Source organism: Pempheris klunzingeri, chromosome 19, assembly GCF_042242105.1.
Source record: "Pempheris klunzingeri isolate RE-2024b chromosome 19, fPemKlu1.hap1, whole genome shotgun sequence".
NCBI lineage: Eukaryota > Metazoa > Chordata > Actinopteri > Acropomatiformes > Pempheridae > Pempheris > Pempheris klunzingeri.
Genome location: NC_092030.1, coordinates 10,199,377 through 10,487,734, shown reverse-complemented (window position 1 = coordinate 10,487,734; position 288,358 = coordinate 10,199,377). Strand labels below are relative to the sequence as shown.

The 288,358-nt window shown below is 40.0% G+C and overlaps 12 protein-coding genes across 17 annotated transcripts in view; 4 read left to right on the top strand and 8 right to left on the bottom strand.

Annotated features, from left to right (window-relative positions):
- The window catches only part of sptan1 (spectrin alpha, non-erythrocytic 1), a 39,253-nt gene extending 15,357 nt beyond the window's left edge, over positions 1 to 23,896 (bottom strand). For 3 of the 5 annotated variants that reach the window (XM_070850473.1, XM_070850476.1, XM_070850475.1), the window contains exons 1-27: positions 23,816 to 23,896; positions 15,864 to 16,103; positions 15,577 to 15,702; positions 14,881 to 15,021; positions 14,000 to 14,280; positions 13,483 to 13,627; positions 13,213 to 13,367; positions 12,895 to 13,030; positions 12,628 to 12,729; positions 12,355 to 12,492; positions 12,132 to 12,242; positions 11,880 to 11,957; positions 11,585 to 11,740; positions 11,254 to 11,458; positions 10,805 to 10,986; positions 10,233 to 10,476; positions 9,905 to 10,027; positions 9,579 to 9,796; positions 9,169 to 9,261; positions 8,139 to 8,273; positions 7,369 to 7,517; positions 5,126 to 5,324; positions 4,213 to 4,317; positions 4,090 to 4,122; positions 3,941 to 3,976; positions 3,287 to 3,334; positions 1,670 to 1,761 (exon numbers count right to left, since the gene is read on the bottom strand). In XM_070850473.1, the coding sequence (XP_070706574.1) occupies positions 1,670 to 1,761; positions 3,287 to 3,334; positions 3,941 to 3,976; positions 4,090 to 4,122; positions 4,213 to 4,317; positions 5,126 to 5,324; positions 7,369 to 7,517; positions 8,139 to 8,273; positions 9,169 to 9,261; positions 9,579 to 9,796; positions 9,905 to 10,027; positions 10,233 to 10,476; positions 10,805 to 10,986; positions 11,254 to 11,458; positions 11,585 to 11,740; positions 11,880 to 11,957; positions 12,132 to 12,242; positions 12,355 to 12,492; positions 12,628 to 12,729; positions 12,895 to 13,030; positions 13,213 to 13,367; positions 13,483 to 13,627; positions 14,000 to 14,280; positions 14,881 to 15,021; positions 15,577 to 15,702; positions 15,864 to 16,100 (3,668 nt within the window). In that variant the 5' untranslated portion in view covers positions 16,101 to 16,103; positions 23,816 to 23,896. Of the gene's footprint in view, positions 1 to 1,669; positions 1,762 to 3,286; positions 3,335 to 3,940; positions 3,977 to 4,089; positions 4,123 to 4,212; positions 4,318 to 5,125; positions 5,325 to 7,368; positions 7,518 to 8,138; positions 8,274 to 9,168; positions 9,262 to 9,578; positions 9,797 to 9,904; positions 10,028 to 10,232; positions 10,477 to 10,804; positions 10,987 to 11,253; positions 11,459 to 11,584; positions 11,741 to 11,879; positions 11,958 to 12,131; positions 12,243 to 12,354; positions 12,493 to 12,627; positions 12,730 to 12,894; positions 13,031 to 13,212; positions 13,368 to 13,482; positions 13,628 to 13,999; positions 14,281 to 14,880; positions 15,022 to 15,576; positions 15,703 to 15,863; positions 16,104 to 20,606; positions 20,707 to 23,815 lie in introns of those variants that run through there. The other 2 variants (XM_070850474.1, XM_070850477.1) reach the window with 2 other exon arrangements.
- Positions 23,897 to 26,300: 2,404 nt separating this feature from the next.
- odf2a (outer dense fiber of sperm tails 2a) lies at positions 26,301 to 37,831 on the bottom strand. Its single transcript, XM_070850237.1, has 19 exons — positions 37,723 to 37,831; positions 36,929 to 37,045; positions 36,587 to 36,700; positions 36,317 to 36,493; positions 34,916 to 35,103; positions 32,878 to 33,019; positions 32,492 to 32,620; positions 31,791 to 31,865; positions 31,568 to 31,639; positions 31,288 to 31,404; positions 30,916 to 31,101; positions 30,398 to 30,507; positions 29,407 to 29,542; positions 29,090 to 29,200; positions 28,685 to 28,948; positions 28,022 to 28,122; positions 27,305 to 27,467; positions 26,819 to 26,944; positions 26,301 to 26,730 (listed from the first exon to the last, which is right to left on the bottom strand). The coding sequence occupies exons 1-19, from the start codon at positions 37,723 to 37,725 to the stop codon at positions 26,560 to 26,562; spliced, it is 2,502 nt and encodes an 833-aa protein (XP_070706338.1). The 5' UTR covers positions 37,726 to 37,831; the 3' UTR covers positions 26,301 to 26,559.
- A 10,136-nt stretch (positions 37,832 to 47,967) lies between these two features.
- Positions 47,968 to 68,129, bottom strand: scai (suppressor of cancer cell invasion). Its single transcript, XM_070850864.1, has 17 exons — positions 67,901 to 68,129; positions 66,476 to 66,600; positions 59,749 to 59,844; positions 59,568 to 59,654; positions 58,822 to 58,920; positions 57,829 to 57,925; positions 56,172 to 56,270; positions 55,723 to 55,875; positions 53,787 to 53,888; positions 53,363 to 53,464; positions 52,891 to 52,969; positions 51,912 to 52,011; positions 51,388 to 51,469; positions 51,199 to 51,271; positions 50,575 to 50,748; positions 49,930 to 50,030; positions 47,968 to 48,160 (listed from the first exon to the last, which is right to left on the bottom strand). Exons 2-17 carry the CDS (start codon positions 66,580 to 66,582, stop codon positions 48,014 to 48,016), a joined length of 1,698 nt encoding a protein of 565 aa, XP_070706965.1. The 5' UTR covers positions 66,583 to 66,600; positions 67,901 to 68,129; the 3' UTR covers positions 47,968 to 48,013.
- A 2,596-nt stretch (positions 68,130 to 70,725) lies between these two features.
- LOC139218690 (serine/threonine-protein phosphatase 6 catalytic subunit-like) lies at positions 70,726 to 77,028 on the bottom strand. The gene is made up of 7 exons (XM_070850355.1): positions 76,880 to 77,028; positions 75,852 to 75,947; positions 75,367 to 75,432; positions 74,746 to 74,887; positions 74,570 to 74,649; positions 71,977 to 72,186; positions 70,726 to 71,876 (listed from the first exon to the last, which is right to left on the bottom strand). Exons 1-7 carry the CDS (start codon positions 76,952 to 76,954, stop codon positions 71,628 to 71,630), a joined length of 918 nt encoding a protein of 305 aa, XP_070706456.1. The 5' UTR covers positions 76,955 to 77,028; the 3' UTR covers positions 70,726 to 71,627.
- Positions 77,029 to 80,997: 3,969 nt separating this feature from the next.
- Positions 80,998 to 102,828, top strand: LOC139219138 (stromelysin-3-like). Its single transcript, XM_070850939.1, has 8 exons — positions 80,998 to 81,108; positions 91,235 to 91,518; positions 95,586 to 95,729; positions 98,791 to 98,924; positions 100,274 to 100,488; positions 100,618 to 100,822; positions 102,274 to 102,534; positions 102,701 to 102,828. Exons 1-8 carry the CDS (start codon positions 80,998 to 81,000, stop codon positions 102,826 to 102,828), a joined length of 1,482 nt encoding a protein of 493 aa, XP_070707040.1.
- A 9,805-nt stretch (positions 102,829 to 112,633) lies between these two features.
- Positions 112,634 to 119,707, bottom strand: smarcb1b (SWI/SNF related BAF chromatin remodeling complex subunit B1b). The gene is made up of 9 exons (XM_070850305.1): positions 119,249 to 119,707; positions 117,940 to 118,051; positions 117,119 to 117,227; positions 116,005 to 116,142; positions 114,881 to 115,008; positions 114,584 to 114,750; positions 113,499 to 113,689; positions 113,106 to 113,237; positions 112,634 to 112,770 (listed from the first exon to the last, which is right to left on the bottom strand). Exons 1-9 carry the CDS (start codon positions 119,336 to 119,338, stop codon positions 112,731 to 112,733), a joined length of 1,107 nt encoding a protein of 368 aa, XP_070706406.1. The 5' UTR covers positions 119,339 to 119,707; the 3' UTR covers positions 112,634 to 112,730.
- An 857-nt stretch (positions 119,708 to 120,564) lies between these two features.
- Positions 120,565 to 129,426, bottom strand: derl2 (derlin 2). Its single transcript, XM_070850369.1, has 7 exons — positions 129,309 to 129,426; positions 126,190 to 126,255; positions 125,471 to 125,544; positions 124,159 to 124,252; positions 121,803 to 121,998; positions 121,603 to 121,693; positions 120,565 to 121,090 (listed from the first exon to the last, which is right to left on the bottom strand). The coding sequence occupies exons 1-7, from the start codon at positions 129,399 to 129,401 to the stop codon at positions 120,985 to 120,987; spliced, it is 720 nt and encodes a 239-aa protein (XP_070706470.1). The 5' UTR covers positions 129,402 to 129,426; the 3' UTR covers positions 120,565 to 120,984.
- A 4,197-nt stretch (positions 129,427 to 133,623) lies between these two features.
- LOC139218567 (ras-specific guanine nucleotide-releasing factor RalGPS1-like) lies at positions 133,624 to 222,868 on the top strand. Its single transcript, XM_070850189.1, has 20 exons — positions 133,624 to 133,851; positions 149,930 to 150,069; positions 157,675 to 157,779; positions 158,969 to 159,019; positions 161,657 to 161,740; positions 164,646 to 164,735; positions 165,783 to 165,875; positions 166,241 to 166,367; positions 200,270 to 200,407; positions 201,512 to 201,605; positions 202,614 to 202,681; positions 213,668 to 213,794; positions 216,918 to 217,069; positions 217,205 to 217,253; positions 217,867 to 217,947; positions 219,224 to 219,329; positions 219,460 to 219,552; positions 220,787 to 220,892; positions 220,988 to 221,079; positions 222,781 to 222,868. Exons 2-20 carry the CDS (start codon positions 150,013 to 150,015, stop codon positions 222,808 to 222,810), a joined length of 1,743 nt encoding a protein of 580 aa, XP_070706290.1. The 5' UTR covers positions 133,624 to 133,851; positions 149,930 to 150,012; the 3' UTR covers positions 222,811 to 222,868.
- LOC139219231 (general transcription factor II-I repeat domain-containing protein 2B-like) lies at positions 142,131 to 143,216 on the bottom strand. The gene has a single exon (XM_070851040.1). It carries the CDS (start codon positions 143,214 to 143,216, stop codon positions 142,131 to 142,133), a length of 1,086 nt encoding a protein of 361 aa, XP_070707141.1.
- On the bottom strand, positions 171,767 to 189,886 carry LOC139218568 (angiopoietin-related protein 2-like). 2 transcript variants are annotated; one of them, XM_070850190.1, is made up of 5 exons: positions 189,533 to 189,886; positions 178,335 to 179,264; positions 177,227 to 177,432; positions 173,308 to 173,578; positions 171,767 to 172,207 (listed from the first exon to the last, which is right to left on the bottom strand). In XM_070850190.1, exons 2-5 carry the CDS (start codon positions 179,227 to 179,229, stop codon positions 172,008 to 172,010), a joined length of 1,572 nt encoding a protein of 523 aa, XP_070706291.1. In that variant the 5' UTR covers positions 179,230 to 179,264; positions 189,533 to 189,886; the 3' UTR covers positions 171,767 to 172,007. The 2 variants fall into 2 exon arrangements, with proteins under 2 accessions (XP_070706291.1, XP_070706292.1); XM_070850191.1 differs by having other exon boundaries at positions 177,227 to 177,420.
- Positions 222,869 to 237,805: 14,937 nt separating the features above from the next.
- On the top strand, positions 237,806 to 243,436 carry naif1 (nuclear apoptosis inducing factor 1). The gene is made up of 3 exons (XM_070851083.1): positions 237,806 to 238,250; positions 241,608 to 241,658; positions 242,755 to 243,436. Exons 1-3 carry the CDS (start codon positions 237,806 to 237,808, stop codon positions 243,303 to 243,305), a joined length of 1,047 nt encoding a protein of 348 aa, XP_070707184.1. The 3' UTR covers positions 243,306 to 243,436.
- Positions 243,437 to 254,557: 11,121 nt separating this feature from the next.
- LOC139219029 (early estrogen-induced gene 1 protein-like) lies at positions 254,558 to 287,784 on the top strand. The gene is made up of 11 exons (XM_070850803.1): positions 254,558 to 254,721; positions 265,356 to 265,476; positions 265,669 to 265,698; positions 275,073 to 275,189; positions 275,270 to 275,316; positions 278,393 to 278,553; positions 279,408 to 279,509; positions 280,704 to 280,899; positions 287,188 to 287,309; positions 287,396 to 287,465; positions 287,547 to 287,784. The coding sequence occupies exons 1-11, from the start codon at positions 254,576 to 254,578 to the stop codon at positions 287,590 to 287,592; spliced, it is 1,158 nt and encodes a 385-aa protein (XP_070706904.1). The 5' UTR covers positions 254,558 to 254,575; the 3' UTR covers positions 287,593 to 287,784.
- Positions 287,785 to 288,358: the final 574 nt, after the last annotated feature.

The following is a 288,358-nucleotide window of genomic DNA, read 5'->3' as shown; positions in this document are numbered from 1 at the left end:
ACACAAACACAACTTTGTTCAAATGGGAAAGGGAATTTGTGTATGTTCAAACATCTGGGAGGGATTTTGTGTGCAACTAAACAGTGAAAAGAATTGAGATTTTTACCCTCTCTCAATGTTTCCATGTAATTAGAGAAACTGTTTTATATGAAATTCAGTTGTTCTGCTTAAGGTTTCTATGCCAGTTTCAATAATTACTAATCAGTATAAAAGGTTTCCACTTCGAATGTTTAAGAGTAAAAGTGCCTTTAAAAACCATTAATACTTGAATTACTTTTATTTGATCATGTTAATGATATAGGAATCTTCTAGGCATCTTGCAAAACTGTAGATAACTAAAAGGTAACTAGATGTAAAGTAAATCTCTTTATTCCTCTAAGCAGCAACTACCACAAAGCAGGCCACCATTTGCTGATTTGATAAGAACTGGGTTTATTAGTTTATACACCATCTATTTTATACATACATAGGGGTATGGTGCTCTTCTCTACTCTCCTACTGTTGACATTTTGTCTTTGCTTTAACCATTACCCCCATAATCGGTATGAACTGTCTTCACATTCATTTCATGCTGATATTGTGCTCACGTTAGTCATGTTGTTTCTTGTTGGGAGGTGAAATTTTGTTTTCCTTTACTCTAGCCAATTAGCAGCGAGAGAAGTAACTGTCCTGCACACACAAGTTTCAGTTAACTTAATGTCTGTCATAATGATTGAAAAAGAGTCATACATGCCACTCTGTCGTTTTGATGAGCTCTAACAAATGTGTTCAATGCATTTCCTTCCTAATAAAACATCTACAAAGCCCACTGTTCATCTCCATATTTGCGAGCTAGCAGTTTTCTTCTTCACTGCATTTGTTGGTGCATTGCTGCATATTTAAGGATATTGCACATGCACATGTTTCTCGTGCAAACATAGTGGGGACCCTCTTTTGGAAAAGCAATAGTTTCGGATGAAAGGGAAAAGTGCCCACAAATACGTGACACGACTATGATTGTGATGAGGAAATTACTTCTGTGCAGATGTACTTTATACAGAATTTTTCAAGACAACAGGTAAACAATGAGGGAGTCTTCAGTTGGTATGAAGTGGAGAACAAGGAAAATTACCAAAAAAAGTTGTTTTTCTCTGCCACTGAGGTAAATAAAGACACTATTTGAGAATGTATGGTGTGACAATGCCCATTCTTAATCTTGCCTAAAAACTCTGATTCATCATTGTTTGTCAAGAGGCCAGAAATAGCTGCCAAAGAGAACAGCACACATATTCGACCACAAAAAATTGGGGTTATGGTGATAATTCAGAGTTCTGGAACCACGCTGTTCTCTAACAACCACGGTTAACCAGAGACTTAGAGACTAACATAGACTTGCTAAAAATACTTGGAATCCAAACTCTCTCCCACTACAAGTCAGGTTATCCATAGCCAACTTTGTTATATGACATGACATATGACATCATACAAAGGTATGTTTGAACTGGATGTTCTTGATTGTCATTGCTGTTGCAGTTCTCATTTCACCCCAGCTTCATCCTGACTCCACCATTCTTACCCAAGTTTGAATTGGTTCTGGTAACTGTCCAATATGATAGTGAGGTGTGAGCATAATGGTGTGTCTGAAAACCTGAAGGTGATGTCACAGACACCACATCTCTGTGGTTCGTACCTGTGGAATCGCTGCACCTCGTGGGCACTTCCCAGCATGTTGCTCCTTTCTTCAGCAAGCTGCTGCAGGGATCTCCAGTGATTATTCAGCTCCTGCACATGAAAGAATCAACATTGAATACCCTTCTACAGTCTTCATAGTTTCCTCAAGTTTGTGTGTTTAAATTTGCCATGATTGGCAGTACAGTATGTGAACTAAATGTGGGACATGTGAAGTAACTGAAATCATCAGCATTAAACAGCATCATAACATAATCTTAAAGTCTGTGTAAAGCAAATTGAGAGATTAGTTTTTAAACATAGTATACATGTTAGAAAATGGCTGCTAAGAACATGTGAAGAGACTGAACAATTTAGTAATGAACTGTGCTACACCATTAAACAGTTTTCCCCCACTTCTGAGTTACATTTTTGGGGGGCAGGGCTGAAATGATGGCTCAGTGACATACTGGACCGCCCTTAGCATGATTCCTCCCACAGCATTATATAAAGGAGCTTTGCTAAGGTAGGCCTGCTAGCACTAGCATTGTCTTGTTGGCAGCTGATGCACTCACACCTTCTGACTGTGAGCCCGTTTTCAACTCTCGTCAGCACCGTTGGCCCATGAGCTCCACAACACGTGGTAGTGACAGGAGAATCACAGCTGCTGACAAAACGACATTTGCGCTGGTGCTAGCAGGCCTTCGGCTAAAACTGGTCCATGTCATGGAGCCCTAGCATGCGCTGTTTAATCCTATTGGCGGTTGGGGGAGTGGGGGAGTCTTGCCGGCCGACAGGTTGATTGTACTTATTAAAACAGACAAATGAGGAGGGAGACAGAGTGAACAGCAGCCATCCATCTCACAGAGATTGTAGTGGGCAGGGTTTCAAGGCTTCCAAGCCTTCCTGGTTTTAGTGCCTTTAGTGGACACACCCCTCGCATTTAACGCATTTATTTTTCAGGATTTCGAAACCTAATTTTATATACTTGGCAATCTTAATAGTGAATCATTCAAATTTGGCTGGGTAGTTTGTTTTCTGTGGTATGATGAATTCAAAACATTTATTATTGGTTTACACAGACTTAAAGAGATCATGATCTCAGGTAAGGAGTGCCAAATTAAATATATTTAACTTGAAAATAATCATGCAATTACAATGTGTGCCAGACATGTGATAAATTGCAATGTGTTTGACGGACACAGACGATGCACAAACAAAGCTAGGTGGCTGATGGGGGTGAGATACAGGACTGGGTGCATGGTAAGAATATTACACAGTAGGAGGACAAAGAAAATAATGGCAAAATTCAGGATCTCAGATAAAATGCAGAGCACATAAACATATGGTATGGAAACAACCATTCATACTACAGTCAACAAAAGTAGATGATACCAAGACAAACAAATGAACAAAATGGATGACCACAAGACAAACAAATGCCATGGCTAACAAGATGAAACCAAAACAAAACTGAACACTCCCAGTTAGAGTCAGGTTTCACAGAAAAGGACATGGATCAAGCGACACCAAAAAGGAAACTATGACAATGGGGTTAGTTGTCTGATCACAATGCCGGACAGGGGAACGAGGGGAGCAGCAATTCATAATGAGGTTTGGCTAGACTAGTTAATCTTACCTTGATGGTATTAAAGTTAGCCGTTGTTTGAACAGCCAAGCGTACATTCTATAGTCAAAGGTAAACAAAACGTGGCAGAAAAAAGGGGGAGAGGGAGGAGGACAACAACAGTGAAACACCACACCAGTCAAGAGTGTTATGGAGACTTCCAGGGTTCAGCTTGGTCTTCTCCCAAGACCAAACAAGACATTACACCACTCAGGCATAGTAAGCACTGCAATCATGGCTTCAGTAAAGCCAGCCAACAAGCCCCAAACACTGAATTTTGATGAATCAAAAAAAAGCTTGTTAAATGATTGAGACATCTTCAGGCGTAATTTCAAATTCAAGGAATTTCAAAAAAGGCTTGAGGATGTTCCCAGGCTCCCCCATTGTCTCATCAATGTCTAATCATGATATAGGATAGGATATGTAACAATAACCCCATGCCAGTAAAATCTCATATTGGGCATGATTGCAGTAATTCAGAAATAACACACCAGAATCAAACATCAACCCAATGCTGAACAGTCATGCACAGTTACAGTATCAGATCAAGATTGACAGGCAGTCAAATCTTTGCAGTTGATGCATTTTGTATAAAAAGACATAAAACAACTGAATGTTTGAATGCATTTTCTGGAGATGGATTAGACAGTGTTAGATGAAGCTTACCTTCCATGGAGATGCAGTCTTTGAATCGGCTTCATCCTGTTCAAGAAATATGGCATGACGCTGTTAAGCATACATTTCATTGCTGTGACAGCTGAACTGTTACGTTTTGCTTGATATTTATGAGCGTTTATTAAAGAAATGATTACAACCTTGCCAGGAGCAGAACCAAGCAGCTCTTGTTGCTGCAAATGTAAAAAACACAATCTCCATCAAATTAAAGTTAAAGCATGGGGTGATGGCTCATACAGTTATACCAGGAGGATAGAACTCACCTGAGACTGTACCATGGGGGCCTCCTCAGCCATGAGACCTTCAGACTCCAGCTCAGATGCCACTTTGTTGATGTCCCTCAGCCGAGACTCATTGGCCTTAAGGTCCTGGACCAAACAAAAGAACAACATCACTTTCTGCGAGACAAGTTGTGAAAAACATCTCAACAAATAAACACAATAGCCAACATGAGATAGTCTCAAGTTCAGGCTATCCTAACTATACTATTATTACTAATCATACAGACCTGTCTTGATTACATCCTAAAAATCATAATTATGTTTTACATTTGCATTACATGGAGGTAATGAACTGGAACTAATTCAGATATTTTTCATGAGAGTCGATGGAGAGCCGATGTGAAATCAGAATACCCAGGTTCTGTTCCAAGACAGAACAAAAAACTTCACTCAAAGTTCCACTGACATTTCTAACTACGCAAATAACTAAATATGCAGCCATAGAACGTATCTCGTATTTAGATACCGTCTTTATTAAAACATGGAGGGAACCACACAACAAAGAAAAAAATTATCTAATTTTTATATATATATATATATTTTTTTTTTTATTTATTTTTTTTTTCTGTTGAACAGAATTTTCCATAAACTCTTGGACCATCATGAGCAAAGTGTCACAGCTCCACAAATGTGGCGAGTCCATGGGTGAGTTGAGGGGTCCTAGTTCAGACATCAGTCAAACAGACTGCGTCAGAAAACGCATTTAAACAAGAAAGGTCTCAACTTAGAATTGCACTTGGTGTAGTAGATACAAGTTTGTTGAAGAATTTCACTTAATTTTTTCAGGAAGAAATGAGAGATTGCACAGAGTTTCAGAGGCTAGTGGAACAGGGCCTAACCCGGATGACATAACTTTGGCTCTCTGTAGAAGTTTTTAAACGTGAGTGGACATTACCTTCTGGAAGTCATCAAACTTCTTCTGCAGGACCTCGACTTGCTCGAGGTCAGAACCGACTTCTTCATTAGTGAGGGCGCTCTCCTTCTCATTGATCCACTGCTGGAGTTCATTGGCCTCGCGGAACAGCATGAACTTCTTGCAGCTCTTCTCTAGCATGACCTTGCGTTTCTCTCCCAGCTCCAGTAGAGTACCATACCTTGAAAAATATGCAACCACAGAATCTAATCAAATCATCAGTCTTCAAAAGCTCATCATCCTTCTTACAATATGGCTAAATTTTTAACATTAAAAATTACTTTGATGGTGATGGAGTGTCTGCTCTTGAAAAAATAGTGATCATTACATTTCTGTGCAAAAAAAATGATGGTCCTCAAATTCCAGTTAATCGATTGATCGTGCAATTGACAACATTTTTTTGATAGACGATAGTTATTTAAGTAATTTATTAAACAAAGGTGAAGAATAGTTGCTGGTTCCAGATTCCTCAATGTGATGATATGTAACTCATGCTTTATATCATTGCATACTGGATATATGAATGAACACAGTTTAAAGATATCTTGGGTTCAGAGAAGCTGTGTGTCTGAAACGTTATACACAAAATGAGTAATCAAATTAATTAAAAATCAATTAATTATGAAAACAATTATTGGTAGGTTGGAGCCTTCAAACTGTCATTAAATTGACTTTTAATGCAGCACAAACTTTACTTCACTACCTCGTCAAACAGACAAACCTTTGGAAAACGCCCTGATAAACAGTATTCTACTGCAGGCTATGTATCTGTTACACAAGCTTCTCATTTCATGTTCTCAGAAAAAAGAGAATTATTTTCTTCCAGACAGATCATGAGCCAGCCTAAACACTGACATGAATGTTTGTTCATAAGATGGTTGTCCACACATGCCTCATTAGCAGGATAAGAGTATCCCTGTTTGATAGCGGACCTCCACCAACATGTTTATAGAATATCATACAACGCTTAATAAGCTTCAGGGATTAGTGCAACAGTCCACAGCAATGGCCACAAAAGTATGAGTGTGGTGAGTGCTTCAATCATTCTAACAATCAGTTACTGATTCAGCTTAGCAGGTAACTGATCAATCACATTTTTGATTATTTATTATTAAATAATCACAGCAGCACTTTGCAATGTTGGGGCAAAAGAAGACCGAGAGTTTGGGAGAAAAAAAAAAAAAAATCAGACAACTGGCTGGACATTTTACACACATTGGACACATCAGTCTGCATCTAGTTGAACTGAGACCTAAGAACTTTTCTTTTATTGTGGACTGGATCTCTCGCTTTTGTACACGTGTGGGCTCCTTACTTTTTAATTGATTAGCAATCTCATTTCTTTTGTATACTATATTTTGTAATCTACTCATGTGACCCTGAAATGCTTTCAAGATAATGCCAATAAAAGTCTGTGTTGCTGGTTTTCTCTTATCAATAGTTACAATTAGACACGGTTTGGCTTTGGCTAACCGATGTCCTACAGGAAACCCTGAGAATTCATCATGCATCAACACGTATAGGATTTGTCTATATGTCTATCTATATGTTAAACAAAATGTCCTTGGTCAATGTATAACCCTGCAGATTTCAATCATGAAACCTTGAGCAATAAGATAGCAAATGTAAAAATGATCAAAGCCCGATGTGTGCAGAACAAAATGGCTTATGACATGACAGAAAATCAGAACTTAACATCCCTACGCAAGCCTGGGATGATAAGGATGTGGAAGGTGTGCAACAAACATACTTCTATCCCAGTACTGAATAGAAGACAACGGCAGCAGACACAGTGTCACACAACATGAGGGTTTTTGGGGCTTGGAGGAATGTAAAACTGCTGATGATATTTAGTGATATCACGATCACAAGAACACGCAGAGGGACACGGATTCCTACTCACAGCTCTTCCACCTGCTTCATGCGCACAGACACACTGCAGGTCTCCTTGGTGACAAGCCTGCTCAGTGGCAAGGCAAGGCGAACACACAGCAAGACAAGATTAAGTTGTTAAGTATAGTAACAGCAGAAGAGACAGAAAGACGCCAGGGGCAAGGTCAGTAGTGTTAAAAAACTGAGCAGAAAAATGTAATTCCAGAGAGGGGGTAAAGAGCAGAGAAAACACTCAAGAGGAGCAGTTAAACAAATATAGTAGGAAAGGAGAAATGAGTAAGTTAACTACATTCTGCTGCAAAACTGAAGAAGTTATGGTGTGGGTTTCTTACTGATTCTCAACTTGGTCTTGGCGCAATGCAATGCTGCCATGTTCATCCAGCAGGTTTTCCCTGGAGGAGGACTGGGTGGGGTCAAGCTTCTTCACATAAGCAGCAGGAACAAAGCCCTGGCGATCATTCACTTCCACCTTCCACCAATCCTGTAGCAGGGGAGGGCAAGGAATATAAGTGATGTTGATATTTTGCATTATATTTTATGTTGATATATTTTCTGATGCATTTTCCAACAAATCCCATGAGGTCTAGACGAGTACCCAAAGCGCACCATGAATACACACACTGTAGTTTACTCTGCAACAGTATAATCGTAACAATATTAAACTTTATCTATATAGCGCCTTTAAAAAAACAAAAACTTAGTTACAACGAAACAAAAGCGACAAAACACAACAGAGTTTAAAAGAAAAACACTTTCATATGTAATGAAGGCAGTTAATCAGAAATTCTAAATTCTGGCTTAATTTGTTACATGGAAAAATTTTTTAAATAATTCAAAATATCTAGAAAGAGTCAAAAAAGAATCTATTGGCATCAAATATACCAAATGACTAGCAGTCATAGATGAGAGTGAACATGGAGGCCACTTAAAACTGACTGCCATACAGTATAACACACAGAACTGCACAGAATCATTATCTTTAATCTATTAAAACAGCTACTTGTTCAAGGTTGACAATTAATAGATTACTGATCACTACTGTTTGAAGTCCTGTTCATGCAGTCAGACTGTGTGTTGTAAACTGAGCTGCTTGTGTCTGTACCTTGTTAGTGCTGTTGAGCAGGGTGAGGATGTCCCCCTTCTTCATGGTAACTTCACGGGGACTCTTCTCCTGGTAGTCATACAAGGCCAGGACCAACTCCTTTCCAGTCTCATCATCAGTTGGTGCCACTTGTTGCTGTTCAGTTAAACAAACATTTGAGTCATTGATTTGAGCTCTTTGCTTAAACTTGAGAAAGTCTGAATTCAATTATTGTTATGCAAGTCACTTTTTCATCCATTCTCACCACAATGGGTACAATAGGTTTACAATAAGTAATGTATTATATACTGTATGTCACTATCACTGTATGTATATAATTAGTACATAATTAGGTTGATGTACCATTATCATTATGTGTGTAATTCAACTAAATGTCTCATACAGGTTTTTAAACCATTTTCAACAAAAAATGTCCTCGTCATTAGAGAGATTTGAAAACATGACAACATAATGTGCAGTTATTAGTGCTGGGATATGGCAAAAAATATCATCACAATGAAAATTTCACATCAGTCGATACTGATGATTAACATGATAAATATCAGTCATCATTTCTTTCGAGTTTAGGGTGATTTTTGCTCCTATGAATCCGGACAGTTTACTGTGGGTTTAAAACTATTCTTTATTGTCAGAGCACAAAGCTCTAGACTAACTTTTTTCACTATACCTTCTGCTGGTGTATTGATGGTTTAACACTATGTCGCACATTTGCTCTATTTCTAACAAGAAAGATTATATTGCACACACTGCAGCTAAAACAAGAGTAGTGTCTCCAATTGGCAAGAGCGCTTTTCAACAAAACTGCTGACAAAACTTTCCCCACTGTAACTGTTCTGATCTCCATTCAGTTTTATTCAAGTATTTTTCAAAGGATTAAGTAAAAAACATCTTTTATTTTTAAGATATTCCAGTAATTAAATTTCTGAGTGCCAAACTCAAGTACTTCAATCTCCTTGTGCAAATGCTGCTTACATATGTCAATTGTAATGTAAATTGAGCATCTTTCAAAAAACGGAGGATTGGACTTTACCCTGCAGGACTGGGCTTGTTCCTTCAGGGCCTGGATGCTGCTGCCGTAAGCAGTCAAGTCAGACATTAGAGCCTCGTGCTTCTTCAGCAGAGCCTGCGGAAGACAAACTATTCAGCACACTGCATTTGTCACAAAGGCACATAAACAAGAATCTTGTGCAGGTATGTAAACAATCAAAGCAGATGGAAGCTCGATCAAAAACGCTATAAACTTTATGTTAAAATAGCAAGCAGATGACAAACTGATGTCCATGTCCATGTCCATGTCCATGTCACAACAAATGTTATCTCAAGACGCTTTCCATAAAGAGCAGGTCTAGACCAAACTCTGATTCTTGAATCTTAATGCCTCTTAATTTAAGAAACCCCACACGAGCAAGCATGGATGTTAAAAGCCTTCCTTTCATGTACCTCAGCAGAGTCCTCATCTTTGCCATAGTCTGGGCTTCCCACGATGGGCTCCTTCTCCCTCATCCAAGACTCTGCCTCATTAGCATCAGCAAAGTACTGCTGGGCCTGCAGAGAGTCCTCCAGATCCTGTCTCCTCTGGGAGGCCTTACCCTTCAGCGTATCCCAGCGTCCATGTAGCTCAGCCAGCTTAGTTTTCACATCCTCCCCAGCAAAGTGCCCTGGGAACACACATGAAAATGATGAGAAAACATTTCACTTATTTAAGGTCACAATCATCTCATATCATAGAAGATGCAAACAAATAGGTTTTGAATTGAAATGAATACCTTCCTCCACCATGGCCTCTCCTTTTTGGGTGACAGCCTTAATGCGAGGCTCATGACCAGTGATCTCAGCCTGCAGGGCCTGGTGCTTCTTCAGCAAGTTCTGGACACCAATCAGGTCTTTGCCTGGGGGAAGAACCAAGACAGACTTTTCAATAAATCATCTGAAATTTGAGTGTGTCGGGCTTCAGCTGAAACTGAAGCATCCTCCAAAGTTCACTGTCTATTTACAGTAACTGACCATTTGAAGGAGACCATCACCAACCATGCCCTTTCATTTCACAGTACTATATAATACAGGCCAGTAGTTGCTGACCGAGTTAAGTTTTACCTCTGTTAGTAGAGGCAGCGATGGGCTCTTTCTCTCGGATCCAAGTCTCCTCGTCCTCCACATCTCTGAACAACTGCTGGAGCCTGAGAGAGTCCGACAGTTTCTGTTTGCGTGCAGCCATGGGGTCGCGCAGAGCTTCGTAACGCACCACTAGGGCCTCCTGTTTTTTGCGGATGTTGTCAGCATCAAAATGCCCAGCCTCTTGGAACTGGCGAGCTTGGATTGTTATGCCATCAATGCGATCCTGAGAGAGAGAAATTCGTTCATTTGCCATTTGAGAAATTGGGGGGGGGGGTGTCTTATTACTCTGGGCGTTTTGGATGGTTAACCACACCTGCCATCATAGAGCTTGTCACCCTACTGATGTGCATGATGTAGAAATATCAGTGTGGTCTCCATTTTTCAAACATGCTGACCAGACAAAGTTCCAAGTAGGGTAAAAATGTTGCCACTATTAAACTTTAGTGGCATGGAGCAAATATCCAGTTGTTTCCCCTTCTTTAATTGTAAAAAAACCCCCACATCAATTGGTGTCAGGTATGCCTTCATGAATTATTCTTAGTGTTGGGTACCTGGTGAGCAGCCACGTCAGCCTCCAGCAGTGCATGTTTCTTCTGCAGGTTCTGGACACTAGTCAGGTCTTTTCCGTAGTCGTCTGAAGCCAGGTGGCCCTCAACCTCATACAGCCATAGCTCAATGTCCTCTACGTTCCTGTTGAACTGCTGCTGCTGGTTGGCCTCACGGAGCTTGATGCCTGAAATAAAAAAAATTGTCAGACACGAGAAATTGAATGTTTTATCCCATGAAGTGCATCACGACATTCTGACAAAAAAAACTAGTGTGTCTGAATGTTTTATCGCCTTCTCTTGCTTACTGTTACGCTCTACTCTCTAAAAAGTGATCTCAGTGACAATAATTGATTAAATACAGTTAATTGCTCTATCCATATACCCATATAGCACCTACTTTATCTTCACTTCAGTGAAAAACTGGTCAACCTTAGCAATCCTGCAGTCAGTACCTTTGAGCTCGGTGGCCTCCAGCAGTTTCTTCCACTGGGAGCCGACTTCCTCCATGCGGCCAGCCACCTCAGTGGAGGCATAATGCTTTCCATCCAGCAGCTCTTGGCCAGACTTCTGCAGGGCATCAATGCGGCTCTGATTCGCTGACAGCTCAGCTTCAAAAGCCTGGTGTTTCTGCACCTTACCCTGCAGGTTGGAGGGGTCCTGTTGTAGTGCAGAAAGTAGGGGCACAGAGGGTTGGAAAATGTGAAGACCGAAGACACTGCTCTGTACAAACACATTTCAAAATGGAGCACACATCAACCAGTCCTCAACTCTTTGATGAACTACCTTATAAGCCTCATCTGTGGCGGTCTTCATCTTCTCATTGATCCAGCTCTTGAGCTCATCAGAGTCCCTGAAAAACTGCTGCAGGTGGAAAGAGTCCTCCAGGGCAGCACGACGAGACTGAGCACGCTCGTGCAGGGCATTACGGCGGCTGAGCAGCTATAAATGTGCAAAAGAGAAGACACTGTATTGAGAGAAATCCTAAGAGACAATCCTGCCTGCTACTTAAGCTTTCACTGCTAAATTGGAGAACTTATTCAATTTAAAGGTAGTGGTGCAAGCAAACAGTGTTACTTACAGCATCTCTGCGGGTAGCCACGTCCTCTTTAGCATAGTGCTTGTTCTGAATTAGTTTGGTAGCAAACTCATCCAGGGCCTGGGGGTGTACAAGACAAAGAGATTCAAAGCGTACACTCTTTCAAAACTGCTCCAGAAACAATGTGTAAAATCTATCTGCAATTGTATAACTTCAATGCAGGAATGGTATTCTTGCTCAAAGACAGGAAGGCAGAATGTGACTTGTAAAAGTGGACAAACTGGAGTTACTTACAGTGATCTTCTCTTCCTGGGCACTAAGCGACTTCTCAAAGTCCTCATGTTTCTTCAGCAGTGCCTCTACACTGTCCAGGGAGTCACCAAGGTCTTCATTCAGGAGGAATGCCTATACAATGAACAACATTGAAAACTGGACACCTACCAATAAGCATCAAAGTAATTCCTGTATTTTTATTCTGCGTTTGTCGGTATTGGTGTCAGATGGTTTGTCAGGTCACCTCTTGTTTACTCATCCAGTTGTCAACTTGCTCAGTATCCCTATAGAAGAGCTGCAGGTCCATGCACTGCTCATACTGCTGCCTACGAACTTCCCACAATTCCAGCAGAGACTCCTTCTCTTCAGCAAGGATGCCCAGCTACACACACACACAACAGATGAATAACATGTTAAATGTTAAAATGTGGTACATGATGGTGTGCTGGTATAGATACAGTAAGGTAATAGCACACAAGAGAAATAAAGTACAATCTGGATGCTGTCATAGCCTTACCTTTTCCTTGACTTCCTCAGAGGCATAGTGTCCTGTATTAAGCAATGCTTGGCCAGCTTCATCAGTGGCTCTAAAACTGTCCTCATGGGCATCAATCTCTCCCTGGGAAACACGAAATAAAAACTTACCAACCTTCCATTGCTTCTTTTTATGTGGTTAATAAATGTTGAAATGTGTGAACTTTTATTTTTTATTTAGCTTTTAATAATGGACAAAGCATCATCAGTTCCAAGATGCTATGACCTGGAATATAATCTGAGCTTTTACCTTGTGCTCCTGGTGTCGGTCTAGCAGAGCTTCAGCTCCAGCCACATCATTGGCCAGTTCGTCAGCATTGATCAGGGCTTTCATCTCTGTCACCCAGCTGGTCAAATCCCTGAAGTCAGCAGTGAAACGCTGCAGCCTAAAACAGAGATCATAAGAGGGAAGGTGTGAGCAGACTTCTATGGAGAAATATTCTACAGAGTGGAAATCTGGTGCAGCCATATATGTGCTGTGTACTGTCACTGAGCCAATATCTGCGTGTGGAGAAGCACTTATTCTAAAAATAATAAGCAGCATATTTTCTGTATTGTACAATTTTACCGGTAGGAGTCGTTCAGGCGGGTGTGGCGCTCAGCTGCCAGAGTGCGAATCTGTTCCCAGTTGGTGATGAGTTCATCCTTCTTCAGATGGATCTGGGACGCATTTAGGGGATATGTCTGCTGCAGGCGCTCCGCATCACCACCCAGTGTGTTGACCTGATTGAAAGACGAGATAAAGTGGAGACAATAAAAAGTTAGAATATTGAGCTTTTTAGCTTCATAGCTGTTCTGTGTATACAGTATGTGGATATTCTGTAAAGCATCTTCTTGCCTTATCTTCCAGGGCAGCCAGGTCTCTCTCCAGACCCTCGTGTTTGCGAAGCAGAGCCTGCACACTGGCCAGGTCACGACCAAAGTCATCAGAGGCCATCAGCTGCTCCTTCTCCTTGATCCAACTGATTGTCTCATCCACATCCCTATTGTTGGAAATCAAACATGCAAGTTTATATTCACAGTTTTTTCACCTACAAGCCACTAGTGAAGGAACAGACACCACCGTCACTTCAACAGCACTAGCGTCAATTTACCTTCTAATTTTGTCTCCAAATGCTCTTGTACAGTTTCTATTTTGTATTCTACTTTAATATAACTCTTAGTATTTATCTTTTACTTCCTATACCTATTTTTGTCATGGTTCTGCTGCAACAACCAATTTCCCTGCTGGGGATCAAAATTATCTCACCTTCTCACACGATAGTATCAGTAAAATCCACATTTTAACAGAAATATATCAAATACAATCAACATACACAATGAGCAAAGGCACATGTTGCTCCGATGTCATTTACCTGTTGAAGCGCTGCACCTCAGCAGCCCCAAACAGCTTGCCCTGCCTCTGCTGGGCCAGGCCCTTTAGGCGTTGCCAGGCTGTGTTGACCTCATCTTGCTTGCGAACTATGAGCTCAGCCTCAGGATGAGCCTCCTGTATCAGCTTGGCTGCCAGCTGGTTCACTTCATTCACACGTTCCTCATGGGCAGCCAGGTCTGTCTGGAACTCCTCAAACTTCTTCTGCAGGACCTCCACATGCTCCAGGTCCTGGCCCAGCTCCTCAGAGGTGGCCATGGCCTCCTACAGAGGGAAGTGGATGAACAACACTGAAGCTAATGACGTGCTTTTATTGGAACACTTCACTCAAACCTATAGAAACCTATACTCACTACTACTAATTATTCACAAGGTTAAAATAAGGTAATATCTAATCACAAAGTCAAGTTGTTTGAGGAGGCACAATGCCATCAGCTGGTATTTGTAACAACAGGCTCCATTTTATTTTTCCCCTTCTACTACCAACTGGACAGGACAGCCTCAAAATTTGGTCAGCTTAGTGACTGGTGAAGGAAAAGTTTCCATCTTGGCATTTTGTTAACAGACAAAATTAGCCTCATTTGATTCTCATTTCAAATTAATCAGTACAATTAGCCTCAGGCAAGCCTTCCTTTAATTAAATGAGGACAGCGCTTTTTTTGTTTCAGGTTTTTGTTAGGACAGCTGAAGAGCAAATACAGAAATAGTGTTTTCTTTATTCTGCCAAATATCTAGAACAAACTGAAAGACTTGACTGGAAACTCCCTCAACACATAAATATATGAGACACTTGTTCATTTCAATAGCAGGAATTTTCACATAAGCCCATTTACTTTTGTATAATTTTGTCGATGAAAATCTGACCTTGTCACTGATCCAGTCCAGGGCATCTTCACACTCACGCAGGTACTGGACCAGTTTCTGAGCCTGCAGAAGACGCATGCCCTTCTCCTTGGTCTTCTGCAGCAGGAGGTCCCATAGGCGATGCAGCTCCTCAAGACGGGTCTAAAAAGGAAAGAGGTGGTTGGAGGAAATATGAAAATATGGCTATGAAAAGACAAGAGGGAAAATGTCCCCACTCCAGCATAAGACATGATATCATTGTAGGTCTTTCCTCTATATCTAAAAAGAAAGTCATTGAATCTGTATCGAAAAACAGACAAGTGAGTCCTGGAGTTTTAAAAGATAAAAATACCATCAAAATAAACACCATTCCTTTGTGAAATGGCCCATATGAATTCAATAACTGTCGGCCTATTTCCTAACAACAGATATAAAAGAAATAGCTTGTTGTGAGGAGATGGATCTGGAAATTTCACAGCACTCAAGAGTCACATCATGCACAGCAGCTTAACACCTACTTGTATATACTCAGCCATATTGACACTTGTAACTATGGGTCTCTGTTGTGTCCGGTAAGGCGTGTAGGACTGAATCATATGGGGCCGGTTAATGATGGACAGGATATTCAGCACTCTAGGCACTCTAATATGCCCATATCCTCATAATAAGATAAGAGACTTTATTGATCCCCCATCGGTGGAAATTTGCAATCCTTACTCGAATGGTCTCAGAGGCAAAGTGGCCCTCGCTGACCATAAGGTTGCCAGTCTCGTCCAGTTTGATAATAGCTCCAGCGTTGGCCTGGACCTCAGCTTCAAAGGCCTGATGTTTCTGCAGCTTACCCTGTGCAGTAGACATATGATATACAAAATACTTAACAGCTGCTTCAAAAATATAAATGAGCAAAGGCTTATCTAAACTGTGAGGTAAGAATTCTGGGGTTAACAGGTGAATAGCATTCAAATACAGTAGAAAAAAATAAACATACAACCAGATTGACAAACCTGCAGGTTGGAGGGGTCCTTGTAGTTTTCATCAGAGGCTATTTGCAACTTCTCCTGGATCCACTTCTCCAACTCATCTGCGTCACGGCGGAAGAACTGAAAGCGGTAAGAGTCCTCCAGCTTCTGCCGGCGCATAATAGACAGGTCCTTGAAACGCCGGTAGCGGTCCAGCACCTGCTGCCGGCGCTCCTGGATGTCTTCGGCTGTCTCCAGCACTTTGACCCCTGTGGTGTCCATTTTCTGGAAACACAACACAAATAAGGTGCATAAGTAAGTTTTAAGCATGCAGCACAATGCTTAATTGTTTTCAGCTAAAGTGGTTCAAACACTGGTTTAAACTCTGTGCAGTAAATCTGTAATAAGTATGAATTTATTTGGGTGACATTTTAACATTGTACTTGTTCAGACCACCCAAATATTGACATTGTACGGAGAAAAACTTCAGACAAGCCATCTAGCCTATACAGTAAGATAGCTCCTCTTCCTGTGTCCATTTGTAAAGGTTTGTGCATAATTCATGACACCCAAAAAGGACTACTACAGCTTTGTGGGCTCCTCAAAGTTACACTCAATCCTCACTTTTTATAGTATTAAGATTATAGATACCATACAATGCATAGATGCTACCAAGCTGCAGATAATCTCACACAATAATGCTCATTCTGCCATTTTTATCTTCCCTGATAGTCACTCTAAACTCAAGAACAAAGAAGAGAAAAGGGGATTACATGTGTCTCCAGGACCCTTAACTTTTACAACTTCTCTTTTAACAGAAACTTGGCTTGAAACTGTGACACAGGATATAAAGACAACAACCCCCCCTCTCAAGCTGAGCAACCAAGAGGCCAGCAGCTGAAATAGTAAAATGCCAAAGAGGGAGGGGGCGGAAATTCCACACGCATGCGAACAGTAACCAGGCTTCACTACACAATGAGATCACTGCAGTCAGCTTCTCTGTCCACTGGGCCTCTGGCCCCATGGCCAGTGTAAACTGGCAATCTTGTTTCTCTTGAACAAGCATCCACACAGGTTTCATTTCTAGGAAATCAGGCATCAATAGAGCATGGGTCGAACAGTCAAAAGAGCTGAGATGAAACTATTCAGAAATTCAAAATAAAAGCAATAATCTGTGTGAAACTTATTATGCTGTCATTTACAGCCGTTTTACCCTGTGCTGCCCATCAACAAACAGACACAAGGGGGAGAGAGATATTGATCTGTCTAGCTAAACCAAGGTCAACCAGACCCTAAGCACAACAGCTGATGTCCAAGCTGAATGCCAGGAGAGGATATGGGTGTGTGTGTGTGTGTGTGTGGGTGGGTCAAGCCTAAATGTAGATAAACGTCACAGGTTTTTGTTGATGTTGCAGACAGCGAGACAAAAAGCAATGGATAGATGTGAGACAGTCTCCTGGTCCATGTGTACACTCAATGGGAGGATTAGTGGAGTCAGCAGTGCAGGGCTTTTTAACCAGAGCCAGCGGGCAGAGATACTTTGGTCCCCAGAGGCACCATTAGCTTTACAGACAAGCAGGCATAGAGTGAACCCACACATACACAAACACACTACAGTGTAGTGCACTGAATTTACTGTAAGCTGATTAGTGGAATCACCATAGTGATTGCAAAAGTGACCGTCCATAATGTTAGACAGCGACCTTCCCCCATCTCATAATTCGCCCCAGTTCACAGAAAGCTCACATCATCTTAGGGACTGAACTGACCTCAGCCTCATTCCGCCATGATACATACACATGTATATACCGCATTGCAGCAGGTAGTAACATTATATTTCTTATAATATTTTATCATTTATCCTACACAGTTAGTTACTAAGCATATTATTTTTTTCTTACTGCATATAAAATGGCTGGCAGGATGCAACTGTTTATAGTGTTGGAAATAAATGAAGATTTATAATTCACAAAAACGACAATTATGTCTATGTCTTATTTTTTTAGTGAAATACAAGTCACGCATCATGTTAAAGGAGACAGTGTCCATTGTGTCAGCATGGATGAGCAGGCTTGTACTAGTAGTTTGGTAAGTTACTTTTTACAATTCAGGCAAGTTATTGTGCGTCATGTTAGTGCTATAAAAGAGCTGTAAAGAAACACTTTCAAGCAGAAAAAGCTGATGGCACAGGGATCTTTACATTCTGGCACCCCATATTAACAGCCTTCAGCCTTGCAGTGTTTTTCCTTTTTATATGTTTATAAAGGAGAGAGAACATTATTTGGCAAAGCACTGTGCAATTACTGCCAGGACAGTCCAGTTTCTACCTTTTCTTATCATATTAGATGTTATTTACATCAATTATTTTCATTTTCAATTTCCTTAAATGCTGCTTAAATATCATTTTTTGTTATATTCATAATAGGATGTTGTTATCTGTTATCTCTTGCCGTCTATGTACAGCTATTTAGTCTACATTTATGATGTCATATGCGTCTGGCGGATACTGCCTATGTGGTCACAAAGTGACACATATGTAAATTAATGTGAAATTCACATCACAAAACACAAGACATTCAATGCTATCTTGTGTGACTGGTGTAAAAATTGCAATGACACAGCAAATTTTACAACCACGTGACATGTTATGTTGAACTCAATACACACCCTTTAAGAGTTCTAGTTAGCTTATGAGATGAGAAATAAAAGGGTAAAAAAAACATTTCAATATAAAGCGTTGTATTAATCAGAGTTTAGAATTTACTGACATGAATTAAATAATTCTGAAAAATAAAATTGGAGCAAAGTTGCTTGAAGTTCCCCGACGCCCCCAAATACAGCCGTGCAATTGCTGATAGCACTACCCCCCATATTGTATCTGCAGATAACAGCTTTTCCCCTTTTCATCTCATTCCTGCTCTGTCAAGCAAACACCCAGACTCACTGATCAGCCAGCAGTACTGTTAGTTTCAATTCCACTGAGTGCACAGAACCCTTACTTTCTTTCATTTATTTGTATATATGTAACTGATATATATATATTTACATACATATTCAAAATGTAATGCTAGATGGAAACTTCAGACTATGCAAGCTGCATGTAACTTCGAAAGTCATCACCGTTCCAAAGTCCAATCATTCACTTTTACAGGGACGGAAACAGCAAATTCGAAGCTATGTTGATTATGATTATGAAAATACTGAATAGGTTGAGAGTCCACCTTTTATCACTTCTCTGCTACAAATCAGGCATTTCTCCAATGCACAGATATATAAATTTAGAGTCACTGCCCTGTGCTGCCTTTAAGTGTTGACAAAAAACTTGCTCTACCAGGAGACAAAGCACAGTAGCAGGTGGGTAGATAAATGGAGGGCATTGGTTATTGATTCACCCATTTAAAATGACTGCCCACATACTATTGGACTTATCTGAATTATTCATCAATAAGCCTTTACCAAGGCCTATGCATGCTTCAGGATAGTAACAAAAATCTAAACCATTTCAAGTGTAAGCAGCAAATAGCTACACTGATTAGAAATGACACGTTTGTTAAAGATATTCTGAATTAAACTACAGCTCAGTGCTAGTTTAATGGGGTTAAAGGAGGTCACTTTGATAGACCTAGCTGTTGATGAAGACAAAAGTAGGTGGAATTCACGAGGTTACTCTGACATTAGACTATGTATAAGAGAATACAGCATATTTCCAGTAGATTAATAGATTGCATTGACCTTCCCTGAATCTGCTGTTATCATCAGGTCCGCAGATGTATGGATGAAGTCCTTCACTCACCAACTCCCAGTTACTCCCAGCCATCTGTTATAAATAGAGGTCGCACTGACGCCATACTGGGAGGATGGAAACTAATGGAATTTGCAGGAAATGGGAGAGTCTCACGAGATTGGGGCGAACCTATTTCCCTACTGAGGAACACAGAGAAAAGGATGTCTATCTTTACTTCTTCCTTAAACTGAACTTTGTACAACCTGCAGTGGGTTGTCATTCTCTTTGCTTTACTACATGGCCAGCAAGAAAAACACTTTACTGAGGAATGACTTATAGAAACACCAGAAGAAGTCATGTAGGTCAATATGAGCTGTACAAGTTCACAATAAGTGCAAACAGCTACACTGGGAATTTGAAGCGATCATTTAGCAAGTCTGTAGCCTTTAGCAACCTACCAAGTGTTAAAGATAATCTATATGTGATACTAAATTTATATAAATGAAATCTACGATAAAATAAAAATGTACAACAACAATAATTACAGCAGTAGCCCGAGCAAACCCAATCAATCAATATTTGCCCTCACTGACAAAAGCCAGCAGAAGCTCCAAGCTCCGTTTAGGCTAATTACTGCCCGGCATCAAGAAATGTTCAAACCAACTCAGTGTTTTCGGTAGGACTGAACTTGTGATATAGGTTCACCGATACCTTGGTCAATCTTATTCTAAAAAAGGTAAGATCACTCCTCATTTTCATGCAAAAAGAAATATCACACCAACAAAAAGCATGCAGTAAAAATCAACTAATGTCTATTTTCGCCACACCAAGTGTATGAGAATGGACTTATCCACCAATAAGTCAGGATAGTCCTGGTTCCGTATAAATCAAGGCCAAGACAAACACAGACAAGCACATGCACAAATTCAGAACACTGGCTGCTTACCAAATCCTCATGACATTCAAATTAAATGAAATATTACATTTTCATACCGACAGATCAGAGTTGATAGATTGTCGGGATGAAAATAAGACAACCATTGCAGAAACAAAGTGATACACACATCAGACTTTTTTAGTCAGGATCCTCAGGTTTTCTTGTATGTTGGCTGATCAGACGGCTACATCTGTGGCAAAGTCATAATCTGCAGCTTGTGACCATCTGTAGTACACTCCTTAACGGTCTGATAGTGAGTGAAGAAGCAGTCTCTTCTACTACGCAGCACAGACGCATTGCACCTGCAGTGACAACGCTTTACCAAAGAGCAAGCCAAGATGTAGCCCAGCCTATGCGTCTCTCTCTCTCTCTCTCTCTCTCTGCTCTGTAACTCCTACCCCTCCCTGCAGCTCTCTCCCAACCCTTTACGCAGCAAAACAACATTACCACTTCTCTACGCTTCTCTCGAATCTTCTTTCCTAGACAAACCAAGAGACACAAAAGAACACACAAATAGACAGAGGCGCACATGGACAAAAACATGGATGTTACCTTGAGTTTGGGTTTAGTAAAGGTCGACATAGTGAATCTGTGTAGGGCATAACATTAATCGCACAAACAATGAGAAGCAATCAACAGTGATTATGCAGGAAGCATGATGTGCTCACAGGAAGCATGTTTCAGCAGTCAATGCAATCAAGACTCATTGTACATTTTAGATGGAAACATCCTGAGTCTTCCCTACGAAACAGTCTCAAAATGACTGGAAAGTAGTTCATGCCAGGAGCAGAATGACAATGAGTGAGCAGGCTGTACTGGATGTGCAGGCCAAACACCAAAGCTGACAGCTCTGGAGAGAGCGAGGTCTATTTTCTATTTGGGTCGCGCTTATCCTACAGATATAATAAAATTAGACAATTCATTTGATGTACAGGTTCAGAGGGAGTTTAGAAAAGAGAAATCTGAAGGTTTTAATTGATTGTAGAACAGGCCTTGGCATAGAGTGTTTAAATGCTATAAGATATCAATATTACTCAACCGCAGATGACTGCAGAGCTGATCATGCAGAAACGACTGACCCCACCCTATCTGAATGACTTTCTAACATCACTATAACATATGTAGTGCACTGTACTAGATGTTGTGCTTGGTCTATTTTGAAACCAGCCAGTGTCTGTAATGCGTTTCACAGTAACGATAGGCATTACAGACACTGGCTGGAACCACAGCTAATCATTGTGCATTTCCTGTTGCCCGCGTCCAGGAATTCAGCCAAATAATAGATGAGCAATATCTATTGAAAAAATAAACAATGTGAAAGGGAAAAAAATGCATGGTCAACAGCATTGTTACAATGAGCCCAGGTTTAACTGTGTAGACATGTAGACATACATTCAAGTGATGACTGTAATACAACCCAATTGAAGGCAGCATGGAGGTACATAATTTACCCTGGGAATATCTGGTAAGTATTTTAGGCAGCACAACTCAAAGAGCTGTCCCATTTTGCTTCCATGTTTCTGAATCACAGCAACATTAGGTCAGGCTGCAGAACTTATACTGTGCAGATGTCTAGCAGAGGGTGGCAGTGCAGCTAAAACACTATACCTGTAATTCTTCTCTTTTGAGGGTCTGACAGATGGACAGACATCCTTTATCATGTAGGAGTTAATCAATGACACATGAATCATGTGTGATTTTGTCCTATCAAATGTCAGATTGTGCCCATGCAATTTCATGCTAATGGTTTATAATTAATTAATGTCCTTGTCAATAAAACTCTACAATTCCCTGCTTTCACATTCGGCTTCTTCGTCATTGTTGTGTGAGTGTGTGTGTGAATGAGTGAATGAGAGGCCAATCGTAAAGCGCTTTGTCCATTAAAGTAGAAAAGTGCTATACAAGTGCAGTCCAATTACCAGGGCCCAGGCCTACAAGACACGTAGACTATATTCATAAAAGAGGCTTACATACAAGTTTCCAAATGCTCTTTCTAAAATAAATTGTATAACCACCATATGAGTAGCACTTAGCGTAGCTAATTAGAATTATAAGAATTATGCCTCCTTTCTGACCATTAACATTTAACAGATTCAAACCATTGGAACCCTGGCTTAGAATGTCACTGTTTGCTGTCACGAGGGTCTCAGAAGTTACTAAAGTACTCCTTTAATTTCCCTGGTGCTTAATCACTATCTCTCATAGGCTGTACACTGCAGACTTCTATTTGAATTCCTCTTACGTAGCTGGTATGTGAAGAACTTGGCACCATCCTGACGAAGCCAGTTGCAGAGGTGTGAGATAGCTGCTTAGTCCAGCTGTTTTAACAGTCATCAACAGTATTTATCCAAACTAGACACTTACTTTTAGTTAAACTACATTCCGTAATTCTCATGGGTTCTTCCTCATAACATATTTCATGCAATGCTTTTGACAATTGAATTAATCAAAACTATGTCACAAATTGTTGTCGTATTTGAGAATACCCGTCCACCAGAGAGCACCTCTCGCTAACTTACTGACTGGGACGCTGTGCACATTTAAATAAATGCAAGGTAATAGGAGGACTGACAGATGGGGCCATATGTCCAAAGGTATTCAGCTGCACTGGGCGGCTCCCTTAAAGCTGTGGCCGACATGCTAACGTAGCTAGCCACATAACCTTGTCATTCTTAATCCAGTGGCATTTGATTCATCGAGTCAAAACACACACTTGTACAAACTGAATGGACACCTAACGTTAATCAGCATCACTTCAGTGAATATTGCAGAAGGGCCTGGATCTTACTTAGTGCAAATGTACGTTGTAAATGAGTTAGCGTTAGCGTTAGCTAGCGGATGGACTCACTAGCAGATAGCAGCTCATGAGTAACCCCTGTCCAGGTTCGCTAACGTGAAAATTTCAGCTTAATAGGGAATATCATAAGGTGACACATTCAAGATGGAAAACATAGCAGGTCGCTATGTTATATTCGTAGACTTCTGAATATCTAAATCAACCATTTTGTTGGGATGCAACGCAGGTTGGTGGGTATCAATGCAAGACTATTTCATTTGATGCGATAGGGTGGCTAATGTTAGCATTTATATGTTGTCTAACCCCCAGACCGCTTTAGAGACAAACTACATGCGTACCGATATTTAACGTACCGGACTGTAAATATCATTCAACAAAAGGAATGCTTGCTACTAGCTAACGTTAGCCACCGGCTAGCGATCTGTAGCAGCCGGGGAACACGAACTGAATAAACTAAATAAAAATAAAGCAACTACAAAAGCACGGCCCACATTGTGGAGTGAATTTTGTTTAAAAGGGCTCAATATAAACATTCAAACCTCGGTCTGTTTTCGAAAGAGCTTGCGAGGTGGTGGCTGTCCAAGCTGATCGACGGCGAAGGATGAGGGGCTGCTCTCGGATGGCTGTTTTTTTTTTTTTTTCACCAAACGTGACGTAATTTTCTGCAGCTGTACGGAAAAAGTCGATAAATGTCGGAGGTGTCCGAAGCACAGAGCATAAGTATGTCAACACAAAATGTGTTGGTCCACTAATTTCTAGCCTTATCATTACAATCTTATGATGTTTGTAAGTAATAGTGCACTCGCTTAATGATCAGAACTGAAGGCTGGCCGACTGGCTTGACATCTTTAGATTGAATTGAGGCATTTTTTTTTTTTCTTACACTGTCTTCTTAAACTTTGTAGGAGGCATAGTAGGTAAAGCAGGATAGAAAGACTTGCTGCTCATGCACATTTTTATTTGAGCATAATGAAATCACTGCAGGGCAGTGCAGGTCTGGGTGTTCATCATCATCCTCCCATCCCTGCAGGCTCAGACTTAATTGTTGATAAATCAAAAGACCTTAGACCTTAAATGATTATCAGTAATAAACACTGAGCTGCAAAGTCTGTGTTCAGCTGTGAATAAAAAGCATTTCAGCCATCACATAAACACCATCATTGTTGTCTGTGAGAATTCCTTCAGCAGCTTCTCAGCTGACTACCACAAGGACTTATTAGACAAGAAACCATCTGTTTATGAGCTTACATATTGGCTGATACACAACTTTTTCCTATGATATTTTCATTTTAACTGCCCTCTAATAATGCAAACTAAAATATACATTACAAATATAATCACACCTCCATATTGTGCACATAATCCCCTAAAATAACTGTGAAGTTGAAGGGACATAAATAAAGGAATAGCTGCTTTGGGACAATCCATCAAGTGCCATGATGACTGAAGTGTGATTTTCTGATTGACAGCTAACTTGGATGGCAAACAAATGATTACAAACAGTCCACAGGCCCACAGACTCTAATTGCATGTAAATGAGCCAACACCACAAAGTGTTTATGTCAATTTGTATCCTCCTTATAACACTGTGTGACATATATATAAATAAGAACTGAGAAAAGAGCACAGACACTGTCAATCTTCAGTCAGCCTGGCTCAGGTAAAAAAACAAAAACATTTTTTTTATCCATAGTGGATATAAATTATTCAGTTATAAAATATACTCTCTGAAACAGTTGTGAAAAAAAACACAAGCTTGATTCTGCTAGTGCAACTTTGTTTGTCAAACTGTAAACCCAAAAGAACTGATTTGACACACACAGTCTTGTACCAGCCAAAGGACAACGATAGCACCAATGTTTTTAGTTCCATACAATCACAGAGCATCGATTCATTTAAGCACATAACGTGTCAAGGATGGCTTGGCTACAGAGTAATGTAAAAAAAACATATCAATAGGTTCAGTATATAGCAGTACAAATATATATATATATATATATATATATATATATATATATATATATAGTCTAATAAGTAATTCTGCTGATGCAGACAGATATAACCTGTTGTCATGACTAGCTCAGACACTGTCTAGGCTTGATTAAGAAAATTTCTGTTGTTTTTGGCATGTAAAACAAACTTTGACTTCACTTACCAATCACATATTTATGAGGACAAATTCAATTTGAAAAATCACAAGGTGCGGATAAAACTAACAGGTGAAAAAGAGTAGCTTTTCTAAAGACTGGAAATACAAATTTCATCAACATGTTTGCACTGTATTCTCTGATTTCATCTGAATTTGTTGTTGGATCTTTCAGACCAAAGAACAAAAATATCTACAAGACCAAACAACATTTTCTCTTTAAACTTCAGCAGCCCTTATTTAGTATTGCCCAGCAGTTGAATGAACACTGTAAGACGGCATTTGTTGTCTTCAGCAAAATTAACACAGTCAACACAGTTTGCAGCATTGCAGTAAAATCAGCAGCAAGAGCAAGATGGGTAGATGTAGGGCTGCAGGTTACAGATGCTTAGGGCAGTTTGTGTGTACTATCAAGCCTCTAGCATGTCATCAGGCACAGCCACTTGTGTTCAAAGCATTGCTTGAATATCCCAAATATATGGAAAGCACCATAAGGTGTAATGTTGGTTTTGGTTATCTCCTTTTACATAATAAAGACAGTCTAGTTGTGTTATGCCAACAGGTATCCAGTCAGACCAAATGAGGCAACACATTTAGTTTGTACAGGAATGCAAACATGAATGTTTTCTGATGTAAATTTGTTGCATTTGAAGAGAGATGCTTTCCGAACAGACTTCACTAAGCTTGCACATTTTGCATTGCATGTCCTTCATGCAGCCAATATAATGTGTCAGTGTCATAATTTGCTTTACGCTTGAGAAGTTGTGAAGCCCTTGTCTCCTCTCTCTAGTTTTCTCAACTCATAACTGATTGTTTAAAGTATTACAAGGTGTTTAATTACTGTAGGTATATTGATGTCTGTCACTGTTTTTTGATTTTTAAATCCTAAATTTAATGGATTTAATACTACAAAGGATCTCCTTTAGAATTTTTTTATCCAATTACATATTTTATTGTCTATCAAATCATTTCTAAATAAATCTTACAATCTAAAAGCCCCACTTACAGCCAATAGATTGCTGCTCTTCACCTACTGGTTTAAAATGGTGTGAGACAAGCAACCAGACAACTGACCAAGTCTTCTTTTCAAATCTGTCTTGGAATGTGTGCATATAATACACCTCTGACAGGTGGCTGTCAGATGGGTGAGGGAGAACGAAGTGTGCTGCTGTGGGCCAGGTCTCCAAACACATTGTTGTAGGAGGCTTTAAGGAACTGGACGTAGTTTTGCAGGCTTCGGTTGGTGCTGTCTGACTGCTCTAGGCGATCCTTCAAGTCCTGCAGTCGGCTCTGGTACCGCCGCTCCACCTGAGCATCATAAATACACATCTTTTAGCCCTAATGACACAGATGATACATAAAATTTTTGAGTAAACTATTAATGGAGTCCTTTTACCTCCTCTTTGCTGCGTTGCAGTTGGTTGATTTCTGAGGTAGTCCTGCTAAGTTGGGTCTCTAAGTCCAATATCTTGGACTGGCTGGAGCGTTCTTTGGTAGCAGCACGTTCTCTGGTCTCTGAAACCTGGAGATAAATAAGACACATGAAAATATAATACACAACTGATAAACGCCGGTATGTCCCAAACAGCATACACTTCAAGACATATAAGCACTCTTATAATTACACCTAGCCCTACTCACTCAAGTTGCAGGAGCCCCAGGGTGTAACAATGAAGTGGAAACAGGTGTTCAGACTCAATTAAAAATAAAAAAACAAGGGGTTCAAGTTCATGCCAAAGAACCTCTGTGTCTGCACCTCTTTTTTGTCACTGAAATGAGTGAGGAGGACACAGGTTCTGATGCAGCAGTAATGCCTATCTACTTTTGTATTCTTTAATCACAGACTTGTATGACCAATGTTTAACAGCTGTGAATTTCGAACCTGATGGCGAGCATCATCAAGAGCATCCTCCAGCTTTCGGCTCAGCAAAGAACATTCCCTTGTTTTTTCTTCCAGGCGGAGCTGATTGCTGTGGATGGTGTCTTCCCGTTTTGCAATGACCACAAGCAGGTCACTGTTCTGACTGCCAGCCTCCTCCAACTTTCTGGAAGATTACACAAAAAAGGAAGATGGTTATGCTATCAAAACTCATTTGTGAATGGCGTTACAAGGTACATGAAATGTGTAGCATCTATATTTAAGGCTTGGTATTTCCAGCATAACACAGCTGTAACACAGTCTGCACAGTTTGGACTTGGAGCAGATACGTTTTTGGTCATAACTCAGAACACTGAACACAGAAATAATACATATTTTTAGATACGGTGTGATGTACACTTTCCACATTGTTAAATCTGATCAACACTCTAACAAGAATTAACACCTATAAATCCACTTATCCACTAATCACAGAGAAAAAAAGACAACTCAAGAACATGCCTGAGAATAATGAGGTTTTTAAGTTTTCTTCAACATCAAAGTAATCCAGGGATGTTTGTGTGTACATGAATGCACACACACTGCAAACAGGAATGGGTAATGTCTAATTCAGCTAATTCAAATGGTGTCAATATGCCAAATATAAATGAAACAACAAAAATACAAAAGCTGGTCTAGGTAAAGCCTCTAAGCCAGTGGAGAAAAGCAGTGGATACCGACCTTTCCAAGCTCTCCACTCGCTGCTGAAGCTGTCTATTCTCCTCCAGCAGCACCTTGTTTTTCTGTCTTAGAAGCTCCATTTGGCTGCCCTGGCTCTCCACCTAGCACCACATAAGACAAGTCCTATATCAGACATTTTGGACTGGAAGTGTTTGGTTTCCAGCTTAAAGCTTTTGCTAAAACTAATTGCATGTGTGTGGTCTTACTATATATTCTAGCAAGATAGATGTGGTTCTTTAAAAATCCCTTAAATCTAGCTGGAATTGAATTGAATTGAGTGGCCTCCGCTGGGCACCAGTGTTGTTTTTATTGCTACTTCAATTCAAAATAAAAGCCATATTCCACATAAATCCTATAACTTTCTGTAACTTATTTTCCTCTCTGATGTTATGAATAAAATGTTTGAAGTTGGTTTTTCTGTATGCCAATGGCATTAACTCTATTTGGGCTGAAAGCATTGAGTGAAGTTTCAGTCAAATCTGATTTGGTGCCATTGCAATGAATGCAAAATACAGTTTTGAGGCCAGTGTTTGATTTGTCTTACTATTTCTCCAAATCAGTGTGATAATATCTGATTCATTTTCAAATTAACATTTAAATTTGGAGTTTAAAATCAATATTTCATGCAGTAACTTGAGCTTGCACACATAGGACAGTTGTGACCTTCAAGCGGAGATCAGTCAGGGTCGTGCTAAGCTCCATGTTGCATCTCTCCTGGCTGCGCTCTCTGTCATGAGCCTCCTGTAGCTGGAGTTCAGAGCGCCGTAAGGCTTCGGGAAGAGGCTCTAGCTCCGCCAGCCGACCCAGCAACTCCCTGCGCACCTCCTCTATCTCTTGCTCCAGCTCCCCCCGCACCACCTGGGCATCCCGCTCTGCCTGAGCCAATCGAGCAGAGTACTCATCTGCCTCGGCCCGGGTTTTTCCAACCTGTGCAGCATTGATTAATAACAGACAGAAAAACTGGGTTTGGACTTTTCATGAACATTAACATTGTCCATGACTTTAATCTGCTGTGATATCACAATCCCCTTCAGTTGCATTCCTAATAGTACACTATGCTTCACATACCTGGATCTTATAGCTGTCCAATAGGATTTCATATTGCTTGATGGAAGCTTTGACCTGCTGGAGCTCTTTCTGAGACAATGCTAGCTTATCCTCCACTGCAGACACTGTAGCCTGACAGGAACACACAGTTATTACACAGTCCATCCTCCTAATGTAATAGAAGTCAATGCAAGTCTGTTATGATGAAAAAGTGGGATTGAAAGGCTAAGACACAAAAGCACAACAGAAGTGTAGAAAATCTAATCAGGGCAAGATCAGGTGAATATTCAATGCATGTGTTGTCACTGAGAATTCCACCTTTCTGCGGACTGTTTCACCTTGAGGGACTGGTTCTCCAGTTTGGCAGCTGTGCTCTCTGTGCTCAGTCCATGCAGGTGATCCAGCAGGGTTTCCCTCTCCCCTCGGCCTTTATCCTCTGAATTCTGCAGCTGCTCTGTCAGCTCTGCTATACGGCTGCATCACATTACACGACTGCTGTCATATTTTCATTTATATGATCAAAATGGTAGGGTTTTGCACAAGAACCAGCAGTACATTTTCACTAGTTGATTAATTCTTGAAATGAAGACAACGCTCAATAGGATTTGATTGCATATCAAAAAGTTGAATTCTTTCTCCAGTTGCAGTTGGTGTACTGATTTCATGACAGTGGGAGCTTTATGCATTATTAGGAACACTTTCCGTATTAGTCGGATAAAACCTGCTGCTAGACAGGTCTACAAAATTGAATGGCTTGGTGCGACACTCATTGTGCCACATGTAGGAGCCATGTGTATAAACAGATGCCTTCCAAAGGAACTTGTGAGTGAAGAATTTTCTGTTAAATTCACATGTGGGCCTGTTTTACAAGCCATGTCCAGGTAGTCTGACTTTGTCCCAAAGGAGAAAAACACCAGTTTAGCCCATGTCCTAATATGAATGAATTTAAATGTGTTATAAACATAAATTAAAATATAAACTAAATGACTAAAATGAAACTAAATTCAAAATGAATATTCTGCTCACCATGTGTGAGCAGAATGTTGACTGCTAATGAAGCATACCTGCTTATCAACAGGTGGAATTTTTTCACAAATTTCACAGTTGAAAAAACTAGTTAAAATGTTTCTATGAAGATTTGTTGGATTACTTCCAAACTGTCACCAGTCATTCCACTCCGAGCTAATTCTTTAGCTGTCTTTCAGCTGTGCATAGCTCCTCCATGCAAAGTAAAACTTATACCTCTCCCCAGTTGCATAGTGTCTGATTACTGTAGCGGCAGACATTTATACTTGTTTGTATCTGAAGCTGTAACAGAGCTGCAGTTACCTGTTCAACAGTGATAGTTCAATCTCCAGTTTACTCTTGTCTTTAACTTCTTGGGCATGGCGACTTTGCCAGGTCTCAGCTGCTGACAGTGCGTCGGCCACCTGCTTGTCCTGTAAAAAGAAATAATTTTAATAATGTTTTTGTCACAGTGAAATGTTTTTGCTAGATTCTGTTACAGACACCAGTGCAAAAGAAATGTGGGTGTGTGTGTGTTAAAACTTTCTTTAAGGGTGAACTGAAAAAAGCCAAGAGGAACAAAAGAGCAGTTCACTACTGAGCAAGTGTTTCTTTAACAAAAGTAACTAGTGAGGATGTTAACAGTGATTCTATGAGAGTTAATGTACAGTGAGCCGGTCATTATTGCAAAACAAACCCTGACAGGGTGATTTAGGTCTTGAATCAAATAATAAATGAATAAGTAATAAATGAACCTAACATGTCTGTGTCTTGTGTGTCTCTGACTAGTCAGTCTAGAGCTGTAGTAGAACAGCCTGTCTGCTCTGTGACACAGTCCATACCATGTCCAACAGCTGGACGCTCAGCTGGCCAGCAGTGGCCTCGCTGCACTCAGCTCGCTGTTTCTGGGCTCTTGTGGCTCGTTTCAGAGCCTCTCGGTCTGCACTGGCCTGCTGCTTCAGCCTCGCCAGTTGCTCCATCAGATGCTCCTTCTCGGCCTTCTGCTGGTTGGCTGCTCGCTCAAGGTTCTGAACCAAAGGAAAGGACAAGACTAAGGATTGTAGCTGGGTTCATGGAAATGCTGACTGCAGTATCCTTGGTGACAAAAGCACTCAAACTTAATGCACCATTCACATCATCATAATACATACCCCAAGCAACAATAGATAATTACAGATGATGACATGTGCTAGGACAGACAGACCATGACAAACCTTTATCTGCACATTAAGCCGGTTGTTCTCAGCCTCTTTGCTGCGGAGCTGTCCTTGTAAATGAGCTCTTGTTGACTCCAGACTCTTTGTCAAATCAGCTGTGCTCCTGGAATTGTCCTGCATTCCCAAAATCCAGCAGAAGTTACATAACGGACGAATACGTATATAACTAACGGAGTGAATGCCTCAGTAAGATATTGCTATGTTTTGGATCCCAGTTTGTCCGAGCCACATTTACTATAAAAAGAATCACAAATACTGACAGCTCTGCTCACAGTACCTTCTCAGTTTCTAAAAGTTTGGAAAGTTGATTAACATCTCTGTCTTTTTCTTGAAGGTTCACCACAAGATGCTGAAAAAGGAAGAGAGCATGTGGGGGGGGGAATACATGGGGAAAATATATGGTACTTATCAGCCAGTCAGATGAACAGACAAAACAGACAAAACTTTTGGACAAATTAAACTAAAATACAGAAGATTTGTTAAGCTTCTATTAAACTCACAGCATTTTCTGCCTCTGTGTCTGCCAGTCTCTTGAGTAACGTATCCTTCTGCTCTGACAGTCGCATTGACTCCATCTGCTCAAAAACAGTCCATATACACACGAAAGTTAGTTGTTCTGCATGAGGAAAAAGTCTACATATATATTATGCTATGTAAAGTTTTTTTCCTCATGTAGAGTTGACAGTGGTTTAAGTAAAAGTTGTGGAGTCCAGATCACTCTAATTATTTATAGGAGATCTCATAGGAATCCAACCTGAACTGAACTGCATCTATGAGTTCTATTACTGGCAGAATAAGTGCAGGAGCTGACTGCATAATGAGCTGCTGCCTTGCTAAATCAGGAGCTAAACCCACAGATTGTGACTACAAATTCACTGAGAACTGTGGCACACTTTTGTGATATTTTTGTACATTTTTGTCTTGTGAGCCCCTTATTTCTATTCTTTTTGTACTGAAGTTTCCTTGTCTGGTTCTTATCTCACAGACAACCATCCCAAAAAATGTCTTTCTTTAAAGACAGCTGACATTCAAATATAAGGCAGAAATGTGTCTGATTACAGAGAATATAGACAGATATATATCAGTTAGCATCACACATCCAGAAGATCCAAAGTGTTTCTTGTGTATCCACTTCAACATCTGACTTGCTGGTGTATTAGCAGACGTAGACAGTGTTTTAAACATGATTCACACACAGTACCTGAGATCCGTGCTGCTCTCTGAGAAGATGCCGCAGAGTTCGGTTTGTGGCCTCAAATGTCTCCAGTTTCTGTAGCAACAGCTCCTTTTGACGGGCCAAGACTGAAGACTCAGAGCCTGACAGCCTCTTCTCCAGCAAACAAAAAGACAGCGTTATCAAAGATTGCGATAGGAATGACAAATCATTGAATTGAATTATGCATTTATTTATTCTGGCCCTTTATGATAGCTAAACGTGTTGTTGTCAGCTCCATAGAGAGGCTTTTATTTTCTCAGGCCTGTCTGATTGCTAGTGATGTAAAAGCAGCCTGTTGCTTTCTAAAGTTATCAGGTTTTTAGAGCATGCAGGACCTGACAGGGCACATAATGAGGCCAGTAACTACTCACACTGCCACTTGCACTGCACAGTTTGGAAACAGATTCTCGCAGAGCTGAGACTTGCTTGGCAGCTGCTGTCCCATCTAGCTCAGCCTCCTTCAGTTTCCTGAGCAAAGCAGCTTTGTCTTGCTGCGAGCTGTCCCTGTCTGATCTGCAAGAACAAAACAGGAACAATAGTGCATATGAACACCAACTTTGTCTTACCAGTATTCCTATAGGTACACATGAATCTACAGAAGAGAATCATAAACAGAGGACATGCAGTCTTCAAACCTTCTTGGCACCAGATAGAGAAGCTGCTCATTATCCTGAATAAATAAATATCCCTCAACCGTGGACTACCACAGGATTTTTTCTATTCTTCATCTCTGCCATTAAAACACTGCTAAAATAAAAATGTCACCTGCTGAATGATGATATTTGTAAAAATATGGCTGACTAGACCTTTTCCCCAGGTCAAATGCTTGTGCTCAACTTAATTACAACAGGTGAAATCTCATTTTAGGTTCTATTTCAAATGACAGCAGGGCTGTAATGTTTGAAAGATGCGTTCATTTTGCTATGGTGTAATTTCGAAAAGACAGAGCAACATTACAAAAATGATTTTTCCCAGCTTTATATGACATATACAGATGGATGACATTAAAGGAAAAACCTGAATAAACGAGTGCGGAAACATGCTTCCACACTTGTGCACTGCATGGTACAATTAAAATCAGGTTATACTCTGTGGCAAATGCTGAGCCAGCCCAGTTAATTTAATTAATTTTGTATCAAGTTGGCAAGAATAAAAGATGTAAGTGACTTTGAAAGAGGGTTCATTGTTGGGACACAGATGGCAGGAGCTTCAGTCACAAAGACTGCTCAGCTGGCCTGTGCTTCAATAGGAACAGTGATAAAGTGACACTGCAGTTAGATCTATGGTAAAGACATCAGTAAACATTTGATGAACGTGATGCTTGTGCTGTCGTGCAATATTTAAGTAAACCAGGAGCGACTCTTCCTCAGGTGACGGAGAATGTCACTGTGTGACTGTGTCAGCAAGAACTGTATGTCCACAGTTACATAGAGAAGGACACTATAATAGGGTTGTACTGCATAAACCCTCAGTACAAAGATAAATGCACATCTGAGAATGCAGGGGTGCAGAAACCATCGGCAGTGAGTCCATAAGTTGTGTACACATGACTGGTGCAGGCCTGAGTGCTTGACCCTACACTGAGAGGATCCGATGGCTCTGCAATGCTGTGAGGGCTGTTTTGGTGGCATGGTTTGGGTCCACTTGTTCCCTTAGAGGAAAGGGTCACTGTAAATCAATACAAAGTTGTTGCGAGTGATCGCCTTTATGCTATGAGGAAATATTTATATCCTGATCGGAGCGGTCTCTTCCAGGATGACAACGCCCTTATCCATAGGGCACAAGGGGTCACCTAATGGTTTGATGAATATGGAAATGATGTCAACGATAATCTATGGCCTTCGCAATCACCAAACTGCAAACAAATCGAACACCTATAAGAACAGGTTAGACAGCACTCTCCACCACCTACATCAAAACACCATGAGGGAATCTTTTGGTAGAATGGTGTTCAATCCCTGAAGCAGAATTCCAGAGACTTGCAGTATCAATGCCACAGCACACTGAAGCTGTTCATGGTAGCTCAACACTTTGTAGTTTTTCCTTTAATTTGTCACCCATCTGTAAATGAACAGGTGGTGTAGCTGAATGGGGATTTGGGCAGTGGAAAAGATGCTCCACCACAGCCCAGAGGGTCAACATCATTACTGCACAAGTTTGTTTTTGTCTCATAACAAGGTCCTTTCAGGCTTCGCTCTGTGCAGAATTGCCTTTTTACATCATCCAGACTGATACAGTAATTGCTCATAATGTCTTTGATGGTTCCTGGCATCAGGACATCCTGTATGTTTTCCTATTTAAACTATCCACTGAGAAAAAAAAAAGAACAAGAGGGCGCCTCTCACGGACTGTACTTCCTGTCCACCCTTTCCCATGTGAAGCTCTATAAAAGTTTACTATAATATTTGCCTGTTGTAGTCGGTCTCCTCTAGCATCTTCTCCATGGATTGGCGTAATCGTGTGTTCTCCCGTTCAGTCTCTTCTAGCTCTTTGGTCACCTCAGCCAGCTCCTCTTCCTGCTTGATGATCACTCGCTGGGAGACACACAGCTGCTCTGACTGATGCTCCAGCAGCTGCTCCTTCTTTCGGAGTTCCACCTGCACACATAAAGACGTGCAAACAACGTAGACAGAGAAACAGAAACACAATGTTACTGGGGTCTTTGTGGACACCAGAAGCACAACAGGGATCGCAGTAGACGGATGATGAGCAATACCTAGTTTTCACGTGGAGTGCCGTTTTTTCTCATCAGACCAGACATACATACATATGTACATACAAAAAGCATGCAGTTTCCCATACATAAACTGGTATGAAAGAACAATATGCGGTGAGAATGTGCGCATTTCACACACAGTTGGTTCTCCAATCTGTGCGGAGTACATGTGACGCTCTGTTACAGCTACAATCGGATTCTTGGTCACCTTCTTGACTAAAAACCTTCTTGTCTGGTTTCTGAGTTTAGCTGGACAGTTAGCTCTAGGAAAGGTTCAGCGATGGAACCTTATATAGACAATACATTCTCTTGACTCCTCACCTTGTCTCTCTCCAACACCTTGTATCAAAGATGTGATTAAACAAAAACTAAACTCCTCGGGAATCCCTGTCTTAAGACATAAAGAGGCACACTAGCAAATGTATTATTATATTCTCATTGAGTTGGGGGACATGAAAGACACATCATTTTTAAAATAGAATTGAATTGATGCTGCAGAGGTTGAGATGCACTGACTTTTAAATCCTAGTATGGGTCAAGCTCCAAAAAATCCTACTACCCATTCCTTGTTCCTATTTCCCATAATGCAACTGGATATCATCTTTCATTAGACCCTCCCTGCATTGTAAATACCCACACTCCATGCTCCAGGTTTGTAATGCAGCTTTCTATTGTAAGTTTATTGTGCTAATGACATCATCTGGGTTATTTCCTCAGACTGCTCTGACTTAGCTCCCTTCAGAGCCACAGAAGACATCATACAGCTGTTTTCACAAGTTTAGTATTACGGTACGAGACAAATAAAGTGATCCTCATGTGTAAAATCAGTGGAGTGCCCTAAAAAGACATTGTGCAATTGATATCAGGACCCCAAAGTGAAAAATGTTCTACCTTTACAATAATAATAATCCCAATGATAACCTGAACAAAATGCCTGAGTCTGCCTGCACACAAACAATGAATCATCCATGAGGTCTTCAATAAAAATGTATTTTTTAGAAAGACAAGTATGAAGCAAATATAATGTTAAATCTGGAGTTATGCCTCACAGCAACTTGGTAAGGGACAGACTTGCTTGATGAGGAGAAACTGACCTCATTCTTCAGGGAGCTAACTTCAGTCAGTAAGCTGTCAATCTTTCTCTCATACTGGCTGATTCGTCCATGCAGGCCTTCCTCTTCTTCAGATGTGAGGTCAGCCAATTGCAGTGCAGACTGGGAATGATCAGGCTCAGGCAGCGGTGGTATGATCTCAAGGCAGTGCGTTGGCCCCTTGGTGGAAATTACACTTTCAGTGACAACATCTCTTAGCCTGGATGAATCTTTCACAATGCTGAAAATGAAGTCATTTTAAAGATGTGTTACCTCCCACTTGTACGAAGCATCCCGTATGGAGGCCTTTCCTGGTGGTAACCATGGCACTTGAGTTTTCACTTTGGCTGTAGGACGGAGGTTTCCTCTTTCAACCTTGGCCTTCCCCTTTAAAACACAGTGTGTGTACAGTGTGTGCATGTCTGTCAGGCGTTTCTATGCTTCAGAAGAACTACATAGTATGAGAACAGGTGTGTACAGTACAATGAACAGTAATGACTTTCACAAGATCTCCAACCTTTGATCAGGAAATAAGAAAAAAAGGAGAAAGATATCTTCAAGAAGTTTACAATAAAAAAAAAAAAGAAAGCAGTCCAAATCAGTACAATCTCTAACCTGAGGCCTCCTGGCAGGACTTGTCCTCTGACTCTTCACATGCACATGGACTGGTGTGGCATCGTTGACGTGCACATGAATTGGAGGTGAACTTGACCGAGTTCTCATTGCTTTCCTCTGTGAAACTGTGGGTGATTAGTATCTCCAACCAATTTAACTGCTTAGATTAGAATTTAACAGAGAACTTCTAATTAACATCAAACTAATGACATGAACTTGGGGAAAAGAGTTAGGGGGAAGGGGGAGTGTATATGGGAGCATAAGAAAAATAATTCCATACAAAATCACAATATGTCATAAGAAATTTCAGATTCTCTTGACTGTACCACATTCCATCTTTTCCCTCTAGGCAAGGCTGTTAACATTTCTGTAGCACAGCACATTTACAATCATTACTGGGGGTACATTTGTGAGACAATTCTGTAATGGCTACATGTCAAACAGGGATAAAGCAAATGTTCTGAATCTTCTAGGGTAAACCCAGGAATGATAAAGGTGTGTTGGCCATTTATAAAAATGTAATTTGTATATTTTTCAGCCACTTCTGTACTTTAAATCTCTCCTTGGAAGCAGTATGTAATCAACTGAATTTCAAGGTAGTTTCACAATAATACAAAGTTAAATTAAGTTGCACAATTAATCAAAGCTATGACTTCCTAAGACTACTCTTAGATGAATCAAAAGGCAACCTAACGTTAGTCTAACAAAAAGTCTCCTTTGGCCTAGCATTAGACTTAGCCTATTAGCTAACAATGGCAGCCTCAAGCCTCTGGACAGTCGCTAGCACATCTTACCATGTGAGAAACCAGTATATAGTCGTCAAGGCTCAAAAATACATTTCAGTAGCAGAAGAGCATTTTTTGGTTAGCAGACAAAAATAAGTGGGCTTTCGTAAAAAGTCTTTTGGAGTGGACAGGTTGGATAAACAGTTACTGACGCTAACTTCCGTCTGGTTGGTCAGTCTAAAGCATGTGACATCTTTCTCCAACAGTGATTGGACCAGTCAACATTCTAACGTTTCTTAGCAACACCCTCAACTCAACAACCTGTGGTAGTATCAAAGATACATAGTGTGCAAGAGCAACCACCCCCTCTCTTTGATAGAGAAATGCACTGAACAGGAACTTGATAACCAAATCTCCTGCACATTATATCCCCTACTAAAACACGTTATCAACTAGCAACCTTAACTTGAGACGTATCTTGTGAGTGTTTAATTCAATGAGGCGCTGTAGTACCTCAACGTGGCCACCGACGGGCGATGAAAAACCATAAAGTCACATTTTACTCGTAGCAACGTCAACCCCTTCAGCATAAAATAAAAACACCGTACTAATAATTATTGCAGTCAAGACTTTTAAGATAAAACAATAAAAATAATAACACAGAAAATACATCATGTAGTGAGGGTGCACTAAGAATGAATGGAGGTAGTGTTGTATAAATGCTACACGTGGTGAACGTTATGTATAGTTTATTCAATTTTAACATTAGCACTAACATGGAATACAAACATAATTATCTCTTACAATAAAAACCTGAGATTCATTAATATCACAGTGGAAAATGGAGAGTTGTTGAGCTGTGAGAACTGTGCACTCTGTTACCACACCATCCATGTTCCTTACTAAGTGGGGAGGCGCAGACACATCAGGGCAGACACAGTAACATGTCGACATTTCAGGTACCACAACGGTGTCTCCTGTATACAGTCCTGCATCGCAGGCTGGTGTTTCTAAACGCTGTTGCAAACGGCAGTGGGCATTTGTGAAGGCCACTCTGCAGACCTGTGCCTGCACTCTGGTCTGTAGGGTCACTACAGTGCATTCCTACATGCCTAAGGGCCCTGGTCTAACTAAGGGCCCTGATCTAACAACAGCTATTCTGTCTCCATACTTCTTGGAAGTAGGTGAAGTCATGCCAGAAATACTTAGTTTGGCTTAAACTTGAATGTAACAATACCCCCTGTGAATAATATCAAATCTACTTCTTTTCTGAAAACTGAATTAGTCTTAACTAGAGGAGCTGCTGCAGACAGGCACAGATCAAGCTTAAGAACTAGAATTGCTTACAAAAGCTGAATTAATGTTTTAGATGTCAAAATAAAGCTTGGAAGGAATTGTTATCTATGCTAAATCAGCAGTCTAAACTATTAAAAACTGTTATGTAGTACTTTGAAAGTATCATTTATGTTTCATGTGCAATAATTATTTATTTTTCATTTCACTGTACTCATCAACAACCATATCAATATGCTGCACACCGTGTGTGTACATAGTGTAGATATTTATTATTACAATATTACTACTGTATTTTTCTTATTCTGTCTTTTTGTGGTAATGTCCTCTTGTTTTAAAGTGTAAATAATAATTATTGTTATTAATGTTGTTATTGCATTTTACCAGTCTTTTTGTCCTGCATAACTTTTCTATTATTAGTTATTTGTTCTATTATTGCTTACTGGCCCCTGCCTTTGTTACTGCTGTAACATGTACATTTCCCCCGATGGGGGATCAATAACGTCCATCTTATCTTATCTTAACATTTTCTTAAATGAGAAATGCACCAGTTGACTCATGCTCTATACTTCTATCGTACAAAAGTGAATACTACAATCTCCGTCTGATAAACCCACTCCTGGCTGCAGACAGACATACATAGAAAAGTCATATTTTACATATATACTTAAGTTTTAAACTTGCCTTGACAAAATAATGGCAAAATAAGCAGCAGTGCTTCCCAAACCCCAAAATAAAGACACTTATCAGTCCATTTATGAAGCCAACTTGTTTTTTTTTTAATTGGCTCCATCTGGCAACACAGAAAAAAAGACATCTGATCCAATAACCGGTCTCAGTCATTGTCGAGATGAGAAAGTGAGAGTACAGCAGTCTTTGGCACTTTCTATTCTAAACAAACATGCTGCTTACAGAGATAGTCATCTTTGCATTTTTTTTTTTTTAAACTAAAATTTTAAAAACACATTCGACAGTTTGAAATTGAAAATCACAAGCAAGTCACACATGTTGCAATAGAGGAAGTTTGCACCATCTTTTGATTTTAAACATTTAAAAGAAATGTAGAAATGACCCCTGCATTTGGTGGAGAAAACTGGATTGATCAGTCGGCAGTTATTTGTGTTCCCAAAGAAATGTTGATGTGATTCTCCATGCATGTGGAGCAGTGGCCTTTGCGCCTGTGTGTCCATGTCAAAAACATGTTTATTCATTGTGCTCTGGTGGATTTTAATACTGGTTATGCAGGGGGAGCACTGATTTGGTCTCACCAGATTAAACCCCAACAGCCGGCCCTCTGATTCTCCCTGTTGCTACTATTCTCTGTCAAGTATCTCTGTGTTGGTTATACATTTTCTCGATGTGAATGTTGGACAAAAGTGCATAATGGCAGATTTAGAAAATAAACCACGACTGTGTGTTATGTAGCCGAGACTGTTGCTGCTGCAAACTTCTATATACTAACTAACATAATCTATGATTATACGCGTTCAAAGGTTATGAATGGGAGTAAGAAAGACAAACACACCCCAATATGGCTCCAGGAATGCAAAGGTAGGTGTATTTTGATATGCACAATTATCCCAAAAAATAAATAAATGACTTGATTAACTAGTTAAAAAAGTAAGGGTGAATCAGGTTTAAATTCAACATTTCGTGAACTGTTTCATCAGAGGTAAAGGCAATTGCAGCAGTGGAGAGGAAAGCCTCGCTTAAATGGGGTTTTATCTTGGGTTTGTCACAGTGTCCTCCTTGCATAGGGCTTTACAGTATCATCCCATATGACAGTGGCATCAACTCTGCATGCTGTTGAAGATCAGCCACAAATTCTAACATCTGATAGGTACTACAAACACTATCAAAAAGAAAGGATGTGCACAAGTGATTATTTTGGGCACACAAGTTATCACCTTGTTCGCACAAATTGATATCTAGCAGGAACAAGTTAATATTGTGTTAATATCTTGTTTGCATAAATTCAAATTATTATTTATTATTAAAACAAGTTAATATCTCATCCCCACAATTAATATATTGTTTGCATAAGTTATTACCTTGTTAATACCTTGTTCCCACAAATTGGTACCGTGTTTTTAGAAGCTATTAGCTAATAGCTAATATTAGCTTAGCTTAGCAAAAGTTAGAATCTTGTTTACACAAATTGATATTTGTACAAGTCACATTGTTTACACCAGTTATCTTGTTCACACAAGTTTATGCACATACAACTTATCACTGAGACCTGTTGATTAAAAGGGTTTTATCAGCTTTCAGGGGCTCCATGACAATCTAATCTGATATATCAATCAAATCATTTTCATTATGCAGACTCAATTTACACTATCGCACCATGCTGCTGGGTAGCTTCTACGACACAGAAAACCGGAAATACTGAACAAATATTCACACACATCTTTCATACAATGCATAATCAGGGAGAGTTAAGTCTGTGAAAAAATTCAAATTCATACTTTTCTCCACTGGTGCTACATAATAAATGATCAGATCAGGTTGTGTTCATGGTCCTGTTCTAATAACGCACAGAAGACAGCATTACAGCAAACAGGCTCAACAAAAGCTAAACTTTTACTCATTTATTTGTTTCTTTTTATATTTATGATTATAAACAGTGTACAGTGTCACTTCACTGTTTGGGGTTCTTTTCCATTAAGTAATGCTTATTTTGTGCCATTAGGCCACAATATTTGCTTTTATCATTGGCTCTGAGTTTGGGAAACACACCATAGAATAACATGTTAAAAACATATAAACATGAGTTTGTGAGACGTGACGTACAAACTTGTCAACATGCAATATTTGACAATTTAAATAAAAGCATTTCTTCATTTCTTCTTCTGTACTACTGGTTTTTCTTGTTGTTGATATTCCTTTGCAAAATAAAAATCATGATTGGCATTGCAATCCCCACCGACAGCATCGTTTTAGAGCACCACAAGCTATGAAACACAAAGAATTCTAATTCTTTGACGTAAATGAACATCTTATTGCTGCCTAATCAACACTTTTTCAGAAATCAGCCAACATGTTTGATACATTTCCTATAAGAAAATGACACAGTTTTTACTTTGTAAAAAGGGTCACCAGTATGAAGGGCTGGCATGAAGAATAATCACATGGAAAGATTTTTCTCTTTTTTCCTTAAAGTACAACAAACAAGATTATAACAATATCAAACTTCATAAAGTGCAAGCCAACAATATCTTAATCGCCATAACTATCAACACAAAGGAATGTGGAGGCTGATATTACAATGAAAATAGAAGAAAATGTAGAAACAGCTCACTTTCCCAGACAAATGTAAAATGGAGAAAACAGTGGGAGTTTTCCTCTGCCTCTCTTTAAGTCCTTGGAAAGTTGGAATGTAACATCTTTAGAAAAATGGCCAAAGAACAAACTGGCCTCATGGACACTTTGCTCATCCTTAATTTCAACTTCATATTTCATTACACATTTTATACACTTACTGAATACTGAACAAACACACCTGTGCCAAAACATCGCTTTACATTATCTGTACACATACTACATTTGAACAATGTCAATAAATATAACAAACACTAAAAATAGCGTTCTTATCATTACGGTCCATTTAAGAATCAGCCATCTTGGCTACTCTTACCCACATCCATGCATTATGGTTGGTCAACATTTTTGTCAAGGGCAGTTAATTGTCAGCTGGTTTCAGTATCAGTGTCACCACAATGGTCTGTGGAATCTAACCCCCTGCTGGTGCCAGAGATAAATGCCCAACGACAACACCTGATAAAAATGTGGACTTTTCTTTTCTGCCTGTAGCTTGTTTCTCCTTTGGAGTATGTTAGGATGTGGAGCATAACTCAAAACATATAGAACTGCCCAAACAAAAATGAAAAGCCTGAAGACTTGCTGGCAGCCTGAGAAGTGCTGGACGAAAGCATATTACATACTGACAATTTAGCTTTTAGCTATTCTAAGACCCATAGCAGAATAAGGCTCAAAATGACTATTTCAAAGGCTGAGGCTGGTGATGCTACTTATCTCATTGTTCATAAACACCCCCAACCAATGAAAAGTCCCCAACCAAGAACGAATGTATGTACTAATAAGTATTGTGTGAGTATCAACCCCAAAATACTTATTGCTCTGTGCCACACACAGAGCTCCACTGTTGTTCACAAACTATTACACTATTAAAAACACATCAAAGTGCCACACTGTTAACACTGGGTGACATGTTCCTTCATTACTATGAACACACACACACACACACTCAGTCCCACATACACTGTCCTGCTGCCCCAAATACACCATCCTGTTTGAGTAATGTTTGCTAAAATTAACAGTAACTAGCAGTTTTGGGAAATGACTGAACCTTTATGAAAATTAATTCATTGGCTTGATGGCCAAGGAGGGTATGGAGGAGTACTGAGAGGTGGACGTACACCTTACCCTTTACTCTAGAGGAAACTTAATGGCAGTCTGTCTGTTTGATTAGAAGAAATCTTTGGTGCACCCTAACATTTTTGACTAAGACTTGCACTGAAGGTCAAGGGGAAAGATGAAGGCGAGCCAGAAAATTAGTATTCATCGTCATAATGGACATCCACTGCAAAAGTTTGGAGCTCTGGTCATCATTTTGGTGATATCGTGTCTTGAACCAAATGTTAAGCCAAGTTTCAAAATCTGTGGAAATGTACTTTTCAGCAAATCAGCAGTTTCCTGGCAGTCGAAATATTCCTCCTAGGGTCAAAGTATTGGATGCAGACTTGCTAAAGGAAACCGCCATCTTTGAGCCTCTCTGATAGCAACACAAATATGAAGGGTATAATAGTACCTACTAGTCAGAAACCTGCATACTATATGGAACAATGCAGCAAGCGTGTAACTGCTTAAAACCTCGTCTCTCGTCCTAAACAGCCTGAGTGCTTTAAAATATTTAATATAATAACTGTAACTGTTTAAATGTTACTTAACTTAGTAATTTAGCCTAATATCTCGCCTGTTGATGATGAGCCATGACCTCTGACGTGACTGGGCTATCCACCAGCCTTTCTTCTCTTTCTTTGGGCTCTCTTCACTCTGGTATCAGCTGTGATGAGTGGGGAATGTCTGTACTGTGGATTTATTTCTGGCACCAGCCTGACAACAGGCTACTGATGTCTACCAAAATGCTACTTTCTACTCCTGAACAATACATAAAGTGAAGGAAAACGTTATCAGACCACGTCTCCAGCAGTGCTAGGTACCATAATGTTCATGCTATTTTAAAAGTTAAGCTCTGTAATGTGATACTGCTTTGATTGTTTGGGTGTGCTGAGAAATTGGAGAGAAATGACTGGGAGAGAGAGGGATGAATGAGGACAATGGTCCTGTGCAACAGAAGAACGCAGGGCATCATGGGAAGTGCCTTTGACCCCTGACTGAATGCCTCAGCATATGCTTTAGATTTAAGGCCATTAACAGGATCAATTTAGACAAAAAACATGCTTCCTGTGATCTAACTCGTTCATACCAAGTGATGGACAGACTACCATAATTTTTCATAATCTCAAGACCTCTAGCTTGCGAACAATAACCACCATGACCTGAAGCATTGTGTTGCATTCCAGCTGCGATGTGGCCGCCAGACCTGATCATGATTCCACGCTCTGCTCCACTAAAAATACACATCTAGTCTATTTTTGATGGAAGCTGCTGTATGGTCGCTTCAAGCAGCAACAAGCAGGTGTGCCTGGAAGAAACTCAGACACAGGAACAGCATAGAGAAAAAAATGAACACCATCTAAACTCCCGATCATATATCGCATCATTACATCAATAATACTTCATAACCGGTGGCACTAGGCCAGAAGCCAACTGGTCAGAGGATTTTTGACACTATAGCCGATGAGATGCTATGGAAGTGGAAAACCACTTTGTCTACAACAACTATAACGACAACAAACACAATTAAAACATGTCTGCTTACACACAGTAGCATCACAAAAATCAAGGAACATTTACCAAATCAACTAAATCTGAGCAAGTTAATTATCACGAAAATGCTTCTGAAATGTTCCGGGGGGGGGCAGAACACAACCGGACCGCAATTAAAACACAATGCAGCTGTGTCCTGTGGTCAAACTGTTTCAGAGAGCAGGCTTTTCACTTGTCCTACAACTGAGGCTGTGCAGAACAACTAGAAACACTTTTGTCTTCTGATACAGTTGGATGACACATCGTACGAACTACGATTCAAGCATAACCTGGCCTTGGGATGGGATTCATTAAGCTTAACATTTTATGGCATATTTCAATCAGTCTTAGTCTCTTTTGTCTCTTTCAGATGCTACAGGCATCTGCAAAGAATAATGTGATGGCCTATAGACACAGACTGCAATGTTTACGAGACGGTACAACAAAGGGGGGAATGTGTTTTGTACTTAAATATATCTAGCATCCATCATTTTAAGAAGGAACTTACTTTATTTCTGATAACTTGAGAAAGACAAGTGCTGTCTTAACCTTCTCTGATGTTACACCGTATTCTGTGGCCATTATCTACATCTTACATGCAGAAAAGTCTTATTCATTAATGTGATATTTGCCAAATGACTAAGCAGAAATAATAATATTCCCACTGTGTTGTTTTTGCTTGCTGGACCAAACACTGCCAAAGGAAAAAGGAATCAGGACAGTGTTAACAAATGTCACAGAGCAAAGTACGGTACTGAGTGAAATGAAAACAGTTCATAATTCTAACTAAGATGTCTTCATTCCCTACCGAAAAAAAACAACCTTAAAATATTTGACATGGGATTTGAAAGGATTCGGATGTCATAAACAAATTCAGAAGTAGATTACTAAGATAACTTTACTGTCGGCACAACAAAGCACTTCAAACCCAGTAGTTCCTCAAAGTTCTATCATTGAGATCATCTCAATATCATTTTTTAAAATAACTTTTTTTTATTAATCATCTTTTCCTCCATTTGGTTTTAAGTTACGTACCTACGTATACGTAGGTTAGTGTCAAAGTGTTTCTGTTTCCCAAGGGAATCAAAGCAAGCATGACTGGTTTTCTTAATTAAACTTTTCTCAGCAAATACTGAAACATTGTGGGCACAACGGAGTGTTATTCTGACTTATTCACATTGGCTGCATTCCATTTGGCCCTGCCAGCATACTGCTTGTTACATAGCAGCAAGGGTTTGAAAAACCCACTTCAACTGAGTGCAGAATGCAACTGAGGAGGCAGGTGTGGTGTGAAATTAATCTCAATGAGCTGATAACTGAACAGCGGCAGATGGCAGAGAAGGTGTGGTAACCTTTAGTAACATTTTTACAGCTTTTTAGTGTTGATAGAGACACTATGGGATATTTTCCAAATGCATTTGGACACTACAAGCTTTATGCTCTCTAAGTACATTTGCTATTTTGTTTACTTGCGGCAAGTTGGCATGAAGATCAGTTGTCCTGATCGGGTAATACAATTAATAACGTGTGTGTGAGGAGGGGGGTTTGTTTCAGATGTTACACATGATGATCGGATGGCGTTTACACAGACGTGGTCACACAGGTTCGGACATGACATGGGCTGATGGTTAAAGAGTTAGGTCAGCCATGGTGGTTGCTACTTGTTCATCCCTCCTCAGTTCCACCCAGGCTTCCTCTCCTTTCACTCCACATTAACTACACACAAGATAGCAGCATCTGTAAGCTTATATCAGTGGGTCAATGGCAGAAAAGTAAAGTCCATGTAACAGACATGTCAGGAAAGTATCATGACTGCAGTTCATGAAGAGGGAAGATGACCGGTGGTGCCTCTTGTTTATAAAGAAGCAAGCCAAAGATTCAACCTAAACCACAGGCAGGTCACATGATAATGCTATCATCATTTAGGTTGGGTGTACTGGCTAGTCTTTTAAGTAATAATGGAATGGTGCATGTTGTTGTGTTGGTTGGTGTGAGTACCGTGTTACCTTTTCTCTCCTCTGTTCTCAAACTACATTGTCTTCATTTGTTGACTCAACTACAAATGTACAGTCCCATGCACCCCATGCATTGGCTCAATTTACTTCTCAACCCCATGCCATTTTAAAATCTACAAGCCTTTTTATATTCTTAAAAAAAGGTGGAGGCCAATCTTTGTGGGAAAAAAAAGAACAAAACGGATACATTTCTCTGCCTTTTTGCATGCAAACACAGCACACTGACATGGAAAGGGAATAACTATCACTTCAAAAATGCAAAAAGCTGAAACAATGGACCATTAAAGGTATAAGAGGAATTGCTGGTTAATGACATGAAGGAGTGTGATATTTTTACAACAAATGTGGGCCTAAAACACGCAACAGAAAATGACCTCATGCACCTGAGCCTGCAACAAGTTAAGCTGTTATACAGCAAGCACTGTTTGGCAAATACAAAAAACAGTAATAACATTTTTGCTGAAATCAAGTTCCAACCTAGTGTGCAAATAATGTGCTAACATTATACTTGTTCTTAATATTTACTGATGCAGCGTTTTGTTAAGCACTGTGTTCTCTATCAGCACCACCCTACTTTGCCTTCATACAGATAGATACAGTCCTACCTGGAAGGTGCCCAGGATTCTTCCATTCTCTATCCTTTAGGCTTACAACCTACTTCACTCTAATAAACAATGGTGAATATTATTTAAATAAACACAAAATCAAGACTGCCAACTCCTTTACAATTATCTGACGCAAGGGATTAAGTTAGAGACTGCATTTTTTTAACCTTACACTTCATGGGGAATGATGAGTTGAAGAGTTATTGGCAGCTCTCACCTGTTTGTTTACTCTTATGTCTTACATGATACTTATAATTACGAGGCAAGCCACTGAGGATCGAAATTTGGAATTTACACTACATGAAACTCTGTGGCTTTTCTATGTGAACATTTTAATGTTGCACTACATTTGCTTCCACAAGTAACATTTAAATGCAGGACACCAACTTGCTGAATTAGTTATTTCATTACCTGTAAAAAAAGAAAGACAACTGTGAGGGCTGTGGCAGTTGAGTCTGTATGTACACGTGTGCCATTTTGCCCTGTGCGAAGATCTTAGTAGGCTTCCAGTGAATCATCCCAAAATAGGCTCTGTACGTCCAGCATGGTCGCCAGCTCCAAAATATGCTTCTGTAGAAGGCTGCTCTCCACTGTGTCCTGTTTGGGGAGCTCAGGGTACGACTCCGGGAAGCTACGGGACTCCTGCAAGCACAAGATCAAAACCTCTGACTCCCACAAATATCATTATTATTGGAAACACATCAACACTAAGCATGTTACATTTTTTTCCAGGAACCCTTTTCTTTTTGTTTCATCCAGCTGCTATTATACCTGTTGTTCTTTACAGAGCCAGTAGCCTACATTGTGCTGTGAAGTCCTATTTAGAGCACTGATGCTCTGGATTGGTAATCTGGAGAAAAGTTTGTATGTGGATCGGGGTGATTCAATCCAACACTGCTTTGGAAAACTGGTCCAAACGTAAGATGGATTTGCTGATGCTGGATAGCAAAACATTGAATTTCCAAATGCGGATCATTCAGATCCAGATTTAACTCCTTGAAAAACAGAGCTCAGGGAATTAAAAGGTAACTCTGAATCAAAAGTAACACCTAGACTGAGTGATTCTTTTTTAACATTATTAGACAAGACACCCACACTAGAAAGCTTTTTTGATGCTGCTAATGCTGGGGCTGGAGGGGGTCATTATAATTATATCTGATTTGGAGTCAAAAGACTGCAGGACATTTTTGGACATCTAATTATTCATTTGAGTGAGGCAGGATATAATATAGGGCACATTAGTGGTACCAGACTTTAACAGGCCATACAGTTGCAAATCATCCGCAAATCAATGACAATGGGTATTATGTTTTACGTGTGATTTGCCCCGGGAGTAGCATGTAAATAAGAGGGGAACCAGATTAGAGCCCTGGGAGATCCCACAGAAGATAAACGGACGAGAGAAGGAGGCATCTCCAAGCATTACAAAGAAGGACCTGCTGGAGTGATAAGAGATAAACCAGAGCCATATCATTGAGGGCAACAGAGATTTTAAGACAGTTGATCAAAACGTGGTTTGTGGCCCACTGTGTCAAAGGAATTTGCTTGCAGTATGACATTGCATTCCTGGGCTAACAGAGAGATTTCACTTCAGTGGATTAATGTTGAAAGTGGGCTGAAGTCAAGACCCTGTTTAGTGTTTCAGTGGAGCTCCTTGATTGCACACTGCTAAGTGGACACCAGATCTTTGAGAGAAGCAAGCAGAATGGAAGAAAGATAAACACAGTGGAGACACTGTGTTTATCTTTCTTCCATTCTGCTTTTTTTTTTTTTTTTTTTACATTTCCCCTGTTTCTTCATTCAAACATTACAGAGAAAAAGATTTTTTATACCTGACTGCATATTCGTGCAAGAGCTATTAAATCACTGTTAAGTTGCCAGGTGCGGCCCTGGTATTCATTGGTGCTTATAAAAAAACAGTAATGGAACCTCACAGGACAGGAAGCTGCTGGTCTATCTCTGCATAAACACAGTAACTGATCAAGGCAGTGGAAGAGCAACTCCCGTGTTTGCAACGTAAAATTACTGTTTTTGAGTGATAAAACGACTATTTCTGGTGAACAAAGAGAATCTTACAGGTCTGTAGGGATCCTAATGTTAACAGACACTTTGAATAATCAAGCCTGTCAGTGGCAAAAAACAGCACTTTGGTACATGGACGTACTTTGATCAGGTGTGTTGCCCCAAAAGATTACAATGCAGCCATTGCAGCACGTAGGTCATCTACTACACCAATTCCAAAATGCTTTGTACCTACTGGTCATTTTAAACCCAACGTATAAAAAAAAAAAAAAATACGTCCCAGGTTTTAAATCACAGAGGTGAGGTTAACCTTTAACTGTGTGATGCATTTTTGGCATTCAAATAAATAATTCAACTTCCTTAAGAAAAGCACAGCAGCAATGACTTACCCGGAATAGTTTATGCAGTCTCAATGCAGCTGAGCAGAACACAAAGCGGATCAGCAGCAGCCGAAGGAATTCGTCACCAAAGAATTGTAAAAAGGCTTGGTCTGTGAAGACAGTGAAAACAAGTAGCTGATTAACCTATTAGTTGATCAGCAGATATTGACAACTGACTAATTGTTTAAGGCATTAAATAAAACAAAAATGTTATGTATTCACTGTTTTCAGCTCTCAAACGTGAGATTCACCTCTCTCTTTCTGTTTTATGCCATTGTCAACTGAAAATCTTTGGTTAGAATTTTGTGCTTCTATTGCAAAGTTGACAGAGGGATGACAAGAAATCAGGGTTGGACGGAGATGAGAAAAAAAAAAACAGGCAAAACAGGGACACTGTGGTTGGTGGTTGGTGGTGTTAAACCTTAGGCTATCAGGGCACCCCATAGTGAACACCTCTGCTATTTTAGTGAATCATATAATAATTTGATGAAATAAAAGGCATTACTTTTACCATGATTAATACAGTGTTTGACCTGAAAAATAATTCAAATGATTTTGAATTTAGATTTCTGCATGATTATACACATTTCATGCTCCACCCTAATCTTCATGACATAGTAGCAGACATGAAAGAATGTATGGAAGATATGCTACCTATGGTTCGTGATCGAGTGATCATCTGCCCAATGTCACGGTAGACTTTGCGAAGAAATTCTTGAGCCCTCTCCCACAGTCCTCTTCGCACACTGTTTAAGCCGCACACAGAGGAGAAAGCCAAGAGTGGGCTGTAGAGGAACAGAGTGAAGAGACTCCCACGCTGAGACTGATCTGAACAGGTGAGCAGAGACAGGGGTCAGGTGAGAACATGAATTTGTATCTTAAGCCTGATAGATCTTCTCCCTCTTTGCCATAGAGCTCCACTGTGGTACAATATGAATCCAAACACATCAGTGAGCCACTGTTGCACTGGGTGACATGTTCTTTCATTGCTTTGAACACAAAAAGTGACAAGAAGTCAATCCCACGTATACCATCCCATATCCAAGAGCACCAAAAGGGGATTAAACTGGTGCTGAAAATAACCCCCAACATATGCACTATTTAATCCTGTTTGTGTGATGTTTGTTAAAACTACAGTAACCAGGTGTTTTAGGAAATGACTGAACCTTAATGAAACTACATGTTGGGGAATCAATGGGCTTGGGTCTGACAACAACAGGCAGTTAAGGTAAGTCAGATTTATCCTTTAATGTACTGTTGTTCTACCGGGACACACACCTTGTACACTCTTGGGATATACAGTAGGTGATAGTAGGCACACCAGAGGCTGGCCAAAGAGATTTGTGAAATTCTATTAGGAGAAACAAAAGACAAAAGAGGTATTAAACACAAGAACAATTACTCACAGTGTGACCATATTAAACCATTGGTTTATTTTCTCTCAGTAACTTAACCTTGTTTACGCACCTTGTAGGCTGTGCTGTTCGAAGAATCCACAATGACAAAAAGTGGCTTTCGAGTGAAAGGGAACAAGTCCCCTGGATGAAGGCTGCAACACCACAAACAAGTATAAGTGGGGAACATACATGTGCATCCCTGCAAGTCTACGGTGAGCTTCTGCACTGCTGAAACTGGACAGTAGTATGGTTGTGTAAACATGGTTGTTTCTCAGCTTGTTATTAGCACAGAGAGTGGGCAGCAGTCAGAGTCAGACAGAAGTTACTTGTCATAAGTGACAAAAAGCAAAAGTAAAAGAACGGTCCCATTGAATTTCCCCTGGGGTTAGGTCTAGCACCTCCAGCTAACTGTGAACACAGGAAGCATGAGGCATTGTTGGGTACATTTTCACATTTAAAGGCATCAACCACCTTCTTCTGTTCCACAGATACACACGCATATGTAAAATATTGTAAAATTCTAGCTTTTGTTCACACATTATATGACATTTTTTGAAAAATGACAGAGAAAGAGACAGGGAAATAATCTCTCACCAGTGCATTTCTTTCTGGGCCTGATTCCTCTTTTGCACCGTTTCGCCATTCACCACATCTCGATTTGTATTTGTGAGAACTCCTCCGAAATCATATGGTCCTACAGGAAATGTTCAAAGAATAAAGCTTCACTGCTTTACCTTGAAAACAGATTGTGACATATAGATCTTAAATTCCACTAGATTCCACTTGGTTAGCATCATTGCACTGCATAATAGGTGCACCAGACTGGACTGTATCTATCTATTGTATATTGAAAAGGTTTTCAGACACATATTTTATACACCAAAAAAGGTTCTTATTGCAATAACCTTTGAGTAAACAAGACAACACACAATAGAGACCCTTTTCAAATATGGAATATGTACCCAATGTCGACAAGAAAGGGAGTGAATTCCCCAAAAAGTGAATGCCCACTGCTTTGTTAATTAGAAAGTAAGTTAATTAGAACATAGTAAATTAGGAGGTCCTACTTTGTGTTACATTGGTGTCAGATTCAAGTAACGCCTTCTCCCATGTTTATAAAACACATAACAGTGTTGACTTCATCTGTCTGTTCATGTCTTCTTGTCATTCAGATATGAGTGTGCATTACCTAAATGTTCATTATGACTTTATTCAAAGCCATAATACTACTGGAGGACAGCAGAGTTAAGAAGTTCTGATATTATTATGCGTATCACTATGCATCACTGATTTTGCAGTTGAAGTCTTAAATAATGATCATCATGAATAGGAGGGACGCTCGCTCTCCTCTCACAGTCAATCTTCAAATCTTAAATTCAAAACATCCTCTTCGTGCTTGGACTCTTCGAGTTTCCAGATTTAGCCAGCTTGGTGTGGATGTAGTCTAAGAGGTAGTATAATAGTATAAGAGATAGTATAATATGAATGAACTAATATCAATTAACTCATTAATTTAAGAAATATTCCATTTCATATTAGGAAAGAGCGTGGGGTCAAATATTTAGCATTTTACCTTCATAATCTGAATGCCCTATAGGGAAGACTCCAGTGGCTGACAGGTAGACAAGCAGAACGCTGTTGGCAGGCAATTCCTGGAAATTAGAGCAATGGAAGAAAAAAAGTTGATGTTATTATGTTAGATGTTGACATGAAATTATAAAAGTAAACTAGAAAATAGACTGATGGATACAGGGTGAAACCTATCCAAATATGCAACAATGAAAACCTCCCCAAGTCAGTAAATGACCTCATTCTTTGTCACAATTAATGTTCTCCTGGTAAGACAAGATGAAATGTTTGGATATTACATAAGCACCAGTGGAAAGATGAGAGTCTATACAGGAACAATGTCCCAAACCAGCACTTATAATCCTCGAGGATGACAGGTACTTCGTATAAGAGATAACTTTGTTAACTTTGCATGCCTAATAATAAACCTAAGTGATATTTAACCTAGAACCGTTATAATGAAAGTGAGTACTGACCTTAAAAGAGGCAGACAAGAAAGTAAAAAGCTGGCTGAATGTTGGCTTGTACAACAAATATTTGTGAGGGTTTTCTCTTTTAGCTGGCTTCTCATTGGGTTCCTGTGGACAAATATTTATAGCATTACTGTTCATATATCAGTTCAAGTTTACTTTATGTGTGACAGGGTAAAAAGTCCTCTAGGAGACATTATTGTGTGTTTATCACCCAAAATTAGTCAGCCACCAGTGGGGAATGATGTCATTCTTGAGGGAAAGATGGATTTCACTCACACTCAATTATACCATAATTACACAGCTGCTCTTACAGGCCAAAACACGGTGACATACAGGAAATTGCTACTACTATCCTGATATTATAAAAGCCTTATTTCACTCGAAACACTCCACCATAACTATGCTATTTTTATGACATGACACTCACCAGCGTTCCTTGTTTTGAGGTCTGTGTGGCCAAGTTTACGGGTTCCCTCTCCAAAGCTTGAAGCATACGAAACATATCGATGGTTAACTCACTGAACTTCACCTACAAAAAGGAAGAAAACAACAGTGACATAACCTTTGATTGAGAGATTTGTAGAGAACGACTGCTGTAGGCATTGTGGTTTTACTCATGATGCGAAGGTCAGGTTTTTAGTTTGAAGACCTTCAAAGACAAATCAGGGCTGCCGTATAAGAACTGAGAAAAATTACGTTTAAATCCTCTCTAAATGAGTCTTATGGAAATTTGAGTTTTTTGGTCAATTAGATATTATAGCCAACAGAGCAACAGCAACTACTAGTAACACCTCCCAAAGCAGAAGATAAAGAATATGTGTTACACAGTCACTTTTTGCCAAGAGGATAAATAAGTCTGATCAGAGACAGAGAGGTTTGCCCTACATGTTGGAACAGTAAAATCACACCTGACTGTGTTCAAGGGACTTGGTAAGGCCACAGATTTTGCCTCTTGTACAAGTTTATGGGGAGGAGAAATGATAGCGCTCTGGTGGTGGAGTTCCTATCGTGGACAGAAATGACTTGAATTCTACACATACACTTAAAAATATTTTGTGTGAGATTCAAATTAAGCTTTTCGGGATTTGTCATTATTTTTCTTCAAAATTAGTCAATAACAATATGAATAAGGGCTCGGATAGGAGGCCAGTGACTAGACATTGTAGCTCAACATTTTCCTCCTCCATATGTTAGTGTTGCTGTTATGCAGATCTGTGTATCAGACAGGGGAGAGAGAAACGCATGAAAAGCTAAAACACTGGGCCCACTACAAGAACACTTTGATATTTTTATCCCGAGCTTCTCTTCCTTTTTCTGTGAGGTTTTGAGTGCTCGAGTCAGATTGACTAAACTCCCTAAATGCCAAAACTCCAATTCCAATTCTTCTACCTGTTCTGCTCAATTTGTAGGCAAGTGGACATAATAATATCACCAATGAGTAAAATGGACAACTTCAGTGTAGAGCCTGTTGTTGAAAATCAGCAGCCAAATAAAAAACACAAATGTATTAACGTCAATAATCATATTGGAGGACCCGAAAAAAACAGATTTCATTAATAATACTACAGCTGTCAATGCAGTGTCAACATGGAGCTGCACCGTGAAATGAAGAGGGAATGGTTTGACATGAAGCAGATGCTAAAAAAGCTGTCCATGTCTCAAAGATATCACATAGAATTTGTAACCACAAGTAGCGCTATGGAACAATGTTTTTATTAGTGGGTACTCGTTTTGCTTGTACACATGCATGTGGGTAATGCAATATACAGTCCTGTCAATGTTTTCACACTATTCTACTAATATACAGTTGGCATTAAGAAATGCAGCAATGCGCCCACAAGGGCCATGAAGAAGACCACCGCAAGATAGAAAACTTTGATGTAAACAATACTGGTTTCAAAAATCACTTCAGCACATTTCTTAAAACTCAAGCATTCACACATGTTTTGGTGAGACACAGAGACAGAATGCATTTTAGTACAGGTGATGTTAAACTGTCAGGTACTCTGAGGCAGCAGTTGGAGTGTGAGAAACTTTCTAGCAACTACTGAACTGCTGAATTTGTGAAGTTAACATACAAGTGAAATAAGGGAAAAAATCCTGTTGTCGAACTTCTCAGTAAATTCGTTTTTTTCCCCCAATTTAATTTTTTATTGTAAATCCAAATTCCTAAAGTCCTTTGTGAATTTTAAGTCCAATTTCATACACATATCACATCATATTTGTTTATATTGAAAAGGTGTTCAATGTTTTATACTGTTTGTTTGAGAGCCAACAACAAGTTTTCTTCAGTAAGACTGGTTAACTACTGTATTGATGTGCATGAAGTGTTAGGAACTGAATTAGAATTAGTGTGTTAAAACCTGGTTGTTACAGTTGCCGATGATTAGTGCATCCGCAAGGACGAGCTGCCCAACCACCATGCCTTGTTCCAATGGAGGCACACTTCCCTCCTGCAGCCGATTGCTGGTGACGACGACAGAATTGTTGTCATTCAGAACTACCACTGGATCTGCCTGTTTTACAAAAGGAGAGAAACACCAGTGAGTAACAGCTGATCCAATGGACCAGGCAGCAAACAACTCACAAAAGGGACTTCTTGGCTGCCGGGCTGCCAGTCCAGAGGAATGAAATGTTGCATCAGGGTTTTAATTTCATTAACTAACTCCAAACTATACAGTCATGGGTTTTTATTATCTTTTTTTATATATAAATAAGATACATCAAGATTTGTTACATCCATTATGATTAGTGAAACTAATTAGTGAAAATGCTGAGTATGTTGAGATGTTACATTTGGAGGATTGATTACCTCTACAAAAGCTGCCACTTCCTGTAGAACCAGGTTCCATTCCAATTGGTCCTCTGTGTTAAATCGCTGTGTGTAATCTTCAATTTCCTCAGATAACTCCTGCAGGTAGCAGACAGACACAAAATTAATGTTCATGCAAATGTACAAACACTTTTTTCACACTGCTGCAAAAACTTGTGCCAAATTTATAAAAGAAGGTCCATACAAATTTAATGAGTGAGGCTGACCTGCCCCAAGTATTCTGAATGCTGAAAAAGGAAGCTGTGATCAAACTTTTGGTTTTGTTTGTAAAGTTAGTCCATTAGTTTTGATGTCTCACTAAGGGACACACTCCCCATGTATTCTCAGAATAACTTGAACAGTCATTTTGTTGAATCCACTTACAAAGAGCCGCTAATGCTGGGTTAGAATGAGGAGGTGGGCAGGCTTTCTTGAGTCAAATGAGTAACAGGACAATCCTTCTTTCATTCTCTAGATTCAGGCGGCCAATTCTCCAGCTTAGCTGCCTAGCCTGAGCTCTTAGCTGTGCTTTGTCATGGACATGCATGCATGGCATGTTCAAATGTGGCACAAGGAAAGTGAAAATGTTCATGGGCCAACAATCCCACTGACAGGGACAGAAAATACCCCAATCTAAGTAGAACGCTACATGGTTCTCAGTGTTTCTTTAGTTTCAGAAGACGTGGTCCCCATCCAAAAACCATCTTCCCTAGGTTTTGAAGGGATGGAAAGCATGCTATATAGCCATTGGTGGCATCCCATTTCTATGACTTGACATAATTGTGACCTTCCAAGCACAGGCCTTTGACAACATGGGCTACATGTCTAATAGTGCACCTACCATTGCCATGCTATGACCAGGAGATCGCGGGAATTGTGTCAGCCACCTATCCCCTACAGGTCTACATGGTAAACATGGACAAAATGTGACATAGCCTTTTCTGGGCCACAGGGCCACAGCACAATCGCAGTCTGTCTCTGAAATGAGCATATTTCCTGACATAAGGTGTGTTATTGGTCAGAGTTCTGACCAAAGAGGTGATAACCACAGATTTTGGTTTGCTTGGCTTGTTTGACGGCAGGACTGTGAAGAATGCTAACAGGGTTTAAAGCTGCTTTGTCTAATACTGCATTTTCTCAAATAAAAGGCTCTAAAAATGTCCTGGGGTTTGGTCACCACAAACAAATAGTATATAATGGATACATAGTGCCTGTTATTTTAATGTGCATGCCATTTAAGCATAATGTACATTTCCACTACTTAAGCATAAGTGGTTTTATAGTACCAACCGAATTGCTTCCATACAATAGTGTACTGAATAATACTTTGTCACTCAGTACCATATTTTGATATCTAAGGAGTAAATCTCATCAGCATCAGTGAGCCAATAACCATGCTGCATACTTGTACTGAGATGTAATACTGCTGGTGATTGGCTGGCTGCTGGTGATGGCGTGTCAGATATGCTTGATTGGTGTAGCGGCATCTACATATCCCATAGTGAGACACTGAAATGAGTGCTATGAATGCTACATGAGTTTCACAGGTGCAAATGGTGTTTCTATGTTTTTCAGAAAACCAGGGCAAGTAACAAGGTTTTGCTCACTAAGCATACTCTTGTTAAAAAAGAAAAAAGAAAAAAACCTCCTTCCATACCTTCACCAGAACTTTGACTAGGTCCATCTTGTTCAGCAGTAAACAGACGACTATGTAGCGAGCATAATATCGAAGCTTCTTCACAACTAATTCTGGCCTGATAAAAGACAAAAGACAATAAGAGCTTGCATTAAAGGACTGCATTAAGGCTACTGATGACACCTCATGGTTCACATTTTAGTCTGAGGATTAAAATGACAGACAGACAGACATTATTTTGACTCAATCCCACAGACACTGTCCAGCTGCCCCAACTGTGGATTAATTCACTGATGAAAATAGTTCCAAGCTAATACACTATTTCCTTTTTTTCCTAAAACTACGATGACCAGCTGTTTTAAGAAATTACTTGCTGACAAAAATTAACTTCTGTGTCTTTCTATGTTTTTAAAGATCTCTTCAGCCAATGAGCTTGCGGCTGAGAGCGACCAACAGAACAGGGAAGTGAGAAAGGAGTGAGAGATGTGTTGACATTACAATATTGCTAACGCTAATTTTTTAGTCACACTCTTATTGTTAGTGCTATAGTCACTGTTAGTATGTTGGTTGCTGTTTGTGTTGTCCCTCTCTCTCTGTGTGTGTCTCTCTCTCTCTGTGTCTCTCCCTCTCTGTGTCCAAACCTCCACCCAACACGGACCCTGACAGAAGCCGCCCACATTGAGCCTGGGTCTGTTTGAGGTTTCTTCCCGTTAAAGGGGAGTTCTTCTTGCCACTGTTGCTCAATATAATATCTGATGCTTGCTCATGTGGGGATTCTTGAATCCTTAATTTTGAATTCCTGAATTGTTGGGTCTCTCTCTAATAAAAGAGTTTGGTCTAGACCTGCTCTTTATGTAAAGCGTCTTGAGATAACGCTGTTATGATTTGGCGCTCAATAAATAAAGATTGATTGATTGATTGATTGAATAGTTAAAAAACTTAATGTCCAGCCAATTTCTTATATACACCAAGCAAAGGCATTTACTTCCTGAAATTGTAATTGCTGAAAATTACCTGTCCTCTTTGTTGACCTGAAAGTAGTAGGAGCGCTGACGGATGGCTGAGTAGAATGAAAAGGCCTCATTCAGGTAACTTGTTTCTGAGGTACGAAGACTGTCAATCAAGATTAGAAAACGAGAAAGGTGTGTTACTATGTCTAACAGTGGAGCACATTTCTATACATTCATTACATTTCAATGCACCTCATACATTTTGATTGTGTTACACCAACACACTTTTAGGGACAATTTGATAAAAACAGTATTAATTTACAAATAAACAGGAGGTTGACTGTTCCTTTTCCAAAAGAGTCAAGCAGCAATCTAACATTTTCCTGACCTTGAAATTCACTTAACTTACAGACAGCACAGAGTGCAGGTTGCACAGATGGGAGAAGAGGATCAAACCAGTGAGATGAGGCAGAGCAAAGCAGAATATTGGTATTTTGCTGGAAAATGGGTCTTATAACACAGTCAGACTAGAATCTGCAGGGCAAAATGTATTTGCATGGTGAGGCCAAAAGCAGAGGGTGACAGGAAGCAAGGATAGGGTTGTAACCATTAACTCCAGGAGCTAGCGGGGCTAGCAGGCCCCAGTCCACAATAGTTAATAACTATTAACCTTAGGGTAAAGTCTCCACATCTGATTGGAGAGTCAAATTTGAATCTGGTTAAACTGTGTGCGAAGCAAAGGAGGAAAAAAGAAAGTGAGGCAGTGAAAGCCCTTGGCAATGCGTGCGATTGAGACAAAGTATGACTTACTAGTAGTGGTAGTAAAGCTGACCAATTTTGGATGCAACTTCTCCAATCTGCCATCTCTTCAAGCCATACCGACTGTCCAGAACCTGCCTGTCAATAAAAGAAAACATATAATACTGAGCACGAGAAAATTAAATAATGGTGACACTGTGACATTAATCACCTAATACATGAGATAAATAACCTGTGTTGTTGCTGAAATTTCCACAGCTTAGTGTAGACATCAAAAGTCCGTCCAAAGTAGGACTGCCATTGCTTGTGTCCATACTGAGGAAGGTCTCTGCAGCAAAAAGCACAATATCGGTCAGAGGAGGAGAGCAAAGAGTACAAAATCCACAAACAATCAGATGGCAATTACAAGAACAGCTAAACATTTTGTCAAATACAGTTGTTTGCAGTCACAGTGCTTTGGCTCCTCATGGTCTGGAGGATTTTCAGACTTTCTTCTGACATTTTGCATGTGATCAGAGTGAATGAGCATTTTTGAATGTCTGAGAAAAAGCCCTGACCTTGTAGTTCTTTCAAGGGAAGCAACCCTAAACACAAATTACATTTACAAAGAATCAAGTCCAGTCAAATTTTATTCATATAGCCCAAAAATACAAATCACAATTTGCCTAAGGGGACTTTACAGTCTGTACAACATACAACAAGCTCTGGCCTTACACTTTCAATTTCAATGTCACTTGTACAGAACATATCAACACAATCACAGTATATACAAACTACAATGAAACCCATACAGTTACGAATATGTTTATGTATATGTATTAAATATGAAGTAATCGGACCTGCAGTAACTGTGGGCTGCAAAAACTAGCTACAAACACAACAATGACATCTTTTAGGTTGATTTGGAACAGGTTGATAAATTGTGTATTTACACATCCAACAGTTACTGAGCACCATTTGGAGTCATGTGTGTGTCCACCTGATGAATGGAAGTCCAATATTCTCTCTGTATTAGCTCTGTTTTTGGTCTCCACCAACTCCTAAGGGAAAAATCTGACACTTTAGCTGCAAAATACTATGTTCACCAGTTGGTTGGTATACAGCAGGTTTTAGAGCAAGAGCGGTGAGAGTGAACCAAAACAGTTGTGTGCTGGACAGATCAACAATGAGCTGAAACTTATTATAGACTTCTATAAAGCCAAAGGGAGCTGCAGATTCCTGTCATCATTTTTTTGTAGGTTCATCGTTAAAAAAAGACACCTTTTATTTTGTCACATTGTCTTCACACTTTTAATTGACACATTGTTCTGAACATTACAATATTTGGCACTTTTGCTTTGTAAATGACTTAAATTATGAACAGAACAATTTATTATGTTGTTTTCTCAAATTCAAAGCACAATGAACAAAATTACAATAAATAATTATACTATTAATTAGGAATCTTCCCAATTACAGAAACGATTATGGCAACTACTACTTTTTTTTCATTGTAAGTGATTTTGGTATATAAACTATAAAAAATATGTAATAAACAAATCATAAAGAAAGAAAAGAAAAAAGTACTGTCCCCAATCTTCTGTACAGATTCTCATTTCATTAAACTTCAATACAATCTATACAATTTCCTACTTGCCCTAGGTTCTGTTCCCTTTACATCTATTCATAACAACAACGTCCTTCAAAAGATGACCTAATTTGGTCATATGGCAAGCATGTCTAACTGAATAATCTACTGATGAAAGGATGGTTTTCATGTTACATTTTACATTAACTACAAGAGAAGCTGCAACAGCCTGCTTGATTTTATATCAAAGGCTGATGCACTTTTGATTTGCTGTAAAGTGTAAGCGTAAGCCCAGTGATGAGCTTAGTAATGCTCAGTAATGCTCTGATTACTGTAGCTACTGTGGAAGAATCTATTTTAATGTAAGATTGAAGAAAGTGAAAGAAAATAGTCTTCACTTTTCTCTTTCAAGTAAAGCTATGGGGGATAAGGAACACATTTCTTTCTTCTTACTTTTGAGATACTACCCCTACTGTCCAAGATCTGAAATGTTAAATCTGTTACAGCATTGTTTTCTGAAGCTATTTCATATCAACGTTTTCATAAAATATGGTCAGGACAGGTTAATTGTAATCTAGGACAGTATTAGAATTGATAAAGTGCTTGAAACTTACCTTTTAATAACGTAACCAAGCTGTTTAAAACCTCTGACACAACCAGCTAATTTTACACCAGGAGGTTTAGTAGCTGTCACTTAGGGACTTCTTCAGTTAAATTAGGGTTAGCATAAAGCTGTACAGGGAAATTTCCAGAGTATTTAAAAGGTCTGTGACACGTGTGTCACCGTGGGTTTTTATGGGTTAAGCTTAAGAACACAGGTGGTTAAATGCATTTCACTGTGCAGCAAAGAGAGAGTTCATAGCAGTCATGAAATCTCTCCTAAATATCGACATTCAGAGAAACAAAGGTTAGACTAAAACAGTAAAGCTGTGGGCTGCTCTGATCAAGAGGTCTGAGTGATAGACCCAGACAGACTATTTAACAATAAAATCTGCCTTCAATCTGGCAGTGGCCCATTTGAGAAAACTGAATTTACTTGTAGGTTCGAGAAAGCTTCTTAACAGCTATCTCCTGGGATAAGCAGTTCAAAGAGTTAACACCAGGGTTTCTATTTGGTGCTGATTCACGTATCCGGACAAATGGGAAAAATTGCAGTCAAATGTTTGTAATTGTATTGTATATTACTTCATAACAATTGATAGGCAGGATGATTATAAAGAATGATATCATCAAGACACGTAGATTTAGAATATTTCAAAAGGAGGCTACTTTAGTCCAAATAAAATATCATGTCATGGAGGCGATGTGCCTATAGCCGCGTTGCACGTACGCCGTAGGGTACAACAAGATGGTGAGCTGTCGTTTACTATGTGAGTGATCAAACTACTATGGAGCTGCCAGCTGGTACAGGCAAAACAAATACAAATAGCCGCCGACACTTTTGACCAATATTAGTCGCGCTATTATTATTCATATATTAACTATTGTCATGTTTTTCAATGCTACCATATTGCTAATGCATATTCCTATAGCTGCTGTTAGTATTTTGGTTGCTGTTTATTTTGTCTCTCTCACCTCTCTCCAACCTCCACCCAACACGGACCCTGACAGAAAGCCCCCCCCCCGAGCCTGGTTCTGTTCGAGGTTTCTTCCCGTTAAAGGGGAGTTTTTCCTGCCACTGTTGCCTAATATAATATCTGATGCTGCTAATTTTGAATTCCTGAATCGTTGGGTCTCTCTTAATTAAAGAGTTTGGTCTAGACCTGCTCTTTATGGAAAGCGTCTTGAGATAACACTGTTATGAATTGGCGCTATATAAAGATTGATTGATTGATTGATTGAAATACTGACGCTTGTTGCATATATGAAGATGCTGATATCTTATGACTCTTTTCCATTTAAAACAGCTACGCAAAAAATTAATAAAAGACTGGCCTATTTTTACATGCTGATCTCTGTTGCGCATATGCACCACTAACCTGCAGCTCTCAAGCCGGGGGTAACAACTGTCACTGGAACAGTGGAAGCATAGTGTTGCAGCAAAATAGCATCAGAATGGGACAATAATAATGCATTTCTGGCTCATTTTTACTTTTTCATTCAATAGATAACTATTAATTATTTCTACTGGACATTATGACTTTTACCGATAACGAAACGCCAAAAACCTCTGCTTTACACACAGTGCAGTGATCTGCATAGAAATGCAACAAGCTATCTGTCTCAAAACCCCAATGGTTACCTCCAAAGAAGTTATACACAATCAAAATTAAACAAAGACAACAGAAATGGTGTTTCACTATTTCAGTCATTTCAAATGGCTCTGAATTTGGGTGCCCATAAAAATGGGTGTTTTGAGCTCAATATGAAGTCATTCTGACGGTGATTCAAATATGACGACAATGCAGCATCAGTTCTGACTAATACCCCACATACCCTGAGTGGGTCATGCACAGCTCAGATTCTAACAAACAGAATGTACCAACATCAAGGTGATGGGGAGCAGTTAATCTATAGAATCTATATAATCAATGACTCATTCCATGCATTCATCTAGCAGTCAGTCTGAGAGCCTGGCCCTTTTCTTTCTCTCAGTCAGTACTGTCCTGCTTGGCTCACCACCAAATGACAGGTTCAGCGGCTCCTGCTACTCCAGATGGCCAATCTGTTTGCACTCTACAGTCTTTCTGAGCTTATTGTGATGTCCACTGTGACAATATCACAACAAAAATATCCATGCAGAATATAGTATCAGTTATTTAACAGTCAATCTGGGGACATGATTGTGGCTTGAATTCAAAATAAACTTTTGATTAAGATTTTGAGATTTTGGTCAGATCATCCCGGTGGTGTTCTTAAATGTCCGTGTCCTGTACTTGAATCAGTGTAAAAACTTTGTACAATGTGTGTCCATTAATTGAAGAAAATAACTTAAAATTTGAGCTTTCTAGGTACAAAAAAAAACCAAAGGTACGTTCTGATTTAACAGAGAAAGGGTGTCTCTCATACACTCTCTGATCACACCCTCACCAACTGCGGTTCTCTCAGCAGGTAAGCTGGCTCCTTATAACACTGATGAATTTAAATTCTGGTAGAACACAGTGTGCCAGTGTATTGTAGATTAGCTTGATAATATAATTTATCAAACTGAATATTCAAGACATCCTTGACAAGCAAACATAGACACAGACATTATAAGGAAAATACGAAGACATTTTGATTTTAGAGGTGGAAAAAGACAAGAGTGAGCATATCTATGCTTGTACTGTAAAAAAAATAATATTTCTAAATGAAGCTCAAAGCCATTCATAACCTCACTGAACTTTAATGAAACAGAAATGACAAACAGAAGTTAAATAATTCTTAAAATTATTCTAAATTAATGCTGGTAGTTAAGGAAACCTGTGATAGTGGAACACCAATCAACCTACAACTGATCACAATTAGCCTATAAATGGTATAAATAGGTCAGTGATGCTCAGCTGATAATTGCTTCAATTACATAGTAATAAGAAAAAGAAAGAACAGGAAAGTAGTCAAAATCAGCATAAATAGTATGAGTGGATTCACGTCTGCGAGGCAGATTGTTGCCCTTCTTGCATAGATGCTATTGTGTTTGTTAACGTGTGAGGGTGATTCTGCGGTGCCACTAAAGCCACTAAAAAAGGGCGAATAAATCCTATTTAGTGATGTTTATCATCAATGAATTTTTTTATCGAATTTGGAAGAAAAGTCACTCGTGCCACTGGCCTGTGCTTGTCAGATGAGGGATTGTTGACATTCTGGCCTTTTTGTCTTTTCCAGAGAACTGCCTCTCCAAACGACATATTGTTATGAAATTGGTTACCAGGCTTCTCAAATTAATGATACTCTAATAAAAGATCTCCACTGCCTCACTCCAACACTGGTATTCTAGTCCTATTTAGTGGTGACCTATTTGTAAGCTCTCATAGTTCTACAAAACTTCCCTTCCTTTAGTTTTGCAAACTGACTCAATAGAGTATATCTCATTTTCTCAAGTTTGAGAAAATGCATCCCATCTCTCAAGTTAGGAGGTGCTTGCTCTTTCCAGGAGAGAAGAATGACATGTCTGGCAAGGAAGGTAAATAATATGACTACATAAGATTTGCCTTTAATGATAAATGTCTGTATTTGTATAGCACTTTTCATAGTCATTTTGACTACTAACGGCAGATTTACATTACATCCTCATTCATTCAGGAGGAATCTAAGTTGGAGGAGACACACATTCACACACTGAAGCTGCTTCAGGAGCAAGAGTTCTGTATCTTGCACAAGGTCACTTTGACATGCTGACTTAGAGGAGCTGGAGATCAAACCACTGACCTGCCAATTAATAGACGACCCACTCTACCTCTGAGCCACAGTCACACCGACCACCACTCCTCCTCCTTCAACGGAGTGTAACATTGTCTTTATATTACATACCCAATAACAATAAATGAAATTAAGTCGGGCCAGGCCAGCAGGCTTTTAAGGTCTTTGAGGAGCACTTCTTTTATTTCTATGTGGTTTATCATTCCAAATAAACAATGATGCTCCCCTCCAATGAATTAAAAAAATGTCTTTTTGATCAAGATGAGGATTTTTTGAAACCATGAAAGAAATGTTGGTAATAGAATAATTTTAAGATTCATAGCAGCTATGGAATGATTCTATTTACAAATTTACAAATGTGCTCAATAGTTTGCAGATGTTTTCTAGCCCTAAGTAGTGCTTCAGTTTACCTTTCATGCTGCAGGCACACCCTCCAGAGAGTCAGGCAATAGCCTCTGTGTAGCCAGAGAGGCAAAACCCAGAGCAAAGAAAGTGCAGAAGTTACTTGCTGCTGCTCAGAAAGCTTTTTCCCCATCCCCAGTGGACCCCAGTGGAAATGACAGCAGACATTCCAACAGCTCAACTCGGGGGACCACAGAAAGCAAATATCAATCACATACCAATTCTTGTTGTTGCAAAACTTTACATTTCTATACCTGGCAGAGTAGAAAATCATATTTTAATGAGCAGCAACAAGAGGCAAGGGTTTGCCAGGCATTTGTACCTAATGAGGAGCTGCCAGGCTGTGACAGGTACCCAACCTGTCAGTTTGGTAGATTCCTAATGGTTACTTAATGTAATTTACTTAATATCTTATTTATTTATTTTCTTAAAAGTGAATCTTGATTGTTAAAATTCAGACAGAACGGAAATTCTGGTCGCCCACATGATTGTCCGATACTCCTCACACCACCACTGGATGCACATCATGTGCTGTACATATCATTCCCGTGTAATGCATGCATTTCCCACAACTGGTTTCTGGAAGTGAATAATGCCTGGTTACAAAATGCAGTGAACCTGACAGGAGACAGCAGAGTAAGCGAAAACTGACCTTAGTCCATTGAAGAGTTGTTTGGACTTGTCCAGGAGATAGCAGAAATCTGTGACAGTCTTCCTTTCACCTAATGGAATATCATCCTCAGTCTCAGCTCCAGTCATGACACTGACTTTTCACACCTGATTACAAACATAAAGAATTACCTTATATAGACAGTGAAGAGGTACTGCATTAAAAATACTGTTACTAAACTAAATATTAAAATGGTAGCAAATATTTCAACTGGTGGTAAGCAAAATACCAAAAAAAAATACAACTGAAATAAATGTGTACCAAAGTGAACTTCTAATTTATTATTATATCACTCTAATAAGAGATATGAGTGTTTTAGTGTCTAGTGTTTTACAGGTGCCCTACTTTAGTATGAATAGAAATAAGAAACTATGGGGGAAATGTGTCACATGGTCACCTTTTTTAGGTTGACCTGGGCTGTCCCAGATTTCATTCTCACAGTGGCTGCAACCTCCAGTTTGCTAAGATGGATGTGCAATCAGGTCAAGGCAGCACACAGTCTGGTCACAATGTTCAGCTACTGCTGTGCCTTGTTAAAATTATTCACAGCCAATGTACAAAGTTTATTTAGCCATGGACATGACTTACTATAGCTACCGGACTGTGTGTGTGTGTGTGTGTGTGTGCAATGCATGATGGAGGGAAGCAGTCAGTGTCACAGAGAAAGTCTGCAGGATGAATTGAGATGCTGTACATCATGTGTACCATCTATAACGAAAGCACTGCTGAAAACCTTCAGCTCCATCACAGTGCTGTGTTCAGAGGGGGTCCTGGACACTTGTGTGGTGCCTCGGTAACATACTGTTCTTTTGCTCTACACTGGCACATAACAGAGACGTGCAGGATTGAACATCTGTCTTTCCACACCCGACAGACCTCATTAAGTTTCTGAGAAAGGTCTCTTTAACGTGAAAATGACAGGATGCTCGCGGACACAGAAATACAGATAAATACAGGAAAGACCCCAGAAATACAATAAAGACAGGAAAGACTTCTGAGTGAAAGAGGCTGGAAGAAAAGCATGGAGCTGCACAGACACATGAGAATCACCAGGAATCCGTGAGGGGAAGCTGCTGTGTTGTTTCTCACTTGATACCGCTCATTAGCTAACTCAGCTGTAGCGTGAACTAACGCTTCATAGTAACTCGGTTAACATTAATCAACCCAACTAGCTTGTAATGAGACAAAGCTTAGTTGGGCCATAAGCTATGACATAACGTTAGCTATTGCTGTGTATCAACCTTATCAGCTTTCCATCACCGCCAGCATCAGCACACTCATTCCAGGACACAACCAAATAAGCATCATGCAGTCATGTCTGGATAACAGACAGAGGAGTCAGTTATTAAAGACAAGTCACACAGCCCGGCTGCAGCGGCCACTCGGTCAGACCTCGTTTGTTCTTACCTCGCCAGCCGGCTAACGTTACTGAACAGTGATGCCTCTCAAAAATCAGAGCAGAAGCCACGACGAGCTCTGTCGGACGACTTTGTTGGCATCTCACTGTGTAAAAGTCACCCGTGTACCACAGCGGCGTGTCCGTGGAAGCTTCTGAGGGACTCGGGATGAAAGGTGGTCGTCCTGTGACAGCCGAGGAGGCAGGACGAGGCAGGACGAGACAGGGTGAGGAGGGTGAGGGTGGTGAGGACAGCGCTGCGCTAGCTCCGCTCCACTACAACTGGCTAGCTTCTTCCGGGTCAACATTTTCAAAATAAAACCCTACTAACACAACGCCGTAAAAATAAAAAAAAATAAAAAGGCGAGAGACGTTACAATGTGTGACCTAAAACAAGATTGACTTTCAATTCCAAAAGTCGGGGTTTATTGTCAGAGTAATAATTAAGCGCTGATATTTACATGACTTAAAACAAAATGGGATTCCTTTACATGAGCAATTCATAGATCTTCATTCATACATTTTAAGCAAAAAGGTGCATCCGGCTCTTTAAATTCCATTGGGTGATGCGGAGATGATGCAGCCTTTGAGTTTCAAATTGTTAAAAGCTTATTCCCAATGAATTTTATTTTTGTAAACAGTGAGAATCCTAGGGCCCAAGGTGACCTCACCTCTTCACAAATAGTCAAAAAAAAAAAAGAAAAGCTGTACAATTCTCACATCTGTGAAACTGGAACAAGTTAGATTTAGTATGTTTAGTTTGAAAAGGGACTTAAACGGTTGAATATCAAACTACTTGCCAATCAGCTTTCAAGTAATTGAATTATTGACAAAGCGATTTTACTAATGTCTAGAATTAAGCCAGCTACATGTTCATATAAGATAAGTAAGGTCATCATTAACGCTAACATTACTGTTCATCAGATTTGAATTAAATGTCTACCCTGCATATTAAGTGCTTAGTAGGACTCTGAGCCATGCATAAAATAAAATAACTCTCAATTTTTTTCTCATTTGAAAACAAGTTACTCTTCCCTCTAAAGTTCACGTTTATAATTGTTTTAATTTAATGACAATAATCGTATTATTGTTTTCACTTATTTCTTTGCATGTTACATGTGCCACCCAATAGTTGTTAACATGAAAAAATGTCAACCATAATGACACGATGCAATGTAAACAATACATCGATTCAATTAGTGAAATTGGGATACTTGTACTCAAAATGTTGAAATAACTATCACTTTACTTTAGAAGTGGTTAAATCTGTGATGCTGGTAATGAAACACCTTCACTTGCCTCTAACTCATCGCCACCACTGTAACCCCTGACAGGTCCTCAAGGCCAACAGATCAGACTGTGGTTGGACTGGTTCCAACAGTGAACATACAGTATGTAACTGTATGAGTGCAAAGCAGGGTGTCTTCCTTTTTTTTTTTTTTTAGAAAATCAAGAACAAAAACCCTGATCCACTAGCTCATTTAGCTTTAAAACTATGGACTCACTAAATGTTGAGTTGCAATGGTGGGTTAAAGATGTAAAATGTTTTTGATGGTAAAGTTGTAAAATGATTAGAAATTGACAGTCAAATTAACTACAAACACTACATTTGTAGATATGAGCACAGACCATTTTGGATCATGGTATTGGCAATTCTGTTACACAGCTGTTTATTAGCTCATTATAAAACAAATTATATCAAAATGTGCACACTAAAAAGTAGCTATTGCTCCAGATTGCTGAAGGTTGTGTAATGCAATGGTAGAGATAGTTTCTAATGAGTTAATACTTCTGAAAATGTGGTTTGGAACGTGGGATCTCTCCAAAGCATTCAATAAACATAGAAAAATCCCAGTTGTTCGTTTAGATTACATTCATGAATCTCCAGTGTATGGAAGTGTATTCCTTCTTATTTCATGTCACTTAAAACTGGGTCTCAGCGACACTTTTTCTTGTGTAAAAAGACAACACAAAAATACTCAAACACATGAAAAAGTACTTAATTCAAATCCTACTTATGTAAAAGCTGTAAGACATGTATTGCCAGCACCCTGTAATTAAAGTAACATAAGTAAAGGTACTTGTTCTGCAGAAAAATACCCCATCACACATCTATTGCCATTATTACAAGCCAAAAAGGTTAAGTTCTGGTTTAATCTTTAACAATGTATTGTATTTCATAAGCAAATCATGATTTAGCTTCGTATGACAAATAACTTAAGTTGTTGGATATATTGTGGAGTAAAATGTACAATACTCAGCATGAGTGCCTAAAAATTGTAATGAAGTACATTAGATCTTCTTGACAAATTTCATAGGACACATGAGTTTTAAATCATTCCCATGCTGGCTCATCAGTAGTAATGCGTTTTCCATCAATTACCAATGATTGTTTGCCAGAGCTGAAGGCGAGAGCAACAATAGTGACTGAGCAGAAAACAGCAACTTGGAATTTGGCGGAAAAACTTAGAAGAAATGTTTCTGATGCTCCAGATAAAGAAACTTGGCATTCAGAGGAAGGACTGCAGTCAAAAAAAGGATGCAAAGATGGCACCAACGTAGGTATATGTCATTAACGCCCATCAACAGTATTTGTGTAATTATGCCCAGTGCCAAAACCAGAAGGCAAAAGTTGCACACTGTATGTTTAAAGATTTCCCCACATCAGCTTGTTTTCTTATGGTCCAGTTAATAAAACATGAATCATGCAGGCTGGACAAACAGGACCCCCATGGCCATTCTTATAATGCATCAGGTTGTTGTAGCCACGGCAGAATGATACTGTTTGTTCACACTGAAAATCTGTTTTGATTCAAGTAACTGCTATTCACAAGACTTCATGAATAATGTTTTATTGAAATTAGAAAACAAGGAAACATCAAATAGAATCATTCTCTGCTAGAAATACAACTACTGAGCTTGGCTATTCAAAATAAATGCTAATCAATTTCCAAATTTAAATGATTTTGTTTATAAAAGCCACTGTTGCTGCAACAATTCATCAGAGTATTAAATCAGACACAATGACGAAATAATGCAGAGGTAAATACCAATTTAAGACGGAGAGTTGTGGATGTCTGTCATAAAAATAGTGTTTACAGTGATACAGGACACCTTTTTAGAAAAAATAAGTTAAAAAGAAAAGTCTAAAAACGGTGCTTAAATAAAAACTGCAATTAAGGCAGCATGCTCTAGGATGGCCTCAGCAACTGTTCTTACAGTGGGTCTGAGGTCTTTATACAGGAGCAGTTATCACAACAGCTGATTTTATCTACAGAAATAATCATCCTAGGAGAAAACTAGTCTTTTAAAAGGGCAACCATGAGATCAAACTTCTACAATGATATTTCAAGGAAAAATATATATCACTTTATTTGAATGTGTATTATTTGCCGGTACCGCTCAGTTTAAATGTTTTATTTGCTTGAATGGGATACATAACATCAACATTTAGCCATTTAACATTTTCTTATTGATAAAATTTGAGGGCATTTTAAAGTATCATTTTGTCATTAGGGAAAGAGGACAGGGATGTTTTTTCTTTTTTTTTTTTTTTATGACAGAACCAAGTGTAATGCGAACAGACTGCAGCCTTGGAGGTAACCCTTGGCTACTCAAGAGGTTGTAGACCTGAAAGGGATGTTACTCCCATGAATTTCTTAAAATATGTTGCATATAAATATGTTTGAGAGTTGAGCTCTCCAGAGGATGGAGAGGAAGGAGAACTGGCTCTTGTCATTAGAGGAAGTAGGGGGTGGTTGTACGGGGAGGTATCACACGCTCAGAGTCAGGGACGGCACGGAAAAGCTTGGGCTCTCGTCTGTTGACGTCCTTGAAGACCATGATGGATGCAATGTTTCCGCAGCGGTAGCAGTAGTTGGGCGCCGACCACACGGTCACCAGCTTCTCGTCAAACATGAACTTGTAGCCTTCATGAACCAGTTGATGTGCACGGCAGATGAGCTTCAGGTTGTTGATGTGAACAAACTAGAACAAAACATGAGAATTACTTTCATACATCTGAGGCTATGGGTCAAATGGACGTCTTTTTGCCCAATTAGATTCAAATGTTGACGACTCAGCGTACCTCATTGGTAACCTTGGAGCCAAAAAGCCAGCCTGCACCTCGTGGGCTAATAGCCCAGGTGTCCACATCCTCTGGATCTGACCACACAAGATCGCAGAAGGCCCCCTTGTGGGGTATCTCCTGGTTGCGTTCAATGGTGCGGATCTGGTCCAAAGTCTTTATGTCAGGTGAAAGACCACCATGGACACACAGGACCTGCTCATCTATCAACTGGGATTGGAGATTAAAAGATCATGGAGTCAAAATCATGGATTTCACGAAATATCACAGTAAATGATCAGGTCTGCAAAAAGTCAGTCAATAAATGAAGAAGCCTACATCAGTAATATTCCAAAGTGGAGGTTTGCAAACCTCCCTCCTATTCTTTATACCAGACAGCTTGGAAAACTATGGAGGGGCAGCATATGGTCAAAGTCAAAGTTCCTTGGTCAAAGCTCCTTTTTGCAAAAATAAATGCTGACAAGAACTCCATGCAGCAGATTCATCTCCTAGAAATTTCCACAACACGCTTTTTGTGTCCATATGTTAAAGGCTGTCTTGACTCATTCTTATAACGTGAAGTCTGACTACTTTAGAAGCCAATGGTTGTTCTGAACACACATACTTTAAAAAGGCAGGGCGAAAACCTGGTCATCATATGTGTTCAAATGGGGATAATGGCGCACACACTTTATTTTTATATATATATATAAAAAATGACCTGTTTGCATTCAAAATGTACAGCGTATGTGCAAAAAACCATTCAAAGTAGTCTGTCTTGTGGTTTGGTAGAGGGCATTCTTAATATTCTTTAAATCAGCATCTGATCTATTGATCATGGTCTATCACTAAACTAGACTAATGAATAAAATGGAGAAGGACAATATTGAGTAAAGCTGCACAGATCATCACAAAACCAAACCATCTGAAAAAGGACACTGCCATTACGATAGCAAGATTTCCATGCAAGGATATTGGAAAGAGAGAATTGGAGCCACAATCTAAATACACATAATGCTTTTGTATGACCCTCTGCAAAATATATAGTGTTAACTACTGCACCGCTGAGCCACCAAGGAGTTCATTTTAATGGATCACGTGTTTGATTAAATTAAACTGGGGAAAGAAATAATTCTGTTCCAATATCAACTCAAGTAAAGGTGCATAGTGCATACAGTACATTATTCAAGGAGATCAGTAACTGCAGCATGGCTGTATGAGACTGCCCCTGTAAATAACAACTCCTCAAGTTACCTCCCACTGAATGACTATGGGAGTACAGCCATGTTATTAGCCGTTTAACTATCAGCCATGGTTTAATCACTTTAAATCTAATACAAATACATTTGTTCTGCTATCATTATAAACTGTGTTGTGTCTATGGCGCTCTTTTTTCATGCTGAATACACAGGAAACCTACTGTCCGAAAAGACAGACAGACAACATAAGGGGTATGTAGGAAAATACAACCTTGACTCTAATCTGAGTCTATAGCAGATCCATTTCTTCAAGAGAATATATCTATCCCAGATTAGCATGGCTGCTGCGACAACTTTGAATGAATTTGTTCCCAACTGAAAAGTTACAGGACTGATCTTCAGGACAGAGTTTAAGGGCCATTCCAATACTTTTAAATGTTTAAGCCAAATCCTCTTGCTTTGCTTACACCTTCAATTAGTGCAAGGGAAATTAGTCATTTCCCAAATACTGCAGCCATATGTTAAAGTGTTAAAAGTAAGTGGTTTTACTGCAAAAACACGTCAGTAATTAGGACTTTGCTCACAATATAAAAATTCTTATCCTCGCACCATTTTCCACAGCGGACATGTACTTTCCAAGCAGTTCTGTGTTAGTGGGACAGGGGTCCTACCTACCAGTGTCTCCTCTTCGCCCTGTATTGCTCTGCTCACCTCTGCACCATTTTCTCCTCTCTGGCTCAAACTGATACAATCATCATTCTGTAGAAAGTGTACTCGTATTTTCGCTCTGAACCCCCCCATCATAATACTGTGTTTGCTGTCTGAAATGTTCTTATGATTATTTCTTTGCCAACTACTTTTTGTTTACCAACTAGTATGTAGATCTTACATCTCTGAAGTGTCAACGTGACTGTCAAATTTTTGACACATTTTTACAACATTTATGTCTGATAGTTATTTCGGTCTTCTGTTGATCATCATCATATCTTACAAATGAAATGAAAACTTTGTGCCAGCTGAATGACCCTCACTTCAGCACGTGACCTGCACCATCAGGCAGGATTCACAGATCCCTCCGCTATTTCAACACTACTAAAATTAAGACACTTAAATAAAAACTAGGTTAAACATACAGTTCATTATGATATGACAGCGTACTACGGTGAGCTGAAACCAATTGGACCCTGGGAGAACACTTTGAAAAAAATGTCAGCACCACTTACATAAATTAGACACATAGGACTGGACTGGACTGGACTGGCATGGTCCTTTATGATCCCTAAAGCATTGCTTTGGGAAAACTGATCCATGTTTACATATTGTACCAATGATCAAAGATTCACAAGTTATGTTACACTGCACAGCAGGCAAATGTTATCATTTAAGTGATGTGAAAAAAGCATGACTAAACTTACAGCTGCCACAGTCAGCATGTCAAACACTTTTGTGCAATACCGCCAGGCATTTGCATTTCCATACTTTGTTTGGCACTCGTCTAAAAATAAGCAGAACATACATGGCATTTTTTGGTGAGCTTGTGAAACTTAACATTTGCATACATAAACAGTAACGGTGAATAACGTGTACCTACCATAAAAGCCATACACTTGTGTTATTTGTCTGCTTTCGTGGTTTCCACGTAGAAGTGTGATACGATCCGGCCACTTTGCTTTTAAAGCTAGCAGGTGTGTAAATGTCTCCAAGCTATAATATCCCCTGTCTACAAAGTCTCCCTAGAGGAGGGAAAATGAGACAATCAGAAATACATACATTAAAAAGCTGCAGAACTAAGTTGTCTCCAGGATACAGTGCATCTTCATATCTGAACAATTGTAGTTTCATTCTACTTGGCGATGAGCACATACTCATTAAAGCAACATGTATCATATTCAAAGCTTTTTCAAGCCTGTGTGCCCTTTACTTAATTCACTGGCCAGAGTTTGGAGCATTTTAAATCTTATGGAAATCAACTATTTGAAACAAACTACTGAATTAAAAACTATTTCACTGATTAAAAAGTGATCTTCATGCTTCTATTATCAGGGCAGGGTCCATAGTGATGATCTGTTAAACAGAAATAACAGACCGTAGGATGCCATAAACAAAGCTGTGTCATAATAAGAAAAGCATGACCGACAGCCTCTGTGCTATTGTGGTACATTTAATTCAGTTACAACTGACGATAAACAAAAAAACAAACAAATGTACTTACCATGAAAATGTAATTTGTGTCTGGAACTTGGCCTCCAGTTCTGAAGAGCTCGCAAAGATCATAAAACTAAATATAAACATTAAAGAGAGCTCATTTATTCTTGACTTTTTTTAAACATGATTAAACATTAACAAAATCTACATTCTACATGGACTATTATCCACGTGGCTACGTGTTTTATAGCATTCCGAGTTCATGACAACTGAAGCCAATTGCTTGGAGATATTTGTTAAGACTTATCAATAATCATTCTATGAAATTCATAAATATATTGACAAATCTTTTTCCCTACTAAAACACTCAAAATGCGCATTCCATTTATGCAAGCCACTAACTTAATATTTACACAGTTTTCTAATTAAGAAACAATACAATGATTCTCAGTTTCCGGGCTGGATTTTCATTCATTCAACTCAAATTTGGTTACAAGTGATGATAATTTTTCATCCTCTGAGAAGACAAAACAAGAAATTAGCTAAGCCTACCTGACCATGAATATCTCCGCAAACAGTAACTGGAGTTGCGACCGGCTGAACATTGGATTCTTCCAGCAGTAAGTCACAAACATAATCACATAATCTCTGAAAAAGTTAAACATGACAACAGTCAGTGGTCACAGAGGTCATCCAGTTTCAATATGACATCATAACACTTGAAAGCCTATTGATCAATTCACTCTATAAGGAGGCACGAGGAGTGGAATTTAGCTTTTCAAGCCCATCTTTCAATAGTTAAAAACAGACTTGTACAATCAAGATGACAGAGAGAGTTATTTGGCATCAGAACTACTGTGACTCTACTCAGTAAGAGGACAGGGCTCAGGAGAACTTAGACACAAGTATTTGCTCAGGAAAACCTGCCCAGATGAAGTCAAAGAGCCACACTGATATTTTTATTCCTTCGACCTAAAAAACCTGCGCTTACACAGTGACTGTGCGAGTCTCACCCGTTGGTTAGAGGCTAAGTGAATAAAAACAAGGAAGCAATATACAATGTGCAGATAGCAGACTAGTTTAGACTAAACTCAGTGATTTCCTAAAAATGAAGCCCATAAACTGGCGCTGCGGTTAATAACGTTGCCGGTTTGGACTAATGTTACAATGTGGCACATGAGCTAATATTAAAGGCTGTACATTTAAAGTAAGTAGCAACAATTGCTGGAAATAACTACAGGGTGAACATGTATACTGACGAATTGCCAACGATAGGCTTACGTTACTGTTTGCTTTACTGTGCCGTGGCTCCCATGTTTAGCTGTTAGCTAATAGCATTAAGCGTTGCAGCCTCTTCTTTGACTTTCCTATCCACGCTGAGTTTTTCGTCTAAATTGGCCGATATTATCGATGAGGTCGCTAAAATGTGCATGTAAATAAGAACAACCCTCGCCACCTCAGTGATAACTAGCAGTTAACCTAAGTTCCTAGCCACGCATGTTGTACAAACTTCGTATAGTCACTCCGTTGTTTACACTGATATTAACAAACCTAAGATAGCTTCACATCCTTGAACTCACCTTTAAATCATTTTCCGGCAGGTATTTGCAGTGTCTTGCTATTTCAACGTACTTATCAAGGTCTAAAGGCGCCATTATCACAACGCTAAAAGCCAGAAGATTGCTAATATCGTTAGCCAGCTAGCAAGTACCTTTTCTTCTTCCGTTCACCGCTCCTTCAGCTTCAAGTTCCATCACCGGCGTCAAGTCAACTGCTCACATCCTGTAATAGCCTTCAAAATAAAAATCTTTACCGATCAAACAGCCTTCTAGTAATGAAGAACGCCAACATAAAATGAAATAAGCTACACAAAAGAATAATTTGGTGTATTTTACCATACTTGCTCGTTTTGGAAAATGTTCTGAAAATGCCAGTGGCTGTTTTTAAACCTTTATTGCGAAGGTAAACACTAAAGTGTCATTATCTCCATAACTTGACGCTCCCTTCAATGCCGATTGGTGTGCAGAGCAAATGCAACAGCGCCCCCCTGCGCTGATACAATGACAGGTGTCTCTTCCACAACATGACCCGTGGGGAGTGTTCTCCGAAGCGTGGTCAACGCAGCCAGGCTTTCTGTGTGTGAGCCAGTGCTTAAACCCTCCGGCCACACATGACGGGTATCATGAACGTTAACCCAGGCTAACTCATTCACTCAGTTGCAATGCAGTACAATATATTCATTTGACCATTTATCTCTGTGCCTCCCGTTTGTTCCTAACGCGGCACCTGGACCATGTAGGGCTCTTACAGTTTAAACGTGACGCAGCACATTTAAACATTATGCCTAGGAAGTGCACTTATTTATGACACTGTCACATAATGAGCAGAAATCACTTTACTTTTTGGCCAAATCACAGTGAAATTTTACTGATTGCATATTATCTGTGACGAACACCAATAAACTAATCATTAACATTTCTGATATGTTCTATTAGCTGCAATATCAGTAGTGTAACAGACAAGCATTTAGGCATGTTCCACTGTGGTCTGTAGTAGCTGTGCCTTTATAATTCTTTTAGTATGGGGTTGATATGCTGTGTGTGTGTGTGTGTGTGTGTGTGTGTGTGTGTGTGTGTGTGTGTGTGTGTGTGTGTGTGCACACCACTGTAACAGCACTGCTTTGTCCGGTGGCATTACTACCAAATGGCTCAATGAGTTTGTCTGTATGAGTTTGCAGCAGAAGCCACCGTGGAGATCCAGCCAGTTAAAAGAGAGTCACCTTGGTGGCATTGTAAACTCTGACTTAAGGTTCAGCATACCTTTGTAACCCACTGATCTTGCTTTATCCTACACCCCTCTGTGTGTGTCCTTCTTTGTTCGTATATTTAATTTGTTGTTCTGGTCACCAAGTGGCACTAAGCTTAACCAACAGCTGACAGCAGAAGATACACCTGATTATCTTCAATGTCTATGTATGTGTCTATAAACACTTTCAAGGTTGTATTACACATTCATTAGCAGATTTGTGGAGTTCATTGACCTATGGGCACATCTGGGATCTAGTTTTATTATCTGTTCCAAGTATCCAGCTTCTATCATGTACTGCACGTTATAGTAATGGGCAAAATCTTAGAAACATCTTCCAATATAACACAATCCAATGCAAAACTAAAGCTAATGTTACAGCTTATGTATTATTACTGAATTGACTCAATCAGGGCAAATTGGGTACAATTGGCTGATTGGCTACTACTTTCTCCAGGATCTTTGAGAGAAAGGGAAGGTTGGATGTAGGTCTATAATTGGCTAATACACCTGAATCAAGAGTAGGCTTTTTCAGAAGAGGTTTAATACTTTACCACTACTCTACTGTGGTACGTAGCCTGTTAGTAAAGACTGATTGATCATATCCAGTAAGGACGTGTTAATTAAGGGCAGGACTTCCTTAAGTAGCCCAGTAGGAATGGGGTCTAGGAGACATGTTGACGGTTTGGATGAGGAGATTATTGAAGCCAATTCAGGAAGATCAATTGGAGAAAAGCAGTCCAAATGCACATTAAGCCCAACAGCTGTTTCCATGATTCCTGAGTTTGAGGTTGAATCAGACCCTGTTGAGGGCAGGAGGTGATGAATTTAGTCTCTAATAGTTAGAATTTTATCATTAAAGCAGCTCATGAAGTCGTTGCTACTGAGCTCTAAAGGAACACAAGAATCGATAGAGTTCTGGCTCTTTGTCAGCCTGGCTATTGCGCTGAACAGAAATCTAGGGCTGTTTTTATTTTCTTCTATCAATGAGGAGTAGTAGGCTGCTCTGGCATTACAGAGGGCCTTTCTATAGGTTTTCACATTGTCTTGCCAGATTAAGTGAGATTCTCCTAAATTGGTGGCACGCCATATCCTTTCAAGTTTGCGGGTCTGGGAATTATACCAGGGAGCATGTCTCTTTTCTTTGATTATCTCCTTTTTTAGAGGGGCAATGGAGTCGAGTGTCATTCGCAGTGAGTCTGAAGCACTATCGAGCAGATAATCAATTTGGGAGGGGCTAAGATTCGCATAGGGCGCATAGTCCAGTAACAAGTAACCAAGTTATGCAAGGCTCATCTCTATTTGGAAGCTTTCATTCTGAATGTTACATCACTGATACTCAAAATGTTTGAGTTTGCTACAATACATTCAAATATATGACATTTTTGTAATATAAGCCCTGTCCACAGCATTTGAGCAAATGTTGAGTACCATCTATAGCAGAAACTGGATGGAATATTACATATCTGAAAAAATAACTTTTTCTGTCTTGCTCTATACAATTTGTACCTATCTGGGCGCACAGAATTCAGGAAAAATATTTTTTGGAAGTCTCATGGTTCAAGAATTACAGGTCAAATTGTAAAGTTCACTTTCATAGTGTCACCACCTGGCCAAATCACACCAAATTCACTCCCTTGGGTCCTTGGCTATATACCTGCCAAATGTGAAGTTGATTGGACAAACAGTTCTAGAGAAAATTGAAGGACATATATACATACTTACTTACACTTATACATACATACATGCATACATACAGATATTCTTTCCCTTAAGGTTAGATTTTAGTCAATACATAGTTGCCCTAGTTCAAAAATAGGTGTTAGACATGAATCCTGTGTATGTAAATTTGCAATGCTCAGACATAGCTGGTGCCAACTGAACATGTCATCAAGCTCCGACAACACCCAGTTATTAGATGGTGTTCTCACTTCGTCTGACGCGCTCTCAGGCTCAGACATCCAACTGTCAGCACATGAGGCAACACATGATGAATTGTTTCTGTTAGCGAATATGAATCTGCATCTGCCGGCCAGGCATACCCACTCCTGTCAATCTGACGTTGTCTCACACAAAGAACCAGTGCTGTGTTGCCTCCCAGACAGTGCAGAGCAACTTCTTTCACGTATCAGAGGAGGAAACCCTGAAAGGAAGCAGATAACCAAATGCTCCCCACACTTGCTGTGGTTAACCTGTAGAGCAGATTCACAGAACTGATATTTGTTGCAGGAAGAATTCAGTATGATCAGCAGATGCCTCTCTGATTGAGGAGCAGTGGGCACACATGGTTTGACTCAAGTACTGTGGAAGTCATTTGCGGAAGTCTTGTTCTGATTTGAAAAAAATGAAGTGGAGACCTTCACCTGTGTTTTCAACTCTTTCCCAATGACCTCATCTTTTGTTTCAGTTCTAGTCAATGAACGCTTATTGAGCAGCCGTGAAGTATTCTGTTTCTTTTATATCCATTCAAAACTAGCACTAAGTACCGACAGTTCTAAGTACTGACTAAGTATTATGACAACTATTATGTTGTCAGAATTTAATAACACAGCTCATAATGTTGAAAGTAATTAAGGTACACTTTTCATTTTTTCAATGGTTGCTTTAATGCAAATAAAGAGCCCAAGTGTATAAACAGCATCAAAATTAGGCTTGCCCCCCCCACCCGTGGCATTCCTTGTACATTTGGAGTGGGGGAGGCTGGAAACTCTACAAACTGCCATTAAAATACCATTTAAAGAGGACAAAGAAATCTCGCGGTAGGCTACATGATCCCCTGCCGCCGTTCCCTCCTCTACATAGCGTCCTCCTCCTCAGTGGCAGCGCACATTCAGCCTCTTCCTCACACCTCCTCCTCTGTCTGATCTCAAAGCTGTGTCTGCGGCGCAGCATGATGCGGGCTGCCGTGTTTTGCGGCAGCATCTTGCCTTTGCACCTTTTCCTTTGCGTGCGTTCTCTGCCGGTACGCGACCGGGGCGCCCTCAGCGGGTACAAACAGCTGCAGGTGAGTCAAAGCACCGTGGCTGGAGTGGAGAGAAAACTTGATGCATGGGAAAAGCGAGAGATTACACAGTGCTGAGCAGCTTGGGACAAAACAAGAGGATGCTGTGCGTGTGTCTGTGCGTGTGTGTGTGTGACCAAGGTCATGTGTACCATAAAAGCTCAAAATAAAGTGAGGTGAAATTGTGTTGTGTGTTATGTGTACTGTCACTGTAAATTCTTTTGTTCTCAAACATATGCTTGATTTATCCAGCTGATAAATAAGTATATGATGAAAGATATGAAGTTTGTCACTGAAAACCTTTGATGGTTGACTTAGTAACAAGCAAGTGAGATGTCGGACAGCTGAAGTCATAGTTGAATCTTTAATTTTGAATTCTTGAATCGTTGGGTCTCTTCATTAAAGAGTTTGGTCTGACCTGCTCTTTGTGTAAATAGTCTTGAGATAACACTGTTATGAATTGGCACTATGTAAATAAAGATTGATTGATTGATTGATTAACCCCGGTAGAGTTGGTGGTCATGTATTTTTAATACATTTTCACTTAATTTGTGATGGCGTTTGGATGACATGCTGCGATTTTGTTAATTGAAAGTTTTTGTTTATTTTAGAATCAATCATGCAGTAAAAAAAAATGTTTCGCAAAAGCATTATGCATGTTATGTCACTACACTGTACGCCGAAACAGGACAACATTAGTTTCAAACTTTCTGCAGCTTGATGATACCCAGGCCTGTTTTCCGGCATAGCTGTCAACAGCGTGAGTGAGAGAGTCAGATTAGGCAGGCAGAGGCAAGCCATCTGGCAACTGATGGAGGTTAAAAACTCTGCTTGTCTGCTGACTCAGGGGAAAAGGAGAAAACAGTGGATAGCTACTTAGAGAGAGACACACATCAGGCAAACAGACACGCAGTCCATCGAGACTTTTCTTTGTGCATCGTGCTGAGAGAGAAAACAACCAGCTCTGCCAAACAGGACGAAAGTGCAGCACTATCAACCTATGCTGTCCATTGTATGATCCTCAGTATTTAAGTGCTTTAATGTTTAGTCATCAAATGAGACTTAATGTTGACAAATGAATCTTTCTAACATGCAGTCAAGTCCTGACAGCATGCTGTGTGCGGGCATTGCTAGTTTGCTGTACGTAACTTTGTTTATCAGCATATTCATCAGTCTGTAGTGGAAAGTAACTCAGTACATTTACTCAATTACATTGCTTATACGCAATTTGGAACTTCTGCACTTGTGCTTCACAAGATATTTTTCATTTGAATTTTAATTTTCTGCTATTTCATACTTCTCCTCCACTACATTTCACAGAGAAATATTGTACCTACCAACATAGCACAGCAAACACAGCAAAGTGAAGTGGTATTTGGACTTGCACTGAGGGTGAATGATGTGAATACTTCTTTCACCACTGTCAAGCAGTAGCTCTCCAAAGTATATTTTATGTCGAAATCTATAATGAACCTTGTTAACCTTGAGGTTTAGCGAAAGATGTTTCCAGAGGAGGATCAGTCTCTCATCTCCATTCATACTAATCCACTTTTATCCTGCAAACATTCCCTCCACTTGGCATATTCAGCCAAAACACTGAGCACCTGCTGATATCGGAGCTTTCTTTCAGCATGTGCATCATTTATCTAAAATGTTTGCTACTTATTATCTGCTAAAGGATAAAGTCTGTGGAAATAGATCTTATCACATTTGTGTGGTGGCTTAGGGAGTAAAATCAGACTCTGCTCGTTTTTTGTTATTGAAAGCTGTAAAGTTAGTCAGTCCCAGTAATGTCAGATCAGCATCCCTGAAAACCTTTCATAACACACTCCTTCTGTTACACTGCAGACGACCTGATGTCATGACTGAAGAGGGAATTTCCAGACATCTGCTCATTGTGTGTTATGCAGCTTTGTGGAGGTTTGAAGAATAGATTTATGTGTGTGTACATGTTCATACCTGCATGCACACATTGTATTTGACATGTGACATAAACAAAAACTGCTACAGATGCCATCTATTAGATTAAACAACAATGGTCCACTGTGTAGACTGGCTCAGCACTTAATTTGGGTTGAAGCTCAGGCACGTCAGTTTGGGCGAGACACAGCTTGTTAGCTCTAACTCAAGGATTCCCCCAGGATACACAAAGCTTTGTTTCAAAGGCATGTGACTTTGTGTGTATACTTTTTAAATGAAAATGTGCTTCTTTATCCCACACTTGTCTTAATTCTGTCACTCACCTTAAGCTGAGCTGCCTCTCAGTTTGACTACACTCTTAGAAATAAGAGTTCCAACAAAAAGGGTTCTTCCTGATGGGTTGAGGTTGTACCCAGAGTCTACAAGTTTTTTTTTTTGTAAGACTGAGGGTTCTGTTGAGAACCCTTTTCATCCAAAGACCCATTTTTGGAAGAAATAGTTCTTCTAGAATTGTTGAAAAAATTGGTTAAACTGGGTGAAATTAAATCAGACCAAATTTATTGTCACATACAATTGTACACAGCACAATGCAGTGAAATCCCTCTGCATTTAATCCATGCTAAGCATTAGGAGCAGTTGGCAGCCACTGTGCAGTGAACAGGGCCTTGAGAGAATTTACATAACATAAATGTTTTGGTGGTTGGTGGAACCTAGAGCACCTGCAGAAAACACACATGAACACAGTGAGAACTTGCCAACTCCACACTGAAAGGCCCTTACCAGGCCAGGAACAGTAAAAACACGAGAAAGTGTTCCCTTTAACAACCTTATGGAACAATTAATAGTCTGGAATCTGCACTTAGGGGGCAGATGGCAACAGATACAACAGATTTCACATCTCAATATTTTCTAATTTTCTGTCAAGCACGTCTTAGGTCTGATAAATTGTTTGTAAAGCCTTGTGGTGGTGCAATAGGAAGGGTCTAACGAGGGTCTACACTAACCAGCAGGTTACTGTAACCTCCAGACCTACTACTCCAGGACTACTAACCACTCCTTTACCCCCTTTACCACACCATTGACCCTAAGCCTCGACCTAATGTTAACTCTCAACTGTAGAAAAAAGGGAAAAGGCAAGGTGACTTGCCTCCTTTTTCCACATTTAAGGGATTTTGACCAATTTCTCTCATCATAATCGCCCATTTTGAATATTAAAATGGTCACCAGGCTCTGTGCTTTCAGGATGTGTGTTGCTTATAGAGTTTGAATTCTGTGGCATGTTACCGTTGAACACCATGAGTCAAACAGCAAGGGCTCCATCTGTCTTGTATGGATTGTTTACTTATTATGGTTGTGACGTCACGGTCCTGAGGAGTGTACTATGACACAAGTTCAACATAGCTGGGATTTCTTTGTGCAAGTTAACTTGACAAACCCTAAACTTGCAATCAGACTCTCAAACTGTGCTAGCTTCAGACTTTTGTGCACAGCGTGTGCACAAAATAGGGACACTTGACTCTTCCACTGCTCAAAATTGCTAAGTGGTTTCTCAAAAAAGACTGAAAATACTTAACACAATAAATTCAAACGTGCTAAACTGCATTTAGGTCTGACACTGTCCCATAGTAAGGAGATGTGGAAATCACTTACGTTTTTGACAAAATCAAAGTGAAATTAATTGTAATGATTGAATGCTATCTGTGATAATACCAGTAGACTAATCAGTTTTTTAATTGGTGTAGCAACGATACCAGCAGTGTAAAACGGACTTTGTAGCTAATAAGGACAAAACATAAAAGCATGATCCACAGAGGTCTGTAGCTGCAGAGTCTTCATTATTCTGTTAGTACAGTATATAGGTGATCTTCTGTGTAAAATCAGTTAGTGTGTGTGCTAATATTAGATAGATTTTCTGTATCACCAACTTAAGGCTGTACAAACCAGAAAACTCACTTGGCGTGTCTGCGTCACGTTCGAGATGCAATCTGCTTTTGCTCTGTCCTTGTGGCTTTAAATTCCACGGGGAGTGTGTCAGACGGAGCATTTTGCCTGGCTGGTTAATTGTCTTGCTGAGATTTAGTTGATTCCTGTGCTTCTAACATGACCAAACTATGTTATGTTTCTTATTTTGTCTGGTTTAAATGTGTTTCTTGTATGTATTTACAATTTTGTTGTGCTGTAGCCTACGGACTGTGGGTTAAAGTGACAGTGTTATTCCACACCCAAGATGAATCTCTTATAGTCTCGGACCAGTTGATGTCTGGTCAGGTGCCACCGGTTATAAAATGATATTGATGTGGTGCGAGAATATGTGATTGAAAGTCTGCACGTAGTGTTTTATTTCAAAAACGGGCTTGATTCTTTTTGCTGTTTGTTTGCCTGATCTTCTTCCTGAAGTGGCTCGTATCTTTAGTGGAGTGAAGCGCGTGATGCTTCTGGTGGAATGTAAAACATTGACTAAACTTTTCCAGCTGCATCGCTGCAATGTGTGTTATTGGTGTTACTAACATACGGCTCAACAAGTTTGCATCATGATTTGCATACACAGTATAATGCATTTCTCAGCTAAGAATTACTCACAGAGAATATCTTCAGGAAAAAGAGCCAATTTAAGCTTAAACTCTGAACATGACGCCCTCAGGACAATGTTACGTTTGCAGCAGAAGTCACCACAGTGTTCTAGCCAGGTTAAAAGAGACACCGAAAACTCCAGCTTTGGGCTCAACAAACCTCACTAACCCACTGATCGTCTTTCATAGTACACCCCTCTGGGCCCCCCTGCCCTGCATGTTTTAGATGTTTCCCTGCTCCAACACATCCGATTCAAATGAATGGCTTGTTATCAGGCCTCTGCAGAGCTTGATGAAAAAAACAACATTCAGGTCATCACATGTACTCCTCTACAAAACAAGTGTGTCATATCAATAGCAATTACTTTGGTGTTTCTACAGTTCAAGTACCTACCCTTGATTATGAGTTTACTCACACTCACACTTTGTTCACACATTGTGTGATCACTTGTCTATGTGTGTATGAATTGATACTAAAAGCTGGATTGAAGTGACAGAAGATCAGAAACTACAGAGACTCAAGGTAAGATAAATCTAATATCTTAATTCTTTGTAGAAATGAAATATATCGCCCCTGGCAAACAATGATGTGTGCCAGTGGCTTGAACAAGAGTGTAATTACACGAACGTCTTTTCTGGTGAGATGCCGTATCACATAGTTATCAAGCATCCTCAGGAGTTCATCATGAGCTAATCATTTGAATCAGCTGTGTTGGAGCAGAGAGACATCTTTAAAAAAAAACAGGTCAAGGGGTACTTCAGAAGAGGTTTGGGAAACACTGGAATCAAAGTCCATGTTTGAATCTTGAATTGCATCATGAAAGTGCAACCAATTTTGTTGTAGAATGTGGCCAAAACGAATGCCCCAGTAAATATTTGTACTATATACATGCATTACATTGTTCGTAGATGGCTTAGGCTTCATCTGGTGCATCTTTTTTCTCTTTGCCCTCCTGCTTTGTCACAATTGCTGGAGACAGCATGAATTTGTCTACTGAGGACAGCCTGATGTGCCTGGCTTGTGTCCTATCTTTCAAGTTGCTGTTTCCACTGGCTATATAGATCCCAAAGAATCTCCTCTCCTTATCGATCATTGTTCTAATATTTTGTATTAGAACAATTGTTTGTTTAGTGTTTTATTCAATAAAAAAATGTTTGAATGTTTCCTTGATATAAACTGGTAATTGTATCATAGATTGTCAAAATCAGCTCCTTCTCCTCCTTCACAGGAGGTTCTGGATGAAACCTTTCACAGATGGGTCTAGATATAAGCCTTTTATGGTGGGTTTTAGGTAGAACCTATTGGAAGGGTTTGAGGTTGCACCTTTTATATATGGGTCTACCTGGAACCATAAAGGGCTCTCCCATATATGGTTCCAGTAGCACCTTTAGTTCTGAGAGCATAAGCCTGTAGCTTGAATTTAATAGAAGTGAACCTCTGCCAGACCCACCACTGGGTTCATTATCATGTGTTGTGCATCATTGTTCACGAGTTTTAGATTGGTAGTGAAGTTGATGAAAAAAATTTGCTGTTGAGAAATTGAGAAAATAAATAACAATCAAAATCAAGCATACAAGAATTGCAATAATAAAAATAACGTTTTATATGTCTTATATGAATACAAATATATGACAGATGTGTATCAAATGATGCAGAAGAGTACTCGACATTTTTCATTTGGTAAATTGCTGCTGGCATTGAAATGTGGCATCTAACATTTAAGTTAGCATGATATAGCTTCAATAAGGTGTTGGAACATGCAGACAGAGTGCATACTGTGCTGCGTTTTATTTAAAAACTTTTCAAAGAATACTACCATATATTGAATTTAAAAGATTTGTGATAATTAATAAAAGTACTTAAGTGACTCAGTACTCCATTGGTTGGAGGGAGATGGGGGAGATGGGAGATGACAAAGGTCTCACCTGAGTGGAGTGGCTCCAGCCTATTAATCTAAAATATTAATATATGGGTGTAGAGAATGTACTGATAGATGAACATATATCTATGTTTTGGAGATTTATAGGACATGCATATTCGCTGCTGTGGTGATTGAACTTGTGATTTTAAGCAGTATCTTAAAGCAGAAAATCACTCCTCTATTTTTGACAGCATAAACAGTGGGGTTTGGCCCAGATGGCACATCTGAGTTCATTCCAGAGACTTTTGTTTGCTCTTCAGGTTGACTCAGGGCCAGGCTTTTGATTGGTATTTGAACAAGCCATAATCCTTTTACAGTGGAGCACTTTAGAAGCTTTGCTTAGGCATGAAATTCCTCTCATTAATTGGCTTATTTGCTTTGCAGCCATGAAGGACAATTAATCAATAAATGAGCCTTATTATGGTTACATGACTTGAACCTTAAACTTTTGTCTGTAAAGTCAAATTAATCCTGTTTGTTCCACCATTAGCTTCACAAAACAAGTCACACAGGTGTTTGTCTTATTTGTGAGATTAGTGGCTGTTGAGACTTTTCTAGTGAAGATTCATAAATCATTGGTTCATTCTGACAAGCACATTATTACAGTAGCTCAAAGCACCGAAACTGTAGATGGTCTGATCTCAGATGAATACAGTAGAAAGTTTGTCAGAATGACTTGCAATATAATTGCTGTGTTTTGTTAGAGAAAATCCGCAATTTTCTTACAACTGATGAATCTGATAATCGAATATGTTGTCAGACATGTGCACTATGTGGAAAAGTGCACCTTTTTTAAAATGATTTTTATGAGAACCATGTGGGAAGTGATATTAGATTAAGAACGTATAAGCCCCACAATAGTTCTCACCCAGTAATTTGGATCTTCTTGCTAGAGCTCAGCCACAGTAATGTGTATATTGGGCCAGCTTGTTGTCTTCTCAGCCTCAGATGGCCCACTCAGTGACTCTGAACCCAAACTGTTCCAACAATCATAGGCTAATGAGATAGCTGACCTTGCTGCCTTCAGACAGTCAAGTCAGCAAAACAGAAAGCAGCTCGTATCGCGGAGCACCTGCTTGACTGTGTGAAGAAGGAGTGTGATGGCCCTGATGACACTCACGGTCCTGCTATAGGTTGGATTGGTGCACTACAGCTCTGACCTGTTGGTTAGACAAAACAAGCAATGCCAAACAAGCCTTTTCTTCTCTATATTGCATACCCTCATATTCATATTCATATTCATATGTAGACAGGTGTGTAGGAAGTGAAAGTTTCCGCACACTGTCCTTTACTTGCAATAAACTTTGTCAGATACAAAGTGCAAGAGCTTTCTCCTTTCTTTGTTTTGAATTTTAAAATTCTAATCTGTGCACCTCATTGCATGGAACTCAGTGGGATCATTTTCTTCCAGGTTAACATGAGACCAGGTGTTGCTGTGGTGCTAAAGCTGAGTTTAACTGATGTAAGGAATAGTGGAGCAAATACATTTTTATAAAGAGTGCAATGGCTTTGTTTCGGCCCTGATACTGGGCAGCAGAACTATAGGTTAGGCTTTGGCAAATCATTTTTCATGATTTTATAATATTTCATAGACCAAAAACAATTTATACATTTATTGGCTGTTAGTCAACTACTGCAGTGTCCAGTCAATGCTGAAGGCAAGTCTCTGATGGGACTTGCTTCTTAATGTCTGTACACATTTGCCAGTTGAGTTTCCAGTCTCTTGAAGTTGTTTGGTATGGAAGATGATAAGTGTGCAGCTTAACCACTCCCTGCTGTCAGCATGACTCACAGATTTCAAATCAGATTCTTTCGATCATTTGCTTGAATGTAGCTGTTGCAAGTGCAGCTAAAGCTATAATAACAGTAAATGGGGATCAAACCTGAAACTGCTTTCACTGCTACAGAGAAAATTGCTAATTATTCATGTTACGACTCTTGACAACTTAGCTATGACTTAGTATAGTTAGTTTGTTTACCACAACCATTAGTAGTTGACCAAACTAGTCATTATAAGTTATATAAACCTAACATGGAATTTTGATTAAAGGTGAATTCCAATTTTTAGACATCAAAGTTGGTCTTGTGGAGTAATACTGCATAGGTGAAAAAAACTTTATAAAACTTTTTGTGTCCAGACTCAGCTGTGTGATAAATGTCATCATTGGGACTGAACATTACAAGTTTGAAAGCAATCTAGGGAGTTTGGGGGGGTGGGAGTGAGAAACAGGTGGGTTTACCAGCCCCCCATAGTCTTCATCTCTGCTTGAGGCCAGAGGCTGCATTAGCTGTCACTAGCCCAACATATTTCAATCTCTTGAGTGGTCAAGTTGCATTATAGGTAATGCAGGCGCCAGGTTTTGACATGGAAGAAGAATGCTTGGAATAAAGAAGACTAATGCTGGTTCAGCTGCTTCTATTTTTAGAAATCTTAACTGTCCATCATTAGTCTGGACAGTTTTCTGTCTGGCCATTATTATCCTGTAATGCTTGTTATAGGAGTGCAATGCCAAGTCAGGGGAGTGCTCTTTTAAGCATAGTATAGTATCCTAGAACTTTGTAAACTGAGTTCACACAACTAAAGTTGAATAAACTTCCAAAAGACTTTCTTAAAGTCTTCTCAAGTTTTGCTTTTATTATAAGATTTATTCATTAAACATGAAAAATATCAGCAGGTAGAACTTTAAAGTCCCTTAGATGAATGAGTGTCTTTAATTTATAGCTTGAGACCAGTCGTCCCCTGGAACTTTTAAGGCCAATCTGTTGTCATGGTGTCATGGTTGCTAGCCCTGAATTTAAGCCTGTGAAATATCTCAGAATTTGGATAGCAAGACTTTATAAATGAAAACAGATATGGTGATGCCTTGTAAGTGTCAGTTATAACTAATCTTTTCATAAAACTAACAGTGGTCAGTGCAAAAGCTGGCAGCAACAGTGAATCAAAAAGTACTGTGACGTTCTGTAGGACAATCTGTTGTCTAACCAGATTCTTAAGTATTTATGATACTGTTCTACTGTTCTATCTTAGTTATATATCAGCTGAAAGCATAGATCGATGTTAGCACATCAATGCTTTGTGCATTAATAAGCTTTAGATTAATAAGAGAGAAGTGTAGGCCATCAAAAGCAGGCTGTAACCTGAAGATGGACTGGTCCGAGGTAGAGGTACAAGATGGTATCATCAGCATAAAAATGGCAATGCTCAGTTTAACCTCTTAAGACCCGAGCTCTTGTTTGATATGCATTTTTTATTTCTCCTTGCTATTTGGGCTTATTGGACCCTGATAAGTATAAAACCTAAGCATCATCTTTTTACATGGTGTAGTTTTAGAGAAAAATTATGTCCACATATGTGGACAATCGGTCTTAATTTCCAGAAAACACAATAAAGTCACCTTTGTGCAAAACTCTTTATTTCCACCCTGAACATAGCAGTTTTTTTTCCTGACTGCTTTTGCATGTATTTATAACACATACAAAACATATTTTGAACATGTTTTGAAAATCACTGTGCAAACAATTTTGCCCACATACATGTCCATACAGCCCCAGCTAAGCAGAATTAACTACTATGGTAATATAACCCAAAATGTGATGTCCACGTATGTGTACGCCAGGTCTTTAGAGGTTATAAGCACTATCTATTATTTATCATGGCTAATAGAAATAATGTCTCTGAATGATGACCTACGTATATGACTGTGCCTTTGTTTGCAGGGATGGCCTCACAGCAACAGTGAAGTAAGTCTGAAGAAGAGGGGAAGACATGAACAGGAGACGCTAAATAAAGATTACCATTTGAAGTCCATCTTAGCATCCAAAAATGACTCAGAAATCTGGAGGCGTCCTCGCTGTGGAGTCCCAGACTATCCCGCCTTAGTGCAAGTCGACATTTCATACTACAACCTGAAAAAGAAGAGGGGAGGCCGGAGTAGACAACTGCGTATGAAGCGATTTGTGCTGTTTGGGAGGCGCTGGGAGAAGATTGACCTCACTTACAAGTAAGAACCACAAATATTGTGTTTGGAAGTATTGCAAGTACACCTTCAGTCCACTTCAGCCCTAACCCATGAAGAGCCAAAACACATGCATCACACTACAACAGTAACAGTGACTAAAATACCTAATGACTTAACATAACACATAAAAGCTTTTCAGGCCTGGCTTGTACTGTTGTGGCTACTCAAAGCAATTCTTTTGTGCGTAAGTCCTTAAGAACAGAGTGATCCTTTGAAGTGTCTGACAACATTACTGAAAGGATCTCTACAGAGATAGACTTATAAGCTCCTGTCATTAAATTTGATACATATAAAATCTGTTGATAAATAATTATGAGTCTAGAACCATGAGCAATATATTTCTTAAACAGTCCATAATTTATTCAAACTATGTTTTTCAGTGTTTGTGTGCAAAGACAATTTGATGGGACTGAAATATTTCCCCAGTGGCTCGATAGGTGTGTTTGCTTATTTTCATCAGTGTCACGTTCATAGGCCTACACTAAACACTAACACACTAAATCACATACAGTATAGGCCATAACTTTTTACACTATACACCCAATAGCTTGAGGAGAGAGTTTAAGGGACCCCTTTAAAAAGGCTATGCTAGTTTTTCCCTCGCCAAAATTTTGCCTAACTTTAGAAATCTGGTTATTTTTTCCGTGGCCAGGGGTGGCAGGCCATCTGATTTCCTATGGATAAAATTAGGTTTATTTAGTCAGTGGAACTTTTTGTAATTCAAGCTTAAATTGATTTACTTCAAACTACAAGACAAATCAACAGATCTGTTCACCTTAGCCTACCTGTCAGCTCAGACAGGTAGACTATTGAGATTGAGATTAGAAATCTCTTTTACAAGGGAGACCTGGCCAAGGTAGCAGCCATACAAAATCAAAAGCTATATAAACCAGATACATGATACACAAATAGACATTAAACAGTAAAACAATAAAACAGATTGACACCTATTTAAGGATAGTGGCCTCTCAAGAAAACAGTGACATTCCTCCTTCACTGCATTCTTTATGATGCTCTTAAACTCATTAATGGATATGAATGTTTCTAGTTTAAGAGTTGTTTGAAGATTATTCCATGACCATGGCGCATGATAGGAGAACGGTGTTTTGCCAAAGTTTGTTTGAATCCGGGGGACTTTCAAAATCAACCACTTGGAGGCACGCAGATGGTAACTACTAGAACTGATAGTGAGAAGGGTGCTGAGGTTTTCTGGGAGTTTGCCCAGCAGAGCTTTATAGGTGAACATATACCAGTGTTGTTTTCTACGAATGCCTTCTCCACAGTTAACAGACCGCGTCATCACCCCCCTGAAAAATAAACCCATTTTATGCGCGAGAACTTGATGGGACAAAACAATGCTGATGGCTTTTGTCTGATATGGACCATGTGCGTGAAACGAGGGTGGGAGGGAGTTGGAGATGGTGAGCCAGTGGTTACTGACAGAACAATGTGTTTATGTTTTAGCTTCACACGAAGGCTTGTGGTGTTTGCAGATTGAGTTTGTCATTGAGTTTCCAGCCACCTCATAAATTGTGGAATAATCCTGTAATTAAAACTTACATTGCTTAGTAATAATTATTGTAGAGACATTGTTATTTATGTGTTTACCATAGTAACTGAGCATGTACAGTATCGGTTTGCGAGAGCATTCCAAAGAAGCCAGTGAAAATTCAGGGATAACTGGAGACGCTGCTGTTTTCCTTTGCCAGTCCCACAGAGAGGTATCTCTTGACTTGGCTGTTTCCTTCAGCTCTATGGGACATTTAGCAACTTTCAGCCCATTGTTTTGGTTTTACATACGGAAACTTCTCTGTTTGGTTCATCAGTGTTCTCATCACCTCTTTCAGTAGCAGGCAGCTGTTTTCAGTGAAAATTTCGAATGAATTTAAATGCGTCTAAGTATTGTTCTTACATTTGCTAGGCGGGCGGAAAGATGACTCCAGATTCCCCATGTCAACTGGATGCGAAAAATCTAATTTTGCAAGTTTAAACCCCTTTCTCTGATAAAATAAACAGACACAAATATCATGCCCATATATTTTCTTTTTAGATTATTATTTGGGGCATTTTCACCCTTACTGGACAGTTTGACAGTGAACCGGCAGACAGGTAACAGGTGTAGAGAGAGGGGTGATACAAGAAAGGTGGCCAGCTTGAATTATATCAGTGACATTGCTGTCATGTGGCATGTGCTGTAACCATTTAGCTTCTATACAAAGGTGCGCTGATGTCCAGATATTTTCAATTTAAGGTCCCATATTATGCAAAATTCAACATAAATGTGTCCCTGGTGTGTCTACAGACAGCCAAACAATGAGAAAAGGCCTCTTTGTTTTTCCTGCTCCATCTTACACTCTATTTAGTTTTAGATTTGGCTCCCCTTATGTCATAAGGGAATCTGTTGAACATGTGACCTCCTCCAGCCCTTCAGCAAGCAGACTGTCTCCCTCTCACTGAAAATCTCCTGAATCCGCCATTGTTTTTTCCACCATTCTCACTTACACCAGCTCCTGGTAACACAAAGATGTCAAAGGCAAGAGCGAGAAGCACACAGACTGTTCTGCTCTTCCAAAAAGGAGAGCTCAGACACAGGCTGAAAACAGCTGCAGTGTCTGCTATGAGAAAAATAATGTGTTTTTTGAACAATAAGCCATATAAACCAGTTCTGGTGGGACCTCCATATACAAGTATGAACTTCAAAATGAGCAGAAAATGGGACCTTTAAAGAAAAATATATATGTACATACTGAGTCATAGTTCTGACACCTGAACTATGTTGTGATTGAGAGTGCATGAAGACGACCTAACAAGTTTAAACAGTTAACAAAAGTAATGGACAAGCGGTGGAAATAGTTAGTAACAGTAATGGATAAATGGCTGAAATGGCATCCATTTTAAAATCAATTCAAAGGAGCACATTTGGAACATGATGTATGGTGTTGATTAATGGGTACTTAAATTCATCTAACAAGGCTCTGGGGGTGCATCAAACAAAAAAAAGGTTTGGAATCACTGATGTACAGGAAGAGAAAGTATCCTCATATCAGATGATCTGGTACATACACAAAGTGAAAAGCCAAATAACTCATCATCTCACGTGTCCTCCAAGGCAGGACTCTTGCGAAAGACTTCTATGTCTTGTAAGTCTGAGTCTTTATGTGACGCAACAGCTTCAAACAAGGACAGATTTAACAGAACGGCTGTTTTCTCACTTTGCCACACAAGTGCTAACCACACCCCATGTTGATTAGCAATACAATGAACCTGAAGGTGATGGCCTGGCAATAGAAACTCATTTCCACTGACAGCTCAATAAACAAGTGTTTCACAGCTCGAGGCGGGAGAGATTTCTCTGCACTGATTTCAGATTTGTTCACCATAACCCGAGGTGCAGGTAACCTATAAAGCTATAAGCGATAAAGTCCCACTTGCCTGGAAGAACATATATAAAAAATCTTTTATTCCCACTGCCATCACCACCCTGAACAGTTTAAAATAACAAAGTAAAGTCCCACCCAGATACACTGCACTGTTGTATATATTGCACAATGTTTGTATTGTGTCTTTTTATCTATTTATTTCAGAGCTTGTCAAAGATGAATTTCTGTTACTTGTGACAGACAATAAATGTTATCTTATCTTATCATATCTTATCTTATCTTAAGTGTATGCCATGAATAGTTACCATGATAGTTTACTAATACCAATGGTTAATGTTCAGTAAAAAAAATAGGAAGAGAGTAAAACTATATTAAAGTCAAGTCAAGGCAGAGAAATGTCTATTTGAGAAGGAAACATACACAGTCTTATTCTGGCAGCCTTAAAGTAAGTTACCCATGGAAGTATTTTTGTTTTTGATTCTTTAATTACAAATTGTTGATAATGTGTACTGGATTTGGAATGGACTTTTACTTGGGTATATTTACACTGTTGTACTGGTACTTCTATTTCATTAAAGAATCCGTGTACTGCTTCTATCAGCATGTGGTAACTTTCTGCTTTCATCAACCACACACATAATACAGCACATTCCCGTGTGTGTCCAATAGGATTGTGCGTTTCCCCTGGCAGATGAGTGAAGACAAAGTGAAGCGTGTCCTCCAGGAGGCATTAGGTGTGTGGAGTGCAGTGACTCCTCTGAGGTTCAGAGAGGTCACCACTGAGAAAGCAGACATCATCATTGACTTTAACAGGTAAGAAAGAGTCACCGGCTAGTAACACAACACACGGTTTGACACTTTTATCAAACAACTTACTCCTAGTTACGACAAAGAGGAATCTTTAAAAGCAGCTCTCCAGTGATCACGTGATTAATCGCATGAGCAGGAACAGGCAATCAGAGACAAAGATTTACCCTACAGTAGTACAGTATTGTCTATTCTTAAATAGTATCCCCACATTGTCATATATTAATCTGCAAAAGCCTATTTAAGTATGCATTTATTTTCAACAGGGAAAATATACATTAAAAAGGAAGCAGCTTAACTACTCAATTCTTAACTAACTTAAGAGACCCTTTCAGCTGTCTGAAATATTACAGTAAAACAATAGGAGTGTTTTTTAGTCAATAACTTAATAACTTTTAATCTCAAGTCTGTGAGCAAGAGTAAGAGTGAATGATCGTCTTTTACCTCAGTTCAAAATGTCAGCAGTTTTATTAAAAAAACAATTCAGGTGGTTGCACTCCTCATACTGTCAAAGAGTGTTTTTGCATTATCCATCCCAGGCAATCTTCTGGAGATATGTGCAGACATCCACCGTTCATTATTGGAGGGACATCAGGTTATATAGATGATGGTCAGATGGTGGTCAGCTTTACCCCTCCACAAAGAAGGCAGTTCCTCTCTGTGTCTAGTTAGGTCCGTTTTTACCAGGGAAAACTCAAAAAGATTTTCCCTTGTATATAAATGGCACCAAATCAACAAGCATAATCACTTGCATAAGTGATCAGCTAGAATGGGCATCAGCTGTGGTTTGTCTAAAAAGCTGGCAGACAGCAGAAAGTTGTAAATTGCAGTGTAATTTACAGTAAATTAATGTTATGTTTTAAATGCAATTGTTTTTAAAGTAGTTTGTAAAAGTGCACAATGGATTTTAAAGACAGATTTCAGATGTTTTCTATTGTTTTCAGTGTGAGCAAGAACTCAATTCATTAAATGTACATGATGTGGTCATTACTGGTATTTTGTGTCAAAGCAATAAAAAGCGATCAACAGTTTAGTTGACGTTTACTGCTGATGGCTGACTGTATAAAAGGTTTTGAAACTCAGCATTGAAAATATGTGCTTATAGTAGTGATAAAAAAAAACAGATCCAAAGTTGGCAGCAGTCAGACTTTTCCAAGTGGTATCTGTAATCTTGTATCGTTTTGTCAGAGTGACCCAGAAAAAACTAAACCAGATGTTTCTGAGCCAAGCTAAAGAGCAAACGAATACAACCTTGGACATGTCTGTCAGGGTTTTTAAAAGCACGCCTCCAGCTGCATTATTAGTCATTTTGGCATTTGGTTTATGATACTTCAGTGTCATGTTTCATTACTTTGTTCCACTGTGTTACATTACATCATAGTTTTATAACTACACTGCCTAGTTTGAGTCTTGATCTGCACACTACAGCTACTTCCATAACTGCCATTAGGGACTGCGTCTAGTATAAACCCTTGTAAGACCCTACCCGCTCAAGTCAAGAAGGGGTGTTCCTTTAACCCTTTCATGCATAGAGGTCACTACAGTGTACAGCTATTCAAAAACAGTTTTCTTGTATATGCATGAGTTTTGAAGGCACATCAGCCACTACAGTGGATGCTACTGCATCATCTCATACAATGCTACCCAGTGGGAAGCCAAGATGGCCGACAGACAGCCAGAAACACCAAGTTTCTCATTTTTTTCTGTTCAAACCTTCTATAAAAAGACCTCCTTGCAGGTGAGAAAAATATGGTGACATCACCAAGGAGTCATGCAATTGCTAAATTTTCCAAGTATTGATTTTATATTGGGAGGAATTTATGATTAATCACATGTCCACTGAATTGTACATCATGCATCACCAGCTATATTTCAACTACTGGACATGTAAATATACCTTTAAAAAAAATAAAGTTCAAACCTTGTTTTTCATGCCTAAAGATGAATAAAAACATCCTGACTGAGGTTATCATAATTCACGCATGAATTTCTTAATTTCTCAAAAAAATACAATACATTCTAACCTAACCAGACTCATGTACATAAAGGTGTGTGTGGTTTTTAACGTCTTGATGTCGTTTGCATGTAATTTAATCGGCACTTCTCAAATCAGAGGCTGCTAATTTATCAACATATGTGTATTGCTGCCTTCAGGTGGCTGCAGGGATTTAATGAAAAGGAGGAGAAGATTTTCATACAGTATAAAACAGCCGTGGACAACAGATACTGTAAGAATCACTCCTTTTCATTTAGAGAAAAATGCAGACTGATTTAACAATGTTTCTGTTTTAACCACATTGTTTAAAACACATGTACTGTCTGGAGAGTGTTGATGAAAGTATTTTATTTACATTTGAAGCATTATCCCTTTATGGCTTTACATTTGCTGCAGAAACAGATGTGGATATCTATTCACAGTGTAAGACCCAAGTAGAAAATGATTTTTGCATATGTGGTTTTAGATCAGTCAAATTCCTGAACTGGCAGTCAATTATAGCGGTTTGTTTACCATGGGGGGTACATATTTAGAAAATGCTAGCAGTCCAAAGTGAGAATGTCTACAAAGAAATAAAAGCACATCGTAAAAAACTGTTAAAATGTATTTAAAGCTATTAAAAACTAACAAGTCATAAAAGCAGACAGACCTATAACAGAAGACTTAAAGACTTAAAATGAAACAATGAAAGCATGCCTCCTGCCTCCTGTAAATTTCCTGGAAAAAAATAAATGTGATGCTTCATTTCATGTATTTCCTACTCATGCAACCACCAGCAGGTCTGATCTTGTTCATGTAAATTTAAGCAGCCATTAAAAGGAAAACGTTTCTCTCCTTACAGGAGTAATGTTCAGCATTCACAAAGCACATGTTCATTCAGGAGTTTTATGAAAAAAAAAGGTACTGCTGTATTGTAGCACAGAATGGCAGCCTGAATGATGCAATTCAAAGTTCATTTTTTAAAAATCTTTTCCCCAAGATTTTCAATACACTAAGCATATAGAAATTGCTCCAAATGTGTGATATTGTGTATTAGATTGCTTTTGTACAATAAAACAAGTGCGTGTGTAGGTACTGGCATGGAGACAACTTACCTTTTGATGGTCCGGGAGGAATCCTTGCGCACGCCTTTTTTCCCAGGACACACAGAGAGGGAGAAGTCCACTTTGACTATGATGAGCATTGGACAGTGGGCAACAATGTGGGTGAGTGCATTTGAAATACTGAGAGGTAAACTCTGTCTTGTTTTATGTTTTACAAACTTGGTTTTAAAGGGTTTCTCTTCCTCATTCCAATTCATGTCATAAAAATCATTAAGCTTTTAAGCTTTATCAAAAAGGAACTTTTTGTTTAACCATACTCTTAAATGTAGAGAGGGTGTCTGCCTTGAAAACTCTGCCTCACATACTACTTTTGGAGACCACAACTAAGCCCGCATTCTGGGAGCACAGTGCTGCTGTGGGGTAATGGGGTACGATATAAGATATATTGGTGCCTGACCATTAAGGGCTTCGTAGGTGAGGAGAAGGATTTTAAATTCTAGTCTAGATTTTACAGGGGGCCAATGCAGAGAGGCTAATATTGGCAAAATATAGTCTCTCTTTCTAGTTCTTGTCAGTGCATGTGCTGCAGCCCTCTGGACCAGCTCGAGAGACCTTACAGACTTGTTGAGGCAGCCTGATATTAAGGAATTGCAATAATCCAGCCTGGAAGTAACAAATGCGTGGACTCATTTTTCCTACGTCCTTTCATGCCGGAGAGATGTCTCTATAATAAGATGTGATAGTGAATTGCAGCAAATGCAGCTCTAAGATCTAACAAGTACAGAACAGAGCGAAGTCCTCTGTCTGATGCAATAAGGATCTCTAGGAGTTTCAGTTCCCCCAATGTTTCCCACTATATTTATTAGAAATAGGCTTGTTTCACTGCTGTTTGTGAATGTGTTTTTTAAATTTCATGAGCTAATTGATGAAGATCAGCTCTACTTATGATTATGAAGGAGCAGAGGAACAGAATTGCTTGGTGACTGGTGTTAATGCTGCTGTGAACAGCCAGGCTGCTGCTCGTCGGGAGCCAACCAGACTTTTTATTAGATGTTTTTAGTATAACTCCTCTTCTGTTTCCTTTTGAGTCAGTTGATTTCAGTGATTTAAATGGCGGGGTGTCTGTGGAACTGTTCTAATGGAAGCACAGAGAAGTGTGTAAGGACTGCAGCTCTGCCTCCTGGTGTCAACTCTGGCTTGTCACGCTTTAGGCCTAATAAACTCAGCCATGTTCCTGGATGGGAGAGCTGCTCTATCCAAAGTAGAATGAATCTCTTCTAATCAGACCAGGTCTTCCTCCAAAAGTTTGCCATTTATCTATGAAGCCCTCATCATTTGCTGGGCACACCCTCGACAGCCAGTGGTTGAATGATGACATGTGGCTATACATGTCATCACTGGTCAGGTTTGCCAGGGGACCAGGAAACTACTTCTTCATTCCACTAAAGGGTAAAACATTCAACAATTAATTTTAGTGGTACTTAACATTTGTCCTTTGCTGTCCTCTGCAGGCACTGACCTCCTACAAGTTGCAGCTCATGAGTTTGGTCATGTCCTGGGTCTGCAGCACTCCCTAGAGCCTGATGCTGTGATGTGTCCTTTCTATAGCGACTCCTACCCTCTGCAGCTAAGTGAAGATGACAAGAGAGGCATCCAGTATCTGTATGGCCCCCCTCGACACACACCGCCTGAGATAACAGAGACCAATGAAATTGACATGGGAATGGTGAGATTGAAATAGTTGGAAATTACCTCAAAGCTACATGTACCGTATTTCAAAATTTCAGCAGTTTAGTATTTTACAACTTTGCATACTAGTCTTCATACAAAAACGCTGCATGTTATTGTCCCCTAGCCGGACGCCTGCAGAACAAACTTTGATGCCGTCTCCATGATCAGGGGAGAGCTGTTCTTCTTTAAGTCCCAGTATGTTTGGCGTATCCGTGATGGGCAGCTACAAGCTGGATATCCAGCCTTGGCATCACGCCACTGGAGAGGCATTCCTGACCACATTGATGCAGCATATGAAGACAAGTCTGGCAACATCTGGTTCTTCCAAGGTTGGTCATAATACAGAGCACTGACAGCAGTTAAAACTCACTCCCAGAGGCAAAGGAGGCATATCATGTATGTAAGATGGATATATATATATAGAGAGACCTGGATTCAGGAACAGCACAGGGCTTTAAAGCAAATTTGTGATGGTGGTGAAACTGTGGAATTACAACTTCCATCACGTGATGCAATTGGACCCCAAAAGAATTTTAGTCATCTGTAAATCAGTGGATTTTTTTTTTTGGGACATCAACTTCCCAGTATGAACTCACAAGTACTCCCTTTTTAAATCATAATGTCCTAAAAGTTCCTAATAGCCGAATCCAGAGTTATTTTCCAAGACTATATTTCCAAGACCATACTAAACTGTTGTTCATGTCAGTGAGCCTGAGACTGAGTGCTTGCTCTATGCACCTCACTGATGCAGAAAATCCAGGTCATTTTATACAAAGCTGGCTAAACTTTTTTGCTTCATGTGGCACTAAGCAACTTTCATTAGAATGAAGGGGGTCCCGTCTCCAATATTGTATCCAGTTCTCTTTATACATCCACGGTATGAGGCCATCAAGTACAGATCTAAGACACATTTAGCTTTCAGTCAAAGGCTTTTGTGAACTTCTATGTGAAATGAGGACCTTTTTAATTACAATGAATTTTAATGGTAAATATGACACCATTCTTCTTATAAACTACATGTGTACAGTGCGAGTAGAGAAAGGTTTAAATGAAATAAAGTAAAAAGGTAAATTTAAAGGGCAACTTAAAAGCAGCTGAACATCTTGTATTTGTTGACCTCCAGGGATTTCACTTCTCAACTTGCTGCAGTGATGAAAAGCCCTCTAGGGTGTGTCAGTACACTGTGACTGTCTGGTATTAGATTATTAGGTTAATACATCAAGTTTATTTGAAGAAGATCAGGCTGAGGTGACAAAAAGTTGTTTTACAACACAGGGTTGCACCATGAAATGAAAGTTGTAGTCCCTGCATGCTAAACAAGAACATATGTACAGACAATTCAATTTAGAACAGAACAGGATGAACTATAAAATAAAACAATATATACAGCTATTTATATACATTTATTAGTTTATTAGTCGATTCTGATTGATCAATTACGGCATTCTGTTATTTCTGTATAGCAGACCATTGGTATGTATAGCAGACAGTTGCTATGCCGTACAGTATTCTTTACATACAAGTGTACATGCAGGAAATAATTTTGTCACATTGACAGAGAGGACGAGAGAAGATGAAATAACAAGAATCAGTCAAAGTAGAATATAATATAATATAATAATTATAAGGAATAAATCCTATCATTACTTAGGTATTGCTATATAGGACGACACAGGTCAGCTGTAAATGTTTTCACCTAAATTAGGAAAGAGAATGACAGTAGCCTATGAAGTACAAGGTCCAGATTTGAGGTTTTATTCATATCTTTTTACCATGACAGGTGACAGCTACTGGGTGTTTGATGCTGAGAGGAAGATTACAGGGCCAGATTCAGTGCGGCAGCTGGGTCTTCCTGTAACAGATATCCAGGCAGCTTTGAAGTGGGAAGAGGAGCGCGTTGAGAAAGTCTACCTCTTCAAGTCCGCTTCGTACTGGCCCTTCGATCCTCAGGAGAATCGAGTCAGTGACGTCCACCCTCGCAGCGTACACGAGTGGGGAGGAGTGCCCAGCCATACTGATGCAGCCTTTCGGGACAGATACGGTAAGGACCAGAATCAGGAAAAGTGTTTATGTGTGTAAATGAACAAAATAACAACAAAGTGACAAGAATGAATGAAAATAAAGAATGAAGTCATTTTTGTTATTATATGGCCTAGTGACTGAGAAAAGCACATAGTTGACTGTTGCCCTCTGTCACTCTGTGACAGGCTACGCCAACTTCCTGAGTGGGCTGCACTATTGGAAGTTTGACCCTGTGGCTCTGAAGCTGCTAGAAGGCTACCCCCGCAGCATCGGCGTGGATTTCTTCGGCTGCCCTGCTTTTCTGTCTAAATAAGTTCATGCACACACATTTGGTAAAGTTGTGAAGAGCGTTGGGTCGATTTCTCATTAAATCCCCATATACGACATTTTGAAAAAATACTTAAGGCTGATGTATTTCATTACAATGACTCATAACCCATTTAAACAACAAACTCATTGCCAAAGTCATGGCTTGCTGTAACCATTTTTTTTTAAAACAACAGATTTGCTTTCAAAAATACATGTAAATGTTTTTAAATTCTACTGAGTTAAAATCTGCATTAACGTTTAGTTATCTGCCTACTTTTACTGTCCTAGGAAAGATTTTGTCAGTTTGAGATGAGAATACACATGTGGAGACACATGTTCTAAATTGTGGATGTGGTGAAATTCAATCCTGATAAAGCTTCACCCCCAGGCTTTGGTCCCAAGATTCACAGCAAAGCTAGATTTTTTCCCCCCACATTTAAAGAGCGACTCCACTCTAGAATTCCCTGTGAATTGAGATCCCTATGTATTCCAGAAACTATGGTGAAACTTTTGGGTTAGTTCAGATCCAAATGAACCCTTTAAAACACAATAACCCAAACAATAGCAGCAGTAGATCACAGCAGATCAGTGCTATGCAAGGTACTATTACTGTTTTTGTAAATGGAGTCTGGTGGTTTTGAAGAGAGCAATACAACGGCTGTTTCTGGTTAAACAAAAAGGGTTTTACTCCTTAACAAAAACGTCTATCTCTCAGTCAGTCAGACACTTAGAATAAGAATCTGAGCTTGTCAATGGCAAAAACAAGCACTTTTTTATTGGATGCACTTTGACCGGGTGCAGTTGCCGCACAATATTACGTTGCAGCCTAAACTTCATGTACCTATTCATCATTGTGATCCCAAAATATGTAAAAATAAGGCCAAGAGTTAAAAAAGACCAGTTATCCTTTAACCTTAAGAGGTCTTTCTCTAAAGCTTGTATGTGAGTGCGCTTATAGAAATGATGGCAGATGAATGAGTGCCTCCTACTTGTGGTATGAGGTTTAGAGCATCTTAAGAGGCTCTGAAACATATTGGTGTTGTTCATTTGTTCCACTTTAATCAAGAACACACAATTTTGTTTAGTGTTTATTTATTATTGATGCAAAAAAAATCAAAAATAAGAAAATAGAATCAAACTAACCATAACTGCTTCATTTTAGCTTTAATATGACTTTAAGAGTAACATCTGCCACAAGCAGCAACTAAATCAATTAAAGTTTACTTTTTTAAACCAACTTCTACTCAGGATCATGAATTACTGTTTACTGCACATTAAGCTTAGATTTCATGGTGAACAATGCCAAATATAAAACATGATTCATGCCATTTACGACACATATTTTGTCATGTATTTATTCTTAATATATAGCCTGGCCTACAGAGAGATAAACATGCAAAGTTACTTTAAAGTTGAGTCATGATGACCAAAGGCGAACCCAGTCAGAGGCAATGAAATCTGGAATTGAACTGAGGTCCCTGAGGTCGATTGTCTACTTACAGTGACTCATAACACTCCTCTCTGCATAGACATTTCCATGTATCTTTTCAGAAGCATAATCGCAGCTTCAGCCCTGTTCCTTTCCTCAGTGCCACCTGGACACAGCGTTACCATTTCAAACAAGTGACATCACACACAATACACAATTGTCAAGGTATACACATTACCTCTGTTCTTGCCTTTCAACATATATATGTGACTTCGCCTTTATTTTTCATTTCCAAAACATGTAAATCAGATATATGCTTTGACTCCTTCCTAAGTTTCCTGTGATTTTAGTCCTACGGTTTCTGTGCATGCAGGCTCCCGTAGCGACTTCAACCACAGAACACTTATCTCTGTAGAAATTATGCAAGCAAGACTAGAGAGGCAACAAGAAATAAGGACCAGTCAGGGAATTTTAGCTGATGCAACTGTTACTATTGACAAAAGCCCTCCACTCTCGTATTTAGTATGAAGATAGTTAAATAGTTATCCTGGAACTTACTGTGGTAAAAGGTTCTCATGCTTTTTTGTGCTGTAGGTGACCAGTTTATGCCACAAGTGTGACAAGAGAATGACATTCATTAACAGTCAGTATTCAAAATCAACCTCTGTGCTAATTTGATCCTGCTGATTTCTCTAAATTCTCTACAGCACATTGTGAATGAAGCCTATGAATACTGAAGGTGTTATTTAAGGAGGCAAGTTAAACCAGTACCTCATATATTACACAAATTGAAAAAAAAAAACTGTTCTTCTCTCAATTCACTGAACTCAGTTGGTGCATTTTTCTAGAACCATACAGTAGTCCTCATTATCTGATGAAGAGCTTTGTTTCAGCACTCTGACTGTTATTGTGCCTTCATTAGAAAAGCTGAGACTGTATCATTCTCAGATAACTGAAAACCATATTATATTTGGCTGACAATACATCATATGGTCTGTTTCAGTCCTAATCAGAGAAATGAGTCAGAGCTTCACAATGGTTTGACTAACTGTGTATTTTTATGGATATTTTATTTGTTGTTAATTTGTATTCAAGGTGTTACTGTTTCATATCAGTGCAGGACACTGATTATTACTTTGACTTGTAAAATACACTGTGGTGCTTCTGCAAAAATTGCAGTCTAGTGTAGCTTGGATACTGTCGGTTGTAATTTTACACAGTGTCAACATGTCCTCACAACAATGTGTTTCACTTTAATGTTCTTCCACCATATACTTCTCGTCAATAAATCTGTATTTTTTTTTGTTCACAATAACAAAAAGTCTACATTTCTTTCCTATTTCTGCAAGTATCACAGTTCATCCTTACAATTTTCATTTAGAGCAGGGGTTTTCAAAATAGTGCGGTGTGCATGGGAGAGTTTAAGCAGAGGTAAGGCATGCTGGTGTTCTGAGAACAAGATGTAGTTAGTTGTTGTAGTTTGGCTCCTGATTTGGCCACTTATCAGCATGGTCTGCAGTTGGAGCAGCAGTGGCTGTGCCAACACAGCTCATGGAGGCAATTAAGGCACTTCAAAACCCCTAGCACCCAATCTCTGCAAGTTGTGTCAAACAGTGTACCCTTTGTCATCACTCAGTCCCATCTGAACACACAGATGTGATACGTTTCATTTTAGATTTTACTTACTGTGATGTCATTATCGCCAATGGCCATTGTGAACAAAAGTCCACAAATCTGCTTACAATGCCTTCAAATTCCTACATACTCCTAATAGCTCCAGAACTTGCCTGAAAATCGTCAGGTTTTGAAGTTGTCTTCAGTATCAAAGTAATCCAGTGATAGTTGTCCATACGTCTATGGATACACTACAAACTGCTAATAGCTAATTCAGCAGACTTTTGTGGTGTCAGTTGGCCAAAATGTGAACAAATATAGGCTAGAAATAACAGGACTGAAGGTGCAACCCATAACTAACTCACTTTGTCCATGGCAACATCGTACATCCTAAGTCTGAACCCCTGATTTACATACTGAACATACTCACCCAACTGCTTCTGTGTGTAGTATTTTTTGTATTCCTTATTATTATCATCCTGTCTTGGGCATGGTAATGTGCCATACTGCATATTGAATGACCATAATAACACTTTTCATTTCCACAAATCCCTTGAAAGTGGATTCCATTATTTGCTCCACGTTTGTGGTGAGAACACTTAATAATGTATAAATGTGCTGTCTGCATGTTGTCTGAGCAGAAGGAACTCCTCCTGAGGGTCAGCAGGCCTGCACATGTTCACATAGAATGGCATTGACTTTATTCTTTGTAAACTGTTTGGCATTTGGCACCCTAGCTGCAGTGGTAGATTAAGATGATAATGGGTCACTTGACTACTCTTTGTGTTATGCCTCCTCTTACTCTACATACTTTACCTGGAAAAAAAAATAGTGCCACGTGTAAAAGCATGGTAGGTATATAACACAAGCCACAGGCACACACTCGAAAACACCCAGCAGTCTGCAAGTTGGAAACAGAATCTGCAAGCTGGTAATAGTGTTAACTCTCTAAACCAACAGGTACAACATCAGCAGTACAGAACAGAACAGAGTGTTTTACTGAGGCAAAATCACAACGTCCTCATGAAGACACAAATCGAACCACTGTGAAAGTCTTGATTAACTCAAAGCAGTTCATTTATTCCTGTAACTATCTGAAGTCTCTGATCAAGAATTTTGAACTTCTGTTGACGTTTTTCTCTCTTTTAAGGGGTCTGGGCCATCCTGAGCATTAATCTGTGCCGGTCTCACAGTACCAGTCCAGCCCCCCAGATAATCACTTTAGATGTTAGCAGGCCATCATGTGGCCAGGTTAATAAGGTCAATATGGTCTTCAAATAATAAAAAGAGAAAAAATATATATATATGAGCACACAAGCCAAAGCACAATGGCAAACAAAACAGTGTGACCAAGATCTACTGATGAATATCTCTAAATTAACTAGTTAAAGTTTGCCAAATCTTCATCTAGTCGACAATCACAGGAGGCCTGACACTTCAACTTCTAAAACTTTTTGTACTTACCATTCATTTCAAACTAAAATATGTAAAAATGTGGCCCAGGTTTAAATTAAAATGTTTGAAGACCTGGTTCTGCTCTTCAATGACACAAACCCAATTTCAGCGCTGATTTCTTTTATGAACAGCAACAATAACTTTGAGAAATTTTAGTCTGGTCTCCACTCCACTATATAATCATAACCATCCTGTATGGCCCCAGCATTAATACCAATACCTTCCTTTCTGCTAGTATGGGTGCCTTCTCAAATAATGTTTGGAAAGAGGTCTGTATCATGGGTGTTATTTTTGACCCAGAATTGCTAACTTTGTCCAACTTAGACGACTAACCAGTATACTATGCAGACTAAGAAAAAGTCATCAATGCTTTTATTTCTTCCACACTTGATTATTGCAACACAATTTATTCTGGAATCAGCAGACGAAGGGTCCATAGACTGCAGTTGATACAAAATGCTGCAGCAAGGCCACTCCACACCAATCCTTGCTGCCCTTCACTTGTTACCTGCAGGTTTCAGAATTGATTGTGTTTAAAGCCTTGGGTGGTTATGTTCATGCCTATATCAGTGATCTGTGATCTGATTCAGCTGACCCTTCAGCTGGGCCCTGTTAATAGTTCCAAGAACATCGACTCGCCACTTATGGTGACTGGGCCTTCCCTGCTCAGGCCCCTCAACTGTGGCAAAGTCAGTATCCTGTTCTGAATGTCTTCTTAAGACACACTTTTACCTTTTGGCTTTTTCTTAACTGTTGGTGTTGTGCTTTAAGGTGTATATGTACACTGCTCCAAAAATATAAAGGTAACACTTAAATCACACATCGGATCTCAATGAACTAAATATTCAAATTCAAAATCTTTCCTGTGTAGTGTGTAACAGTCAATAGAAACCAAAATCTCCAACCAACTGAGGGCTGGATTCAAAATCACATTGAAAAGCAAAGTAAAACGTTTGAATCACAGGCTGATCCAACTTGCGTGAATTTCATTACAGCAACTCATAATGTGACTCAGTAGTGTGTATGGCTCCCATGTGTGTATGCCCAGGGTTGTGCGACCCTCCAAGCATATGCCTCCTCAGACCATCACTGACCCACCGCCAACCCGGTCATGCTGGATGGCGTTGCAGGCAGCATAACGTTCACCATGGCGTCTAATATTTGACGGAGATCAGCCACCTGGAGGACTGGTGCAGAGACAACAGCCTCCTCCTGAACGTCAGCAAGACCAAGGAGCTGATTGTGGGCTACAGCAGGAAGCAGCAGAAGAGCTACCAACCACTCGGGATCAGCAGGACCGAGGTGGAGAGAGTGGACAGCTTCAGGTACGTGGGTGTCAACATCATGCAGGATCTAACGTGGTCCTGTCACATTGACACCCTGGTGAAGAAGGCTCGACAGCGTCTCTACCACCTCAGACGCCTGAGGGACTTTAAGCTCCCTCTCAATGTGCTCAGGAACTTTTACACCTGCACCATTGAGAGTGCTCTGGCTGGCTGCCGTCAGGTCGGCGTTACCGCTGCCTGAAGGCAAACACAGAGAGGATGAGGAGGAGCTTCTATCCTCAGGCCGTCCTCCTGCTGAACCTGGAACAATAGACTTTATGGACAATCTATTCACAACCTGCAATACTCTGTCATACTTGTATATACTCATATTCTACACAGGTTTCAGACTTTGATTTATTTATCTCTATCTTTATGAAATGAAAATAAATATAAAATAGCACACAAAGTGAACAATAGGAGTAGAAACAAAAGGAGATATATATAAATATATATATATATATATATATATATATATATATATTTTCATTTCATTATTGTTTCAGTCTGGAACAGACACACGCATTATACTGTGTATAACTGTGTATGTGACAAATAAAGGTCGTGAATCTTGAAAAGATACCGGTCCTGCTGCTGGGTTGATGCCTTTCTTACAGCCCGTCTAGCTCTCCTTGCGTAATGTCTCCTGGTTTCTCCTCCATGCTCTTGAGACTGTGCTGGGAGACACAGCAATCCTTCTTGCGACGGCATGTATGGATGTGCAATCTGATTGGGCTGCAGGTACCGCCTCATGTGAAACTAGAGGGTAGTCTTGCTGTTGTCTCTCCAGAGCACCTGTTGTCACCTGCCCGAAGTTTAATTGACTTGGTGTTATACTGTGATGATTACGTGTTCCATTCATTTTTTTGAGCAGTGTACATATATGTCTATGTGTATGTAAATTTTAGCTGTTATATGTACAGTTTTTCAATTTTATTTTTTGTTAGCTGCTTTTATTGTAAAGTACTTTATAACTTGTTTTTGAAAGGTGCTATATAAAGTTATAATTATTAGAACTGACAATCCATATTTTTCTTCTATACGTATATAGCTTTTTTCTTTGTAGGTTTTCTTATTGTGCAAATAAACCTCTCTCAATGGGTTCTCATTTGTTAGTTAACATTTACTGGTGCAAGCTATTTTTCTTAACATCTTTAACAAATCATGCTTTGAAAGTGATGAGGATGAAAAGAAAGGTTTCAAAAAGTGGTGGGGACATGTCCCCAGCATCCCCAGTGTGAGTGACACCTATGTTTGAGTCTCTCAGTCTGCCTCTAAAAGTTACTACTGTCCAAGATGCTTGCCTTGCAGTTGGAGGCAGTATTGCAAACAATATCTTCCGGTCAAACAGGCATAATTAAAAAGACACTTCTTAAGTATACTTTATCAGATTCCTTCCCCACTACATTGAAGCCCTAGGTTCCCCAGATGCAGAGAAGGCATTCAGTCTTTTTCTACTGTCTACTGTGCAGAAACCCATCTGCTTTGTCTCCAGTCTTCCAGCGTCCACTCCTCTTATCCTTATAATTCTGGAGCTTTTTGGTGGCATCTCTGCCGATACAGTAGCTTAAACTTGGATAACAATGAACTATTCCCCTTAAATGTGGCAGCATAAATGGTAAATGGTCTGTATTTGTATAGCGCCTTTCTAGTTATTTCAACTACTCAAAGCACTTTACATGACATCCTCATTCACCCATTCACACATCATTCATACAGGAGGGATCTAATTTGGAGGAGACTATTCTTTCATACTCATTCACACACTGAAGCCATGCTTCAGGAGCAAGTTGGGGTTCAGTGTCTTGCCCAAGGACACTTCGACATGTTGACCCATAGGAGCTGGGGATCAAACCCCCAACCTTCTGATTGAGGGACAACCCACTCTACCACTGAGCCACAGCCGCCCGCATACAACTACACAAAATGCTATTTATCATTTAAAGTCTCTGAATGTAGTTTCACTTATTTGGGGGTTAATGCCACAGATAAAAGCTACTTTTGCGCCTTGCACTTTCTGAATATACAGTATTTGTCCTGTGATTACTCAGTGAAAATTATCTGTCTCATGGTTGAGGAAACAAAAAAAATCTACAATTTATCTAAATCAAAAACACAGGGGTTAACAAAACGACATATTTCCAAAAAGGGTCTTTATTATTATTTTTCATATAAAAAACAAGTCCACTATAAAGGTAAAGCAATTTTACAAAAGAAGAGAAGAAGAGGCAACAGTACATATGTTAACATCATTCTCCAGAGTATGTTTAAGTTTAAAATCATCACTTTAAGGGACACCATTGGTTGTCAGCTTGTTTTTTTCCTTCTCTACTACCCAACAACACTCCAGGTAAAATAGAGGGTCCAGTCTGCTGACTCTGATGCAATGTGAGGCACAGTGCAAACAGTAGTAACAGTGGGAACAATCAGTCCCTCAAGCACAGGGTACAGTATGAACTAACTATCCTTTAGCATGCAGATAAACACTGATGCACATACCTGATCAGAATCAGTACCCAAGATCAGAACACAATCTACACAGTAAAATCAAATCAGCTTTGTGATTGGCGGCACACACGGACAGATTCCAGCCACTGCCACTGTCTGAGGGTCGGTCTGGAGAGCAGGAATATTATCAGGGATTATTTAGTATGATTTTACACATGAATACTGGTTGTTTTAACTCAGGTAAAAACACTAACATCACCCACAGGATAAAAGAGGAGCCGAAACATCACTGGCTCATTAACATTTAAATTCATTAACATTAAAGCCATTATATGTAGCATTACTTACAGAATGACTGCATCTTTCAAAGGACTCTGATAGCATAAGAGTTCATGTTTGCAGACAAGTTTGTTTACCAATTTACCAACACAGCATTGAGACTTTTTCTTCAGATTTTTTGGTCCTCCTACTACCAGTTACCAGAGTCAGAAATGTTCAAAGCCTTCATGCGCATGGGGCATTATGTGCTATTTCTGGAATACCGTCCAGCAACAATGGTTTCATGTCCAAGGCCAGTTTAAAATTGTGTAGTCTGTAAATGATCATAAAATGGTGAAACAATGGCCTGCACAAGATCACAGAACCCTAAGATATTTAGTGTGCAGTGATACGTGACAAAGATGAGCACCAAATCCACTCATTTGAGAAACTGGAAACAAAAACAAAAAGTTTACACCTTTTCACTATTTTTGCTTGTAAAATTTCTCAAATAATCATTTTTCTGCTGGTCTACTAATCACTAATTGGTTTTAGCTCTACACGACACCCTGCCTCAGTAATTATAACTGGGGGGGTCATGGAGAACAGCAACACCAACAGGCCTTCTTCCACCAACATGCACTTTGACCGGCTACCTATTTCTATTTAGTCAGTACTAAGACACAGAGCCACCGCTGACATTATCAGCTGCACACGTGCTCCTCCTTTCCAATATGTTCAAAATGCCTGCTGTGAAAAACACCTACACCGCAGTACTAGGTGCTGAGGACAGGATCTAATTCACCATAATTTGGACCACAGTAGACAGATAAAACAGCAGACAGCCTCACTCACATGTGATGAAGTTTAAAATGACTAGTATAATGGTTGCCCTGATCATGTTGTACAAATGCTACCATTCATTCAGATACTTTAAAGCCACTTATTCTACTCTAATGCCAAGTGTTTTGACTTTACATGTGTGATGTGAATGATACATTAGCTGTTGATGTAACAGTTTGTATGACAGACATCAGATAAACCTACTGCAATGACAAACGCTAGCTAACAGTGATGATGTTAGATTTTGTGTGCAAAAGGCAGACAGAAATATGATGACGTGTGTGCAGAGGATTGCTTGGATGTGTGTGTTCTGTTCGGTCAGTGAGGAGTCCATGGAGACTGACCACATTTCTGCGAGTGCATTCATGTTCACAGGAATGTCCAGATGCTTCATCAATGCTTTAAGGATGACGTGTGTGTGTGTGCGCGCGTGTGTGTGTGTGTGTGTGTGTGTGTGCGTGCGTGTAACTATGTGTTTATTTACTCAATCATTTCAGAGTAACAGGAGGATCTGATGCAGGTCCATGTCTCCTTCTACCACGAAGGAGCGGTGTTGGCCAGTCGTCTCATGCGCCTAGAAAAACAGGTTTCAGAAAAAAATCAGAAACCAAATTGTAGAAATGGATCCATTTGACAAGATAGATAGTTTTATCAATCCCCAGAGGGAGACTGCAGTGTTACAGAAGCTACTTAACACAAAACATAAATCCAAAATGATATTTAGACACTCTGTTGCAGCACCAACAATAAGGTTTGGTTCAGAAATTTAAGGTGGCCAATTTTATTCTTGTCATTGTCTTGCAGTTCTTGTAACTGTCAGCCCAGCAAAACTAAGACAGCAGCTGCAGGTACAGAGGAATAGACAAATATTTAATGAATGACTGTCCTATCTGTGTCTGACTGTCTCACCTTGTGTTCCTGTCTTGATCTCGGATCTTCTTCTCCATTTCGGCATCTGTAAGGGTTTCCAGAAGGGGACACCACTGGTCTGCATCGCCTGTGTTACGGATGGCAATCTCTACTGTGGGGAGTGGATTCTCACTGTGGGAACATTACAAATATGATGTAATGAATCAGTGCAACATACTACACCAAAGGCTGTCAGCTCATTAAAGTGTAATATAAAAATATACAGTTGGGATGGAGATAACAGTCATTGTCAGATGGAGTAGGGTAGTTGGCTGTATTCATTTTAAGTCCACCCTCTTTAATATAGTCTCTGTCCAATGTCTGCCTTGGTCAAGTGTGTCCAGAATATTGTATTGATTCTAACAGCTCTCTTAAAGTGAGTGGGTGAAACACCTGAAAGCGTAGGTCCTCTGGTGCCAGCTGAGCTGACCGCGAATGCTGTAGGCAATAGTGGTGACAAACTCTCCTCCCAGACCCAGCTCAGAGCACAGCTTCAGTGCAAACGACTCCGGGGAGTTCTCCCTCTCTGACATGTCCCACTCAAACTGGTCCACCAGGGAGATGTTACCCACATGGATGTTGAGCTGTGGAATACAGAAACACATCGTGTACACTCCCGTCTTCAACACTGCAACAGCTTCTAAATCCATCAGTCTAAATCACATATGTCAAACTCAAGGCCCACGGGCCACATCCGGCACGCGATACAATTATATACGGCCCGCGAGATAATTTTATGTGACTATTAAGAATGGCCCGTTGGTAAACACAGTCCCACCTGTAATACTACAAATCCCACAATGCACTGAACAGCTGCCGTGCTAGTCAGGACCCGTGCAGCAGCCCCTCCTCCCGCAGGTATAATGACACACCGATCAGCGAATCAATGCCTCGCTCAGTGCTGTTATAGCAACACTCATGGCGTGTTTCCACTAGTACCTACTGTATACCTCATGCATAGAATTAATTATGGTGAATCTGCTAAATATCAAAAATATGGTAGATTTCAGGAATAAATGTATGTGGTTTTCTACTTCAGTCCCTCACATGGCTACCTGCCTTCACCTCGGCTAAAAGTTTAAAGCAGCTGCACAATATAATTTGCAAAAGAAAAACAATGGCACAGAAAATAACATAAAATTGCATATTTCTACACTTCAATTATTGCAAATAATATGCTTTGTGGGAAAAATGGTACATCCACAAGCACATTTATGCTAAATGCTAAATTCGTTTTCACTCCTGGCAGGTTTTCTCCTTTGAAGCCAATGATTTCTTATTTTATTCTTCTTTGGTGTTGGGTACATTGCACTGAGGTTATGCTGCTTGTGCCAATCTGGTATCTTCGAGATTCCCCATGCACCAACATGATGCAACATTTTGAAAAGACCAAAAGTGCATTTGGCATGCTACAGACATTCCTGTAAAGGTAGCTGATATTTCCAGAGGAATTGTTGTTCCTTTAGTTCAGCACCTACCTTAATGATGACCCTCTGGTCAGCCTGCTCTTCTAGTATGCTGTCAGTAGGGTAGGACTCAATCTGCTGACGAATGGCTGAGGCAATGGCGGGCACAAAGGCAAGGGGATTCAGGTCCAGATCATCACATAAAATCTCTGCAAACATCTCTGGTGTCATCAGTTTCTCTGAGAGGGGGCGGATTGGTGTGGTTAGACGAGGGGATTGAATCTGACAACTTGACACATCAGAAAAATGAGACAGATGACAATTCTGAATGTTTTGGATTTGGGCAAGCTATCTAATACATATATTTACCATTCATGTTCCATGTGAAGGCATCCCGCAGTTTCTGTCCATCTATCTCCATGTCTAGACGAATGGGAACCAGCGCCTCTACCTGGGCTGCGTTCTCATGGATCACTGCAGGGTCGTGGTCATCAAAGCTGTGACAGCACACAATAAAAGTCAGTGTTGGATAAGTTTTGTTTATCTAAGTAATAGCTCATATTCTTTTAACATAATCTGACAATTCACACATCAGCATCATTACTGCTTAATGGATTCACAGGTTCACATTTTTAAGTCAAACTTGATCAGTCTTAACACCCAAAAGCCCATATACAAGAGTGGCTGTATTTGTTCTTCCTGTTCATACTAGTCACTAATGAATTACATTGGAATCAACTTAGAAAGGATATTCCAGCCGGTTAGCAGCTACTTTTAGGTTTACAACGTTTTGGTAATACAGACCACCAATTTTATCACCTCCACTACCTGAATGTCAGAGAAAATTCTCTGCTTAAGTCAAACAGAAACTAGGTATTTAGAATGGTGAATGGACAAGATATGACCAAAAGCAACTGATGAGGTTGAAACCCATTGAATTGGTGCCTATAGTTATAGGGTCAAACTCTCAAACTCATGAGAAATGGGACATGACACTTGGAAGTACATAGTTTTGATGTCTTCAATACTAATCTACAATGTGGAAAATATATTGAATATTTGTGACGGCTATATAGCTTGTGCTTACAGTATATGCCTGTAGTATTTAACAGAGTTGGTCTTTGTTAGACTGAAAAAGCTGAAAGAGGCCATCAGTCAGCAGGTGTGTACAGAATGAACAAGAGACCGCCCGAGGGGCTGTGGAGGCCGAGCTGTTCTTCTCATCACTACAGTAGAGTTGCCCTCAAGCAGTAGCCTCACGCAGTGCATATTCATGCGTTGTGGGGAAGTGGCTTTGGGGGGGAAAAGTGTGAAGGTAGGACTGTAGCGATCCTGTGCAGCTGATACAGTGTTCAAGATTTGGAGCTGCTACTTTTCACCAGGACAGCCGTATTCAATTGCATTCCATCTAATTAATATCAATTAAACACAGACAGGATATAGAGCTTGCGCCATGTTGTGGCACTTTTTGCAACAGTATGCAGCTTTCTCACCACAGGGGGAAGGTCCTCTTTTTGTCACGGCCCATTCGGTTGCGGTTGATGGTGGTGGAGCATGGCACAGCATCTAGATGGTGAGAGCTGTTGGGCAGCGTGGGGACCCACTGACTGCTCCTCTTTGCTTTCTGCTCCCTTCACAGACGGGACAAAAAAACAGTGTTGAGAAGGGTATGCAAACTGTTTAGTATTGCATTTCCATCAAGATAGGAAAACCAAAGAGACAGATGACGGTCTCCTCGCTTTTAGCTGCTAGTATGGGTCGAGCTCCAAAAAACACCTCCACAGTTCCAGTTATTACAGTAGATCCTGTTATGATTTTGTCTCTAAACCCAAGCTAATAGAACTCTGATGATGTTACTATGACATAATCAGGGTTACTCGGGGTCCATGCAGCCTTGTTTTTCTTTTTCTTCTTTTTCAAAAGTATTTATGCAACAAAAACATGGCAGGTGGGTTGCAAATTCCACCCATTACCCAGTACTTGTATATAAAATGACACTTATTGACCTCAAAGTGGCGCTGTAACAATTCAGTTCGCATTTTCTCACTTATCCTGAAAGCTGCTTGGCTTAGAGTCAAAATTCCTTCATCATTTTAATTTCTCAATTCATCTGCATCTTTGCTACAATGGTTTTATGCTCAAAAAAGTTTTTACAGATTTTTTCTCAATTTTCTAAATCTCAAATTTCTCATCCAAAAGTCCAATCAGCCTCAAATTTGGCAGAATCATCTACAGATGATCTAAGGTTACCAAGGACATTTTGATAGCATTTACTCAATTATTTATTTTCAGACCTTTGTCTAAAGGTTTGATCTAACATAAATCAAAAACATCATGTGCTTGGAAGCTGGAGCCAAGCTTCACTATAAGGTCTTAGATACTCTTCTGCTAGGGGGCGCCACAAATGCGAACAAAGAACTTTCTCTTAATCAGCGACATGGATTCATTTGAAATTAAGTTCGGTTGATCTTTGGGCCATTTGATTATGGAGTTAAGTGTGTGTAGCTTTTTACAGGAAAAAAGCACCAAGTTTGGAATTATTAAAATTCTAAAAAAAAAAAAAAAAACAATCACAGAAAAAAATAGCCATTATCTAGCAGAAATTACCTGAGGTATGCGGGGGGCTCAGTGCTGATGGACACTGCCTTGTATTTCTCATCATTTCCCTCGAAGATCTCTTCACATTCTGATGCCTTCAGCAGAGTAACACTAGTAGCTACAGATGGACAACAAGAAAACAGATGCGGATCAACTTCTGCTCAGATCTGAGGTGGTAAATGTAAAGTGCATTATGGCTGCAATTGCTAGCAGTTCTAACTGTTGCACTTGTTAATCATTGTCACTATTACTGTGACATAATATTTTGGGATATTCTGCTACTGACAGCTAGGTGCTCTTTATTTCGACCTGGCCATGTTAGCCACCAACTTAATCATGTCCACTGTCTACTCTATGCCAGAGAATTTTACCTGATTAAGTCAGAACAGACACTGGCTTTATGTAAACGATAAAGTTAATCAGTTTAAGAAAATCAAAGATAAGGTTATTTTAAAGCATTTTGTGCCTTTGTTTGATAGGAACAGTGGAGAGAGAGATGAAACATGGGGAGAGAGAGTAGGAGAATGGTCTGGTTTGCCGGGAATAAAACCAGGTACTTGCTGCTCAGGGCATTTGCGTCCATGTGGTATGCACCCTAACCTCCTAGCTGTCAGGTCACCCCAGAGATAATGTCTAGCTTTTTACACTAGACACTAGTCTGATTGTTCATTCTAGACAAACATCATGTTTTTTTTGTCTACAATACTATATTTATATAATCATTTATAGCAGTAATCATTATATATAACCCATGGACCTTGCAAATAACAGCAGTCAAAATGACTTTGTCAATGTCCAGTGTAAACAACCAAAACAGACACACCACTCACCATGTGACGATGCTACGATTTTCTTCCTCTCTTCCACCGAGGCCAGCCTCCTCCATAAAGATGGATATCTTTTATACAGAGAACCTCTGAACATACGTAGATAGTTTCCAACCTGGAAGGAAGAAGGAAGATCTTTTAGAAAACAAAACTTAAATGAATGAAAAAACAAATAAATAAGGAAAAAAATAGTTCTGCAGAGGTGTACTGAGATTTAAAGTATATTCTTTGAGATCTGCATACAAGTCATCAAAATGAATCATTCAGGTGTTGAAAGTGCTAATGCAAGCTGCCTACACAAGCATTAAAATGGATATATTGACTACCTCCTGATTTTCATGTTTTATGTTCTGCAAGGGTTTTTTGACATTGATCAATACTTCCAAAGAAAAAATAAATGTTTTCAACTTTGTAAAATTTAAGTACAGTAGTTGTAAAATACTAAATAACTGATTGCACAAGTCTTTCTACCCTTTCATGCAACTGTGGACACTAAATCTACTGCCTGCTTCACTGCAATTGTTGTCTTCCTGGAACAGAAATCTGAAGATCTTCGAGAGATTTCACACTGAGCACATGTGACAGACGTGAAAGAACCCTACTCCTCCAGAACTTCTCTGTGTTTTGCTGCAGTGATCCTCAATGCCCAACAAGCCTTCCCAGGCCGGCTGCAGAAGATCACCACAGGGTGATGCTGTGGCTGTGTGCTTTATGGTGGGCTGATGTGTGCTTAACTATGTGTACATTTTACATTCTACACAAATGGACGACCACTTCACCTGGTGCTTTGCTTTTCTCGTCTTTCAGACATCCCCATAGTACAACAAAGTAAACTGTACTGTGAGCGTAGACTTTTCTTCGAACCCAATATGATAAGTTACAAAATGGTTTATTGAAATACCAGACGTCCATAATGCCAGAGGCGTGGTGACACATAATCAAACACAGTCCTCTTTATTGCACGTTACATAATGTTCATCTAACGTTCCCTGCATTATTTCCAGCTGGAGTGAAAAGTTACTGCTAAACCGCAGAAGCTGTAAGGTTAGGTGCTATTTGTTTTGTTTGGAACTGCAAAAAATGTGTCTGCTTAGCCAACTACCGACTTAGTCGGTAGCTGGCCGTTCCAGGCAAACTACAGACAAAGTTGGTAGTTGTTTTTTATTCCTCGTTCTTCGCAGGTATTTCTTTGTTTATGGAGCAACCAATGCTAGCATGCTAACGAACCCCATTCACTAGCCAGAAGAATGGATAACTGATGCCAATATTAAGGAGCTAAACAGTGAAAGTCAATGAAGAAATAGTCACATACCTCGGACCCAACCATGTAAAAGTCCCCATCTTGTTCTAACTGAAATTTAACTGGCTTCTGGCCAAACGTTTTACTTAAAGCCAATTGCATCTTTACGCAGTTGCTACCCAGCTAACTCATAAGCAGCCTTCTCCTGCTCAGACGTGTTCGGGGCCTACGATAACGATGGGAAATCAGACAGTACTACTTGAAAATAGCGTTCACTTCAGTTTTCTGTTCTTTATAGCATTAACTAGGAGCATGTCTATAGTCAATGAGAATAAAATGGCATTAAAAGAACCCAAATTAACTTAAACTACAACAAATACTGTGCACGTCCTAGTGTAGAAAGTATGTTAAACGAACACATTCGCGATGAGACTTTCACGCCTTTTGTGAAGGTTTTTCCGAAAAGCTCTAACGCTGCATTGACCTTACTCTTCATTCCTTTCAGGGTAGGGGAACAATTTCCAAAGTCCATTACCGCCCCCTACTGATCAAACCGTTCATTCATCCTGATTCAAGGTTTGTAAAGTGTATCCAGTATTTCCATCCCATCAGGGATAATTCAAGCCGTCATATCAATTCAATGTGCTGTATTGCAATAAAAACACAATACTTGATTAGATCAAACAACATGCGTGAAGCACAAGCACATAGAATTTAGATTAAATACATGTTAACATGATACAGACACTTCTTAAGGATGTGTGAAAGCTAATTAAGATCTGTAATACAAAAAAAGTCCATTACTCATCTCAGGCCACTGAGCATTACTCAGAGATTATTAGAAACTCGGTTTCAGTTTTTTTTTTGATCCAGTCCAGATATAAACCTACAAAGCTTTTCAATCCTACTCTTAATTTCACATATCCATCACCACAAGTCATAACTTGTCTCAACCATTCTCAAAAGAAACAAACACAGGTCAAACATTCTTGATCAGAATTTCTAATTCTGTCAGCACATGCAACTGGATACATATGGATAAAGGGTTGTCACATAGAAATAATAGACAGGACACCCTTTTTGAAAGCAGATTGTGTATTGTGATTGCATATTACCTACCTACATATCCGACTTAAAGGCCGTTTGTATCAAGTAAAATAAAAAAGCTGTGAAAACATTCCAAACTGAGGGTGGAACAAAACTGGAGCATGAAGTTAAGGATGTAGTACAAATCTTGACATATGTATGTTACCGGCTGTGTAAAAAAATTACAATATCCTTTCTAATTACCATCATGCCTGTGTGTTATTTGTCTGATTAACTTCTATTTTGTTGAAAAGTCTTTGGTTTCGTGCATTACTACAATTCAAAGAGATGAAACCAAAGCGTCATTTGCCACACACATTTATTTTTTTAAAAAGTGAAATGAAGAAAATGCACTTGCCATCTGAATAATTTCATTTTACTTCTGTCATTTTCCTCTTTCATATGACAGTTATTGTGTATCAATATTTTTTTTTCTGAGATGAAGACAAACATCATCCGAGCCCCAAGGCTCACTGTCCGAAGTTCCATCCGAAGCTTGTGTTCTCTCAAATAGTCTTAGAGCAACGATCTGGCATCAAGAAGAGTTTCTGAGAATGATTTAAGCCCATATACAAAGATAACAGACGGTTAGCTCCAAACCAGTTCTGGTTGTTGGCATTCTTCATCCAGAACTAAACAAACATGTCAAAAAGAAGACTATGTTTGTCTCCCTCATCTCTCTGAGGGAATGTCCTTGGAATTGACCTGATCTTGAGGCATATTTAACCTCCAAGGCGCTGTCCCTCTCCCCAGGCAAACCCTCCTGGGCGCTCCTCAGGCAGGGGGTTGTAGTTGGCATCCTCCTCTGGAGTGTCAAACAGCATCTTTCTGTGGAGACATACAGTGGAGAAGGATGAGGGATTTCTAAAGAAACACATGGGAAGTGGCAGATCTCAGACGAACTGTTCATATGATGATTCTCAAGGCCAACACCTCATTTGTAAAAACAGACAATACATCACTGTATGACTAATAGTGTTTTTGCCTTGCTTTTGATGCAGACTAGTAGTGTTTCTAATCCTGCTTTTGGTGCAACCTATGAATGCCCATGTTGGCCAGTCTGTCTGTCCAACAGATCCTGTCAACTGCTATCCAGCATGCATCAATGGTTCCAAAAGGATCCCCATTTCTATGTCCAAGTGTCGGGCAAGACACTGAACCTCAACACCTTGTAAAGCACTTTGGATAAAAGTGCTATATAAGTATGGCCATTTACATGATGCATACATTTTTAGATTTGTCTCAGACTGTATGTCATTTATGGGCTAATGTCCATAACCCCCCCACCCTCCAGTCTATTTCTTAATCACCAAAAATGTTAGAAGAAACAAGAGACTCACATGATTGATGGGGTCACCAGCCACCTACCACCACCTGGCTGGTTGGGAAAAACATCTTCCAGAAAGAAGTACACATGACCAACAGCAATACCTCAAGAAAGGTAAAAAATATTTTAACAAGTGCACTATTCATACTATACACCAACAACCACACCACTTCTTAGTACTAAATAATGACTGTGGATGACAGTAACAGGTACCTAAAAGATCCACGATGATGGAATTACCCAGCAGAAGTGAGAAACCCATCAACACCCACGGCAGGAAAGGTGCCTGGAAATTTAGCAGGCCAAAGAAATTCATGCGAACGTTTGGGTTTCGCCGACTCCACACATACACCAGCATGATAGTGAAGGCTTGGCCCAGAAACACCAGACTCACAAAAGTGCCAAATATCTGAAACTTTGTTAAAGAACATGGTAAATAAATGAACTCCACTGATATGCAACTCAAAGGACAAACTGCTGGTGCCATAACTAGTGCTGGTTCATAAGTTCTAACATGTAAGTGATGTAATGACAGTGGCACATTCAGATGCTATGGCCAGAAGCTCCTTAAAGTTTAGCAATACTTTTGTTTTTTTTAATAAGTATTATTTTTCACCTTAATTGCTGAATTACGTATTACCTATGTCAGAATTACACTGGATTGGTCTTGGTACTATTATTATCATTATCATAGGGTGGCTGTGGCTCAGGGGTAGAGTGTCCGTGGGCAAGGCACTGAACCCCAACTCGCTCCTGAAGCATAGCTTCAGTGTGCAAAAGAATAGTCTCCCCAACTTAGATTCCTCCTGAATGAATGACGTGTGAATGGGTGAATGAGGATATAATGTAAAAGCCTTTTGGTGCTGTACAAATACAGACCATTTACCATTTCATCGAGATCTGATGTGTGATTTAAGTGATCCCTTAATTTTTTGGAGCAATGTATATTAACTTCTGTACAAGAAAATGCACTTTATTTGTGCAGTTCAGAAAACTACTGGCGCAACAAAGGAAAAGGCTGTGAAATGCTAAGGCAAGATGTTGAGAGCTAAACATAGTCATTATGCCGTCTCATCAGGAGAATACCAAGATGATATCGGGAGTGCATACAAGAACGTGGGGGCCATACACACTACTGAGTCTCATTATGACCTGCCTTGATGAAATTCATGCAAGTTGGATCAGCCTGTGATTTCAGTTTTTTACTTTGATTTTCAGTGTGATTTAGAATCCAGCCCTCAGTTGGTTGGTGGTTTTGGTTTCCATTGACTGCTGTTACGTCATTTTGTTCTCAACGAATTACACACTGAGCTGAGTGTAGTATGGCTTATAGCACTTATAAATGATATCTATCCAGTTCTTATTGGCTTATAGTATGCCACAGCTGAAATGCCACTGCTGCATGTCACTAAAAAACCATGTCACAGATACCACTTTTTGGCACATACTGTTGTTATAAAGTCATATACTGTTTCTTTGTGGTATGCCACCTTTGCTATAGTGCTATGCTATGACTGTGATATAATATAGCCTGTCATTGATGTTCCATTGGCATACGCGTCTCTCCAGTGGCATGACAATTCTGATAGATGTCTCCACCAAAAGTATTGGAACAGCGAGACAGGTGCAGAAAAGGGTGTAGTGTAGCAAAAGCTTCAGTTTTACATAGTACATGATGGTGAAAAGTGACACGTCATAATCAGCAGTGACATACCACTGAGAATCTGCATATGGCTCAAGAGGGGCATATCATCAGCCGTCAGTCAGTCTTCCTGACTTTAATTTCAGTGGCATCATTGCCATACGGCATAGAATGGTGGTGAAGAAAATGTATTTCTACAATAGAATGAATAAAAATTTTTGATCCTTTTTGGAAATTAAACTTCTACATTTAGCTGCCCCTGGTCATCAAGCTATCGCCATAAGATGTTAGGGTTAGCTAACATTTTGCTGTCTTGGAACCTAAGGTAATTTATTAAATATTTATTTAATCCAAGACAGGGTAATCCGTGAGTTTCTCCATGGTGGCACTGCTAAATCCTCCTGAGCTCCGATATCATTATTCATTGGTGAACATGTGTTCACCAATGAATTGAATTCACAATGTGGATCGAAGGTTTTTTTCCTCCACCCCTTGTGAAATGTGTCATCCAGCAGACTTTTGCCAGCTGTAGGGCTGTTGTTCGATTAAATAGCTGATTCAAAAATAAAATTATTACTGTTAACTGTTAAGTCATCTGTTCAGTCAAACAACAAGTGGGAAGCTCTAGGTACAGGTGCCACAGAGGAAACGTAAACATTGTTCATTAGCATATTCCATTATGGAAAGCCAAAGAGCTCAAATACACATGATTTCAACACGTTAACAACTAATTGACCACGCACAAACAACATGTTGACAACAGGTTAACAACAGGTTCCTTTCGTGTTGTTCACATGTTGGAAATTGTGTGTATTTGAGCTGGTGGACTTTCCATATCCCACACATACTGTAATGAAACAATTTTGGTTGAATCGGCAAATCCCTTTCAAGTTGAAATAATTTTTAACACATTCATAGGAAGGATACGGTCATCAAAAGCCCACCAAAGAGGAACATGAAGACAAAGTCAGCCGTACGTCCCCTGAAAGAGCCCTCCTCTAACATACGACAGTACCTGTACCTGAAAGCAAACGGTTAAGAAAATCTACACAGAAATCCTGAATCATTTTACAGATTTTGTCATTCCTGAAATACACAAGAACTGCCATGTCATTTATTTGTATCAATGGTTTGAATGATCTTTCACTATGTATCTCTATATGTGTATATAGACATTATACACTGCCCATAGACATTATACACTGCCCATCCAAAAAAAAAAGCACACTAATATTTCGTTGGACCGTCTGTAGCTTTGAGTACGGCACACATTCACCGTGGCATTGTTTCAATAAGCTTCTGCAATGTCACAACATTTATTTCCATCCAGAGTTACATTAATTTTCCAGCAAGATCTTGTATTGATGATGGGAGAGTGGCTTGTACGGAAGGCACTAGGCATGATGGGTGCATCACTTCATCCGCCTCTCTTCTTACCCTGATGTGCCCGTCACTCTGGAACAGGGTAAATCTGAACTCATCAGACCACATGACCTTCCTCCATTGCTCCAGAGTCCAATCTTTATGCTCCCTAGCAAATTGAAGCCTTTTTTTCCAATTAGCCTCACTGATCAGTGGTTTTCTTAGGGCTACACAGCAGTTTAGTCCCAATCCCCTGAGTTCCTTTTACATTGTGCGTGTGGAAATGCTCTTACTTTCACTATTAAACATAGCCATGAGTTCTACTGTTGATTTCCTACGATATGATTTCACCAAACGTTTAAGTGATCTCCCATCACGATTATCCAAGAGTTTGTTCCGACCACATTTCTTCCTTGAAAATGATGGTTCACCACTATCCCTCCAGGTTTTAATAATGTGTTGGACGGTTCTTAACCCGATTTTAGTAGTTTCAGCAATCTCCTCAGTTGTTTTCTTTGCTTGATGCAGGCCCATAATTTGACCCTTCTGAAACAGATTAACACCCTTTCCATGACCACAGGATATGTCTTCCGACATGGTTGTTTAAGAAATGAGAAGCTACTCACAGCATCAGCTAGGGTTAAATAAGTTGTTGCCAGCTGAAACATATTCATCACTGCAGTAATTATCCAATGGACGGCTCTTACCTATTTGGTTAGTTAAATCCAGGTGGTGACTTTTTTTATGGACAGGCAAGTGTATAAGTGTAAACTTTCATCATCTCAAAACACATACACATACTTCCTCTGTGAAACCAAAAGTATGCAAAATCACTTAACTTGCTAAACAAAGTGAGACTTGGAACTGAGAAGGATACAGAAAAATCATATTGAACAGGAAATTGAAGCCAACTGGACCAAAAAACAGGAAGTTGGTTATTAGTCGCCATACCTAGAAAAGGAGAATGAGAGAACATTCAGCTAGCATACACACATAGAGTAGGACAAACAAATCTACATGTCATTGCTTTGATTAAAAAATGTTTAACAAGGCGCATTATATTTGTGATCAGAGGTTTTGTTTAGCTGTTCAATGTTAGTCAACATAGTGATATGAGGCTGGCCACATGACATGTGGATGGTAAGCATTAGGCTCAGAGCATTCATTGTGTGAAATGAATGAAAATATATTTTTCTATATATCTAATTTAATAATCATATGAAAAACAGTGAGGTAAATCACACAATGGATGACAAAATAATCATCAGTTTTGATAGGCTACACTGAAATAACCTCTTCATCTATATAGATGGATACCTAATCGTATTCCATCAAATTAACTAGGAATGAAACCAAACAATACAAACTTAACATTTCTGTCTTTTTGTTTCCGACTTGCTCAAAGAACACAGCAAGTACTTTACAGAATAGATACAAAAAAAGGTAATTCAATTTCTGTTGGACTAACATTATACTTTGGTTAACTAAGTCAGCTAGCTGAGGTTATTAAGGCTGTGAGGTTATTTAGGATGCTACATGCTCTGGATCCACCACCTGGGGATGAGTATGATGATGAGTAGAGGGCAGATTACTCACCTGGTAATTCCTTAGAATCAAATCCGGATTGAAGTACAGCTGGAAAGGTGTGATGATCTCTAGTTGCTGAGACAAACAAACATAGTTGAAAGATGAAAATAACGATGATGAAAATGTTTCAAAAATAATCAAACTTTAACAAACATTAACTATATACCCATCTACCTGAGTGCACATGAACTCATTATGGATGACCAGAATCTTCCACAAAGCTAAAGCTAGTAAACTAGTCACACAAGAATGGCAGTAAAAGTGCTGCCAAAATGTAAATCATGGTTCAGACAGACAGACAGATTATGACAGAGTCATAAATAACCAGGACAAAGCACACACCCACTGAGCCAAGTCAGCAGTTGCTATGAGCTAAAGGTAATGGCGGCTGTTTTGCTTGTGTTTATATGATTGTGACATTTAACAGTTGTTTATGTGTCAGACTGAAAAACTCAGAGAGGCTGTCAGTCAGCAGTAGTGTACTAAATGAATGAGAGACCAAAAAATCCATCGTGGTGGACATTTGTGGTCCAAGAGGCTTTTTGTAGAGCACATTGAGCTGGACGTGTGTTAAATTTCAAGTCAATCGGAGTCATGGTGTGAGAGGCCTTTCCAGAATAGAAATTCTTGGGCCTTGCCTCACAGCAAGAAGGTTCTAGGTTCAAAGCCGCCTTTCTGAGTGGAGTTTGTATGTTCTCCCCCCGTCCTTGTGTGGGTTTTCTCCAGGTTCTCTGGCTTTCCCCCACAGTCCAAAGACATGCAGGTTAGGTTGATTGGTGACTCTAAGTTGCCTGTAGGTGTGAGTGTTTGTCTGTCTCTATGTGTTGGCCCTGTGATTGACTGGGGACCAGTCCAGGATGTACCCCACCTCTTGCCCAAAGTCAGCTGAGATTGGCTCCAGCCCCCCCGCGGCCCTTAAGGATAAGTGGTATAGATAATGGATGGATGGATGAACTGTTATCACTGTGTTTAACAAAAGCATCCCTCCATTAAAACTTATGAACATATGTGTTTAAATGTGCTGCAGTAATTAACTATGATTAAAAAGTAAGGCAATCCAAAAAACAATTTGGATTTTTTGTATTATGTCTTTAATCAGACATAATCAGAGTACAAGCCAGAGTACACGAGCTGTGAGCAGCATGACTTAAGTTGTAGCCTCAGTATACAGCATATTCAGGGGTGTGGGGTAGAACTTAAACTGTGACAACCTCTGAATGTGGTTTAGGCAGCTGTTTTTCTGTTTCTGTTTCTGTTTTTTGAGCACAGTGCGACGTGTGCATCAGAAACAGATGAACACATTATTCCCTGTTTTGACACGAGTCTGAGCAGACTGTGAGAACACATGCAAAACAAAACTTCTGTTTTGTGCTATTAGAGGTTCAGTGGGTAACTTTTATAAAAAGGAAATCTGTCTCATGGCCTCATGTACAACCAGCAGAAATAACTTAACTAACCTTAGCTACTGCCATTTATACTGGCTCTTCATTTTTATGCCGAGTAATATCCCAAGCACACAATGCCACCAAGCTAGTTAGCCAGCACGTTAGGTAGCATGACATGCCTTGTTAAACTAAATAAATAAAAGACAATGTTAGTAAGTGTGTCTGTGTGTTGTGCATAAGAAGCCGCTAGTTGTAGCTAACAGGTCCTAACTGGCTAAATTGAGTTGCAGTACTTGGGCCTGCTAGCTTGGCTGAAAGGTGGGAGAGCAGTGAAAACACCCCTGTCATGAATAGGAAAATGATGAAATCAAAGGGCACAGGACACCAAGATATAGGACTGAATGATGTAAAGCTGCTTTTAGTATCTCAATCAATTCTAACATGAGCGGAGCAAGCTTATTATGTGTCCTGTAAGACTTTTAAAAAGCTTGTGGTTAAAATGTTGGAAAAGAACACTCTTTGTAACCATTTGAAACCGTTTTGAAATGTTTGTATGTGTTGACTTAGAAAATCACATATCTCATATCATATATTACTAGATCATCTTTGATCAATGACTTGATTCTCAATCAAACTAAATGCATTCATTTTGAACAGATTAGAATACTGCAAAGCTCTTTTCACTGGACTATCACAACATTCAATAGTAAGAGTTCAACTCATTCAGAATTCAGGCGCCAGAGTTCTTATCAGCAAAGGAAAACATCAAATTAGTCTAATACTTAAATCACTTCAGTGGCCTCCCATTCAACAGGGAATTCACTTTAAAACCCTCTTATTGGTTTTTAAGGCACTAAATCCAGCTGCCCAGTATGTGTCTGACCTGCTCTTTACCCTCATCAGATGTCCCAGAGATCCTCATGCTGTGGCTTTCTGGTTATTCCCAGAACAAAATCAGGAGCTGGTTAGGGTTCTTCTTGTTCCAGTGGATTTCTCTAAAAGCTATACAAAGCGTAACTCAAAACCTTCCTGTCTTCTCAGGCCTATTAACAGTGCGTTGTGTGGTTGGGTACTGGTATTGTAGGTATGTATAAATAGGTTGCTTTCTTTAGTGTCTTTCTGTCCTCGACTGCATATGCTTTATGTTCTCATGTCTCTTTTTAAATGTAAAGCACATCGAGTTTCTCTGTAATGAAATGTGCTCTGTGTATAAAGCTGCCTCGCCTTGAGTTGCATGTGTACGGATGTGAGTATTGTTTAATGTAAATATCCCCCTGCTAAAACACAGGATAAATAAAGAAATGGGTATGCAAGAGCAGGTAGTGTATAGTAACTACAAACGCGTACACACGACTGGTTTAGCTAGATTTTGTAAGGTGTTTAGTGATGGTTCCCTTTACATACAGAAGCAACTGCTGTTACCTGGCAGCATGAACAACAAAAGACACACCAGCTGTCGCTAGTGAGCTGCCACGCCACCAAAACGCAACTTAACGTGCGCTTACAAATTGGTCTACTTGTTACTATTAAGTCAAAGCTCTGGCCACAGGTTACTACGCTTTTAGCAGTGTGTGACTTGAATTAAAAAGTTGACATCGGCATAAACAGATTCAGATACGTATCCCTCTCATAGTTGCTATAGCTAAACCACCTAGCTAGCAGCAAAGTACCGACGTTACGTTAGCAGTTAAGCGACACCGTTCTTTGTCCCGGCTAACACAGTGAATATTTGAACTGTCTTACCACTGCAGCAGTTGTGAGGACACAGGCAGTTGTATATGCCCTGGTGACAACGGGAATCTGTAAGTACTCCTGCTGTAGTGTCTGGTAAGCCATTTTGGAAAGACTGAAGCTTCCGGCACTTGCTTGACACGTCATTCCACAAACCGAGGGGTGTTGCGTTCAAGCACGTGGAACACCGAGGTACTTCAAATCAATTTAAAGACGTGTTTTCCTTTGGTTAGAGACCAAACTTCAAACAGCTATGACACGATTCAAGCTGTACATAGAGGGGACGATAGTATAATGTGAAACTGAAATTATTGTTGGCCACTTCTCCTTGATTTGAAGCATGTGCCTCCGAATACACAGGTTTGCACTGTAGGTAGAGAAACGTTTTTCTCTGCTGCTGAAAAACATTACTACAGACTGCAGTGAACAACGGGGAAAACACACATCCTCTATTTCAAAACTTGCCTGACTCACTCAAAGGCACCACCTGGTGGCGATAGCCGTGCAACACGTCCACAGACGTCACATAACTTAGAAGATAGCATTATTTGTAACGAAACACCAAATTTTTAGGCGAGCAAAAGTATTGGAACAGATAGACTTAGAATAGATTAACGTGAAAAGACTTAATATTTAGTTGCAAATCCTTTGCTTGCAATAACTGCATCAAGCCTGTGACCCATTGACATCACCAAACTTTTGCATTCTGCTATTGTGATGCTTTTCCAGGCTTTCACCGCAGCCTCTTTCAGTTGTGGTTTGTTTTGGGGGGTTTCTCCCTTCAGTCTGCTCTTTAGCAGGTAAAATGCATGCTCTATAGGGTTGAAGTCTGGAGATTGACTTGGCCAGTCTAAAACCTCCCACTTCTTGCCCCTGATGAACTCCTGTTTTGTTTTGGCAGTGTGTTTTGAATCATTATCTTGCTGCACCATGAAGGATCTCCCAATCAGTTTGGTTGCAGCTTTCTTTAAATTGGCAGACAAAATGTCTCTGTAGACTTCTGAGTTCATTTTGCTGCTGCCGTCATGTGTTATATCATCAATGAAGATGAATGAGCCCATCCCAGAAGAAGCCATGCCAGCCCAAGCCATGACATGACCTCCACTGTGTTTCACAGATGAGCTTGTATGTTTGGGATCATGAGCAGATCCTCTCTTTCTCCAAACTTTAGCCTTTCCATCACTTTGGTAAAGGTTCATCTTTGTCTCATCAGTCCATAAAACTTTGTCCCAGAATTTTTAGGCTTGTCTCTGGACTTTTTGGCAAATTCCAGCCTGGCCTTCCTATTCTTCTTGCTAATGAGTGGTTTGCATCTTCTGGTGTGGCCTCTGTACTTTTGTTCATGAAGTCTTCTGCGAACAGTAGACTGTGACACCTTCTCTCCTGCTCTCTGGAGGTTGATGCTGATGTTACCAACAGTTGTTTTAGGGTCTTTCTTTACAGCTCTCACAATGTTTCTGTTGTCAGCTGCTGCTGTTTTCCTTGGTCTACCCGTTCGACGTCTGTTACTTAGTACACCAGTGGTTTCTTTCTTCTTCAGGGCATTCCAAATGGTTGTACTGGCTATGGCCAATGTTTGTGCAATGACTGACTGATTTTCCATCTTCTCTCAGCTTCACAATTGCTTGTTTTTCACCCATGGACAGCTCTCTGGTTTTCTTGTTGGTTACGCCTCTAACTATAAATGCAGTCTGCACAGGCAAAACCCAAATCTGAAACTGAACGTAGACATTCAGCGCGATTTATTGTTTGAATAATCAATGTAACAGGACACACCAGGGCAACAAAACACACCTGTCAGTCACATGTTCCAATACTTTTGCTCACATGAAAAATGGGTGGGTTCAAACAAAAGGTGCTAACTTCTAAGTTGTGTATCAGATCCAGATGTAAATACCTGGAAATAAAAGCTGAAATGTTGATCTATTGTCTCATATTCATCTTTTGATGTCAAACCCAAATGTTTTCAGTCTACAGCAAAAATAAAGGAATTGGCCTCACTGTTCCAATACTTTTGGAGGGGAGTGTATGTGAACGCTGTTTATACATACTGTATGTATATGCTGCCTGGAAAAACATGTTAGGCCAGCATCTTTGTAAAATAAACGTTGCCAGTATACAAAGATGCACGCATACAATTGCAAATTGACTTAATAATTTAATCAAACACTGGTCACTATACTGAATTATACTATACTAAAATATATCTCGTATAAATTGTATATAACACAGAGTTGACTGTAGAAAATACCTTTATAGTAGGTTTAACCATAAACAACCTTCTAAGAAGTCTATCCGTTAATCTCTCACTCTATAGGGAGCTTTGCCCACACAAAGTGAGTGTGACTATAAGCGTCAGCCCAGAAATTTCCAGAGGTCATACTTTGCTTTTAATACTTACATACTTTTGAATGCAGGACTTTTACTTGTAATGGAGTATTTTCACAGTTTGCTATTAGTACATTTACTTATGTTACACCTGTGATCTGTCACCATGGCTGCTTGGGACATAAACATCTGAAATAGGCCTTAGCACAATTTTCAACATGATGACAACATGTTACTAACACTGTAACCATACCTTAGCAAACAATGTGTTGTTATCGTGCTGTCAACATGTTGACAGCGATAGAACACACTGACAACACGTTGACCACATGTTGACGTGTTGATAACATGCTGATAACATTTGATAACAGTTGTTGTCAACATGTTGAAAATCACGTGCATTTGAGCTGTTGGGCTTTCCATACAGTCAACTTACTTGTTAGCCCTGCCTTGGTCACGCAGCTCAGAGGGGCTGTGTGGCTGATCTAAACCTGTTAACATGGGGGTTGCAAAGAACGCAACAGGTTCTGTGAGACACATGTGCTGCTCGGGTAGGCAAGTAGCTGTGTTTGGAAGGGCATACTAAAGTACTGTTCATATGAGGTATGTAAGTGTTGAGTATGGAGGGTATTTCAGCTGCATAATAAATGGATTTTGTGTAGGCGAGAAATGCCCGGATGGAAAATAGATTAGCAAGAAATCACTTTACATGCTCTACTACCCCAAAATACAAAAATACTACCTTTTCTTCAGACTGTCCACTGGCGGGCTGCGAGACAGACGGTTCCAGCACCACATTATGGCTGCTGAGAGGCTTGTTGTATAAAGTAATTAAGAATTAAGAAGTAATGATGTGAGGATTATTTATGCATAAATCATTCACCCATCACAGTCTATACTGTTTGAGTAGGTAGTAGGTAGTATATCAGTATGCTACTCTGAACACAGCCAGTGTCTCTGGAGCTTAATACAGTGTTTGTGGACAAAGTACATTTGATATCATTCCCTTTTTATAGTGCTTTATCCATGTCAAGGAAGATAATTGAGCTGGAGAGGGTGTCCTAGGACCTGGGTGATGGAGTGGAGTCATAGATGACCTTTGCTCCATTAGGAGAGACAGTATTTCAGTCAGTAAGTCAATAAAGATCTGAAGTACTTTGATGTATCTAAATTGTTCAGTCTTGTACTTATTAATATTCTTAAAGATAAAGATAAAACTTTTTATTGATCCCTCAGTCGGGAAAGTTTGCTGTTACTGCAGCTCAAAGGACAGACAAATCACACAGTTAAAGAAAGAGAAAATTATATAACATAATATATACAGAAAAACCTTATATACACAAAATAAACATTATATACACAGTAATACAATAATTATAAGGAACAGGGTGGGATGGGATGGAAACATTATATGTTCTTGCATTTTATCTTTTTAGTTCGTTTAGTTTAGTTACACGGGTCATGTAGGCCTGTAAGTTCATGATAGCACATGAGTAAACATGCCCAACACTGTTAAAATAGAAGGTATAGACCTAAAAATCCCCATAAAAAGAAATGTTGTCTTGTACAGGCAACTGGAAAATGTGTGTATTTATGTTTCCTCGTCCAGGCTAAATGACAAAATGCACAGTGGAAATTCGTCTGGTTTTAATTTGGTTTGACAAATCAAAATGTATGCAGAATTTTCAAATGGACTCGCCGTTATAACGGATGAGGTGTTTGTTGTGATTCAACACACCACGGAGAAACTGTGATGTACGCGTCTACATGCGGCCCGTGAAGGCACCATACATGCACCTGCGTCTGAAGGACGCTGACTTACAGCCGCGATCTGATTGGCCTGCTGTTATTGGAGGCGGGAGCTATGTGTGGAGCCGACTGGGTGATTAGGCAATACACCTGGCTATCAAGATAAGTGCGCCTACCTGTCACTTCCTGCTGTCGGTATTTATTCATTTTCACTTCTGTTTTTCAAGTAGACCTAATTCGGCACGCCACTGCCTTGTTTGTATGATTTCGTCTAATGTATCCTGCACGGTTTGTGGACCCTGCGGACCAAACGTTACGACCTTGGCTTCATGTTCGGCTCAAAGGAGGAGTAACCCCCCTGGACACTGCTAGGAAAACACTTCACATTTAATCAACCACCGTGGTTGGACACGTTTTTAATATTACCGTCTTAATTAATACAGTAGCAGCAGGAGCGAGGGACTTGTCTGGTGGAAAGGTAGGCACCAAAGAGGCGCTAGCATGTTTCCTGTGCTTGCGGTGAGATGAGGTTGTGCAGTGAGAGACACAGCAGCAGCAGCAGCAGCAGCAGCAGGCCTGGCTGGGGAATTCTTATAGACTATATACGCCGTTTCATACGTAGCTGCTGTCGTGACGGGACACTGTCTGTGGACAGAGACACTCATTATGCATTATGGTCAGACTGTGATTCATGGACAAAGCTACTCCCTTTACGTTGTTTGTTCCGGCGGGCAGATGTGTGTCTGTGTGCGACACCTTAGGTGAATCTCAGCTATCGAGGTGTGTGTGTGTGTGTGTGTGTGTGTGTGTGTGTGTGTGTGTGTGTGTGTGTGTGGGGGGGGGGGGGGGGGGGGGGGGTGATTACAGTGATTTACACTATTATGCGTCTCCCTGAAAGATCAAATTAATAATGTGATCCACTGAAGTACAGAAGAGCTTTACACAATATTAACGCTCATTTCTCCATGTGTAGTCATGTATATCAACCCAGAGGAAAGCAGGAAATACCGCAGTACCATAAATGTTATCATACTTTGTATAAGAATGGTAGTTTAAGAAAGAATTGCAAATGTTATGGGAACTGTTGTATTATTACAAGTCATGCTGGCCCTGACACTAAATGATAGACATTATGGTCTTTGCCTCTTTGCTGAAACTAGTGGCTCTTGTCAGCATGATGGAATGGATTTAAATCAAACAACTAATAACAACAACATTTCAGAAAATAGAGAAGATTGTCAATCACAATGAAGTTTTTAAGATTTGCTTGTATGGTCATAATGATATGGAACTTGGATCAGGATGGTGTCTCCTCTCCGTTATCTGGCACATGTACTCCCATTTAGGGATCGTACAGTAAGTCATTAGAAACTCACACAGGCCTGATTCAGTGCAAACTGTTTTTCACATCTAAGTTTAGTAGTTATTTATTTTTGTTGTTTTTCAGGGATAAGCATGGTTACCACCCTGCGCATGCCCTCTGCTTTGTAGCTGTGTGTGCGCTCAGCAACGCTCAATGTGCATGTTATCACACACTTTCGTCCTTGTGGGAGTTTCCATTGCTCTCCATCTCTGCAGCTGGGATAGTGGACAAATGTATGGCAGCAAAGGGAGGATGCTTTTGAGGCTGACTATTGCAGGAAAAGCAACTGTTGACATTTTTGTTAAAACTTTGACAATGACTCCGTCTCACTGTTGTGCTGCATATGTCCTGTTGTTTCCTTCTACCTGCCTCCTTATACTTCTTGTCACTGAACATTTGTTTACAGTCTGGCTGTCGGTGGCTTTTTGAAGGTAATGGAAGAGGAAGTGATTTGTGGTTTGGGGTGCAACAGACCACTCAACCCATCTCCAAAGAGAGGTTGCATGCAGTGGGCTGGTCACGGATGACGATGTTTTCACAGGCATGCACTGGGTCCAAGAGACAGCTGTAATTACGTAACTCCAGATGTTTGAACATATGAGCATGACATTGCAAAGACCAGTGAACCAAATACTTGCTCACCACAAAGCAGTGGAAACAAACTCTTAATGCATCACTATATAACAGGTGATATATTATCACTTTTTTTATGTTGATTTTGGCAGGCAGGTAGAGTACAGTGGTTTCTAGAGCATGTTACTGCTGCTGCTGGAAACTGATAATTGATGAGAGCTTTGAACCAAAACAATGAGCTGCTCTAAAACTCTGTAGTGCTGATAGAAACTGTAGAATCTGTAATAATTCTCTGTAGGTTCGTTACTACAAACAAAATATTTCACACATACAAGTAGTCATGTGATGTATTGTAGCTATAAGAGTACTGAACGTTAGAGACGTCTTGGGTAGTGGTTGACCAAATAATCAGCTGATGTCAGCTTTTTCGCAAATGTATCAGAATCAGTGTATTACATAGTTTGTCAACCAGAGAACACTGACAAGATTATCAATACTAGTAAAATGTCCCCCTCAGTGAATGGGTATTTTAATGGATCAGCATCTGCAAAAACCAACCTCATCAAGTACCAGTCCTTTCTTTACTGTACTGTGTTTTGTCCACCACATCCTGCAAGTGCTGCAAAGCTGCTGTCTTTTACGACAGCTGACCTTCACCGTGCCAGCGTAAACAAGTCTGAATGTGAAAGATTTGGGCACACTGGTGTGATTGACTACGTTGAAATACACATTAATTCAGATGCAAATTAATCCGTTATTGAGTCTCATATATTTCTTCTGTTTATCTCATGAATGAAGAGTCCAAACATTCAGGCAGTAGCTTCTCAGTTCTGGCCAGTGCTGACTGTTGCTTTGACATGCGTTACGTTTCAATGACAAATGTTGCCTGTAGCAGGCCGTATGAGCTCTTGTTAATTCCATAGTTAGTTGTAAGGGTTGTGTGCTGTCTTTGGCCATGTCTGTGCTCGGTCACAGATTGTTTGTAGGGGAAGAAGCTCCGCTCTTTAACATCGCTGTACAATCACATTGGATGCAGTGTTGTTACATTTCCAATAACAGAGTGGAACATCTTCTCTCTAGTGACATCTTGTCAATTTCAGCAGTCACATTTGCACATTTAATCTTTCATTCATGTCAGATCTATCAATTAAGCAGATCAATTTGATAGTTTTGAATCAGGACTTTCAGTATTTGCTTGAAGTAGCTCATGAAGAATGAAGTGTCCCACATTTGGCAAGCGACTGTTAACTGTTTAATCAAAATTTAATGTCATCTGCTGCCACATATTTGTGGTCATTTTCTCTCTCTCTCTCAATTTGCATGTCTTTTCGGCAGTTTTTCTGCTTGGCAGCAGCACAATCAATTGGCTGACTGACACAACTGTCCCCAAGTATATCACACATGCATTTTGTGTATGTTCAACACATTAACAAACCAGGTTAAGCTGATGATGGGTGCCCCAGCTGAGATGTATATTTGCACATTTTAAGAGTGCATTAAAAGTATAGTAGTAAAAGTAAGCATTTACAGTTCCCCTTTGATTGATAGTAAAAAAAAAACATGAGGTTGTGCTTTGACCAGTTGTCACGTGGCCTCATGGTGCTATTTTAACTGCTGTTACAGCTTTGTGGTGTTGCCCCGTGTTATAACTTTGGTAGCAAGGGACATTCTGCCTGACACTGCTCAGCGTCTTCTTGTCATGGAGTGCAGGGCAGCCTATGTGCTCTAGAAGTCCATGGGGCCATGTATTTCTGTCCTTCTGGTTAGTTAGATCTCATAGCATTAATGTAAAATGTAAAAATACAGGTAATTTACGCAGCTGTGTTTTGTTTCCATCCTGTGTCGTCTCAGTGTGCACTGCAAGTTATACAAATCCATCACTCCATTTTCCAATGCCCATGAGTATTTCTGCTGTATGTAACACGTCTCAGCGATAAAGTGTGTGTGAATCATGGTACAGAATGCCAGTTAGCATGAGTAGGATTGCTTGCTGCCACAATTTTTTTTGTTGTTGTCATTGACACAGGGTGTCACTCAACCAGGTAGCCCCCATGCCCATGCAACCAAGTGCAACTTTTCAGCTAAGTTGTCTGCTGTGTGTCTGACTGGTTTGGCCTCAGTTATCAGGACCACAGATTCAAATCCCAGTCTTGGCAGATGATGTAGGGGCATGTAATTGTGATGCAGGCAGCATAATGTTCACCACGGCGTCTCCAGACTCTTTCACGTCTGTTACATGTGCTCAGTGTGAACCTGCTCTCATCTGTGAAGAGAACGGGGTGCCAAACTGCACGGTGCTGGGCTGTGAGCACAGGTCTCACTAGAGGACATCGGGCCCTCATGCCACCCTCATGAAGTCTGTTTCTAACAGTTTGGCCAGCACACCAGTAGCCCACTGGAGGTCATTTTGTAGGGTCTGCTATTGCTCCCCCTGTTCGTCCTCACACAAAGGAGTAGATACCGGTCCTGCTGCTGGGCCTTTCTACAGCCCATCCAGCTCTATAATGTAATGTCTCCTGGTTCCTCCTCCATGCTCTTGAGAATGTGCTGGGAGACACAGCAAGCCTTCTTGCAACGTCACATATGGATGTGCCATCCTGGAGGAGCTGAACTACTTGTGCAACCTGAATGGGCTGCAGGTACGGCCTCATGCTACTAGCTGTAATAAGGACACCAGCAAAACACAAAACTAGAGAAGAATCAGTAATAGTCTGTGGCCACCACCTGCAAAACTGTTCCCTTTTTGGGGGTAGTCTTGCTGTTGCCTCTCCAGAGCACCTGTTGTCACTTTCATTTGCACCAAAACACGTGAAACTGATTCACAGTCACTTATGCTTCCTAACTGTACACACTGATATTCCTGAAGTTTGATTGACTTGTTCCCTTAATTTTTCTGAGCAGTGTATGTGAGCTATGGAGAAGTGGTACACAAAACATACATTGTGCATTAATACAATTAATACAATTATGGGCTGTGATTGCAGCAATTATTTGATTAATGATAAATCATTTACATCCCTAACATGATTGCAAAGTTAACAATGAGTTGATCCTCACTGAATTTGCAAAGAATTTCATTCCAAGATGTCTATCAAACTTAGATGGTTGTATCCCACCACTAGTGTCCTCCCAAATGGGGCTAAACGTTTTTAACTAGGAGTTTCCTCTCTAAGAACTTTTCACAAAGCTGCTGAGAAATGCTTTTACTAAAGAACTTAGAGGAATCCTAAGCAAAAAGGGGAGGCAGGCTTGACTGTCAACTCTAGAGGACAGTAATTCTCACAAATGAACTTACTCACCGGACAGGTGGGTGGTGTGTGCCATTGAATTGGTATTCATGAATTTGGGAGGCTGTAGCTTGTGGCTATGGTAGAGCGGGCCATCAACTAATCAAAGGACTGACAGTTTGATTCTTGGCTCCTCCAGTCGGCATGTTAAACTTTCCTTGGCCAAAACTTTGAAACTCCTTCTGAAGGTGTTTGTTGGAATGATTAGCTCCTCCTGGTGAGCAGAGTGGCACCTTGCATAGCAGCCCCTTCCATCAGTGTATGAATGTGTGGGTGAATGTGAATATAAAAGTAACTGCTTTAAATGGCTGACAGAAAGTGTAGTCCATTTACCATTTCCATTTGATACACACAAGCACAAGAAATGCATTGAATTAGATGGATGAATGAGTAACTGGACAGGGTCGATTAGTTTTGTATTGGCATGTGGTATTTTTTCAACAAATGATTATACTTTGGCACTAATCTCTCCGAAACCAGTTTTATACACTACACAACTAATTTGAAATTCATCAAACAAATTGGGCTTCATTAATAATTCTGACAGACAAGCGATTTCTTTTTTACTGAGCTCTACAAACTGACTTTTCATGCAGTGATGCAGAGTTGTGCAAATCATATCTGGCGCTATTTGATTATTTTGACTTGTTGGTGATCAGATCACGTTATTTACCGTTGTATTTTTCTTAGAGATGTACCGATGCACTTTTCTTCAGTTAAAATCTGATTCCAATATCTGACTTCGGCTGATCTGCTGATACCGATACCAGCGTTCTCTTTTCATTGATTGCTGTTGTTGTTAATTGTTATTATTACTTTTGTTATTGGTATTATATGTAAGGTTACATAAGGCTGTGGTGAACCACACAGCTCTTATTAAAAGATGAAAAATGTACAAAAATGCATTCGATTTAAATGTACTTCAAAGCAATTTCTTTGAATTATAGGTCAAGTAGGCTGTAAGTTAAGTAGTATGGCAGAGAACTTGAAACGATGAGCTGGTGATTCTTCAGCTTGCCGGTGTACTAAAAGCTTCATAGCTGGCAGATATGGGCCACTTCTCCCATTATGTGCAGGATGTAGTAGTAAACAAACGTTTAAAGGTACAATATGTAAGAATTTGCCAGAATTTCAATTTAAAACATTCAAAAATGAACTAAAATATCAACAGAATGTGAAGAAACAGTACTGACAATATGTCAAAGAGGTCTATGTATTGCATTGCAGATTTATCATGCTAACAAATGAGCCCTGGCCAGTATTGTTTTGTAATACCACTTTGTACCTAAGGGGAGTCACTTTAGTGTTTTATGAGTAGCTTCCTCTCAGCCCTTGGTATTACAACAGCTTATGTTGCATGGAGGCTGTGGGAGGAGCAGGGGAATTCAAGTGAAACACACCAGCCTATGTGTACGTACATCCCAAGCCATCCAATAATGATGCACCAAATGCATAACAGCAGTGCATTGTGGGGGAGACATACCTCTGGAGTGACCACTGTTCACTGGCTTCCTCAGGCCTCCGAGGTTTGATCTCACAATGACGCCCTCAGGGGAATGAGGGCATGTTGAACGAGAGGAAAAAGAAGTAGTGCTGCTCCAGCAAAGTGCTAATGTGAGATCGATAGTACAAGGGCAACACATGTCGTACAACCTTCGCTACATTTTAATTTTAATCTGCTATTTCTTCAGTGTGGATTAAGAACAACAGACTTTTAAATGGTCACTACCAAAGCCATACAGATGAACCAAATGCCGCAGTGGACTGTGTCTCAGAAATACACTTGTAGGCATTGGAAATGGAACATGGGGTTTGGATTAAGAGCAGCTGACCTGCCAATTGCTGCCCACGGGATTTTAAAACCACCAACATGACTAAGCGGTGCAGCGGGAGGTGCGACCGTCCCAGAAAAGATGGAAGAGAGCTGGTGCTACAGTAGGATCTGAGCTGTTTTTGGCTGTGCTTTGGTCTTGAAAAGCATTTATTTACTGACACACTGTAACTTAAACTGTACATTTACTGCTAGACTGACAACTTACTGCTACTTTCTCTTGCTTTTTAGAGGTTTCTCCTAACTCAGTCAGGTAAAGCTGGGATAGGCAGAAATCTGGAAACGGCAAAAAAACAAAACAAACAAACAAACAAAAACAGCTCTATCCTGTCCGTCCTAAGCCACTTCCACCAGGCTCACAAGGACATATACATGCACTTCAACCATTCCAATCGATTGATTGTGATCGCAATGCTGCTACATAACGTAATATAAACATGAATTAGCAACAGCCACAAGCCTGTGGCTAATGTTACAGTCTTAACTGTTAGCAACATTCAACATAGCCACTGAACACCTGCTTTTTTCGTAAATCTATGCGCAACAACCCCGAGGGCAACACATTTAGATATTACTGGATAATGACTTTAGCAGCTTCATTGGTCTCTTCAACATTCTCTTCACAATCTCTTCAGCATTTAATGTCAGCCTCTTTTTCTATACTGTAATAGACAAATCCGCATTCGACATCACAGGTATCCGTCAGTGTTAGTGGCGTCTAAGCATTAACAGGGTTCACAACATATGCTATGTTAAATTGCAACTTTGCAAATGCTGTAAAGAGTTTATAGTACCATTTCAAAACTGAGTAATTGGTTTAATTATTTTATCAAGGGAATTTAGTAGGATAAAAATAATTTAGTAAGGGAAATTGAAACTTGTTTGTCTTGTCACCACAAAGTGAATCACTTTTTAACTGTTCACACAAAATGGGCAACTGGAATATAAACCCTGGGACTCTGGGACCTTGTTGTTGTTGTTTCTGATAGATTATTCATAAACGCAAATAATCAGTTGTAGTCATTGTAAGGCATTGAGATTTTTTTTCTGAATTGAAAAAGTAAAAGCATTAGTATTGAATTGGTGTTGTCCAATAGCCCAAATTAAGGTCTTTTGGCATGTGGAGAGAAAGTGGTATTGGTGCATGTGTACTCTGATGACGTGTATAAGAGGACAATGAGGCAGTCATCAGAAACATTAAATCTGCACATCAGTTTTCCAGATATTCCTCTTAGTGTGTACTGTTGTCTTCTTGGACTAAAGCAGGGGTGGGCAATTATGTTTTCCATGGGGCCACATGGGAAACAGAAAAAAGTGTGGAGGGCCGGGCCAAAAGGCTGAACTCAATTCTGCATAATATTAATTGTATTTCTTTATAAAAAGCAGTAAATAGCATTGTTTTTGACAAGCTGGTAAGAGTAGGCTATATGTTATAATTAAGCAATCAAAAAGTGAGGTTGACTTACAAAAAATGCTGTTGGAAAGAGGTTCTTAGCATTCTACAGACATCACAATATTGTCTTTGTGCTCCAAACATTAAGCAAGACACATCATATTGAAGTAACTGAACTGAACATCACTGAACTGTGATTTTGAGAAAAAGGCTTCCAAAGAAAGTGTCCCAGTTCACTGCTAGTTGGTGCCTTTACATGCCTACATTTGTAGTCTAACCACCTCATTTGGTGTTTTTAATTTTTTCTTGTTCAGTGAGAGAAATCTAGTCTCTGCTGGGCTTTAACGAGTGCATCGAAGTCAGGTTGAATGTCTGAGGTGGAGATGCGAAGCACAGCTGGCAGGTGATCGTCAGTGAGAGAGGATCTATAACTGGATTTTGTAAACTTCATCATTGAAAATGTTTGTTCACATGTGTAGGTAGAGCCAAAGAGAACCAAAATCTTCTGAGCATGTCTCCTCATGTTTGGAAAGTTCTCCTCCTTAAGAGAAGAGTAGAAATCCAGCAGAGATCCTGACTTAAAGTGCTCTGCCAGTACTGCATCAGACTGCAGGTCAATGAGTTCCAGCTGAACATCACTGGGTGTATTATCCACACTGCAGGTAAAGGGAGACGAAATCATGTGCATTTCATCCTCGATTGTTCTGAGATCTTCAAATCGCCTTGAAAGCTCACCATGCAATGCTCCTAACATGGATGAGTACCTGCGGAGGTGATCAGCTGATGGTGTGACTTCTTTCAGGGTTTGCATGTGAGTGAGAGTGTTGCTCTCCAGTTGGCTTGAAAGAAACTGCATCTTTCTCATGAAAGCCTTCATCAGGCTGTGCATTTCATGAACAAAAAGGCCCTTGCCTTGCAGTTTGGTGTTCAGTGCATTCATCAGTGCAGTCACATCAACAGCAAATGCAAAATCTGCCATCCAGTCCTCATCTGAGAGCTCTGGGATGTCTTTGCCTTTCTTTTCACAAAACTCTTGAATCTCTGCTTTCAGGTCCCAAACTCTTTTTAGCACTTTGCCCAGGCTGAGCCATCTGACAGCTGTGTGGTAGCCGATGTCACTTTGCTCAGTCTCATGCTCCTCCAAAAGTGTGACAAACTGTCTGTGATTCAATGCCGGTGCCCTGATGAAGTTCACTGTTTTAGCAACAACTTCAATAACATGGTTAATTTTTAGCACTGACTTGCACAACACATGTTGGTGTATAATACAATGCAAAAATACCAATTTCTGATCTGGGTCGATTTCTGTCACTTTATCTTGCATACGTTTCAAAAGTCCTTTTTCCCTGTAAGATTTGGACAACCGTCCGTTGTGACACCTGCCAGTTTGTCCCATTTCAGTCTCAGAGTGTCCATGCACGCATTTACTTCCGTAAACAGATCGCTCCCTGTCGTCGTCCCTTTCATCGGCCGCATGGCTACCAGCTCCTCCGTAATCTTGAAGTCCGTTATCCCCCGGACAATTATGAGTAGCTGGGCTGTGTCACAGCTCTCGTCCAAAGCCAAGGAGAAAAAGTCAAAACTTGCCACTTCACGTTGCAGCTGAAGCTCCAGATTCTCCGCAATGTCCTCGATCCTCCTCGTCACGGTTCGCCTGGACAGCGGAACTTGCTCAAATGCGCCTTTTTTTTCAGGGCATATTAGTGCTGCAGAGTCCACCAAGCACTCTTTGACAAACTCCCCCTCCGAGAATGGCTTACTGTTTTCAGCGATTTTGTGGGATATCACAAAGCTGGTCTTGGTTGCTGCATCCCTGGATGTGTGAATCTTGGTTTAAAAAAAAGCCTTGCTGCTTTTGCAGCTTAGCTAGCAAAGCTTCCGATGTTCGCGCCCTTTCAGCATCAGTCAAGTTTTTGTATTTCTCCACGTGTTTTGTCTCGTAATGCCGATTCAAATTGTAGTCCTTAAAGGCGGCGATCTGCTCCCCGCAAATTAAACACACGGCTTTACCGCCAACTTCAGTAAACAAATACTTAGCAGTCCAATTTTTGATGAAAAGCCTGCATTTGGCATCTACCTTTCTTTTTTTTAGCATGAGCGGACATTTTTGAGGGCTAAAGTCATTTTGTGACGGCGATCCAATCACGCGCACGTGATGCTACACGTATCGCCTCATTATGTACGTGCATAAAAAACAACTGCAAAATAAAAGCAATGCAGCTTTAGTCCATGCATGAGGTAAAATGAGAAAATACGTTTATTTTGTAATTTCCAATTATCCTTACACGGGCCGGTCAGGGTCAAGCAAAGGGCCGTAAGTGGCCTGGGGGCCGTACAATGCCCAGGTCTGGACTAAAGTGTTGGACAGGTGCCTGGATGGACTGCAAACATGTTCATCTTCAGGCCATGCTGCTAACAGGACAAGGGATAAAGATACACAGAAAGTTTTCCCATTTTGATGAACATTTATCTGAGGGTTAAAACCCAAAAGCTTAGAAAGATGATCTGCTTTCATTTCTATATTTCAGAATGAAACTAAGCAAAGTTACATGGACTCTAAAATGTGTTCTTGTTACTCTGCCAAAAAAAAAAAAAAAATTCATTGTTACCATGGCATCCTAACAAAAGTGTAAGGATCTACCCGAGGGAACAAGTGGGAAGCACCATCTGTTGTTCCCTTATCCATGTGTCAGGCGCCATTTGTCCACTTTCCTGAAAACTACAGTTTCTGCTCCAAGCACAGCAGCACATTTGTTGTGAGTCAGTCAGACGAGGAACTCCTTTACGCTTCTAAATGGGAGCAGCTGAGCCAACCACAGCACCCATAATGATTTGGAATCTGTTGTGTGATAGTATGCACAGAGAAGGCATCGGTATGCTAAAAGTACAATGTAACTGAAAGCTGTGTTTCATGGCATTTTTTTTTTTTGTAGATAGATCTGGAACATGAGTTAACACTTTAGCAACACTGCTAAAAACCTGATGACTAGTATGTCAAGTAGGTACTACCACTTACTACCAAGTTTCAAAACATGGAGCATCATATGATTCTCAGCGTTCTCATCAATCCTATTATACTTCAATGTATGTTCTGCTCGAACTAATAAATTACATCTGATATGGTTTTTCTGCAAAAGAAGTTCAGGCACCCTGTTTAAAATCCTTATAATGGCATCTCCATTGAATCCCCTAATCCCCTCCTGACTCTGCTCATCAAACACACAAACGACTGCTTGTTTTCTGTTTTGTTTTCTTTTAATAATGGCACATGGACATGTAACGTTATTACATGTAAGGTTAAGAACTTGATTTTCAGTCTCTGGAGTGAGTCTTTAAGACAATTTTATGAAAGGCTAAAAGTGAAATCACTATAGTATCTCACTTATGACCTAGGGAGTCAAATTATTACTTGGTACTGTTACTTTAGTAAGTCCTCTTTTTTTTTTTTTAAATCACAATTATGATTTTAAAATTCATGATTGTTACCAAATGTATCTTTGTTGTGATTTAAAATAAGACAGATTTTTGTTTGACAGTTAGCTCAACAGGAGTCTCATCATAGAGTTACTGCATAACTGTGTTTACAGTCTTTTATTCACTTTGTGATAGCAGTGATGGTGTGAAGGTCCACCATGTTTCATCACTGAATATGAGACCAGTGCAGCGGCTGTGTTAGTGTCGTTCCATTCACTGTTCTGGTGAGAAGGTATCTTTCATAATTCTTCAGTGTATTTGCTTTCTTTCTTTACTGGAATGAGCTCCCAGCAGAGATAGCAACTAGTAACAATTACGGCCAGCTCTCAAACTCTCTTTCATCCCACCCTCCCATCCCCTTCTCTCCAGGATGGCTCCTTAAAATTTGATTACCATGCTGCTACAGAGATAATATAGCCCTGACCCCTTTTTGCAGAGCTCTCAGGGACTCCACTAAAAAGGTGTTTGTTCTGTGCTTAATTATGGACAGTGTAAGCAGATGGCAGTACTATGTTAGTAATCTGAGAGTGTTGTATGATGCAAGACATTTTTTTCTTTGTGCTTTTTTGGCATTTTCCTTTTTCCAAGGTCTGTTTATGAACCTTTGAGTACAACTTGTACAACCTTTAACACAGGAACACACCACAAAGGACTTCTACCTCTGTAGCTAACTACCCACTTTGCATTAATGGGAAAAAGGGATAGCATAATTCTAAACAAGCTTTAGAAAAACAATGAATGAGCAGCTGTAGCTCAGGCAGAAGAGCAGATTGTCCGTTGTCAAAGAGGCACAGTTTTGCTCTACACATTACTAACATGTCTGCCAGATTAATGTTTAGTAAGAAATTACGGTGATCTTTTTAACATGGGCTATAGCAGTTAAACAGAGACAGCAGAATTTGTCCATTAAGGTACATCTTATTTTCTCCAAAACCTGACATTTCCTAATTCGGACCAAATGAAATAATTGGAAGGCTGAGCCTAATTTACCTACAAACCTGCCAACTTAGGGTACGCTCATTGCGCATGACTGCAGTCTTCACCACAGCTAAAGCTAGCAAGCTTTTTGCAATAGAATGGTATGGTAGCAGTAACATTACTCTACGGAGGAAAGCCTTTCTCCAACGTTGCAGACCATGCCTTCAATTGTACTATAAATTGAATGGAGGTTGGCCAACTTTTGGCCAAAATGCAATACTTGTGGTATCTAACATGATGAGGAGTTTGTGATACACTGACTTGTTGTTCATGCTCAGTACTGTTCTCAGGTCCCCATGGCTCCTGTATCATTCCATAGTGTTACAGCAGCAATAGATGATAAACTAGTGGACAGAGATATACACATAAAAAATTACGTACAATTTAAACGAGATGAAATATAAAAATTAGGACAATGTACATGGGGAATGTAAAACAAAAAAACCCCAAACATGTATACAACCATACACATTAATATGTATTACACACATCATTTAGTACGTTATGTAGCACTTAGTACACAAAAAAGTCCACAGAGCTGGGTTTTTTTTTCCTGCAACTCTTTAGCCAACATCCATAGTTTGCTTTAATTTGTTCCAGCTGTGAGCAGCTCCTCCATTTCCTTTGTACATTGCATTGCGGGACATTGTTTATCAACAGCAGACTCAAAAATTAATGATTTATTACTATCCATGGTGACTGTATTGAGTATACTGACATTTGTCAACAGTGTGAGTAGACTGAAAACCCGGTGAGAATAAATGACCCAGGTCACAATGTAGGTGTCCTGCTGTGGCTGTAAGATTAATATTAGTATATACTGCCATCTAATGGTCACATTTGGGTATTTTCCTAATAGTATATTAGTAATATCTGTCACCTGAGAAGTCTGACAGCCATGGCCTTGAATAGGTGGTGGAGAAGTGTGATTTCTAGGGGCCTAGGGGAGATCAGAAGGGTTTACATACAAGGAGTCATTAGTGATTTGCCATTTTTTATCAAAGGTTTTCCACAAGGCTGTCAGAATTGAGGAAATTACAGCAGATGTAGTAGTTTTAAGCAATTCTAGTGTCTGATGTTTGAACCAACAGAGGGCAAATCAGAAATGTTGATGTTCTAATTGAATCCAGGAGTTATGAGTGTGAATCTTTGTGATGTAATTCCATTAGTAGTGACAATGGCTATTGGTATATTATATTGTGTTCATATTCACTGAATGAACAACTCTAACTATTTTTTAGAACATTGGCATACAGTTAACCTGTATTAGTAAATCTGTAATTGTCTGCTTTTTATGTCTCTATATTATGTATTATGTCTGTATATTATGAGATAAAGTTCAGAGTTTTCTGACATTGTTAGTGGAATGACATGCCTTAATGAAGTCCGTTTGGTCATTGTAAATGAAATTTGGAGGTGTTGCTTCTAACCACGATACCAAGCGTTTAAGATGATTTTTATGTCTATATTGTCTAACAATATGTGGCAGTAATTGGGGGGGAAAGAGTCAGCAAGGTTTATTATTAAATGCAGATGTGTCCTTGTGTTTGGGATTGAGGATGGCTAAAATGAAACTTTTGTCTGTAATTGTAACCAGTCTTGTAGGACCATTTGACGGACTACATGTAAATTATAGTTTACATTTCATGGCCTCAAGAATGTTCATTTCAGCCTGTATGGTTAAAAAAGTCAGCCAGTAAAATGAACCCCTTTTTTCATTTTCAAACTCCATTTTCGGGCTGAAGACAGACTACTGACACTGACACAGGTAGCATCTCTGGAGAGGCTTTATCAGACTTGACACAGCTCCCTCTGGTGACACAAAGGCTTTTTACAACTTTTCCATATATGGAGTAGTACTTTGAGGTGTAAAATTGGTGGAGTTTCCCTTTTAAGTTGCCATGAACCCCCAATGGCATCACTGGTTCAGTTGGTGAATGTCATTTCCTTTCATCTGCCTACTGTCACCTTTCTAATAAAGGGTTACAATCCCTACAACATAACACATAGATGATAAAAAAAAAAAAAGGTGTTCATCAAATACAAAGGCCTTCATTTTTTTGTTATTTTGTCAAACTGCAGTAATGTCGTCCTTTTGTACTGTGGATGTTTTGTTTGCTTTCATTTCAGTTCCATTCAACAAAAGGAGTCTGAAAAGGAAGTGAAGTCAGGGAAAATGCAGATCCTCTGCTCATTGTAGAATAGGCCCATCGGGGCAGCAGCTTTCCAGAGAAGTGGTGTCACGTTGCTAGAATAGTGGAGTTACTACAAGTTAATGGGGAGACTGTTAACATCTGTGTGCCCATGCAAAGCCTTATGTGAACGGTCAACAAGCTGTATCATCCAGAGATGTCATGTCTTTTAGGAGCTGTGAGACAAATGTATTACCTCCGTACCTTTGTCAGTCCCTTCCATAAACACTGCAATAAGACCGCCCCTAAAGTTCCATGCACTTGTCTGTAAGCTGATTCACTTCTGTGGATAATTGTTTCACCTTTGATAGTACCTTGATTATTGCATCCAACAAGTGTGTGGCTGTGCGTTCAAGCTCGTAATGATTGAACCGTTTTGGTCAGTAAATGTTTTCAATAGCAGGATGACGTGCTGTGTTTCAGTCTCAAGAGCAGACAGTTTCCCCCCCAGCGTCAATTGTCTGGGCAATTTTGACCTTGGTGGCATGCAGATGAGTACATAGTGAGTTGATGTCCTCAAGGATAGTAGCATCAACGGACTGCTGGCCACAGTCCAGTCTGGGGCGTAAATCACTTAAGCTTACTTAGAAAGACACGAGAAACAATATTTGGTCTTCTAGTGAACTCATATCCTCCACCTGTGACTACCCATTACACACAAATTGAACTAGTTTCTTGTTATGACTATTTAGTCATTTTTGTGGGTGCTGTTTTATCTAGAAGTGCACATATATTTTTTTTGCATGGTACCACAGCACATTTACTTTCTTGGGAGACTAAGGCCATTTGCAGCAAACAAACAGATCCTCAAACAGACACTCTGTTTATACAGAGTGTGAAGCAGTATGGAATCAGTGCATGGTACAGTTGTTTCTCTGTTCATCTTAAAGCTTGACTGGCTAGACTGCTATGTATCTCCTCAATGGCTGGGGGTCAAACACTTGAACCATGTTTTCAAGCTGCATATACTAAAAGATTATTATTACGTCCGACCCCTCTCATCTTTTTATTTGAAGAATATCAGCATTTAGCATCAAATGATTTTCAAATGAAGATTTAGAGTCCCACAAGTGCAACTGTTCCTCCGTCTGTTAAACTGCTAAATCAGAGTTTACATTCTAAGTACGCCTCAGTGTTCCTGTGTGGACTAAGCACTGAGTGTAAGACTGAGTGATTTTTTTTAATAAGAGCCCTGAAGCCACTTTTTCATGACATCAGATGTCATTTATGTTTTAGTATTTCTTTTGTTTGCTTAAATATTGTGTTTTGTTACTTATGTGAAGCTGTGAAGTTCTTGGGACGCAAGAAAAGTGACATGAATATTCTGATAAAGTGAAATCAAATAATAACCGTCAAATAGTGTGAACAACACGTTTTTTTTACTTTAAAGCTAATCGGGGAAAAATAATGGAAAAAAACAAAATAATGTTAAAGAGGTTGAAGACTTTGTGTCCTCTGTCTCCAGGCATGGATGAGAGGTTATGTTTGCCCCCGAGCTGAAGGCCTCTGTTGCCCTGACCTGTGCATCCCACCAGTCCCTTTGTGAGCATGTATCGCAGGAACGGACTCTCAGATGGCACCAGCATCAATTCAGTCACCTCCGAGGTAAGAACAAGCTCCTGTATTGCTCATTGTGATTTGTTTGTTCTAATCTGCAAAGATGAGCAAAGATTGGTTTTGGCCCATCACATTAGTGCATGCACGTATAATGCAGTGTTTATCAGCTCATGTAAATGGTAACTTCTCCTGCATATTCTGACCATATTTGTTACAGCTACTTTGAAAAGCAGTAGATTTGCACATATCATGCATAAGTTGCCATTATCAATACTGTCCAAAAAAGATTTTGAAATGACTTTCTGGGTCATTTAATCTCACACTTGTCTTCATTTTGTCCTGCACCCTCACAGACTTGATGTGATGACGATTAACATATCATGGTGTGTATATAAATGACAAAATTACTTGAAGGCTTCAAGCTGGAATTCTGTCACTTGGATACATATGTGTGTGTGTTTGTTTGTTTTTTTTCTTACTCATATTTAGTACATTGATATTTGTTTCATCACCATTTCCTAACAGAAGTTGAATCAAATAATCGCTTTAATAATTGCTTTACATGCAGGTCCCCACAGTGCATCGTGGAGATTTGGCAATGTGAATCTCTGCAACCTACGGTCACCCATTTGTAAAGATTTTTGTCCGTGATAGGAGAAGCAGAACTCCAGTTTTGTCCACAATTCCAGACGTTGCCCATTTTGAATCAGCCAAACTCCCATGATTAACTCCTTGCATACTATAATGTTTTTAATGCCTCTGTGATTTGCAGTTTTTCACGAGAGGCTAACGTCACTAACATATTTCAGAGCCTCCTAGACCGTCTTGAATTCACAAAGCAACTAGTAATGTCAGTCCGTGGCTCTTCTGGCAGCAGTACAGCATGGGAGTGAGTTCCTATGGCTTAGAGCCTGACTGAGAATGGGTTTTCCCACTGAGCTGTAGTTGAGTATAGCAGAGTGATGGTCACACCTCCTCCAATCCAGTGTTTAACACTGGAGACCCCCAGGGCTGTGTGCTCAGCCCCCTCCGGTTCACACTGTACACCAATGACTACAATTCCTGACATGGAGAGAACTCTGTTTTGAAGTTTGTGGATGCTACTACCACCATCAACGTCTGAATTGGAAACAATGATGAGACTTGATGCTGGGAGGAAATCGGCAACCTTGCAGAGTGTTGCAGAGAGCCCATAGGGCAGGGGTCATCAACTACATTTGTCCAAGGGCCAGAATTTTTCTCGGCAGATACTGTGAGAGCCAGATGCTCTTGTAAAATAAAATAAAGTAAAAATAAATATTGTATTGTAGTAAGTAATATTATTATTTGATATATACATTTTCCTTCCAAATTTTTGTTATTTTTTAGCCTTTGTCATTGTTAACAGACACATATTACCTGCACTGCAAGCCACTAGGGGGCGATTGCAATATTTTAGGCTTCATATCTGTGAGGCTGTCAAGCTGTCCATCACTGTCACATGCAGTGTCATAGTTTGTGGAGAACACTGGCAGGAGAAAGGCCTTCTGAATATATTTCAAGCATGAAAAATTGCACTCTGGAAGAGCCTCAAGTGGAAAGTTGATGCAGAAAATAATGAAGAATGGACTAATAAGTATGTATTCATGGTGCCAACTTTTAGAAATGCTGTACCTGTGTGCCTCATTTGCAATGAAACTATCGCTGTCCCTAAAGAATATAATGTGAGGCGTCACCACAACACAAAGCATGCAAGCTTCAAGGAGTCATATCCTGAACAGTAAGAAGAAAAATTGCTGCTTTGAAATCTCAATACTCCCATGCCAGTGGAATTATTAACCGAACTTCAACTGAACAAGAGAGGGCAACAAGTGCGTCTCATGCAGGCTGCCTGGGTACTCTCCAAGCATAACAAGCCATGTACCGATGCTGAGGTTTTTAAGGAGTGCATGGTGGCTCTTCTGGAGGAACTTGCCACTGACAAATCTATGGACAGGATAATTGCGTCTGTTAAACGGATACCTCTGTTTGCTAAAACTGTTGTTCACCGTGTCCATGTTTTGGCAGAGGATGTCCAGCGACTCGTAATTGATGAGATCAAAGAAGCCAGATACCTATCACTGGCTATTGATACTGACATTTCCCAAATTTTTGATGGCAAAGATTTCAAAGAGGAGCTGCTGGCCTTGATTCCACTGGAGGGCATTGCCACTGGCGCTATTATCTTTGGTAAGCTGGAGGAGCTATTTCAAAAGCATGGATTGTCATTTTAAAAAGTCAACCTGGTTGTCACAGATGGTGCTCCTGCCATGATTGGCAGAAACAGGGGACTAGTGAGCAGAATTAAGACTGTCGCTCCCAGCATTAGCGCACTTCACTGTCTCTTTCACCAAAGCATGCTGTGCGCAAAATTAAGTGGCGATCTTAAAGAGGTTATGGACAAAACAGTGAAAATAATTAACTTCATCAGGGGGAATTCAAGCACACAGCGAAATGTGTTCCAAAAATGTATGCCGGAATCTGAAGCCTCTCATGATGACCTTTTACTCCACAACGACGTGCGCTGGCTCAGGAAGGGCAAAGCACTGGAGCGTTTCGTTGAACTCAGGGATCAAGTTGTGGATTTTTTTAATGCAAAGTCAATCAAAAGCGGCAGCTGACCACCTGTGCATCATGCATGATAGAGAATACATGTGCAACGTTGCATTTTTACATATTTTCCCATTCGAACGCACTAAATCTACAACGGGAAAGAAAAAAACATGGTGGAAAAACTCGATGCCTTTGGAAACAAACTTGATCTTTTCCATGCAGATTTGTTGTCGGGGAAGCTGCTACACTTTAGCATAGTGGGTGACAATAAGGTCACAGAGAACATGAAGAAATTTATCACACAGCTGAGGGAAAATTTCTCTGCCAGATGTGATGACTTGGCCATTTCCAGGGATGTCATTGGATTCATGCGTGACCCGTTCACTATTGGCCCAGGTGGAGAATTCTCCACTAACGTGAGGAAGGTGATGCCGCTGGACGAGGCGGCTATTCAAAGTGAACTGATTGACATCCAGGCCACTGGTGACATGAAGGCTGCTCTCCGTGGTGCTGAAAGCTTGAGCGCCTTTTGGGTGGCTTGTCTCCAAGAGTATGACACACTGAAGACATTGGCCATGTATGTGCTCACCATGTTCGGATCAACATACACCTGTGAAGCTGCGTTTTCAAAAATGAACTGAGGAACTGACTGTCAAACCAGTCTTTGGAGGGCCGCCAGTTGATGCCATAGGGTATTATTATTAAAAACCTTTACTACCCTTGCAACAGCCTGTTCACCCTGTTGGTGTTTGGCAAGAGATACAAAAGTATTTGTCGTACCACTAGACTACAGAGCAGCTTCGTTCCTCAGACTGCAGGACTCCTCAGCTCACCCTCTGCATTCGTCAACTGTTTTCTTATGCAGCAATTGGGACTACAACTTGCAGGCCATTGTGCAAATCTGTGATGTAAAATGACAAATGACCATGATACCTTGATTTTGACCTGATGATGGTGCTGCATAAAAGGCCATGAGGGTCATTAGCATCATCCATTGTTTAAGGGGGATATCCATGCTGATATTCACGGTAATTTTACAAGTAGTTGAGGACAAAGCCTGCTCTGGAGTGTTGGATGGATGGATCAGCTTTTCTGCCCAGCTAGACCTGTCAGGGCAAAAAAGCTGTATTTGGTTGGTTGGTTTTGTTGATTAAAATACCTGAGCTGAGCCTTATTAACCCAGGAAGGATAAAAAGTCAAAGTACAAAGCAGATTTAATCAAGGGTAGATAAACAGACTAGTGCACACATCAGAGGTATTTATGCCATATTATCTGCTTTTACTGGGTGGAATCCTTGAATCACATACTATGCAAGTCAGATTTATTTTAATATTCATGTGTACAATGATAATGATGGTCTCAGCACTGCTTTTGTCTCACTATTGGACTCAATTGGCTTCTCCCAGACTGTAAATGAACCCACCCACTGTTTTAACCACACTGGCTTATGGTGTTGAAATTGAACAGTTAACAGTCTTTCCACATAACTCTATTCTATTGGACCATTACCTGATAACTTTTGATTTCTGGCTACTGGACTATGCACTATATGACAGAAAGGTCCTCACTAGATGCTTATCTGATAGTGCTGTTGCCAAATTTAAGGAGGTGATTCCTTCAGTATTCAGCCAGTGTGTCCCTGTGCTATGGATGACTGCTATGCTAATCTTAGCCCCTCCCAAATTGATTATCTGGTCGATAGTGCTGCAGGTTCACTGCGAATGATACTTGACTCGATCGCCCCTCTAAAAAAGAAGATAATTACAGAAAAGAGACAAGCTCCCTGGTATAATTCCCAGACACGCGAGCTCAAGCAATATTCGCAGAAACTTGAAAGGATATGGCGTGCCACCAAATTGGAAGACTCCCGTTTAATCTGACAAGACAGTCTTAAAACCTATAGAAAGGCCCTCTGTAATGCCAGAGCTGCCTACTACTCCTCATTAATAGAAGAAAATAAAAGCAACCCTAGATTTCTGTTCAGCACAATAGCCAGGCTGACAAAGAGCCAGAACTCAATTGATCCTTGTGTTCCTTTAGAGCTCAGTAGCAACGACTTCATGAGCTTCTTTAATGATAAAATTCTAACTATTAGAGACAAAATTCATCACCTCCTGCCCTCAACAGGGTCTGATCCAACTTCAAACTTAGGAATCATGGAAACAGCTGTTAGACCTGATGTGCATGTGGACTGTTTTTCTCCAATTGATCTTCCTGAATTGGCTTCAATTGACCTCATCCAAACTGTCAACATGTCTCCTAGACCCCATTCCTACTGGGCTACTTAAGGAAGTCCTGCCCTTAATTAACACGTCCTTACTGGATATGATCAATCAGTCTTTACTAACAGGCTACGTACCACAGTCCTTTAAAGTAGCAGTAATTAAACCTCTCCTGAAAAAGCCTACTCTTGATTCAGGTGTATTAGCCAATTATAGACCACTATCCAACCTTTCCTTTCCCTCAAAGATCCTGGAGAAAGTTGTAGCCAATCAGCTGTGTAATTTTCTAAACTCTAATAGTCAATTTGAGGATTTTCAGTCAGGTTTTAGAGCAAACCATAGCACAGAGACAGCACTGGTGAAGGTTACAAACGACCTCCTTAAGGACTTCTCTCTGTACTGGTCTTGTTAGACCTGAGTGCTGCTTTTGACACCATTGACCATCACATCTTATTGTAGAGACTGGAACAGTTCATTGGCATAAAAGGAACTGCATTAAGCTGGTTTAAGTCCTATTTATTAGATCGATTTCAGTTTGTACATGTTAACAAGGAATCCTCTGTCCACACTAAGGTTAGACATGGAGTTCCACAAGGTTCAGTGCTTGGACCAATACTCTTTATCTTATATATATGCTTCCTCTGGGTAATATTATCAGGAAGCACTCCATTAATTTCCACTGTTATGCAGATGATACACAATTATATTTATCAATAAAGCCAGATGAATCCAATCAGTTGAGTAAACTTCAAGTCTACCTTAAGGACATACAGTCCTGGATGAGCAGCACTTTCTGCTGCTAAACTTAGATAAAACTGAAGTTATTATGCGCTGCCCCAAACACCTTAGAGACACCTTTTCTACCAACATAACTGCTCTGGATGGCATTACTCTGGCCTCCAGCTCCACTGTGAGGAATCTGGGAGTCTTATTTGATCAAGACTTGTCCTTTAACAGATTTCTAGAACTGCCTTTTTCCATCTACGTAATATTGCTAAAATCAGGCCCATCTTGTCTATAGATGATGCAGAAAAATTAGTCCACACTGTCACTTCTAGGTTGGACTATTGTAACTCCTTATCAGGCTGCCCCAATAAGTCGTTAAAGACTCTCCAGCTGGTCCAGAATGCTGCTGCTTTCTGTGCTTTTCTCATCTCTCAGGTTCCTGTGGATCCTGGTCCTGGTCATGCTGCTGTGGTTCTCTGGCTTCATGAACCACTGCTGCGGCTCGTTGGCCACTTGTCATGTTTTTCAATATTACCATATTGCTAATGCAAATTTTTTAGTCACACTCCTATTGTTAGTGCTGTTAGTGCGTTTCAATAATACTATACTGCTAATCTTTTAGTCACACTCCTGTCGCTAGTGCTATAGTCACTGCTAGTACATTGGTTGCTGTTTGTGTTGTCTCTCTCTTTCTGTCTGTCTCTCTGTCCAACCTCCACCCAACACGGACCCTGACAGAAGCCGCCCACATTGAGCCTGGGTCTGTTCGAGGTTTCTTCCTGTTAAAGGGGAGTTCTTCCTGCCACTGATGCTTGCTCATGTGGGGATTCTTGAATCCTTAATTTTGAATTCCTGAATCTTTGGGTCTCTTTGGTTTTGGTCTAGACCTGCTCTTTATGTAAAGCGTCTTGAGATAATGCTGTTATGAATTGGCGCTCTATAAATAAAGATTGATTGATTGATTGATATTTTCAAGTTTCTGCTCTTGTGGTACACCCAAATTTAATTCTGTACGTTTTTGGAGTCATTGTCTTCTCTGGTGTGTATTTGACTTATTATTGGTGCCTTGTAGCATCTTTTAACAATGCGTTCCATTCAGTGTTTCTCACCAAAACAAACTGTTTGTATCATTGAGGTCTAACAAATGCTGAAATGAATTTCCTTCTTCATAAAACATTTGCAAAACAGATTTTTCTTAATCGTTTGAGTCTTGTATTGTTTTCTTGACTCGCTAGCGGTCTTGTCCATCATTGCCTTTGTTGGCCCACTAGTGTGTTTGTTAATGTGTTACTGCCGCCTGTTGATCACTAACATAGTGTGCAACCATTGGCTGGAGTGTGTATCGTAACACCTAAAGTTTCGTGTACGTGCACATCTGCTTGTGTGTCTGTGTTTTTGCATGTGCACAAGAACAAACAAAATCCCACACATCAAAATATTGCTCCGTAATCTTAATCATGGTCAAAAACTCAGACCTTTTGAATGTCCAAGGTTTAATGTGCGTCTTCATGTGTGTTTGTGATAGAGGCCAGGGAGTCATTATCGACAGAAAAAGACATCAAAAACAGTAGGATTCATTATGTGGGAAAAAGGAATATCCACTTTTATCTGACTGTTGCACTGGAGGAGATGCCTGTAAATCTCTAGGAATTATTCTGTGAACATTATAACTGTCCAAATCAAATTCTAGCTGAAATCCAGACATCCATCTCTGTCAGTACCATCGCAGACCTGGTGGAGGCATAATATTTTGTTACTCCAGTGCATCAAGTGTATAAAGAGATTTTAGGGTTATAAATGAATACTTGACTTGTGAATCAGCATCTGCTTTATTGGCCAAGTATGTGTACACATACTAGGAATTTGAATGCTTTGTTTTGTTACTCATGATGTATTTACACAGAAACAGACATAGCTAAGAACAAGGACAACAAAGGTAAACATAAAAATGTAATTATTGTGGAGGTGAAAAAGAGAGATGAATATACAGTATATCTTTATATCTGCAAGCCAAAATACGTTTTGCCAACTTAATTAAGACCGTACACATTTTCATGACAAAAGCTGTCCTTGTGACACTTGCTTACATAAGTATAGAGCACTTAGTGGTTGTGTAATGTGTTTGTCTCCCAGGCCAGCAGCAGCTCTGATTCTCTGGATGGACCTTGTGTGAACTACGCCAAGAGCTATGATGCAGTCGTCTTTGATGTGCTAAAGGTGACACCTGAGGAGTTTGCAGTGAGTACACTTCAGATGTCACGGCGTATTTGTGCAGCATACAGGACGGATCAGATCTCACCTTAAAGACCCAAACGTGTCATCAGACTACTTACCTTTTACACATGTAAATTAGAGCAGGTTGATGATGGCTCTCGGATTAAGTTCCTTAAAGAGGATGCTTTTAGCTCAGGAGTTTTAGCAGCGGCTGTTCTGTTGTAGGCCTGTAACTGGAATGTCTCCACTCATTTACTGGACAGCTGCAAGAAAATATGACAATGATGCCCCACTCCCACTATGTGTTTGTGAAGGGACATTTAAGACTGGATGCAAAACTGCTTACAGCTTTTGGCACTCACTGCTCTCAAATACAGAGAAGAGTAATGAAAACAATAATGAAGTTCTTATTGATTGCAGGGCTGTTGCAGTCGGAAATTTTTATGTTGCTTGTTCTAACATAATCCAAGAGATATTAGGCAGGTTAGAGCGGATCCATTTAAATATGTATTGTAATTGGTTTGCCATTGTAATTGGTTTATTTTTCTGTAGAAACGGTAGTAGTTAATGCTGTTTTCCACACAGTTACTGGTAGGTGAGTGTTTGATCAAAATCATTTATTTATATTTGAAGTATTTTTTCATTTCTTTGAGTTGCCTCATTTTAATGAACCTCTCCTAATTGCTCCTGTCCTCCCACCTGTGCACCACACACTCTGCACTGGGCACCAAAATACCACACAGACTGGCAAAGCCAATTTTAAGGTCAGGAAAATACCCAACTGTTGGAGTGCTGCTTGGTTGGTTGTTGTGAAGCCTTGACGGGGTAGTTGTAGCAGAGAAGTAAGAATTTTCTTGAAGTCAGGGTTTGGGGACAATAAGAGGAACTGTAGCTTAAGGCATCTCCACACAGGCTCCAGCGTTCAGTATTAAGGTATTAGCACTTGGACTGAGACACTACTTGAATCTGCAGCTGAAGACATATAGCAGTGCATCATATGGATTTATCATCATCATTGATGGCACATAGAGCCCATCAAAAGATGTAGTCTTGTCTAGCAGTTGTTCTTAACCCATCATTTCCAGAGGGAAATGACCAGCATCATAATTACATAATGTAGTTCAGCTGACATACATATCGACTGTGTATATTTTCCAGTGTTTGACCCCCTTTATGTTGAAAGATGATGTGTATTTCTTCCTTGTTAAACCAGAGTCAAATCACGCTGATGGATGCACCAGTCTTCAAAGCGATTCAGCCAGAGGTGAGAGAGACCCGTGCTATTAAGTATTGATTGGCCCTGAAGTGTTTTTCAGAGAACCCCTCAAGAGATCTACCCCACCCCACAGAATTCCAGTTAGAGTACCTCTCTGTTTCAAATACATTCCAGTGCTGCCATGATGGCCTTGACTGTTGCCACTTAGCTGAAACCAGACTGGCCTTAGTGCTTGAACTGTCCACATTAAACCCTGCTTATCCTGAGTTAATGTCAATAAAATTTCAGTCCATGTTCTGCCTTGAAGGATTTTCTTTCTTTCTTTCTTTCCACCATTTATGGTCCTCAGGAACTTAGAATTAGAAATTGACGCAAGTGAAGCCCCCACAGGCAAATGGTTTATAGTTTAATTCACTCATCCAGCATCCAGACAGATGTCTTCCAAGTATTCTACGGTTACAGCTGCACAGCCATGAACTTTATTTGTCCTATTTTATTTCTAAGAATGTAAGCTTGCTGTGTACATACAGTGGGTATGGAAAGTATTCAGACCCCTTCACTTTTTCCACATTTTGTTATGTTACAGCCTTATTCCAAAATGGATTAAATTCTTTTTTTTCCTCATCAATCTACACACAATACCCCATAATGACAAAGTGAAAAAAGTTTTTTAGAAATTTTTGCAAATGTATTAAAAATAAAAAACTGAAATATATGTACATAAGTATTCACACCCTTTATTCAGTACTTTGTTGAGGCACCTTTGGCAGCGATTACAGCCTCCAGTCTTCTTGGGTATGATGCTACAAGCTTGGCACACCTGCATTTGGGGTATTTTTCCCCATTCTTCTCTGCAGATCCTCTCAAGCTCTGTCAGGTTAGATGGGGAGCGTCGCTCATAGCTATTTTCAGGTCTTTCCAGAGATGTTCAATGGGGTTCAAGTCTGGGCTCTGGCTGGGCCACTCAAGGACATTCACAGACTTGCCCCGAAGCCACTCCTTCGTTATCTTGGCTGTGTGCTTCGGGTTATTGTCCTGTTGGAAGGTGAACCGTCGCCCCAATCTGAGATCCTGAGCGCTCTAGAGCATGTTTTCATTCAGGATGTCTCTGTACTTTGCTGCATTCATCTTTCCCTCTATCCTGACTAGTCTCCCAGTTCCTGCCGCTGAAAAACATCCCCACAGCATGATGCTGCCACCACCATGCTTCACCGTAGGGATGGTATTTGCCAGGTGATGAGCGGTGCCTGGTTTGCTCCAGACGTGACGCTTGGCATTCAGGCCAAATAGTTCTATCTTGGTTTCATCAGACCAGAGAATCTTGTTTCTCATGTTCTGAGAGTCGTTTAGGTGCCTTTTGGCAAACTCCAAGCGGGCTGTCATGTGCTTTGTACTGAGGAGAGGCTTCCGTCTGGTCACTCTACCATAAAGGCCTGATTGGTGGAGTGCTGCAGAGATGGTTGTCCTTCTGGAAGGTTCTTCCATTTCCTCAGAGTAATGCTGGAGCTCTGTCAGAGTGACCATCAGGTTCTTGGTCACCTCCCTGACCAAGGCCCTTCTCCCCCAATTGCTCAGTTTGGACGGGTGGCCAGCTCTAGGAAGAGTCCTGGTGGTTCTGAACTTCTTCCATTTACGAATGATGGAGGCCACTGTGCTCTTCAGGACCTTCAATGCTGCAGAAATTTTTCTGTACCCTTCCCCAGATCTGTGCCTCAATACAATCCTGTCTCGGAGGTCTACAGACAATTCCTTTGACTTCATGGCTTGGTTTCTGCTCTGACATGCACTGTCAGCTGTGGGACCTTATATAGACAGGTGTGTGCCTTTCCAAATCAAGTCCAATCAATTGAATTTACCACAGGTGGACTCCAGTCAAGTTGTAGAAACATCTCAAGGACGATCAGTGGAAACAGGATGCACCTGAGCTCAGTTTTGAGTGTCATAGCAAAGGGTGTGAATACTTATGTACATGTGAGATTTCAGTTTTTTATTTTTAATACATTTGCAAAAATTTCTAAAAAACTTTTTTCACTTTGTCATTATGGGGTATTGTGTGTAGATTGATGAGAAATAAAAGAATTTAATCCATTTTGGAATAAGGCTGTAACATAACAAAATGTGGAAAAAGTGAAGGGGTCTGAATACTTTCCGTACCCACTGTATATATGTACATGCATACGTACATACATACATTGCCATGGTAACACCATGTCCACATCCATGGTAATGGTTTCCTTTCCCATTTTTAAGTGGGACAGCTCTTTTGAAGGCAATGTCTGTCTGTGGCTTTACATTAGCGTGTTTTGAGCATGTTAACGTTAGTATTTAGCCAAAAGTGCCACTGTGCATAAGCACAGCCTTACAGAGCCACTAGCATGGTTGTATACTCTATGATATGATTGTATACACTATGATGTCCTTTTGTAAAGCCTGTAGTTAAGTTTAAACACTGCTCAGGTCATCACTTATGAAATATGATCTAATTTGAGGGTGTTCCATATTGGCACAAATGACCAGCTGTTGTTAACTCCAAAAATGTGGTATTACCATCATTACCATATTTTGGAAGAGCTCAACGATTTCCTGCTCCATAAATTTGTTGTCTCAGCCACTGCGCTCATGGTGGTATTGGTATTGTTAGAAGATGCCTAAATGTGTTGGTTAATTTGGTTTTCTGGTTGGCAGGAGTTGGCCAGCTGTGGATGGAATGGGAAGGAGAAACACAGTTTGGCCCCCAATGTAGTTGCATTCACACGCAGGTTCAACCAGGTATGTCACTACACTATTTCTCAAGAAATTGCACTTAACAAATAATAGTTACATCAGTTACAGTGGGGCAAAAAAGTATTTAGTCAGCCACCAATTGTGCAAGTTCTCCCACTTAAAAAGATGAGAGATGCCTGTAATTTTCATCATAGGTATACCTCAACTATGAGAGACAAAATGAGAAAAAAAAATCCAGAAAATCACATTGTCTGATATTTAAAGAATTTATTTGCAAATTATGGTGGAAAATAAGTATTTGGTCAATAACAAAAGTTCATCTCAATACTTTGTTATATACCCTTTGTTGGCAATGACAGAGGTCAAACGTTTTCTGTAAGTCTTCACAAGGTTTTCACACACTGTTGCTAGTATTTTGGCCCATTCCTCCATGCAGATCTCCTCTAGAGCAGTGATGTTTTGGGGCTGTCGCCGGGCAACATGGACTTTCAACTCCCTCCAAAGATTTTCTATGGGGTTGAGATCTGGAGACTGGCTAGGCCACTCCAGGACCTTGAAATGCTTCTTACGAAGCCACTCCTTCGTTGCCCGGGCGGTGTGTTTGGGATCATTGTCATGCTGAAAGACCCAGCCACGTTTCATCTTCAATGCCCTTGCTGATGGAAGGAGGTTTTCACTCAAAATCTCACGATACATGGCCCCATTCATTCTTTCCTTTACACGGATCAGTCGTCCTGGTCCCTTTGCAGAAAAACAGCCCCAAAGCATGATGTTTCCACCCCCATGCTTCACAGTATGGTATGATGTTCTTTGGATGCAACTCAGCATTCTTTCTCCTTCAAACACGACAGGTTGAGTTTTTACCAAAAAGTTCTATTTTGGTTTCATCTGACCATATGACATTCTCCCAATCCTCTTCTGGATCATCCAAATGCTCTCTAGCAAACTTCAGACGGGTCTGGACATGTACTGGCTTAAGCAGGGGGACACGTCTGGCACTGCAGGATTTGAGTCCCTGGCGGCGTAGTGTGTTACTGATGGTAGCCTTTGTTACTTTGGTCCCAGCTCTCTGCAGGTCATTCACTAGGTCCCCCCATGTGGTTCTGGGATTTTTGCTCACCGTTCTTGTGATCATTTTGACCCCATGGGGTGAGATCTTGCGTGGAGCCCCAGATCGAGGGAGATTATCAGTGGTCTTGTATGTCTTCCATTTTCTAATAATTGCTCCCACAGTTGATTTCTTCACACCAAGCTGCTTACCTATTGCAGATTTAGTCTTCCCAGCCTGGTGCAGGTCTACAATTTTGTTTCTGGTGTCATTTGACAGCTCTTTGGTCTTGGCCATAGTGGAGTTTGGAGTGTGACTGTTTGAGGTTGTGGACAGGTGTCTTTTATACTGATAACGAGTTCAAACAAGTGCCATTAATACAGGTAACGAGTGGAGGACAGAGGAGCCTCTTAAAGAAGAAGTTACAGGTCTGTGAGAGCCAGAAATCTTGCTTGTTTGTAGGTGACCAAATACTTATTTTACAGAGGAATTTACCAATTAATCCATTAAAAATCCTACAATGTGATTTCCTGGATTCTTTCCCCCCCCATTCTGTCTCATAGTTGAAGTGTACCTATGACGAAAATTACAGGCCTCTCTTATCTTTTTAAGTGGGAGAACTTGCACAATTGGTGGCTGACTAAATACTTTTTTGCCCCACTGTATACCCTTAAATGGATATTAAAGCAATGGCATAATGGGGATTTTCCTCTTGAGTTTGGCGAAGAAAAAAAAGTCAAAATCTATCAAATACTATAAAAGGAATACGCATGCAATTTTCCCTTTTACTTTTCCCATCCTTGTTACAGTTTTGTTAATCTTTAAAGCTGCACCAATATAAAATATATAGTATAATATAGTAATATTTTTATGTTAGATAGATCGAATGTGTTGTATGAAGGTGGTCACTCTTAGGGAGAGACAGAGAAATACCATAAACTCTGCTGTCAACTTTTTAACCTCAATCTGCTCATTGTGTGTCTCACTGTTCTTACCAACCCTTTTTCCAGCAGCAGCAGCAGCAGCAGCAGCTGTTTTCATTGATAAACCCATCTGTAGACTATCTGCTCTGCACCAAACAGCAAAAGAGCTTAAAGAGCCAGATATTTTTCTCAGGAATTGGTAGAGATCAAAATGGAGCTAAGAAGAGAATTGATATTAAACGCATATTCATCAGCTGGACACAAACACAACTCCAAATGAATGATGTGTAAATATGCAACTGTTTGCTGACATATTCACCATAACAATTCCATAATGTATTCATATATCAGTCATGTCTTTACAGCATGTTGTGCTGTCCCTAGGTGACCATAATAGCAACAACTGCAGGTTTAATGTGACATCTAAAAGTAACTGTATTCATTTGGATTAATGGAATACTCCACATGTTTAGCATTGCACCCATATCACAATGGTCTCATGATGTACGCTCACAAAAAAAACTATTTTTGATGCAGCAGAGAAAGCAGAAGGTTTTATACTACTTTTTTCCCATATGTAGTAGCACTTCCAACACCTAATTACAACTAAAATGTGTGAAATTGGTTTACAGTCTGAGTAGGCAGAGTTTGTGTAATGCATAAGTTAAAAGTATTTTATATGCAAATAATAATTAAAAATAACTAAAGGTGGACTTCACCAATTTTACACATCAAATTGTTCAGTAGTCTATTCAACCCAGTTGTATAGTGTCCCATACTAGGAACTAAAAGCACGGATAGTTCAGCCTCTGCTGCTTTGCTGTTGAATGTTTGTTTTTTAAAAAATCTGTCTCAAGTGTTCAACTTGTCCAACTATTGCAGGACAGTTCTAAATCAATGGAGTTATTGTTACGCACAGACTTACGTGTGTGTGTATATGTGTGTGTGTATGTTGTGTTTTTATGTTGTTGTGTTTCAGGTGAGCTTTTGGTTAGTGAGAGAAATCTTGACTGCCCAGACGCTGAAAATCCGAGCAGAAATACTGAGCCATTTTGTCAAAATAGCAAAGGTGAGAACAAATTACTAAATAAATGCTGAGGTCTTATGAACAATATGAGAAATAGTGATATATTTATTGACACCATTGGCATCATTCTCTTACATGTGCCATCAGTTGGTTTACATTGCGTTTTGGAAACATTTTGTTAATATTTCAGAACTGAAACATGTTTTCATTGGACAAAAACATGTTGTTAGGATTCATTGTGTTTACAGTTGGAATAGCTTTAATGTGATGTTTTTAAGATTTTCTGTGTAGTAAGAAAATGCATCGTCAGACATGGCTATGTGTTCAGATGGAAGCGAGCAGCTGTTATATTTAATATAACACATAGTAATATAATATTTTAGTGTTGATTTTTGTTTCATGAATCACTGCCAGTTGATTGTAAAACGATTTCAACACAGAATCCAATGTTGTCTATGAAGCTGAAGCATACAGGAGCTACCCAAATAATTTATTGCACCATATAAGGTGTGATGGAGAAAGCAGACACAAAATGGTTTTTCTCCTCTTGTGGTCCCATCAGGGAATAGTAGCAGAAGGAGGTTTCCTTGAGGTCAGAGTGTGGGATCAAAATGCAACGTGAAACCATGTCATTAGGCTTTTAGGAAATTGCACAGACATTGACAACTTAAAAAACCCTGCTGAAGCATGTCTTGTATACCTGCCTGTTACTGTTTGCAGATGCAGACATCATAGGGAATAACTCTACAAACCTCAGAACTAGTGGAATCCATAATTGCAGAGTAACTAAAATCAGAGATATATTGACATGTACAGTAATGAAAGAAATAGGCAATCATTTTAAAATATTCACAAAGGGAATAAAGTATTTGCAAATGAATCAGGTTTATATAGTAATACATTCTGTTCCCAAGCAAGTAAGTTCCCATCTAATAGTGGATAATAGAGGTTGGGTGATATGCTAGGTTTATTACATCCGCCATCAACAATAGGATGAATCTCTGACAAATAACTGTGAAGTTATTTGTTAGACCTAGAGTAATACAGTACTTTGCTTGTTGTTCATTAAATACCCGTGTTTGTTCCCAGAAACTTCTGGAGTTGAACAACCTTCACTCTCTGGTATCTGTGGTATCTGCTTTGCAGAGCGCGCCCATCTTCAGACTCAGCAAAACCTGGGCGGTAAGACATCAGCCTCATGCATTACTTGAAGTGGATGGGCGGGGGTGGGGGGTGCAGTGCCAGTACTCCTGTTGAATGTTTGGTTTAAAAAAAAAAAAAAAAAAAAAGAGAGAGAGACACAGAGAGAGAGAGAGAGAGAGAGAGAGAGAGAGAGAGAGAGAGAGAGAGAGAGAGGATCAGATTTGCTTGCAGTGTGTTCTGACGTTCTTTTGGTCAAGTGTCTGGAATTTGAACACGTTTTTGCTACCAAACCTTTAACCACAGACACACTACCTGACGAGTCATATCTTCTGGAAAATAGCTTTTACTTGTCATTCAATCAATTCAAATCAAATGCGAGTAATTTTTCTTCTCTGTTGTTTTAGTTGATTAGTCGGAAAGACAAGGCCACATTTGAAAAGCTAAACTATCTGACATCCAAGGAGGAAAACTACACCCGCATGAGAGAATACATCCGCTCCTTGAAGATGGTACCCTGTATTCCTTACCTTGGTAAGTCCTCCACCTGTGCTTCAGTATTATATGCATGTCTATCAACATCGACTGCTTTAGATCCTTTTTAAGTCAATGCTACTGACAGTCTTACGTGACTAGTCTGAATTCCAAGATGTCCGTCTTGAGATTTCCGTTTAAAGCACAGTTGAACTTTGCTAATCTTGGAGTGTTAAGCTACATATGGCATGGTACAAGTCAAGGTGTTGTTTGCCTTTACCAGTTGTGTTTTGTTCATTTTGTTGCATCATGAAACACGTGTAAATATCACATTTATACTGCATACCTAGACTCATACTACACTTCGCCTGCATGGTTTCCGACTCCTCCTGGCGGACTGCTTAATAGAGCTTACAGGGAAATAGAGCAGGTGTTGGCTTGTGTGTCTTCATAAACAAAGGTTGGTGTACAGATATCAGATTTAAGCAATCACGCAGCTCTCACTTAGAGACCCTTTTATTCTACATTAGAGATTTCTTCATTTATTCTGGTCGCTGTTTACATCCCTCCTAAGGCCTGTGTTTGTGAGGCATAACAGCTCTTGGCTGATCAGATAACTAAAATCAAGCAAAAACATTCCAGACCCCCTGCTTATTGTTCTTGGGGACTTAAGTGTGTACTAAGCCTGTGGTGGTCAACAGTCACACTCTCAGACCAGTTAAACATGTCAGCCTTTAATTACAGACTTGCATTGTATTTTCCTGCTGACTCCACACCCATAGCTCAGAGCACATTTCTTTTCAGAGAGGTTGCTTGATTGATTCTACTTTTAGATCAATTAATCATGTACAGTGAGAGCAAGTACACAGTAGCATCACAGTTCAGTCAATTATGTGACAGCACAAAGCAAGAGTTTTACATTAGCTGTGGTTGTAAGACAAAACATATATCTATATTTAATTAGCTCTAATTGTTGGAGTTAGAGCTAAAAAATACAGTGAATCGGGAAATAGCATGTACATTTAAGTAACAAAGCGTTTTGTAATCATTAAAAATATCTTAGTATCAGCTAAGGGCAGTCTGCAAGGAAATTCACAATTAAGTGATTATGTAGATATTTCATATAGAGATATTTTTTTGTGTCAGTGTTTCATGATCCTAAAGTTGATTGTTGCCATTATGAGTTTATTCAAGTCAGTTCTCTCTAGTTTCAATCAACAGGTACAGTAGGGTGTGAACTTCATGATAAGAGTTTGGGCATTACAATAGCAGAATTGATTTGAGAACTAATGACTCACTCGAGTGTTTGCATTTATTACTGGCTGCAAGTATAAAATTACTCTCACTCATTAATTTATGCCTTACTTTATTTTCATTTCTTGCTGTGTGTCTTACTGGCGTTCCTGTTTACTTTTAAATGGTTTTCTGGACTCATGATAACAGAGCACACTCATTTCTGTTAATTGAATCGTGGGTTGCATGCCAAGTCCTTTAAATTGCAATCACGTTTTCTTCACTTGTGTTTTTTTCTTTACGTGTTAGTCCATCCCTCTGAGAATGCATGGAGAAATGCAAGGAAACTATGTTAGGAGAAGGTTTTTACCTCTGAAACATCACGTTAGCACCTGATCACAGTTGGATCAGCTGTCAGTTGGCTGTAACAGCTGTAGAGACGTTTTTTGAAGTTTGTGTCTGCGCATATGTGCACCGTACTAATAGTAATAAAGGTACACAGTTCTCACTGCCAGAGCAGTCTTTGTGGCCTGTTACTACTATAACAAACATATGCATAACAGTAGCAACCAACATGCACAGTATTTTGAGATATTAAGTAACAGAACATGAAAAGAAAAATATTTGTAATGAATGTCGTTGAGACCTATGTTGTAAATAGTACCTTTTAATTTTGTGCTCAGTACTCTGGGGCACCAATAAATGTTGGGGTTTGCACCATTTCTGGGGCAATTTGGCTATCAGAAATAATTAATAAGTAACGAAGATAATTAATCATTATATAAATTAATGGGACTTAGTGTAAAGTCCACCTCGATTAGGGCACCACCTCGATAAACGAGATTCAGTCTCATAAAATACTAAACTATCAATTTGGTATTATGATGAATAATTAACGTAATAACTACTACCAAAATAAACTGGTGTGTGGGTCAGAGGCAGACAAAGGAAAACTAAGTGCTGTAGCTGTTAGGTTAGCTTCGTTTCTCCGTTGAGGCCTATTTGTAACACTGCATGTGTGAGTGTGTAGGATAAAGGTACCAGGTTAGGAGAGGATGGTTGGTTGCATGCAGGAACCTGTGTATGTGTGTGTGTGTGAGCAAACTAACATCAACTTAACTTTATGGCTGCACAGTAAACTACAACACACACAGGCTCTGTGCTCTGGTGATCAGCTGGCAGACTTCAGGTCTTACCTGCTGGTGCTGATAAGCTTGGTTCAGGAAGGGCTTTGTGTCGCTGCCATGAAAAAGGTGGTCTGCTCTGGTACAGGCCACACTGAGGCTGGGGCTGGAGGAGTAAGCTGCAGGCCTGTAAATGGACCCTCAGGGGTCCCAGTGAGATGAGGTGCAGCGCTGAACTGCTTGAGTTTAATCTGTTCTGTCTTTACTCCGGTATTAAACTACAATGATGTTGTGATTTATCCGATCAGTCTGATCAGCTGCAGTGGCCAATCTCCAATATGGGGGCATGTTGGCCAGTAAATAACATCCATTAAGGCTCCTCTTGTTTATCCTTGCTCATGAAACCTCAGAGATTCCTCCTTGCTCTTTTATTCTTGGTCCTCAGGGCAGAAATAAGCTTTGTGACGGTTTTCAAGATGGCGAACCAGAACAACTTCCGGTTCAATCGAGGAGCAAGGCAATCTCAAACAAGAAACTTGGGATGTACCCTGTGATTGTAGTCCAGTTGTATGATCTTGAGTGGTTGGAATGATGGCATAATTGTAGTGCTTACCTGTTGCTAATCGTGAAAGATTGGAGTAATGAAATGAAATCACTCGACAGATTAGCAGGGTTGTGTGTCGTTTATTGCTAGATTAATAATATACAGACTATAAAACTCTTAACAAAATAGCATATAAATACACAGAGTACCTGGTACATACGGTATGTGCACACTAATACAGTGACTAATCTTTTCAACAGACCTGGAAACCATTGGCTGATAGATTACTATTAGTACTGATTAGTTCCTGTTTAAGTGTACTGTAGCTGGTTTTACCTATACAAATACAATTTCATTACAGGTTATACATTTGTTTTTTGTAAAATGTTTTTCTAAATTCTGTCTACACATTTCAAGGCTTAAATCTTATTCACAATGTACATATTACATAGATGCGGTGGGTCTCTTTGTCTTCGAGCTGGTAAGAATATTTCAAGAACTGCAAGCCGGAGTCAAGACGGACTTGAAACAGGGAAACAGCTTGTCTGGCTCCATCCAAAGGTTAAAAATACACTTAAATATGCTTGAACCTTTTCTTGGGTAATGCCATTTCTGGGGCATTTAGATTGAATTTGGCTATCAGAAACAATAACTAATTATCAGAAATGATTGGTAATTATATAATTATAATAAATAATTAAAATGATTGAGAAATTAACTGAACTACAACCAAAATTACCATATTGAGAGCTAGTAATGTTGAAGGATTTTGTAGTTCGTGGTGAGTAAAGGTTGGCAGTATTTACTGTTTTGCAACATTAAACAGATCAGCAAGTAAAAAACATTCATCAAAACATAGCAAATCCAAACACACAATATAATCTTACTAAATGTACCTAACTAAAGAACAATAGGGAGAGTGCATGAGTGTGGATGTATGTGTAAATATGCAAAAAGGGGAAGGCTAAAGGCAAAACCCTGAGGTCCTGGCTACAGGAAACCTAGCCATGTGTTTGTAGGAATACATGCCTTCAAATGGAACTCGTGAGCTCATGGTTACACCATGCAAGGTTGTGTACACAAGATGCTTGACGTGTAGTAGAGCTGTGAGAACACTGTTGCTAGGCAACGCTGCTAGGCACAAACAGCATCTGACTTTTCGCTCCCATTTCATCCAGCCGATCTTTGCAAACGGACATGGAGGATGTTGTGGACAGCGATCAAATCTGTCTGCTTTAATCCACACACTTATGTCTGCTAATGTACTTCTGCCACAAGTAATACGTGTTTCGGCAAAAAAAGCGATAATATCAACAATACAGCGAAGCTTGAATGAGTTACACCTGCTGCATCTAGTGGAGTGGTGGCGCACGTGTGTTCTGGGTAGGGGTAGGTGAACTATTAGAATAGCCTTCGAATTGTTCACTGACTATCGAATAGAATAGAATGGAACTAAGGTGTGCTAAAGGAGCCATTTTGCTCTTATAACAAAGGAAATGTGATGTGATGTTGAAATGATAGTCCCAACCATGAACCTTTCATCCTGCACTTGCTCTGTGCTCTGGCTGTTGTTTGTCTTGCCAGATACTGTTGGTGTCCATAAATTTCAGTCTCTGCATGTAACGCTCCCTAGATAACCACCAAGTTGTGCAATACAACAAACTCAATACAACATGTTTGTTAATTAGTGAGGTTTCGAGGTGTTAATTAGGTGGATTTTTGAAATATGGACAGATTTCGGCTAGCTATTTTCTTTTGCTTTTCTTTGTCTGTTCTCTTTAAGCTAAACGGGGTTAACCAAAAGAAAATGGTGAACTGTTCCTTTTTTTAAAATTTTCGATTTTGACTTTTAGTATCCTATTAATGTTAATGTTAGGAAGAAAAGGTCTGTTTAAAACTTGGATGGAGCTCTTTAAATGATTAAAGGTAAAGTTAATGAGGTGTAACGGCATCATTCCTTCAAACATTGCACAGTAATTTTTGATAATATAACAGTGGTCCCATCAATAGTTAATTAGGATGTAGCGAAGAATCATCTTGAAGGAGCTGTTTCTGCACCTTTTGTTAGATGATGGGGTTTTTTTTGCAACTTCATATCTCACTACAGTAACATATCAAGCACTATAGAATCACGGCAGTCCACATATGCATTTTAGTTCAAGAATCATGAATCGTGAATTCTGTGATACAGGTAGCTTTATAGTCCACGGTATATATATGTGTGTGTGTGTGTGCGCGTGTATATGTATATATATATGAAGCCTAATATAAGCACCAATAACAATCTCGAGCACCAGTTTATTGCCAGCAGTCAATTTTGATCTCTGGACATAAATTCCTTTGTTAATATTAGAACATTAATATATAATTGAAAGAATGTGGATTTTATTCTCTACAAAGTTTTGTATCGTACTGTATTTATTTTTTCTGATGTACACATCAATAAAATGATCAAATTAACAAAAGGCCACACACAGCAGGAGACACAAACAAGACATTTCAGCCACTTAATATGTTTGTGTGCTTTCGTTGATTAGTGTGCCGAATTGCTTTAAGAGCCCAAACGAGATAAGTAAAACTTATACCTGTAGGAGGAATGAAATAAAAAGAAAATCCGCACAGATCCTATTGAGTCGCTGCATGAGCCATTGCAATTTGAAGCCTCATTATGAAAGTAAAGCAACCACTTGAAAAGAGCAAAGATTGTTCAAATTAATGGCACCTGTTTTTGTGATATAAGTATGAAATCCCTTTGCTGTTTATTCACTAAAATCTGTTCAGTTTTTAATAACTAAAGTGTCAATGGAAAGTGTTTGCATTGGGTCGTATCATCATGGTCACTTTTTTCAGAGAATAAGCACCTCCTCTGAACTCAGCCCAGTAGACCCCATCCTGGTAACGGCTACGGTAATGCCCACCTCGGTACCATACGCCGTTCAGGTTTGAATGAGCACAGGCATTATACCACCATCCTCCCTTCTGGTAGTGGGCACAGTTACCTGTAAACACAAAGAATCAAATCAGACCACCTGGAATAGGAGCAATCTGTTCTTCTGTTGGTACGGGGATAGGAGGTCAGCAACTGATCATTAATCAGCAAGCCCAACAATGGACTGCCCCGCTGTTTATCAAACGAAGCGGAGGGGTTCCAGACCTTGACTTGTTTAAAATGTCAGAGGCATGCACTGGATCCCATGTGCTCACCTGCATGCAGTGCACCTTGTCCATTAACATCTGTAATATGACCCTCTAACATTAAGACTATTTTCTCTGATCAGACATCCACACCGACAGGAAACTGCAGGAGATGCAGTTTTTTATGCAGGCACTCTTGCCAATAGGAGATTCATAATATTGATTTGTCTACACAGATGCTGACTTGTTGATTAGCAAACTAGAATTGCCCAGGTAGCTTGCTTGCCAAATCTAAACAGTGTGCATTCACATGCTTTATATGTATGTCTTCAGCCATGAGGAAGAGCTGAACAGTGTTTAGACTTGTTTTTGAATGAGTAGACATTCAATATGGGTGAACTGGTTCATTGATGGCCATATTCAACTTGCTCTAAAACGTAGCACAGGCATTTTTGTTCTGCACAACTAACAAAACGATTTGAAGAAGAGAACCGCAAAATACACAATACAAAACTACAATATAAACAGGTGCTTTTCTGAATGGGAAACATTATAGCCTTAAGGGAAGTTCACATTAACAGAGCTTGAGTTGGTGTGGATTGAGTGAATGGATGCTGCAGCATCGCTAACAAATTGCTCATGCTGATGTGAATTCAGAGTTACTCATTAAATAGGACAAGGACTCAGAAGCAGCTCACACCAGTCTATCACAGGGCAGTGTCTTGTCATTTTTTTCTTTTTTTACCCACATCAACCAATCGATTGTTTGAAGAATAAGTGGAATTTCAGTCAATCAAGATTTAAAGCCCTAGAAGAGTGGCAGTTATACAGTATGTTGCTAGAACCTATTATGCGCGATCAGTTGAATCCAATCCAGTTAACAAACAATTTGCAGTTTGTGAAGTAGTAGTGAAACCCCAACCAACACTTATGATTGCATTCTCTTGCACTGCATTCGACTCACCTGTGTAGACATCATGGTCTCTGTCTAGTGTGGTAAACTCCTTGTTGTTGTGCCAGGTAAGAGAGTCTCCAGCATTGCCATGGTATCGGCCCACTCGCAGCCTGTAGGAGTTGGTCTCCGACTCGACACGGAAGCTGGCGTACTCTGCGAAAGTCTTGCGTCCGGTCCAGTCTTCCAGGGTGACCAGCAGCTTGTAGGTGCCCTGGTGGGTCAGCCAGTAGATATTCTCTAAGCCTAACCAGTATTCACCATCGATGTTTCCAAACCCTTGCTGAAAAGGGAGAAAGACATTGAACTGGTCAGGAATAATCAATTTCTTCTGCTCCCAACATATGATTTAATAGAAAAAGCCACAGCAATTTTCTAATTTTAAAATTTTCAAGAAAATATGCTGTTATTCCTCCAATTGGACAGAGCCCTGGACGTTCAACAACAAACCACCCATGTTTTCCAAGCATCTGCACAAGACTGAGATGATGTCAGACCAAAAGGCAAAGAGCAGTGGCATGATAGCAGGACGTGTTTTAGATCCTTTCTACCAGAGCTCACTGTGTCTGAATCCCTGTCTTCAATTATGTGATTCTCGCATTCAATCAGGAGTTATAGTCCTCAGTCCTGCCAAATGTAAGCACGTAATTGGCTTTAAGTGCCTTGTTGACTCATTGAGGGGAGGTTGAAGAATGATCTGGTTTGGGGACAACTTGGAAATACTCAGTTGTGCTTTGGTCTTGAGTTTAAAGTACTGAAAATAGTATCTAGATTGAGATCTCCTCACTCTAGGCCACAGGATGTGAATCAGAATCAGAATCATAATTCCTTTAATAATCCCCAGGGGGAAATTGCTTTTTGTTACACACAGCTTCAAAAGAATAAGAATAAACTTCAAACACAAAAGTAAATCAGGTGAGTCCAGAGTCCAGGGTCCTCTCCTCTCTGGTGAAACAGTTCCCGTACTGGATGAAGTTGGGCAGTGCCTTTGCCATGGTGACATGGTTGAAGACAGAGATAGCAGAGTCTGTACCCGGGCTATGGCAGAGTGGATGACGTCACACGCCGAAGTTGGGTTGGCAGAAGGAGGAATGTAAACAGTCACCATGACAACATGTGAAAACTGCAGGCAACGTGGACGAAGACCAACAGCAAACAGTTCAATGTCCGGGCTTCAGATGCGCTCCTTGATAGTAATATGAGCAGGATTGCACTACCTGTTGTTCACCAGAACAGCAAGCCCCCCTCCTTTCCGCTTACCGCTCCTGGTGCAATCTCTGTCGGCCCAAACAGTTTGGAAGCCACCAATGGAAACATTGTCGTCGGGAATGTCCTGATGCAGCCATGTCTCCAAAAAGCACACCAAACTACACTCCCGGTACTCCATCTGACTCCTGGCTAACGCTGTTAGCTCATCCATCTTGTTTACCAGCGATCTCACGTTGCCCATAGTAACAATGGGGAGACAGGGTTTATATTTCTTTTCCTCCATATGCCTCCGTTGTCTCCTTCTGGTTTCTCTCCTCCGCTGGTTCTTCTTTCCTCTGCATCCTCGGTGTGTTTTCCTCCACAATTCTTCTGGAATTTGTGAAGATCTCGTGGTCAAGATGCCAGCAGGTTTCAGAGCGATCAGCTGATCACTCGTGTAGCCAAAACGGCTACCAACGGCTACCAACGGCCATATGTTTACTGCACCCGGCAGAGTTAAAGTAGTACTTTCACAGCAAAAAGATGACAAGAGCGCTTTCCACCAGCATGTATTGGAGAGGGAACGTCTTAAAAACATATTACCAGCAAAAAAAGTAAAACAAATAATTAAAAAGATAGTTAAAAGTAAGAAAAAATAAGAAAATGAGCAGGAGCAATTGTAACAGGCAGCATATACTTCCGCACATGCGCACTGGAGCGTGTGTGTCTGTGTGTAAGCTTTGGCAACTAAATATTTTACCCGTCTTTTACCCACACCCGTGTTTTCACATAGTCAAGTTTCACTTGTAGTAACTGGGAAACAGAATGTGGTTATGAAGTCCTTAGATCACTGCACTGGCAGCTGAGAGCACACTGACGGCATGTTTACTTTATTGGACTTGATTTCAGCTTTGCTGGTGTGATCTCATAGATTTGGTTTTGTTTGAGTTTTCCACATGATTACTCACACATTACACAATGAAATGGATTGGTCAAACGGTTTGTTTTGTTAGATAGATTTCAGCTGTGGGAGCTAAATAGCATTTTTTCATCCTTAATATAACTTTTAGGGCTTTTTTATATCACTGTGGTAGTTTTGAAATTTCTGTTTATATAGATTCCAATTAGAAATACTAATTTTATTTGTTTATTTGATAGGGACAATGCACATTGCTGAACGTCAGTATAAAAACACAAGAAGTAAACATGCTGAAGTTAGCAATAATGCTAATCTTACATCCATCCAAGACAGAAACATTACAAGTGACACTATTAAAATACAAGTACAAAAAGGACACAATTCATTGTGCAGCATGTCAGGTTAAGAGTGATCACAGGTCTGATGTGCCTTGAGCCATTGTTTAAGATGGGCCATAAAAGTGGTGTATGTGTGACTCCCTCAGTGAAATTGGCAGATCACTCCAATATTTGCTTCCCTTTACTAACAGCGCAGTTTGTTAGTAGTGAGACACAGATTGTGGTTTGTGGTGTGCCTATGTGGCACTTCACAGTCCCCTCTACATAAGACAAGCATATATGAAATTTCTTAAAGGTCTCAAATCTCAATAGATTTAATTTTTTCAAAATGTTACAATGGTGAAATGAAAGTGTTTTGTTTTATCAAAAACTTTTATGGCTTTCTTGAAGTAGTCTGAAAATTTTGTTGAATGATTTTTATGGTGTTCTTTTAAAGGTTAAATTAGAGTCTGTGTATTTCCTGCTGTCCGTATTCTATCTAAAGAGTGTGGATATCAGTGCTTGCTCTCAAAAGTTCTACCCAGTTCATGGTGTTCAGTTAGGTCAGAGTTAATTTAGGGTATTCTTAGTCACTAACAAAATCAGGGAGTGTATCTTATGTCATGTAAATGTAGATATAGGAGATAGTTTTTCCAAGATGTTTCCTTTGTCATTTTGAGTATGCCTCACTTTAAGGTTCAAAATCTCAGTAGGAAGTACTACCTGGCCTGTAAAAATGGTTGTATAACATCCTAAATGAGCTTCTGATGTTAGGTCTTCAAATTATTATGTTTATCTTACCTTGTGCTCCCTAATAGAATGCTTTTTAGAGACGTGAGGTAGGGTAGTTACCTACTTTATTTGTTAAAGTTTCTTACTTGTTTTCATTGTTGCAAAATACATCACCAGCATGACCGTGTCCCTTTTGACTTCTTTGCAAGACTGAGCTATTCATACAAACACATTCTGTGTGTTTATATTGATAAGCACTTTGGTGTATCTATGGATGCCACTGTGTGTCAGTCGGACGGTCGGCTCACCACTTTTGGCGCTTTTCCATTACACAGTTTTAGCTCTACTCGACTCGACTCGGTTTGGTTGGTTTTCCATTACAGTACAAACACAACTAAGGACATGGAGCTTTGGTTTGTGCGTAGCCGTTTACCTTGTTCACAGAAATAATTAAAACGCTGAACCAAGATGGTGAACATGGTAACCATTATACCAGGTTAACATCAGGATGTTTGAACTATGTATATATGTGTGTGCATGTTGGCATGCTGACATAAGCATTTAGCTCAAAGCATGCAGTCTTGGAGAGCTCCTAGCATGACTGTAGACTCTTTGTCTAGTTTTAAAAGAATGATTCTGAGTCTGTCATTAATAAAATGTAACACCCTATCTCTATTTACACAGAATAGATGCTTACATCTTTGCAGCTCGATATTGCAGTACCATCTTAAAGGCATACAGAACTTTTTGATTTTACACTCAGACTTATTTTTACCTTGTACGTCTCCCAGTTCCTAAAGAAGTTGACTGAGCCATCCTGACGTCTCTGAATGACAGTCCAACCACCAGGGTCGTGTCTCTGGTCACACCAAACCTGCATGAGTCGGTTGCCTTTTTCTGGTTTCAGGAGGTACATGCCGCTTGTGCTGTATCCACCCTCCAAAGCCTCTAGACAGTCTTTGAAAGGACCTGCAACAGAGACTGAATGCTGACTAACAAAGCTGTGTACTGTCCATTGATCTACGAAGGCTTTTATGACTGACCATGCTATAAACATCATCATGATAATTCAAACAACTGGTGCAAGTCACAATGAAGTAACTAATACATGGAAAAGTGAAGTTACTGCTGACAGTGTGTTATGTGTTCCAAATATGACAAATGCTTTTCTACTGTGAGCAAAACTGCTCTGTATTTCTTGGTAACCTCAGGAGACATCACATAGAAACACAGAGACAGCACAGTTACCACAATGTGCAGTGGTTACAGGTTTCATTTGTCCAACTTGGACCCCTTGAAAGCCTTGTGTTTTGCAGCATTACTGTTATACTTTAATGTGTGTGTAGAGGATAAACACTAGAGGGGGGCAAAGTATGTGTATGTGCATATGTGCCTGGGTTCACATCTTTTCTTTTCTATCTAAAAAATCCTTAAAACTAGTTGCTAATTCAGTTTTTCAGCTTTCTGAGACTTTTTTTCTTTTGCATGTCCACTTGTACAAATTGCAATGTTACTTTGAAATACAACAACTCAGCAAATCTTATTAAAGGGTTATGGTCACATGGAGGAAATCATCCAAAAATCTGTTAGGGTTTTACTCAGTGTGGCATTGAAAGTGAACAAAGTCATCCAACTTTTTTATTTTGTTGTTTGATAACATTCACTGCCCATTTATGCCCTTCTAATTGCAAATACAAATATTTTGTTTTTTTCCTTTTTTTTGTTCAATCAATTTATTGTGGGGCTGTAGCAAGTTATTGTTTTAGTTATTGGAGGTAATATTTCTCTCAGCTTTGTGATGCATTGGACAATCTGTGGACTGTGTTTGCCACAATAATAGACCTCAGAAGGAGATAAAACTGTCACTGTGATCATCTACTTACCAGAGGGCTCATTTGTGAAGCTGTATGTAGCACTTGGCATTGTGGGTAGTGGAGCTGGTAATGCCTTAGAGTTCTGGTCACTCTGTATCTCATTAGTCATTGGGTTGCTGGTGTGGCGTGTGTAGGTAGGTGGATGGTAGGGTCTGTAGCCTCCAGGAGACACGGCAGGCCTCTGCAGAGGATGCTGAGGCATCACAGGAGGCTGTGGATGGATAAGACGGCTCCTCTCCTGCCCCACACTGTATGAATATCCTCCCCACTTACAGTGTTCCTCCAGCCGCACCAGGAGAGCACTCTGGTTGCTTGCGAGGGCTGACAGATGCTGGTACTTATGTTCCAGGTCGCGGTAGCGTGCAGCTAGCCTTCCCATCTCGTTTGTGTGGTTGAGCACGCGGGTCTCCAGCTGTGACACCTCCAGAGCATTGTCTCGTTTGCGGATAATCTCATGCAGCAGCTGCATGTAGAGCTGTGTAACTCGGGAGTTCATGTTGCGGCTTTCTTTGCGGAGTAGTTTGACTTCATTGATGACACCCCCATCTACCTCTACCAACTGCTGAAGTGCTTCAATCTGCCGCCGCTGCTTCTGCAGCTCAGTGTTGAGCAGATCCAGCTCCTGCTTATTGACCCGATTCTGTAGCAGGGCTTCAGGCTCTTTAGAGTTCACACAGATGGCTCCGTTGTTTTTCTGCTGAGGGACAATAAAAGTGTAAGAACATTTGTCTGTTTGGGAAGCACTGTGGCTGACCACGGCACGTTTTTGGCGTTTTGGTGGATAGATAAACTCTCTCTCCAGGATTTCATCACTGTTCCCCATTTCCTCAGTCTCTCCCTGGAGAGAGGACTTGGGTCCAGAGAGCAACAGGAGCACCAGCAAAACCACCACAGGGATAATCATGGCACAGTTCTGCTGCAGCTGAACCGGGATGATTTCTGGAACAGGGGAAAGAGATTATTGATTGAGATTAGTGATTTGGCAAAACACATCCAACATTTATCGAGCAGCATTATCATTCATTTGAAGAGGTGTCTGTGTCTACCTGATGAATATAAGTAGAATTTGGACTGTCCTTGGCCAATTGGTGCTTGAAAACAGTGACTTAAAAGAGGATACATAGCAACAGAGCTGACGAGAATTTGATAATTCGCAGTGGGATTGTCACTCTGAATGGCACCTTTTTATATGTAGTCATTAATGTAAAAATCATGAAAAATCAGCTGGAGATGTATGAAGACGTGCAAAAGATGTGTGGCATGTACTAAATATGTGGAACACTTTAAGGTTTGAATATGTGTTGAATTAATGTTAGAAAGTCCTAAGAGTCATTAATGTTTTAAGTTGGAATGGAGTTGCTACATGAATGCATGAAGAAATTTGGAGAAGTTGAAGATTAGAGGGTTTGAAGAATTTTCAATTGACTTCCATTACACCTTTAGGTTCAAACAAGGTTGAATGTTTTAGTGGGATTTGAAAATTGAATAATACCTTCAATTTATGAAAGATGTGGAATAGGTTAGAATGTTGTATCAAATTGCGTTAATCAGCTTTATGTCCTGAATTGTCAATCAATTAGTCATTCATCCATCCATTCATGCATCAATTGTCTATACTGCTTATCCTTAAGGGTCGCAGGGGTCTGGAGCCAATCTAAGATGACTTTGGGCAAGAGGTGGGGTACAACCTGGACTGGTCGCCAGACAGGGCCAACACATAGAGACAAACAACCCACTCACACTTACACTCATACCTACAGACAATTACAGACAAAAACCCATGTAAGCAAGCTGTATTTGTATAGTACCTATTCATAACAAACATTGCCTCAATACACTTTTCATATAGAGCATGTCAATACCCAATTGTGTAACTTTCTAGACTATTTAAGGCTATTTCACAACAGGTACCTTTACCTTGCTGCAGTCTGTCTGTGTTGCATTTATCACTTGCTAACAGAGATACAGATTTTAGTACTGCTATTTGAGCAACAGTGCAATAACATTTGGTTTGCAGACACTTTAAACAAATAAGGTGCTTTTTAACAGCAGTATTCCCTTTACACAGTCGCAGTTAAAATATTTCTTGTAGATCTCAACTTAAAAACGAACCAACTGCGGTATATAGTCCTCTGACCATATATCAATAAGCACCTGCACCTCCTCACTATTCCACGTCTGCCAACGAGACATTTTCCAACTTTTTCTTTGTTTACCTCTGCTTCTTGTCTTTGTTTTTTTCTCTACCCAAAATGCACAGCGCTCTACGTCACTTCCTCTCTTTGGTTCACTTCCTCTCTTTGGTTCATGTCCTCTCTTTGGTTCGCTGGATAGTCGGTTTGCATTTCCCACTGTAAGCGAACCGCACCAGGGTTCACTTGCAAGTGAACCATGACCCACGTTTTCAGGCAGGCGGACCAGATTTCGCTTGTTTGGTCCGCACCAGAGTTCGGATGAGCTTCACACCTGCCCAAACGAAGCAGACTATCCGAGGAAACAAACTCTGGTCCGTTTAAGGCGGACCAAACAGCTCTGGTGTGAAAGCGACCTAAAGCCCACCCCAAATGCTCTCATTGGTCGAGACGCGTGATGACGTCCATCCCAAGCCAATACTGATCCCACCCCTCTTGTGACCCACGGTTTGTCTGTATGTGTTTCAGAGCCAGTGAGCAACGGACCTTCAAAATAATAATAATAATAAAAACAACTGCGTTAATGCGCGATAAAATAATTGTCGCATTAACTTGCATTCTATCCCAGCCCCATCTTTCAGTATCTGTAACGCCATCTTTCAGTAAATATGTGTGAAAACACACCATTTAGATTCGACTCCCCTCCTGATGTCAGGATCAAGGGGACCTGTTGGACATAGGACCTCCTCCAGCACCTTCAGCAGGCTAATGGTCCTCGCCCACATCCTCCTCACTGTTGGCCATTGTTTTTTGCTTGCCAAGGCTGGCTGCAGGTAACACAAAGATGTCACTGGTAGCACGCCAATTGGTCTGATGGCAGTGAAAATCAACATAGCATGTCCTCCCACCATCTGAGGAATTGAAGACCGTAGGATTTATTTTGGATAGACCATTGGACAACTGTGTGTTTTACTCCGACTGCTTTCTAAGGAGAACTGGTAACAGCACAAGCTCCAGGACGGACGATACCAGCAGTCTGTGACCTGACTTCAGACTTGGAAGCTGTAAGTTTTGCTGTGTTTTTGTTGTTTTACTGCTTGATTTGGAGGGTAACCTGTTGAACTTGGCATTAGTATGTTGCACAGTTAATGTGGCAAGGATGTACTGTAATCACCACAGGCTGAAGTGATGAGTGTTGGATTGGTAATATTGTAACACTGAGGGACACCCGAGAGAAACTGTTAACGCTAAGCCTCATTTGAAACCAACTCAGTGACGAGAGGAGTTGGACCAGCTAACTGTTTTTTCATGGTACTATAAGCCTGTTCTGCTGTGACCCTCGCCGGTATTTGTGTGTTGCTGCTGTAACGTTATAGACATGCCTTAAAGGTAATTATATAGTGAAGTGTGAAAAAGAAATTGTCAAATTGCATGAATTGATTGCTTGACACTTTGTGTAATTTGGTTAGCACCCAGCAGCTAACCTGCTCAGCCCATGAAGCACTAGTCAGAACCAACTAAAAAAGTAGTAGAAACTAGCAGTAGGTTGAGACTAGAAGAGTGCCAGTAACAGTCTGGTATGTTCCATGGGACCTTATTTAAAAAGTACCAGAAGCTGACATTTTTTTCCCTGTTTGAATGGCACCATGAATTACACGTTTCAAGTATCAAAATGTCGTTGCCCCAAAGACATTTAGTTTAGACATAGTTAGTTCTGTGTGAAACCACGCGGTGAACTACATCCTCTCATTTTGAACAATATACATCACCTGCTAGCTTAGCTAACTTAGCTATGTTCCAAGCAAAAATATATTCATGGTCTTCAACAGCTCAACATTTCAGTTTAATGGCAAACTACAAACAGTCTAAAACAGTCTTGACTTGCAAAGTCATCTTTTAAATTGACAAATACAATATGTGTGATTCATGAAAATTAATTCATAAAATTATTTGTGTCTCACTGTTGATTACCATACATATTTTTTCTGAAATAAGGTCCTATGGTGGTCCGACAAAAGGGGTGGGGCTTGGCCTCTCTATTATAAACAACAAGTCTCACTTGGGAAAAAGCTGCTTTTTGCAACAGGAACTTTATTGTGCTGTCAGTAGTGTAGTTACAAATGTCTTGTCCATAGTATACTCCTATTTATACCATTGTAAATACTGTACTTATCTTGTCCATATTGTATTCGATGAATCATATCAGACCTTACTCTGTGTATAACATGTTAGTACTAATATTACTACTACGTTTGTGGTTATGCTGTAATGTTGCCATGTACTTGTGAACAATTAACACTGAATCTGTCATGTTTTACAGGTCATCTGTGTGATGGACCTCTGGTATTCCTTGGACCTTCAGTCAAGTGGTGTCCTAAAGACAGCACAACAGCCAGCAGCATCATGTCATCTTATACACACAAGAGGACGTGTCAGGATGACCACTGTGACCAGAGAGCTCTATTACTAGCCAACACTTAGTGTACAAGAAACCCTTTATGTTGATTGACAGTTTACATGAAAATTATGACTTAGCCACTCTGTGCATTATATATTCAATGAATATTTACATTTTTATTTGGATGTGAATAAATTACTTTATTTTTATGGAGAGTTTTGGTATTTTTCAAAAGTAGTAGAAAGGCTAAATGGTAAATGTTCTGTATTTGTATAGACCCTTTCTAGTCATTTTGACCACTCAAAGCGCTTTTACATGACATCCTCATTCATCCATTTACACAACATTCATACAGGAGGAGACTATTCTTTCACACTCATTCACACACTGAAGCTCTGCTTCAGGAGCAAGCTGGGGTTCAGTGTCTTGCCCAAGGACACGCTGACTCATATCGAACCACCAACCTTCTGATTTAGGGACGACCCACTCTTCCTTTGAGTCACAGTCACAACCGAGACATTTCTGTTTCACAGTCTGACCGATCATTATACAAACTTAACAATATTCTCTGCAGTACTGAAAAGGATATCAAACAGGTAATCTGCAGCTTTGACAAATATTTTGACGGATAGATATGAAAATGCCCGAAAAGTAAAAACTTCTTAAGTGAAAAGATCACAGTTACTATGAAACATGGTACAGTCTGCTCAGTTACTGGAGGCATATACACCAGGTTAGGTCCTGGGTTATGCAGGCCACTGAATGTGCTCAGTAGTGTCCACCACATCATGCCTCTGTCCTAGCCACACTGGTGAATGGCTTTGAAAATGTTTTAGAAAGATTAAACTCCCATGGCTTAAAATATACAATACAAATAGTAATAATAATAATTTACTACATTCAAAGCTGTCAGCAGTTTTACAGAGGTCTCTTATAATAGTGGTCTACGGAGAAAATGCTTTTTGGGCCACAGAGGATTTTTTGGTTGCAATACCACAAGTGGCCTCTAGGAAAAATTGGAAGCGAAGCTGAGCAGTAGTCCAGTACGCAGTTCTTATAATACACCTATGGGCACAAATTAGAGCGGGTTGGGCTTTTCAAGAGGGGGACATAAGCTAAAAGAGACATAAGTTAAACATGAGCGGGAAAGAGACTAAAGGGCTGCAGCCGCTATGTGCAGTATGAGAAAAGAATGTCATTTTTGAGCATAAAAAAATATTCTCGCAGGACACCTGAACATAATGGGGGACCGTTAAAGTAGTTGAGGTAACATTCATTTAGCACACATGAATCATGAATCAGCATTCAGCAATACATGAAATGTATGTGAGACCACTACATGTGTGCAGCTATAAAAGCAAATGATTATAATTGCAAATGCAAATGAATTACACAATTGGACCATAAGTCATTTAGTGTGTTCATATTTCTGGTTTAAAACCTCCTAGTTTTTGCTCTTGGTCCATGAAATGGCCTGAATGGTCATGGCTTCAAGCACTTTCTATCTTTTCAGTTCTTTTCAGCAAGAGGACTGTGGCTCAGGCTGTGGTGGCTGTGACTCAGGTTGGGTCGTCCATTGATCGCAGGGTTCCATTGCGTTTGCTTTTTAGAACAATATCACGATTGTGACTAACAATGCAATTAAGAATCTACCTTCTTATTCACTATACACAAGCAATAAATCAGTCTATAGTATGACTAACACAACACTGGCTATAGTCAACATATAAACTGCTCTGTCATGTTGGCCAGACCCTACATGATATCATGAAATGAGATGAATTGATGCATAAATCAGTATGAATAACCTATTTTTATTTAGCAACTGAGTTGTAGAAACATCCAATCACAGTAGAATATTGATCATTTCAAGCCTTCTAAACATGCGATATAGTCATCCTGACCCTAACTTTTGAATAGAACCTTAAAAAAAGAACAAAGCAGTCCAGGGCAACAGGCCTGGTCTAAACATTAATATATGGACAACCAATATAATCTGCATCCAGTTACAGTAACAGAACATAAAAATGAGATAATATTGAAAAAAGAGCAAATTTTAGCCCCTGACTATAAACATATTGTGATAACTTAAATCCCATTGAAAACGTGAACATGTTGATTTAAGTGAAAAATTCAATGTGTTTTGAACCTTGTTCATAAAAAGTTATGCTGTTGAACATTTCAGTCAGTGATCATGTTGGTAGTCAATCTCCATGACACACTGTTGGTCAGTGTTTTAGCAATCATCACGTGTGGCCTTGTGCATGTGACAGATTTGTAGTGTTGCAGTGTGCTGTAGCTATGGTAGCAAGGCATATTCTGCACAATATCTCACTCTGCCAAGTATTTTCTTGTCTGAACCTAAAATAGGTCCAGACAATAAATGTACCATTCCTCTTAGAACCGAAGTCACAGTTTACAGTGGATTTAAACTGAAACTCTGACCATAACCTCCTGGACTTGGTTAGGTTTGCAACATATGTTACCATGTTTCTCTAACTAGGTTAAAAGAGAGTCACTTTTGTGGCATTCAAAACCATGGATTTAGGTGCAGCATGCTTTACTCACTAAAGGCTAGTTTCTAATATCTGTCATTTTAAATGTTACACAGCGTCTAACGTGTGGCCTGGTAACAACAGGATTTTAATGGATAAAACCTTGGACGCCCTTCATCTCTCTGGTTTGTCCTTCTGTTTGTTAGTTTCTGGTTTGTATCCAGTAAAATACTCAGTTTTTACTGCACTACACTATAGATGCAAAGATCAATTCATTATGCTTTCACTCACCTCCCAACTGGGGTCGTAAGGCCACAAATTAGTCGATTCCAACTGGTAGGCCGATTGGTTGGAGCACCCTTATTGTTTTTCTTTTTATCCCCTTTCTACTCTCATGTGCATTTGTCACATGAAGTGAAGTGAAGGTCAGCGTGTGTGCACATGAAGCCCATAGCACCAGGTGTTTCTGACCCTCTTGTTGGTTAAAAAACTAATTTCTTTTTTAATCACAGCTTTTGCTTTTTGAATGTTGCTTTCTATTGCAGTGCAATGTCAGCTTGAATTCAATTAATTGTTCAGCTTTAATTGGTGGTTTGATCCCCAGCCCCTCCTGTCCGCATGTCGAACTGTGTTGGGGCAAGACACCAAATTGCTGATGGTTAGGCCAGCACGATAGCTTGTGGCCATCAGCATGTGAGTGTGTGACTGGATAAAAGAGCTATATGAATGCCAAATATATAAACACGACCAATGCCTTCCCTTATTTTAATGATTATCATGTTGTTTTTTTACTCCACCATCCAGTGTGGACATTCAGAACAACTATAAACATGTTTGCCTACGGATGTGATTGGACAACATGTTATACAAACTAGTTATTTTCTAGCACAAAGGGTGTTCTGATCAATCGGTCTATAGCAATGGTTCAGGGCTCCTTGTAGTAGATTCTCAAAGTGCATGGAACTGTACTGTGAGGGATGAACATCATTCTTCTAAAAGAATTCTAATTATCATTTGGTTTGGTTGGTTTTGATCATTCCAAAAGCAAGCAAGTCTAAACAAACAGCTACAAAAAGGATGCCTACCATGTGCATGGCTGAGGCCCATCCTATATCCAGGACATTGTCACACACAAGACCATCCTGTTCTCTCTGCTATTGCTGCTACTACCTCAGTACAAGGGAGGTGCAGCTACCGCTCAAAAAGTCCCTATTGTTTGCTGTCCTGACACCACTATGGCAGAATTAGCTCCCCACTGACATAAAGACAGCAAAAACTTTATACATCTTCTGTCTGAAAACTCACCTATTCATAAATTGAGGACACTACTCCTCTTTAGTACATTATATGACCTACAGGGCTTGCTCAAGCTATTCTTTCCCTGTTTCCAGTCTTGGCTCAAGCCTTTTATAATAGCACACCATGTTTTGATGCATATTCTCTTGGCCTTTGGGTAAAATGCTGTCATAGCACTGGAATGTTGAATAACACACAATACTAAGGGGAATCTCCCTTGATGAAATCACTGTTATCTTCGGTCATGGAAATGGTGGTTACTACATCACAACTGCCAAGTCCTGGGTCATCCAGGCCAGTTCAGTCATTGTTAGTAGACATCCATTTTCCTATAATATAACAGGGCACCTAAATGTTTACCTGAGTGTTTTCTCAAGACAAAAGACTGCACGTCTATGTTATTACTCACACAATGGACCATAAGTGAGTTCAGCTTGTCACCAGTTCGCTCTTTTGAACAGCTGGACTTTTCTTGGAATGTGGCAACTTTTTAAGGGACTATAGAACTCTATAGAACACCTTCAGAAAGCATTAGATATTTTTTGTGTGTTTTAGACCCCCTTTTCATCTCTACAGCTCTTTTTACTAGAATTAATGGACTGCACTGAATTCAATGTACTGCTTTTATTTATTGTAGCGCTGTACAGTTTTGCGTCTTATTCATCCATTCACACACACACACACACACACACACACACACACACACACACAAACGCACACGGCAGCAAGCAAACGGGAAGCCCTTACTCCTGAAATTATTGTAGGATGTTCAAACTGTGTTGAAGCTAATCCAAGCCCCCCTGTGTTGACCTTGTGTTTTTTTCCTAAGGCCTGTGTTGAGTGTTGTAATGCATGTAGTGGTAGTGTTTTAGCTGTAGTAGAATCTGAAGATTTTTTTCAGACTGTGTCCATTTCATTTCTAAGCTCTGCCTTCCTGCCTGCCTATGAACTGTAGCATAACAACATCGCATGTTCCACTGACTGACCACTGCAGAGTGGTAAAGCTTTCATCATATTAAAAGTGTTGCATATACATGGTTTATGTACATACGCATTGGGCCCCAGGTCTCTTTAGGGATGATACTGAAGCCTGTCCATACCTACAGTGTTAGACCTACATCTGTTAGATCTCTACTAACTGGGAAGTGCTGCATGGGCCCCATAAAATCAGTCCAGACCCAGATCCCCATCTGCTAGGCAAACCAATAAAAGGTGTCAGCAGACACATACACAACCACACAGAGAACAAACACAGTCCTCAGTGGCAGACTTCAGAAAAATTCAGCAGCAACAAAAGTGATAACTGAATTTGTCACGCATGCTTTATCCTTCCTTGTCTTCCGCTTGTCTCTTTCTATCTTCATCACTGTGTCTGTTTCTGGCACTCGTTCATTCTCACCCATGCAAATGCACACACAGTAGGAACAGTTGCTGGTGGTGGTGGCCACAAATGCATGTCTGTGTCTTGACACAAAGGCACGACAGGCCTGCGGAGGTCTTTAAACCACAGGGCAGAGAGGATAGAAACGCCCGATTCTGCTCATTCGCCAGTTTTGTTTTGAAGTGTTTAAGTGTTGGCTGAGTAATGATCAATTTAAAGAACTGAAATAAGTGGTCAGATTATTTCACTTCATTTTCAGTTCCTGTGTCTACCTGAAGCAGAATGGATTGTAAAGGGAGAGCTATCATTTCATTGGTCTATGACTAATGTGTTCATGCCCTGATCAACATGCTTGTTGATGGCTCATTGGTTACTGAAAATGTTTATTTATTGTTTGATTTTTGGTGTGTTGCACCAGAAGTCATTACTTTACACAATCACATAATTACACTGGCCTCATTTTGAGAAAAATCTTGACTCATGGCAGGGTGTTCTCCTATTATATTAAATATTCCAGAAAATGCTTAAAGCTTGTAGGTTCATCTGAGCTTTTACACAAAAAACTGGAGACAAGAAGTGGTAAAAGTGGTAATGTTGTGGGGTGTAAAGCTAAAACATTGAACTAAGAGATGATAAAATGCTCCTCAGAGCTGAGGGGAACTGGTTGTCCCTATGAGCCACACCTTTACCTTACCCATTGTTGATATGAAAGTATTGATAGTGCAGCTTTAAAGAATAGAGGCCAAGATATTTAGTGAGCAGGACATTTTCTCATTAGTGCTCTCTGGTGAACATTTGACATTTCTTGTTTCTCACTGGCTTACTTACCTTTTGGCATACACACCTGTACTGATATATCTGTGACAAGTTAATGATGTGCTAGTGAGGCTCTAGTCTTCAGCTACTGAAGGATTATTTTGTTTTATTCATATCCCATACTAAAAAAGAGTGGGACACACCTAATTTTTCACAACTCTGGAATGTTTTCAAATACAAAGGGCTCACAAGCCATGGACATTCCCTGAACATTTTCAACTATGTCCCTGTTGCACCAGCATTACTTTTGTCACACTGTAAAAGATTCAACAAAAAGATGTTTTCCAATTTGTTCATTAGTTGTTTCAAAGTAGAGTCTCCTGAGCCAGCTAATCTGAGTGATGTGTCAACTCTGTCTAATGATTTTAGTTTTACCTGCCATTGCAAGGTAGATCAATAAAAATAGGATCAGTGCTAATATTACATAGTTAATAGTCTTAATAATATAGTGTCTTACAAGAAAATAACGGCTCGCATAATAATTAATGAGTCACAGAAAGTGACAGACGTCACATTGCAGTGTAACACCTGTTGAAGTGGAGCTCCCTGTTTCACACCATACCACAACTGGACACACAAAAACACTTAACGCACTATGTATATACACAGTACTATGTATATAAGTGGATTCTCTCTACTCTTGACTCATATGACATGAAAATGTCAAATGAGATAATTGCCCCACTTACCACTTACCTCTTTGTATTCCCGTTTGACTCCTCACCAGTTAGACTGGGTCCACATTTCCTCTTTGTTTGTTATTTTGTCAGAGGAGCTTCATATTATTTCCTTTTTGTGCTGTCAGGATCAATTCCCCGTACAGACCATGAAGAAAATGTTCCAGCTGTGATGATGTCTCTGCAGATGGGGATTTTTTTTTTAACGGTCTCTCAGTGTCCAATCAAGCAGCAGCAACAAAGAGTCAAAGCTTTCCTGCTGTAACTTCATTCATGTGCTGCAGTGGATTTTTCCACCTTGGATAAGAGACTTAAACTGAGAGCTCACGCCTGCTCCTCAGACAGAAACTGATTCTCTTCTTCCCAGAGACTCAACCTCCCCGCCCTGCCATTTCAAGTGAGACACTTATTGTTGCTTGAAGTAATTAAGCTGTGAGCCATAGCAACGCCCCTTTCCCCTCCCCTTGACAACAGGGAGATCATGGAAGCATTACACGGAGGCTCCCATTCCCCCCACCAAAACCCTTGTCTCCTGCAGCCTCCCCTGCATCTCACAGCCCCACAGTCCTCCTTTTTTTCCACTGGTCTCCTCCAGCCAGCCCAAGACTTTCTGTGTGGAGGAGACTGGGAGAGCTGACAAGCCACATGTTGCATGTGTTGCAGTAAGGTCACAAGTTTGGAGCATGTGAATCTTGACCCGTACTTACTGAGAGAGGCTACATGAAAGGGAGATGTTTATTTTGTATTTTTTTCATGGTTGTGTGAATTAAAAAGGGAGTCTTTACTCTTCCCAGTTTAATTCAGGCTCTTATAATGATGGCCTTAAATAGGAACAGAGAATCATAGTTTCCCAGCTTGAAATTGGTATTTTCAGTCCGTTATCTCCTGCCTTTAAGAAGATTCTCACATCGACTGTTTTAGCTGAGACCTTTATCTCTGAAACCAGGCCGAGACCGTCCATTCAGACAATTTACCAAAAGCAGAGGTGGAAGAGTTTGGAAACTGTTTGTTATGTTGTCATAGTAATTACTGGTTACATAACACCTACCAAAAACATTCAATGTCTCAACATATTTGTTTTTAGATGTCTGCGATGCTCACAAGCATGTGATGAGCGAGCTCTTATTCATGTGATTAAAAAAACTGCTCCTCAGAGAGTGGGGGAAATGGTTATCCTTTGCGATCCTTTGTTTATCCATTTGGAGAATGATTTTGCTTTTGTTTTAAGTGAGAGAGGTGAGTGGAAATTGAGTGGAGACAAGTAAGAAGTTAGTTCAAGGTAAGGGTCCAGTCTTATGCACACATTTCATCACGACAAACAACGTATTTAATAAAACAACAAAGAAAATAAGAGGCCCTACAGTGTAATAATAACATTATCCCGAAAGGAAAAGGGTGACATTCATGTAAATGCCTTTATGCAAAGTTAGAACATACCTCAGAGCACATTCAGATGCAGCAAAGCCTAAAAACCAGAACCACGACTCTTCTCTTCTTTGCTATAATTCTTCCTATATGAGTTTTAACAAAGAGAAATTCTTGGGACTTCTGGCATGGCTTTTGTATGTCATTTGATCATGTGTATTTTCCTTTCTGTGCTTCAAAAGGAGGACATGTCCCAGCCTGTGACAGCTCTCCAGTCTCTGTCTTTGTTCATGCACACAGTCTGCTCTGATTGCGCTAATGATCTACAGTGGAGCTACAACTGCGACGAAGCAAGTAGTCAGGAAATGCAGTGTGCTGTGAACTGTTTTGTTTTCAGACCAGGAACACAGGAGCTAAGGAGCATTACAACAGAGATAAATGACTGAGCTGAGTAAAGGATAATGCCCGATGAGTTGTTCATCATCAGGAATGAATGGAGATGGGGAGCTAGAGAACTGTCCGATGGTTGCCTCCATGGAGTCCATTAAATCCTGATTATGGACACCTCAAAGAGCATTATTCCGCTTATACCATGGCATGCCAAAAAAAAAATCAAGACCATTACTTTGTATTTCTCAAGGCATAACTCCGTTTCCCTGGTAATGAATAATTACAGACAGAATCTGGCTCAGAAGTGGGTGGTTTTCTACCGGGGCTGGGTCATATCTAGTATAAACTATTTTTGAGTAACAGATGAGCAAAAAAGTCACTGAAGAATATCAATAAGTATGAAAGACAACATAAGTGTGATTGCTGTGCACTAGCAATCCATTGGAAATCACTAGTAATGTAGCATGAGTAATACCAGACCACCAGCACTGTGTGTTGGCAAAAATACTGTCTGTCAATGGTGAAATGAGTCGATTGCCTTGTGACTGGGCTTTGCTGTGTGTCAGACAGGCAGGGAGACAGGAAGCGAAGCTGTACAGCTCTGCAGACCAAGCACAGCTGAAACACATTACACCTCACACTCGTGTGTCATCAGAATGACATCATCTCAAGTTTGTGTTAAGCATTTTTTTTTGTGTTTTGCAGATGTAATATTTCGGCTGGTGCTGCCAGTACAGCTGATATCATGGACAGCCAGTATATCTCAATGGGATTTGGGTGTAGCATGGAGGAAAAATGCATTAGACAGCGGAAGGGTTCGTAGCATAGAGTGAGGAAAGCATTTGTAGTTCTTACACCCTCAAGCAATATGATGTCTTCTCCTATACGTGAAAGCACAGTTTATTTTAAGTTTCATTTGCCTTCTTGATGTCTTTTATGAAATTGCATCAATATATCTCAACAGCTAAGAAGATAGATAAAAGAAGCAACATTTTCAGTACTTTGTACATCAGTACATTCTACTGTACACTAGCTACTATAAGGTGCAATGAACATCCTAGATTAGTGAACCAGTAGTGAGGCTTGAGACTAATAGTCTTATTTCTGTCACCATTACAGGCACAGTAAATTATCAAGTTTTCAAATGCTGCCAAATACTGCCTGAATTGCTACCCAATATTTCCACAACTGGTTTCCATCATACCGTACCCTCATCAGTTAAGTTTTACATCTTGGCAGTACAGTAGTCTGCACATATCTTGTAAAGTGTAATCATCAATGATGAAACCTCCATCTGCTTTTCCCCTACTCCCAACTTCTGTTCTCTAAATGTTTGATGGTGACATTTTAATTTCCCACATGTTGTTGGAGAGATGTAATGTTCCTCAGTTCATCTCTGGACAATGTCCTGAAATTGGTAATGAGTTTAAAAGAAATCCTTGTGCGTTTTGAAGTGGCTTTATTAGCATTAATAGCCAAAAAAGTATCAAACTGGTAGCGCAGGATACACTGAAAGCCCACTATTGGAAATATATAAAAGTGCATTCAAATTAAACATGGAGGAAGTTTGGGCCTTGTGTTATTTGCATACATTTGACACTGCATTTTTTGCAGACAGCAGTGTACCAACTACACTGATGCAGTATGGCCAGGAGCTGAAAACAAACTAAACACAAATACATAAAGAAAAAGACTCTACAAGTATCATATAGAATTATCATATTTCAGGCACAACCAGAACCAAGTTTGCATCCATTAGTTCATCAAGCTGACAGCAGTGTGCTCAAACTATAAGCCACTGTTAATTATGCAGGCTACAAGACACACTATGCATCCTAGCATGTAAGCAGACAGGTTGCTAGTTGCTAAAATGGAAAAAGTCTCAGTTGCAGTTGTAGTACTTCAGGAGGAGTTAACTGTTTTGCCTATGTTGAAACATTCAGCTCGTGTGAGCATGTCTCAGCCTGAATTTGCACCTTCAGTAAAATATCCATCACAATTTTCCAAACACAAGAGAAAGTTTGCAGCTAGTGCTTGATAAATGAGCAAAGCAATATATTTAGATTTAAAATGGTGCAGATACATTTTTCTGTTAATAACTTAATGTTTCGGCTTAATTTTTCTACCTTTTACTCTTCGTATCTGCGTAACTGTCTTCACTAAGCAGCAACCTCCAGGAGAAATGAAGCCAGAACCAAACTGCAGTTCATCAAATGGCAGCTTAAGGCTGTCTCCAAAAGTGACTTAAACCCTGGTGACCCCTATGTTAAAATGCCCAACTTTATAACAGAAATGAACATGTTTGCAACCTGGTACCAAAAAAACAATTTTGGTCTCTGTAGCTTATATCCCCATTTATGACAACTGTACCGAGGGGATGATTTTTTCCACTTTCGTTTGTTTGAATGATATTAAGGCTTAAAGTTATGTTAAAATTAAGTGTGTGACCACTTTGAGTGGGTACTGTCACAGGTAGCTAGTAGCACATCAGCAACTAATTTTAAAAGACACATCAAGTTGAAGTATCCAATTAGTTTTGGGAAATATCTTCAAGTGAATGAAATCACAAGAAATCATTAAAAAAGGGTATGACCACGAGCCAATAGTTTTTCCACACAAGTCAAACTTATAACATGTAAGGACCAGTTACCCGCATTTAAAAAAACAAAAAAAGAAGAAATAAATGTCAGTTCCAAATCGTGAAGTATAAACATGAACCAGTTCATTTTAATCTGTGTGAACTGATTTTTGTGGACGCTCTTGAAAAACACTGGACCACACACTCAGCAACATGGTAAAAGAAGTCACCTCAGGAAGCTGACTTGAAAAGTAAAGGGCATGTAGGAAATAACAGCTGAGTGACTGATGGCAGTTGATCTGAGTCTGCGAGAGTAAAGTAGTGCTGAGGAGCAGAGCTGTGACACATACAGTGAACTGTTGTGTGTTTGAGTCCCAGGTGCTCCTCCCAGCCTGTGTGCAGCAGGTCAAGCTTGCCTGACCCCTGCCCTATGACCTCTGACCTCTCTAATGCCTGACCCCCTGTGGGGCATGGCTCCTTTGTGCTACTGAAGATGTTTCTGACTGCATAGCTCAAGTATTTCAACGTGTGTGAGTGTGTGTGTCATTTACAGTTGGACATTTCAAAAGAGAGCAGTCTTACTTTGTCTACTCAGTGTTGACTAACACTTTGTCAACACTGCAAGCGTGTCAGACATGTTTCTTACTCACATCTCACGCATCAGATATGCTGTCAGTTTGATCTATGCAGCTGTCTGTACTGGCTCCGTGCAGACTCAAGTCTCAGCTGCATGTCACGGCCTAACCACGACCTGAAGCATTTATTTAGGCTTCAAACCTATATTTTCAACAATGCATGTCTGCAACAATGCAGTGGTGTCTGAAATTGTACTGACAGTGAGAATAAAACTTGTAATCTTATTGTGTCTGTATTTGCAGACAATTTTGGTTTATCATTAGGACATTCATGCTGTCAACTTTACAATCTGGCGTATAATGACACCCTGTCCTCAGAAGAGCACATTCCTTCTTTGTTATTCAAGACCCGGTTCATCCAGAGACTGTTGTCCAACTATTGTCTTTTTCACAAATTTTAGTTTTACACTATCGGCACATTTTGAAATCACTGAGGCTAAAAATGTTCGTCATCATGGTTCTTGCATCCTCTGAACACACACTTTCTTTTATTTATGTCTTGAAAACGTGTGGACATATAGGCACTGTAGTCATAAGAGGCAACGGGAACTAGAACTTGCATTGTACCACTGACATGCTACATATTGGCGTTTTCTGAAATAACAATATACAGTATATTGCATGCCCTGTGAAGAAATTATTTAAACTTCTGAGACATTCATTTCATGTGGCAGGTCTCATTATCTTCAAATTTGAAGTTTTTCTTTTCGTGTACAGAAAAGTTAAATAATATTTTTTCCCAATATTTTGTTTTCTTCTTCATTGGCAATGTGACTGATCTCTGTATGACAGTAAATCTGTTACAGCACCATGGATTAATCACATTAATTAATACATCTGTTAAACCCTGTATGCCAAGCTTTTGCTGTACTGGACCAGTCTGCACAGGTGCAGTGTGGGTGTGTTGTTTATTGGAGTCCTGTGACTTTTATGAATGCACATTCCCTAACATGTCCACCTGTGCCCTCTGGTCTTTTCCAAAGCCCTATAAAATGCTACGTCTGTCCCCTTTTCCATGTCCTAACTCAGCCACACTGCTGACGTATCCAATATATAAAAAGAACAGAGATATTTTATATACAGTACTGTACTGTAATTAAACTGCGAATTAGACATAGTTCTGTAATTTGATTTGCATAGTAGTTTGAAAATTGTTTGAAACAGCTGTACTATATTGAAACTGCTGTTTCATTACTTTATATTCATGTAATAAATATTCAAATGTTAATTAGATGATAATCTGCATGAGAAATAAAGAAATCCGGTTATAATTATCATCCTTACAGTGATCAGTTTGACCCAGACAGACGTGATCAATAAAGCGCTTTACAGTATTAAAGTGACTGCTGTCTTCAAAAGCATGAGCTGGTTATCTATAATTCTCCATAACAGCAGATAAAAATAGATAGGTGGTATTCTATTAACCAGTAATAAACCACTATTTAACCCAGACTACTTTCATGGCTACATGAGTTTCAGTATTTTTGTCCTTGGAGAGTCAAGGACAGAATATATGTGTGATATTCTAACAATATATGTGTGTATATATATATATATATATATATATATATATATATATATATATATATATATATATACACACACACACACACACACACATATATGTATGTATGTATATATATGTGTGTGTATATATATGTGTGTGTGTGTGTGTGTGTATATATATATGTATATATATATGTGTGTGTGTGTGTGTGTGTGTGTGTGTGTGTGTGTGTGTGTGTGTGTGTGTATGTGTATCTTTTATCTATTTTACATCATGATTTAATGAGGAATTAACTGACCAACCAACAACAGCTGACAGTGATTGTCTGTGGTCAGTGGTCATTACATGCATAGACTAAAATGTACAAAGTTCAAGAGACATGTGGCAGTCCTGCTCTTAAATCCTAATGACGCACTGTTGGATATTTGTTTTAAGGTACTTTGGTGCGTGGTAACCACTACATGAGGCCTGCAGCAGCCTTTAGGAAGAACTGAGGTAATGCCTTATTTTACCAGAGAAGCTCTGTGATCTCAGTCCCCTACAAACTGCAGTTAAGATTCAGCATCACTTACCTCCCTTTAAATGTTTAGTGAAACTAACTTCAGGTTTTAGTAGCCTTGTGTACAATAAAATCCTTAGCAAATGTTATAAGGAAGACAGCAGGGCTGTTTTTCCTTGTTTCCATAAGTCTGGACGATTCAGCATGTCTGTACATCCGAAGGCACTTTAAGAGCTTCAGCTTCATATCTTGGTGGTGGCTGCTTGGTGCATCATCCTAAACCTAATCTGCAGGTGTAATGGCTTGTTCCCTGTGCTACACTTCATTGATCAAATTGCATGCACACAGTTAGAGAAGATTCCCCCAGGGGAACTGACTGTAGAAATATACTGATGTTATGATCAGTCGCATCAGCAGGGCCACAAAGCAGTTTTCTTCAAGGATCAAGTAAGTTAAGAATTTTAAGAAGTGCACCTTATTGGATATGATTATTGGATAGAAAACAAAAATTTGTTTTTTTACAGATACGGTACCAAATGTTATTCACAATACCAAGTTCTGGAGAGTGTTGCCTATATAAAAGATAAGGGAAGCCTATGTCTAATGAAGTGTTAATGATGGTAAGAATAGTGACAGTTACAGCCTGTACAAAAAAATGGGCAGAACAGTCAGCGGTTACGAGATACAGCAGGTTACATACTACCTCTCTACTACTAGTGTATTGATGGTGAGATGGACACCACGTCTTTGTGTGCCCTTTTGAGACTTGATTTGTGTGTATTTTCTTCCATCTGTTTGTGTTTCCCTGCCACTATGAATAGCACTTGACCAATCTTATATATTTTCACCATTTATTATAATGATCGGCAAAGTCGCTGGGACCCAAAATTAGAAGATTTTTAACTTGTAAACAAAGCTGCCAGCATTGTGTTGTAACATAAAAAATGTGGGCAAAACTTTCACTTTTAACAAAACCTTGTTAAAAGTTGAAGAGAATGGAAATGAACCAGCCAGACATTAAACACCAATAATTGACTGTTAATGACACAGCAGGAATTGGGCAGCCAGGTTTTTACACTGCTGACGTGATATATATAGATGCACATTAATGAAACTGTCAGGTCAGAAGCTGAGAGCTAAAGATTTCTTGTAAAAGTCAGACAACAAAACAAATGAATTATGAAGGCAATTACAGGAAAAAATTCAATAGAATTTTAAACCCATTTACACTGAGTAACTTAATGTATCAGTGCCAGATTGGATAGCTATGCTGTGTAAATGTAAGTGTAAATGCATTAATTTGAGATGGACTGAAATTTGATTGTTCAAAACCTCTCCAGGAGAGATTTAAGACACATTCCAGCCAGCTACTGAAAACGTGTGAATGCATTCTCAGTTTGCTATTAACGGATGCAGAAACGCCCTTAAATATCTGTTATGTTAATATTTCAGCCTGCTACCTGCCTGTTAGATCTGTCAATGAGACGAACAGCACATAAGAAGTGCAAGTCAACGGATTGTGTTACATCGCGAGGTTCTCCAACAGCATTCATTTATACACGGCTGTGGCTATTTGTGGCAGCATTACCACTAATTGATGAAATGTACTTGTTAACCATCATGGTCATGATATCTCAAACATCATTATCAAATGGATGACCAATGATTAATCTATAGAGCTTATAGTGGAACAGACTCAACAAAATGCTTCACCATTCAGGATAAAATGAAAAGATCATTACAGGGAGATGGTGGCTCAAATGTAAATAACACGAATGATCAAATTCATCACTAAACAATTCAAGATTATACATTCGCTCTTAGTGCCGTTTTACAGAACTGCAGAATAATGGCACAGTCAGTGAAATCAGCAATCACGCCCATCTTACAATTTTATATTATTTGGTCATGTCACTTCATGTCACTTAGAATTTTATATCCACCTTACAATTTCATCCAAGCAATCTCAGCCAAAACTGTGCATACACTGGTCTGTAGTGTGCATGTGGAGCGCACATTCTCACAGTGCATCTTCAAATTTGCATGCCTAGTGTACTCACTTTGTCACTTTACTTTGTTCATGAAAGGGTCTCTTTATTCCATTTATCTCATTAGTAGTTGTTTGTCTTGTGCACATATGTTTCAGTCTGAGGTGCTGGTGCTCTACAGCGACTACCAGTGGTCCTGAATTTCATATATACATTTGACAATTATTTTTTGTTCTTATTTTATCATGTACAGTAGAGAATTATTTATTATGTTGCACTTGTCAACATTCAGCAAACATGCTGCAAATATGCAAGCATGCTGCAAGTTCAGACACAACAAGTACAGAAACTCACTGGATATACAGAAAGAGAGAAAAAAGAAAGAAAGAGGTGTTTCCAGAGGAACTAAAAACTGCTGAATTTGGCTTGGACAGACTTTTTGTTTCTATAGTTTGACTCATTAAGTTACTGAAGTCTGATTTATGTATTTTTTGTTTGTTTTGTCTAAATTTACAGACATTTACATTTGTGTATTTACGATGCGTTTTCTAAATGATGCGCATATGTCGTAAAATTGATGATGCTGTATTGTCTTGGCTGTATTGTCGGAGAGCAGTGCACAACAATAGGACATCACCACCTCTTTAGTACACTCTCCCCTCACCTTCTCTGTCATCATTTCCAGGTATGAATGTAAGTGGAGAAGTCTCTGTGGCAATCACGGCTCGTGCACACACTGCTTCTCTGTTTAGACAAAACTGAGAAATATGTGGAATAAGTTTGTAATTTAAAGAATAAAATCACAAACAGCAATGATACTAGCTTATTTCTAATAAATACAGTGGATACATTTTTGAAATTTCATCATGAGGGGGTAAAAATGAGAGGAATTGAAACTCTTGGATAACAGTGGAGAAATCACCAGCGAGCAGTGAGTAGGAGCCTCAAAGCGGGCTGCCAAATACACAGCTGACAAATATGTGAAATAAGCTTGCAATTTAAAAAACATAATGGCATACAAGAGCGATACTAGCTTATTTCTAATAAATATAGGAGATAGGTTTTCTGAAATCATATGGGAGGGGAAAATCTGGGCCATTGAAGGAGAACAACGTGGAGATTTCCTGCCAGCAGCGGGCACCCCTGTGGTCTTGCCCACTACCCAGGGCTTCCACAGCAGGCTGGCTCGCAGCTTCTCTGTGACTGGCTTGTCATGTGCAGTGTTAGAGTTATGTACTGTTGTGGATGCCACTGTATATCCGGCTTCTTCAGTTGCCATGGTTAGCCTGCATGTGTATGAGAGCCTTCTGTGTCAAGGTGCTTTGGAGGCAGAATTGAAGCATAGCAGAGGTGGTGGGGGAGAGACCTGAAGTTGTACTCTTTCAAATTCTAAGTGCACTTTCTTTTCAATTTTCGATTTTCACAAATGATCACAACTCTTTGGGATGAGAATACATGCTGTAAATGAACTGAATAAATGGAAAGCTAGTGGTACAATGCCTATAAGCTGTTGCGTTGTATTTTGCATGTAAAAAAAATGATATTCTTTACTTCCACAAAGAATAAAGGACAATATAAAAAGAGATTTGTAGCCTCAGGCCATTGAAAGAGTGGATGGAAATGCTAAAATGTAAAATAAATGCTATTATTTTATTGGTAAGTCAGTTATCCAATTATATATATATATATATGTGTGTATGGCAGTGTCTGTCAGCTCATCTTTCCAACACTTATGTCCTGTGCTGGGTTTAACTGAGTGATTTACTGTCTTGTGTTATCTCTTTCAGGGATCTACCTGTTGGACATGATTTACATTGACTCAGCGTATCCTGCATCAGACAGTATCATAGAGACAGAGCAGCGAACCAATCAGATGAACAACCTTCTGAGGGTCATCTCTGACTTGCAGATGTCATGTAACTATGGTAAGAAACAAACTACAGCATCTACATTAGACACTTCATTGCTAGTGGTAATGCTAGTGCTGGATTTCGATCACATGATAACATTTGGTTATACATTTAAAAGACAGTATTTTAACTGTGGAAAAATAAGTGGGTTTCAAAATGTAAAACAAGGCTTGTGACATGATGTGAGGCGATTTACTGAAATTCTTTAACTGTTTCCATTAATGTTTCTATGTTTAAAGATAGGAAGCCAATATTGTAGTGGTTAAATGCACTTTAATGAGCCTGGGACAGACTAGATGTCAGGCTAATCTAGGGGCACTGGACCCCATTTACCAGCCATTCTTAAGAAGATATTGTGCAGTTTCTGACATTCACTAATGTTTTCTTATGTGGGATTTGTTCTAAAGTAAGAACAGATTCTGCGCACACTCGAGCACACTTCAGCACATAGTGTTGACATGCAGGGCGTTCACCTATAGAAATTATGACTACTGCCAACTGACACAGCCTTCAACAATAGACAATGGGATTCATGATTAGAACAGAGAAGAACAGAGGTGTGAATAATTCTGCAGTTTAAAAACACGTCAATCAATCAATTCATAACTACGTTATCTCAAGACTCTTTCCATAAAGAGCAGGTCTAGACCAAAGTCTTTAATTAGAGAGACCCAACGATTCAGGAATTCAAAATTAAGGATTCAAGAATCCCCACATGAGCAAGCATCAGATATTATATTGAGCAACAGTGGCAGGAAGAACTCCCCTTTAACAGGAAGAAACCTCGAACAGAACCAGGCTCAGAGGGGGGCGTCATGAATCCGACATAGACTTTTCTTAGGACCTTTCTTAACCCTTTAATGCCTGAACCATGAAATAATTGCCAGAAAATTAAATTTTTTTAGACTGGAGTGTTTATTTAACCTTCTGACAAATAAAAAAAAAAATTCATAGTTCATAAATAGTTCATAGATTCTTGTTTTTTTTCATATTTTCTCATATTTTAATTTAATGTGCTTCCTTTAAAATGGTTTACAATAAGTCGTGTACATAGTATACATTGAGTGTCAGATTAAGTGTTTTATTTAAAATGACTTCTTCCAACCATTTTTTCTTCAGATTACTTGGTGACCCTGCCACATGTCCAGAAGTATCTGTTGTCAGTTCGTTACATAGAGGAGCTCCAGAAGTTTGTAGAGGATGACAACTTCAAGTAAGTTTCATCTCAGTGAATGGCACTGCAGGGGTAGTAGTACGTGTTGACAGTATAGTCATGAAATTTTATGTGTACCTTTACTCAAAAGGGTGAACTCTTTCTATTGCGAAGAAATTCACAAAAATTCTGTCCACTTTGGTCACAATGCACGATTTTCTCTATGGAGACATGGAAACATGGAGGTGGGCGTGATGGGGGTCAGTGCACAGGAAGCAGGATGGAAAACGACAGGCAGCTTGTTTTATCTTTCTCCACAGGGAGTTCCTTCATCCAGCAGGCACTGATGACTTTCTCAGACAGCATCTCAGATCCTCAGCTCAGAAATAGGTTTGGCTTTTGCCACAGCTTACAACGGTTTGGAAGTAGCCCCTCATTCTCAGGGAGGGGCTCTGGTTGTACTTGGTCTATTATTTCTTAGTCTAGTCTTTATCAGACTGCATTTTTGGGTGGGACATAAAACACGCTCAAATAATGCATTATGCATATTAATGAGTCATAATTAAGACGTTTTTATTTAGATGATAAATGTAGTTTTGAAATGAGTGAAGAGTTGGATCTAGATTGGTAGACTTGAAGCAAGATTATGTTACTTTTGAAAGAAGAAATGACATTCTGCTTCTCTCAACTGAAAAAATTAACAAGAAAACACATGCTTACTCAATTAAATAGACTTATTGAACAAAACTTAACATGCAGCATACAACTGGTACAAAGTGGCTATGTCTTCTGTACTGTATGGGTAAATTATTATTATTATTATTATTATTAGTTTCGATTGCATTCTTAACACAGTCACTTTATAGCTGTGCATTTCTTTCATTCAGGTTACTAAGCTATACATTCCATTTCCTTAATCCAATTTTTACATCAACAGATAACAGACTGCTGGAATAGATATCACCACAGACAGTGTGTGATGTATTTCTGTCTGGACAGTAGTAATTATCAGCTAATCAGTGAGCAGCAATGAATTCTTGAATCTGACAGAAACCATTTGTGTTGCAGACTGTCTCTGAAGATTGAACCTGGCAATAGTTCCCCTCGCATCGCTTCTTCTAAAGAAGACCTGGCAGGTAAGACAAATATGGTAGGGCTACAGTGGTCTGTCCTTTCCTGCTGAAGAATACATGGCAATATTCTCTTCTTATGATATCTGTCCCATGCCTGTGCGCTAAAGGGAGATTTCAGTTGCGTTTCTTTCATTTCAAATAGTAAATGTCCACTCATCTGTTTGCAAACCGCAGTGATGTAGGTTCTAATACTAATGCCCTCTACTCCGTCAACTCCACATACATTCTCTAACACAGTTCACTGAAGCCGGGGACACACAGGAGGCAGAGGCACCACGAAGCATCATCATATTTCAATTCTGGAGTGAGCAGTAGCCTGGCTGTCCCAAAGAGAAGTGCCAGTCACTCTGTCTCTCTGTCTATGTGTCTGCTCGTCTCTCTTGCTCTCTCTCACACACATTCATACAGACAGACAGAGAGAACTGGCACAGAGAAATGCACTTCTTTCGTGAATAGCTTTGCATTGCTTCTGTCTCCAGTGTGTTGCTGGATGAAGGCTACCAAACTAGACTGAGATATTTATTTGAAAAAAAAAAAAGTTATGGGAGAGGAGAGAACAAAGAGTAACTGGTAGGGTGATGGAAGGGAGGCACGATAGCACAATCTCTGATGGCTAAATAGCTAATTTGAAGATTGATAACACACTGGCTTGGCTCAGTCACAAAAAGAAGAGGCAGGGGGTTTATATATACAGCAATGTCAGTTCATGTGGGAAATAGTTTTGGGGGGCTTTGGAAAATGGCATTTTTACAGTAAAACATGCATACTAAGACCAAAGTTTAAATGTTTGGATTTGAGTAATTTGGATTTAAATGTGTGTGATGGAAATCATTGAAGCTGGTTTCAATGTCTTATACAAGAAGGTTTGATGAGATTACAAAAGGTTATCATAATCAACTGTCAACACAAACAACCAAACTGTTCTTCTCTGTCTGTGTCATTTCCCTCTTATTTTCCATCCTCCTTCACCTCTTGGTGTTCTCTGAAGTCATCATGGAGGTGACAAGGTTGCAATGAACACTCTCTGAAAACTGTAGAGACAAACAATTTTCCTCCTGCATTTGTAAACTGTGCACACAGGCCAGTGCAGTGACTAAAAAGTTCCGTGAGGACATGTTGTAGATGGCCAGTCCACTTCCTTTATTTTCCTTTCTTGTGTTGTGTCAGGATTTTGAGGGGTTAATTTGGAGCAGGCCGAGGTGATGTAATGCAGCAAAAACAAGCCAAGAGCTTAATGTAGGTCAGGGTAATAAAGAAGAATGAACTCAGATCCGCATCAGAAAGCATGGCTGTCTGTGTGTGAGCTGTGCTTTCATCTACATATATGTCAGTAAGAACATGTAGCATGATCATGAGCATGAATAATGTCCAAGGAACCCTCCCAATCCCAAAATTCAGTAAACTGTTTTGTTTTTCTATTTTTGTCAAAAAAAGAAGAGATTTCAAACATCAAATTACAATAACAAAGGATGGCCCAAGCTGATCCTAAGGATTTGTATTGGGGTCGATCCAGACATATTTTAATGACTCAATATTGGCTAAAACAAAGTAGATAAAAGAATAATCCTTTTTTCTCTAATGTGCTTTGCCTAACTCCACCTGCTTGTGTTGCAGTGCTGCTCTTCTCAACAACAGCCAAGCTCAGTACATGAATTTTGTTGCATACGCAGGAGGAAATTAACGTCAATTTCCTTTCACATGGTGAATGTGTACAATTGATAATATTATTCATCTGTACCCCAGTTCCTCTTAGTATGTATCGCTTCCTGGTATGGTTTATTCCGAAGAATTACAGTGATATAGTAACATATATCTCTTAGAGCATATATGTCAAACTCAAGGCCCGCGGGCCAGATGTGGCTCGCGATACAATTATATACGGCCCGCGAGATAATTTCATGTGACTATTAAGAATGGCCTGTCGGTAAACAGCACTCCCACCTCTCATACTACAAATCCCACAATGCACTGAACAGCTGCAGCGCTAGTCAGGACCCGTGCAGCAGCCCCTCCTCCCGCAGGTATAATGACACACCGATCAGCTGATCAATGCCTCGCTCAGCGCTGTTATAGCGACACTCATGGCGTGTTTCCACTAGTACCTACTCAGCTCTACTCTGAGTAGGTACTAGTGGAAACGCCCCATTAAGCTAGCCCCCCCAAAATAAATGGCTAAACGAAAAGTGGACTTTGAAAACAGAGACTTTCAAAGCAGGTGGGGGGCAGAGTTTGTCTGTCGAGGTAAACCTGTGTGTCTTATTTGTGGAGCTGATAATGGCCATAATTAAAGAATATAAATATAAGAAGACACTATGAGACAGAACATCAGGATAGTACAAAGAAAGAAAAAAAATATTTAAAATTCTATTTATTTTATTGAGGAAAAGTTGTTGAAGTTTGGCTGTTTAAATTCATATTTCTGGATAAAATATATATTATTATTATTATATTATATTATATACATTAATAAAAGAGTCACTTTTAGAGTCTTCACTAAATGTTGAGCCCGTTTGGCCCGCAAATTAGACCCTGTGTTAAATTTTGGCACTTTCTTTGATTAAGTTTGATTAACATGCCTGATACCTATTTAACTGCATACTTTTAAACTGGGGTGTTATTAAATTAAGAATTATCTATCCATATCTGTGTCGATGTGTGATGTGCCTCCTACGTTTTGCTGAACATTATCTGACATCTCGATGCAGAGCTCCATATTTATTTTATGAATTTAGTTTAGTGTTTACCACTAGTGATTCACCTTTGATATAATGCCCAAAATATATTTTACTTTCCTTGTATGCGCTGATTTTAATTCGGATCTGTTTAGATTATTTTCATGTACCTGTACAATTCATATTTCCAAAAGTCATATTTGTATCCCAGAAATTCTCAGCTCTCTTTCTTTTTTCAAGATGCACCAACCTCTACCAGTTCCACAAATATTCCTTCGGTAATGGGAGACTCTTACCTGCTCTTTGCTGCTTTTTTACTTTAAATAAATGCATCTGAGTTTTTGACTGTAGGACTAAGGAACCTTTCAGTTTGTTTGCACTCAAAGAAATGTGTATCACCTTCCTGTACATGATGGCAGAGCACATGGACCAGGACACATGATACAAACCGTATAAAGCTTATTAAAACATTGCTCCACTGGAGCAATGTAGATCAGTCAGCCATCCCATAGCAGCATCCCCAGGGACTGAACACATTGATCTTTTTCCATAGACTCATGTCTAGCAGACTGGCCAGCCATATGTGGAATTTGGTTGTAATGGTCACCACAGTAACTGCTATTTTCTCTCTCTGTCTCTCTCTGTCTCTCTCTCTCTCTCTCTCTCTATCTGCCAACAGTGTAACATGCCTCAGTTACTACACAGGACATCAGTGAATCATTTAGGAGTGTCTGAGCTATTACATGGAAATGTCTGGCAGGATACAGCATGCCACCATGACAAAAAAATAATCTGCTCAGTATGACGTTATCAGAATGTTTTACATGTTATAATGGGGAAAACATCCAGTTAAAGCCTAAAGAGAAGATGTTGTGGTCGGTGGAGAGAGAGAGGGAGAGAATAAATTGCTTTGGTGAACTTAAAACAGCAGTTTGTCAGTGTAGTTAACTATAAATTAAAACAGTTGAGTGGAATAAATTGGGGCAGCATGGTGGTGCTGTGGTTAGCACTGTTGCCTCACAGCAAGAAGGTTCCAGGTTCGAATCCTGGTTTGAACCTGGAATCTTTCTGTGTGGAGTTTGCATGTTCTCCCCATGCTAGCGTGGGTTCTTTCCAGGCACTCCGGCTTCCTCCCACAACCCAAAAGACATGCAAGCTAGGTTAATTGGTGACTCTAAATTGCCCGTAGGTGTGAGTGTGAGAGTGAGTGTTTGTCTGTCTCTGTATGTGGCCCTGTGATTGGCTGGCGACCAGTTCAGGGTGTCCCCGCCTCTAGCCCGAAGTCAGCTGGGATTGGCTCCAGCTCCCCTGCAACCCTGACGGAATGGATGGAATTAATTACATTTTTTTTTCACTAATTGATTAGTTCAGTCGTGACATCCATCCATTATCTAAACCGCTTATTCGTCAGGGCCACGGGGGGGCTGGAGCCACTGCATCAAATGCCACAGTTAGTTGTATGTAGAATATCTATTGTCATTGTACTTCAATATAGGACTAGACCACTAGGAAAGAATTGCATATTTCCAATTTACGTTCCATTACGTTTTTAAGATTAATCCATTACGACTAATGGATTAATCTGAAAGGGCCATTCCACAGATTTTACACATAAAGGTCAGTTCATTCCCCAGCTGAGTGGTCCTAACCACAATGACCCCAATATTCAGAGAGTATCAAATTGTCTCTCCCCCAATACTGTACTGCTTTCATCTATTCTTATTCTTTTTTATACCATGGTCTGGATGAATACTTGATTCTGATTGGCTGCTGGGTGTCCAAGTTAGCTTTTTTCCAACAGTGATTATAACGCTGGTCCTTCGGTGTCTCATCCTCTGAACACCACAAGATGGAGACACAACCTTTTTTGAACATTAATGATCGCTGGTCACAGGGGTGACCCTGTGATCTGGAGCTTTTGTCTGTGATGTGTCGGTAGGGTGAAGTCAGCACAAGTAATAATCTCACATCTCACATTCAACTTCCTGCTTCAGGCTGCAGCCAACAACAACGTTACACACCGACATTCATTTGTTCATGAAAATCCTCATATTGATTTGGGGACAGTGACATAGCTGGTTAGCTAGCTATTGTTGTTAAACATACTGAGAAATTATATTTACTGTTTGTCAACCACGTGCAGTGTTATTTACATTGAATCTTGCTGGCATAACGCTGAGCGGAAGGGATCTATGCGCTGAGCAGACTAGAATCTCCCATTGCCATGTCGTAAATATTGTCTGTCCTATTTACTGGAGTAGTTTAACATTTCCATTGCATAACAACCTAATGGGATGGCACCTGTTAGTCAAATCCTCAGGCGTTACCAGGCAAACAGAGTTTAGATTTTGGTTGCAAAATGCATGAAAATATAAATGAATGGTTCCATGGTGTCCATGGTATAAGCGGGATAATGCCCCTCAAGGTGTCCATTATCAGGAATTAATGGACAACGTGGAGGCAGAGAATCATCAAACTTGCAGAGAATCATCGTTGGGCATTATCCTTTACATATTGTACATAAAATTTGGCACAGATCAGCATTAATTAATTAATTAAGCGGCACTGTTGAAAGAGACAGCACTGATTTGCACATCATGAAAATAAACATGAGAAGGAATAGTGACATAAGGCTTTTTTTAAAAATTCATAGCTGTATTTCTATGGAGCTACTTATATTAACCAAACACTGCTCCTTATGTCATGCTCACTTTGTTGTTATCAGGCAATAGAAAAGGAAATAAGAGAACAGACAGATGGCAGCAAAGTGGGCATAGAGGTAAACAAGAAAGGATCAACTTAAAGTTCAGAAGGGTATGTGATCATGTAGAGCCATGCTGTTCAAATATGAACAGAATGCAATAGTTTACCAAATAATCTCATATTGACTTCTGTGGACAGAGAGGGAGATGGAAGGAGGGAGGTGTTGTGAAATTTGAAAAGAGAAGCTGGAGAGAGGGCAGGGAGAGTGACTTGGAGGAGGCGAGTGAGAACAGTGTGATGTTTGGAAGGTGTGATAGATAATAATGGAGTAAAAGTGTATCAAGTGTATTTTTGGCAACCTTGCATAAATTAATAGAACCATAGCAGCATAGACTTTCATGTAACATGACTTAAATCATCTCATCATCCTCTGTGGCTCACCAAAAGCTTTGTCAAGTCTGAAAAACAGAATTCCTGGTAGTTCCAAGCAAAACATGTTATTGAGTTGCATTATTCGAAATGGGACCCAGTGATTAAAAGTCAGATTATTTAGGCCCCTGCTGCTTCACATTTTGATTTTTGAAATCTGTCTTGAAAGTCCTCTATCTTTATGGAAGTGTGATACTTCTAGGGATGGCACTGTGAGGAGATTTTCCCTCCAGTTGATAAGCTTCTGACAGCACCAGTGTTATTGATTATAGTGCACATTTCACAAGAAAGGGTATTCATTGATGAAGCATGTAGATGTTGTTTAGATCTTCATCTTAATCCAAATTCTTGCCAAATATGCGCTTTTGCTTTACACTTTAACTCCAAAACCTCCGTCATTTTCTTGTTGGTCAACTCCTTACTCTTGTCATGTGAAAAGTGAAATCTGACTCCTGCAACTCTGCTGCCTTTGCTGTACAAAGCTGTGCGGACACTTCTAACTGTGTCAGTCGTCCGACTAAGTATTGATAACACACTTAGTATTTTACAAAGCAGAATTTTTTTATTTGATAAACGTGGCAAACCAATGGTGGGTGCAGTGGGCAAGTGAAAAGTTACTCTTTAGATCAAAGTAAAAAAAATAACAGCTTGTCCAAAAACTTTTCTCTCTTCTCTACTCTTTCCAAACATTCTACAATCAAAAATGTACTTGATTAAAGTTACACAAGTATCGACAGTCAAAGGGAGTCAAGTGTGAAAAGTAAAAGAGGTCATTATGCATGAAAATCAAAACTGAGACTGAAAGTCATGATCAGTTTGATACCTTCTGGAGATGAACACAACTAATAAAAATGTTTTAGTATTAGTATTTTTAGTTATTTCTCTATTGCCATTTAGTTGCTATTCACTGTCTAGATAGAAATGGGACAACTGTTGTTCTGAATGAACTTGTACATATACTTTAGTGGTGGCTGGCTGTCAGGCATCAGGAGTGTCTCATCAGTACATAATAACTGCAGATGGTGTTCTCTTCATACCGGTCAGATGACCATTTGGAGTTATATAACATAGCAGAGAAAGGCTGCTCTGGCAGGGTCCAGTGGCTTGTTGGCTCATTCCGCATAAACAATGGTTATGCACTTCATACATTGCCAAACAGAATCATTTGTTTTATTTTCTCTCTCTATGTACAAGTGAGTATAAGATGGCATTTTGGACTGAGCAGAACATGTGCAAGGACAAAAACAAGAGAAATTCCATGTGACCTGATGCCTTCACCCAGTTCATGCATTGCATCACTGTATGTAAGCAGGGAAAAAACATCTCGTGGTGATGCTGTCTGTAACTTTAGCTGTAATCATCCAGAGAATATAAGCTCATTTGAATGATTATATTCCATAAATCGTCTGTGTTGGGAAGTTTCAGACTGCAATCTGGCTAATTCATCCAAACTGTTTTGTTATGTCTTAGCTGCAGTTCAAGTAGCTGAGTAAGCACACACGTGCTTAGAGATTACCTAAGAGCTAGCATTAATCATCAGGAATATGACTTTTCAAAGGATTATTTGGTCAAGTGTAGCTCCTATTGTACAGCTTACTTGGTGTATACATACATCTGTGGATGCGCTGGGACACATCATCAGTGATGTATGTATCCTGAGATCATCGGGTGTTTCGGGTCTTTCAACATCAGACACCCTCCCTCAGGCAACCCAGTCGGGTGTGATCAGACCCCGACTTGTGTCCCAGCAGCGATGGCCCACTTCTCGGACCTTTTGATCCAGATCCACCTCGAGGCTCTCTCTACTGCCTCTGTGGTGGACCTGATGGCTCTCTTCTTTGCAGCCCCTGTGATGCCAAGCAGGGTGTAGATCTTGCTGAGGGAGCGGGCAGCAAAGCCTCGACATCCTACCTCTATTGGCTCGCAGATGTTAGCACCATATCTGGTCTCAAAGAGGTCAGTGTTATGTGCTCTGGGAACTTGAGCTGCCTGCCCAAGTCAACCCGCAGTTCCCAGTCTGATGCCGATGAGAGTAGGCTGGCTGCTGATGTTGTCTGTGGTTGTGGCTTTTCTCCGGCTTTCACAAAAAGTATTTCCCCTGTGTGTGGGTCTGTCTGTTGTTGGCCACTGCAGTGGAGATGGTCTCGGCCACTGTCTTCAGCACTTGGTCGTGGCGCCAACGGTAGCGTCCTTCGCCAAGGGCTACTGGGCAGCTGCTCAAGATGTGCTCCAATGTGCCCCGTCCTAGGCAGAGAGGACATGTTGGAAGGTCACTCTTTCCCCAGACGTGCAGGTTAGATGGACTGGGTAGCACATCGTAGACAGCTTGGATGATGAACTTGATCCGCTGTGGCTCTGCCTTCCAGATGTCATTCCAGGTCAGTTTTCTCTCCAGCGCTCCTTCCCACCCTGTTGAATCCCCCTGCTGCCGCATGCTCACCATCCTGCTGGTCCTCTGATCCTCAACTCCTGCCCATACCTCCTCCAGGACAAGATGGCGTCTGTCCTTGCCTTGGGCCAGGTCGCACCGTGGCTGAGGGATGGGTCCCAGCCCTGCTCGTCTGACAGTCACCGAGCCCACCAGCGCCTTGTGTCTCAGCCGGGACTCCGCTAGCTCCAGCCCCTCTTGAGCTTTAAATTTCCTGCCTGTCCTCACCACTATGCCTGCTGATGCCACTCTGCTGTCGCTCAAGTCTCGATAGGCTAGTGCCTCTCTTGTGCGGGAAACCCTGAATTCCTCCTCCAGGCTGCTGAAGGGAAGCTGGAGTTTAGTGCTGGAGCAGCACTTGTGAGACTACGTGGGAGACCCAGCCAACTTCGGAGCTAGGAGCTGATCTTTTTCTCCAGGGTCTCTACAGTGGACAAAGTCACCTCATAGACCAGCAACGGCCAGAGTACGCGGGGCAGGATGCCATGTTGGTATAACCATGCCTTGAACCTGCCGGGTAGGCCAGACTTGTCCACTTTAGACAACCAGGCATCAAGCTTCTTGATGATCACTTGGACTGACGCTGTGTCTCTGAGGCTGCAGTCAAGAACCTTTCCTAGGCTAGTGACTGGTTTCTCAGTGATAGATGGTATTGACATGCCGTCCACAGCGAAGCGAAACTTGTCCACAACTTTCCCTCTCTTCAGGACCATGGATCTGGATTTTGTTGGTTTGAAACTCATCCTCGCCCAGCGGATGAGCTTTTCCAGGCCCTGAAGGATCCACCTGCATCCTGGCACTGATGTGGTGGTCACCGTGAGGTCGTCCATGAAGGCGCGGATGGGGGGCTGTCGAATTCCAGACTTTGATAGGGGGCCTCTACACTCCGTCTCAGCTGCCTTTACCAGCATGCTCATGGCAAGAGCAAACAAGATAACTGAGATTGTGCAGCCAGTTATGATCCCTTTCTCGAGCCGGTGCCAGTTGGATATTATACTCCCTGATGTCACTCTCAACCTGAACTCCCCATAGTAGTTCAGGATGATGTTCTTGATCTTGCAGGGTATGTGGTGTCGGTCCAGGGTAGTTTCCACCAGCTTATGGGGGATCGACCCATATGCATTGGCTAGGTCCAGCCAAAGCACTGCCAGATCTCCATCCCCTCACGTGCCTCCCTGATTAGCTGGGTGACCACCCGGTGTGTTCCAGGCACCCCGGGACTCCAGGAATGCCGCCTTTCTGTACTGCGGTGTCAATGTACTTGATCTTTAGGAGGAAGTCTGTCATTCTTCTAGCCAGGATGCTAAAGAAGACCTTTCCCTCCACACTGAGGAGTGAGATGGATCGGAACTGCTCCAGCCTGGTTGAGTTCTCTTCCTTAGGTATCCAGACGCCCTCCGCCCGTCTCCACTGGTCTGCGATGGCCCCCATTCGCCAAATCACTCGCAGCTGTCTCTCCGTGCTGTCCTCTGTCTCTCCAGTTGTATTTCCCTGCTTTGTTGAAAGTGCTGCAAATTAAGTGTGCTTTTTTCACTTGTGCATTAGCAAAAACTGACACAATAATAGTCACTGAAATTACACTCCACTTGCTGCCTGGATGATAATCAGGACAGGGAGACCTCTGTTCCTCTGGCAGTCCACCAGCAGCCCTTTGGCCTTTCAGATATTGAGCTTCAGGTGATTGTTGTTGCACCATGTGATGAAGCTCTCTATGAGCTATCTGTGGTCCGCCTTGTTGTCATTGTTGAAGTCACTTTCAAAATGTAATGTTTTTTATGTTATTTGTTACTTTCATTTGGAAGTAATAAGTTGCTTTAGTTAGTGTTGTCATAATACCAAAATTATGACTGACAAACGGAAACTGAAACAATCTATAATAATAACAATAATAATAATAGTGTTAATAATTATAACAATAATAATAATAATTGTTTATACCACTTATCCTTAAGGGTTGCAGGGGGGCTGGAGCCAATCCTAGCTTGCATTGGGCGAGAGGCGGGTTACACCCATGACTGGTCACCAGTCAATCACATTCACGTTCACACTCACACCTACGGGCAATTTAAACTGCAGTCTTTAGACTGTGGGAGGAAGCCGGAGTAACCAGAGAATACCCACGCAAGCACAGGGAGAACCTGCAAACTCCACAGAGAAAGGCCCCAAGCCTACAACTTGCTTTACTGCTGTATTCAAAATGCTTTTTTTATTCTTTTTTCTTTATTTACTTTTTTCAGATACTTGTTGCATTTAGACGTACTTTATAGTAAAGCACAGCATTTAAAAGTAAGAGGTTAATACCATTTAAAGTCTTGTAAACTGTAAACCTCTAAACTGTCAGCAAACCAACATGTTTTCAAACTCCCCTCTTCTCTCATTCGGACTATGGTGACTGAACAGTATTCAGAACAAGTTTAGTAAGAAAATCACTCTGAACCAATTATAAAAAAAGAGGGGTGCTCCCCACCATCTGTATATTAAATGCTATGGATGACAGTTAGGTTCATGTCCTACAATTAAGATAAGCAGTATTAGGCAGCAGGAGCAAGAGTGCCTGCATGAATATGCTGACAAAAAAACACAAAAAGACACGTTTAACTTCTTGTCACGTGTTCACGTTTAACTTGTCAAAATCTAGAGATGCTTTTAGTCAACAGCATAGTTGGTAATCATCTCTGATGTAGTTACACATACAAGCTAAAATAGGATTGCAGTGTTGTAGCAGTTAGCAGTGATGAACACTTTTCTGTGTTTCAGGTCTGTCTGAGGTGTCTGCCTCTATGAGATATAATCGACGGCCAACCTGCCCTGACGCCACTGTGGGGGTTCACATCCCCACCCCACCTCCATCTCACCACAGAAAGAGCCATAGTCTAGGAAACAAGTGAGTATGACTGGCCTTTTCCAGAGTTTGAGTGTTTCTGAGATCAATATAAATCTATGTTAAACTGTAACCTGTAAACTCTTAGTTTAAAAGTGTTTAATAAGATCAATAAGCAAATTCAAGTCAGAATGCAAATCTAGCCACAGATTCAATTAGAAAATAACAAACTAAAAGAACTGTGTGCATGTACAAAACATTAAAGACTCTGTATTTTTCCAAATTACAGCTCTACTGTCACTAGTGAAGCTTATAAAATCCACTCAAGGCTCCAATTCTCACACTTATGTTGTACAAAAAAGACAGTTCACTCTGATATCGCAATCACAATTTCATTTGAAACCAACCAGAATGATTAGTTCAGAAGAAGACTTTTAGTAAAAACTTAATTGCATTTAAGGTGCATAATAGAAATCACAAACACAACATACATTTCGTCATTGATGTGTACTAAAGTCAAGTCTTCTGGTCTTTAATGCAATATTTGTATAATGTGTTTTTCTCCTTTATTTACTTTTTATAGAAAGTTAATATTTGTAGATGACACTACTTGCCAACTCCTGTAAGGCCCCCTTCCACCTATTCTCCCAACCCACATTTCAGCAGCAAAATTACTTCATAAATTCACTAGAATGCAGGAAAACTGTGAAACTGAAATTAACAGTTTTCTGGAGGAAGATCCGCAGAAACCCCAATTAGGTATGATCTCCATATTTAGGCTCTGATGTCTGGAGGTTGGCAAGTATGCTCATGATCCATTCTTATTCATTGTTGACCACGATCATTGATTTGACTCTTCATATAGGAATGCTTTGAAAATGTGAATTGAACTGAACTTTTTTATACAAAATTCCTGGGGGTTGAGGAGAGATGACCCTGATGTGTGCGGTGTGTCACAGAAGACTGACTGAAAAAATGCACCTACTCCACTGTTTCTAGGGATGGGTCATGATTTTTGTATATTCAAATATTCATCAAATTATTTTTAAAAATGTAATAGTTTTTTTTTTTCAAGTGGTATATTGTCCTTCATTTTCTCACTGGTGTCCGGTAGTACGCCCGTTGGGAGCAGTAGATTAATCTGGGGTGCTGAGATTAAGCCAGGTCTCAGGAAATAAAAAACAAAGATGGCAGATATATAATGGTCAAGGGGAAACTGGAAGAGCATGTTGTTACACTATTTAACATTTATGCCCCACCAGAATCTGAAAAATCACTTTTTAAAATGCTGTTTGATATCATTACCCAGGAGACAGAAGGAATATTGATCTGCGGGGGCGATTGGAACGTGGTATTAAATCATACTCTGGACTCAAGTAGTACTAACTAGGGGTAATTGATGTGTGGAGAGAATGTCACCCTTTAGAGAGGGACTATACATTCTACTCTGCCCCACACTCAATCCATACAAGAATTGACTATTTTTTCATGAACATCGAAGATCGATTTAGAATTGTAGATTGTAGGATAGGTGCAGCTGATTTATCAGATCATTGCACTTTATATTTACTATTAGACCTCACTAGGAGAATAAAAGCCACAAGTTGAAGATTGAATGTGGGTTTGCTTAATGATCCTAACCTAGTGGAAACCTTAAAAATAGAGATTAAAAATTATAGAGAAGACAATGATAAAGAAGGTACAGATCCAACAATGTTATGGGATGCCTTGAAGGCAGTAATGAGGGGTAAATTAATATCATATACTTCATTCATTAAAAAGAAGAGACTCTCAGAGTTCAAGGCTGTCTCAGGGCATTTGGAAAATTTGGAACATATATACAAATCAAAAAAAGATAAAAAAATATTGGGAAAAATAAAAGAATTAAGGGGAAAAATAGATGAAATATTAACAAAAGAAGTAGAAAAGAAAATGCGATATCTAAAACAAACACACTATGAAGGAGGTTCTAAATCAACCAAATCTTTAGCCAGACGTCTAAGAAATAAACAACAACTTAATATTATATATAAGATCAGAGAGCCAAAATCTAAAGCTTTGGTCTACACACCAGTAGAGATGGAAAAAGCATTCGAAGACAAAACAAGATGTAGGGCATGCACATATTTTTTGGCAGTGTACAAAAGTAACCCAGTATTGGAATGACGTCTGTGAGGAATCTGGGAAAATTCTTGGCCACAAATTGCCAATGACAAGACAAGTACTTTTCTATATTTAGGGCATCTCACACAAAGAGAAATACCAAGTAAAGACAAGTATTTGATTAAAATATTTCTGGCAGCCTCCAAAAAAGCCATCACACGGAAATGGTATAAAGAAGACCCCCCCCACTTTGAATAATCGGAGAGACATTGTGGAAGAAATCCGAAACATGGAGAGACTCACACATGTCATACGACTGCAACAAGCAAAATACGAAGAGCGATGGGAAAAATGGACAACATACAAAATGTCAACTGACACCACGTTGTAACTGTTGTTGTTTTTGTAAAATGTTAAAAATGAATAAAAAAATTTGAGTTAAAAAAAAAAAAATTTACAAAACATGTAAATACTGAAGTACATTTGAACACTACAGTACTTGAGCTACATACCTGCTTTCTTGCACGCACTCTGCCTGTGCACTCATTTCGTATGACCAGACTCCTCCACAAGGCTTGGCAGACTTATTGCTAAAGCTTGTGAGCATTGTCATTAGGATACTTGAAAATCTAGCTACTCCCGTTTGTTTCTCCAGTGCTCTAGACCCTGCCTTTAATGTTGGACATACAACATGTATCAAACAAGGAAGTATTTCAGCAAACATACATATGTCAGTACTAACATAGCTTAAAAATAAACCATGCAAGAACATAGCCATATTGAATAAATCACCTGTTTCACCAAATTTGCCTCTCTCATGTCACGTGTTCATTGCACCATACGTACTGATTTGGCATCATGGTCGGTGTGATGCAATGTACTGAATAGTCGTGTTAAGCTTGTGTTGCTTGCTGAAATGGACCCCACTGTGCTATTACGTCACTGGGTATAATGATATGAAGACAAATATATGAAACTCAGGAAAATTAAGTTAGCTATTATTGTGAAATGCAGTGTAATATCTTTGAACCACGATCTGTGGTACGTTTTCCTTGTTGTCTAATTGTTGTTCTCTGTCCACAGTATGATGTGTCAGTACGGCATGTCAGAGAGTAGGAGTGCCACGTTTCCTATAGAGAAAGCACGACACCTGCTGGACGACAGCTTCTTGGAGTCTCAGAGTCCAGTCAGAAATGATCCACACAGTACATCTGTGTCCAATGGTCTATCATTAGGTATGTATATACTGTGTAATACAGTAGTTTTTATTTATTTCATTAACCAGTATCTGCTGATACCACATTTACATCATTAGCTTTTCTCAAACTTTAGCCAGAAGCATAAATCTGTGTTGTTTTTTTATCAAATAGGCAGTAGTGAAAGCTCTTTTGCGGAAGAGCTGTCACCTGGGATGGAGAGGTGAGAGCCAATCATCTTATACTGTATAACCCACATACATACCTACCTAAATATAATCGTTAATTCTGATTTTTATGACTTCTAAATGAGAAATAAGGTATGTTTACACCATTAGCGCTTTACCTAACTAGTTAGATAACAAGCTAAGGACAAAAACAATTGCTTCCTCAATCTTGCATCTTATTTAAACAACTACATCTCCTCAAGGTGATTATAAACTGACAATAAAGTTCTTGTAAAAATTAAGCTTACAATTCTGTCTGTATTTTTCTTATGGTCCACAAATCCCGTAAAGACTAAACCAACAATGAGCTTTTCATCTCTCAGTACTTTATGACCTAATTTTTAATAGTTCTAGTTTGGTGGATTTCTGTGACACAGAGGAATAAGACACATCAAGCTGTGATGCACACAATACTTGTTTGTAGGATACATTCTTTGTTGGTTTGGGTGTGCACATGGGAGTTACAGACAAAAGAAAAATCTAGAATATCACTTATCTAGTATCTGTCTGTCTAGTATCTGCATATTATATGCCTATATTATCAATGTATTATATTTATATATATACGTATACATGCTCAGACTGACTGTGACAATGTGTGACAAACAGGGGCCGCATGTATGCAACACTGGGCCCCAACTGGAGGGTCCCACTTCGCAACTCCCCCCGGAGCCGCAGCTATGTTTACAGGTACAGTGAAGTGGGAGAACAAGTTAATGTCACTTTAAATAAAGATAACTCATATTTATGGGGGAATAGAAGTTAGAAACATACTGTGTTTTATCTCACCTCATTCCCTTGTTGTTGGTGGAAGTCAAGTGTCATTTTGAAATCAGCTGTCACAAATTAAATGGGGCTGTAGGGTGTACATTCCATTTACTAGCTACATTACTAGACACATTAGTTGAATTATAGTGGTTGCCTAAGTCTCTATAAAGGGTCAATTCACCCAATTACTAAAGGGAAAAAAAACTCAAAAGCAGATAAACAAAACTGCTGTGAGAACACATTGTCAAAAGTTTTAATAGGGACTATTTCTTCAGACTAAAGTGGTTTTAATAAAAAAAACTTGACAGCATGGTCTGTTATTTATCGAGAAAAACAGGGATACTGATTCTGATGTTGATTTTTTTAACTGGGCTATGAAAAATGGATGTGAGCTCTTGATCAGATCAGATTGTGTTTGGCCTACTTTACTTTACCTGCTACAGACTGACAGTCACTGCAGAGGAGGTGTACTTCATATGTGTCTTGTGTCTTTCCTATTCATCTATGAGAAAAGCTAACTTTAGAAAAACATAATGTCAGTGTTGGTCACTTTCATGCTATCTCTGTGAGAAGGTGAGTCACTGTCATTGTCACCGGTTAGAGAACACACTATAATATATCAATTCCACTTTGCTTCTGTTACATTTACTCTACAAAAGCCATATGAATATCCAGAGACCAACAATAAGAAGTAGTAGTAGTAGTAGTAGTAGCAGAGTATTACATTTTCAAGCATGTGGCCACACGTCCAAAACTTGTGACTGTGTTAAATTCTGATCAGTTGACGCTGATGTTAAATAGATTTGTGCCCCTATTATTGCTAAACATAAAAATATATTTTCTACTGTCAAACCTTATAATAGCTGCACAGGACACCATGTAATCTGTTTGGCCTGTTGTCCATACAAACAAGATCCCACACAGCCCAGAAAATACATTGTGCTTTGTCAATAACTACTAAACAAGCATTAAAAGTGTTGGTTGTATGTTTAATAAAACTTTAAGGACTAGTTCCTCTTCTATACTAATCATTGAAATCAGGTTGGTTGCAATGAAAACCTACATAAAGTAGAACCAGCACTGTTTTCACAGAGCATCATATGGTGCACAGGGAATCACAGGGAATCATAAATTGCTTATCTTATTTTGTGTTTGGGTCCTGTCTTTTCATTCTTTCTCCACTCCCCATCACTCTTAGCTCCTCTGCTGCCAACTCCTGCTATGGATGCAGTGAGGCCGGTAGTGTGACCATTGAAGGACCCCTGCGAAGGAAAACACTATTGAAAGGGGGACGGAAGCCCAGGGTAAGGTGATCTTTGATTTCACTGTGGTTTAAACTACTCTGTTTAAATATGGTTCACTATGTCAGCAATGGAATTATCTGATGTCTTGAGTGAGATGTTTCTGAATACCCATTTATTTGCTGTGTTGCAGTTGTCATCGTGGACCAGATTTTGGATCACTCTGTCTGGATCAACACTGACATTCTATGGGGCGAAAGCACTGAGAGCCTCTGAGAGGAAACATGTAAGTTCAATGCTTGAAGAACATGAAAAAATACTTTGTATTGTGAGGATGGGGTTCTATTGTTTACTCTGCAATCTCTAAGGCAAGTATCATCTTATTAGAAACATCTGTGCAGTGTTTAACGTCTGATGAACCCTCAAACTCATGGATCTGTTACTCAGACTTCCTTTGTGTTTTAAACACAATACCCTTTTCAGTGTTACTAGTGATACTATAAAGAGATTATTGCTGTTCAACCATTAACCCTGTCTCCTAGAAAGTATTATATATAACTAATTTATAACAGCCAATTTAAAAAAAAAAACATATAATTACGTTTTCTATCAATATAATGTTGAAATAAATTAATGTATCTGGCAAGTTGCAAATATGTTGATAATGAATCTGTGAAATGTTCATTGACAATGTATTTGTTTTCTACCAAAATATCTGATCTTGCGATACAATATCCATTTACGACAAATACAGCATATTAAAAAATATATGTATATATAAAATATAGAGCAAAAAAGTGTGCAGTAAGGGACAAAATGGTCCAAACAAGGCCAGCCAACGTATATCCCTGCTGAACATACTCGACGTGTGTGCTCTTGCGCTCCAGTGGAGGTAGTAAATGCCAGTCCTAAGGAGTCTGATATAGAGCAGGTCATTTCCATGACCACAGTATTAAACAAAAATGGCATGTATGGAGGTAGAAGCACTGCTGTGCTTAATACACAGAAGGAGGAAAAAATGGATCCAAGCCATCCTCACAAATTTTCACAATTTTCTGACCATTATTCAATCCATAACTCTGGCCTGATGCTGAATTAGTGACACTAAGGTGCCTCTGAAACTGTGGTGATTATATAGATCCTCTGTGCTGCAGGGTTGATGATGCGTGTAAAGCATATCAGTCTGGACAGAGACGGATGCACTGCAACTTGACTAGTTGGCGGCAATTCTAGTTTACATTACATTAAATTTTTTAAAGAGGTGTGCATCTGTTACAGCATAGCTACGGCATCTGTATAAATAGACTCCAGTATAATACCATAGCCCCATAATAAGTACACTCTAAATCTAAAAGTACATTTTTACTGCAGGGTTTTGTCATGGTGAACAATTAATGTCCAAAACGCAGTGAGCACAATTGGGGAAACTGATTTTTAATGTGGGTATGACAGCTAAAATGTGTTAAGTGTTTACATCTTTGCAGTGAATCTGATTCATTGTAATCCTGTGTTTTCCACAGTATAAGTCCAGTCCCTGTAAGAAGGTGTGTGTGACTGGATGGATGGTGGTGCTGCCAGATGATCCAGCCAGACCCAATATCTTCCAGCTCAATGACCCAGACAAAGGTCAGCTCTCCACCATCAACAGAGCACCTCTTGTTTTTCCTTTTCCTTCATTTAAATTCAGATAGTCACATAGAACAATTTGTGTCACTTCACAGGCAATGTTTACAAGTTCCAGACAGGATCCAGGTTTTCAGCAATCATCTGGCACAAAAACCTGGAAGAGGCTTGTAGAAGCAGCAGACCTCAGGTATGCTCATCACACACTCATCTGTTTGGATCGTGTGTCAGTTTGGGTAAGATTAAGTGACGTTTTTCTCCTAAAGAGACAATACAAAGATAAAGATAAATAGAAATGTATGTGGTACATGGGCCACAAAGTTCTAACTATACTAATACTTGAATCATCAGCAGAAACAGGGAGACATGAATAAAGAGTAGATGCTTTTTTCTACCTGTTTCACAGGTTAATTAAATGCATTAATAACTGACAAAAACAAAAAGGTCAGTAAATCTGCAGATTCTTCTTTCCTGCAATGTTTATGCAACTCTCAGGCAATTAGAATGAGCAGCATTATAATTGTACAGGGAAAGGGTCTGCCTGACATGTTAAAGTAATTGTGTTGTAATAATTACATCTTGTGGGGATATACAGTATATAGTGTATGTATTCCAGTTTTTCCAGTATGTAAAGTCATATTGATCAGTTGCCCTTAGAAGGGTTTGCATCCTTGTCCATGTGGTGGCTTTCCTGCAAACAGCCAAGAGTATTTTAAAAAGAGCCATGACTTTGTCATAATGTGACAAAATACTATTTTGTTCTGTCTTTCATTTGCAATCTCTTGCAAATATGAAAAAGTTAAAGGGCAACCCTGGAAAACATGAAGATGGTCAGCCATTTTTTTAATGAATTACACAAACTCTAGCTTTCCTCCTGCCCCTGATAACCCCTTTGAGTAAAGTCACAAAATACTGTATTATGTTCTTCCAATGGACATCTCTCCTGGACCTTGCGGTGGCATTTCTGTTTGACATAGAATAATGTATAATGTAATGTACTTTTGTAGGACAGTGATATCAGATGTTTGTTCTCTTTAAAGCATCACTTAATACATTGACCAAGTTATGTTCACTATACTCCATTTTTTAAATTTGTATGACTGAAGTAGTCTCTTTCACTGGTTTTATATTTGAAAAGATATGATATTATTTGAAAGATGTTTTAAAAGCCATTATCAGTGGTTACCAGTTACACCCTAATTGAATTTTAAAATTCAAAAACTGATTTTAAAATGGGCTTTTAAATTGTACTCAACAGCTAAATATTTTGGTTTGCTGTCTTAGCTAGAGTCAGGTAAGAGGATGGAGATGAGTTCATTTCTTTGCCATACAGAGCTACTTTCTGGGCATGTCTGGCCTAGTTTAGCACTAACACTGCTAGCCTAGCTCAAGCAAGTACAGTAAGTGAAAATATACACCTTTTTGTGTCTTGCTGGGGGGAAAAATCATGTAAGAAAAACAAAATGAAATCCAGACATTGTGGTTTCAGAGGTTGTTACACATTTCTTTACCTCAGCCTCTCCAGCTGCCAGGCACACTCAAATGCAACACATACGAACCACATTACACAACATCATGTCATTTATTGCAACAATTGACATCTAAAGCTCATATTGGATGTGCCATACAGGCAAAATAATGTTACCAACATGGATCTAAGTTGTATTATAAAAGAAGGTGATAAGATGAGACGATAAGATGATAATATATCAGTGCTGAAGTTAAGCTGCCAAAATCAATCAATTACAATGGCTATACAGATGCCAAGCAGACTCTGAATAAGGCCTAAGTGGCTTGGTGTATGTTTTTTTTTTTTTAAACTTTTGACACATCTAGCAGTTTTACCTATTGCTAATATTTGTGTTAAATATCTGTTCTATTCTTCCAACAGATACCAGCAAACCTCATGTCATTTGAATGAGAGCGGACTTTACCCTGTGGGATATTGTTGTGCCAAACCATTTTCCCATTTGTTTGGAGAGTATAGACTAAATTATGGAACACAGTGGAATTTGATGGTATCTACTGAGATGGCAGTTAAGGAGCATTTGATATTATAGAAGACGCTCTTTGATACTGGATGTATGACTGCATATACCAACATAACTGCTGTCTTCTTCAACATAAGTAAGTGTAATGTAGACAGTGGAAAAACCAAGTGAATGGAAGATTTTGGTGAGGTTGTCCCTTGTGCTTTTTCTTTAAGCTTCCTTGTTCACTGTCATTCATTACGCTGCTAAAAACAAGTACAAACATGTGAGCAAGTACATTATTTTTTGGCCCACGTTGGGTTTTTGCTTGGGTGAAAAGATGCATTAGTGCACAAATGTGGACAACAGTGTTATATGACTAATGTTGATCTTCGGTAGTGATACACGGCCTTGAAATGGAGCTCAGGTTTTCAAGGTGAAAAGTTGAAAAGGACACCTTTGGTGGTTAAATCTGTGAAACTGCTGTTGCAATGTTTTTTCTTCACTTCAACATACCAAGGAGGAAGAGTGGGAAACAATGTCAGTGCACATCCCCACTAATGAACTGGAAAAGGTCGAGAGTTGTGAGCATGAATAACATGACCCTGTTTGAAGGCCTCATTTAATACCATGCACTACAGCGAAAAGGACAGATGAGACTTCATCACCTTCAGTCCTGTGTCAAACAGCTGCACAGATGTCTTTCCAAAACAAGAGAAGTTGTAGTTGTACAAATACAATATGGAATCATGAAGTTGGCTTTATTAACCTTTCTTGAATTGTTGGCGAAATTAAGAAGCAGCCTTGGATCAGGTCACTTGTTCATCCCCTTCCTACCTCAGCTGGTAGTCCTCCTGTAAAAGGTGTTTGCTGATGTAGATAATAAGGTTTACAAATAGCAACAGTGAATATTTTGTACAGAACAAATCAAAATTTGTCAAACTCCAAGAAAATGGTACTGAATAAGTCTATAATTACAATCAATAATGCAGATGGCAGCCAGCTGATGAGCTACACCAGTATGCCCAGGCTGCTGGTGGAGTTAATTTAAAGATAATTACAATGAAGTACCAAACTTTGAACAATCAAGTGTGTGTAAATAATGTATTTATTCGTAAAAGAGTTTATTTTTTGACAGTTGGCTATCAAAGGGAAATGGTACGATGGATTATCTTTGATTTACCATCCATTGCAGGAAGGCTCCTCAGAGAGACTGTTGGTGGGAAGCCACCCTAAAAAAATCTTCAACTGATGGACACTGGAATAGGGGAAGACTCCATCAACATTGGTACTGTTAAATGGAAACAAAATATTATATTGAATTTAAAGGATAATTCTACTTTATTATAACTTGCATTAGACTTAAATTTTGTTGGTTTGGCCGTCATTCCTATCAGTAAAACTAACGTTGTTCTCCAAGGTAATTACTGAGCACTGGGAACACAGCAAAATGGAATATCTTATTTCAGGGTCTCGTTCACTAGAGGGTAAAATCAAACACAAGATCATAAGGTGGCTTGGTACCATGTCTGTGATAATGTGGGTGTTGAGTCTTGAGTCGATCTTGACTGTGGGTATAAAAAAACAAAATCAGTTTACTTGGTAGACTGAATGGGCTCATCTGTAGAGACAGGAAGAAGGTGGTGTTAGAATTGGGTTATGCTAGAACTAGTTTGTATGATGACTGCCCAACCATGGCATAGCTGGTCTAAATGGCCTCTCACAAAGGATTAGTGAAATAGTAGTGAAATAGCCAGCTGTCAAAGAGAGGGGGGAGATGTGATATCATTTTTCTCTCCTGGCAGACATTCATACTGATTGCACTTGGTTGCTGACAAGAAAAGTGAGAAATAGTTGTGTAATGAATGAAAAACGTTCAAACCCTGGCTCCATTCTCACCTCCACATAGCTGTCTAGTCACTGTGGGGTCACCCCCAATCCCAACTCCAGCATTGGAAAGGTATGGCACCCTCTAGTTTGGCTGGAATAAGCACTGTGATAATCAACCCCATTGCATGATGGACAGTTCTGATTATGTGCACTAAAATAGGGTAGAGCGGGGTTGGTTGTCACAGTGCTTATTACAGTCAAACTAAAGGCTGCTGTTTCTCCATGTTGATATCAAACATTTGTTGTGATGTCATTTTACAAACAAATAATCATGATTCACATCCATGGCTTAAACAATACAATGAGTATTATAGTATTAGTAAGTAACAATGTGTTTTTTCTGAAACCACATTGATAACCACAGTAAGGGTGTCTCTGATGGTTAATAACTTTCTGTCAAAATAAGAATGAAAGGGATACCCATTTAAACCCAAGGCCTTAAGCTTCCCTGTAATGTAGGAGTGACTATTGTAAGATGTGTTGTTGATGAGCAATTCACGAGAGTAAAAAGTGTGACCACAAACCCTGGTGTCCCCTACCTTTGCCTCAGAGGAAGTGCTCGTCAGATAGTTGATATACCCCACCCTCTACAGTGCTCTGACCTTCAATTTGAGAGGCTGTGTTTGACAATTTTTGTAATTCCGAAACAATCTAATTATCACACCCACATTATGCAGTGATTGGCCAGACATGTGGAGGTGTGAAAGTGAGCAGGGTCCAGCCCTACTTTTTCATTCTTCACAAAGCTCCTTCAGTCACTTTCTTGCAAGTACAAATGAGTGCAGCACCATGAATGCCTGAGCGATACAAATGTTGGGAAGTGTTTGTCATTATACCTATTTTTACAATTTAACTTACCCATCTCTAGGACAGCTTGCTTTTCATCCCCCTTTCCAGTGTGCCCCTTCGGAACCCACACTTTTTCCTTCAGATGTGATTCTTTTTTAAAGCACACCCAGTACTTCAGTGGGTCACATGGGCAGTCTGAGGATCAGACAGGCAGACAGACTTTTCCATTATTTAGGAGGAGAAAATGAAGGTGATTGTTAAAATTATTACCCAACCCATGTGTTATAAAGACCCACTGCAGTTTACAGATCCACTTCTTACTTCAGCTTTTACCTATCATACTTGTTCATGCAGTAGTTGTATACAGACAGTTCGCAGACTTTGCAAAGAGGGATCGTCCTGCACTCACGTTCAGTCTTAAATCTGGTTCAAAGACTGATTTAAATCATCTGGATTTATCTGATGTTCCCTGACCTCTTTATTAATTTAGGTACAGTGTTATCATATCCAATGGATTGGACAAAGCTTTGAAAGTAAGATCCAAGATATAATAAACTGGAATTATCTTATAACAGTAGAAAATATGAAATGAAGTTAAGTATTTACCAAGAGATGTCATATTTCTAATGTTTCCCTGTAAATCATGGTAACTGTTAGTCATTTGTAATATCACTCATATCGGTGGAAAAAAATACTGAAAAATAGAAATGAAATCAACTTGTCAAGAATAACCGCTTTATCTTATACGTTGAATGTTCGTTTTGTTTTTCAGCACTCATTCATATATTGTCCTTAACAAAAATGTCCAGTGGATGAATAGTCAGGATTTCTTCTGCTAGTACAATTTTATCTCCAATGTTAATGTCTGTATTCAGATGAATGCAGCCATGAAGGCTCTTTTTATTTCAAGGGGACCATAGTGGTGAAAATCAGTGTTTACTATAACTCATTTACTTTATATCACAGCTTATCATTCAGCAAATCATGCTGCTGTGTTTCAAACATTTAAATTTACTGTTTTGCCTGTTCCAGGCATTTGTGTGGGATAGGAAAATCAATAAGCAAACTCTTGACACATGCTTGATTCTTGTAATCCATCACAGTGAATGTTAAAACGTGCTGAGCTGATACAGCATATTAGCCAATATCAGCTTAGTGGATACATTGGAATTGAAATATACAACATGTTAGTCAAAAAGTTACAGGAATTTTGTGGTCAGTAGAGAAATTTAAAGATATGTCTTTGGAAACACTTCCACCATGTGAGCATCATGGTGTCAGTCCACCACTTTGGTCCAGACTGAAACATCTCAGCAACTGCTGGGTGGTTGTCATGACATTTGATTAAAAATTATTGGCTTAAAAGTTACGATTGGAGTCATGTCAAATATCAATATTGGTATTGTCAAGTCAATGTATTTATAGAGCACATTTAAAAATAACATTTATAATCAAATAGAAACAGATGCATAATTATGAAGATCAATAAGTAAATAAAATCAAATAAAATGCCTGTGACCTATCATGACTACCAAAATAATAAGGAAAGGTAAAGGGCTAAAGATATTAGCCTTTTTTTTGTTTTTTACTACTGACCTAAGACCGTCAGTTTTTGTCAATGTTACAATGTTATGTTGTAAATGTAGTGTGGCCTTTTCAAAGTAATTTGCACATAAACTACATCATGATGCAGTAATCATAATGTACTACATCAAAATGTAATTAAAGTAGCCTTTTTCTTGTTTAGACTGTAGTTTAGCATAATGTAACATTTACAAAAATTAGTGCAGAATTCTTGTAATGGATTACACATCTCAAGCAAATGTCATTGATCTGCTAAATGACTTTTAAAACCAATGGCAACCAATGACTGCCTGGTATGGTAACACACTGGTATGGTCCTTTAGTAAAGATTAAACCACTTCTTATTGTAAAAGCAGACAAATGGCTTCAAAGTTTAAAACATATACATACGCACCACACATGTATGTATGTATGTATGTGAAATTGACTATCGGACAATAACAATGCTTTCTACATTAAGTTTCATCCAAGATGCCGACTTTCATCTTAAAGTTTTCTGTATAGAGATGTGATACTTTGTGATGTCAGTAAAAATATAGATTAAACTTTTTTTAACCAAAAAAGATGCAGAGAAGATGAAGGAGTGCTGTATGATTTAGGCTGCATACCTGCCCAGCAGCCTGAGAGGTAGAACCCTGCAGAGCACTCCCTGCACCTCTCTCTGCTGCTAACTTTAACAACATTCATTTGTTAAAACAACAGTAAGATGTTACAGTAAATATGAAAACTGCAGAACTAATATTATGTCTGCCTGCCATTTTTCCCTCATAATTACAAACATCCCACTAACTAACGTATACCACTGAGTTTTCTGAATTGCAGCCATCGTTAGTTTAGATGCAGCTTGACCCAACATTTCTCTCACAATGCTGACTCACAAACCACATATTTAGAATCAGTTCCCTCATTATTAGCACTGTTTTTTTTTTCTATAACTGATTATCCAAATCATGGGCGCAGGAAGCATTTAAAATGTGGGTGGGACATTCTCAGGCAGGAGTTTTTAATAGAATAGTTTTTTTTCCTGTATTCTGGTATGGCTTTAACTAATTTCATCTTATTTCAAACTAAAAGTACAGAAAGTGATTTGATAACTGATTCAGAGCCATCTTTTAAAATAAGATTGTTTATTCAAACTGATAGATCTCTTTCTGCTTGCATGGATTTGCAGTTCCTGCTAATTCATTTTTTTTAATGCTATCAGATCAATGAATAAAGTGGAGAGGATAACTGTGGTCAAAGTGCCCTCATGCATTTTCCAATAAACTATTTATATAAACATTTGCCCAGAGGCACTCCACGTGAATACTGAGGGAAACATTTAATGACAAAAGACATCAACAAAGGTCTCGGATTGAGGCGCGTGTGTGAGGAAATCTATCAAGTTATATGGATAACATTATAGTATCTTTGTGGCACTGATCTATATTTTATATATACTTATTTTATATATACTTTTACACTTTGTAGTTAGGATGCTGTCAGTCAATGTAGAGACTTTGTCACATAATATTAACATTTAGTTAAATTCCAAGCTTTGATTTTCACTAATTAATCAATTTCCTGAACATTTTGTGGTGACAGTGTGACCCATCCAGCCATCCAAAGACTCTGAGCTGATGGGCCAGTGAGGCTTTTTTAATACCTGCACCCATCCGTTATGAGAGCAAATCCACAAAAATATACATTGATCGACCACCTGAACCTGAGCCAGCAGGCAAACTGCTAACTTATGACTTATGGTGGCACCAGGACAGAGACGAGAACTGAGTGCTGAACTGAGGTGTGTTTGAGAGAAAGGTGAAGAGAAGGAGGACAGTTGCTCACAGTGTTTCTGTACATCATTATTTACTTAGGTGACTTTGAATGCTGCTATGCCACTTTTTGAACCACCAGTCCAAACCCACATTTTTCTCATAAGCGAACCCATCCGGTCCATCCTGTGGGTTTACCCACCAAGGTAGCAGTGGAATGGATTTGATAATGAGTGGATAGGCAACAGACTAATTTTCCACATGGTATAGACATTGTAAAAGTGGGGGTCTAAACTAATCAAAGTGGCTGGGACTTGTCCCACCCTCATATAATGCCTGCAAAGCCCATGATCCAATTACACATGATCCAAATATAGTGTCCGGTGGCATCAGTGTGTACATGATTACAACATCACTTTCCAGTTTCTTTTCAAGTATTTCAACAAGTGTTGCTTCACTCCTCTATTTCAATTGTTCTGATACTTTTGTATGCTTTTGTTTTTTATCCAATCCCCTGAGGGAAAGCAGATTGTGTTCTATGGGACGTTGCATGTATTTTAGTGTACAAAGTTTCTAATGTTGTAACTGTGAAAAAGATAACCATTGGGTTGTGATTATCAGTCTGTGATTATTAAGTTATTTCTTACCATGGCATTGCTATATGTTGCTGTATTTTTCAGCTTCCGACACTTACTTGGGAATAAAATGTATGTACAGAAAGTTGTTGACTTCATGTTACTTCTGTAGTGCATCTGTACTTGTAAACAAAGACAAGATTTGTGAGATGAGAAGATGGAAAGTAAGCAGGGTTGAAACTAGCTATTTCTGTTACTTTTCATGAGTGCAACACTATGTGTTGCACTCATGAAAATGTCCTCTGTTATCTCTATATATGAAAATTATTATACGCCCCTCCCCCTCTATGATGGCCAGCTTTTGATTCTGCCATTCCAACAGCCATAGACACTTTTGCCCAGCTCTTGTTGTGTATTGGAGCTCAGTGTGCTGCTTCCAGCCGTGAGTGTGTTACTGTGTGAATGTGGAGCAGAGGAAATATGAGCATAACTGAACTCAGTGGTCATTAGGTATACCTGCCTTAATATTTATTTTCATAAAGCTTGGAATGTTCCGTTTTTGGTGACATTGTTACAAATCCGTTGACTCAGTTGTATCGTTATTAACAAAGGCTTTTAGACTATTAGACTTGGGTGAGCAAAAATGTGTTTTTGAGCTTTGCTATTTTAAAAATATTTAGCAAGTTTGGATCAAAATTAGTTATATCTGGCTGCGTTATATGTAGTTTATGAATTAAAAATTACATTTCCAGTCCTTACCTGTCAATTTTCTCTTCAAACTCATTGCAATTTCTGAAGAATCAGGTTCGGACATCCAGAGTTGCACTTACACACATGTAGCACACAATCACACAGTCTATGTACACAACAGTAGACTGTCAGGCTGTTATCACCAACTGAAATACTCCGTTTGGTTTAGCTGAGGGCTGCAGGAGGCAGGAAATGATGCAAAAGTATGCTACAGTTGTAATTCTGCATTTTTGAGCATTTACGAGAAACAAAACTGCTTTTATTTTACGAGAAATCACACAAGAAGTCCTCTCTTACATTCAGGGCTTTCTGCTCAGTAGACTGGGATTTTAGTCCCGTGTTTATGCAAAGAGGCGATGTTGATTTGGTTAGTTTTCTTTTGGATTTCTGCTATACCTCCCTCTCCCGTCACTAATCATGCACTCGTTTAACTATAACTAGGCGCCCAGGTTTATTATGCAAAAGTTTTAGGCAGGTGTGAAAAAATGCTGTAAAGTAAGAATGCTTTCAAAAATATAAAATGTAATTGTTTTTTTTTTTTAGCAATTTACAAAATGCAAAGTGAGCAGACAGAAGAAAAACCTAAATCAAATCAATATTTAGAGTGACCACCCTCTGCCTTCAAAACGGCATCAGTTCTTCAGATTCACTTGTACACAGTTTTTGAAGGAACTCAGCAGGTAGGTTGTTCCAAACATCTAAGAACTAACCACAGATCTTCTGTGGATGTCGGCTGCCTCAAATCCTTCTGTCTCTTCGTGTGATCCCAGACAGACTAGATGATGTTGAGATCAGGGCTCTGTGGGGGCCACACCATCACTTCCAAGACTCCTTGTTCTTCTTTACGCTGAAGATAGCGTAAACCTCCAACTTTCGGAGAGCAAACTAGCAAACTGCCTTCTGCTACAGCTAAATATTTCAAATTTTGACTCATCAGTCCAGAGCACCTGCTGTATTTTTCTGCACCCCAGTTCCTGTTTTTGTGCATAGTTGAGTTGCTTGGCCATGTTTCCACATTGGAGGTTTGGCTTTTTGGCCACAATTTTTCCATGAAGACCACTTGTGGCCAGACTTCTTCGTACAGTAGATGGGTGTACCTGAGTCCAACTGGTTTCTGCTGGTTCTGAGCTTATGGTACTGCTGGACATTCATTTCATGTGTGTCCTTGGCCGACCACTGTATCTACAGTCCTCATCGTTGCCCGTTTCTTTGTGCATCTTCCAAAGAGCTTGAACAGCACATCCTAAAACCCCAGTCTGCTTTGAAATCTTTGGCTGGCAGAGACCTTGCTGATGTAGTAGAACCACCTTGTGTCTTGTCGCTGTGCTCAGTCATGGTGTTTGACCTGTGACATGAGCCCGTCTTCCACAGCCTCACCTTGGTAGCAGAGTTTGGCTGTTCCTCACCCAGTTTCAATCCTCCTACAGCTCTTTCTGTTTCAGTTAATGACTGTGTTTCCACCTACATATGAAATAGATCATCATTAGCACTTGTTTGGTATAGTTGGTTAATCATACACCAGACTATGATCCCACAAAATCCCTGACTTTGTGCAATTGTACCTAGAAGAATTGATGCTGTTTTGAAGGCAAATGGTGGTCACACCAAATGTTGATTTGATTTAGATTTTTCTTTAGTAAATTTATTTTGTAAATCAAAGCATTAAATCAAGCATTAAAGATTTTTTACTGTACAATATTTCTTGCCAAAACTTTTACACAGTACTGTAGATAACAGCACTGTGTACTATATATATATATTCAGAGATGTTTCTAATAAAATGTCTACCTCAGGTATGGTGATGGGAAAGACAAAAAAATAGAAACACCTCTCAATGCCTTTTAAATTGAAAAGTTAATGTCTCTACAATCTCAGACGCCTTATGGGACTTCAGGTTGCCCCTCAAGGTGCTTAAGTCTTTCCATACCTGCACCACAGAGAGCATCCTAACAGACAGCATGTCAATTTGCAGCCTTGAACTCTGATTATGTTTAGCACCAAGTTATAACTGATATAAACACAAAGGTAATTGACAATATTTTCCCAGATGTTGGATTTTTGATGTTACCATACTGATCATATTGTCAACACTATCTTGTTGCTGTTGTTCACATTTTCGCAGACACAAATTCAACATCTGACCTCTATAGCACTTTTCAGACGCTTTACATACATCAGGAAAACTCTCAAAAGAAAACTCCTCAATAAAGACAGACAGAAATGTGTCTCTAGAAACGTGGCTGCTTCAAAAACAAAGCCCATCGGGTGGTGAGCCTGTGGAGCAGGGTATGTGCAAGTGTGTGATCAGTTGTGAAAATAGATTCGTGTAGAAGCCAGGCTCTTGCTGTTGTTGTGCAACTGGATGAGGAGGGAGGTTTTAGGTTCATGACATTTTGAAAAAAGGAAACAGTATGGTGAATATCACCATATCTTCAATGAGTTGTAACTATCGAATAATTTTTTGACTTTTAATAATAATTGTTCCAGATTTGGTGCTTGTTTTCAGGAGATTTGCAGAGGGTTGGCATCAGCCACCTGAGGTATTGGGATGGGGTGTGATGGTGGAGGGGGACAGAGAGGCGGGGGGCAGGCCTTGTAGGTGGTCCTGCATTCAATTGGGAGCCAGTGAAAGTCATGGGGTGATTTGGTCACTTGAGTGGGTAATGTTTCCTGAGTCGGACACCGTTTGCTACCACGTGCCTAGCTACAGCACATCTGGATTCACACATTTGCTACATAAACATGAGCCGCAGACTTTGGCTACGGTTAGCAGAAAGCTAAACTATAAACTATATTCAATAGCCACTCATTGCTTGGTTTCATGGCAAATCTACGTGCACAAGCTAACAAACCATTTTTTCCTGTCAGTAGGACTGTTGTAGGATCTGGGAGCACAGAGACTGTGCTGTTATTTCTCATTTTATATTCATTTATCAACTACAACCATTACATTACTCAACATTAACCATGAGATTTTATCCTTGTTTTCCTCACTTTATTTCATCAGTTAACATCAGTCCGCTGCTGATCACAAATGTGTGTTTGATAAGTCAACAATACAAGCGGTTAATGCTATGACCATCCATTTTCATTCATTTTCCTTCCATCGAAAGCGGCTCAACTGTTTCTGTGGAGGCAAAGACGCTCTGCTTTTTCTCACTGTCACTGCTCACTCTCACTGTCATTTCTCAACATAAAAACACGACAGTGTCCTTGACAGCTCAACAATACAGCAGACTACCGTTAAGGCCATCAGTTTGAATTAATTCCTCCTTAATACTAAAATCTACAAACACAAATTCATTAGCCTTAGCTAACATTACAGTCAACAGGAGGCTAAACTAACATTCAACATAGCCGATCATTGCTTGCTTTCACGGTAAATATATGTACCCAGCATATGGATGTGTTCTTACATTACATCCATGACACAACCTAACAGCATAATATTGACTCACGTTTTCTTGTGTTTATTATCAGCCTTTCTTTTATACTCTCTGTTTGATGAGTCCATCTTCTTTTGTTTGAGTGTATACAGTTGTTCCAATGCTGGAATAGAAACTTTTTCTGCAGGACTTTCTGTCATTGAATCAGAATTTCGCTGACATCTGAAGGGACGTGCATGCCCATTTGCATTTGTGGAACAGCCAATAGGAATGTTCTCTCTCTGAGAGGACTTGTGATTGGCTTAGTCCAACAGGCAGGCTAGATTTTCTAAAGCCGTAAAACAGAGCCAAGAGAAGGTACAGAACTATATTTTCTCTCATTTCACCCGAATTACAATATTCTGAAAGGCAATTATTGATTTTTTTGGCTACTGATACCCAAAATAATATGCCTACCCCAGCTATAGTGAAAAAAACCTTTTCAAATTAGCTACTCAAATCTATTTTCTTGTTGCTTATAAGACAGGGCAAATTAAGTCTATTAATGCACCATGGTCTAATAAATAGGTGTGTCTGTGTGAGTGAGTGAGAGAGAGACACAGATACTGTCTGTGTTCTTGTGTTGAAGGCCAGTAGAGGCTCCTCTAATGGAAAATATTAGTTGTATAAATTAACCTCCAGTGTGACGTCCTGGATTATGGATAAGATTAACCAGTATTGAATGATATTGACACACTGTGGTTTATGTTCCAAGAGAGAACAGAGACAGAAGGAGAGACTAGAGTGGAAACAGGGAGAAAAGAGAGAGAAAAACGATATAGGACAAGGCCGAATGGGAGCCAAGGAGAAACAAAGTCAGGAAGGAGAGAGAAGACGAGAGAGGGAGTGTGTCCGCCCTGAAAAACAGAAAAAACATTTTTTTAGAATCAAGGAGGAAATAATTCAAACTGATGGCCTTAATGGTATCCCGTCGTATTGTTGAGCTATCAAGGACACTTTTGTGTTTTAATCTTGAGAAATGAGGTGGCAGTGAGGAAAAGTGGACTTTTCGTCTCCATTGAAATGGTTGAGTGGCCTTAGCTATTAAAGACTGTCAAAAAAAACATGACTTTTCAGGATTGAAGGAGAAATAAATTAAAATGTATGGTCATAGCATTACATATTGTTGACTTATAAAGCAATTGTTTTTGTGTATAGCATAATCCACAGTCACTGGCAGCTGCCCCTCCAGACCGCCGGACTGATGTGAATTGATAAGATAAAGAGACAAAAGGATAAAATCTTGTGATTGAATGTTGAGGTATGTAGTGGTTATAGTTAGCAAATTAATATAAAATGAGAAATAATAATACAGCTTCTGTGCTCCTAGGTCCTACAGAAGTCCTTCTGGCAGAAAAAAGAGGCACTGTAGAGTCTATCGATTAATGCTATTAATTAATTCTATTAATCTATTAATACGTGCCCTATTCTATGTATTACTTCTATTAATCTATTAATTTAAAAATCTATAAAATTTTGTGATTATTTTACACACTTCTGTGAGACTGGGTTTTCATTAGAGAGGCAGCTGTTGCTCAGAGGTTGAGTAGGTTGTCCATCAATTGGAAGATCTGTGGTTCGATCTTCGGATCCTCCAAGTCAGCATGTAGAAGTGTCCTTGGGAAAGACACTGAACCCCAACTTGCTCCTGAAGCATAACTTCAGTGTGTGAATGTGTGTGACAGAGTAGTCTCCTCCAACTGAGATTACTCCCATATGAGTGATATGTGAATGGGTGTGTAAAAGTGCTTTAAGTGGTCAAAATGACTAGAAAGGTGCTATTCAAATACAGACCATTTACCTGTAGTTTCTCCAGTTACGACCTACCTATTGTTATACACAATGTTGATGCAACATAAAGCTGCCAACCCATTCAACCATTACAGCAAAGGTGCAAAGGTTAAGAAAGGTAACACTGAGCAAAACAATTACATTTGACTGCATATAGATGGGCATTGGTTCTACAACATATTGGAATCCAGACCCTCTTGGACATTTTGGGAGGCTTGGTATAGGGGCTAAAGTGGTCCAAAATGGTAATCAATTGTAATCACAGCCATGGTTTTCACAACAGCTGAAAAGGTCTCAGTCAAGGTCACCATCAGAGATGGATTTTAACTGTACATAGATTGGTATGGTTATCTTAACCCTTTATCGGGTAAGGGACCATATTTGGTAACTTAAGTGGGAGTTCAAAATGCCGCCCCTTGCCTCACCATGAGGCAGTAGAACTACCAGATTTCTCCAAGCCAATCAGCGACAATCAGGCTACATGACAAGACCGGCAAGAAACCATATATGGTAACTTCACTGACCTTGATTTTCACCATAACATTAACATTTTTTGAAAAACTCACAAAAGTAAAAGAAAGTCTTGTAATGACCACCAGTAATGGTCTAGGGTAGAAATTTTGAATTTTTAAGAATTTCAATGAGTGCCCTATAAAGGGTTAACTTGGGTGAATATTCGATTCTGATTGGCTGCTGGGTGTCCGTTTAAAAGTATTAATGGGCACCTACTAAGTAGTTCCTGTGACTACTATCTGTTCATTGTTCTTGTTTGACACAGTCAAAGCCTCTGTTTACACTTTGTTGCAACACCTTACCAAGCTAGCATATTTCCAACAGTGATTGTAACGCTGGTCCTTCAGTGTCTCATCCTCGGAACACCACAAGATGGAGACACACAACCTGCAACCTCACTGAGACTTTGAATCACATCATCACTCTGAATGACATTTGAGAGTAGACTAATGGAGTTTCTCTCTCCTGAATGGAGGACTACTTTTTTTTTTTTTCCCATTCAGGCTTTTCATTGGGATATGTTACTGTGTCTGTTGTTGTTGACTGATGTAAGTCAGGAATCAGATTCTGGGTCACTTCTTCTTGTTGTTCCAATAAAGCAATATTCTCATCATCACATGCTTGTTGAAGAGCAGCTGATAAGTATGATCTGTGCTAACTCCAGCCATACAGTTGCATTCAAAATCATTCAACCCCCTTTGCAAATTAGTATTAGTATTGGTGTATTGGAAAAATGTACAAACTTTCAGCTGTGCTCAACGAACATCTCAAACAAGAACAATCAACTTATGAGAGGGTTGAATCATTTTGAAACTGCAGTAGCCATTAAAAGTGGCATATCGTTTTGAAGTTGGAGAAACCACTTGTAATATTAGTTGTGTTGAGCTATCAATTGTTCTGGTTTGAGTTGTTCATTGAACACAGCTTACATTGATGTTTTGATCTTAGCGCACACCCCACAAAGCAGGATTCATGTGTGTAGGAATTGACTACTAAGCCTGATTGACAGCTTGGCCCTTCGAGGAATAGCAATTTATATTTCCACATTCTTTTACAGATGTATTCTTTCTTTATGGCTCCTATGACCCCATAATCCATATCAGGCTGCTGTTGCTTATTTTATTTCTTTTTATTTCTATTACTGCTTATCTTGCCTCTGCCTCTGTTGCTGCTGTAATATGTTTATTTCCCCCTATGGGAGATCAATAAAGTCTATCTAATCTAATCTAAATACATAATAAATTACAAAATCACAGAATACAGTTCTAATTATATAAAATATACCTTGAAATTATCATTTTTTGAAACACTGTATATTAAGATATATAAAGACCATCCTTACATTACCATATATCCTTACATCTGCTTCTGCTTTACTAATTTATGATACTGTGTTATAAACGATGGGGTGTTGTAAAATAAAATGTTACCTAAAAAAAAGGCTTCCTTTATTTACTTTTGAGGGGGCTTGTTTTCCCGTTTACAGCTCCTGTTAAACTTGAATGTTGTTGCTGTAATTTAAAATGCTGAAAGGGAAAAAGAGGGGGAATCCACAATAGCCTCAGTGTACGGCTGAAAGATGAGCGAACTGTGAAAATTTTTATTAAGTTTTTGAATGGCATAGTTTGTTTGGCTCGTTTAGTGATTGACGCTTGATTAAACCAATAGTACCAGAGTATATTACATGACCGCGAGCTATCCAACCAATGGGGTATCAGTGGGCAGGGCTACATACCCAGCTAACGTAAACGTTGTCATTAGGAAGAAGAAGCCGATTCTGGAAGCCATTACGTTGCGCACATTAGTTGAGTAAATCCTACTATTTTTACGTACAATACGCACAATTATCTCTCCAAAAGAGGATTTTCTGCAAATATGGCATCGATCGCGAAAAAGAGAAAAATGAATTTCTCGGAGAGAGAGGTGGAAATTATCGTGGAAGAAATAGAGAAACAAAAGCACACACTGGTTAACCACTTCAATGCTGGAGTCACCCACATGGCAAAGAATAATGCGTGGGTGGATATCTTGAAAAAGGTGAACGCTGTCACTACCTGTCCCAGGGAACTGCCCGAGGTAAAAAAGAAGTGGTCTGACATGAAGACGGAGGTCCGGCGGAAAGTGGCCCAGGCGCGGGCGGCCATAGAGGGGACCTCCGCGGACTGCACTCCAGTTCCTGTTATCCTCACAGCGATGCAGCAGAGGATCTGTAACCTCCTGGGGGAGGCCACCATCATCAGTTTACCTGCAGGCGACTCGGATGCTGAGATAACTTTACCTGTTACAGTGAACACCGCCACCACCGTCACACTAACAGAGAGTAAGTTGACAAAAGTTGTCACTGAACATACACAGCATCCAGCTACAGTGTCAGGATTTATGTATGCAATAATATTCAATAACCAACGAGTGTGTTGCCCTCTGGTGGAATCCCCAAAGCCTATTGAACAATGTAGATCTCACTGTGGACTGTCCAAAACTGGATATGTGTGTTGTTAGATGTATTGAACACTTCAAAAGGAAATATATATTTAGCAGTGGAGCAGATTCTATAGTGCCTAAATTAGCTTATGACAAAAAAGACAAGAAAGCATGCAACCTGTACAGATCACTCGATTATGGTGATCTTAGTCAATGAATTGCACAAGGATCTGAGGCATGAGCCACCAGTGGAAGGAGCCTTTGTAAGGGTAGGAGCAAATGTGCTATTAGAGTTAAAATGCAAAGTGCACCTCTGATTCAGATTTTTAATTAAACTATGCCTCCTCCTAAAATCACCTCATGGTCCAAAAATTTCCCCCAACACAAAGCCGAGTGTGTGACCCTCATCACAGCTGCATGCTGCATGGTGTAGATTGTGAATCACTGAAGACTAAAAGAGTGATTCTTCCATCTCAGATTATTTTATTTGAATAATTTTCTAAGTCTGAAAAGTTGAAAGCACCCTATAAGCCACAAGAATAAAGGAAAACCTGAGAAAGTAAACCTAGGTATGTGTGGTTGCTATCATCCTGTTAATCCTGTGGTAGCCCCTCGGATTGATCTTGCAGGGCATCCTGGGGAAACCAGAGCTCTAAAGCACACACAAACTTCACAAGAGATGATAGTCATTATTAGTTCCTCCTCACTCACAACGCTGCATGAAATTACCTTTAGGTGGGAACAAACTCCTTGTGTACTCGTTGAACTCACAAAATGTATTCAGAGAGGTACTTCAGTAGTATTACAGTTCCAGACTGATGTGGGACACATAAAAGTACAGAACAGCAGATCCTACAATTCATAAAATGCTACTTCATAGTGTCTTTAGGTTTGACTCTCCTTGCTTGATCCATGTTTTCCATGTCCTCACTTAGTAACACAGGACTTCAAAATCTAAATCAATTCAAAATCCTACGTTTTTTGTCTCCTAGCCCAAATTGAGATGACACTATCAGGGTTATTTTCTCAGATTTGATAAAGCTCCTTCCAAGCCTCAGAAGACATTATACATTACATTATATATTATTTTTACTTGCAAGCTGACATGTAAAATCAGTAGTGTCCTTTGAATTGCCAACCATCCTTGCACTAGAGAGTCCCCTCACATAAAACCTGCTCACCCTGCTGGATGTGAAATAAAGATCCCCTCCAGACATGTTTTAAGACATAAAAATGATTATGATATTTCAGCAAAACGTTCAGTTACCTTGTTTAAAGATTCTTTAAATCCTCTCCCTCTTCATTTTCATTTGGAAAAGTCCAGAATCTATGAATATGCAAATATTGTTAATTTCAAAACATTAAGCGCTGGACACAAGATGTGTCCTACTTGACTGAAAATTGTATTGTCAGTATATTAATTGTGTTGTATTAATTGCATACTGAGCTATGATTTCCTCAGGCTAGTTGTGGTGTCGCAAAATCAAAATCATATCCACATGTTAAACAGAGAAACTTTCCTCATTCATGTGAAAACAGCATTTTATTGTCAAACTCTTCACATACATTAGTCTGTCATGGTGAAAAGCTCAAACATTACAGTGAGATAGCAAGAAGCAGAACATGTTTCAGACTGGAGGGGGCCGCTGCTGCAAAGTATGTGGATTATATATGTATGCAAGAAAGGTACAGATGTAATTCTATATCAGCAAGAATGTCTCAGTATGCACTGTGAGCCTATGTGCTTAACTACCCCAAAGTGTGTTGCATCTCATTCTGGTTGGATAAAATAATTAAGAATGATGGCAAGAAGTGATGTGGATCATGCATAAACATTCAACCCACCGAATTACTTTCTCCTATTTAGAGACCCGAACACACCCACACCTGCAGTGACATTTCCACCTACCGGTCCCTGTGGGCGACATTGCCTTTTGAATTATTTCAAGCAGCGTGAGCCTTCTTTAATGATTTACTTTTAAGATCACAGCTTTCAGTGGATGCAAATGTTTCCATGCGTGCAGTAATGTCAAGCAGCAACACTAAAACGTAGTGTGCGTAGTTATAAACGCACAGCAGCTCTCTTAAAGGTGGCAATGGCAATGTTGGAGAAACTAGCAAGTTCCTCGTTTGTTCTGTACATAACCTCTGTCTGACTCTAACAAATAATCAACTGGCACGTTCAAAACTGCCATCACAAACATAATGTTACCTGCAGCTCATAGCAGCTGCTCACTGTGCTTTGTGTTGTTAGCTCACTACACGACAGTCTGTGGTGGTTAGAAACGGATCCCTCTCGCTCTTCAGCTCAGTGGATGTGTGCTTCGTGCTGGGTAACACACAATAGTCCCCTGCTGAGCCACAATGTAAATGATATAATGATATAAAACTTTCTCTGACATTCTTGTGTGCCTAGCATGCTAGCTCAAGCCTTGTGGAAGACTCTAGTCATGCATAATGTTTGCATACCACACTGGTAGGCAGGTATGTAGGTAGACAGGCAGGTTGGCTGTCAAATAATAAAAAGACCCTGCCTTTAATGATAGTAATTTATTGTTTATGCTGTTTGGATATTGCTGCAAGTAACTAGTATTCACTTTGTTATTTCACCCTACCACAACCTATCCACTATTAATCAGTATGTTCATTTTTAAGGTGCTGGGGATATGACTGCACTGCACTAAAATGATAAAACATTTTAGTGTAATAATTTTAGTTTGCCATAAAGTAATCCTATAAGATGTTACATTGAGTGGAGAAGCTCATGTTGAGTTACATTTGCGATAAGCAATTTTCATTCAACTGTAGCTTGGACCAGTGATGTCGTCATCAGTACAGTCATGTTTTGCAGAGAAGACGTGTTGCTTGAGCATACATCAGTGTGAACAGTCTGCTGGTAATGGTATACTTCATCATTCATTTAGTAGGCAGTGTGCGGTCCATACTGACTGACTAGATTTTTTTTTTTACCATCTCTCAGCCACTGAGAACCAGTGTGGATGTGTTACGGTATTCCAAATGTCATTCCTACTTTCCCTCCACCACATCCTCCTTTTCTTTGTGACCTATGTGACACAAACCTATGTTGGAACATGCATATGACTGATGAATCACATGTGGCACTTTTTAGGAGAAGGATTTTACAGATTTTAAGCCTAATAATTTAATTGTTTTATATTTTCTTTGTACTTTGTCTTTGATTGTTGGTTGTTTTTGATGTGTTTTAAGCTCCATATTCTGTCTGTGTTTTTTTTAGCTCTTCCAGCTGGCTCAGGTACAGGCTGTGATGAAGGAAAGCCACTGAATGGTACGTTTTTTTCCTCTACAATATCCTTCGGTACCTGCATGATGTTATATACCTGACACATGCAGAGCAGTCAGTCAGTGTATTTTGTATTTTGGAAAGGACACATCTTTCCACAGTGTACAAAAGAACGTCCCCATGTATTGATCATTACATAACTTATGATCAGCATGAACTGTGACGGCAGATACCTGAGGCAATATATATATGCCTATAAAGATAAAATGTAGAAGAGATTGTTCATTTGATATTTTTCTGTTTTGAGGGCCACAGTGAGAGATAAACTAGTTTGCTCAGCAATGACAAGTGCATAGGCAGCAAAAAACTATAATCACTGAGAGAGAATCGCATAACAACATGAAAGTTAAGTTTTATGTACAAGTTCCTTCTCAGGGAATGGACATAATAAGGACAATGCAAAAACTGAGTAAAAAAAGTTTAGAATGCAATTAGCTTCATAATATTCAGTCAGACGGAACATGACTACTAGGATTTATTGCAAGAGTGTGTCCAATCCAATCTCGGAATCTGCTCATTTTCTGTTTTTGTTGTTGTTAGGAACTTCATCAAAATCATTACTCACTAAACATTTGAATTTGTTAGCATCAATTTAGCAGCCAGCAGTGACCCACCATCCTTCTCAATCACAGCACCTCCTGCACTGCCTTATTCATTATCTGAACATCCTGATGTTATCCAGCAGTTTTTTGGAGGTAGACAATAATTTATTCTGACTGGCTGTCTGACATATTTAGGACTAGAACTAGTTACATTTTAGAACATATTAATAGTAGTTAGAGACAACAGCTAGTTGTGTGTAACAGAGGGTTAAATGTAATATCATGACAAATTAACTTTCACAACACATTCATGACCAACCAATTCAAGCCATTGAAAGCTGAATTCCTTCCCGCTGACTCCACCTTTGACCATCTCACCTTGGCAAAAAAGAACATTTGCAGATTTCCCTAAACGTTGAACTGGTGCATTGAGTGACGTGAAGATTAGAATATCATGGCTATATTTTCAGTTTTGGGAGCTTTAGATGACTCTCCAGCCAAATAATCTATTACTAAAAAAACTTCTGTACTGTTTCTAGCTGAAACAACTTACCACACCCTGGAGGATGGTGGTGTAGTGGAGTACTGCACCACCACTGTTAGCGACTCTACCCCCACTGTATTGTCGGCTGTTGAGGCTCCAGTGGAGATGATGGCCTCAGCTTCAGCTTCCCCACCTCCACCTCAGGGTCAAGCCAAACCTCAGGAGCTGAAGAGCCGCATTGCCCTCAATTCAGCCCGCCTGCTGCAGGAGCAGAGAGTCACCAATGTCCACATCCGACAGATCGCCCAGCACCTGGAGGGCCAGAATGAGTTGCTACAGATGATGCGGCGCTCCCAGGAGGCTCAGGCATTTGCCCAGGAAAGACAGGCCCAGGCCCTGGAAGGTACCCAGGCTGCCCTGCTAGCATTAGTGCAGATGGTCCGGCCTGCTCTCAAAGACCTACGCAAATTCCTGCAGAGTGGGACTGAGGTTGCAAACCCAAGCAGCTCAGCAGTAGGAGTGACAGTTGATGAGGCAGGAACAGAGGAGCAAAGCAGGCCCAAAACACCTCTACTTCCAGCACAGCAAGCAGAGGAGACACAATAGACACTATAGACACCATGTGTGTGGCACTGCCTCCTATCTGCATTGCATAGGAGTCCATGCACACAGACTTCAAAGAACAATGAAAAGTTTGTCAAAAGTTGCCTATGGGAGAGCATGTTCAGAATTTTTCTTTTATCAATCCATTCATTATCCATATCTTCAGAGGGTCCCAAGGAAGCTGGAGCCAATCTCAGCTGACAGTCATATGACTGACATATACAGACAATCAATCACCATCACATTCACATCTACAGGCAATTTAGAGTTTATTAACCTGATCTGCGTGTCTATAGACTGTGGCTGCGGCACCACTGTGCCACCCATCCCATGATTTGGGATAACAGTCACAAAGAAATGAAAATGTTATTTTTACCATCTGTCTTTAATTAGCACGGAGTTTGTTATTTAATAAATTGGATTTGATAATGCAATTATGTTTTTAATGCAAAAATGGGGTCCTTAATGTGCATTTAATTCTTAGATTTTTCTACTGCCTTTTACCCTGAATGAAGAATAATCCGTATTTTTTTAAGACCAGGGACAGCTGGGGTATGCACCATGTCTTCAAAATGAAGTAAGATTTGAAGAAAAATCAGCACACTGTGTTTTCTGTAGAAGGTGCATCACTCTAAATCAACCAGAAGAGGACAGTGGGTGTAAACAGGTTTCATCATTGCTGTAGCAGCAGTGTAATATTTAAGTCATCTATAAGTTGGGACGAAATCATACCTGAAATACAGTATTTGCCTTTAATATGGGATACCACAGACATATACGCTTTGGCTGTGGTCGAATAGTACGTTCTATGGTCTTTTCCTAACCAGTTTTCCTTGACCACGATGGAAAACTTCATGAGGTTGAGGAAAGATGTGAAGGAGATGGCTCACTAATATAATGACCATAAAAATTACCAACAGGTAGCATTACAAATTATTGTCTTAAATTTCTTAAATTTATCATAAGCCAAGATTCCATTACAATAAAAATGAGGTCACTTTACTACATGGGTTGTGCTTCCTTAAAGTTTAAGTCAGAAATGAATCAAAGATGTTGCAAGCGTGCTTCAATAGGCTTTATTTTTTGCTATTTTTTTAGTGCACAAAATCTAAATAATTTCAGTAATGCAATTTCTGAAAAATCTGCATATTCACTATTTATTGGAGAGCAATAGATAAATGCATCCATATGGATTGCTGCCTCCAATCTGTAGCTCAGAGGTAGAGTGGGTCATTCATCAATCGGCGGTGGTGTGACGACTCTCGCTCCTCCTGCTTGTGGCTTGTCTCACTTTTCTGTTTTGCAGTCTCTGGGAGCTGTTAGAGGGTGGAGCTGGGAGTGTCGCCTTGTCTCCTACCCATCTGGGTTTGGCCTCCAGAAAGGATAAAGGGCCCGCTTTTCTGGGAGTTCACTCTCTCTCAGCAAGCCCAGCATCAACCAGCACAGCCTTTCTTCTCTTTGTTTGGTTTGCCACAGATATCCAGAATACACAACACACATTTCCACCCATCTGCTGAGAGACTGCTGACACAACTGATTCCTCTCTATCTTCCACACTCCATCATTATGTGGGACAATTTATGTTAAATAAATCTTATTCTTTTACAGCCTTAGCAGTGTGTTGCTTCCCTTCTTGGTAACAAATTGGGGCTTGTCCACGTTTGCGTTCCCTTGTTTGTTGTTTCGGGGAAGTTTGTGCTGGGAAAAGAAATTGAAGTGTAAATTGAAGCATTGTACACAAGTTATTTGCTCTGGTGGTTGTTGTGTACAGAGGCTGGCTGTTTTCTGATCTGCTAGTTGCTGAAGGTTGTGTTGTTACTTTTAACCCATATTCCTGTGAGGTACAAGCAATGAAGGGCACAAGTGGTTTGTTTGTTTTGTTTGTGCAGCAGGCGGTCAGAGCAGAGGCTCGGGTGCACTCCATGACTGTCTAGGTGACTTTTAGCTTGCTGGAAGTGAACCGGGTTACTGGGGTCTGTGCTTAATTTATCCTGCCACTAGCCTACATGAAGACTAGGGGTGAGAGAGACAGCTAGTATTGGTTAGGCAGTTTGCCAGAGGGATATGGTTCAATAGTTTTGTTAAAACAGCCGTTCATCATCTTGACTATGTGAAAACTGTGGGTTATTGAGCTGGTCTCTCTGGTGAGTTACACAGAGTTTTTGGTGTAAGTGAATGAATCAAGACTGGTAAGTAGCCTACTCCTAAGTAAAAGGTGACATGACCTCTATTGAGGAGTTCAGTTCAGTTCCCCAGCGAACGCTTGCTTAACACTTACAAAAAAGAGCAGCTCTTAAAGGTAGCTGGCCATTTTGAGGTTGAAATTCCAGGAAGTTGGGCAAAGATGACTTGCTGGCCACATTAAAGGACCAGTTAGTGAAAAAACATATCTTGCCTGTCCTGGTAGCAAGTGCAAAGAGGTTGAGACATGATACCCGCCTCAGAGAAGCTGAATTGGCACCTGCTCAGACCAGACAGCACTTTGAGTTGGAGAAGTAAGGTGGAGCTTAGGAATCAGGAAAGGCTTCAGTCTCTAGAGTCAGCCATATTGGTTCCTCCCACACCATCATTTGATGTTGCTGTCAATTTGAGGTTGGCTCCAAAGTTTAATGAGAGAGACCCTGACATTTTCTTTGTGCTTTTTGAAAGTTTATCAGAGGCTCAAAACTGATCCGACAATGAACGGACTCTGCTGCTGCAATATGTGTTTACAGGCAAGGCCCAGGAAGCTTTTTCAGCTTTGTCTGTTGCTGATAGTGGGAACTACCAGTTAGTTAAAGTTGCTGTGCTCAAAGCCTATGAGCTAATTCCTTAAGCCTATTGTCAGCGTTTCCAGTCAGCCAGGAGGGGGACGCAGTCTCATATCGAGTTTGCTCGGGATTTAGCAGTTCAGTTTCAACACTGGTGTGCTTCTTCCTGGGTTAAGACCTTGGAGCAGTGGTTCCCAAACTTTTTTTGTGGGGGGGTTCGTGCCCTGCATCACCTGCAGTTCAAACACCCCGGATAAAACTTTACCACATGACAGCCCCCGGGACTCACTGTGGAACAAAATAGCTGTGTGATCTGATCCCATTTCCTCACACAGTGCAACAAAAATCCGGGCTTTGACGGGTCTTTTAATATAGTTTACTGTTTACTGTCATTACATCGTTCAGTTCGACACTCCACTGTTCAGACACGAGCGCCTCTCTCATGCAGTGCGTCCACTGCGCATCAGGGGCATCACGCTTGACAAATGCTTGCAGCCCCCTCGTTTCCCAGCCATTGCCTGAGCCCCATCTGTGCAGATCCCCACACAGTCCTTCCAGTTCAGATTAGCCTCTTTCAAGTAAGTATCAATGATTTTGAACAACTCGTCCTCAGTTGCTGTCAGTTACACGTTCAACGTTGCCCCGCGCCCCTGTCATAATGCCGGTTCCCCCTAGGGGGCGCACCACCCACTTTGGGAACCACTGCCTTGGAGGATCTCCAGGAATTAATTATGCTTGAACTGTTTAAGAATACTTTACCTGAGTGTGTTGTAACTTACCAGGAACCAGGTTTCAGAAACTGCCCAGTTGGCAGATGAGTTTGTTCTGACACATAAAGCGTTTTTTGGTGACAATCATAGTTGTGGTGAGGCTGCATGTAGAGAGAGTGGTGTGGGTGTTCACTCCAGCAGTAACCAGTTGTCAGAAGGGACTGAAGTTTCCGGTTAGAGGAGACCGTGGTGTACATGCCAGGTTGGATCCTAGTTGCATTTGTAACTACTGTCTTGGTAAAGGCCACTTGAAAAATGAGTGTCCAGTCTTGAGGAAAAAGATTAAGTCAACCAATATATTTATCATATTTATCAACCAAATCATCTGGCGCTGCTGCAACAGTACATTCAGAGGAGCAAGCCAACGTCATTGCTGCTGTACGGGCACACACTAAACCCTCTTCAGAGTCTGTGGTTGTTGTGTGTACAGTGCAGGCGGAATTCTCAACAGATGAAATTGACACTGGGTATCTTCCATTTGTGTTGGATGGTTATGTTTCATTGGTTGGGAGTGAGAAGAAGGTACCTGTGAAGATTTTAAGAGATCCAGGGGCCCTGGATTAATCAACGGTACCAGTGTTAAAGTATGAGGAATGGGGCTGACTTTTTTCTGCTCCACAGCATAGACTAACATTGTCTTCAGAGCTGCTGCAGGGTGACGTGGCCATGGCCGTGCGTTCCGTGTTACCCATGCGAGGAATACATGTCGTCCTGGGGAATGACCTGGCTGGGGCAAGAGTGTGGCCTGTTCAAGAGTCGTCATCACAGGTACCTCAGTTGGTCATCCCTTCCCATACAGACATTCCTGAGTCTCCTATAACGTCTCCTGGGGCACTTCCCACCTGTGTGGTGACACGCGCCATGCGCTGTGTTGCTGGAGGTTCTGATCTTCTCAGTTCAGACAAGAAACAAGTATCTGTATTTCCTGTACCTGGGTAAGGATCAAGAGCGTGATGCCACACTTCAGGCGCTATACAACCATATTCTGACATATGATGATAGTGCTGTCCACAGTTACTTTCTCCAGGATTGCTTGTTGGTAAGAAAGTGAGGGGGGGGGGGGTTTGTAGGTGAGGAGATTCTGCAAATTGTTCTGCCCTCTTCACTACGCCCCACTGTGCTCCAGACCGGTCATGATGATGTTGCAGGTCATTTAGGGGTGAGGAAAACATATGATAGAGTTCTGAGACATTTTTACTGGCCTGGCAGGAGAAGAGATGTATCTGCTTTTGTTAAAACATGTCATATTTACCAGTTAACTGGGAAACCTAACCAGGGGACCAAACCTGCTCCGTTGTTCCCAATTCCAGTCACTGAACAGCCATTTGAACATCTTCTAATTGACTGTGTTGGCCCTTTGCTGTGTTCCAAAGCTGGTAGCCGCTTTTTGCTTATAGTAATGTGTCAAGCGACCCACTACCCTGCTGCCTACCCTCTCAGAAATATTACTACAAAGTCTGTTAAAGCTTTGACACAGTTCCTGTCCATCTTTGGTGTCCCAAGGATGATCCAGTCTGATAAGGGGTCTAATTTCTGTTCCAAGATGTTTACAGAAGTGCTCAAACATCATGGCCCTTTGGCCTCCCTATGCAGTGATTGTAAAGCTGAAGAGGCCCCTAAAAATTTGATTGACTACGTGAATGGTTTCAGACTATGGCTGTACAAGGCAAATAAGTTGCCAAAAGAAAATCTGCAAGCAGCTCAGAGTAAAATGAAGTCTATATGATTGTCATGGTGAACGCTGTGAATTTAGCCCGGGTGATCAAGTTCTTGCCCTTCTGCCTTTCGCTTGTTCTCCTTTTCAGGCTAAGTTGTCAGACTTTAACTATATAGTCTCAACTCCTGGCAGGAGGAAGATTATGCAGATGTGTCACATAAGCACTCCATTAATTGCCACTGTTGTGCAGATGATACCCAATTATACTTAATAAAGCCAGATGAATCCAATCAGTTGACTAAACTCCAAGTCTGCCTTAAACATAAAGTCCGGGATGACCAGTAATTTTCTGCTGCTAAATTCAGACAACACTGAAGTTATTGGCTTGGCCCTAAACACCTTTGAGACACATTTTATAACAATATAGCTAGTCTGGGTGGCATTATTCTGGCCTCCAGCTCCACTGTGAGGAATCTGGGAGTTATCTTTGATCAGGATTTGTCCTTTAACTCCCACATAAAACATATTTCCAGGACTGCCTTTTTCCATCTACGTAATATTGCTAAAATCAGGCCCATCTTGTCTATGAATGATACAGAAAAATTTGTCCACGCATTTGTCACTTCTAGGTTGGACTATTGCAACTCCTTATTATCAGGCTGCCCCAATAAGTCCTTAAAGACTCTCCAGCTGGTCCAGAATGCTGCTGCTTGTGTACTGACAAGAATTAGCATAGAGTTTAAAATCATTCTCCTCACCAAAAGGCTCTTAATGGTTAAGCTCAATAATTTCTTAAAGAACTCATAGTACCGTACTACCCCACTAGAGCACTGCACTCCCAGAATGCAGGCCTACTGGTCCTGAAGTCCTCAAAAGTAGTGCAGGAGGCAGAGCTTTAAACTATCAGGCTCCTCTCCTGTGGAATCTCCTTCCAGTTTGGGTTTGGGGGGCAGACACCCTCTCTACATTTAAGAGTAGGCTAAAAACCTTCCTTTTTGATAAAGCCTATAGTCTAGGGCTGGCTCAGGCCTTGGACCAGCCCCTAGTTATGCTGCTATAGGCTTAGACTGCTGGAGGGACTCCCCATAATGCACTGGACTCCTCTCTCCTCCTCTTCCTCTCCATCCTTATGCTTCATGTCTCTTTAATGCCAGTTACTAACTTGGTATCTTTCCCGGAGCCTTTCTATGCTTTTCTCTCTCAGGTTCTTGTGGATCTTGGTCCTGGTTCTCCTGCTATGGTTCTCTGGCTTCACTGCTGTGGATTGTCCGCCGCCACATTTTACTAATATTAGTCGTGCTGTTATTATTCGTATATTATCTATTGTCGTGTTTTTCAATGTTACCATATTGTTAATTATTAGTCATATCGCTATTATCAGTACTATAGTTGCTGTTATTATTTTGGTTTGTTTTGTCTCTCTCTCTCTCTCTCTCCCTCTCTCTGTCCAACCTCCAGATAACACAGACCCCATCAGAAAGCCGCCCACCCCTGAGTCTGTTTCTGTTCGAGGTTTCTTCCCATTAAATGGGGACTTTTCCCTGCCACTGTTGCCTAATATAATATCTGATGCTTGCCCATGTGGGGATTCGTGAATCCTTAATTTTGAAGTCCTGATTCCTTGGGTCTCTTAATTAAAAAGTTTGGTCTAGACCTGCTCTTTATGGAAAGCGTCTTGAGATAACATTCTGTCTCTTAATGTTTTTGTTATTTGTTCTTTATGCTGATTCATAGCTGATTGGCAACTAGCTCTCCATGGTGCATCAGGATCTCAGCCTGCCCCTAGCAACTGCTCACTTGGCTCAGAGGCTGAGCTTTGCGCTGCAGCAACGTGTGTGTCATGGAACCTGTTGGGGTTTTTTAAGCATCCATGTTAACAGGTTAGAGCAGCCACACAGTCTGCGTGAGTAGCACGGTTTAGGTGAGTCTCATGCATGGCTCGGTTGAGGCCCATGTAGAGATTCGGAGTCTCGCCTATTTTTTCTGCGACATGTGAGAACCGCAAGAATACAGCTTTTTAATAGTTTCATGGTCCAAGCACTTCCTGTTTTGCTTTTCAAAGTAAAAGCCCTGTAGCGTTTCTGTGAACGGAATCCCTTGATTTATTGTTATTGTTATCTGTTTCATTTATAATGAAATGAAGTGAAATATGCAATTATTTATAAACATTATCAAAGGCTAACTCAGTGTGGAAAGATTGGCAGACAGCACTGCAGTAGTGGCGCAGCAGACATACACGCGGCCTGTGTGGACGACACACACATTCAGTTCAGCGAGCTAGTCGCCTCGCAGAGGTGAGGTAGGTTGTGTGTTATTGGCCTTAGCTTACTAAACGACAGCCTGTCGCAGTGGCTCATCCTTTGGCTTAGTGCTGGTGACTCACAACAGTCTGTTGATGAGCTGTAATTTAAATTTTGGTTACACTTTCTCTGACATTCTTGTGCAACTAGCTCACTGGCTTTTGCCTTGTGGAAGACTCACAATGAGTCATGCACAATCGGTGCACCTGCAGCGTGCACGCACATGGGCAAGCATGTAAGTAGACAGGCAGGACCGCCATCCAGTCATTTCACTTGGTACAAATGAAATGACAAGTGAGTTTATTAGAAGCCTGTGACAGTCACAGACATCAGATTTTTTTCTTCTTGTTAAACTATTTCATTAATTGATTGTGTCAGGCTGTTGAGAATTTCAACCAATATGACAAAAAGTGTTTTCTAAGTTGCAGACCATGGCTTAAAATTACACGCATATTCATTTTCTTTAAATACAAGGATGACAGTATGAATATGTACAAACAGTTTTATTCTAAAATATGTAATATTGAACCCGAGAATAAAGCTGTTTAAATGTAAAGTAACATATTACATATGTAAAATATTATTTTATCTTTTGTCAGCTATATATAAGTAGTTCAACTGACTTGGGCAGCTCTCCATCTGTAATTCAAAGATATTCTAGGGACTTCATTGGTTCTAGATGTCCTTGTTGCTAAAACAAAGCATCAGGGATTCACATACCTCCAGATCTAGCGTTGACAATGATGTGTTGTTTGACTTCACAATGTTGTAAAGACCATGTTTTGACAATTTTAGTACTGTATTGGCTGCTAGCACAGCTTTGCAGTTTTATGTGAATAATCATCAGTCATTTCAGAAATGGGTATTTTCAACACTAGTTATGTCTTGGCTGTATATTAATTAATTCATAGATTGAATATCTCTGGTAAAAAAAACGGTTTCTATGAAAAATGTTAAAACACATGGATGATTAGGCCTACAAACTTTTATTCATTCAGAATCATCAAATTTGAGCATGACAGGGCTGTTACTGTTAATCTTATTATCTTTATCTTCAGATGTAAAATTCAGTCTATAAATGACTACTATATAAAAGTCTATAAACAGACTTGAGTAGTAAATGTTCTATTCCGGAAAGGGATGATTTGAAAATGTATTTTAACCTTTAGCATGAGCTATCAGTAAAAAAGCCTATTATTGTTCTGTTATTGTAAATACATAAGAGATAGGCCTTGTGGGTTAATTTGCATGGATTTGATCATGCTGGTTGTCTTGAACATCTCTAATTTATATACCAACCATGATAGTGACATGTCTCTAATTGATTAAAATTGAAGCATATCTTTTGTAGAACATGTAGGCCATTGTGCCATTATTGCCCTTACAAAGAAAAAATTCTATTTGTTCTCATGAGTTAACTCATATAGGTATACATATTCAGTAAGAGACAAAGTGGATGCCTTGATATTTAACAATATGTACATTATATTTACAAAGACAAATTATGGTTTTATGTTGTATATAGAGTACCAGTCAAAGGTTTGGACACACCCTCTCATTCAATGGTTTTTCATTATTTTTTCTTATTTTCTACATCCTAGATTAACACTGAAGACATCAAAACTATGAAGGAACTCATATGTGGTCTTAATATGATTGCACAACACAACTGGTGGTCTCAGAGGTAGGGTCAGTACACAGTTCTGTACAGTGAACAGCCCTATTCCACAACTGTTCTAATCCATATTATGGTAAGAACCACTCAGCTAAGTAAAGAGAAACGACAGTCCATCATTACTCTAAGACATGAAGGTCAGTCAGTCTGGAAAATTTCAAGAACTTAAATGTATCCTCAAGTGCAGTCATGAAAACCATCAAACCCTGTGATAAAACTGGCTTTCATGAAGACCTCCCCAGGAAAGGAAGACCAAGAGTACGTTCATTAGAGTTACCAGCCGCGAATTCACAGCATCTCAGATTAGAGCCCATATAAATGCTTCAGAGAGTTCAAGTAGCAGACACATCTCAACATCAAATCTTCAGAGAAGACTGCATGAATCAGGCCTTCATGTCCAAATTGCTTCAAAGAAGCCACTACTGAGGAAGAACGACAAGAAGAAGAGAATTGCTTGGGCCAAGAACACAATGAATAGACATTAGACCAGTGGAAATCTGTACTCTGGTCTGATGAGTCCAAATTTGAGAGTTTTGGTTCTACCCACCATGTCTTTGTGAGATGCAGAAAAGGCAAGCGGATGGTTTCTACATGTGTGGTTCCTACTGTGAAGCATAGAGGAGGAGGTGTGGTGGTGTGGGGGGGCTTTGCTGGTGAGACTGTTGGTGATTTATTCAAAATTCAGGCACACTTAACCAGCATGGCTACCACAGCATTCTGCAGTGACATGCTATCCCATCTGGTTTGAGCTTAGTGGGACCATCATTTGTTTTTCAACCGGACAATGACCACAAACACACCTCCAGGCTGTGTGAGGGTTATATGACCAAGAAGGAGAGTGATGGAGTGCTGTGTCAGATGACCTGACCTCCACAATCACCCAACCTAAACCCATTTGTGATGGTTCGAGATGAGCTGGACTGCAGAGTGGAGGAAAATCGGCCTACAAGTGCTCAGCATCTCTGTAATCTCCTTCAAGACAGTTGGAAAACCATTCAGGTGACGACCTCATGAAGCTGATTGAGAGAATACCAAGAGCCTGCAAAGCTGTCATCAAAGCAAAAGGTGGCTACTTGGAAGAATCAAAAATATGAAAAGTATTCCGGTTTGTAAAATTTTTTTTAATTTACTACATAATTCCATTTGCATTCCTTCATAGTTTTGACGTCTTCAATATTGAAATAATAATAAAAATACAGAAAAACCATTGAATGTGTCCAAACTTTTGACTAGTACTGTATATTGTAGAATACATATATGACAGTCATTAATATGGCAGATGCATAAAACATATGAATTTAAATTTCTTTGGTATAATGTGTCCAAATATGAAATTTTTCCAATTTTAATATGTACACACATGGCATTACAATATAGGCTTAAGTGATGAACATATGTCAATCCATTACATGCACTATATGACATTTTCAGAAATCCTCACACTGATTATTAGATTTCCATACGAGCGATGCACTTCCGTACACACCTTTGCTGAGACTTTGTGGACGATCCCTTACTTGACCGTGACATTTTAGACGTTTGTAGAGCTGCTCTAGTTGACTGTCCTTGAACTGAGGAGAGGGAAAAGTTTGTTAGGATGCACTGAAGCTGAGAAATCTGCTGAGAACCCTGACTGCATCCACTGTCTAAGTATGAGGAGCGTCAGACCGACGGAAAGAGAAGGTGCAGCGGGAGTTCAGACGGACGGACGCTCCGGAGTGAGACGCCGAGTGGCTTCAGTGTTTTCGTGGCAGCTGCCTGAATTTGGAGCCTGTTCGTTTTAGAGTAAAGACGCTAAAAAATAATGTCTAAATGCATCAGCCAGAACTGAAATAGTTTGCACGAGTAGTTGTCTGCTGTCTGCTGCTGTCATCGCTGCTTCTTTGGACGCAGCTGCAAACGAAACCGAGTGCATTTTGTTGTATAACTCCAACACGTATTTTTTCACTTCGAGATTTCTTCTGAAATGATTAACCCTGAAACAAAGAGATACATTCAGACCCCACGTTAGAGCCAAATCTGGTATATTTATTATTATTATTATTATTATTATTATTATTATTTCTATTTTCATTCACCGGTGTTCATCATACCACCAACACATTCCAGCAGCTTGGAACAATGTCTTTTTTGACGAAAAAGAAGAAGTTCAAGTTTCAAGTGCATTTCACATTGGAGGAGCTTACAGCAGTCCCTTTCGTCAATGGAGTGCTTTTCTGCAAGATCCGGCTGATCGATGGCGGGGACTTTGTCATCTTGTCATCCAGGTATTTAGAACCGCTCACCACTTCCTTATACAATGACCCAACTCATTGACTTCGTCATTTTTTTCCATTTCAATAGTTGACACACGAATGTTCTCTACAAACATGGTAGAATTGAATATTTGACAATAGTTTGTTGATAGCTTTCCACCTTAGGTAAGGCAGTCAATGCTTTGGATGGTGACAGCTGTAAAAGTGGAATGAAACTGCACTGTGTTGTAGTTTAACCTTTAGTTTATTATGTGATATTTCACCCATACATTTCCTGGAAAAGTTGCCTCTGTAATTCTGATCCACTTTACCCTAGCATACATTCACAAAGCCATCTGCTGCTCTTTTTTGAGCCTTTTAGGAGTATGTTTAGATGAGGGGTTTAGATTGAGGAGGCTTCTGGGTAAAGTTGTTGGGGGAGCCATTCACTCTAATGTTACGATTGAAACTGGCCAGCACCTAATAACACTAGTATACCTCTGCACGGTCAGTCCACTAGAATTACAAAAACATAGGAACAGTTGGTGTATCTGAAAATACTGTTGTAAAGTTGCTGTTGTATTTCCCAAATTACATTTTTAAATATGGAATACTGTTCACCATCAGAATGCAAGCCGACACTCAATAATAACTTAACTTTAGGATAAATAAAGAATAGCACAACATTTAGGGAATTACACCTATTTGCTTTCTATCTGAAACTGTGATGAGAAGAGCAATTTCAGTCTCATGTCTGTGTGGAGCTGTAGTCAGAATTTGATTATTCTAATTTAGCATTAACACTGGAAGCAAGGGGAAATTGCTAGCCTAGCTCTGTCCTACCAACAACCAACAATACACCTACCAACAAGCAGTAGAGCAGAGTCAATCCTTTAAAAGTAATCACTAAAATCTGAAGATCAGTGCTAAAGTGAACGGCAACTAGCAGACATAACTCTGTCAGTACATTTGCCTGCATGCAAATAACTCATTATTTATTATCTTCATTAGTTACAATGAAGACCAGGTGTTTATGGCTGACAGTTACCCACCTTACCCATGAGTTTCTATAAAACATGCCCAGTTAATGGCAGTGAGTTAGTGTGTTATTATAAATGGAAAGCTTACGCTGATTCAAGTGAAGACTCAGAAAGCGGCTGGATGTGAGCAGCCCTCTGGGTGCAGTGTAGTTAGAAGCATTCTAACCCTGACCTGCTACTGCTATGTCACACACATAAAAAAATATCAGTTTGTTATTCAACATTCCAACAAAGCACATAATCTACTAATCATAACGGAAAGTTACCAAGAATATTGTTACACGTCATTATATTATCTTTGGTGCTTGTTTGTGTTTTATATTGTTATTTGTGTTCATAAAGAAGCAAAATAAAATTTCTCCACCTGTTGCCATTTTGGACATCGGCTATGAATATTGTGTTTTTCTGATTATGCATTGATAGAACTGAACAACTTGATTTTCAAAAGCTATGGAGGCTAATGTAGAGAGTGGCGATTGTCCTGAGTTGTTCCTCGCATATGTATTTATCCACTTGAGGACGGTAAGTGTCCTTTCCACAGATGCAGTGATGACGGGGATAGTTATAACTAAACATGTTAGTGCATATAGGTAATGCATGCTGTCACAGAGTTCTTTGCGTTGGAGAAAGAGGAGGTGGTCAGATGTAAAAAATAAAAATGACACAGGCTGGTAATTACCTCGATTTGCTGATTCCCTGTCTTCATCGTGACCCCTGAAAGACAACTCCTCCCCAAGGAAGATCACACAGTGAATCAAACGTGTTTTTCATCTTTTCGTTGTGCATAGTTGTATCTCTTCGTCTCTGTTTGTCCAGCTGTAGAGCAGATCCTAGTTTCTCCGTAAGTTTTCAATGTAACTGTTGCCTAAAGATGACCTGCTGTATTTTGATGTTTTCGAGCAGCCTTGCTTAAACAGCTGAGATTGTTGTATCCTGTCCAATTCCATGCGTCCTTATTGGTCCCAAACAAGTAGCACTCCTCGCGGTAGAGCCTATTGTGTTGAACTGAGCCTGTCAGCCAAGTGTATCGTGCCCAGTTCCTGAAAATGGTGCCCATAATCGTCTTTTGCAGCTTGATTGAGCTCTAGATGTGCAGGCTTTTCCATTTTTTCGTTCAATGGTCATCTTGAAAAGGACACTGCCAATAAATACGCTACAATATCACCTCCACCCGCTGCAGCAGCTTCAACATCATCTTCACCTGTTGCCATTAAAGTTAAATTTCATTATCAAATGCTAGCTAGCATTAAGCTAGGTACTGGAATACCCTCAAGCCATGTAAAATCTGAAAGAGTAAGCTTGGCTACAAATCCAACTGGTTGATCAAAATTGTCAATCCAAGTGTACGCTCTCATGTTGTGTATGTAGTCAGGGCATTCTATAAAGAAAATAGAATACCCTGGATGGAGGATATTCTACCAGAAGGACTCAACCAAAACAAGTTGTTGTCGTAATTTTATGGGGGGGTTTTTTGTACATGTTTACATTTTACAAGATGTATGTTAGTTAACTGCTAATGTTTGCTTCTGATAAGTCTGCATTCAGAAATCAGCTGGTTTGGTTCAGCATCGGTGGGTGTGTCAACTGTGAGGACTACTATAGGCAGTCACCATGGCTAAAGTTAAATTAGCCATAGATGGTCAGTAAATACCTGTTAACTATACTGATAACTATAAACTCGTTTTCTATTTCTACATGTGTTAAGTATAGAATTTGTGCATTGCAGGTGCAGAGGTTTTGGAGACATCTTTGAAGAGCTCCCATGTCAGCAATCATTTGGTAGATTTGGCATGCTGGTGCATGTTATTACATGCACCAGCATAAGTTTCAAGGCTGTTCCTATCTTTCCCGGTCTCATTTGATATTACAGTCTTGTTCTCCAAATTTTTAGGTAGTCACCATTGGTGTAATAGAGTGCAAAAGTTATAGTCACTATCTTGAGGCATTGTTTTAGCTTTAACATTTACTTTATCACAGGACTTTTCCCACTTCCCTTATCTGAAGGGTGACCTGAAGTTTACAGCTCTTAATACAACAAGCCTGGAGGCTGCTGGCTGCCCAGGATAGGCAGAAAACAGGTTCTGCCACTTCTTTTCTTACAGTCCAACCTCCCTGCCTTCACAAACACACCATTCTACAGCAAGTAGACACAAACAGAACACACAGCGAAGCTATGTTTTACATGGCTGATTGGTCAAAGCCTGCAAGGCACTGTTCCTAAGGGCCACAGTCTGACTTAGAGACCAATACATGCTTTTTGTTGTCAGTAGACATTGCTGGCTAAAAACATTATGATAATTATACGGAAAGACATCAAAAAACAATTTAAGCAATACTAGTGGAGTAAACAAATAAACTTTGCTTGCTTTCAGTGGTTTTTTTTTAACTCTAACAAATACATGAAATACATGTTGAATACATTTCCTTCCTTGTGAAACATTTTCAAAGCAGATATATTTTTAATAAAGCATTGTTGAGTCTCACACAGTCCATCTTTTTCAATAAGGGAGAAGGAGTAGTCTCAATTTTAAGATTTTTCAACAAAATGTTATAAGTCATGCCATGTCAAAGAAGAGTATTTTTTTCTTTTTTTAAGCTTGAAACATCTCTGGAGAGGGTCTTTATATCTTTAGAGGCAAAGCAGGAGTATCTATTTTTCTCCTCACTCTCAATGAGTGTGGTTGCTAGAATCAATTTATATAGGGTAGCCTATTAAAGACCATCCTAACTCTATTATAGAGAAATAAAATAAATTGCTTTATTTCAGGCAACATTTCCGTGTAGTACCCTGCTCGATGTTCCATGTGTCTTGGTTCCACATATTATCTGCACTTGTCTGCTTGAATGCTGGTGGAAATACCCACTTGTGTTGAGTATCTATGATTGTCTTCCATGAACATATAAGTGGTGCTTCAAAAGTATTTGGGTTAAAAATTCCCATATCCTCCTATTGGTTACTCTGTTTTTTGTTGTTTTTTTGGTCTGAGGACTGACACTTGCAAATCGGCCTCACATACATACACTCGCACAAGCAGACACATGCAGACTCACACACACACGCACACATTTAAGACAAAATGCCAGCTAGTGTGTGTTTTTTTGGTTGCATTGTGTATTTTCCTATGTAATGATGGTATTTCTGAAGTAGTGAAGGTTTAAAGGTTGAATATGGAATTGAGACTCATGTATGGGCCGCTCCCAAATGATCATGTGTGTAAATGTGTGAAAGTGAATATGAAGCAAGTGTGAGCAGTCTGCGTAAGTGTCCGAAATTTGAAATTAAGCGCTTCACTAAGAATTGTATTTTGACCAAGTGAGCATAATGTAGACAGGCTGTCAACAAAAAGCTACACAAAGAGGAGACACTTCACTGCTCAACTCCCTATTCACTCTGAAATAGGTCTAAAAACAAAATCAAATTTGTGAAATCTGAAGAAATAAGCTGGGACAGGCCAGAGGTGTTTAATTGAATAATCCATCTATCCATCCATTTCCTGGTGCAGGTAGCTAGTGCAGGTAGGTAGTTAATGGTGGAAGAAGTCCATGGATTCTTTACTTATGTCCAAGTAACAATACCACAATTTAAAAAAATACCTAATAACAAGTACTCATGCAATTTCAGAGGTTTATGAGCTGCCTATTACTTATGTAAAGTCTTTGATACAGGCAAAAAGTATCAAGGCAAAAATAATAATATACACTACTCACAAAAAGTTAGGGATATTCGGCTTTCAGGTGAAATTTCAGGATGAACCTAAAATGCATTCTAAACTTTCCAGGTGAACTTAATGTGACCTTCTCTAAACTTTTGAATGCGCATGTCCAACTGTTCAGTGTTTCAGTACTTTTTGCACAAGTTGCTGTTCTCTAACAAGAAGCTTAACAGCAAAATTCACAACAGGTTTGATCCATGAATCGACCAATACATTTCCTGCTTCAGTTAGAATTGGTATTTAAACAGTCCTCCTCATTATGCTGTTCACATTCTGACATCATGAGACCAAGACGACACCTAACAATTGATCAGCAGCACCTCGCCATTGCGAGGCTTCAAACAGGAAGTCCTCAGACGGAGGTGTTCACTGAGCTTAGAGGGTCATAGAGTGTCATCAGGAGGTTGTAACAGTGATACAGAGTGACTGGAAGAGTCACAGAAAGGAGAGGAGTGGACGTCCTTTGGCCACATCCCAATTTATTGAGACACTGAAAATTTTTTGTTGTGGTATACCTACCACTGTTGTTAGATTTTCTTTCAATAAATTGTTTAAGATGAATAAAATTACCATTGCATGCTTCTACTTAAATGCCCTACTTTCATGATATAATGTCACTGTAGCATTCACTTTTTACATTTTCCATATATTTCACCTGAAAGTCAAATATCCCTAACTTGAGTAGAGTGAGTAGTGTGTGTTTAATAAGTTTTGTCACTCCTATTATGTATTTACATACATCACTAGGATGTGCACCTATTCCGTCATGCGTCATGCATAATTTGCACAGAGGGTCCTCCCTCAAGCCCCACCTGTGCAGATTGGTCAGTGTTGGCAGAGTATCATACACTGATTGGAGCAGGAAAGAGGTGCAGAAGGGCTCCAGTCTCCACAATTCATGCCACATGATCTTTCGTTGAGGTAGGTTCCATTTTATCCAGGCTCCTTGAACTCCAAGTTCCACAGCCTTGGACCAGAGCTGTTCCTCCTCCAGGTTCCAGACCTCAGCTTAGATCAATTCTCTCCTCTGCCTTGGGTCTGCCTTCCCCCACTGTTGAGAGTGGGTGGTTCCGAGTCCTTGTCTTCCTGTGCAGGGATGATGTCCTTTAACGCCAGGATACTCTCTGCCAGAGATACAGATGTGTCGGCTGCCCACTGCCGTCCCGACCTCCTAGTTATCCCGGTGCCACTGACCTTGTTATCTCTGGAGTCTCTGAGCATCATCACTGCCCTGCACTTTGCCACCTTGAACTCCTTGACCAACAATGATAGGGGAAGCTGAAGCTGCCCAGACCTGATGTACAGTCCTACCGATGTAAAGCTTGGCGGGATCCTGAGCCACCGGCAGAGATGTTAGAAGCCACATAAGTATGGGTAGCAGGCCATGTTGGTAAAGCCAAGCCTTGAACTTCCCTGGTAAGCCTGATCCCTCGATCTTCCTCAGTCAGTCATCTGCTTGCTCCCCTGTTTTGCCTACATTGGCTTTGTCAGAGAGTGAGGCATCGTACCACCTCCCATGGCACTTTATTGGATGTTCCACGATAGATGGTATGACCTCTCCCTGGACTTGGAGCTGGAACTTGCTTGTCACTGTCCCCTTCCTGATCACCATGCATCTCAACTTCCTTGGTTTGAATGTCATCCTTGCCCATGATGCAACATCTTCCAGTGTCTTAAGGTTCCACCTTGCTTGTACATGAGAAGAAGTTGTTATTGTTAGGTCGTCCATGAAGCCCCTAATTGGAGGCTGACTGGTCCCGAATTCCATAACTTCCAAAGCATTTTTCTGCTGCTGTTATGAGCAAATTCATCCCCATGATGAACAAGGTGGTGCAACCCGTTACAATCCCCTTTTCAAGGTCCTGCCACTGGGTAGTCAACTGGGCCGTAGTAAACCTAAACTTGAAGCCTCCAAAATAGCTTGTGATCATTTTCCTGATGTGATGAGGGATGTGGTAGTGCTCCAAAGCTGCATTGATGACGTTATGGGGCATTGAACCATATACGGTTAGGTTGCCTTTACTCCCTTTGGCCTCCCTTCTGAATAGCTGTATCTATGTACTTGTTGTTAACTAGATAAGTGGTCATCCTTTTAGCCAGGACAGAGAAGAATATCTTGGCTTCAACGCTGAGGAGAGACATGGTACGGAACTGGCTAATTTCCGAGGAGTTATTTTCTTTTGGTACAAAACAGCCCTCTGCTCTTTTCCAAGATGATGGTGTGATGTGTAGTGGAAAATCGCTATTTGAAATAAAATCAAGCTCGGTACAATGTCAAACAAACTGAACTCTTTATTATCTTGCGCAAGAGAGTCAAGTCATCCACACCACAGGAGAGTGAAGGAGTTGACTGGCAAAAGAGATATCAGACAGAATATTATAGGCAATTGGGCGTATCATAAGCACAAATGGTTTTCTTCCTTATAAGGTAAGAAGTAAAACATAGCATTATAAATCACAGACACAAAGAGCGACAATAGCCAAGGTAACTCCCTAATTTCTGGTCATCCTCCCCAACGCTAAAATCAAGGTGGTTTCCTGTTTTCTGATCAAATGCCCTCAAACTCAACTCCAGGTGTTTTCCTGTTTTCGCCATGTCCTTTTCTTAGGATCAGTTGCAGGGCAGATATATATATTTGGCATGTCTCAGTGTTGTTACACTTGTGCTTTCAAAGGTCATCAACAACTAATTGTCATTTCAGTATTTTTCCATCACAGATGCCTTTTGCCCATATCCTCCACAACAGCTTCCAAAGCCTGCGGACCAGCATCAGACATCTCTTGTATACTTTGTACGGTATACCGCTTGGCCCTGGAGCTGCTGCTGATTGTGCGTTCTGTACAACATCTCACTTTTCTCCATGCTGGTTCGCTGATAATGAGCTCTTGCTCAGGGGTTTTATTTCTGCTGATCTTCGGGTGTGCACTTAGTGCCGGGCCCCGGAGTCACAGTGGCTCTCCTCAAGGAACTCTTCCACAACTTCCTTAGGGCTTATAAATTTCCCTGATCATGCTTCGCCCAACAGAGTCTTTTATAAACTGTACGCTTCACACATTCCTGAGGTCACGGCAGGTTCACGGTTGTTTTGACCTAAAATGCTTGCGGTGTCGCAAACCTGTCCGCTGCACTGCTGAAGTCCGACAATGCCAAAGTTTTGCTTTTACATACTAGTTGATTTCATATGGAAAACAACACGCCTATGTTGCAGGCAGTTTGAGAAACACTGTAAATTTTAAAATGTGTAAATGTGTTACCATGTCACCTCGCAGATCACTAGGGGGTGCTCACGGACCACCAGTGGTCCGCGGACCACTCTTTGAGAAAGCTGGTATAGATAATGGATGGATGGTTTCAATACGATCTCCCCCATTAAACTAACTGGCAAACTTAGCATTGAGTATGACACTCACCTCACACAGTCCAGATTGGTGGTCACACCTCCTCCACCATAGTACTGACACTGGACCCCCTCTAGGGCTGTGTGTCATTCCATACACTCACGATTGTAGTCCACAATATGGAGAGAATTTTGCAGATGACACCACCATCATTGGCCAGATTACAAACAGCAATGAGACTTCATATCTGGAGGAAATCAACAACCTTGCAGAGTGCTGCAGAGAGAACAAATTACTGCTCACATCAGTGAAACCAAGGAGCTGATTATTGATTGTAGAAAAAAGGAGCTGAAGACACACACCTCTGTCTGAATCAATCTAGCTGAGGTGGAGCAGGTGAACAGTTTTAGGTTCCTGGGAATCTGAGGACCTGTCATGATCATCTCATCATCTCACATCTTCACTTAATAAATCTCAGAAATGGTTGTTTGTTGAGGAAACTTGGAGAGCAAAATTCCCATGCCAAGTTCTTGTAGATTTTTACAGAGGAGCAATAGAAATTATTCTGACAGTCAATATTACTAATAGGCATGGGATGTGTACAGCCCTGGACAGGAGGGCTCTGTAGCGGGTGATTACATCATTGATACCCATCTATGGAGCATCAGTGATATTAGTGAGATGAGGTGCCTATGCTCAAAGGATAGTAAGAGAACATATCCACCCTAGTCACAGCTTGTTCACCCCGCTGTTTTGTTGATGACAAATAAATAAACCTTGTTCTTTGTACCTTGAAGAGTAACACTAAAAGCCGACCAGTGGTTTACTGGTGTAAAAGCAGCAGCAGCAGGAAAGTTTTCATTGGTAAACATATACACATATAACACAAAAATATGACTGCAGGGACGTGATGAGTAAATTTTGAGGCTGAAAGTATGAAGAGGAACATAGCAGTGAAACTAAACGATGAAACTACCAACCTATAAAGATATTCACTTAGAAGCTACAAAAGTACTGAGAGCTGAGCACACAGAGAATGAGACATTTAAATATGGCACTTGGCCCTTACATGGCTGTGTTACTGCAGTAGCATTGGTCAACCTTCTGTGAAGCAAAGGCAACACAGTTTGCCTTGGCATCATATGGCTAAAGCATGGCATTTGTTTGCCATTTAGACCATTAATCAGTCTTTTGCTTTGTGTGTATTCTCCTCTCTGATGCAGGACTAGGTCAGATTAAACCAAAGCCAGATTAAACCAAAGCCAGCTTCCATTCATCCATCCGTCCATCCATCCATCCATCCGTCCATCCATCCATCCATTATCTCCCGCTTATACGGAGTCAGGTCGCGATGGCAACAGGTCAAACAGGGCATTCCAGACATTTCCAGCTCTTCCCGGGAGATCCCGAGGCGTTCCCAGGCCAGATGAGATATGTAATCCCTCCAGCGAGTTCTGGGTCTGCCCCGGAGTCTCCTCCCGGTGGGACATGGCCGGAAAACCTCCAAAGAGAGGCACCCAGAAGGCATCCTGACCAGATGCCCGAACCACCTCAATTAGCTCCTTTCGATGTGAAGGAGCAGTGGCTCTACTCCGAGCCCCTCCCAGATGTCCGAGCTCCTCACCCTCTCTCTAAGGCTGAGCCCAGACAGCCTACAGAGGAAACTCTTTTCTGCCGCTTGTGTCCGCAATCTTTCGGTCATTACTCAGAGCTCATGACCATACCATAGGTGACGTTCCATGTCCCTAGAGCCAGTCTATGGTGCCAGGGGTCCTCACGCCTAGGACCCCGCTTTAGCCCGTCGCAAGGCTTCCTATGCACCAATCCCCTGTAACGACCCCTGAAGGTGGTGAGCCCACAGGGCGCCGGTTCCACGTTATTCCTTCGGGCTTGGCCCGTCTGGGCCCCATGGATCCAGGCCCAGCCACCAGATGCTTGCCGGCGAGCTCCCCTCCCTGGTCTGGCTCCAGGAGGAGGCACCGGTGTCCCTTACCTGGGCAAGGGAGCATTTCTGGCTCCGTTTCATACAGGGTTTTTTGAACCGCTCTTAGTCTGTCTGAAGTATCTTATCTTGCATATTTTTTAGTAAATTGTCACAATGTAATCCCTTAAAATAGAAGTGTCCATGTGACACAATGTGGTTTGCACACTATAAAACTGTTGCATCATCCCGCATCTCTTGTTTAGACCTCTTCTATATGGACTGTACTTGTATAGCACCTATCTAGTCTTTTCGACCACTCAAAGTGCTCTAACACTATATTCACATTCACCAACAATTCGTACAGTAATGGGAGGTTGCCAACTCTGCCATCAGTAAGGGAAGTAATCATTCACATGCAGTCACACACTGAAACTGTGTCTCAAGAGTGTCTTGCTCAAAGACGGTTTGATATGCAGACTGGAGGATCTGGGGATCAAATCGCTAATTGCTGAGTGAACAACTGGCTCAACCTCTACCTCTGAGCCACTGCCACTGCAATTTCATACATATGTGGTTTTAGTCTAAACTGTATGTTTTGTCAAATATTTGTCTCCAGGACAGTCAAACCTGTGTGTGTGTGTGTGTGTGTAGGGAGGAGGTGCAGCAGAATAGAGTTCGATGGAGGAAGAAGTTCTCTTTCATGTGTAAAATGAGTGCTAATCCAATCAATGGAATGTTGGACCCCTGCATCTGCAGGGTCTCTATACGCAAGGTAAACTACAATTCCAAGCTGCCATCTTGCCTTGCTTCTGTGCTTGCTTCACACACATACACCTTATCTCCAGGTTACTTATTAGTTCTATGTAATGTTATGAATGTTATGGATATGACTGTACAGATGGTGTTAGCAGTCTGACAGTCAGCATTGATTGCTCCTTTTCTGTTTTGCTCTCTATCTTTGCAGGAGCTCAAAGGAGGAAAGGCCTTCTCTAAGGTAAGTTTATTGTCTGATTGGGGAGAAATTTGTTATGAATCAGTCTGTTATTAAGAATTTTGGTGGCTGTGGCTCAGAGGTAGAGTGGGTTGGTCCCACAATCGGTCGTGGTTCTGTCCCCGGGTCCTATTAGTCTATTACTCCTATGTAATCCAGACCTTTCTCCGTTATGCCCCAAGGGTAAAATTGAAGTGGGCACTCTTACTCATTGCTACTGGTCCTGCAGAAAAATACAATACTTTTGGTATGTCGTGAAATGTGAACTGGATAAAATATTCTCAGTTTCTGTTACTACAGAATGTAACCCATTGACCATGTTGCTTGGAATAACAGATGTCAATATCACTGGAAAACATGAAAGGCAACTCTATAGGATGCTTACATTTTGCGCAAGGAAATGTATTCTTCTGAACTGGATTATGGACAAAGTACCATCTAAAACCCAGTGGCATCGGACAGTATTTGAATTTGTGTCCTTGGATTATTTAACTAGCGTGGGTTCTCTCCGGGTACTCCGGCTTCCTCCCACAATCCAAAGACATGCACATTAGGTCAATTGGTAACTCTAAATTGCCCGTAGGTGTGAGTGTGAGAGTGAAAGGTTGTTTGTCTGTCTCTGTATGTGGCCCTGCGATTGGCTGGCGACCAGTCCAGGGTGTACCCCGCCTCTCACCCGAAGTCAGCTGGGATAGGCTCCAGCTCCCCCCGCGACCCTGACGGATAAGCGGTATAGAAAATGGATGGATGGATGGATGGATGGATTATTTAACCAGCAAATTACACAGCAGAGATCATGTGTTTCACAAAACATGGGACCCTTTTATGTCATATATTGGTCTGGACATTTTTGCTATCTTGCATCGAGGTGTAATGTGAACTTATTTATATGACGATATTACAGCCTTATATTGACTGACTCTGTTGTCCACCTGTTTTTGATCTGAGCCGGAATGTTCTGTTTTCTTTGTTTTGTTCTTTTTCTTTTCTATAAACAAAAAAACAATAAATATATATTGAAAAAAAAAAAAAACACATTCCCAGGTGTGTATAAAAAGAACCCCAGCACACCAGACCTTCATCTGAAGTGCAACCTGACCTCTCACAACATGCCAAAGATTCAACCACAGATCAAAGTGCTGATCATCAAGAACCTGAAGACCAAGTCTGCTGTTGAGGTGGCAGACATCTTCAGTGTATCCAAACGTCAAGTGGAGAGGATAAGAAAACAATTTGAAGAAACTGCTGAAGTTCATGACAAGCCCAGGTCAGGCAGATCCCGTAAGACAACTGTTCGAGAGGACCGTTTGTTGCTTCGACAGTCCAGGGCCAGCCCTTTTTCAACTGCAACAGAGCTGCATGAGAAGTGGTCACCAGAAACCCCTGTATCTCGAAGAACAGTTTGTCAAATTCTCTCACGCAGTGGTCTCCATGGCCAAATTAGTGCTCAGAAGCCAGCATTAAACAGAAGGCAACAAAAAAATCGTGTTGCATTTGCAAAGGCCCACAGCTTGGTGAAAGGATGGACAGAGGAAAAGTGGCAGAAGGTAGATTTTTCTGATGAACCATCCATTGAACTGCATCCCAAACGCAGCAAATACTGCAGAAGACCTGTTGGAACTCGCATGGACCCAAGATTCACCCAGAAAACAGTCAAGTTTGGTGGAGGAAAAATCATGGTTTGGCGTTACATCCAGTATGGGGGTGTGCGAGAGATCTGCAGAGTGGATGGCAACATCAACAGCCTGAAATATCAACAAATTCTTGCTGCCCACTACATTTGAAACCACAAGAGAGGGCAAATTCTTCAGCAGGATGGCGCTCCTCCTCATACTTCAGCCTCCACATCAAAGTTCCTGAAAGCGAAGAAGGTCAAGGTGCTCCAGGATTGGCCAGCCCAGTCACCAGACATGAACATTACTGAGCATGTCTGGGGTAAGATGAAGGAAGAGGCTTGGAAGATGAAACCAAAGAATCTTGATGAACTCTGCAAGACTGCTTTCTTTGCCATTCCAGATGACTTCATCAATAAATTATTTGAGGCGTATGGATGCAGTCCTTCAAGCTCATGGGGGTCATACACGATATTAATTCTTTTTCCCAAGGGACCATAGCTTTATGCTGTGATGTTATTGTAGCATGTTTGTGTATTCAAAATAAAATATAATTTCTACCGTACATTTTTTTTTGTATGTGACAAGACTTTTGTCCAAGCCAAATCTGACCTTTCTGTTCTAATTAAATGATAAAACTCAATGAATGATACAAAACCTTATTTTGATACAATACACATAATCCAGAGGCCTTTGCCTTTCATATAAGCCATTTCAGATTCCAATTTATCAACTACAAGTCAAGTTATTATTTGTTGTTCCAACAACTTTGGTGAGCGACAAGACTTTTGTCAGGGACTGTACTTGGTCTAGGACAAATAAAAAAAAATTGTGTTAACTTAAACCAAAACAACCTTCTAACAATTTTTTTATGAGTTTAGTGATATTTTGATTTTTTTATTTACTGGAGGGGAAAAATTTCTACAGAATATTGACCAATAATGATAACGGACTGCACTTACACACACTTACACAACACCATTTTCACAAACTGTGATCTCTCAAGTGAAAAGCACTGATGACTGGGCAGGGACTGGGACTTACCAATGACAAGGTGAAAAGAGATTATTGACTTGTTTCACTTCATTCACTTCCTCACATGAAGTTACAGATGTGATATACACAGTATGTTGACAGAACAAATAAAATCTAACCAAAAGTATGTTGAAACATCTCATAGGAAGAAATACCAGTCCTGCTGATTCAGATCTGTGAAGGTTAAACAAAAGAAAAAGATGTGAACCAAACATGACCTAGACTTTTGATTATGTTTTGATTAAAATTAACTTGATAGCTTCCGGGTATGGCACTGAGCTGAACGGCAGCATAATCTAGTAGCTCCCAGATGGTCGATCTTCCCCAACAGTTTTACAAGATTAAAACATACAAAAGTCGCTCTGCACCACAGGACTGGGGATGAGAAGAAAGACTAGGGGAAAATCGCAACAAAACGCAGAACTACGACAGGAAACTTTGGATAAAGACGACAACACTAGCGACAAGTCTGAGCACGAGGCCATGGAGGCTATTCAAGCTAGCATCATTGCCGAGATACAGGCATCACGGGCGGAGGTAAAGAAAGATTTCACTGAAACTATGGACCTATTGAGAAAAGAACTGGGGGATTTTCGACAAGAGGTGGGTCAAAAGCTAAGTGGTCGCTGACATAAAAGAAATCACAGACAGAGTCGCAGAACCGAGCAGAAGGTCGCGGACATGGAGGAGATGAACACGGAGAGCAGAGAGGCCCTCGCATACGCGCTGCAGCTGCAGGAGGAAGTTCAAGATCCGCTCACCGACCTAGAGGCCCGCTCACGGCGGAACAAACTGCGTATTCACGGAATTCCCGAAGGGGCCGAGGGTGAAAATATACAGGACTTTATAGAAAAGTTTATTCAAGCCCAGCTATCCTTCCCGAACAAGACCCTCAACATTCAACAGTGTCACCGATCCCTCGGCCCCAAACCCCCGCCCGGTGCCAACCCGAGATCCGTGCTAGTTTATCTCCAGGAATTCAAATCCAAAGAATTAATACTCCACTCTGCCTGGAAAATGAAGGAGATACTCTACGAGGGGAAAAGGGTGTTCTTTGAGCAAGATTACCCAAGAATTACCCCACAGAGATCGTCATGAAAAGAAAGGCCTACTCCACAATCAGAAAGGCGCTTAAAGAAAAAGGACTACACTTCCAGACGCTCTACCCCGCAAAGCTCCGCGTGTTTTTCGACACTGGGCTGATCATATACAGCAGCCCATCACATGCAAAAGAGGAGCTACAGAAGAGGGGAATAATCATAGACAGCGCTGGATAAAGAGAGAAGACCCCCTCTGGAGTTGCGCCCTCACCGGGAGTGAGACATACCCCATGGGAGACGGCAGGTGCAGGATCACGCCGGAGCCGAGAAGCAAATATGAAAAACATCCAGGAAAAGTTAAAGTCGTTCCGACGCAATGATAGAGTCTAGAAAAACCTCTTTTTTCCACCAAAGTACTGAGCAGCCCGAGTGGATTAACATGGAAAAGTGCATTACAGAGACGTGAGTAACCTGATGTAATTTATAACAAGTGACAAGTCGTTTTCCCCTTGACATGATTAGACATTAAAACCAACCACTGATCTGGGAACGGTCGACACACCGATGTGCTCTACTCTGATTATCACTTGTTGGAGACTGGTGTCCACAAGAAGGAGGGCCTCTACTGGGAGTAGGACTTCCCTCCCCTTGTCTCGAAGTAAAGTTCACACTTCAGAAATGGAAGTCACAAATGTTAAGTTTGTTTATATGTTATGTTCTCTCTTTACTAGCAGACAGATGTTTTACCGTTCAGGTCATGCAGTGTTCAAACGTGATTAAAACTTAGCTCTCATATAAATTCATGCCTTATCAAGAATACAAAGTAATTACCCTTAACGTCAATGGGCTACAAAACCCCATAAAAAGAAGCAAAGCTGTTGCTAAAATGAAAAAAGAAAAACAAGATAAAATCTTCTGGCAAGAAACACACCTCTCCAATACTGAACATGAGAAACTAAAGAAATTAGGCTATAAAAACACGTACTATTCTTCATTTGAAGGGGGAAATACCAGAGGAGTGGCTATTCTAATTTCAAATAAATTAAATTTCCAGTTCTCTTCACAAATTAAGGATAAGGAAGGATGCTACATATTGGTAAAGGGTTTTGTTAGAAACTTTTTTTGTCCAGTTCTTATATTGGCAGCTCAAGAACTCAACGGAGGTTTTCAGTCTGGTCTCACAAGCAGTTTATTCTGGTCACAGGTCACAGGTAAAGTACTCGCAGCGCTGGGCTCATGACGGACCCCGAGGGGCCGGTCAGAGGAGCCCCCTCTCGTGTGTGTGTCCCTCTGGTGTGTCCTGTCCTGTTTCTGTCCCGTCTCTGTTCCGTTTCCAAACATCTCATGTTTAAATGCTTGTTGGATATCATAAAGTACGTAACCATTTCTGATTAACTGTTTAGGTTCGTGCGTCACAGATAGCACGTTCCTGTAGTGATGTTATGGTAATCTAACAGTTGGATGTTGGTTTCAAGGCGTGTATCTATAATCAAACTTCAGAATATGTTTTGCACAACAAAAGCACTCCAATCAAGATCTGTCTGGTACATTCTGTCTATCTGCTTCACAAAACAATACAGGAGAAGCCACGTCTGTGGATGTCAGATTGACATATTCTGTTCACTCTCATGAGGGGAGAGTAACTTTATTTGAGAAGGCCTGAAACATTCTATGGTCATATTAAATTCTAATTCAACAGTTTTAAGGAAAGGAAACTGGCATTGTTGATGTATGGAGGGAATTACAACCTGTTGAGAAACTCTTTACTTTTTTCTCCCATCCCCACTTTATTTATTTATTCAAGAATCGACTATTTCTTTATGTTTGACAGACACAGGATCATAAAAAGTGACATCGGGTGAGAGACATCTCTGACCACGTTGGGGTATACTTAGTGGTTCACCTAGACAACAAGCCCAAGGAGACCTTGTGAAGACTTAACACAGGTCTTCTCAATGACACACAATGTCAAAAATATATGAAAGAAGAATTTAAAGAATATATAGCCTACAATGATAATGGAACAGTATCCCCCAGCACACTATGGGATGCTGCTAAGGCGGTCCTGAGAGGTAAACTCATACTGTGGTCATCCCGGAAGAAGAGAGAAAAAGATGAACAAATACAAGTTCTAAATGAAAAGATAAAAGTACTTGAGAGTAAACATGTAGAGAATAGTGACGTACCATTTTAAAACAGATTATTAACACAAAAAAAATCTTAAATGATTTATTGGAGAAGTAAGTAGAGAGGAAAGCAAAGCTAATCAAACAAAACTTTTATGAAAATGGCCCTAAATGTAAAAAGTTACTGGCATGGAGAATAAGGAAACAACAAGCAAAACGATATATACAGAAAATTAAAGACCCTCTGTCCAAAGAAACTCATCATGATTTAGAGAACATACAAAACTGTACAAAAATGTATTACACAAATTTATATGCCCAACCTCGAGCAGCGGAATTGACAGAGGTAACAACCTTCCTATCATCTTTAGACTTACCATCTGTGGGAACAGAACAGAATAATTTATTAACTGAGACAATAACGGAAGAGGAAATAACTAAGGCTATATCAAATTTGAAATCAAATAAAATGCCGGGTACTGACGGCTACCCTGCAGAATGGTATAAGACCTTTAGAGATACTCTAATACCATTATTAAAGAACTGTTTTAACCATGTCCTACAGGGAGGGGAGACTCCAATATCTTGGAGACAAGCAGTAATCTTGGTAATTCCTAAACCTGGTAAGGATAGGACTGAGTGTGGCTCCTATAGACCCATATCAGTATTAAACATAGACTATAGACTGTTTGCGTCTATAATGACAAAACGCTTGGAAAACATAATCCCGGAACTAATTGACTCAGATCAAACAGGCTTTGTAAAAAATAGACAAACACAGGACAATGTAAGACGAGCATTACACCTTATTGACAATATGAGAAAAAGCGACAAAGAATCAGTAGTTATAAGCCCGGACGCCGAGAAGGCATTTGATTCAGTTCGATGGGATTACTTATATCTGGTCCTCAAACGGTTCGGCTTTAACTCCCAGGTTATAGGATGTTTGAAATCTTTATACTGCTCACCTACAGCCCGAATCAAAATAAATGGGAATCTATACAAACCCGTTTCACTCGAAAGAGGATGCAGACAGGGATGCCCCCTCAGTCCTGCTCTCTTTGCCTTGTTTATGGAGCCTCTGATTCAGGCGGTCAGAGAGGACAATGATGGGCATCTCTATTGGAGAAGATCAACACAAGATTTGTGCATATGCAGATGATATTCTTATGACACTTACCTGTCCTGAGACAAGCCTTATGAAAGTACTGTCCATTTTAAAAAAAGTTGGTTCATAGTCTGGCTACAGACTAAATCTACATAAAACACAGACCCTTACATTCAACTACAAACCTGCAGAGATAATTTCCAGGAAATGTCAATTTAAATGGAAAAATAACACGATTAAATATTTAGGTGTCCAGATACCTAAAGACTCAACCTCCATCTATGACAACAATTATACCCCCATTACAGCAGACATTAAAGCAGACTTAAACAGGTAGTCATGAGCATGTACAACAGAATAGAAGCAGTAAAGATGAACATATTACCTAGGCTGCTCTTTCTCTTTCAATCATTGCCGGTGGAAATACCTCTTAAGCAGTTTAATGAATGGAATAGAATGATTTCATCTTTTATTTGGGGAAGAAAAAAACCAAGGATAAAATTTCAAACTTTACAGCTTCCGAAGGACAGAGGCAGGATGGCTCTGCCCTGCCTAGAAGATTATTATAGAGCAGCACAAATACGTTACCTAATTTGTTGGTGTGACCCCACCTATGAGGCCAAATGGAAGACTATAGAACTAAACCTAATAGAAATACCTCTCCCCTCATTAATAGGAGACATAAACCTTCTAAATAATTATTTGAAAAAACTCCCTTCCTGGGTAACAGTTCCATTGAACATCTGGAAAAAAATACTCAAAGACAGAGAATTTGAACAAAACGCACGAATACTTCGCTGGATAACACATGACACAGAGTTCATACCTGCTAAACTAGACAATAGATTTAAATACTGGAAAAACTCGGGAATTAATTCATTTTCAATAATAACAAATAATAAAGGATTAATGACCTTCCAACAAATTAGAAGTTCCTTTAACCTGGAGAAGTAGGATTTCTTCAGATACCTTCAACTGAGACATTACTATAACAAAAACATTAAGTGGACAACAGAGAGAGGATTAAACGTGATTAAAATATTTATGGCGGTACAGAAAGGTAATCCCATCAGAAAACCGATCTCCAAAATGTATACGTCTCTGCAGCTAGAAAGAGGTCACTCCTCAACTTATGTTAAAAAAAGATGGGAAAGAGAAACTAATGTAAAGATAACTGAGGAGGACTGGCTCAACATTTGTAGAACACAGTCGACCAGTTCAAGCTCAGGTCTGTGGAGAGAATTTACTTGGAAAAATATCCTAAGATTTTTTATTACTCCCAAGATCAAAAGTTCCCAGACTAACAGACCTGAGCTTGGTTACTGCTGGAGGATGTGTGGCAATACATCTGCGGGATATTTCCATATTTTTTGGGAGTGTCCTGCGCTTTCACTGTTTTGGGGAAATGTGATAAAAGAAATCAGACCAATTCTAGGCTCAGATATAAACTGCTCTTTCAGTCTTATGTATCTAGGGAATTTACCAACAAACATGAAGAAACAAGATAGGTACTTAATACAAATTCTACTAGCTAGTTGCAAAAAAGCAATAACTAGAAAATGGCTCAGTAAGGAGCCTCCAACTATTTCAGAATGCAAAGAGATCATTGGGGAGATTTATATTATGGAGCGTCTGACCTTCTCTCTGAGATATGCCAGTGCTAAGTTTGAGAGGTACTGGGAACCTTGGAAATCTCACATGAATCTAAGATAGTGAAAATACTTGTTCTGTCCTGTACAGATGTTTTATTCTATAACTTTGTAAAACTGATATATTTTTTCTGCGACTGCCAAGGATGTTGATGAATACGACGGACAAATTAATGTGTCCCTGAGGCTCAGCTTTTGATTACACTTTAGAAATGACCAAATTCATGAAGTAATATATGTTGAACATGTACCGACCCTGTTATCCCCACTGTTATATATATATGTTTGTTGTTTGTTCCATGTAAAAATAAGTAATGATAAAAAGAAAGTTGAAAAAAAAACACAAGTAGAAGTTCACTTACATAAGTAAGTGAAATGGCAGAAATTTCAAACAAAATTTAGTGTGCAAGATTCGACTGACAGGAAGCCAGAGGAAGACATTCAGATGTAGAAGGATGTCCTTCCAAGAAGAACGCTATCAGTAGTTTAAGTAAGTGCCCCTACATGACGTCTGTTACATGCTCTAGTGATGATGATCAGAAAATCATTGCCTCATTTTCTGTTTAATAAGCACACTGTTTTCGGTTAAGTGTACCCAGGCCTATCACCAGCACTAAAAATAAATTAGTACTTTGTAAGTGGTCAAAAAAAAAAAAACTACAACCAAAGTTACCATATTGATACCTAAGTGAAGGATGTCTCTGTTCTTGGTATAGTAGAGGTTGGCATACAAATTTTTATTCTGTATTCTATATTCTTATTTATATTGTTGTTTTCACATGTTCATTATGTCTGTCTGTCTCCAGTTAGGTTTTGCTGACCTCAACATTGCAGAGTTTGCTGGTTCAGGCTCCACAGTTCACTGCTGCATCCTGGAGGGCTATGACACCAAAAACACTCGACAGGACAACTCTATCCTCAAGGCAGGGCAAACACACACACACACACACACACACTGCACTGATCAGCACTGAGGTTTAGTAACGTCTTTGTTTTTCTATAGGTAACAATTGGGATGGCTCTTCTATCTGGGGATCCCTGCTTTAAAACGTGAGTCCTTCTTTGTCCTAGGTTTTCAAAGTTTGATGCTGTTACCAATCCTTGAAAAGAAAACAAGAGAGAGGTCTTTTGGGCTGCTACTTTCTTAGCTGGCAAATCTGTTGATGAACCAGCCTGGAAAACAGGTTGTGTTTCTGATATCAAAGTTGGTTGGGGGTCACTCCTTTCTTCTTTGGTAGACACAAGGTTTTCACAGTTTGACACTGTTGAACTGTAATTTGTCAACATCAAAGATGATGGAGGAGAATAGATCTATAGTCACGCAGAAATCATAAGCAATACACCAGACAGGGTGAATTATTATATATATATTATATATTTTACAAATTTCCATTGTAACTTCATTAACAGATGTAAATGGCTGAAACAACAGTCAACAGCACATCGTTGTTTAGCACTGTGTCTCTTTAATGGAACAAAAACGGCATGTCTTTTGCTCAAATCAGAGCTTATGTCATTCTTTTATGCCCAGTTTGTTACCAGTCCTTCGAGGGAAAATGGAGAGGTTTTTGGTGTGCTGCTTCCTATTGTCTGCTTTGTACAGGCCACATTAAGGCAGAGAGCTGGCAGTTGAACAGCTGAATTGGACCCTCAGGGGTCCAGGAGAGAAAAGGGACAACAATGGAGTTCTGCTTTTATTGACCCAACGATGTCAGGGGTCATGTGCCATGTATTGACCAATAGTGGCCTAAAGGCTGGGTCCAGGGGTGCTTTTAGCATGTAGGTGTGGACTCTGGAAAACTGAATTCAGAAAAGGAGCCCTTTGTTCAAAAGACAAAGAAACATATCATTCCTACAATTTTGGTGGACAGCATCTCTTGACTGAAGCTTTAAGGGACACCAAAGGTCCATCAGGTAACGCAGATGATCTGTAAAACATGACAGATTCAGTGTTACTTGTTGACAAATACATAGCAATATTACAGTATAACCACAAAGGTAGTAATTATGTAGGTAGTTACAGAACAAGGTATGAGGTATAAATTGAATACAGTGAATATCATATGGACAAGATATATACAGTATGAGCAGTGGTATAAATATGAATACACTATAGGTGAGATATATACAGTATGGACACGAAATGTTACACTGGAACTGCATGAACAGAGTCAGACTAGTATTATTAACACTGATGCCTAGTATACACTGGAAGACTTTGAACTGACTGTCAGTTTCAAAATATAATTTGATAGTTGATCGATCAGAGTAATGATTAATTACATCCATCCCTGATGTGCCATTATTCAATAATGATCTGAATGGTCCCAAAGACACTTTGCAATATTTAGCTTGCTTTGTGGTCTCTCTTAACTTGCTGTTGTACTACATTATCTACTGATGCTAATGTTACATTGGTGAGAGTTGCTGATCCAAGTAGCTGGTCATGTTGCATACTTCATTAAGGTGTGTACAGAAGATGTCAGAAGACTAATCAAAGTGAAATGGCTTATCCACAAAGTCTTATACACGTCTTTTCTTCTATCTGTCGAGCTTTTACTTTGTATTCGGGATGCAGTAGGAGCCCAACGAATAGTTTAGAGCAACCATATAAATGCCACAAACAGTGATGTACGCTATTCAAATGTACCTTTCGGGGATGAACCTAGAAAGGTACTTGTAACTGCTCTCACTGTGGCAGGGAACCATAAATGGTTTCAGAAAGTCAGGGTTTCTCTTTGGCAACCGCTGCTTTGAATTGAGGGGATTGTCTCCACTACCATTTGGCAGGGGCTTCTGGAGTCCTCAAATACACAGTATTCCTGGCTTTTGGTGAAAGACTGGAGCGTTAACCCCTGCTATTCAGAGTTTCCCAATACATTGTAAAAATGGACTGACTTGTGAACGCCTCTACAAAGAAACATGCACCTTCCTCTTTCTTTACTGAGTTGGTTTCAAATTAGGCTTAATATCTACAGTTTCTCTCGATTGTCAGTCAGTATTACAAGATTACCAGTTCAACATCACTTCAGCCTATGGTGATTACTCTAGATGCTAGCCACGTTAGCCACACAACACGCTAACGCCAAGTCAAACAGGCTAACCTACAAAATAAACAGTAAAACAACATAAAGCTTAAAGCTTCCAAGTCTGAAGTTGGGTCATGGACAGCTCAATCTATCCCGTTACCAGTCCTCTTTAAGGAAGCAGTTTGGATAAAGCACACACAGTTTTTCAATGGTTGTCAGGACATTTCTGTCCCATATCCATCCAAAATGAAGTAAACCTACTCTTCCTCAAATGGTGGGAGGGTGTGTTTTGTTGGTTTTTGCAGCCAACAATAGAACCATTGGTGTGCTACCATTGATATCTTCATATTACCTTGAACCAGCTTTAGTAAGCAAAAAACAATGGTGAGGTGGATTCATGTTTTCTGTGGGTGGGAAACCCATGAATGTATAAAAATAACTGGATAAAATGTTGGAAGCTGGGCTCTGGGCGCATGACGCTAAAAAAGTTCAACTCCCCGGGTGTAAAAGCACATGTGGATCTTCCACTATGTTGGGCCTATAGAGCATTTGTACTAGCCACTCAAGCCTGTAAAGCTGGCTAGCCCTCAGCTAATTTGAATGGGGGATAAAATGATTTAATTGTGCGGCTCTTCTAGAACTTCCAAATGTCATCAGACTGAATGGATCGAATTCTGATGATGAAACAAGACATTTTGCGGGGGTTGTGACTCTCAAAAAAAATTCATCCGCAGATTTACAGATGTCTCTTTTACAATTTAAGTCAATGGAAAAAAGTATTTTTAATTACACTGTTTGGCCACAATGTAAATTTTCCTTCAAAGCCTGGCACACTTCCTGGAGGCTTGCGTCAGCCTGCTGAAAGATATCCTAAAGTGAATATCTAACTTTGTGGTGTCTTTGTGCAAACTCCCTGCCTCACATCTCTCTCTCCATGCCCCCCATTCAACTCTCCGGTGTCCCCCTTGGAGGGCATACTTCACAGTTTGAAAACCTCATCTCTTTCTTTGCTCAGACTGACGCACACAAAAGTGAATGCGACTGTAGGGAGTTTTCATAATATTCATTATGTTTTGTGCATGTGTTTTCATCATCAGGCCTCCTAGCACAGCCAAATCTGTTACCATTGGGGATGAGGACCCCACACTGCAGCTTGACTGTAAGGGTGAGAGCACCGATGCCATAATGCAGCCACTAGGAAGCCTAATGGAGGGTTCTCGCACATTTAAACCCAGACAGTCATCAGTACATAGCTCAGGTAACTGCTCAGAACCATTGTTCCCTGTGTCTTCTCTAGACAACTTGTGCTGAAATGTAATTCAGTAATTAATTGTTACAACTTGGCTTTTATTTTGATTGTTTTTCTATCAGTAATGAGATCTAGGAACATTGTAGACAGACGGGCAATTTATCCAGATTGTCTAAACCAGGTCAACCAGAAAGTGATTGCACCTGAATAAATAAATAAATAAATAAATAAATAAATAAATATTTTGTAATGAGGATAGTTTCAAAATAAGTTTTCATACCTGGTTCACTTACGACCTGTGTTGGCAGTGCACCCAGATATAAAAATGATAAAAAGTTGTAATAAAATGATATTATCCTTTAATGCAAGCTTGGAAACTTGATGATGGTAAATCTAACATACACTCTTGAATGTCTTTTGGAAATAATTATAGGGTAAAGATGATTATTCTGTTTTTTTGATTGTTAACAAACCATGAAAAGACAAAAACCAACAATGTGTAAGTTTGTCACAGGGATTCTTTCTGGTTTATGTCGGGTCAGAGACATTTCTTGCATGTTTTTTTCCCACAGCAAAAAAAAAGTTAGCAAGGGGTTTCAAACTGAGTACCAAAGTTACCAGATGGCACCCAAAGTTACGGCTAATTAATTATGAAATAGTAAAAATCATTTAGAGATTGTTGAAAATGGTACAATTTTATGTGTATGTATGTGTATATATATATATATATATATATATATATATACACACACACACACACACACACACACACACACACATGCGCCACATACAACAAACAGCAAGTGATAATCACTGATCCTGTAGTTATGTGCCAGTGTGTGTTTGCTGTGTATATTCTGCAGGGCTGCCTGAGGAGGGAGAGAATGTGTCCACCCCAGATGAGGTCTTTCACACTGGTCATTTCTGCAGCTCCAGCCATGCCAGCCAGCATAGCAAGTTCTCAGGTCAGAGACAGAGAGTTTCCCCAGTACAAAAAGGTTTCCACAAGTGGGTGGCCAGCACAAACAAATGTTATTGCATGTAAAAGAATTATTGACGTAGGTGGAAGTACCTGGTGCTCATGTGGTTAATTCATTATAATGAACATGTCCAATGATTTCATCAGTACAAGAACAGACATATGTTTTCCTCACCACTGTGCTGCTCTGAATTTCAGCGAAGTGGAAATGTGAAAGACTGTCCCTAAAATGAGTGAGTGATGAAGTTACACCACTGGTGACCACTGAAGACTTTTACATCAAGGCCTATTTACTATAACTAATATGAGTGTCATTTGGAACAGAAACGCTTTCTTTTTTCTTGCTGCTTTTGTTGGCTTAAAAAAAGGAAAATTGCTTTTGCTGTTATTTAGCTTTTTTACTGTTTCTATGCTGTGCACTTATCTCGTGGTAGCATGCAGATTCAAAGAAAGAAAGGATTTTTTAACATTAAACATTTTAGAGAATTTGAAAAAAAGCAAAAGTACTGTTAATCAGAGACAGTGATGACTAACAGACTGTTAAGAATGTATGAGCAGGGTTTATACATGGTCTTAAAAGTTTGGTCTTTCTCTGCGTCTGGTGTAAACCCAGCGTTAAGAGGGTGACCATCTGCACACCGAATGCATCCTCTAACCTTGACACTAGAGAACAGGGGGATTTGTTGTTCCTTTGGCAACAGGCCAGCAATCATTTTTGCCTGGCTGGCAAACAAAAAATAGATTCATAGATGATCTATAGAAAGGAAGGCAATACTGCACAACCCACAGAAAAGAAATGTATATGATGGGGGAGTTGGCACTTGCGAGCGAGCGTGTCTTGGCAGGACAGTCATAAGGAGCTGAACTAGTGATATGCCTGATTCTGAATCGGTTTATTAAATGGAGAACCAACCTACCAACCAACCAGCCTACCTACCTACCTACCTGAGATAATGCTATCTCAAGACGCATAAGAGCAGGTCTAGACTAAACTCTGTAATTAAGAGAGAGACCCAACGATTCAATTCAAGAATTCAAAATGATCAGGTATTAGGCAACAGTGGCAGGACAAACTCACTGTAACGCTACATTGTTTGAATAAAAATGTCTTGCCCGATCCTTTCTTCTTTTCTTCACCTAGTTTCTTCTCTCTCCTCTCCTCTCCTCTCATGTCCTCCAGGCACAGCTCACTCTCGCTGCTCTAGTCTGACTGACCTCAGTCACCATAGGAATGCCTCCTCCAGCAGCAGCATCTCCTGTTTGTTCGGTCATCCCTCCCAGGTGCCCTCCTCCAGCCCCACCAAGCCAACTCCCATCAAACCAGAGAGACCTCCTCCTCCCTCTGCAGCAGTCTTCATGTCCAACAGATCCTCTAGGTAGATCCACACACACCTGCACTTTTGACAAAACACTCCTGCCCCTGTATTTTTTCCACATCACTGTCTGATAGGTGTGAGAGTCGGCATAAGTTGATCTCACTGTGAGGCATGTCTGGACTCCACCACAATGATAGCAGTCTAGGGTTGAATTTCAGGCATGTGTAAATTTACATACCAGAAGTTCTTCAGGAATTCATCCCACTCTGCATGTGAATGCTCCAGAGCATTCACACTATATGTTCTTCTACTGAAATATTTTGCCGCGCTTCTCCTCCCACACCGTTTAAGGTATCAACGTCATTCAAACTGCTAAATGTGCAGCTCAATCGGGGAGAATCGGGAGAACAGGGTGCCAAACTGCACGGTGCTGGGCTGTGAGCACAGGTCTCATTAGAGGACATCGGGCCCTCATGCCACCCTCATGGAGTTTGTTTCTGACAGTTTGGTCAAAAACATGCACACAAGTAGCCCGCTGGAGGTCATTTTGTAGGGTGCTAGTGCTCCCCCTGTTCGTCCTCACACAAAGGAGTAGTTACCGGTCCTGCTGCTGGGTTGATGCCTTTTTACAGCCCGTCCAGCTCTGATATCCCTCACTGACTTCGCATTATACTGTGATGATTAAGTGTTCCCTTAATTTGAGCAGTGTACTTCCACTTATAATAAGGGATGAAACAAGGTTGCTCCCTCTCCCTCATTTCTTGTCATTGGTATCTCTATGTCTCTCTTGCTTAAGTCCAGACCAGGGCCTTCAGATCAACATACACTGCTCAAAAAAAGGAAGGGAACACTTAAATTACACATCAGATCCAGATTAACTAAATATTCAAGTTCAAAATCTTTCCTGTTCATTGTGTAATTCCTTGAGAACAAAGTGATATCATAATGAACAATGGAAACCAAAACCACCAACTGACTGAGGGCTGGATTCAAAATCACACAGAAAATCAAAGTAAAAAATTGAAAGCACAGGCTGATCCAACTTGCGTGAATTTCATTTCATCTAAGTATCACATCCATTCACACACTGACAAGTTGGGGTTCAGTGTCTTGCCCAAGGACATGCTGACTCATATTGAACTATAGTGTGAATGCTCTGGAGCTATATGTTCTTCTACTGAAATATTTTGCCGCGCTTCTCCTCCCACACCGTTTAAGGTATGAATGTCATTCAAACTGCTAAATGTGCAGCTCAATCAGGAATCAAGTGTTATGACTTTTCTCATTCATAGCATTCATAGTTTCCATAATATTTAATATGAAATTTTTGCTCGTGGTGCGTTATGAGTCTATGGAGGTGAATAGGGAGAATCGTCGGAATTTCCATTTGCGCTAAAGTGGTGACGTCATCGCTAGAGCGTGGAGGAGCGGAAAAATCACATGAAGCTTTTGTCTTTAACTCCCTGCTGTGTCCGAACCGTTTTACCCACAGTCACAGTTTATCATCACTCAAAATGTAGCTTAAGTCTTTGGACACGCAGTCATGTGGCTCAGAACACGCAGCGCATCCCACGAGCCTCGGAGCGACGGGAACACCGACCGACTGCCTGCTTGAGAGGAGGGAGGGAGAGAGAAACACTTCTCTTACCTGCTAGTGTCGCGTGTTCGTTTTTTTCGATGAAGGACAGGCAACTTCTCTCATTTAAGGTGTTTTATTTTCTGTGTGAATAAGTATTGAGTTTGACCAAGGACTCAGTCTGAGCTCTGAAAACCACAGTCAGTAAGCTGTTAGTCTGTAGCCAACAATCCTGAACCCAATGAGGGTATAAAACTAACTCACTTTCAGTTTTCTAATTGGGCCTGTTAGTGCCTGATAAGCCTGATAGTGATCCAGCCTGGCAGCAGAGAGAGTAGGTGTTAAATTACCTTGGCTGCACTTATTTTGTCTTCACTGTCTTTAAATCTGTCTTTTAACCCAATTGTTACACACTATCTTAAAATATGGTCCAAGATGAGAAAACAGTTTGGATGGCAAAGTAATTCTCTTGTTACTCCTCTGTCCCCCAACCACTTTTTCCCTCTATAACTGAGATGTTATTTGAGTTGTGGAGGAGTAATGGTATTAAAACTATAAAAGCTCATTACATTGTGACTGTGTTGCATTCCAGCTGCGAAGTGGCTGCTGCAGCTGAGCGAGCCCACTCTAGTTAATGCTTCAAATTAAACCACAAGTACAGCTGCGTGTTTCAGAAGCATCCCACAAGCGGCTCACTGATTTTTCACATGTTGATCACGTCATCGACACATTGACAACATGTGATCTCAGACATCAATTTCACATCATTCAGAGCCATTTGGCCACTTGTCCAGTTTGAACGGGTGAGTTTCAAATTTCCCGTTGGTTACTAGGGGGTGTCTACCACTATTCAACATGCAACATGCTTTTGCTCTTTGTTCCTCTGCGACTATCCATCCATCCATCCATCGTCTATACCGCTTATCCGTCAGGGTCGCGGGGGAGCTGGAGCCAATCCCAGTTGACTTCGGACGAGAGGCGGGGTACACCCTGGACTGGTTGCCAGCCAATCACAGGGCCGACATATAGAGACAGACAAACACTCACTCTCACACTCACACCTACGGCCAATTTAGAGTCACCAATTAACCTAATGTGCATGTCTTTGGATTGTGGGAGTACCCGGAGAGAATCCATGCTAGCATGGGGAGAACATGCAAACTCCTGTGTTTCCAATAAAAGTAAAATATTTGGATAGTAGTTATCTGATAAAATTGACACCAAAATCGACACCATACCTCATAGTCATGTTGACATCATACCAGCAAAATTATATCTGCCACTGCAGTTTCAATGTCTGTGCCTGTAGCTCTGCAGCATTTGTGTGGACAGAATCCCTTCACAACAAGGCTTTTATTTGATGGCCATTTTTAAAGGTAAACTCAATGTAGACAGGTAGGCTGGCTGGCAGACAGAGGTGGAGCAGCACTGCAGCAGCCATTCTGTCTACATCAGGGGTGTCCAAAGTCCGGCCCGCGGGCCAAATGCAGCCCGTGTTCAAATTTCCTGCGGCCCGCAGCTTCTGTCATAAAATCAATAATATGCGGCCGCCAGCACTGTTGACCACAGTATAAAATACAGTGTACAAAAAACTATTTATTTTACCAGAAGATGGCAGCAGACCTGTGGCCACACTCTCGCCGCGGGAAACTTTGACCCTCGTCACAAGGGTCAAAGGGCAATGTCAAAATGGCGACTGTAAATAAAAAAAGGAAAGTTGACAGCAAGGGCCGCCGCTTTCAAGACAAATGGAAATTGGAGTATTTTTTCACCGAAATACAAAACAACTGTGTCTGCCTAATTTGCCAGGAGACTGTGTCTGTTTTCAAGGAGTTCAACATCAAGAGGCACTACCAGACGAAACACGCTAACTACGACAAGCTAACCGGGAACGAACGTAGCGCAAAATTGAAGCAACTGGAAGCTGCTTCGACGGCACAGCAGTGCTTTTTTACAAGAGCCCGTGAATCGAATGAAAATGCCACAAAGGCAAGTTATGAGGTGGCAACGCTGATTGCCAAGCACTGCAAACCCTTTACTGAGGGTGAATTCATTAAAGACTGCATGATGAAAATTGTGGAGAAAATTTGTCCTGAGAAAAGGCAATCGTTTGGCAATGTTTGCCTGGCCCGTAACACTGTGGTACGGAGAACTGAAGATGTTTCATCTGACATTAAATCTGACATTTGATCTGAGTCTAAAATTGAAATAATGAAAAACACTGCCTTTCTCCTTTTTGATCACGAGTAATACAGGGATTCATATACCCCTCAATGTTTTGTACTATTGTATAATATAACTGGTAGTAGGATACTTTTAAACCGACAATTCAGTAAGAAAACAGTCTTCTTCAGAGCGTCATCTGGCGTGTGATGATGCTCTGAGGAAGACTGCAGATGCAGTCGAAACATGTCGACAAAGTAAAGCCATGCTTTCTTACTTAATTGTCGGTTTTAAAGTAACGTTATCAAATGAACATTATCCAATAGTAACTGTTAGTGTTATTTTCCTGTTCACATGTTTGAATTTAGAAGTTCATAGTGAGCATTTCATAGTGAATAATATGTAATGTTTCAAATGTGTTTCAAAATGTTGAAATTCAACATCAAAATGTTTCAAAAAGATGTTTTTTTCCAGACAGACTTTTACCTTTTGTATGTGGTCTTCAAATATGAAAGGCAGAGTGATTTTGGTAAAACTTTAGATTTGTTTTCTGTGTTAAGACATGAAAAATATGCCATTTGCAATAAAAAAAATTTCATGAAATATTTCATTTGCATTTAATGTTAATGGTTCAAAAAATGTCAGGCTGAATGGTTGGCCCCCCACGCATTTTCACCTCCCAAATATGGCCACCTCCAAAAGTTTGGACACCCCTGGTCTACATGGACACCACATGCGTGCAACCTATAGCAGTTCAGGAAAGTAGCACTAAATTATGATGTATCTATTGTTCAGCAATACTAAATAAACAGCCAAGCTAGCAGCTCTGTGACGCTGTACATAGGCAAATAAAGAGCTTTCAGATAATGCCAACATCCTGACATGGCTACAATGATAATACGGCTGTGTTGATGTTTAATAGTTGTTAGTTGGTGTTTTAAATGGTTAGTTCACTGATCAAGGCAGCGAACTCCAATTTAGGCTGGAGGCTTGAAGTGAGAGAACAGCTTTTCTTCCATTAGAAAGGATTGTCTGACGGCATGTAAAGTGGTGAAAATATTCCAAGAATAGCGTAAAATAGGTTTTTCTACTGACCCAATCCACAGCAGTACATTGCTTAGTGTTTGTGCTGGGACTCCTTTCCGCTCTAAAAACTAATTTAAAAATGAAAAAAAAAAAGGAATGAACCTATCTTGATTCTGAAATGTTATTTTGACTAAATGTAAATAGGAACTAGAAATTGCAATTTCTGGAGAAATTGCAGTGTGGATGCTCTCTGCTGCCACCACCATAATGCTCCACTCCTGTCATGTTGAAATGTTGTTCTAATGTTGCCCTGTTCTTTTTACCGCGCGAACGCTGGAATGTCCGACTGTCCCTGAACGCCCCTGTGTTAGAGATTACAGAGATTGACACACCTCTGAAAATGCAGGTTTTACTCAAACCGGTCCAGTCACAGCCATAAAGTGTAGACCGGTGGACATAAGAGATTCTCCTGAACACGTAGATGTAAGCTAAGGCCTCTATCTTGTGAAATGAGCGCTTGCTAGCAGGTAAAAGAAGTTTTTCTCTCTCCCTCCCTCCTCTGTCATTTTAAAATGGCAGTCAATGAACCGTTCGGTCGGTGCTCCCGTCGCCCCGAGGCTCGTGGGACGCGCTGCGTGTTTCTGTGTGTTCTGAGCCACATGACTGCGTGTCCAAAGACTTAAACTACATTTTGAGTGATAAACTGTGACTGTGGGATGAAATGAAATTCACACAAGTTGGATCAGCCTGTGCTTTCAATTTTTTACTTTGATTTTCTGTGTGATTTTGAATCCAGTCCTCAGTCAGTTGGTGGTTTTGGTTTCCATTGGTCATTATGATATCACTTTGTTCTCAAGGAATTACACAATGAACAGGAAAGATTTTAATCTGGATCTGATGTGTAATTTAAGTGTTCCCTTCCTTTTTTTGAGCAGTGTATGTTGATCTGAAGGCCCTGGTCTGGACTTAAGCAAGAGAGACATATGATAACTTAACCCACGAGATGATTTTTTCACCAACCCAAAACCTCACAGAACCCAAAACAGAGAATAACTCTTGTAGAGGTGAAACCATCAGGTCTTGGTGTTTTGGAACACTTTTTGCCTGATAAGTTTTATCTTGCACATCTATAGCAAGAATATTCAGTTTATTAAGAATATCATTAGGTATACAATTTAAGTAGTTTTAAGCAAACATTACTCTTTATTCCTTGGAGGAAGTGGAGTATTGGTTGGAGAATACTTTCTCCTGTGGATTACATTTCTGGCAGCAGGACAGTGTATGTGGGATTGAGTCACTCCAGTGTGTGCCCATGGTAATTGAAGAAGCATGTCACCCAGTGCAACACTGATGTGTTTTTGATAGTTTTGGGACAACAGTGGAGTTCTGTGTCACAGAGGAAGAAGATACATACAGTGCGGCTTTGAATACACACACTGTACCGGTTCGTAGGATGCATGCATTGTTTGCTCTGTTTTTTTAATGAGATTTGTTGAAAATAAGAAAAATTTAATTTTGCAGAATGTTGCTGTGTTTCAGATATTAACCTTTTCTCTGTTGGTGATTGTCTTGTCCAACAACAGGAGGAAGAAGGACACTGTGGAGAGGCAGCCCAGCTGTGTGGCTGACACCCGCATTGATGCAGATGACATTGTGGAGAAGATTGTCCAGAGTCAGAACTTTTCTGACAGGAGCAACAATGAAGGTAGGAATTTCAGTTTGGGGGTTTTAGTACAACATTTGTGTATCACAGTGGTACCCTTCTCTTATGGTATACTTTTTTTCCTTCAGACAGCAACCTGAGACTGTTTGTCAGGAAAGATGGGACCACCACCCTGAGCGGGACACAGCTTGCCAATAGGTATTCCGTTTTGCATGCATTTAGTGTTTTTTAACCAATCCAGTTTAGTCTAAACTGTCATGTGTTTCTGTGTTTTCCCAGAGAAACACTTGGTATTTTTGAGCCGGTGGTCATCGAGACCCACTGAGAGATATATCAACACATCAGCCTCATCAACCAGTTAACGGTTTTGTAACATCTGATTGTCTGTCATATGTATGTATTTGCAAACTTGCCTTCAGTGCACGCACCTTGAAACAACACTACTATGAAGATATTGAGCCTTTCAAGTGTCATGTGGTGGGAGATGATGATTACTGTGTGCTATCAAATAGTGGAATAGTTCCTTACGTTTACCTGAAATGAAAATAATTTCCTTCGGGATCAATAAAGTTAATCTTATCTTATCTTATCTTATGAAAGATTAATCAGAAATTTGTACTCTGGAATAAATGTCAAGTTACTTTAGCAGCAAGACCTGAAGTTATAACTGATCTGTGACTGTAACTGATAAGTGTGCTAAATTTCAATAAGTCGTTGATTTATACAGTAATCCTATTCGTACAGGGATATACCGTGTACATTACTGAACAAGGGGCCAGTCTGAAACACACCTTATGAAACTTTGACCATTGCTAAGGGCAAAACAATACTTGAACAGCAAAGACCATTACATTGTGGGAATTGTAGTGCAACACTGAAATAATGGGGTGTTCAGGAGGGCCTCGTCAACTTGTAAAACTGAACATTTCTGAGTTGGCATTAACATTGACATGGTCAACTGACAAAATGCAGAACAGTATATACCATTGGTAAAGTCAGATACTGAAACTCATCGTTCTACTTTATACATGCTGGACAACTGCAAACAGTTTATCAGGTTATTATCCATATAAACTGGAGGTATTTAACCC

Excerpts from the sequence above, each read along its gene's own strand:
- odf2a (XM_070850237.1), bottom strand. Across the intron at positions 30,508-30,915 it reads GCGTCCAGCTGTTGGACATG|GACAAGCAGGTGGCCGACGC; the intron begins GTATGGACTGTG and ends TTCTTTTTACAG. Across the intron at positions 26,945-27,304 it reads TTGATGATGCTCGCCATCAG|GTTTCAGAGACCAGAGAACG; the intron begins GTTCGAAATTCA and ends ATTTATCTCCAG.
- scai (XM_070850864.1), bottom strand. The coding sequence starts at position 66,582 with ATGACTGGAGCTGAGACTGAGGATGATATTCCATTAGGTGAAAGGAAG. Across the intron at positions 56,271-57,828 it reads TAGTCAAAGTTCTGGTGAAG|GAGTTATCTGAGGAAATTGA; the intron begins GTATGGAAGGAG and ends TGCTACCTGCAG. Across the intron at positions 48,161-49,929 it reads GACTGCATAAACTATTCCGG|GAGTCCCGTAGCTTCCCGGA; the intron begins GTAAGTCATTGC and ends TTGTGCTTGCAG.
- LOC139218690 (XM_070850355.1), bottom strand. The coding sequence starts at position 76,954 with ATGGCGCCTTTAGACCTTGATAAGTACGTTGAAATAGCAAGACACTGC. Across the intron at positions 75,948-76,879 it reads TGCCGGAAAATGATTTAAAG|AGATTATGTGATTATGTTTG; the intron begins GTGAGTTCAAGG and ends TAACTTTTTCAG. Across the intron at positions 71,877-71,976 it reads GCTCCAAGGTTACCAATGAG|TTTGTTCACATCAACAACCT; the intron begins GTACGCTGAGTC and ends GTTTTGTTCTAG.
- LOC139219138 (XM_070850939.1), top strand. The coding sequence starts at position 80,998 with ATGCGGGCTGCCGTGTTTTGCGGCAGCATCTTGCCTTTGCACCTTTTC. Across the intron at positions 98,925-100,273 it reads GACAGTGGGCAACAATGTGG|GCACTGACCTCCTACAAGTT; the intron begins GTGAGTGCATTT and ends TGTCCTCTGCAG. Across the intron at positions 102,535-102,700 it reads AGCCTTTCGGGACAGATACG|GCTACGCCAACTTCCTGAGT; the intron begins GTAAGGACCAGA and ends ACTCTGTGACAG.
- smarcb1b (XM_070850305.1), bottom strand. The coding sequence starts at position 119,338 with ATGCAATTGGCTTTAAGTAAAACGTTTGGCCAGAAGCCAGTTAAATTT. Across the intron at positions 116,143-117,118 it reads GAGCCCCCCGCATACCTCAG|GGAGCAGAAAGCAAAGAGGA; the intron begins GTAATTTCTGCT and ends CCGTCTGTGAAG. Across the intron at positions 115,009-116,004 it reads AAGAGGACCTTCCCCCTGTG|CTTTGATGACCACGACCCTG; the intron begins GTGAGAAAGCTG and ends GTGCTGTCACAG.
- derl2 (XM_070850369.1), bottom strand. The coding sequence starts at position 129,401 with ATGGCTTACCAGACACTACAGCAGGAGTACTTACAGATTCCCGTTGTC. Across the intron at positions 126,256-129,308 it reads TCCTCACAACTGCTGCAGTG|CAACTAGAGATCATCACACC; the intron begins GTAAGACAGTTC and ends TGTTTGTCTCAG. Across the intron at positions 125,545-126,189 it reads TGATTCTAAGGAATTACCAG|GTATGGCGACTAATAACCAA; the intron begins GTGAGTAATCTG and ends CTCCTTTTCTAG.
- LOC139219231 (XM_070851040.1), bottom strand. The coding sequence starts at position 143,216 with ATGGGACAAACTGGCAGGTGTCACAACGGACGGTTGTCCAAATCTTAC.
- LOC139218567 (XM_070850189.1), top strand. The coding sequence starts at position 150,013 with ATGTATCGCAGGAACGGACTCTCAGATGGCACCAGCATCAATTCAGTC. Across the intron at positions 202,682-213,667 it reads TTCTAAAGAAGACCTGGCAG|GTCTGTCTGAGGTGTCTGCC; the intron begins GTAAGACAAATA and ends TCTGTGTTTCAG. Across the intron at positions 217,948-219,223 it reads AGCCGCAGCTATGTTTACAG|CTCCTCTGCTGCCAACTCCT; the intron begins GTACAGTGAAGT and ends CATCACTCTTAG.
- LOC139218568 (XM_070850190.1), bottom strand. The coding sequence starts at position 179,229 with ATGATTATCCCTGTGGTGGTTTTGCTGGTGCTCCTGTTGCTCTCTGGA. Across the intron at positions 173,579-177,226 it reads GGAACTGGGAGACGTACAAG|CAAGGGTTTGGAAACATCGA; the intron begins GTAAAAATAAGT and ends CTCCCTTTTCAG. Across the intron at positions 172,208-173,307 it reads AGACCATGATGTCTACACAG|GTAACTGTGCCCACTACCAG; the intron begins GTGAGTCGAATG and ends TTGTGTTTACAG.
- naif1 (XM_070851083.1), top strand. The coding sequence starts at position 237,806 with ATGGCATCGATCGCGAAAAAGAGAAAAATGAATTTCTCGGAGAGAGAG. Across the intron at positions 238,251-241,607 it reads CACCGTCACACTAACAGAGA|CTCTTCCAGCTGGCTCAGGT; the intron begins GTAAGTTGACAA and ends TGTTTTTTTTAG. Across the intron at positions 241,659-242,754 it reads TGAAGGAAAGCCACTGAATG|CTGAAACAACTTACCACACC; the intron begins GTACGTTTTTTT and ends TACTGTTTCTAG.
- LOC139219029 (XM_070850803.1), top strand. The coding sequence starts at position 254,576 with ATGTCTTTTTTGACGAAAAAGAAGAAGTTCAAGTTTCAAGTGCATTTC. Across the intron at positions 254,722-265,355 it reads TTTGTCATCTTGTCATCCAG|GGAGGAGGTGCAGCAGAATA; the intron begins GTATTTAGAACC and ends GTGTGTGTGTAG. Across the intron at positions 278,554-279,407 it reads GTCATCAGTACATAGCTCAG|GGCTGCCTGAGGAGGGAGAG; the intron begins GTAACTGCTCAG and ends TATATTCTGCAG.